The sequence below is a fragment of the Chiloscyllium punctatum genome, chromosome 22 (assembly GCF_047496795.1).
Source record: "Chiloscyllium punctatum isolate Juve2018m chromosome 22, sChiPun1.3, whole genome shotgun sequence".
NCBI classification, from domain to species: Eukaryota; Metazoa; Chordata; class Chondrichthyes; order Orectolobiformes; family Hemiscylliidae; genus Chiloscyllium; species Chiloscyllium punctatum.
The window spans coordinates 62,985,946-63,232,251 of NC_092760.1; the positions used below are offsets into that span (position 1 = coordinate 62,985,946).

General features: G+C 42.9%; 2 protein-coding genes, 1 long non-coding RNA gene and 1 other non-coding gene across 14 annotated transcripts; 2 read left to right on the plus strand and 2 right to left on the minus strand.

Moving 5' to 3' along the window:
- The first annotated feature begins 16,833 nt into the window (after positions 1-16,833).
- bmal1a (basic helix-loop-helix ARNT like 1a) lies at positions 16,834-85,014 on the plus strand. 6 transcript variants are annotated; one of them, XM_072592510.1, is made up of 17 exons: positions 16,834-16,974; positions 29,483-29,630; positions 34,602-34,640; positions 41,665-41,706; positions 42,232-42,389; positions 44,184-44,263; positions 48,924-49,016; positions 52,955-53,072; positions 54,631-54,780; positions 57,758-58,004; positions 58,964-59,070; positions 59,627-59,777; positions 74,790-74,878; positions 75,870-75,978; positions 79,017-79,110; positions 80,410-80,512; positions 84,195-85,014. In XM_072592510.1, exons 2-17 carry the CDS (start codon positions 29,491-29,493, stop codon positions 84,350-84,352), a joined length of 1,878 nt encoding a protein of 625 aa, XP_072448611.1. In that variant the 5' UTR covers positions 16,834-16,974; positions 29,483-29,490; the 3' UTR covers positions 84,353-85,014. The 6 variants fall into 6 exon arrangements, with proteins under 6 accessions (XP_072448611.1, XP_072448614.1, XP_072448612.1 ...); XM_072592513.1 differs by lacking the exon at positions 16,834-16,974 and adding an exon at positions 17,091-17,232; XM_072592511.1 differs by lacking the exon at positions 16,834-16,974 and adding an exon at positions 24,720-24,784.
- On the plus strand, positions 58,107-58,209 carry LOC140493901 (U6 spliceosomal RNA). The gene has a single exon (XR_011963786.1). It is a non-coding gene; the product is annotated as a U6 spliceosomal RNA (small nuclear RNA).
- Positions 85,015-86,909: 1,895 nt separating the features above from the next.
- Positions 86,910-187,150, minus strand: btbd10b (BTB (POZ) domain containing 10b). Of its 6 annotated transcripts, none has more exons than XM_072592516.1 (9): positions 187,023-187,150; positions 171,913-172,073; positions 136,473-136,669; positions 119,804-120,089; positions 117,548-117,650; positions 110,506-110,626; positions 108,198-108,395; positions 89,734-89,844; positions 86,910-87,863 (listed from the first exon to the last, which is right to left on the minus strand). In XM_072592516.1, the coding sequence occupies exons 2-9, from the start codon at positions 172,011-172,013 to the stop codon at positions 87,553-87,555; spliced, it is 1,428 nt and encodes a 475-aa protein (XP_072448617.1). In that variant the 5' UTR covers positions 172,014-172,073; positions 187,023-187,150; the 3' UTR covers positions 86,910-87,552. The 6 variants fall into 6 exon arrangements, with proteins under 6 accessions (XP_072448617.1, XP_072448618.1, XP_072448620.1 ...); XM_072592517.1 differs by lacking the exon at positions 187,023-187,150 and adding an exon at positions 157,521-157,593 and having other exon boundaries at positions 171,913-172,071; XM_072592519.1 differs by lacking the exons at positions 171,913-172,073; positions 187,023-187,150 and adding exons at positions 157,521-157,593; positions 162,492-162,512.
- A 49,083-nt stretch (positions 187,151-236,233) lies between these two features.
- On the minus strand, positions 236,234-239,481 carry LOC140493375 (uncharacterized). The gene is made up of 3 exons (XR_011963653.1): positions 239,361-239,481; positions 238,853-238,951; positions 236,234-237,816 (listed from the first exon to the last, which is right to left on the minus strand). It is a non-coding gene; the product is annotated as an uncharacterized lncRNA (long non-coding RNA).
- Positions 239,482-246,306: the final 6,825 nt, after the last annotated feature.

Consider the following 246,306-nt stretch of genomic DNA (forward strand, 5'->3'; position numbering starts at 1 on the left):
CCAGCACTTAGTCTGTAGCCTTGTTTCCAATGTCACTTCAAGAGATTATCTTATTTGACAGTTCCTGACACTACCACCCTGTGAGTTCCAGATACCTGCCACGCTCTTCATGAAATAATTCTTCCTTAATTCCACACGTTCCTTCCACCCTTTTTATTTAAAATTAATGCCCTCTGATTATTGATGCCTCCACAAAACAAAAATGGTTCTTCCAGGATATCTGTTCAGCTTGGACGAGTTGGACTGAAGGGCCTGTTTCCATGCTGTACATATCCATGACTCTATTTACCCTGACTTTGTCCCTCAGAGTTTTGTACACCTTAATAAGGTTCCCCTCAGGCTTCTCTGCTCCAAGGAAAACAACCACAACCTATCTTCATAAATGAAACACTCCAGCCCAGTCAAAATCCTGGTGAATTTCCAATGCAATCATCTCCTTCCTACAGTATGGTGACTACAATTATGCGCGGTACTCCAGTTGTGGCATAACTCATACTTTTCTCACATATTTCCATTTGCCACTATTCTGCCCATCTGACCACCACATCAATATTATCCTGTCGTCTAAAGTTTTCCTCCTCACTCTTAGCACACTTCCAATTTCCAATCAGAACTGTTCTGAAGAAGGGTCACTGAACTTGAAACATTAGCTGTTTTCATTCAACAAGAGCTGCCAAATCTGCTGAGTTTCTACAGCAATTTCTGTTTTTGTTTCAGACCTTCAGCATCCGTACTTCTTTGTTTTACTTCAATCAATGGGATAAGGTTTATTTATTTAAAATCTTTATAACTTTAAACACATCTAGCAAACGTCCCATTAGCTTTCTCAGTTCTAACAGGAATAGCCTCAGTTTCCCCAGTCTACCCAAGTAACCAAAATTACTCAATCCCAGGACTATTACAATAAATTTATGGTGCACTTTCTAAAGCCTTTATTGACCTGGCAACAACATTGTTAATGTGTTACTTTATCTCTAGTTTGGCCTGGCATAGCGGCCTCCCGGTCTGGTGTAGTGACCTCCCAGGGCAAACTCCTGGTGTAATGGGGCAGCCCCTTGGTGTGGGTTCTCTCAGCCCAGCATGGCAATCTGGAGTGATCTCCCAGCCTCATGATCCTCAAGGTGAAGCTTGGCGTGGTCTGGAGCCAGAGCAGACTGAAGGCTTGGTACAAACATGGTATGGGTTGGAAGAACGCTGTTCTGGACTTTTATTTCTGCAACACTTGACATTTAAATTCTCTATTTCCTAAGATTTTGTAACTAAAGACGCAGTACCTAGGTACTTTGTACTTAAGATGGTGCTGCAAGTGGTGATGTATAAACTTTTCACTATACTCCTTGAGTGTATGTGACGATAAAACTAATTCAATTCTTTACATCTTTCTATCAAGACAGGCTCTTAGCAGTTGCCAATCTGTATACAGCTCCTGGAAGATACACAGGTTTGAATCAATGTTAACTCCCCTTTGATTTCTTTATCCCTTTTCTGTGCACACTCATTGCTTCTTCAAAAGGAATAAAAATTATTGGGAATGCAGTCCCCTGGGAAATCATAGGCATTAATTCATGTCATTGCACATGATAGCATGAATTGACTCTGAGTTGAGCGAAGAGCAAGACCTAAATCATTATCAATATTCATGAAGTTTCATTTTGCTGAATCACTGGCATGCTTAACAATTATCTTAGAAACTCACCTCTGTCAACTTCCAGTTTAATCATGATGCATAAATCAGTGGATTGAGATTAATCAGCAAGGCTCTCAGCATTAGAGTGGCTTAATGAAAGCGTATGCTTTTTACATCCTGGAATTTCATTGCCCTACTATTGATGACTGCATCTTTAGCTATCAAGAGGTTAAGGTTTAGAATTCCCTGCTTCAACCTTTCATCCTTAATTGCTGTTCTCCTTAAGAGCACATCTTGAAACTTACTTCTTAGGCCAAGCTAATCACCACCTGTCCTAATTTTTCATCATGTAGCACAGTAAGAATTTTTGTTTAATAGTATCTGTGAAATACCTAGAGATGTTGTACTATTCTTAAGGTAGACGCTATGTGATACAAAAGCAAGTTATTGTTGTAATTGCTGTGGCAAACTTTTTGGATTCAGGGTTCTTGTTACTTCTAATGCAATTGTTAATTTTTTTAAATTAGCAACGTGCACAATGTGGTTCAGTATCTAAAAAAAATTTCACTTTTAGGATGAGGAAACCTTGAGTTGCAGAGGCAGCAATCCTGCCTCTAAGCCAGAGATTCCAGGTTCAAGTCCCATCCAGGACCTGATGGCCTGGAAAGAGTAACTGTAAGGTCTGTATTCTTTCACTTTTCTGTATTTTTGATTGCGGACTAAAATGGATAAACTTACATTTTTAAATCAAGTACTGGGAAAAGAATTGCCTATCTTTTAAAAGTGAGTTGCTGGAAGTCATTGTAAGTTGTTTTTACATTGTTGCTTTGCAAAAAGTGGATGAGGTAAATTAGCATGCCAGTGTATTTGTGTGTGTAATAAGATTTGTCTGATAACAGATAGTTGATTCATTTATGCAATTGTGATCAACTGTAGATGCCAAAGGTCATCAACCTGACAATGCTAATTAGTTGCTGGGCAGCAGAAGAGCTTGTAATATATTGACAAAATAGACATTTTCCCAACTGGAAGAAGCAGGGGATTTTCTCGATATCTCTCAGCAGCAAAGTAACTGGGCTGTTGCCTCTAACTAATGACTGTGATCCTGAATAGCTGATGCGTTTTCAGCAAAGAATGGAGAATCTCGAAGGAAGGACTTTGAAGAACAGTAGGTATCGGGAAGAGAAAGTAATATCTTATTGAAGTCTGCGAAGCAGGTCCATCAAACTGTATTTTCTTAAGTTTTGTCATTCTACCCATACCACCTACATTATTTTGTATCTGTATGTACATGCAGGAATTTTAAAAGGGCTAAGAGTGTTAATGAGTAAATTTATATATTAATAGTTCATAGTTGATTCCCTACAGTAAGAACTTATTTGTAATAAATAGTAGTTGTTGTTAAGTTAAGAAGCCTGGTTGGTGCTTTCTGTTAACCTGATTGCACCTGATAGGTAAACTGGGCACTCTGTGGGGCATCAATTGCCTAGAGGGCTGGAATAGATCACACTGGTGCCAACAGCATGGGGTACTGTCCCCTTTGCATATTTGCATAAAATCACTTTTTGTTGGGACCTCCAGGAGCAGTGGGGTTCAAGAATCAGTGCACTTTTCTGAATAGAATGTAACAGTGTTCATAACATGGTCATAAAATTCAGTACCAACTTGTAAATCCTTCCACCCTATGCTAATGGCAAGCGGTAGGAGTCGGGGAAATTCCCAGTCAGGCACGTGACGCAATGAAATTGAGATCTTGGTGAAAGGTTCCGATCCGAAACAGCAAATCCCCTGCTCCTCAGATGCTGCTTAACCTACTGTGATTTTTTTCCAGCACCACACTTTATCAACAATGAAATTGAGATCTCTACCATCATAATCCATAGCTCCAAACTGAGTTCATCCCTTGTGGTTGGAGGGTTCCTAGGCGGAAGATGAGGCGCTCTTCCTCCAGCCGTCGTGTTGCTATGGTCTGGCGATGGAGGAGCCCAAGGACCTGCATGTCCTTGGTGGAGTGGGAGGGGGAATTGAAGTGTTGAGCCACAGGGTGTGGTTGGTTGGTCTGGGTGTCCGGGAGGTGTTCTCTGAAATGTTCCGCAAGTAGGTGGCCTGTCTCCCCAATATAGAGGAGGCCACATCGGGTGCAGCGGATGCAGTAAATGATGTGTGTGGAGGTGCAGGAGAATTTGTTGCGGATACGGAAGGATCCCTTGGGGCCTTGGAGGAAGGTAAAGGGGGAGGTGTGGGCGCAAGGTTTGCATTTCTTGCGGTTGCAGGGGAAGGTGCCGGGAGTGGAGGTTGGGTTGGTAGGGGGTGTGGACCTGACGAGGGAGTCACGGAGGGAGTGGTCTTTTCGGAACGCTGATAGGGGAGGGGAGGGAAATTTATCCCTGGTGGTGGGGTCCGTTTGGAGGTGGCGGAAATGACGATGGATGATATGATGTATATGGAGGTTGGTGGGGTGGTAGGTGAGGACCAGTGGGGTTCTGTCCTGGTAGCGATTGGAGGCGGGGGGGCTCAAGGGCGGAGAAGCAGGACATGGAGATCCGGTGGAGAGCATCGTCGATCACCTCTGGGGGGAAATTGCGGTCTTTGAAGAAAATTAAGACAAAGGTAACCACAGTTCAGGTAACGACTCCTGGGCTTAGGAAAAGCCAATTAAGGAATGGTGGAATACCTTGACGATGTAGGTGGGATGAGACCACCATTCTGGGACAAGACTGCCATTCCAGGACATGACCACCACACCAGGCCACTGGGATACCTCATCGCCGAAGATAAAGAGTACCTCCACATGGAGATGAGATCTCCATGCTGAGACAAGACCATCACACTGGGAGACTGCCATGCTGGGCTGAGGTTGCCACTTCTCCTTCTTCAGGCCCCGGGGCTAGCTGTGAACCTCGAGCCTCAGCCTAGCCTACATGTGAGTCCCTGGGGGAGTCAGCCCAGGACCTGTTCCTCACTTGCTGGGAGACCCTAGGCTGGGGAGGTGCAATGTCTGGTTTGTCCTGGCATTGTTGCTGCTACTCCTACCAGAGGCCACCTCCTTCACTTGCCACTCCTGGGCTTAGAAAAATGGAAAAGAATAAAATATTAAAAGAAATAAAAAGTGCAAGAGTAAAAAGAAGAAAAAAAAAGAAAGAAAACTGACAGGGACGAATGAACCCCTGACTCACCTGATGAAGGAGCAATGCTCCGAAAGCTAGTGTGCTTCCAATTAAACCTGTTGGACTATAACCTGGTATTGTGTGATTTTTAACTTTGCACACCAATGAGTTTGAATAGTAGTCACTATTGTAACGTAGGAAAAATGGTGCTCAGCAAATTCCCACAAATAGGAGTGAGAATGATCAGGTGATCTATCTTTTTGTGATGTTAATAGAGCTAAAAATTGGTGAGGATGCTAGGGAAAGCTATCCTGCTCTTCTTTGAAATAGTCTTAGAGAATTTTTGTATCCATCTGAACTGGCAAATGGGACATCAATCCAAAAAGCTACTTGAAAGATCATATCTCCAACAGTGCAATGGGTCCCCAATACTGACCAATGTTTCACCTTGACCTATACACTCAGGCCTTGGATCCCAAGTCTAATTGGATCTTTCTTTGGCTTTACCTGTTCATCATTTAGAAAGAACCTGTTTTACCATTTTAGGCCTAAAATGGATTACCTCAGTCCATAGGAACACAGGAAATAGGAGCAGAAGTAGGCGATTTGGCCCAATGAGTCTGCTCCACCATTCCATAAGATCATGGCCAATCATCCACATCAATACCATTCCTTTATATCTTTACTATTTAGAAAATATCTTTAATATCAAGAAAATAGTGATTTGATGTCAAGACTTTAATTTTGGAGCTCAATGTTCCATTTTGGAGCTCTGTCCCAAACTTGTACAACTGCTTGCTCAGCAGCAGCTGTTTAAAGGCGTTGCCATTGATATACTATGCAGGTTAGAATTAGAATTCCTGCTGTGTGGAAACAGGCCCTTCGGCCTAGCAAGTCCACAGCATCCCTCTGAGGAGTAACCCGCCCAGTCCCAATCCTCTATTACTTTACATTTCCCCCTGACTAATGCACCTAACCCACACATTCCTGAACACTGTGGGCAATTTAGCATGGCCAATTCACCTAACCTGCACATCTTTGGACTGTGGGTGGAAACTGGAACACCTGAAGAAAACCCACACAGACAAGGGGAGAATGTGCAAACTCCACACAGACAGATGCCCGAGGCTGGAATTGAACTTGGATCCCTGGTGCTGTGAGGCAGCAGTGCGAATCACTGAGCAATCGTGCCACTCCCCTGTTACTTGCTAGTTGATCTCTTCTGGCTGTTGGTTTGATTCTATTAAGTACCAAGTATCTTCTAAAATTGTTTAACATGGGGGGATCCAAGATGGCGGCGACCCAGCAAGTCTGAATCTATAGTGCTCCTCCCAAGACTTGGGTAAAGTGGGTCACCCACCCCCACCACACTCACCAAATCATTTATAATAGCTGTTTAATTTAATTAGTTGCTTCGTATTAAATTTAAACAATCTAATATTTAGTAAAAATGACCAAAGGGAAGGGAGCCCGCAGCTCTCAGCAAGCAGGAACCCCTCCTCCACCCTCTCCAGCTGCAGCTGAGGTGTCCACAGACGCCCTGGGGGACTTACCTACAGTGATAAACCTTGTGGAAATGATCTCCAAACTGGATACGAAGATCGATGCTTTTATCGAAGAATCCCGAAATCGATGGGACTCACTCTCGGCCGTGCTGCAGAAGCACGTCCGAGACATCCAGGAAATCCAGCGCCGAGTTGGAGAGGCGGAGTTAAAGGCCGCGATCTCTGAAACTACAGCACAATCGGCCGTGGATCAGGTCCGGACTCTCGAACAGCGAGTCCGGACCTTAGAGAATTACATTGACGACTTCGAACGGGAAGAGGAAGGCCAGCTTACAGCGTTTCTCGAGCAGTGGCTGCCACAGCTTTTAAATCTGGAGGCTGGATCAGGCCAGGTAAGGGTGGAATGGGCCTACCGGGTCGCAATACGCGGGCCCGGCTTGAACCAGCATCCATGCCCGGTCCTGTTCCGGCTGCAGAGCTATAGGGAGAGGCAGATACTCCTAGAAGCTTCTAGAAATCTTGGAAAAGACCCCCAAGCTATGATCTATAAAGGATCCAAGATCATGTTATTCCAGGACTTTTCCCCAGTTCTGGTCCAAAAGAGGAAGGCATTCGCCGAGGCGAAGAAGCGTTTAAGGGACTTAAATATTCAGTACTCCTTATGCTACCCAGCGACGCTACGCTTTAACCATGAAGGATCCGTGTATAACTTCGGATCGCCAGAAAAGGCTAAGGAATTCTTGGACTCTCTTAGATAAACTGTAAGAGATAATGGATGCTGGTTTGCCTTCCCCCCCGCTTTTTTTCTTTTTTCTTACCTTACTGTTTAATATTATCATGGGGGGGTGTGGAGAGGGATTTGATTTTCTCCCCCCACCTTGGGGTTGTTTTCTTTTATTATTTTATGTATATATGTGGGTATGTATGTATATGTAATATATATATAAGCCGGGGGGTTTGGTTAATGTTGGTGGGGGGAGGTGGTTACCTTATTCAATTTACCTCTGTCTCTAGGAGCGGGGTTGTTTCTCCCTTGTTATTTTGTATTATTATATTTAATTATTATTTGTTGAGGTTGTAATTTTATAGTTATATGTTTATATATGGTATTAACATTACCAAATATATCCAGATGTTGGTGTGGGCGGGGGTAGGGTGCTCACTGTTAACTCTAGCTTTGTATTATATCTGAATTCTCCTCATTTTATTGAGGAGCGCCTGGGTCAAGGGTGGGGCATTGGTTGGGAGAGAATATGATGGACTTTTGGAGAGGAAGTGACACCCCCTGGGAACAAGGGGGAAAATCTCCATTTAAATACGTTTTTTTTTATTATTTAGAAATAGTTTTTTATTATACTGTTGTGAGTGTATTAGAGAGCCTTTATTTTTGTGAATTTTATATGCTCTATGTTCGGGATGTTCTGGATAGGGATCCCCCTCCCGAGGGGTCTCGGATTTGCCCTAACAATTATGGTTGATCAGTCGGTTAAGTGGTGCACCTGGAATGTCAAGGGGAGTAATTCGCCAGTCAAAAGGAAGAAAATATTATCAAATCTTAAGAAAGAAAGAGTTGATATAGCTCTCCTACAGGAGACACACCTGTCGGATAAAGAACACTTGAAACTACGACAGGGTGGATTTGATCAGGCCTTTTTTTCTTCTTTTAGCTCAAAAAGCAGGGGAGTTGTTATTCTTGTTTGGAAGAATTTCCCTTTCAAAATCCTAAATCAGATAAAAGATGAATCTGGACGATATATTTTGATTAAAGCCCTTATAAATGGAGAGAATATGGGATTTTACATTTGTACTGCCCCCCGGCACACCCCTTTAAATTTATAACGGAAGCCTTTTCAAAATTGATGGCTTTTGGTGCCCGTCATACAATTAAAGGGGGAGACTTTAATTGTATTATGGATCTGGAAATAGATAGGATTCCCAAGAGTACTGCAGGAGTATCTCCCAGATCTAGACAATTGGTGGGTTTAAACAAAGAATTAGGATTAATAGATGTATAGAGATGTCTTCATCCACAGGGTAGAGACTTTTTTTTACTCCAATGCACATAAATGTCATACCAGAATTGATATGTTTTTTGCTCCCTCGATTTTTTTTAAATTCCATATCATCCTGTAAAATAGGTAGTATAGCAATTTCCGACCACGCTGCTGTATATATGGAAACTAAGGCGAGGAACAATGGGACATCCCCTCGGCATTGGCGTATGGACCCCTTCCTAATGAAAGATAGTAAATTTGTAAAGTACTTCTCTCAAGAATTTAAAACTTTTTTAGAAATTAATTCAGGTACGGCTAGCAACCCATCAATGATGTGGGAGACCATCAAAGCTTACACGCGAGGTTTGATCATCTCCTACTCAGCAACCCAGAAAAAATTAAAGGGAGAACAACAGCGTCTGCTCGAAGCTCGCTTAAAAGCAGCTGAAACAGCATACACTGATAGACCTTCTATTATTAAATTGCAAAGGATTACGGCCCTTAGGACAGCTCTAAACACTACGCTTACCCAAACGGCTAAGAGGGAAATATTATTTGCAAAACAAAGGTTATATAAATATGGAGACAAACCGGGCAGATACTTAGCATTTCTTGCATAGATAAAAAAGGCCCCTCAGACTATTACGTCTATCAAGGAAAGTACGGGTATTTTGACTCATGATCATAAAAAGATTAATGCGATCTTTAGAGAATTTTATTCTGAGTTATATAAATCGCAGGATTGTGAAGATAGGACTAGGAGGATGCAATCATTTTTTAAAAATTTGACCTTTCTGGGCCTAACTACGGAACAGGTATCGGTCCTAAATGCTCCTCTCACAGTTCAAGAAATACTTGATGCAATTAGGCAACTTCAGAGCGGTAAGGCACTGGACCCAGATGGTTTTCAAGCTGAATTCTATAAAGAATTTACAGAAATATTGGCTGGTCCACTTATGGACATGTATAACTATGCATATAGTCAGGGCTGTCTCCCGCCTTCGCTGAATGAGGCAAATATCTCTCTTATCCTTAAAAAAGGAAAGGGTCCAGAAGATTGTACGTCATACAGACCAATATCCTTGCTAAATGTAGATTTTAAAATCCTTTCTAAAACGTTAGCATTGAGACTAGAAAGTGTAATGCCACATATTATAAAGGAGGATCAGACGGGGTTTATTAAGGGCCGTAGATCATCCAATAATATTAGAAGGGTTTTGAATATGATTCAAGCCTGTCATCAGGGAAAGATACCAGGAGTAGTAGTTTCATTAGAAGCGGAAAAGGCATTCGACAGGGTTGAATGGTCATATTTGTTTTACACATTGGAAAGATTTGGCGTTGAAAAGGTGTTTACCAAATGAATCTCAACATTGTATAGTGATCCCAAAGCAGTTGTGGTTACCAATGGATTAGATGCGGATAGCTTCAGTGTGGGTAGGGGCTGCCGTCAGGGATATCCTCTCTTGCCATTGTTATTTACGCTAATAATTGAACCACTAGCAGAAGCTATATGAGCTGATCCTAATATAACGGCCCCGAGGATTGGTACAGGTAAACATAAAATTACCCTGTATGCAGATGATGTTCTTCTATTCCTCAGTAATCCTCTGATGTCCGTACCTCGCCTAATCCAAGTTATTAATACATTTAGCACATTCTCAGGCTATAAAATTAATTTTTCAAAATCGGAGGCTATGCCAATGGGTGGCCTTGCTATGATACCCCACTTAGTGGACAGATCCCTTTTTCCCTTTCGTTGGTCCCTGGAGGGCTTCTTATATTTAGGTATTTTTATTACCCCAGTATTTGGTCAGTTATACAAGGCTAATTTTGTGCATTTACTGGAAAGGATAAGGCAGGACCTCCAGCGATGGGGAGACTTTCCAATTTCCTGGTTGGGTAGAATAGCACTAATTAAAATGAATGTCCTGCCCCGTCTCCTATACCCTATGAGAATGCTTCCGGTGATGCTGCCGAGGCTGGCTCTACGTAAATTATATGGCTGGCTGGGTTCCTTTATCTGGAATCATAGACGGCCCCTCATTAAGCTGAAGAAGCTACAGCTAGAGGCAAGGGGAGGATTGGACTTCCCAGATTTTAGGGAATATCAGTTAAGTTCCCTATTAAGTTACATAGCTGATTGGGTCTTGTCTGATCCACAATCAATCTGGTTGGACATCGAGGCCTCTCAAGTAAAATACCCACTTATTAACCTTTTATTTTCAGACAAGAGGAAAATCATTACAGATCACTGTAAAAACCCTATAATACTAAACACAATTAAGGCTTGCAATATAATGCGGCAAAATGAGGGTAATTCACATAAAACATCCCCCTATGCACCGATAGTGGGAGCATGGGGATTCCAACCGGGGTTTACAGATGCCATTTTTAAACTCTGGAGATCCAGGGTATCACATGTCTAGGGGACCTATTTAAAGATGGGGCCCTGATGTCTTTTGAACAGCTGCGTCAGAAATTCGGATTACCTAATGGAGACCTCTATCGATACTTCCAAATTCGAGACTATATACAGAAGAAGACTACGTTATTAGATAGTCTTTATAAATCAGATAGAGAATGTAGTGTCTTACGACCAGTGGGGGTATCTTCCGTCAGTACTATTTATCATTTACTACATGATGAAGTATCGGGAGTTATGGATAATCTGCTTAAAACATGGGATCAGGATTTGGGACTAGAAATCTCTATAGAAACATGGAATGATATTTGGGAAAACGCTAGAAGAATTACTATCTGTAACAGAACCCAGGCTATCCAGCTGAAGGTACTTCATAGGGCCCATATAGCACCGGTTCGATTGGCAAAATTTAAGGCAGGAGCATCTCCAATGTAAAATAGAGGTGGGCACTCTTGTACATTGCCTATGGACCTGTCATAAGATCCGTAGATATTGGACTAAAGTAGCAAGTACCCTGACAGAAATTTTAGGAACGGAAATTAAAGTGGACCCTGTATCTCTCTTGGGCTTTTCGAACTTTCCCTCCCTGGACATGTACAGGAAGAGACTATTTTCTATTCTCTCTTTCTGTGCAAGGAAAAATATTTTGGTGAACTGGGTGGCTGAGGGCCCCCCTGGACTTTCAAATTGGCACAGATTAATTATGGAATGTATTCCCCTTGACTTCCTTACAAATATGGTGCACCAAAAGACCAAATTATTTTATAAAATATGGCAGCCCTTCTTGAATTACATAAATACAGATATTTCGGCCATCCTAACAAGGGCTTTTATTTAATTGAGATTACAAACCTGGCTGGTCCGGGGCCCCTTGGGAGAGGAATCCCGCATGAATACGGGATGTTTTATTACATTTGATGTTAACACATTCTGAGCATGTAAGAGACTTAAATATACACTCTGGTTAGTTGTAGGTTAGATTAGTAGACAATTGAGTTTTGTTTTTTCTTTCTTTTCTCAGTTTTTTTTCTTTTGTTAAATTTTGGCTATTGTATATTTGATTTAATTGTATATCAATGTTTGTATTTGAGAGTTTTGTTTATTTTTGTAAACTTGTAAAAATGTTAAATTTCTAATAAAAATATTTTTAAAAATTGTTTAACATTTCCAAATTATTAGAAGTGGTGTGACAAAAAAGGTGCGAGGGGAAAAATTTAAAAGGGACTGTGGGGCAACTTTGTTGTCACAGAGGGTGGTGCATGTATGTAATGAGCTGCCAGAGGAAGTGGCAAAGGTGGGTGCAATTACAACATTTAAAAGACACTTGGAAAAATGCATGAATAGCAAAGGTTTAGAGAGATATGGGACAAATTCAGGCAAAAGGGTCTAGTTCAGTTTAGGCTATCTGGTTGGCATGGATGAGTTAGATCGAAGGGCCTGTTTCTGTACTGTATGACCCTAAGTACTGTAGGGTGTCTTGCCAACTTCACTGCTTCTACACAAACCAGTTGCTTCCAGATAAGATGCACTAGACATTCCCCTTAAAATGGCACTCAATTTGGAAAATGAACAGAGACTATGCAGAGAAAGATGCGCTTCCAGAAGAGGAAGGACCAGTATCTTTTTATAATGTGAAAACTTCCAAAGGAGAATCATGCTAGAGTCAAAATGTTAACTTTGTTTCTCTTAACATAGATGTTGCCAGACCTGCTGATTCTCCCGAGCACTTTATTTTAGTTCAAATTTCCAAAATTGGCATTACAGTAGTGCCTCGACATACGAACGACCCCGTTCACGAACAAATCAGTTTACGAACAGGATTGTATGTAAACTTTTGCTTCAACATACGTACGAAATTCAAGGTACGAATAAAGGGACAAACGCAAAAAGCCTGTGTGCGACCATGTGGTTTCATTGTTCTGCTTTGCTACGCGCTTGTTGAACGCAAAAGCTCTCGGGTCCCGCGTGATCTCATTCAGTTCATCTTTGGCGCGTGCACTGTGAACAGCCGTCCAAGCATTCTTACACTATCCGAACAATGGGAAAAATTGATTCAGTTCACGACTACTACGAGGAACAGCTCCACTCTGTCCATAAAAATGACACTGAGCTTCCAGACACCTGCCATTTCCACACACCACAGTGTTCCTAAGCCAACATTTCTGTCTCAGTTGCAGTATTCTCGTGAAACTCAATGCAAGCTGGAGGAACGACACCAAATCATCCACATAGGTACCATACAGCTCAACTTTGAGTTTAACAACTTCAGAGAGTCGATGTTCATCACTCATTCCCAAACCCCAGGTTCTAATTGCTAATGTTATCCCTTTGTTTAGGAAGGGTAGCACGGATAATCCAGGTAATTACAGACTGGTGAGCTTGCTGGAGAAGATACTGAGGGAAAGGATCTATTTACGTTTGGAAGAAAATGATCTTATCAGTAATAGGCAACATGGTTTTGTGCAGAGAAGGTCATGTCTTACCAACTTAATAGAATTCTTTGAGGAAGTGACAAAGTTGATTGGTGGGGGAAGGACTGTAGATGTGATATACATGGACTTCAGTAAGGCATTTGATAAGGTTCACCATGGTAGGCTGATGGAGAAAGTGAAGTCACATGGGGTTCAGGGGGTCCTAGCTGGATGGATAGAGAACTAGCTGAGCAACAGGAGACAGAGAGTAGTGGTGGAAGAGAATTTTTCAAAATGGATAACTGTGACCAGCGGTGTTCCATAGGGATCTGTGTTGGGACCACTGTTGTTTGTGATATACATAAATGATCTGGAGGAAGGTATAGGTGGTCTGATTAGCAAGTTTGCAAATGACACTAAGATTAGTGGAGTAGCAGACTAGTGAAGGGTACTGTCAGAGAATGCAGCAGAATATAGGTAGATTGGAGAGTTGAGAAGAGAAATGGCAGATGGAATTCAATCCAGGCAAATGCGAGGTGGTGCATTTTGGAAGATCCAATTCTAGAGCGAACAATACGGTAAATGGGGAAACAAAGAGATCTGGGTGCTCAGGTCCATTATTGACCTACATTGCCACCTTCAGAGAACAGAGTGGTCAAGAAGACAGATAGCATGCTTTCCTTCATCGGACAGGGTATTGAGTACAAGAGTTGGCAGGTCATGTTACAGTTGTATACGACTTTGGTTCAGCTATGTTTGAAATACTATGTACAATTCTGGTCACCACATTACCAAAAGGATGTGGATGCTTTGGAGAGGGTGCAGAGAAGGTTCACCAGGATGTTGTCTGGTATGGAGGGTGCTAGCTATGAAGACAGGTTGAGTAGATTAAGATTACTTTCATTAGAAAGACAGAGTTTCAGGGGGATCTGATTGAGGTCTACAAAATCATGAGAGGTATAGACAGGGTGGATAGCAAGAAGAATTTGGAAGTGCTGGATATCTTGAAACGGTTGAAGGTGGATAAATCCCCAGGACCTGATCAGATGTACCTGAGAACTCTGTGGGAAGCGAGAGAAGTGATTGCTGGGCCTCTTGCAGAGATATTTTGTATCATCGATAGTCACAGGTGAGGTGCCGGAAGATTGGAGGTTGGCGAACGTGGTGCCACTGTTTAAGAAGGGTGGTAAGCACAAGCCAGGGAACTATAGGCCAGTGAACCTGACCTCGGTGGTGGGCAAGTTGTTGGAGGGAATCCTGAGGGACAGGATTTACATGTATTTCGAAAGGCAAGGACTGATTCGGGATAGTCAACATGGCTTTGTGCATGGGAAATCATATCTCACAAACTTGATTGAGTTTTTTGAAGAAGTAACAAAGAAGATTGATGAGTGCAGAGCATTAGATGTGATCTATATGGACTTCAGCAAGGCGTTTGACAAGGTTGCCCATGGGAGACTGATTAGCAAAGTTAGATCTCACGGAATCCAGGGAGAACTAGCCATTTGGATACAGAACTGGCTCAAAGGTAGAAGACAGAGGGTGGTGGTGGAGGGTTATTTTTCAAATTGGAGGCCTGTGACCAGTAAAGTGCCACAAGGATCAGTGCTGGGTCCTCTACTTTTTGTCATTTACATAAATGATTTGGATGCGAGGACAAGAGGTACAGTTAGTAAGTTTGCAGATGACACCAAAATTGGAGGTGTAATGGACAACGAAGAGGGTTACCTCAGATTACAACAGGATCTGGACCAGATGGGCCAATGGGCTGAGAAGTGGCAGATGGAGTTTAATTCAAATAAATGCGAGGTGCTGCATTTTGGGAAAGCAAATCTTAGCAGGACTTATACACTTAATGGTAAAGTCCTAGGGAGTGTTGCTGAACAAAGAGACCTTGGAGTGGAGGTTCATAGCTCCTTGAAAGTGGAATCGCAGGTAGATAGGATAGTGAAGAAGGCGTTTGGTATGCTTTCCTTTATTGGTCAGAGTATTGAGTAGAGGAGTTGGGAGGTCATGTTGCGGCTGTACAGGACATTTGATAGGCCACTGTTGGAATATTGCATGCAAATCTGGTCTCCTTCCTATCGGAAAGATGTTGTGAAACTTGAAAGGGTTCAGAAAAGATTTACAAGGATGTTGTCAGGGTTGGAGAATCTGAGCTACAGGGAGAGGCTGAACAGGCTGGGGCTGTTTTCCTTGGAGCATCGGAAGCTGAGGGGTGACCTTATAGAGGTTTACAAAATTATGAGGGGCATGGATAGGATAAATAGACAAAGTCTTTTCCCTGGGGTCAGCGTGTCCAGAACTAGAGGGCATAGGTTTAGGGTGAGGGGGAAAGATATAAAAGACACTGGGCATTGCCTCCACCCTTTTCAACTCAACCAACCTAAAATCAGCATAAAATCACCTCTCTCCATCTGCTTTTGGTTCTAAAGAAGGGTACTGGGTTCAAAACATTAACTCTTTCTGTTTTCCAATCCACAGATTCTGCCAAACATACTGAGTTTCTCCAGCACATGCCATTTCAAATAAAGGTGTCACCTCTCAGTTTTGCAACATGGGAAAACTTTCTGGCTCAATCCTGAGCCTAAAGATTATTCAATCGTAGCAGGTTTTTCTGGTTTGGATGTAAATTAGAGCACAGCGCCGCTCAGGAGGTGGCCAATCGGTCCATCAAGCCTGTGCTAGTTGGGGGCGGTATGGTGGTTCAGTGGTTAGCACTGCTGCCTCACAGGGACCCGGGTTCAACTCCCACCTCAGGTAACTGTCTATGTGGAGTTTGCACATTCTCCCCGTGTCTGCGTGGGTCTCCTCTGGATGCTCTGGTTTCCTCCTGCAGTCCAAAGATGTGCAGGTCAGGTGAATTGGCCATGCTAAATTGCCCGTAGTGTTAGGTGGATTAGTTAGGGGTAAATATAGGGGGTGGGTTTCTCTTTGGAGGGCCGGTGTGGACTTGTTGAGCTGAAGGGCCTGTTTCCACACCGTAGGGAATTTAATCTGGTTCTTTCCAAGAGTCGATTCTGCAGGCTTGCTCACGCTTGTGCATTTTGTTTGCTCTTTGACTATTTATCCAACTCCCTTTTAGGAGCTGCTAATAAACTTGTGTTGCCCATAGTGTTAGATGCATTAGTCAGAGGGGAATGGGTCTGGGTGGGGTTACTCTTTGGAGGGTCAGTGTTGGGTCTGTATGTTTCCATACTGTAGTGAATCTAATCTAAAAACCTATGTTCACAGTCCCATCAATAAACTCTTTAACGTACCTGGGTGTGTTTTTTTTTCCCCAAACAGTAGAGCTTGTTTTCCCTTTGGCCCACTCTGACCTTGCTGCTCCAATCCACCTCTCTCTTTAATTCTCTGGATCCATCCTGCAGCCCGTTGCTATGGCGACCACCGCCGCTGCATCGTCCCCAGCCGGTGGTGAAAGGGAAGCCCGGATTGGTCGACCGCGGACACACCAGCCCGTCCGCGCGAGCCACGCTCCGGTTGGCTCATTGCGCGTGTTTTTTCACCGCCCATCCAATCAACGGAGGCGGCTGTTTCTGATTGGCCCGAGGCCAGCCGGTGACGGACGGCGATTGGTCCAGTCCGCCCGTCTCCCACCCCCCCCCCCCGAAAGGGGTGGTGGCAGAAAGGCGCTCCCCTATTGGCGCGGCGGCAGGTGCGGTGAGCCGAGTGGTTGAGCTGTACACCGAGGGGGCGGTGATTGACAGGAAGCGGGGGTGTGACTCCAGAGGATCCAGGTCAGTGGTTACGTCAGCGGCTGGAAGTAGGTCAGTGGAACCTTGCGACATTGTATCCGTGGCGGTGGCTGTGACGGTTCAGGTTCAGCAGCGAGGTGTAGAAGCCGGCGACAAGGCAGCATACCCGCAGGAGGGAATACCTTTTAGCACTCCGCCCATTGCAAGGTGAGTGACCCACTGCCGCAGCTCAGGCTGCAGATATTTGCGGGGGCTGGGCTTTAATACTCTCTCTTCCCCCCCACTCTCGATCTACAGGTTAATCCAGTTTGCACTCACCTGGAACTGGAGCCAATGGATCCCCATTTCCTTCTCGCTGCAATCCCCACTTCTTCCCCACGCATCTCCCCTACAATGTATTTTACACCTTTGCAGACATTGTTTTCAGTTCGAAAGAGGGGGGAAAACAAATCGGAGCAGAAAGAGGTTAGCATTCGTGCTTTTCCCTTCCTGTCATAACAAATGAACCGTTTTTCTCTCTATCTTTTTATCAGTAAACAACTTTCAACTTGCACTACATCGTTCAGAAGCTACTTCGTGCAATCAAACAATTTGCAGTGGTGGAAATGCCCTTTTTATTTATGACGTTTGTGATTTTGTTTCCTGTGGTCTGATACTGTGTTTGTATGCGTGTGTGTCTGATCTAGTAGTCATTGATGCAGGGTTTTGCCAACCGAAATCTCTGCTCTCCATTAATACTGACATCTTGCATTCTTCCAGTTCACTTTGCCCTCATCATCCTGGCCTCCTGCTGAATAGGCCCTAAATTCAGGAAATCCTTCCTTAAAACCTCTTTGTCTGTCTTAGCACCTTTCAAGACATTTCTCAAAACCTGCACTTTCTGATGGAACGTTGGGTCACTTTAATTAATAGTTCCTAACGTTTCACTTAATAATGCTCCTGTGATGTACCTTGAAACTTTTTACTCTATTAAAGTTCCTGCGTACATGCACATTGTTGCAGATCAATGGGGTGTTTTGGATTGGTGTGACATAAATAAAATGTATATGCCAAGATTAAAACTAAACAAATAATGTTGAAATGCAAGTCCATTTGTTTTTTTAAATAAAGGTAAAAGTTGGCATCTGGGGTATAGATTTTATTTCCTTTATTCTTTTCAAGGGACATGGGTATCCCTGGCAAGGCCTGCTGCCCACCACCAACTGCCCATGAACTGTGGCATGCTAGGCCTTTCGAAGAGCAGCTAAGAATCAGCCATATGTCTATAGGTCTGAAGTTGCATGTAGGCTATATCAAGTACATATGGCAGATTTCCTTCCCTAGTTAAAAGATCATTTCTTCTCTAAAGAGCCTTGGTTTTATTTTTGTTTTGTCAATTGGCAAAAGTTAGCATGTTTGATATTACAGCGACCAGTTTTATATTGCAGATTTATAAGCAAAGTTCAAATTCTATCAGTTGCCATAGATGCATTTGACCTTGTGTTCCTCAGAGCATTAACCTGAACCTCTGGATTACTAGTCTACTGATATTACCCGTATGTCACCATCTCTCTCTTAGAGTCTTAGAGATTTACAGCATGGAAACAGACCGTTCTGTCCAACCTGTCTATGCCAACCCAATCTAGTCCCACCTGCTGGCACCCGGCCCATGTCCCTCCAAACCCTTCCTATTCATATACCCATCCAAAGGCCTCTTAAATGTTGCAATTGTACCAGCCTCCACCACTTCCTCTGGCAGCTCATTCCATACATGTACCACCCTCTGTGTGGAAAAAGTTACCCCTTATGTCTCTTTTATATCTTTCCCCTCTCATCCTAAACCTATGCCCTCTAGTTCTGTGGTCTGTTATGTGGTAAATGTTGTACCTTATGTTGGATTCACTTCTGCAACCATGTTTTTCTGACCTCGCTGAATTTGACAAATATTAACTGCTATAAATAGCTATGGAAAATGGCAAATGCCTTATTTTACATGTTTGGTAGTCTTAAAGCTGTATAATGTTTGTATGATTTTTTTATTCCCTCATAAACATCTGATTAGCATTTCATTTATTACATTTATAAACTTCAGCTGCTTTGACCCAATTACCTGGAATATTCCCCCTAAATATTTATTTAGTTCTATACCTCTTCTTCCTCATTTAAAATGCTCTAAAACCTGTGTCTGATGAGGCTTTTGGCCTCCTGTCTTTGATAATCTATTGCGTGGTTTAGTATGAAGCATTTTAGAATGTTTTGCCATGTTATTAAGTCTGATTCTCATATTTGGGGCTGATATTCTGAGACTGAGTTGTGCCTTTCTGGCCATTTTTGCATTGTGAACTGAAAATATATTGTTATTTTAAATTTCTTTATGTAAAGTGTACCTTTGTTGCTAATGCCTACCTCAGCAAGTATGTCAGGTCTGTGTATTTGCGTATGAAACACCATTTGTAAACCCGATGTATCTCACTGCTGCACAGTTAAGGCTCAGTCAGGAGTGTTGTGATTTTTGTATGTATTAACTGAGTGGGATATTTCCCCTCATTTCTGTATTCTTGATATTGTAATAGTATTCTCTGACTTTTTTTTTAGGGGAACATTTACCATGTTTATTCTAATAGTGACTGAAGGAAAACTTCATTACATGTAAAATGCTTCCACACCGTGCAAAAGAAAAACACTGGTCATCTTTTAAGATTGAGGCCTTACTCGTAATCAGTTTAAAATTTGTCCATCAATTTTAATCAATGGAGATCATTACAGCTAGTCCAACATATTTTGAAGAGGTTACTCTATGTAGATAAATTCTGCTTGCTCTCTACAATTTCCCTCCCGCTAGCCCCCAAACACCACTAGGCACTCAAACAAGTTCAAGGTAATTTTAGTGATGGCCATTAGAGGCTGCAGTCAGTCACAGCCACCTCCATAATCTAAGGGGTGTTTTAGTTTCTGGGATAAAATCCAAAAGTTGTAAATATTCTGCGAAACAAATCTGTAAAGCTGTTTAAGAGTTATGACCTTTTAAAAGGTGCTGAAAATGTCCACAGTCAAATATCCATAACAGCAATAAAAAAAGATTGCTGATATAGTGTTTTCATGGCTACTGAGCTCTTGACAGCTTGGTTTTAAAGTGTAGTTGCTGTATAATGTAGGCAAAATGGCAACCTATTTGTGCACAGCAAACCTCCACAAACCACAATACGATAATGAACAGGTAATCTGTTTTTGTGAAGTTTATTTGGGGATTACACATTGGCCAGGATCTCGGGGAGAGGAGTTTTGCTGATCTTCAAAATTGTTTGATGTTTACCCAGCAAACAGTTTAATATCCTGCCTTTAAAAGGGACCATATTTCAGCTCTGTGCTGAAGTGTCAGCCTTGCTTTTTGTGCTGAAGCCCTAACCTGAACTTGGAATTTGGAAGCAAGGGGTACGACCCACAGAATCAGAGCTGATGCTGATCTCTGGAGGGTGTCTGAAAAATAGGTGTCACCGGAGTAAAGTTTGAAAAATGATCAAAATGTTTCCACTTGTGGACAACCAGAGCTAAAGCCATATTTATAAGATAGTCACTAATAAATGCAATAAAGAACTTATGAGAAACTTTTTTTTTACCTAGAGGCATGCAGAATTCTCTACCCAAAAGAATATTTATTGGAATAAGAAAATTTTAAAATATGATCAGGAGTATATAATACAGTCCTTGAGCCTGCTATGCCATTCCAGATGATCCTAACATGATAACCATATGTGGGAGAAGGAAGTTCTGATATGGAGGAGGTTCTCATGGACCATAACAATTGCATGGACCGTTTGGGATTAATGGCCTTTTCCTGAGCTATAAATTCCAAAGCATTCCATGTAACTCTGGGGAATGCCATGGAAGGTCAGTTATTAACCCTGGTCCCATCCTACATCAACTCTACGACCACTTTCCCCATAACTGATTCTCCCATCAGTGCTTCCTCTGGCCACCCACCAACTGAATGTTGTAATTTCAGCTGTTTCACTTTCTTATACGTCAGTAGCCTGTGCATTTCACTTTACCATTCATACTTAAAAAACACAAATACAGGAGATCGGATTAGGCTATACCGCCTGTAAAGCCTACACTGTCATTAGTACAGTCATGGCTGATCTTGGACTTCATCTCCATCTTTCCACTCATACCCCAGATCCCTGAATTCTGCAGGATTTATCTTTTCTTTTTTCCCTTTTTTAATATTATCCAGAAGTGCTCTCACACCCGACTGAATTTAGCAGTGAGAACATTGCTCCATCACTGTGACTTTCTTTTGTACGTTTTTATTCCTTTTTTAAATACTAACCACCATTATAATCACCTGTGCAGTCCATGAATTTATTTCCAAGGAAAGTTCACATTGCACATAATGGGCTATCAAAAGTGAGGGGAAGGTAGGGAGAGGGGGAGTGGGCTAATGTGTTTGTTTACAGCTCCCTGTTGTTGGCTGGGCAGGTTGAGAGGATGGTTAAGAAGGCATCCATGGTGCTTGCCTGCCTTTATCAGTTGAGGTGTAGATTATAAGAACTGGGAGGTAATGTTGGCGCTGTACAAAATTTTGTTTGAGCCGCAGCTGGAATAGTGTGTGCAGTCTGGTCACCATGCTGCTGGAAGGATGTGATTGTACAGGAGGGGATGCAAAGAACATTTCCCAGGAAGTTGCCTCGGATGGAGCATTTCAGTAAAGAAGAGAGGCTGGATAAGCTTGGACTGGTTTGTTTGGAGTGGGAGGAATGAGGGAGGGGTTTGTGGGGGACAGGTGCCTGACATAATGTCATGAGGGGCATGGACAAGGTGAAATTAACAGGAGGGCACAATTTTGAAGTGAAAAGCAGGGGGTTTAGAGGGGATTTGAGGAAGAACATTTCACCCAGATGGGAGTAATGATCCGGAATACACAGCCTGGGACTTGGGTGAAAATTTAAAGTGTCGTAACATTCAAGGCTATGGGCCAAGTATTTGAAAGTGGGACGAGTTTATATTTTTGATGGTACAAACTTGATGCTCCACGCTTTATTCCGTACAGTATGATTCTATGATCCTTCATACTTCCCCTCCGTCTTCACAAATCAAAGATATTGCAGCTTCCTGCTCTAATTTGTTTTGTTAGGGAGTTGAATGATATAGTGTGGCACAGATAAGGGAAATCTTAATGCCAAATGAATTGACATGAAAACTATCTCTATGTTGATATTGCCAACCCTCAGTGCTGCTTTCCATGTATGCTCATTGCTTCTATTTTGCCGATCTACTTCTTATGTATCATATTTGTGAAGGCAGTGAATAATCAGTTGATTTCTGGATGAGTGGGGAGGTTGGTTGTTGGGAATCCGAATGTCATTCGGAAAAAAAGCTGCAGGTTAAGTTCAAATTAATTCAGATATTCCCAGGGATATGCTTGCACGCTGAGAGACATTCATATTAGTCAGCCATGGTGCAATAGACAGCCCCCTCTCCCTTCTGATAGGTCATGGATTCAGGTCACCTGCAGCAATTTGAGTCCAAATATCTGACACGTTGTACTATGAATGCTGCACCTTTGGATGTTCCATCTTTTAGATGACACTTTAAATCGAGGCCTCCGTCACTCAGGTAGGAACATAAACTTCCATGGGATGCTTTGAAGAGTAGCAGGAGCATTCTCCCTGTTGTCCTGTCCAATAGCTTAACCCTCAAGCAATACTTACAAATTTAGAAAGCTGACTGACTATCTGTGATTATCAAATTGCTTTTTTGTGAGAGCTTGCTTTATGCAAATTGACTCCTGTATTTCCTACATTACAACCAATGCATAAGCGCACTTTGAAAAAGTTTTTACTTCACTGCAAAGAACTTTGAGGCACTTGAAGTTAATGGAAGTGCAAGTTCTTTCTATGGTCACAATCATATTTTAAATGACCATAAAATCCCTTGCTGCAAGTTGCCAAGTTTCAACAGTACTGTATTGGTTGAAACTTTCTGTCAGTTGGGAAACTGACCTCCAAGAACTGGGGAAATTCTGTTCAATCATGGATCCATGGACCTTAGTTTGCAAATGTCCTGTGGACACAGGGATTTGGGCTACCTCTCTGCCCAATTACTTCCCCACTTATTTGACTCCTCCACCTACTTGTGCAAGCACTGATCAATGTTCCAAGAAAAACCATTGATTTTTTTCAGCATGTAATAATCTGAAAACTGCTCAATGTCTTTTCTTTGTTTACAGTTCATGTTTTCATCATGAAAGCTTGCACATTGTCACAAGATAATTGTGGAAAGTGTACAAGATTGAGCATCGATTTTTTTTTCCATGCTTTTAGGTATTTCATGCAGTAATAGCTGCATCACTTAAATTTGCTTTCCTTTTAATAACGCTTCTTTGAAATTGTTGCTCATGGGAGCAGCAAGAGGTAGTTCAGCCCCTGAAGGCTGTTCCAATGTCCAATTACTTAATAGCTGCCCCTGTGGGCCTCATTATTCTTAACTGACAACATCTAACTGTCTCCGTTTTGGAACTATCAATGGATCCCCACCAGGCCCAACACCGTTTAGGGGTGAATTCCTAATTTTCTCTGCCCCTATTTTTGAAGAAAGTCTTCCTGCCATTACCTCTAAATGAACTTGGCATGATTTTTACCCCAGCAAAGGAAGTAAGGTTCATAAAGGAAAACCGTCCATTTGTTCTAGTATCTTAAACATCTCAAGGACAGCTCTATTGATTTTCTCTGATTAAGGGAATTCAAACTTAGTCTATTCTCATAATTTAACCTTTTTATTTACAATATCGTTTTGATAAATCTCTGCTTCCTCCAGGGCAAATAGATTTGTTTTGAAGTACAGTGCCCAGAATGCACACAGTGCTTCCAATGGAATCTACATAGAACATAGAACATAGAAAAATACAGCGCAGTACAGGCCCTTCGGCCCTCGATGTTGCGCCGACCGAAGCCTACCTAACCTACACTAGCCCAATGACCTCCATATGCTTATCCAATGCCCGCTTGAATGACCATAAAGAGGGAGAGTCCACCACTGATACTGGCAGGGCATTCCATGAACTCACAACCCGCTGAGTAAAGAATCTACCCCTAATATCTGTCCTATACCAACCTCCCCTTAATTTAAAGCTGTGTCCCCTAGTAACAGCTGATTCCATACGCGGAAAAACGTTCTCACTGTCAACCCTATCTAAACCCCTAATCATCTTGTACACCTCTATCAAATCTCCCCTAAACCTTCTTTTTTCCAATAAGAACAAACTGAGTTCATAATGTCAACATTTTACATTTCAGCCCCTTTGAAACAAAGAAAATTGATTAAGTTTTTTTTTGTACTACTCTAACATTCAGTGATTTCCTGTGAACCCCAAATCCCCCTCTTCTCCACATCTTCCCAAAGTTTATTGTGTCGAATGCTTTCATAATCTTTGAACACCTCCAACAGGTTACTCCCCACCTTCTCTTTTGCAACAAATCTTTCCAGATGGATTTAAACTCTTAATTCTGGTATTAGGCTTGTATATCTTTTTTTTGCACCTTCCCTGGTGGCTGTTAATCTAATTTATAACATTGGAGATCTCTGCACAGTACTCTGTATGAGATCTAACAAAGGATTGACGCAAACTTAACACATCCTCTCTGCTTTTTAATTATCTTCTTGGAAGTGAACTTCAATGCTTTGTTTCCTTTTTTCCATGGCTACATTATCCTCCATTGTTGCTTGTATTGATTTGTGTATCTAGATTTAACTCTGTCATATCTATAAGGGTAACCTCATCTGTCAAAGCTTATTGTGAGAGACAAGGGTTAATTTAGCAGTGATGGTAGCACCGATTCTTTCTCCAGCAGCTGATTCATCTGACCTACTTTCGGACTGACCTTGATTTATTGCTTAGTAGAGGTGTTAGCCTCACCATGTAATCAGCTTTGGTGTATGATTAAGCCAGTCACATGACTGCTCCTTCAACAATCGAGCGATGAGAAAATCAGGTCTTGCTGCGTGGATTCCCTTTTGTAGCACTTCAAGTCGGCTGAAGGTTTGGTTGCTTTTAGAATGACTAGATTGCTGTGCAAATTAGCAGAAAGAAATGGAGCAACCTAATGAGATAAACTGTACTGTTTCCAGGCCATCACTGTTGGCATTTGCTCCGATTTCACAAGGGAACTTAATCAGGAAGTCGCCTATGTGGCATGTATTCAGATAGCCTTTAATGTATCTTGGCAACATGATTGGTTCGGGTAATTTGTTTTTTTTATTTTCTCATAAAGCTCCCTGACATATTGTTATCAAGAAACCATGTTCTATTTTTGAGTGTGTACAGCTTATGCAAGAACTCCATAAACTTAGTGTATAAATCTGTACTGAAACATTTGCTGACAGCTGAAAATGTATGGAGTTTAATCATTCTTTTAATGTCATTTTTCTTGCGATGTGTATGTGGATGGTATATCGAGCATTTATCACCCAATCCTTAGTTACCCCGGTTGGTGGTAGCTGCTGCCTTGAACCACTGAATTCCATGTAATGAAGGTGTTCAAATGTGTTACTTGATAGATTTCCATGATTTTGACTCAGCAATGATGAAGGAGCAGTGATGTACATCAGAGCCACAATGGTGTGTGACTTGGAGGGAACTCAGTGACTTGGTAGTGTTCCTACATGTCGGTCTTGTCTTTCCAGGCGGTGGAGATCATGGTCTTTGGAGCTTCAACAGAATCTGTGTCTAACTATGGCTTTATAGTATGTTTCTGAGTTTGCTTCCTTTACAACAACAGAAGAGTGTGTTTTCTCAATGTCATTAACTAGTGCAATATATGAACAGCCAGATATTATTGGTTGTCAGTTTATCCTCTTGAATGAGATGAGTAATTTCCTCAGCCAGAGGCTGGTAAATCCATGGAACTCATTGCTGCAGAAGCCTGTTGAGGCCAGGTCATTGAGTGTATTTAAGACAGAAATCGGTTCTTAATCAGTAAGGGGAGGAGGCAGGAGAATGGAGTTGGGAAACATATCAGGAGGAGAAAGTGAGGACTGCAGCTGCTGGAGATCAGAATTGAGAGTGTGGTGCTGGATAAGCACAACAGGTCAGGTAGCATCCAAGGAGCAGGAGAGTCAACGTTTCAAGCCGTTCCTGATGAAGGGCTTATGCCAGAAACGTCAATTCCCCTGCTCCTCGGATGCTGCTTAACCTGCTGTGTTTATCCAGCACTACACTCTTGACTGAGAAACATATCAGCCTTGATTGGAGCAGATTCAATGGGCCAAATAGCCTAATGCTGAACCTATATCTTATAGTATTATAAATTTCAGCTCTCTGTCTTATTTTTCTTTGCCTTCTGAATCAGGACTCTGTCGTTTTAATACTTCAATAGCTCTATGTACAAATAGCTTTTGTTGTCTTTCTCTCCTCCTTTGGTTGATATTCTCAGTGTCAAACTATAATTGTTTCCCCATCACATTTGTCTCCTAGGATTTGGTTGATTTTGGCAAGAGAGGAATTTCCCAGAAATCTTCCTTCAAATTTTTTTTTGAAAAGGAGGACGAGAATGGTATTTGTTACTGTATCCATCTTCTAGCTCTGCAAAGTAGTCCAGACGTCCCTCCCTCCAATCCAGTTAGATAGGGTGGATTAACCTCTGCCCATGATCGCCACCTCGGTCTAGCTGTGGTTGTACAGTAGGTGTCAGTCTGGTAGGAACAGTACCTGTTTTCAAACACTACATCATTATAATCGGTTGTCAAACACCGATGATGGCTCCCCGTGTTGTAAGGGAACCTATATGTGGGTTAACTCTAACATAGTCTTGGTGAAACTCAGTGTCAGATGGCCAAATCTCCAGAATATTTTGGTTTAATCTTCAGGACAGTAATGTGAGCCACCTAGGACAAAAATCAGAGGGACAGTAAATTTATAGTGGTAGGAATGCAAAAATCAGGCATGGGAGGAAGAGGGGCAAACAAATTCCTGACTGCCAACCAGGTAATGAAATATCTATTTACTTGGCATTGCCACGATGTGCATGTGGTCGGGGTACAAAGGTTCAGGAGGTGAAAGCTCCAAGAATGGACCTAACCGTTCTTCCTCCAAGCAATCCTTTCTATCCTTGTACTCCAACATTACCCCCTTCTATCGGGTATGAGCAATGTCAGGATGTGTTGAAACCTGGACTAATAATCTAGACAATGTAATTTCAGATCCCACCATGGTTTTCTGAGAACTAAATTCATATAAAACAATAATCAAAATATTTGTTTAAAGAAGCTGGCCAGTCAAAGTGTGCATGGACGATTGTAAAAACAAAACCGGTTTATTGAAGTCCTTTTGAAGGGAAGGGAACTCGTCATTCTTGTCTAACTTGGTGTATATGTATGGCAGTCCACTCTGGTTGAATGTGTTTCAGGAAGCTTACGCACATGCTCTTTTGCCTCCATCTGCTTTGCCTGCAAACTCCAATTCCATATCCGCTGTCTTCTGAAATGGTTTACCTAACCACTTAGTTGTATGCCGACCTTGCCAAGGACACCTACGTTGTGAGAATGTATGACAAAATGTTTCATGCAGCTGTCCTTTGAAGGCTTCTGTATACCATTTTTAATAACAATCTGAATGTATTAATACTCCACAAATGCTATTCCCTTGTCACTGACTCTGTTCCCTTCCTGGAATCTACGTGAGGCTTGACCAACTGTAGGCTTGGTATCTTGGATGACCCGAGGCTGAGATTTCAGTCTCCAGTCTCAATGTCATAATGATTCACCTAGACTCAGAGTCATACAGCATGGACTCTGACCCTTCAGTGCAACAGCTCCATAATCCCAAACTAACCTAGTCCCACCAGCCTGCGCTTGGCCCATATTCCTCCAAGCCTTTCTTATTCATGTGTGTATTTAAATATCTTTTAAGTGTTGTCACCGTACCTGCATCCACCACTTCCTCTGGAAGTTCATTCCACATACAAACCACTCACTGTGCATAAAAAAAGCCCTCATGTCTTTTTTTGTAAATCTTCCTTCTCTCTCCTTCAATGCCCCATTGTCTTGAAGCCTCCACAGAGACATGTACCATTCACCTTATCTATACCAGTCATGAGTTTATAAACCTTTAGAAGGTCATCCCTCAACCTCCTACACTCCAGTTTAAAAAAAAGTTCCAGCTTAGCCAGGCTGTCTTTATAATTCAAACCTTTCATTCCTGGCAACATCCTGGTAAATCTTTTCTGAACCCTCTCCAGCTTAATATCCTTCCTATAACAAGACAATCAGAGCTGGGTATAATACTCCAGAAGAGACCGTACCAATGTCCTGTACAACCCCAACATGATGTCTACTTCTACATTTATAATTGACCATGCCCTCCCAGATTCAGCTCATCTGCTTGTGAAGCCCTCAAATCTCCACTCCAGACTTGACTACGCCAATGACTTCCGAGCCAATGTTATGCCCTCCATAAAGTACACTCCTCTCTAAACATCCTGCTGCCAGTGCTTACTTCAATATGTTCCATTCATTCATCATGTCAATTCTTGCTAATCTACACTGGCTCTTAGGCTAGTAAAGCATCAGTTTTAAAGTTCTCATTCTGGTTTGCAAATTTTTCCACAAACTCACCCCTCCCTAGCTCTGTAATTTCCTCCAACCCGACAATCATAGATCTCTTCAATCCTCTAATGCCCATTTTTTTTGCATGTTCCAAATTTTAATCATTCCACCATTAATGCATGGGCCATAACCCAACTGGGACCTTTCCCTAAAATGCTCTTTAATTGCAAGTTGTTGTTTGTACCCTCGATCAATATTTGTTTCTCAATGCATAAAAATCAATTATTTGGTCATTTGCACATTTGTTTGTGAGAGCGTGTGCGTGAATTACCTGTCACATTTCCTCCATTACGAGTGAATGTACTTCAATAAAATGTTTTATTAGCTTTAAACGCTTTGCAATCATCTCAGGGATGTGAAAGGTGCTACAAAGGGCCCTCGATTATCTGAAGGACACAGGTGGGGAGTATTTTGTTCGGTTAATCGAATGCTGGCTTATACAGTTTAGCCAACCATCGGGACTTTGCAATCTTGCCAGACAATCCAATATTCAGATAATCGAGGTTCCTCTGGATATCAATACAAGTCTTTCTTTCTTTCCACCACCTGAAATGGACAAAGGGAAAATGGAAGGAGGTAAGACCGTCTTTTATTTGGATAGACTCTAAGGGTGGCTTTGTTTCTCTGTACACATTGTCTTACTTTCCAATCATTAGAAATTTAACAGCAGCAAAGTATGCCAGTTGGTTCATCATGCTAATATTTATGCAAGTTTTGTTTTATTGCCTCATGCAAAAAAATGACACCACTAACAAAACTACACTCCCTCAGTACTTCATGGAAATGTTGGTCTGGATGGTGCATTCTACACCCAGAGAGGCAGGGGATGTGGGTTTTACCAGTTTGATTTCTCATTTTACATAATGCAAATTCTTGCTTTCAAGATATTGTGATAAGGTGATGCCTGAGGACTCTCTGAGCACTTAGTGGAGACTCTAAGGCTACAATTGGGCATCTTGAACTCTCCTCATCTAAACTTCCAGGTGTCAATTTGGTTCTTTTGTGAGGATGTCTGCGTATGTTTTGATGGAAGTTGGGGGTGTGAGGTGGGGGGGTGCGCATGTGAAATGCATAATAATGAGGTGATATGTTGACCTGGAAGGTAACTGTAATTCTGTACTTTAAAATGTTCCAGATCATCCAATGGCAGACCAAAATATGGACATCTCTTCAACAATAAATGATTTTATCTCATCTGATCCAAGTGGATTAATATTGAACTCCTTGGGCACAGCAAGCATGGACTTTAACCGGAAGCGCAAAGGAAGTTCCACAGATTATCAGTAAGTTTAAATAATGATGGCTTTATCTTCAGTTTGACAACCTCTCTGCAGCAGATTCTCAATAAGAAATTCCCTCTTTATTATAGAATCTACTTGACTCTTTCCACTTCTCCGTGTCTTTTGTTATCTATTTGTGATGGGGTGGATGGGGTAGATGCAGAAAGGGTGAGGGATGGTAAGTAGATTGTGTGGGCATTGGGGCTATGTGGGGGTTTGATGTTTGGGAATCCAGACCAATATAAATGTAAATATTTATTTCAGATGTTCGTTAGTTTGTTTTAGCTATTAAGTGGGTCATCTCCAATTCCAGAAACATGGGCACACCACTAAGTTGACACTCCCCTGCCTGGTGCTGCTACAGTCAGAAATGGCAGCTGTGAAAGGAAACATGACTGTAAAAGATTCTAGGCATTATTCTGAAGAAGTGGAAGGAAGCTGTCCCTGGTGTTCTATCTAATATAAATCCTTCCATCAAAATCACACAAAGAACAAAAATTATCTGGTGGTTGTCTCTTTACTATTTGTGGGAGCTTGTGTGTCCTGTGTTTCTTACCTTACACTGTCCTGCCTACATTTCAAAAATTACTTTGTTGGCTGCACAGCCCTCTGGGATTAAGTCAAAGGCACTCCAGTTTTTTTGGTTTTGTGTTTGTTGGAGAGAATAGTCTGAGATATTCTTCAGTGACATTGAATTAGGGCGCAACCAAGATCATTTATGAAGCTGTTGGAAGTTTATAAAGATGACCATGGGACCTAAGAAGATACCACCACTCTGACTTCAGGAGCTTAGAATTGAATAACAGGTTGATTGAGATGTCACTTTACAAATAAGCCATGCTGCATCAGACCATCATCCTGTGTATTTAAAATGTTGCATGAGTAATTTTGAATTTTTTAAACTGAGAGATCCTGTTGTTAGAATAATTGATTTTTTTGGTCACGTTTCAAGATTGCAGCTTACATATGCTCAATTTGTTAAGAACTAATGTTGCTTATTCATGTATTCCAGTTTATAACAATTGGCTTGGATGTCAATTATTCCTTTTGCGCACGCACACACTTTTGATGTGATCAGTTTTACGGAAGAGCTTGCAATTATATCGTAGCTCTCTTTGAGTTTCCAAGTGCTCAACAACCAAGTACTTTAATTGAAGCATAGCCAGTGTTGTTTTTGAACGAAGGACAGGAGATAAGCAGACATTAACTACTAGGTCTTGGCCGCTGTTGAGATCAAAAATGCATTGGTTTCTAGTTTCAAAAATTTGCTACATTCCCTGAAGGTCTGGTCTGATTAGAAAATGGTGTTTGTGACTCCTATTCAAGAAAGAATGGAGACAGAAAGCAGGAATCCACTGGCCAGTTAATATCTGTCATAGAGAAAATGCTGGAAATCTATTAAATTATGGCAAGGCATTCATACAGTGCCATTGTAATCCGGCAGAGTCGACATGATTTTATTAAAAAGAAATCATGATTGATTAATATGTTGAATTTATTTGAAAAGGTTGCAAACAACATGGATAAAGAAGAAGATGTGAATTTGCTACATGTAGATTTCTGGAAGACATATAACAAAGCAATACATCAAAGTTAAAATTCACACAACACCAGGTTATAGTCCAACAGGTTTAATTGGAAGCACTAGCTTTTGGAGCAGCGCTCCGAAAACTAGTGCTTCCAGTTAAACCTGTTGGACTATAACCTGCTGTCGTGTGAATTTTAACTTTGTACAGCCCAGTCCAACACCAGTATCTCCAAATCAATACATTAAAGGTTACTACACGAATAAGTCCTGATGGCATTGGGAATAACATATTAGCATGGAAAGAAGATTGGTTAACTAAAATAACCTAGAGCAGGCACTTTTTGAGTTTGGCAAGATGTGGGAAGTGAAGTGCCAGGAATCAACCCTTGACCTCAACTATTTACAATTTATTATCAATGATTGGGTCAAGGGACTGAGAGTGTATGTTTGCTAAATTTCTTAATGACACAAAGACAGGTTTGAAAATATTTTATGAAGACTGCAAAAGAATATAAATTGGTTTCAAGATGGTAAAAATCTACCAAATGGAGTAAAATATGGGAAAATCGAAACTCCTCCACATTGGAAGGAAGAATAGAAGAGTATGTTACTGAAATAGAAATTGCTGAACTCTGAGGTGTAGAGAGATCTGGATGTCCTGAACATGAATCAGATAAGGTTAATGTCCAGGTACAGTAAGTGACTAGAAGGGTAAATAGAATGTTGTCATTAATTGTAATGAGAATGGAATATCAATATCATAATGTTTTGCTACAATTGTATGGAAAATTGGCGGGGCCACCTTTGGGTACTGTGTGCAGTTTTGGTCTCCATATTGGGGGAAAAAAAAGGATGTCAGTGCATTAGAAGCAGTTCAGAGAAGTTTCATTCAAGTGATACCTGGACTTGGGGTAGGTTGCAGCTTGCTTAATAATGGACAGGCTGGCCTTGTATCCTTTGGAACTGAGAAGAATGAGAGGTGATCTTATTGAAAGATCCAGAAGGTACTTGACAGTGTGGACACTGGAAGGATGAGACATGAACTAGGGGACACAGTTTATAAATAACCCCCTTTTTAAGGTGAGGATGAGGAGAATGTATCCATGAAAGTCATGTGTATTTGGATCTCTTCCCTAGAGAGCAAAGCTGAATCGTTGAATGTTCTTAAGGCAGAAGTAGGTAAATTCTAAACTAATAAGTGAGTCAAGTGGTATTGGGAGTAGGAAAGTAGAATTGAAACTCCAATAAAATCAGCCATGATCTTATTAAATGATGGAGAAAGCTCAAATGAGTTGAATGGCTCATTCCTTCTCCTAATTTCTATGTTTGTAGTAGAGCAGTATGTAGTTCTGGTAGTTGTAGGAAATTATAAAAGAACACAGTAGAATATGCAAAACTATAGTAGTTAAGAGTTCAGTGTGGATAAATGTAGGTCATTCACTTTGAATCTGAGAAAATAAATTGGCACATTTCTAAACTGTGTAATATTAGGAGTTCAGAATGTTAAGGGGTTTTGTTAGGATAGATCTCGAGAAACTATTTCTTCTTGTGGAAAATCCAGAACAAAGGAATACAGCCCAAGCCATGACAGTCACCCATTGAGCCAAATCATAGACCTCACTGGGGAAGGTGGTTACTCAAGAACTGTTGACATGAAATGACCGAGTTCTGGTATCAAATGGGTTTAGTTGAAAATGGTGATTGAATGGTTTTGACCAACAGGTATTATCTAGCATTTTAAGCCATTGTAAATTCATTTGTCACGGAAGTAAAAGGATTATTGTCCTTATTTTTTCTCAGACTTGATGGCTTTTAGTTTGAAAATATGAAACAACTTAGCACATGTTCACTTCAGAAAGCTAGGAGTTGGGAGGAGAGAGACAAGATGGTGTAATGAGTTGTTTCAAATTGATCAGTAAGTGGCACCAGAGCAGAGTCTTTTTAACACTGATGAGTCACTCAGTTCGATCAAACAGAGTGCTTTCTGAGCTCTGACATTTTATGATCTATTAGATTTTGACTCACAGATTTAGCTATTTAAACACTACACAGACCAGTTAGTAATTAGACATTTTTCTATTTGGAAAATTTGTTTCCTGCTATAAACTGTCACTAATATAGTGAGTGCTAGGCCTTTTTTTATTTCCGTGAAGGCTTGATGTAGCTGGGAGTCACTGGATGTTGTATTTTAGTCACAATAGGCTTAGTTAAGGGAGGGGGCTGATCTTCACTGAATGATATCAGTAAGATTTTTAATGACAAATTGATCACTTTTACTGATTTTTATTAACCAGTCTTTAAAAAGTGTTTTTTTTTTAGAGTCTAGTTCAAGTTCTCAAACTGTTATTGTGCTATTTTGAATTGTTGCTAAATACCTAAAATAGAATCTTTGTGAAATTTCATCTGTATTGTAGAGACCTTTTTAACAAGTGATAGTTTGTAAAATATAATGGATGACTTTGTAAACTATGAATCATCCTGATACACAGATAGAAGGTGTGTTTATAGAGTGCCTTCCAAGACTTCACTGTCCCAAAGTGCTTTACAAAGTGAAGTATATTTGAAGGGTTACCACTTCTGTGATGTAGGAAAGTGTATTAAGAGGTTATTCAAGTGCGGACATGGATCATGGGATTTTGGTGCTTCGATTTAAACATTGTCTATAGTCAACACCAACCTTACAGTGTGGGGTTTTCATTAAATATCGTAACAAATCGTTTTTGTAGAACAAAGGGATACAGCTGACTCATACCACCTCATCATTGTGTTACACCTTTTTTGAGCTGAAAAATGTGTTGCTGGAAAAGCGCAGCAGGTCAGGCAGCATCCAAGGAGCAGGAGAATCGACATTTCAGGCATAAGCCCTTCTTCAGGAATTTTGATCCAAGTCTGTTGTTCAGCCTTAACATAGAATACAGAACATCCAGCTCTTGACTCCTCGTGTTCAGTCATGGATTCGCTCTCCCTAGCTTGTGTGCCCTCTTTCTGTCCACTCTGCCCCATCTTCTCATCCAATCCTTCATTTGCCCATTTGTTCCTACCTTCTGGTTTGATCTGTGCCTCCCCCTCCCCATTCACCCCAACATTCGTTGGGTTTCCCTTTTGGCATCTCGCCCATTAGCTCCCTCTTTCATCTGCCCACGCTTCCTTGGATTCTTTGCTTGTTCGCTTGCAATGTCTGCCTGGATCATTTTTTACTTCTGCCATGGCCCTTTTATTCCACTGCCCATGCTACTTTTGCCCCCATAATTCCCTCTATCTCTTGTGCAAATATGCACGGAGCCCTTCTGCATTTGGTGGTTCTATTTGTTGAAAAATTCCATGAGTCACATTGGAATAAGAGATGGTAGTGTTTGGCTGGGACAGACTAATAATTCTGTAGCTGTTGTTTGCATTCTGGAACAGAGGAAAACCTTCCAAAGATTATTTGTTTGTGTTGCTTTCAGAGATGGGATGGACACTGACAAAGAGGATCAACACAACAGGTATAATCAGATATTTTTTTTAAATTGAGACTTCATGCTTTAGAAGAGCTAATTGTTTTGTTTCTGGTCAACCTTAAAGATACCGCATGTGAAAAATTTGGATAGTAGTAGTGAGTCAGATGTATTTGCTCGATTTCTTATCGATTCATGCTCTTTTTACACTTTGATTTTTACATGAGCAATTTGCAGATCTCCATTGTCCTCTGAGGCATAGAATACTTTGTTTAACAACATGGGGACATATCATTGTGTTGGATATAAGTTAAAGTAGCAGCTTGCTTTTATATTGCACACTTTGACATAGTAAAATGTCCCAGGGCAATCAAGAAATGGGACTTCCTGCTAAGCTTCCTTATTCGGAACAATGCTGTAATTTCCCTGTTATGACACTGAGCAGAAATTGCTAGGTTGACGTTTTTGCTTATATTGCCCAGAAGGCAACATAGCAAAATAGGTTGATCATCCTTCCAATTATCGAACCTGACTAATTCTGGTTCCACTGGCACCCATCCCACTATCATCTTCCAACAAATTGTCAACAAAACTAAACAAAAAATATCCCCAAGTTGTAGACATCAAGCTTTGTGAATGTTAAACCATCCCTGGAAATGGCATCATGTTTTCGTTACCTCTGCACCTGACTAATTCATAGCTTTTCTGGCTGGTGCTTCAGCTAAACACTCCCTGAACTGAAATTCATCCAAAACAAACCTAGTTATTACCCATCCCCTTGCCTGCTCATCAATCAGAGCAGCATTTCTTCCAAGTTAATAGGCTGGGTTTTCTGAGGCAGTCTTTCACAGATCAGCACTCCACCCAACCCCCACAAAAAAAATGAAGGAAGGGAGCTCCTCATGTTGGCTGGGATCCCCCCTCAGTCGAGGCAAAACGCTCAGAGACACAGTATAGTTTTACCTCCTTCATTTTTACTCCGGGCTCTGGAGGGAGAGAGCACAATCGCCCATGTGCACAGAGACATGAGTTCATGGTCTTCACTCCGGAAAACAGTTTCTTAATGAATTAATAGTAATTTTACAGGGAGGAGCATCTAGATAAGACAACATACGTATTGATTAGGTGACCATTACAATCAACGAGTGTCAGTAGTGAAGATTAAGCCATCTGGTGTTACACAATGAATGTTCTTAACCTTAGTGGCTTCACATAATGAATACTTTTTAACCTTGTTGAACTGACCTTATATGCTGAATGCTTCCAATATTGTTAAATGGCTCTACATAATGAATGCTTTTCCACCTTGTTAACCTATTGCCCTTGCCTTCAGCATCCTATTGTTAACTGTAAGTTGTTATCTGATCTGAGTCATGCTCAGCCGAATCTCTTGTTTCACAAAACTCAACTCAACTCTTTCCCTACCTGCTTACACCCTATACACGTTCTCATTCCCTCCTTTTATTATTTCATGATAACCAATGGCACTGCCAGCTTTCATAAGACTCTGACAGCTAGCATCTAAGCAAGTCATTGACACACAGCATACAATGATTATAAAAATAAATTACTAGTCTGTTACAGTAGATAGAATTTGATGAATCCTTCCATGTGGGGAAAAAAAATCCCCAGGAAAGTTCTTAAATCCACAGTCCTTAGTGACCACTCCATCCCCTCCAAGTTGAGTGGAAACAAGCCAGTTCTCCAAAATCTCCTTCAGTAAAGTCCAACCTGAAAACAAAATTCAGTCTGTACTTGCACACCACTCCAGAGAAACCTGATTTCTTGCATAAGGGGAGTTAAATACTTAATAAAGCTGACGAGACTTCTATCCTGCCAGTGATGCTTCAGGTGGAGGATACCAGCACACATCAGTGTGCAGCAGCAGCAGCTGTAACAAAGCCAACTGGCTGTTGTGATGTTAGCTTGATCAGGGAATCTTCATGATCACTTAAGTAATCGAAAGACAAGGCAAAGCTCACGTGGTTTAATATCCATAGGAAGATCACTGACAAAAAAAGCATACCCCGAGCTCCTCTTCACTGTCATTAGCTTCTTCACTTTTCATGCTCGTGACTGGGCAGCTGAATGAATCTGTTGGATCAGACTGAGAGGGGTGGGCTGTGGTCCAAAGGTGTGCTTTATCTGTGAATGGAGAAACTGTGGAGAAGAAGTTAGCTGCTGAAAGTATCTTTGCATTTCCTCTCTCATTCCTTGCTTGCAAAGGTGGGTGTCAGTATGAAGACAGTCACACATTCAACTACACTAAAAATTGTGTCGACCTATTTCGCATTCTTGAAGTTTGTTATTCTGTTCACTGTTAAGGACATTATCAAGTTTTATATAACCCATAAACTTCTAAATTGTACTGCCTAAACAATTTAGTCAATTATAAACAACAATCAATGGTCCTGAAATCAAACACTTGGGTATCTCATTCAGGTTATTCAAAAATTATTTTCCTTTAACAAATTAATACTTGACTAATGTGAAAGCTGTCAGGAAAAGTATTTCCAAAATCTGGAACAGCAAGGCAACAACAATGTTTCCTGTGCTTAAGCCATTTAAGAGGCAGTTTCAGTTCAGATTTAAATCTCAAACGTTCGTGGGAAACAAATGGAGAATATATTAAAATATGTTCTCTAAATGAAAATTCCCAAGTAAAACAGTTGGAATTACTGTGGCAACTTTGATAGAAGTCAACATTCTTTGAATTTGCAATATGAAGGGGGCCAATGAAGTCTGAACAATAATTGAAAGAACTGAAACAGCCTCAAGTTCTAATATGCTCTAAAAACATCAAACTCAAAATGCACTCTTCTTTTTGTGAACACTTTGCATTATAAACACAGCAGCAGCAAAGATATTTTATTACAATACTCTCATCTGGTTAAAGCATGACCACTGACCCGACTGTTTTTTTTTAAACAGGCATTGTAATGTTTCAAACACATCAGGGGCTCAACGCATTCATTCAATTTGTCTTAAGGTTACAAGTTTGATAATTTTAAAAACGACATAATATTGTACAATTTCAATGTAAAAACAAAATCTCCTCCACTACACAGCCCACAAAACACATTGAATTGAAATCCTGATTCAAAGAAGGCAAAGCAGTTGCTCTGTACAATAGAGAGCAATCAAGCAAGGGGACCATCTCCAATACACAGGAATATCGAGAGGGATCAAGGTTTAAAATCTTACCTTGTGGGTCCATCCGTCTCGAGATACCGATGTTCTGGGTGGCCGCTGACGCTGTTCGTTCATAACTATTCATTTGGATCGTGCCAGCTGCGCCAATATTGTCGTCCCGTTCTTTCCCCCCTCAGTTAAAGCAAAATGATCAGAGACACAGTATGGCTTTATGTCCTTCATCTTTATTCCGGGCCCTGGAGGGAGAGAGAGAACAATCACCCATGTGCACAGGGACATGAGTTCTCGGTCTTTTCTCTGGAACAGCAGTTTCTTAATGAATTATATAGTCATTTTATAGGGAGGAGCATCCAGATAAAGCAACATACATATTCATTAATTGGCCATTTCAATGAACAAGTGTCAATAGCAAAGATTAAGCCACACAATGAATGTTCTTAACCTTAAATAGCTCAAAATAATGACTACTTTTCCACCTTGCTAACCCATTACCCTTGCCTCCAGCACCCTGTTGTTAACTAATTTCTTATCTGATTTGAGTCATGCTCAGCTGAACCTCCTGAGTTTTGTGAAACAAGAACTTAACTCTTTCCCTACCTGTTTATACCCTATACATTCTCACCTATTTCTGAAAGGAGATTCTGCTCAGGGTAACTGTCAAAGATTTGGCACACATATGATGGCCCAGATGATCATCCTTATATAGAAGGTGGTGACATTGTGGTAAGGTCATGGGACCCGTCATCCAGAACCCAGACTAATGCTCTGGAGACATAGGTATGAATCCCACTACGGCAGGTGGTGAAATTTGAATCCAATAAAACAAAGCTATCTTAATGGTTACCATGTAACCACTATTGATTGTCATTAGTGAACCAGATGGGTTTCTTAAAATGACTTTTAGGGAAGAAAACCTATCAACCTTACCTGTTTAGCTTACATGCGACTCCACACTGTAAGAATGTGGTTTACTTTTAACTGTCCTCTGAAATAGGAGACAGTGAGGTCTGCAGATGCTGGAGATCAGAGTTGTGTGTGTTGCTGGAAAAGCACAGCAGGCCAGGCAGCATCAGAGGAGCAGGAAAATTGACGTTTTAGACCAAAGCCCTTCATCAGGAATGAGGCTGGAAGCCTCAGGGCGGGGGTGGTCGAGAGGTAAATAGGAGGGGGGTGGGTCTGGGGCGAAGGTAGCTGAGAGTGCAATAGGTGGATGGAGGTGGGGGTAAAGGTGATAGGTCGGAGAGGAGGGTGGAGCAGATAGGTGGGAAGGAAGATTGGCAGGTAGGACAGGTCATGAGGATGGTGCTGAGCTGGAATGTTGGAACTGGGGTAAGGTGGGAGAAGGGGAAATGAGGAAACTGGTGAAGTCCACATTGATGTCCTGGGATTGAAGTGTTCCGAGGTGGGAGATAAGACCTTCTTCCTCCAGGCGTCGAGTGGTGAGGGAGTGGCGATGGAGGAGGCCCAGGACCTGCATGTCCTTGGCAGAGTGGGGGGGGGGGAGTTGAAATGTTGGGCCGTGGAGCGGTGGGGTTGATTCATGCGGGTGTCCCGGAATGTTCTCTGAAGCGCTCTGCAAGAAGGCGTCCAGTCTCCCCAATGGAGAGGGTACCACATCGGGAGCAGCGGATACAATAAATGACATTGGTGGATGTGCAGGTGAAGCTTTGATGGATGTGGAAGGCTCCTTTGGGGCCTTGGACGGAGGTGAGGGGGGAGGTGTGGGATGTGGTTGAAATGCGTTGGAGGGCATCTTCAACCACGTATTGGCTACGTAGAACAGTCCATCTTCCGGACTTATACCGGCACCACTTCGCTGTCAACGATTTGGCACAGATATGATGGCCCAAATGATCATCCTTATGTCCTTCATCTTTATTCCGGGCCCTGGAGGGAGAGAGAGAACAATCACCCATGTGCACAGGGACATGAGTTCTCGGTCTTTTCTCTGGAACAGCAGTTTTTTAATGAAACTTCGCTGACTGCATTGGCGACCTTGTGCTCCCATGAGGAGGTCGAGCAGTTCATCAACTTCACCAACACGTTCCACCCTGACCTTAAATTCACTTGAACCATCTCTGACACCTCCCTCCTCTTCCTAGACCTCTCCATCTCCATTAAATGAGGACCAACTCAACAAGCCCTCTGACTCCCACAGCTACCTGGATTACACCTCTTCCCACCCTACCTCCTGCAAAAATGCAATCCCGTATTCTCAATTTCTCCGCCTCCTCCGCATCTGCTCCCAGGAAGATCAGTTCAGCCACAGAACACACCAGATGGCGGCCTCCTTTTAAAGACCACAGTTTCACCTCCCATGTGGCTGAAGATGCCCTCCAATACATCTCATCCACGTTCCGCAACTCCACCCTCAAACCCCACCCCTCCAACCGCAACAATGACAGAAACCCCTGGTCCACACCTTCCACCCCACCAACCTCCGCATAAATCGCATCATCCGCCGACATTTCCGCCACCTACAAATGGACCCCACCACCAGAGAAATATTTGCCTCCACACCCCTTTCCACTGTTCGTGAAGACCGTTCAGTCTGTGACTACCTGGTCAGGTCCACACCCCCCCAACAACCCACCCTCCCGTCCTGGCACCTTCCCTCCCACCGCAGGTATTGCAAAACCTGCGCGCAGCCCCCCCACCCCCACCCCATCCTTTACATCCAAGGCCCCAAAGGAGCCTTCCACATCCATCAAAGTTTCACCTGCACATCCACCAATGTCATTTATTGTATCCGTTGCTCCCGATGCGGGCTCCTTTACACTGGGGAGACTGGACGCCTCCTCGCAGAGCGCTTCAGAGAACATCTCCGGGACACCCACACAAATCAAGCCCACCGCCCCATGGCCCAACATTTCAACTCCCCCTCCCATTCTGCCAAGGACATGCAGGTCCTGGGCCACCTCCATCGCCGCTCCCTCACCACCTGACGCCTGGAGGAAGAATGCCTCATCTTCCGCCTCAGAACCCTTTAACCCCAGGGCATCAATATGGACTTCACCAGTTTCTTCATTTCCCCTCCCCCCACCTTACCCCAGTTCCAACATTCCAGCTCAGCACTGTCCTCACGACCTGTCCTATCTGTCAATTTTCCTTCCCACCTATCCGCTCCACCCTCCTCTCCGACCGATCACCTTTACCCCCACCTCCATCCATCTATTGCACTCTCAGCTATCTTCTCCCCAGCCACACCCCCCTCCCATTTATCTCTTCACCCCCCCCCCCCCCCCCCCCCCCCCGCCTCATTCCTGATGAAGGGCTCCAGCCCAAAACTTTGATTTTCCTGTTCTTCTGAGGCTGCCTGACCTGCTGTGCTTTTCCAGCAACACACTCTCAACACTGCCCTCTGAAATAGCCAAGTGAACCATTCAGTTAAGATAGTTAAGGATGGGCAATAAATACTGGTCTAGCTAATGACGTCCACGCCACATGAACACATTTTTTAAAAGATTATGTAAGATTCAATAATGTGTCTAATGTGAGAGTACGAACTGGTGCCCTTTTTTTTTAAAAGATTAATCTACCTTCTGTATTTGAGAAGTTGGACAGGTGACTCTCCGATCCTCCATGTTACCTGGTATCTAACAAGCCAGCCAAATGTTTAAACAAAGATATGTGGCCCATAGTCAACACTACGATGTTTCTATACAGAATTCAAAATCTTCCACAAACCTTAGCACTTGTATCTTGACTTTTCGTTGAATTTTTTTTCGAAGCGCAGCCTTGGTTTAGAGGAGAGTGCTTACTTTAAATCAGTGAACTCGATCATTTGAATGGTATAAATCAGTTCCATTTGCAAATCTAAATTTCAAATATTTTTCACAACTTAAGTCAATGAGTCCACCAAAATATTTCTGTGAATATGATGGGTTTTATCATAATTTTACATATCTCTCTTATCTAGGATGGAATGTACAGATCAACATGGCAAAGTCAAAAATGCCAGGTAATCCTCCAGTTCTTTGTACTGTATTTTTAAAGCTCAGAATCAGAACTCAAGAAGCTGGGATTGTTCTTCTGAGGGATGAAAAGAGTAACTGGGAAATTGCAATAGAAATTTCCAAAAGAATCGGGAAGCAAATGGATTAAACTGGCAGGGTAGTCAATAATTAGAGGACTCCGAGGCAGTGTGTGTCAACATACACATTGTAGGATGAAGGACCTCTCTGACATTTTCTTGGGCTGGAAATGGACAGTGAATGTTGAAACAAATACAGAAATTGCTGAAAAAACACAGCAGGTCTGGCAGCATCTGTAGGGAGAAGGCAGAGTTCACATTTCGGGTTCAGTGACCACCCCCCCCCCCCCCACCCCCAACAAGAATATGTTGACAAAGCATTTTAAAAAGGATTGAATCCTGTCATTCTGTAAAATATCAATTAAAGTGCATCCACCTAAAATCATTTTACGGTGCAACTGTCTATTAAGCTGAATCTGGGAGAGTTATTGCAATCTATTGCTCACATTTCAGAGAGGCTCATAGCCAGATTGAAAAGCGGCGTCGGGATAAGATGAACAGTTTTATCGATGAGTTGGCATCGATGGTGCCAACATGCAATGCCATGTCACGGAAGTTGGACAAGCTCACTGTGCTTAGGATGGCTGTACAGCACATGAAGACCCTAAGAGGTAAGGAACTAGGAAGTGAAAGTTGGCTGCAATTTTGTGATGTCCAACAAACCTATATGAGATTTGTTTATTTGTTGCATAAACAATTCTTCTATTGTTCAAGCTGCATTGTGCACAAGCACAGAAATTGGAAGACTGTAAAAGACTTAGGTCCCTCTGGCTTCACCTACAAGCCTGGTAGTCACTTAATACAATGACAGTGGAGTTTTGGCAAGTTACAGAAGTCAGATGTGGTGGCTTTGTGATTGTTACTCTAGAGCCATAGAGATATACAGCATGGAAACAAATCCTTTAGTCTTAAATCAATCTAGTCCCATTTACCAACATTTGGGCCATATCCCCCTGACCCCTTCCTATCCAAATTCCCATCCAGATGCCTTTTTAAATATTTGTAATTGTACCAACCTCCACCAGTTCCCCTGGCAGAACATTCTACATATGTGTGAAAAAGTTGGCCCTTGGGTCGTTTTTAAATCTTTCTCTCACCCTAAATCTATGCGCTCTAATTTTGGAATCTGCTCCCCTGAAAAAAAGACCTTGGCTATTCACCCTATCTATGCCCCTCATGATTACTTAACTGGTAATCCAGCCACCTGGACAACAGCTCAGAGATATGTGTTCAATGGCAGTTGGGATATTTAAATTTCGTGAATTAAATAAAGCTTAAATTCTAAAGAAAATTTCCATACTGGCAACCATCAACCAAGCAGATTGTCAGCATGTCCTTTAGGGAAGAAGATCTGTTCTTCTTCAACCTAGCTTTGTTTGTGATTCCATATCCATAATACTGTGGGGTTTTTTTTAACTCTATTTTCTCTGACGGGGCTGAGTAAGTGACTCAGTTGTATTCTCCGCAGCCTGGTCAAGAGGAATTAAGAGATGGGGCATAAAGGTTGGCCTTGCCCAAGGACTCCCACCTCTGAATAAATGAAGAAAATATATTTGATCTCTATCAATGAGTCTGTCCAGACTCAAAGTGAGGAAAACTCGCAGTGCTGGAGAGCTTTGGAAAAGTGGAGGTCCGAAACCATCTGTTTTTCAGCAGATCAGTTTCCCTTTCTGAAGTTATGATAAGGCAACTCTAAATTCCAGTGAGAAAGTTATGGACTAAAATGTAATAAATCTGTAGCAATTGCACAATCAAACTGGGATAATATGTTGTAAATCAAGTCCCACTACTCCTGGAGTCATACAGAAGATTTGAATTGAAGCTATGTACAGTCCCCCAATTTACCTGACTATCAGACCAAGGTTGATTGAAAGCAGAGACCAGATTTCTGTACTAAACAGGAGTTATTACCTATTCTAAGTAATTAATCTATAGCTACAGGTAAACAGATATAAACTGTTAGCATATAACACCATGTACTAAAACTCTAATCCCGTCTTCAACTCACTCCTTTACACTCCGGCATGCGTACATACATACGTTCACACACCCACGCACACAGTCATGGTGAAAAGGCTAGCCAGACAGTTTCGGTGGTCTTTGCTTCCCAATTCCAATGTTGAGATGATCCTCCTTTGGCTGGCCACACCCTTGGTATTCAGTTGTCTTTCTCTGGAAAGATCCACTGGTTTTTAAGAAGTACAGAGTGACTGATTCACTTGGAAATGTCTGATTTATCAAAAGTCACAACTCTCAGTAACTGCTGCAGGAAAGGTAATTGGTTTTTACTGCAGCAAACAGCAGCTTCAGCTGGGGAGAATAATGGTTTGAAATGGAATTAAATTTTCAATCTAATCTGATTTTAATATTAATCCTTATACCTGTTTTATCATTTGTGGTTTCAGGAGCCACCAATGCTTACTCAGAGGCTAACTACAAACCTGCCTTCCTTTCAGATGATGAGCTGAAACATCTTATCCTCAGGGTATATTTTTATTTTTCACAAATTCCTTTTTAATAAAATTATCATTTGGTTTGTAGTCTCTATAGGCCTCTTGCTATGTTTATGAATCCTGATGAAAGTGGGTACAGCAAATGCTGGAGATCAGAGTCAAGATCAGAGTGGTGCTGGAGAAGCACAGCAGGTCGAGCAGGAAAAATCAACATTTTGGGCAAAAGCCGTTCATCAGGAATCTGATGTTTATGAACCCTGTCTATTTCTACAATACTCAGGGCATTGTGTCTTATGTAACACGTCAGAAAAAAGCGAATCAGTTTCTAACTACTTTCTTGATCTTAAGAAAGTCTGACTTCACCCAGGGACTGAGCAATAAACTGTCAAGAGTCATACAGCACGGAAACAGACCTTTTGGCCCAACTCCTCCATGCTGACCAAGTTTCCCTAGAAAAATATTCAATAAGAATTATCTCCGAATTGACCTCTGAATTGTGGGTTTTAGATCACTCCCTTACATATGAATCACAAAAGTGACAAATTGGGCACAGTAGTTAGCGCTGCTGTCTCTCAGCACCAGGGGCACATGTTCAGTTTCACCCTCAGATGACTGACTGTATGGAATTTGCATGTTTTCCCCATGTTTGCAAGGGTTTCCTTCAGGTGCAATGGAGTTCTCCCAAAGTCCAAAGATGTGCAGGTTGGCTGGATTGGCCATGCTACAGTGTCCCCTAGTGGCCAGGGGATATGGACGCTAGGTGGGCTAGCTATGGTAAATGTGGGGTTATAGGATTGGGGTCTGGGTATGGATGTGACACCCTTCAAAGGGTCAGTGTTGACTCAATGGGCTGAATGTCCTCATTCAACACAGCTGGGTTTCTATGATTCTAAATTAATTAGCAGTGCACCACCAGGATAGTGCTTTATCAGTGAACAATGCCATGGATGGTCTACTAGTACAGCCTGCTCCACTTATCCCAGAAATAAGTTGGAACTCTCTACTGTTGGGAATGGCTGAGGTGAATGGTACAGATATATTTAAAGGGTCACTGAACAAACACATGAGGGAGATGTAGAATGATGTGTTGATGCAGTGAGATGGTCATGAGATGATATTGATGTATTGGTGTATTTTATGCTGTATTTGCAATGTAACAGTCAGTGGACCTATACCCCTGAGATTGTCCTGCTATGTATGATGGCTGATATAAAGCAGCATGTGGTCTTGTTACTTTTTATTTGTAACTATCTTTCTTTGAAGTACAGTCAGTATTCAGTCTAAATATGTGGAGGTGTAGTGATGTACATACAGGGGATTTGAAAAACTTAAGTATACAGAAGATATTAAATATTAACCCAATATTAATTACCTACATTAGTTCTTACATTCAGTGCACATTGTCAAGGTGGAAGCATGTGAGTAAACATAGGAATTTCTGAATTAATAAGCAGATGCTAAAATTCCACCATTTTTTGAAATTGATATTAATGTGAATGGATAATGGTCATCACTTTGTCTTACATAACTACCCATCATTTAAAAATATCTTGTTAATGACAGATAGCAAACGAAACAAGTCCTTAGGTTAAGTAGTCATCAAGGATTGACTTCAGGCAGGAATATGAACGCTGCAAGTCTTGCAAATATCTGACTTTCACATTGGAGTTGAAACAGTGTCATCAGTGCCAAGCTGTGCAAGCTACATTCAGCTTATGCGTGGTTAGGTGCAACTTGTTTGTGCCCATAGGTAGGGAAAGTGTCATTGCCATATCCATAAATTCTGAATGTTTCTAGAAAATTGACAGAAGAGTCACTATTCTCTTTGTGACAGAGAAACAAAGCAGATATGCAATAATTGGATAAAATTTGTGAATGTCTTACTGCAAAACAGGAACATATGTCAGGGAGAAGGCCATTTGCATTCAAGCCATTTCCATAATTCAGCATATCTCAACTTTATCCACCCGCCTTGGTTGCATATTTATTTATACTCTTGTCATATAATGATCCACTGATCTCAGATTCAGAAAATGATTAACTGAGTTAACATCTATTACTTTATGTGGCAGAGAGTTACACTTTTCTACCACCCTTTACATAAGCACGTGTTTCCTCACTAGGCTTCTAAATGGCTTGCTCTTGATTAAAATCAGGACCCCTCCCTGAGACCCTCCATCAGCAAAAATAAGCTTCTACCTCCTCCAAGAGTTCCTTACAAAATCCTAAGCATCTCAAAAAAATAAAAGTTATACCTTAACTCACTACATTGCAGAAAATGCAAGCCTGATCTCTCTTTGTGATCTAACCCTTTGAGCCTTTCAATTGAAGTTGCATATAGTTCACGTGTTTTGCAGCCATAGCTGATACAGTGGTAGCCTTCTCTTGAAACTTTGAAGCAGAGTTTGATAGATTGAGTGCAGATATCAAGGGGGCGGGGAAATGGAATTAAGGTAATTCCATAATTCAAAGGTCTAGAATCACAGCCAGTGAGTTTCACCCCTGCTATCAAATGGTATCTACCTAAAAGAAGTGTGAAGTTAGGTGTATGGAGTGCAATGTAGCAAAGTGAGCCAGGTAGGTGATGCAGTGTTTAAGGTAGTTAGGAGTGTGTGGAAGAAATCGGGTCTGGGTGGGGCAAGGAAGGGTAGGAGTCAGGCCTGGAGGTGGAGAAAGGTATGGTGGTGATTGAGAGGGATAGGGAGAGGAGAGACTGAGTGGAGGTTGGGAGCATTGCGAGGAAGCCCACTCAGATCCAGAGTTGGGTAAGGGGGAGTAGGAAAGTGGGGAACTAGTCTGGAGCAGGGAAGAGGGTTTGAATCCAGAGTGGGTCATACTGGGGACTGATGATATTGGGTGTGTGATGGGTTATGGGCTCCCTGGGATTGAAATGGGTTTGGGGGGGTTTCTGAAGCTGGTGAAGGAAATGGTTTTGTACAGAGTGGGGGAGGGGAACGATGTAGAGAGTCAACTTTATCAGGTTTGGTGGTTGGGGGAAGTGATGGGAGGAAGGAGAAGAGGAGTCCAGCTCCTGGAGGGAGGCAGGAAGGGGATGCCGGGTTATGGTCTGGAAGGTGTAAATGGTTGGGGGGCCTGTAGTTGGGTTTATGTGGGGTTGGCTGAATAGTTATTCAGGGTCAGACAATGTGTTCAGTAATCTAACTTTTTCTGAGTAACTATTTACTTAAATTTCATCTGAACCTTTTGAATTCTCTGATTTAGTGGATGTTTTCAGAAGGTTCCAAATGTTGAGGAATTGTCTAGTGGAATCTTAAATTTCCTGTGTAATTTTTTTTGAAGGTTGCTACAAAGAGGATCCTGCAGGATCTTATGTGCAGCTCCCATCTGCACTGGAATAATGACTGGCCAGTGACAAGTCCAGATTACTCCCTCTGTATTCAGTCCCCCAAAATCCTTCATAATTTTTAAGGCAGTTTCTCAGACAAGAGAAACTTAGCCTTTCAATTTTTTTTCCTCATTCATATGCACTTGCATTTATGATATCATCCTTGTAAAGTTTCTCTCTATATCCTATCTGTCCCTCTATCCTTTTTTTATGATGGGCTGATGAGAATCACACAGTACGCTGTGGTCTAACTAAGGTTCAGAAACCGTATAATGCAAATTCCCTACTTTTCAATGTATTCCTCTTGAAATGAAGTCAAGTTCTTGGTTTACTTTTCTTTACGGCCAAACTAACCCTGGCGCATCTTTGTGATTTGTGGATTTGTACTTCAAGATCCCTTCTGTCCCGGCGAGACTTGGACTTTCCAAGGAATTTGACCTCCCTCTAGCTCCTACCAAAATCTCTTTTATGTGTTGAATTTAATTTGGTAGTTATTTGTATATATTAATGTCCTCCTGTAATTTGTTGCATTCCTCCTCAGTATTGACTGTCCCCAATCCTCTGCTCTGCAATCTGCAACACGAAACATTGTGTTTCAATTTCAGTATCCAAACTGTAAATGCAAAATGTTATCAACAGTCATCCCAGCACTAATCCTGGAGGAACACGGTTTGCCTCCTTATGCCACTCTGGATAAACCTACCCTGTACTCCCACTCTTTGCTTTCTGAGTTGAAACCACATTCTCTGACATTATTCATTTGTCGAGTCCGGAGCGCCTATATTAAAGACCTGTTCAAAATCTAGTTAAGTTGCATCTACTGTATGACTATTATTACCTCCTCAATTATTAAATATGTTTGGTCAAATTCTGTTATGAATCTCCTCCTGTAACATCCTCATTTTCCTATCATGTGCATTCCAATCTGTTCCTAAAGGACTCCACTTCATTCCACCTGCACACACACACACCACAAGAGCGCTGGGGAAAAATAAGCACTACTGCAGTTCGGCAGTAGTGTGGGGGTTAGCAAAAAAAAATAAACAGCAGATTCTCTGAATGAGCTGGAAGAGAAAAAAGAAATAAACAGGAGTGTCAGAGGTTCTGTTCTGTCTAGGTGCTGGTTCTGAGAGAGCTGGATCTCTGTCAAGGATTCAAAAGAGAGAGAAAAAAAGGGCTCCACTTCATTCTCATTCGGATTTATTACCCAGTTGTGATGAATGACCGCTTGCTAATCTGTTTATATATTGGAGTGGGTATTTACTCATTGTAGTGGAGAGAAGAGGGACAGGTATTGTCTTTTACTTGTAAAATGTTTACTCATCAAAGATTTGCTGTTCCTCTAGGCGGCTGATGGATTTCTTTTTGTTGTGGGCTGCGACAGAGGGAAGATACTTTTTGTGTCTGAATCGGTTTTCAAAATTCTCAACTATAGCCAGGTAAAGTCGTACAGCCACTATACCATTCAAGTGTTGTAATGGGTCCAAATGTCTTCAATATTGCAGCTGTATTGATATAGTCTTCAATAATCAGAAATGGTTCCAGCTTGAAGTTTAATGATCATTGAAGAAGAATTTTGCAGGACTTCAGGGTGGAGCTGGGAAACTGGATTAAATTAATCTATTTGAAAAATTAGTTCCGGTGTAGGCACAATGTCCTTAATCTGCTGTGATTCTATTCATTCATTGTTGATAGTAATTAAATATATTCTCTGTATTTGATGCAATAAAAGTGTCTTTGTTCAAGTTTCACTTTATTGAACCATAAATACTCAGCGCTTTGGGATACAGTTTTAGGAAATTGATAAAGTTACAAGACGGAATATGAGAATTATTTTACATGTGGTGCTATGATTTCGAGTTGGCCAAAAAAAGTGGTAGAAGCAGATTCAATTGCACCATTCTAAAGGAAATTGGATAAATACTTGAAAATAATATTTCTGAGTTTATGGAGCCACTAGTTGGGAGTGTGTGAATAATGGGATAACTGTTTCAAAGAGCTGGCACGGGCATGATTGGCTAATTGTGGGTAAATTTGGTTTCAAAGTTTCCACGATTGCAAAAGAAAATTAAGGTTAGGAGTTTAAAAACATATTAGAACTGTCTTGTCTTGTTTATAGTGAAATATTTTAAACTTGGTTACGTTAATAGCACTCACAGGTGAGTTTGAAGGCTTCAGGTTCAAGTCCTGTTCCAGAAATTTGAGTCTACTCCAGGCAGGGGCCGAGGGAACCCTGTGCCGCTTGGGACTCGATGCGGAGGGAGCCCTGCGCAGCCTGGGACTCGGTGCCGAGGGAGCCCTCCGCCGCGTGGGGCTGTGCGCCAAGGGAGCCGTGTACCACCTGGGGCTCGGTGCCGAGGTAGCCCTGCAGAGCCTGGGGCTCGGATGTGAGAGATTCCTGCGTGCCTGGGGCTCGGTGCCGAGGGAGCGCTGAACTGCCTGGGGGGCTCGGTGCCGAGGGAGTGCCACGCTGCCTGGGGGGCTCAGTGCTGAGGGAGTGCCACGCTGCCTGGGGGGCTCAGTGCTGAGGGAGTGCCACGCTGCCTGGGGGGCTCAGTGCCGAGGGGGTCCTGCGCTACCTGGGGTTCGGTGATGAGGGAGCCCTGCGCCGCCTAAGGCTCTGCGCTGAGGGAGCGCTGTGCCGCCTGGGGAGGCTCGGTGCCGAGAGAGTGCTGCGCTGCCTAAGGGGGGGCTCGGTACACGGGAGCGCTGCACCGCCTGGGGGGATTTGGTGCATGGGAGCACTGCGTTGGCTGGGGAGGTTCGGTGCTGAGAGAGCACTGCGCCGCCTGGTGGGGTTCGGTGTATGGGTGTGCCGCACTGCCTGGCGGGGGGGGGGGGGGGAGGTTCGGCGCAAGGGAGCCCTGCGCTGCCTGGGGGGGGGCTCGGTGCACTGGAGCGCCGCACTGCCTGGGGGGGGGGGGGGGTTCGGTGCAAGGGAGCCCTGCACTGCCTGGGGGGGCTCAGTGCACAGGAGCCCTGTGCTGCCTCGGGGGCTCTGTTCCGAGAGGGCGCCATGCCACCTGGGGGCTCAGTCCAGAGAGAGCGCTGCTCTGCCTGTGGGGTTCAGTGATGAGGGAGCGCCGCGCTGCCTGGGGGATTCAGTGATGAGGGAGCGCTACACTGCCTGGGGGGGTACAGTGCCGAGTGAGCGCTGCTCTGCCTAGGGCTCTGCGCCGAGGGAGTGCTGCGCTGCCTAGGGCTCTGCGCCGAGGGAGCCCTGCACCACCTGGGGCTCGGCGCCAGGGGAGCCCCAACTGCCTGTGGGTCCACATTCTTGCTACAGTTAATGAAACACAACAGCACCTTTACTTCCTCAGTAGGTTAGGGAAATGTTGCATGTCCAAAATGACTGTGAGCAATTTTTATAGGTGCACCATAGGAAGTATCCTATCTGGATGCATTACAGCTTGCTATGGCACCCGCTCTGCTCAAGACTGCAAGAAATTAGAGATTCGTGAACTTGGTCCAGTCCGTCAATTAACCCGCCTTCCTCGGGAAAACCAGCTGACTCAGGAGAGCAGTGCACGTAATAAAAGCCCTTCCATCCCTGTTGTACTCATTCCCATCCTCTTCCATTGGGCAGTTTTATCCAAAAGTTTGAAAACATGTACTAACAGATTCAAGAACTTCTTCCCTGCGCTGTCTTTTGAAACGTTGTCTTTGTTGTTATGCGCTTGAGATAGATGTGGCTCTGAAAAGTGCGAGATAATTGCAAGTCTATCTTTACTTTAATTAGACCAAGCTCCTCTCTTCAGGTTGTCCAATATGGGATTCGTTGGTGGTGGTTCACAGAGTTTTTCCTGAGGTGATCCTGAGTTGAGCAGGAAACGGCCTAAATCATTCCAAGTCAGTTCGAGTTATCATTCCAAGTTATCAGTCATTAGTGTTAGTCTTTCTCTGCACCTTCTCTGTACCTGTAACATTGTACTCTTCATTCTGTTCTATTCTTCTGATGTATTTGCATAAGGTGTGATTTGTCTGGATAGCATGCCAAACAATACTTTTCACTGTATCTCACTACGTGTGACAGTAATAAATCAAATCAAATCAAATGAGGGAGCACTGCACTGCCTGTGTGTCAGTGCTGAGGTGGTGCTACACTGCCTGAAGATCAGCTGGGGGAGTTCTACCCAGTGTCCTGACCATTATTTATCCTCGCTGAAAATGTGTTGCTGGAAAAGCGCAGCAGGTCAGGCAGCATCCCAGGAACAGGAGAATCGACGTCCTGAAGAAGGGCTTATGCCTGAAACGTCGATTCTCCTGCTCCTTAGATACTGCCTGACCTGCTGCGCTTTTCCAGCAACACATTTTCAGCGAGGATAAATAATGCAGATATAATGCTGGTTAGTTACCAGAGATTGAGGAATTCTTGCTGATTTACACCTTGCTAATCCAATAATATCTTGGCAAATTATAGACTATCTGCTGTTGTACCATCTGAGAGCAGCTCATTCGAACTGACTTGGAACGATTTAGACAGTTTCTGCTCAACTCAGGATCACCTCAGGAAAAACTCTGTGAACCACCACCAACGAATCCCATATTGGACACCCTGAAGAGAGGAGCTTGGTCTAATGAAAGAAAAGATAGACTTTCAATTATCTCACACTTTTCAGAGCCACATCTGTCTCAAGCGCATAATAACAAAGACTACGTTTCAAAAGGTGTAAGGTCTAGACAGTAAGCTCCCAGGAACTGTGATGTAATAATCACCAATCTACTTTAGTGCTGGTGATGGAGAGCGAGGTTTTCCAGGAGAATTACCCAACCCTTTTACAAAACGGGGTCATGGGGATCTTTCACATCATCTGATCAGATGGGCCCTTATTTGAATATCACCTCCAAAAGAGAGTATCTCTGACAGTGCACACTCCCTCATTATTTCACTAGAGTGGCTACCTTGGTTTTTATGCTCCAATCCTGAGTGGGACTTGAACCTTGTGACTGAGACGTGCATGTACTACTGCCTGTGCGATGGTGGACTCGTGCCTTAGTGAGAAGCTTGTGATCTTGAGCCCTCTTCAGGTCTTGCCTGGAGACTCTGGTACAGGACCAAGCCAATGCAGATGGAGGATCAAGTCTCTTTGCTATCTGTCTGTTGTGGTGGGAGTTGAAAATCCCTCTGCACTATTCACAGAAAGGCTTTGGAGATTTCCTGTCCTGAAGCAAATTCCGCTGCCAAAAACTGCAAATTCCATGTTGTCTGTCTCATCCTTGTTTGTGAGATAATGCAGTGCCTAATAACCCATGCAGCTAAATGTATTGAACTTGGAGGTGATTGGTTGATCGTGAAGCACTTTTGCAAATGGTAGATGTATAAATTTGGGACTTAGAGTTTCTCTTATAATAATGTTTTCCTGTTCTTGATTTGCAGACGGATCTGATCGGTCAGAGTTTGTTTGACTACCTCCACCCAAAGGACATTGCCAAAGTCAAAGAGCAACTCTCTTCATTTGATGTGACCCCAAGGGAGAGGCTAATAGATGCCAAAAGTAAGACCATTTGCGTCTATTGTTAAAGCAGTAGCTATTGATCATTAAAGGCAGGATATAAAGAAACAAAATGAGGAAGGTTGACGGATCAAGAATTTCCCCATTTTATAAATATGTTATTGTGGAGCAATGTGTCCAATAATTGACACCAACAAGATTAACTGTTTCCACCCTGTGTTTGAAGTAAGTAAATGTAAAACTAAGCTGTTGAAATACAACTAGCCCTCATTAAGCACTCCTAATATGAATCTATACTAACTAAAAAGGTGTTAAACAAAAATCATTTTCTCATTAGAATACATGAGTGTTTCTGACCTGAAATCTTTATAATAAAAACCTGTTGGCTGCTTGAACTAAAGTGATCCACAATCCTGTACTATTCCCTGATGTTTACTAATTACAGATCTTGCATCATCTTGCTGCTTTCCTCAACCTCCAACTTTCTGCCTTCAACTGTGCGCCTTCATTTCCTCTCACAATCCTGTCACAATGAGGGCTGGAGAGGGAGGCAGTGAACAGAGAGACAGCGAGGCGATGTGCAGGAGGGTTAGTGTAACGCTCAGGAGGGTTAGTGTAACGCTAAGGTTTAGACAGGAGGGGCAAGGGCAAATGGGTGTTGGAGGGTGGGGTTGAGAGAGATAGGAAGCAAGATATAATGGTGGATAGTGGACAGAGAAGAAGGGAGGTGGTGAGGAGGGGGGTCAAGAGAGGGAATCTGTGCTTTTCTAAATAATAGATTGAACATGCTGTGACCATGCTAATGGAGGCAACACTATTGGGGGGAACCTATTTCAGAAACTGTGCTAGAACAGCAATACTTATTAATTAAACGGCAGTCTTTGTAATATTTCAGTGAGTGGCCGATCCGAAGGGAGGTGGTGAAAACTGGGTATACTGATTAATTCGAAATGCAGTTAGAGAGATTTCTCTCCGTCGATAATATTTTGGGACCCAGACTGAGAAATTTCAGAAGCAAAAACAGAAATTGCTGGAAAAGTTCGGCAGGTCTGGCCGCATCTGCGGAGAGAAATCAGAGTTAACGTTTTGGGTGCTCAGAGCTGGTAATCTCTGATGGAAGGAACAGCTGATTGCAGACCTGTGGTTTTCGAGGCTCTCCTCCACTGCATCGTCTATTGGAGCCTCAGTGATAAAGATTGGTTGTTATTGTTAGTCCACAGATGTTAGGATAGAATCCCATGAGCCTTACCTGTGGAGTTCATCAATGGTGGAAGACATTCTTACGAAAAGTCATTGACCTGAAACGTGAGCTCTCTTTCTCTCTTTTCACAGATACTGCCAGATCTGCTAAATACTTACATTATATTTCTGACTTCCTGCATCTAGGTTACTTTGCTTTTCTTAGATTGAAGGTGAAATGAATGGGTTTTCCTATGCGTCTTATCGCTTCCTGTAATCCCTCTCAGTTTTATTAATGTGCAAACTGGTATTAATAATTTTCCAGACTGTCATGGGTTATAATGAGCTGGATGTTTTGCCTTTCACCCAAGTGTTTGACATTGCATTCATTCTGTGCTGCCTCCCTGGTCTCTCTGATTAGCTGGCTTGCCGGTAAAGACAGACATAACTCCAGGACCCTCTCGATTGTGCTCGGGAGCAAGGCGCTCGTTTTTTTGCCGGATGAAATGCAACAGGCCTTCTGTCAAATTAGAGGAAAAAGACTTCACAGCCAACTGCTCCAAGAAGAAAGGTGATGTACCACGGTTTGTTTAACCTTCTCGTTTCTGTCAAAACGTCAAGGTGTGGGTACAACAAGGAATTAGAGAGCAGAGGGTAAGGTTTGCTTTTATTGCAAAGATGTTGGAGTAGAAGAGTAGCAAAGACATACCACAGCTATGTATCAGGCTATGGTGAGACCATGCATTGAACACTATTATAGTTTGTTTCCTTTATCTAGAAATGGATCCACCTCCCTTAGTGGCAGTGCGGCAAAGGTTCAGGCGGCTGATTAAAACACAAAGTGTTGGAGAAATTCAGTAAATCTGGGAGCATCTGTGAAGAGAGAAACAGAGTTCATGATTTGAGTCTGATGCTATTTTGGTTCTGAAGAAGTCATCTTAGACTCGAAGTGTTGACTCTGGCAGCATCTGTGCAGAGAAACAGACCTGTTGATTTTCTACAACATTTTCTACAGTGTCTGTTTCAGATTTCTAACATTTGCAGCACTTTGCTTTCAATAGGTTGATTTGTGAGATGGGAGGGTTCTCCAATGAGAAGTGATGGAATAGAAGAATGAGTGATGATCTCATTAAATGCGGCCAGTTCTTATATTGTTTGGCAGGGTTAGTTTTAGATGAGATTCGATTCGATTCCCCTACAGTGTGGAAAAGGCCCGTTGGCCCAACCAGTCCACACCGACCCTCTGAAGAGTAACCCACCCAGGCCCATTTCCCACTGACTAATGCACCTAACATTATGGGCAATTTAGCATGGCCAATTTACCTAACCTGCACATCTTTGGATTGTGGGAGGAAACCGGAGCACCCGGAGGAAACCCACACAGACACGGGGAGAATGTGCAAACTCCACACAGACATACCCCAAGGCTGGAACCGAACCTGGGACCCTGGCACTGTAAGGCAGCAGTTGAGAGGATTTTTTAATGTGGTTGTACAGCGTAGAACTAGGGGCATTGACTCTGGGAGAAGAGGCCAATATTTAGGAGGAAATTGATGTCGAATTGTTTCATTCAGAGGGTTGTGAATCTTTGGAATTCTCAGTCTTTGTCAGGCTTTGGATGCTCAGTTGATTTGTATATTTGGGATTAAAGAACAGATTTTAGATAGAGGAATTAGAAGATATCAAGAGTGCGGGAAGGTGGAGTTGACAGTGATCAGCCATGATCTTATTGAATGGTGAAACCTGTTTGAGAGGCCGAATGGCCTTCTCTAGCTCTTCTGTGCTTTGAAAATAACTATAAGACCATAAGACATAGGAGTGGAAGTAAGGCCATTCGGCCCATCGAGTCCACTCCGCCATTCAATCATGGCTGATGCGCATTTACCAGCTCCACTTACCAGCGTTCTCCCCGTAGCCCTTAATTCCTCTAGACAACAAGAACCTATCAATCTCGGCCTTGAAGACATTTAGCGTCCCGGCTTCCACTGCACTCCGTGGCAATGAATTCCACAGGCCCACCACTCTCTGGCTGAAGAAATGTCTCCGCATTTCCGTTCTGAAATGACCCCCTCTAATTCTAAGGCTGTGTCCACGGGTCCTAGTCTCCTCGTCTAACGGAAACAATTTCCTAGCATCCACCTTTTCCAAGCCATGTATTATTTTGTACGTCTCTATTAAGTCTCCCCTTAATCTTCTAAACTCCAACGAATACAATCCCAGTATCCTCAGCCGTTCCTCATTTGCTAGACCTGTCATTCCAGGGATCATCCGTGTGAATCTCCGCTGGACACGTTCCAGTGCCAGTATGTCCTTCCTGAGGTGAACTACTCCGCAATCTGCATTTATGTAGCATTATTTTAATGTAACATAGGAATTCCATTGGGACAAGTATTAAACAAAACTTTTAACACTCGGTCAAGTAGAGATGTCAGGACAGATAAGAAAAAAACTTGGTGGAAAGTGTAGGTTTCAGAGCTGAGGGTCCTGACAGCTACCAATGGGCCGAACTAAAACCAAGGATATGGAAGAAACCAGAATCGGAGGAGCTTGGATAGCTCTTGACAGTTGGAGGGCTGGAGGAGATTATATAGGTGGGGAGAGGTGAGGTTCTGGGGAGGTTTGAAAAAAACCTGGGATCCAGGCAGCAGAGATTTTGGCGATTGGCAATGTAATTTCGTGGCAAGGTAATTTAGGACACAAACCAGGTATGTTTGGACTCGAGCCTAAAGGGAACAAAGATGTGTACCGTGTCGAACTTCACCCCTGTCTCAGCAATGTTACAGAAGTGGGAGTAAGCTGCCTTGGTGATGGGGTGGGTCTGGGCCATCTTATCTGAAGTTGGTTGCCTGAGAAGTGACTTGTCAGCGGTACCTCGCTGAAATGCTTCTGGAGAACTGAGAGGTTGTGACAACACTAGGGTGGTGTCACAGCTTATCCAGTATCTGTGGACAGCTAGAGACTTGTTGCTGTGTCTCATTGCTGATTCAGCTGAGGCATTCTAAACCTGCCACAAGTGGTTCAAAACCCACCGTAATCCAAGACCCTGGATCACATATCGAATAGCACGACCACATAAGTCCTGTGTCCATTATGAAAGGGTGCTTTCTGTAGGCTTCAGTATTGAGGACATGGAACACAAAATGTTGTTTCATTCAGATCTGTCCACTTCATCCTTCCGTCTCTCTGTAATTTCCTCCGGCCGTACAACTCTCTGAAATCTCTGTTCCTGCTGTTCTGACCATCCTGAATTTCATTGTTTCACTATTGCTGGCCAGGACTTCAGCTGCCTGATTCTTTAGCCCTGGAATTCACTCCCCTAAGCCTCTCTATATACCTTTCCTTTCAGACATCCCTTAAAGTCTATCCCTTCATCAGAACGTTCCTTCAATTGTGCTAATGTTGCATTATGTGGCTCTGTGTCACATATTGACTGAAGTGCATTGGGACTTTTTAGGGTGCTATATAAATGAAAGCTATTGTTCGATGTTTTACATGCTATCCGTGCACCCACTCACATTTTGATCTTGCATCCCACGTATGCTTTGCAGTTGACCGTAAGAGTTTCTGCACCATTCACAGCAGCGGCTATCTGAAGAGCTGGCCACCCACCAAGATGGGATTGGACGAAGACAATGAGCCTGACAATGAAGGCTGCAACTTGAGCTGCCTTGTCGCCATTGGCCGGTTGCATCCTCACATTGTCCCGCAGCCAATCAGTGGCGAGATCAGAGTAAAATCAACTGAGTACGTTTCCCGGCACGCAATAGATGGGAAATTTGTGTTCGTGGACCAGAGGTGAGAAATGCATCAAAACCCTATGTTCAGAATTATCGAGGGGTATTGGTGGGGAGGGTTTGTTAAACTGTACCGTGGAAAATAATCGGATGATTGACGTACTCACTTTGGCAGCAAGTACAATGATATTGGAACAATATGGAGCAGAATGGCATGGCTCGTGTGGAAGGATGGTATGCAAATTTGTGAAGAGTTCCATGTTAAAATGATCATGTGGTAGTGTCCCTACCTCTGGGCCAGAATGTCAGGGTACACGACCCACCTGCCACGAAGATGTGTCATAATATGTATGAACAGGTTGATTTAAAATATTATATTAAATAATTGAAATAAAAGGCTAGTCTCCATAACGGTGACCATAAAACCTTTGTATTGTGATTAAAGCCCCCCCCCCCCCCCCCCCCCCCGGTTTGGTAATGTCCTTTAGAGAAGGATATTTGCAATCCTTTTCTGGCCCAATCTTTGAGTCAAGATCATGCTATGTAGCAATGATAGTTAGCTCTCAACTGCCCTTTGATATGGTCTAGGAAGTCAGTTGATTGCATTATGAAATGAACACCTCTTTAAGTTAAGTCTTCATTGAACCTGCCTACACTGACAGGAATCACTGAATCCAGAGGAAACAGATTTAAGCTCGTTACCAAAGGAATGAGAGAAAGGAGATAGTTTTTTTGTTTGTTTTTTACTTGTGTTGTTTTCATTTGGAATATGTTGCCTAAAAGGGTGTTGGATGCAGATTGAGTAGTATCTTCCAAAGGGGAATTGGAAAGATACTTGAAAAGGAGAGATTTGCAGGGCTGTAGGACTACAGGACCACTCTTTCAATGAGGCAGCAGAAATGTACTGGGTCAAACAGCCTTCTCCTGTGCTGTAGGTTGGCTGAGTGCTTTGTCTTTGTTCTGGTGATGGGGATGTCTTCCATCAGAATGGCTGAACTTGCACCAATTTTCTGTTTCCAGGGCGACGGTGATTCTGGGATATTTGCCGCAGGAGCTCCTGGGAACCTCATGTTATGAATATTTCCACCAAGATGATATAGTACATCTTGCAGAGTGCCACCGACAAGGCAAGAACAGCCTGTTCTTTCATTTCTATTGGAATTGCAAAGAGCACAATGTATGGGAACCAAGGACAGACCGTGGCCTGTGTCTCACCTTTTGTGGATGTGGCACACCATTCGCTGGGGCAGATAGGGGTCTCAGTATAACATCTCATTTCCACAATAACACCCCTGACTGTGAGCAGCATTCCTCTAATCCAGCAATGGGGTGCAGGCTGACGTCTTTGTGCTCAGGACCTTGAAATCAAGCGTGACAGACTCCTAACTCAGAGGAAAGAGCACTACCAACAGAGCCACAGTGACAGTACAGCTATCGTTAATCACTTAGAGTTTGGAAGGTTCTGTTGATAATGGCAGTAAGTCAATAATGTTGGAACTGAATGGGTGAGCTCCTCTGCTGAGTGAGTAGGCACTGAGGTGTGAGTGGGATAGTACAAATGCCTGTTTGGGGCTAATTAATATCCCGAGTAACCTAATTTTCAGACTTGGAATGGGGTCAAAAAATTGGAGGGAACGTGTAACTTTCACCCCATTGACCTGTTGCTGCCATGTTTGTTTGCAGTGTTACAGAGCAGAGACAAGATCACCACCAGCTGCTACAAGTTCCGAATAAAGGACGGTTCCTTCATCACGCTGCGCAGTTACTGGTTCAGTTTCCTTAACCCCTGGACCAAAGAAGTTGAATATCTTGTTTCCACAAACACTGTTGTTTTGTGAGTTTCTTTTTCTGATTGCTTAGATTGGTGGAAGGATAGATTGAGGGAGCTTGGAAGGGGTGTTTTGGGTGGATAGTGGGATGCTAGAACAATAGTGCTTGGTCTTGAACAGACTAGAGAGCAAATGAACAGCAGAAAATGCAGACCATGCCTCCACCTTTGAACAGTGCTGTCCGAACTTCCTTCTTGACGATCCCCCACTATCCACTTGCTGTAAATTCATACAGTTTCCCATATCTCCTGACAGTCACCAAATCTCATTCACCCACCACCCCTCAGCATTTTGGTTTCCTTCACCTCTGTCTTGTTCAGTTATCACCCACACTAATCCTTGCTTACTGATACACACTGGACCCTGCCCTCCCCAACCCATTTGACTTCAGTTCAGAATTCTCAACCTTGTTTCAAATTTGCCCTGCCCTGCCTCTGTAACCTGCAAACGCCCAGCAACTCTTGAGATCTCTGCATTCTAATTCTAATTGCTTGACAATTTTATTTGCTCCCACCATTAACAATCCCATCTTTGCTGCAAGGTCAGACTTTCCTAAATATCACTCGCGCTCTCTCTCTCTCACCCGCGCTCTCTTTCATGCGCGCTCTCGCTCTCGATCTCTCGCGCGTGCTCTCACTCTGTCTCTTGCACTCTCGCTCGCTCTCTCGTGCGTGCTCTCGCTCCCTCTCTCGTGTGCGCGCTCTCTGTCCCTCACGCGCTCTCTCTCACTCTGTCTCACGCGCGCGCTCTCGCTCTTCCTCGTGCGCGCACACGCTCTCACTCTCTCGCGCGGCGCTTTCGCTCTCGCGCTCTCACTCTTGAGTGCTCGCTCTCTCGCATATGCGCTCTCTCTCTCGCGCTCTTGTTTTCTCTCTCTCTCACTCTCACTCTCTCTTGCGCGCGCTCTCGCTCTCTCTCGTGCGCGCTCTCGCTCTCGATCTCTCGCGCGTACTCTCGCTCTGTCTCTCGCTCTCGGTCTCTCGCGCGCTCTTGCTTTCTCTCTCGCGCGCTCTTGTTTTCTCTCTCTCTCACTCTCACTCTCTCTTGCGCGCGCTCTCGCTCTCTCTCGTGCGCGCTCTCGCTCTCGATCTCTCGCGCGTACTCTCGCTCTGTCTCTTGCTCTCGGTCTCTCGCGCGCTCTCGCTTTCTCTCTCGCGCTCGCTCTCGTTCTCGCTCTCTCTCGTGCGCGCTCTCGCTCTCGATCTCTCGCTCTCAGTCTCTCGCGCGCTCTTGCTTTCTCTCTCGCGCGCTCTTGCTTTCTCTCTCGCGCGCTCTTGCTCTCTTGCGCGTGCTCTCGCTCTCTTGCGCGTGCTCTCGCTCTCTTGCGCGTGCTCTCGCTCTCTTGCGCGTGCTCTCGCTCTCTTGCGCGCGCTCTCGCTCTCGATCTCTCGCGCTCGCTCTCGTTCTCGCTCTCTCTCGTGCGCGCTCTCGCTCTCGATCTCTCGCTCTCAGTCTCTCTCGCGCTCTTGCTTTCTCTCTCGAGCGCTCTTGCTTTCTCTCTCGAGCGCTCTCGCTCTCTTGCGCGTGCTCTCGCTCTCTTGCGCGTGCTCTCGCTCTCTTGCGCGCGCTCTCGCTCTCTTGCGCGCGCTCTCGCTCTCTTGCGCGCGCTCTCGCTCTCTTGCGCGCGCTCTCGCTCTCGCTCTCTTGCGCACGCTCTCGCTCTCGATCTCTCGCGCGTACTCTTGCTCTGTCTCTCTCGGTCTCTCGCGCGCGCTCTCGGTCTCTCGCGCGCGCTCTCTGCTCTCGGTCTCTCGCGCGCGCTCTCTGTCTCTCGCGCGCGCCCTCTCTCGCGCGCTCTCACTCTCGCCCTCTCTCTCTTGCACTCTCGCTCACTCGCACACACTCTCGCTTGCTGTCTCGTGTGCGCTCTCGCTCTCTCTCGTGCGCGCTCTCGCTCTCTCTCGTGCGCGCTCTCGCTCTCTCTCTCATGCTCTCGCTGTCTCTCGCGCGCGCGCTCTCGCTGTCTCTCGCGCGCGCGCTCTCGCTGTCTCTCTCTCGCGCGCGCGCTCTCGCTGTCTGTCTCTCGCGCGCGCGCTCATGCTCTCGCTCTCGCTGTCTGTCTCTCACGTGCGCTCTCGCTCTCTCTTGTGCGCGCTCACCTCTGTCTCGCGTACGCCCTCGCTCTCTCTCTCTAGCGCTCTCGCTCTCTCTCGCGTGCTCTCATTCTCATTCTCGCTCTCTCGAGCACTATCGCACTCTCGCGCGCGCGCCCACGCTCTCGTTCTCTCTCTCGCGCTCTCGATGTCTGTCTCTCATGCGCGCTCTCGCTTCTCGCTCTCTCTTGTGCGCGCTCTTCGCTCTCTCTCGTGTGTGCTCACCTCTCTCTCGCGTGCGCGCTCTCTCTCGTGTGCGCTCTCGCTCTCTCTCGTTCTCATTCTCGCTCTCTCGAGTGCTATCGCGCTCTCTCTCAAGTGCGTGCTTTTGCTCTCTCTCTCTCTCTCGCGGGCGCACTTGTTCTCTCTCGCGGGTGCACTCGTTCTCTCTTGCTTGCACTCTCTCGCACGTGTTCTCTCTCGTGCGAGCTCTCGCTCTCTCTCGTGCGCGCTCTCGCTCTATCTCTCGCGTGCGCGCTCACTCTCTTGCGGGCACTCTCGCTCTCGCTCTCTCGTGCGTGCTCCCGCTCTCTCGCGTGTGCTCGCGCTCTCTCTCACGCTCTCGCTCTGTCTCTCATGCTCTCGCTCTCTCGCTTGTGCGCGCTCTCTCTCTTGCTCGCGCCGCTCTCACTCTCTAGCTCGCTCGTGCTCTTGCTCTCTCTCTCGTGCGCGTGCTCTTGCTCTCCAGCTCGCTTGCGCTCTCGCTCTCTCGCCCGCGCTATCGCACTCTCGCGCATGCTCTCGTTCTCTCTCTCTCTTGCGCGCACTCTCTCTCTCTCTCTCTCTTGCACTGTCTCTCGCTCTCATTCTCGCATGCGGTCTCGCTCTCATTCTCGCATGCGGTCTCGCTCTCATTCTCGCGCGCGGTCTCGCTCTCATTCTCGCGCGCGGAATCGCTCTCATTCGCGCGCGCGCGCTCTCGCTCTCTCGTGTGCAATTTCACTCTCTTGCGCGCGCACTCTCGCTCTCTCTTTCGCGCTCTCACTCGCGCACTCTTGCTCTCCCTCACGCTCACGCGCTCTCACTCTCTCCCGTGCGCGCTCTCACTCTCTCCCGTGCGCGCTCTCACTCTCTCTCGTGCATGCTCTCGCTCCCTCAGGCGCTTGCTCTCTCTCGCGTGCACGCGCTCTCGGTCACTCTTGCGTGCGCCCTCTCACTCTCACGCGCGCTCTCTTCCTCGCTCTCGCTCGTGCTCTCGCTCTCTTTGTCATGCGCACTCTTTCTCTCTCGTGCATGCTCTCGCTCTCTCGCTCTCCCTCTCTCGCGCGCTCACTTGCACGTTCTCGTGCTCTCTGTCTCTTGCGCACACTCTGTCTCTCTCGCACTCTGTCTCTCTCGCACTCTGTCTCTCTCGCACTCTGTCTCTCTCGCACTCTGTCTCTCTCGCACTCTGTCTCTCTCGCACTCTGTCTCTCTCGCACTCTGTCTCTCTCGCACTCTGTCTCTCTCGCACTCTGTCTCTCTCGCACTCTGTCTCTCTCGCACTCTGTCTCTCTCGCACTCTGTCTCTCTCGCACTCTGTCTCTCTCGCACTCTGTCTCTCTCGCACTCTGTCTCTCTCGCACTCTGTCTCTCTCGCACTCTGTCTCTCTCGCACTCTGTCTCTCTCGCACTCTGTCTCTCTCGCACTCTGTCTCTCTCGCACTCTGTCTCTCTCGCACTCTGTCTCTCTCGCACTCTGTCTCTCTCGCACTCTGTCTCTCTCGCACTCTGTCTCTCTCGCACTCTGTCTCTCTCGCACTCTGTCTCTCTCGCACTCTGTCTCTCTCGCACTCTCTTGTGAGCGCTCTCGCTCTCTCTTGTGCGCTCTCTTGTGTGCGCTCTCTCGCGTGCGCGCTCACCTCTCTCTCGCGTGTGCGCTCTCTCTCTCTTGCGCTCTTGCTCGCATGCGCTCTCGTTCTCATTCTCGCTCTCTCGAGCGCTATTGCGCTCTCACTCTCTCCCTCGTGCGCGCTCTCGCTCTCTCGAGCGCTCTTGCTCTGTCTCTCTCGCTCTCTCTCTCTCTCACGCTCTCGCTCTCATTTGTGCGCGCTCGCGCTCTCTCTCTCTCTCTCGCGGCGCGCTCTCGCTCTCTCTCTCGCGGCGCGCGCTCTCGCTCTCTCTCTCGCGGCGCGCGCTCTCGCTCTCTCTCTCGCGGCGCGCGCTCTCGCTCTCTCTCTCGCGGCGCGCGCTCTCGCTCTCTCTCTCGCGGCGCGCGCTCTCGCTCTCATTCGTGTGCTCTCTCGCTCTCACTCTCATTCGTGCGCTCTCTCTCTCATTCGTGCGCTCTCTCGCTCTCTCTCGCTCTCGCGCTCGCTCTCGCTCTCGCGCGCGCTCTCGCTCTTGTGCGCGCTCTCGCTCTCTCTTGTGCGCGCTCTCGCTCTCTCTTGTGCACGCTCTCGCTCTCGTGTGCGCTCTCGCTCGCTCTCTCGCGCACTCGCTCGCATGCTCTCTCGCGCGCTCTCGTTCTCATTCTCTCTCTCTCAAGCACTCTTGCACTCTTGCTCGCGTGTGCTCTCACTCGCGCTCCCGCATGCATGTGCTCTCGCTCTCTCTCGCGTGCGCTCTCGCTCTCTCTGTCTAGCGCTCGATCTCTCTCTTTCGCGCTCTCGCTCTCTCTCTCTCGCGCGCGTTCTCACTCCCTCAGGTGTACGCTCACGCTCTCTCTGTCATGCTCTCTCTTGCGTGCGCTCTTGTTCTCTCGTGCGCGCGTGCGCTCTTGTTCTCTCGTGCGCGCGTGCGCTCTTGTTCTCTCGTGCGCGCGTGCGCTCTTGTTCTCTCGTGCGCGCGTGCGCTCTTGTTCTCTCGTGCGCGCGGCGCTCTTGTTCTCTCGTGCGCGCGTGCATTCTTATGCTCTCTCTCTCACGCGTGCTGTCTCGCTCTCTCTCTCGTGTGCGCACACTCTCGCTCTCTCACGCGCGCATTCGCTCTCTCGCACACGCTCTCTCTAGCGCACGTTCTCACTTTCTCGCTCACGTGCACGTGCGCTTTCTCTCTCGCGTGCCTTCTCGCTCTCTCATGTGTGTGCGCTCTCTCTCTTGCATGCGCTCTCATGCACTTTCTCTCGCGCACTCTCTCGTTCATGCGCTCTTGTTCTCTTGCGCGCGCGTGCGCTCTTGTTCTCTCCCTCTCTCACGTGCGCATGCTCTCGCTCTCTCGCTCTTTCGCATGCGTGCTCTCTCGGGTGCGCGCTCTCATTCGCTATCTCATGCGCTCTCGTTCTCTCTTGTGCGCGCTCACCTCTCTCTCGTGTGCGCCCTCTCTCTCGTGTGCGCCCTCTCTCTCGTGTGCGCCCTCTCTCTCGTGTGCGCCCTCTCTCTCGTGTGCGCCCTCTCTCGCTCGCGTGCGCTCTCGCTCTCTCTCGTGCGCTCTCGAACTCATTCTCGCTCTCTTAAGCACTATCGCGCTCTCGCGCGCGCGCTCACGCTCTCGCTCTCTCTCGCGCGCTCTCGCTGTCTGTCTCTCACGCGCGCTCTCGTTCTCTCTCTCGCACGCGCGCTCTCGCTTCTCACTCTCTCTTGTGCGCGATCTTGCTGTCTCTTGTGCGCGCTCTCACTCTCTCTCATGCGCGCTCACCTCTCTCTCGCGTGCTTTCATTCTCGCTCTCTCGAGCGCTATCGCGCTCTCTCTCGTCTGCGCTTTTGCTCTCTCTCGCGGGCGCACTCGTTCTCTCTCTCGCGGGCGCGCTCGTTTTCTCTCGCTCGCACTCGCGCACATGTTCTCTCTCTCGTGCGCGCTCTCGCACTCTCGCTCTGTCTCTCTTGCACGCGATCTCGCTCTCTCTCGCGTGCGCGCTCACTCTCTTGCGGGCACTCTCGCTCTCTTGTGCGTGCTCCCGCTCTCTCTCTCGTGGGCTCTTGCTCTCTCTCACATGCTCTCGCTCTCTCGCTTGCGCGCGCTCTCTCTCTTGCTCACGCTGTTCTCGCTCTCTAGCTCGCTCGTGCTCTCGCTCTCTCTCTCGCGTGCGCGCTCTCGCTCTCCAGCTCGCTTGCGCTCTCACTCTCTCGCATGCACTCGCTCTCTCGCCTGCGCTCTCGTTCTCTCTCTCGTGCGCTCTCTCTCTCTCTTGCGCGCGCTCTCTTTCTCTCTCTCTCTTGCGGCGCTCTCTCTCTTTTGCGCGCGCTCTCTCTCTCTCTCTTTTGCGCGCTCTCTCTCTCTCTCTTTTGCGCGCTCTCTCTCTCTCTCTTTTGCGCGCTCTCTCTCTCTCTCTTTTGCGCGCTCTCTCTCTCTCTCTTTTGCGCGCTCTCTCTCTCTCTCTTTTGCGCGCGCTCTCTCTCTCTCTTTTGCGCGCGCTCTCTCTCTTTTGCGCGCTCTCTCTCTCTCTTTCGCGCTCTCTCTCTCTCTTTTGCGCGCTCTCTCTCTCTTTTGCGCGCTCTCTCTCTCTTTTGCGCGCTCTCTCTCTCTTTTGCGCGCGCTCTCTCTCTCTTTTGCGCGCTCGCTCTCTCTTTTGCGCGCGCTCGCTCTCTCCTTTGCGTGCGCTCGCTCTCTCTTTTGCGCGCGCTCGCTCTCTCTTTTGCGCGCGCTCGCTCTCTTTTGCGCGCGCTCGCTCTCTTTTGCGCGCGCTCGCTCTCTTTTGCGCGCGCGCGCTCTCTCTTTTGCGCGCGCGCGCTCTCTCTTTTGCGCGCGCGCGCTCTCTCTTTTGCGCGCTCGCTCTCTCTTTTGCGCGCGCTCGCTCTCTCTTTTGCGCGCGCTCGCTCTCTCTTTTGCGTGCGCCTGATCTCTCTTGCGCGCGCTCTCGCTCTCTTTCGCGCACGCTCTCTCGCATGCGGTCTCGCTCTCATTCTCACACACGGAATCGCACTCATTCGCGCATGCGCTCTCACTCTCTCTCGTGCGCGATTTCGCTCTCTTGTACGCGCACTCTCGCTCTCTCTCTTTCGCGCTCTCTCTCGTGCACTCCTGCTCTCTCTCACGCTCATGCGCTCTCACTCTCTCTCGCGCGCGCTCTCACTCTCGTGCATGCTCTCGCTCTTGTGCGCGCTCTCGCTCTCTCACGCGTGTGCTCTCACTCTCTGTCTAGCGCTCGCTCTCTCTTTTGCTCTCGCGCTCTCTCGCGTGCATTCTCGCTCCCTCAGGCGCACGCTCTCGCTCTCTCTCTCACGTGCACGCACTCTCGGTCACTCTCGTGTGCGCCCTCTCACTCTCTCTATCTCACGCGCGTGCGCTCTCGCTCGCGCTCTCGCTCACTCTCTGTCGCGCGCACTCTTTCTCTCTCGTGCATACTCTCGCTCTCGCTGTCACGCGCTCTCTCTCGCTGTCACGCGCACTCTCGCTCTCTCTCTCTCTCTAGCACGCGTTCCCTCGCTCTCACTCTCGCTTTATCTCTCTCTCTCGCTCACTCTCGTGTGCGCGTGATTTCTCTCTCTCGCATTGGCTCTCGCTCTCTCTATCTCTCTCGTGCGCTCTCTCGCTCTCGCGTGCTCTCTCGCTCTCTCTCTCTCGTTCTCGCTCTCTCTCTCGCGCGCTCTCTCGCTCGCTCGCGCTCTCTCGCTCACGCGTGCTCTCTCGCGCTCGCTCTCTCTCTCGCGCGCGCTCTCTCGCTCGCTCGCGCTCTCTCGCTCACGCGTGCTCTCTCGCGCTCGCTCTCTCTCTCGCGCTCGCTCTCTCTCTCGCGCGCGCTCTCGCTCTCGCGCGCGCTCTCGCTCTCTCGCGCGCGCTCTCGCTCTCTCGCGCGCTCTCTCGCTCTCGCTCTCTCTAACGTGCGCGCACGCTCTCTCTCTAGCGTACACTTTCTCGCGCTCTCTCACTCTCGCTCACTCTTGCATGCGCCCTCTCACTCTTGCTCTCTCTCATGCATGCTCTTTCTCTCTCACGCGCGCGCTCTCGCGCTCTCTTGTTCTCTCTCTTTAACGCGCGTTCTCGATCGCGCTCACGTGCACATGCGCTTTGTCTCTCGGGCGCGCGCTCTTGTTCGCACTCTTTCGCGCGCGTGCTCTCTCTCGGGCGCGTGCTCTCATTCGCGCTCTCTCTCGCTCACGTGCACTCTCTCGCACATGCGCTCTCGCTCTCTCGCGCTTGCTCTCGGGCACGCGCTCTCGTTTTCTCTCTCTCTCTGTTCTCTCTCTTGCTCGCGTGCGCGTGCTCTTGCTCTCTCTCTCTCGCGTGCTCTCGCTCTCTCTATCTAGCGCTCGTTCTCTCTCTTTCGCGCGCGCTCTCTCTCTCTCGCTCTCTCTCGTGTGCGCACGCTCTCGCGCTCTCTCGCGCGCGCTCTCTCTCTGGCACGCGCTCTCGTTCTCTCTCGCCCGAGCGCGTGCTCTCTCTCGCTCTCGCTCTCTCTCTCTCGCGTGCGCTCTCACTCTCTCTGTCTAGCACTCGCTCTCTTTCGCGCTCTCGCTCGCTCTCTCTCGCATACGTTCTCGCTCCCTTAGGCACGCGATCTCAATCTCTCTCTTGCGGCGCACGGTCTCGCTCTCTCTCTCGTGCGGCGCGTGCTCTCGCTTTCTCTCTCGATCGGCGCGCGCTCTCGCTCACTCTCGCGTGCGCCCTCTCACTCTTGCTCTCTCTCACGCGCGTGCTCTCGCTCTCTTGCACGCGTTCTCTCTCTTTAGCGTGCGTTCTCGATCGCGCTCACGTGCACGTGCACTTTGTCTCTCAGCCGCGTGCTCTCTTTCGCGCGCGCGCTCTCTCGGGCGCATGCTCTCGTTCGCTCTCTCTCTCTCGCGTGTGCGCTCTCTCTTGCTCTCCCGCTTTCGCTCTCGCTCTTTCGCGCTTGCTCTCGGGCACGCGCTCTCGTTTTCTCTCTCTCTCTCTGTGCTCTCTCTCTCGCTCGCGTGCGCGTGCTCTTGCTTTCTCTCGCGCGTGCGCTCTCGCTCTCTCTGTCTACCGCTCGTTCTCTCTCTTACGCGCGCTCTCTCGCTCTCTCTCCTGCGTGCTCTCGCTCCCTCAGGCGTGCGCTCTCGCTCGCTCTCTCGCGTGCGTGCGCTCTCACACTCTCTCTCTCTCTCTCTCTCTCTCGCGCGGGCTCTCGCTCTCTCTCTCTCTCTGGCGCGCACTATCGTTCTCTCTCGCCCGAGCGCGTGCTCTCTCTCGCACATGCGCTCGCGCTCTTGCTCTCTCTCTCGCGTGCACACGCTCTTGCTCTCTGTCTCACATGTGCTCTCGCACTCTCTGTCTAGCGCTCGCTCTCTCTCTTTCGCGCTCTCGCTCTGTCTCTCACGCGCTCTCTCGCATGCGCGCTCTCTCGCTTGCGCGCTCTCTCGCTCACGTGCGCGCGCGCTCTCGCTCTCGCTCTCTCTCGCGCGCGCTCTCGCTCTCTCTCTCTCGCGCGTGCTCTCGCTCTCTCTCTCTCTCTCTCTCTCGCGCGTGCTCTCGCTCTCTCTCTCTCGCGCGCGCTCTCGCTCTCTCGCGCGCGCTCTCGCTCTCTCGCGCGCGCTCTCGCTCTCTCGCGCACGCTCTCGCTCTCTCGCGCGCGCTCTCGCTCTCTCGCGCGCGCTCTCGTTCTTTCTCTCGCGCGCTCTCTCGCTCTCTCTCGTGTGCGTGCTCTTGCTCTCTCTCGCACGTGCACTCTCGCTCTTTCGTGCTCGCGCTCCCTCTCACTCTCACTCTCTCTCTCTAGCGCGTTCTCTCGCGCTCTCTCTCTCTTGCTCATGTGCTCGCGCGCTCTCTCGCTCTCGCACTCGTGCTCTCACGCGCTCTCGCTCTCTCTCTCGCGCGCGCGCTCTTGCTCTCCCTCGCGCGCGTGCTCTCTCTTCCTCTCGCGTGCTCTCTCTCTTTCTCTCGTGTGCACGCTCTCTCACCCTCTCTCTCTTGTGCGCGCGTGTGCAAGAGAGAGAGAGCACGCGAGAGAGAGAGCGTGCGCAAGATAAATCTCAGAGAGAGCGCATGAGCGCGAGAGAGAGCACGCGACAGAGAGAGAAAAAGAGCGCGTGCGCGCGAGAGAGAAACACAGAGAGAGCGCGCTCGCTCACGCATGCCCACTTGCTCTCTCTCGTGTGTCTGACTCTCGTGCGTCGCTCTATCTCTCTCTCGTTCTCTCTCGCCCGAGCGCGTGCTCTCTCTCGCTCTCGCTCTCTCTCTCTCGCGTGCGCTCTCACTCTCTCTGTCTAGCACTCGCTCTCTTTCGCGCTCTCGCTCGCTCTCTCGCATACGTTCTCGCTCCCTTAGGCACGCGATCTCAATCTCTCTCTTGCGGCGCACGGTCTCGCTCTCTCTCTCGTGCGGCGCGTGCTCTCGCTTTCTCTCTCGATTGGCGCACGCTCTCGCTCACTCTCGCGTGCGCCCTCTCACTCTTGCTCTCTCTCACGCGCGCGCTCTCGCTCTCTTGCACGCGTTCTCTCTCTTTAGCGTGCGTTCTCGATCGCGCTCACGTGCACGTGCACTTTGTCTCTCGGGCGCGTGCTCTCTTTCGCGCGCGCGCTCTCTCGGGCGCATGCTCTCGTTCGCTCTCTCGCGCGTGTGCGCTCTCTCTTGCTCTCCCACTTTCGCACTCGCTCTCGCTCTTTCGCGCTTGCTCTCGGGCACGCGCTCTCGTTTTCTCTCTCTCTCTCTCTGTGCTCTCTCTCTCGCTCGCGTGCGCGTGCTCTTGCTTTCTCTCGCGCGTGCGCTCTCGCTCTCTCTGTCTAGCGCTCGTTCTCTCTCTTACGCGCGCTCTCTCGCTCTCCCTCCTGCGTGCTCTCGCTCCCTCAGGCGTGCGCTCTCACACTCTCTCTCTCTCTCTCTCTCTCGCGCGGTCTCTCGCTCTGTCTCTCTCTCTCTGGCGCGCGCTATCGTTCTCTCTCGCCCGAGCGCGTGCTCTCTCTCGCACATGCGCTCGCGCTCTTGCTCTCTCTCTCGCGTGCACGCGCTCTTGCTCTCTGTCTCACATGCGTTCTCGCACTCTCTGTCTAGCGCTCGCTCTCTCTCTTTCGCGCTCTCGCTCTGTCTCTCACGCGCTCTCTCGCTCAGTGCGGGCGCGCTCTCGCTCTCGCGCGCGCTCTCGCTCTCTCTCGCGCGCGCGCTCTCGCTCTCTCTCTCTCGCGCGCGCGCTCTCGCTCTCTCGCGCGCGCGCTCGCTCTCTCGCGCGCGCGCTCGCTCTCTCGCGCGCGCTCTCGTTCTCTCTCTCACGCGCTCTCTCGCTCTCTCTCGTGTGCGTGCTCTTGCTCTCTCTCGCACGTGCACTCTCGCTCTTTCGTGCTCGCGCTCTCTCTCACTCTCACTCTCTCTAGCGCGTTCTCTCGCGCTCTCTCTCTCTTGCTCATGTGCTCGCGCGCTCTCTTGGCTCTCGCACTCGTGCTCTCACGCGCTCTCGCTCTCTCTCTCGCGCGCGCGCTCTTGCTCTCCCTCGCGCGCGTGCTCTCTCTCTTTCTCTCGCGTGCACGCTCTCTCACCCTCTCTCTCTTGTGCGCGCGTGTGCAAGAGAGAGAGAGAGCACGCGAGAGAGAGAGCGTGCGCAAGATAAATCTCAGAGAGAGCGCATGAGCGCGAGAGAGAGCACGCGACAGAGAGAGAAAAAGAGCGCGTGCGCGCGAGAGAGAAACACAGAGAGAGCGCGCTCGCTCACGCATGCCCACTTGCTCGCTCTCGTGTGTCTCACTCTCGTGCATCGCTCTATCTCTCTCTCGTTCTCTCTCGCCCGAGCGCGTGCTCTCTCTCGCTCTCGCTCTCTCTCTCTCGCGTGCGCTCTCACTCTCTCTGTCTAGCACTCGCTCTCTTTCGCGCTCTCGCTCGCCCTCTCGCATACGTTCTCGCTCCCTTAGGCACGCGATCTCAATCTCTCTCTTGCGGCGCACGGTCTCGCGCTCTCTCTCTCTCGTGCGGCGCGTGCTCTCGCTTTCTCTCTCGATTGGCGCACGCTCTCGCTCACTCTCGCGTGCGCCCTCTCACTCTTGCTCTCTCTCACGCGCGCGCTCTCGCTCTCTTGCACGCGTTCTCTCTCTTTAGCGTGCGTTCTCGATCGCGCTCACGTGCATGTGCACTTTGTCTCTCGGGCGCGTGCTCTCTTTCGCGCGCGCGCTCTCTCGGGCGCATGCTCTCGTTCGCTCTCTCTCTCGCGCGTGTGCGCTCTCTCTTGCTCTCCCACTTTCGCACTCGCTCTCGCTCTTTCGCGCTTGCTCTCGGGCACGCGCTCTCGTTTTCTCTCTCTCTCTCTCTGTGCTCTCTCTCTCGCTCGCGTGCGCGTGCTCTTGCTTTCTCTCGCGCGTGCGCTCTCGCTCTCTCTGTCTAGTGCTCGTTCTCTCTCTTACGCGCGCTCTCTCGCTCTCTCTCCTGCGTGCTCTCGCTCCCTCAGGCGTGCGCTCTCGCTCGCTCTCTCGCGTGCGTGCGCTCTCACACTCTGTCTCTCTCTCTCTCTCGCGCGGGGTCTCTCTCTCTCTCTCGCTCGGGCTCTCGCTCTCTCTCTCTCTCTCTGGCGCGCGCTATCGTTCTCTCTCGCCCGAGCGCGTGCTCTCTCTCGCACATGCGCTCGCGCTCTTGGTCTCTCTCTCGCGTGCACGCGCTCTTGCTCTCTGTCTCACATGCGTTCTCGCTCTCTCTGTCTAGCGCTCGCTCTCTCTCTTTTGCGCTCTCGCTCTGTCTCTCACGCGCTCTCTCGCATGCGCGCTCTCTCGCTCACGTGCGCGCGCGCTCTCGCTCTCGCTCTCTCTCTCGCGCTCGCTCTCGCTCTCTCTCGCTCTCGCTCTCGCTCTCTCTCTCGCTCTCTCTCGCTCTCTCTCTCGCGCGCGCTCTTGCTCTCTCCCTCTCGCGCGCGCTCTCGCTCTGTCTCTCACGCGCTCTCTCGCATGCGCGCTCTCTCGCATGCGCGCTCTCTCGCATGCGCGCTCTCTCGCTCACGTGCGCGCGCGCTCTCGCTCTCGCTCTCTCTCTCGCGCGCGCGCTCTCTCTCTCTCGCGCGCGCTCTCGCTCTCTCTCGCGCGCGCTCTCGCTCGCGCTCTCTCGCGTGCGCTCTCGCTCTCTCTCTCGCGCGCGCTCGCTCTCTCTCTCGCATGCGCGCTCTCTCGCATGCGCGCTCTCTCTCGCGCGCGCTCTCGCTCTCTCTCTCGCGCGCGCTCTCGCTCTCTCTCTCGCGTGCGCTCTCGCTCTCTCTCTCGCGCGCGCTCTTGCTCTCTCTCTCGCGCGCGCTCTCACTCTCTCGCGCGCGCTCTCGCTCTCTCGCGCACGCTCTCGCTCTCTCGCGCGCGCTCTCGTTCTCTCTCTCACGCTCTCTCGCTCTCTCTCGTGTGCGTGCTCTTGCTCTCTCTCGCACGTGCACTCTCGCTCTTTCGTGCTCGCGCTCTCTCTCACTCTCACTCTCTCTCTCTAGCGCGTTCTCTCGCGCTCTCTCTCTCTTGCTCATGTGCTCGCGCGCTCTCTCGCTCTCGCACTCATGCTCTCACGCGCTCTCGCTCTCTCTCTCGCGCGCGCGCTCTTGCTCTCCCTCGCGCGAGTGCTCTCTCTCTTTCTCTCGCGTGCACGCTCTCTCACCCTCTCTCTCTTGTGCGCGCGTGTGCAAGAGAGAGAGAGCACGCGAGAGAGAGAGCGTGCGCAAGATAAATCTCAGAGAGAGCGCATGAGCGCGAGAGAGAGCACGCGACAGAGAGAGAAAAAGAGCGCGTGCGCGCGAGAGAGAAACACAGAGAGAGCGCACTCGCTCACGCATGCCCACTTGCTCTCTCTCGTGTGTCTCACTCTCGTGCGTCGCTCTATCTCTCTCTCGTGCTCTCGCGCGCTCTCTCTCCCGTGTGCTCGTGCGCACTCTTTCTCTTGCGCACATGTGCGCTTTCTCTCTCCTGCGCATGCGCGGAGAGTGAGAGAGCACGCGAGTGAGAGTGCATGCGAGAGAGAGAGTGTGAGCGTGCGCAAGAGTGAGAGAGCGTGTGAGTGAAAGAGAGAGCGAAAGAAAGAGAGAGCGCGTGAGAGATAGAGCGCGCGCGCTCTCGTGCGCTCTCTCTCTCTCTCTCTCTCTCTCTCTCTCTCTCCTTCTCTAAGAAACTCCTCAGCAAAGTACCTCTCTGACCAGACATTGTCTCTGCTGCCCTAGTATCTGCTTACATGTCAGATTTTCTCTGATGATGCTCTCTTGGGATTGATTGCAGCATTAACCGCGCTAGATAAATCTGTTATTGTGAGATATAACCAGGAGCTGTTACGTGCAACTGTGATAGGGTCCATCCTGCTGAAGGACACAAGAACGTGCTCCAGACCTGGAGTGTTTTATGGTACAGAAACAGGCCAGTTACACACTCCTGCCTGTGATGAGTGTTTAGTCCCACATTTCCCACTGTCCTCTTCCTCAAGCTCCTGTCCAGATCCCCTTTTAACACTGTTTATGGATCCAGCTTTCACCACCTTTTTCAGGTAGTGTCCCAGATCCTGACTGCTCTTTGCAGAGGGAGGGGTGAATAATTCTCCTCATCACCGTCAAACAGAGGGTGCACCAGTTTCCTCCCACAATCCAAAGATGTGCGGGTTGGGTGAATTGGCTAGGCTAAATTTCCCATAGTGCTCAGGAATGTGTAGGTTAAGTGCATTAAATGTAGCGTAATGGGTTTGGGTGGGATACTCTTCAGAGGGTCAGTGTGGTCTTGCTGAGCCGAAGGGCCTATTTCCACACTGATGAATTTTTTTTATCTATGATCTCCCACTGGATCTTAACTCTACATTAACTCATGGTTTTAATTCTATTTCCTCTGGTCACTGACCCATTCACCAGAAGAATTGTACTTTTCATTCTCTATATCAAAACTTTATTAGGTTGCTATGTGCTTTCTAACCAGACCTTTTAAACTGAAGTCCCCGATTTCTGATGAGCTTCGTCTGTACCCTTTCTGAGGAAGGATAAACCCATAACTGCTTATGATTCTCTCGCTGAGACTTAACCATGGCATTATAAAGTCTTGGCTTGGTTATTCTGTGTTTGTATTTGATGTAAACTGTTGAAGCAAATACACTAATTTAACCATCTTACGAGGTTGCCCTGCCACCTCTCAATGATGCCACATTTACTGTCATCTCACTGAAGCTGCTAATTATTGGTTGCCTTTACCATTTCAGTGCCAGCTCTCTGGATAGAGGGGATGGAGCTCCTCTGCCTCTCTCTGGTTCTCCTTCGAACATGGACAGCGTGTTACAGACTGGAGAAGGTATGTGGCAGGTTTTACTTTTTTTTTGAATCATAAACGTGTGGGTCTTTGCTTTTCTTAGAGAGGGATTTGCAGCTGTCTCCTGTTCTCCCACAGATGTCTCCCCACCATCTAAGGTAGTCCAGCTGATTTTGGAAACATGAGGAGACCGTTTAGTCAGTGAGATTGGTTGCGTGTCAGTCGCAATATAATCTGCCTTTGGCCCATATCCCTCAATACCCTTTGGGTAACGAGCAGTCTATTTGTCTCAGGTTAAAGTTAGCTGTCGACCTACCATTCAAATGGAAGGTTTTAGAGCTGAAACGTTCATTGTTCCTCTCTCACCACACACCTGAATGTTGTCCAGCATTTTCTTTTAGTGGGTTATCAAAGCCACCGTCACCAGTGAGACGATGACAAAAAGGAAGGATAGGATAAGAGGGAGAAGCAAAATCAAAATGGAATTGGAGGAGGGTTTGTCCAGCATTTTCTGTTATTATTTTAGATTTCCAACATCTGCAGTATTTTGCTTTTTACTTATCCTTGACTTTTAGCTGGACGGTTTTAATCAGCAAGGTGAGAGTGAGGACTACAGATGCTGGAGATTAGAGTTGAGAGTGTGGAGAAGCACAGCATCTGAGGAGCAGGAGAATCGACATTTCGGGCAAAAGCCCTTCATCAGGAATGAGTGTTAATCAGCAGTTGTATGTGAAAGCCTCTTTTGGGGCTTCTTTACCTTATCAGGTTTCTAATGGGGCGAAAACGTACGAGAGGGAGAGTGGGGCATGGCAGATGACTCATCTCTGTCCCTGGTTCTTGTACGATAACCCAGTCATCTCTGGAGTCTACGTAGTGAATCTTCAATGTGCTGCCTGCCATGAAAGTATATACATCCTTGCATATAGAGGCCAGAACGATCATTAATACAGTGGGTCTCACAAGTACTAGTCTGGTAACATAGTCATTCTGCTCCTATACTTCTAAGCTCTTGTCCTTCTCTCTCACTGACTAGCCAGTTCAAAGCGTGCACTCACCACTGTCCCTGGAATTCCTGGGGGCACCCGTGCAGGAGCTGGGAAAATTGGTCGCATGATTGCTGAGGAAGTGATGGAGCTACAAAGGTGATTTGTTTGTCATTGACGTATCTGTGGGGATTAAATGATTTTCGGCAATGAGGATAGAGTGGCATTATACAGTGCTCTGCGCCTTGTTCAAGCATTCAGCCTTTTACGTCTCTTATTAGAAAACTGAGCTATCGTGGATTGAGCATCCCCATGTTGGTCCATAGTTTGACACAGTAACGTGTGGCCATGGCTCAGTGGGTAAGGCAGCTCAGCACCCCCCGCATCAATGTTGTGGGTTCAAATCCCTGTGTGAACACGTGAGCACAAAAACCAGGTTGACATCCTCAGTGCATCACTGCGGGTGTGCTGCACTGTCTGAGATCTGGAGTCTTGGCTTTGAAAAGTTCAGCAAGCCCCTGTTACCCACCATGAGAAAAGACGGGCAGTTCTGCCAGCCGTTGGGATCAATATTGTACTACCATGAACAACACTTAAAAACAGAAAACCTGGTTATTGTTACATTCCTGTTTGTGGGAACTCGCTGTGTGCGTTTTCGCTCCCCTGTTTCTTAGGTTACAACAGTTACTGTATGACAGAAAAGACTATTTCAATTGCTTCAAAGTGTTTTGGGATATTGTGAAGTTCTGATATGTGCATCCGTTGTTTCTTTGTGTGCTGAATGGCTACGGGAACATTGAATAGAGGTATTTAATATTTTAAGTTTTTTATTGATAGAGTAAGGGGAGGAGAACCTCTTTCCGCAGGCAGAAGGATTGATCACCAGAGGGCGCACATTTAAGGTACACAGGAACCTCGGTTATTCGAAGGACACGGACGGGGAGAATTTAGTTTGGTTAATCAAATGCCGGATAACATAGTTCCCCCAAGCATCGGGACCTTGCAATCTTTGCGGATAATCTGATATTCAGATTAATTGAGGTTCCTCTGTAATTGGGAAAAGGGCTGAGGGGGTGAGATTATTTACGCAGCAAGTGAAATACCCCACCTGAGTGGGGATGGGAAGCAGATTCGACAGCAACTTTCAATAAGAAGTAGGAGAAATATTTGAGAATTTTTCAGGCCTATGGGTTTAGTATAAGGGGGTGAGCTGAATTGGATAACTAACTTCAGTGAGCCGACCACCATGAGGGGCCAACCGATTTCATGCCTGTTGTATGGTTCTAAAAGACAACGTTGCCACAATATTACGGGACCATGGGGCTGCTGTTTTGTTAAAGAAAGATAACTGGTGGTAGTTTAACATGCCTCAGGTGAGGGGAGAAGTTGAGAAGAAGGCTCCTTCATGGAGTCCTGTAGAGTGCGGCATTTGAACCAACTCTTCATTACAAGCTTGCTGCCCAGCCAACTGAGCCTTGCTTCTGTGACTTCATTCTAAGATTATTCTATCGTTTTGGCATATTCCTAATGTTTCTGATAATAATCCCCTCGCAGCTTGGCTGTTACATTCAACCCAAGAGAAGCTTCTGACTCATTTATGCCACAACCAAGGTCACTGATTTGAATTTCCCCTCACCTTGCCTGATGTTGCTTCTGTGTTAGCATGTCTGCTGCCGAAACTTTCCTTGTGCCTTTTCTATCTCTAGACTTGACTAACGCAATCCTGGGGGTTTCCCATATTCTATGAGAGACCTACAGCATGGAAACAGGCTCTTTGACCCATCACTTTCACCCTGACCAAAAGCAACTACCAAACTATTCGAATCCCACTTTCCATCACTTGGCTCATAGCCTTGGAATTGCAGCTGGATTTTTAAATATTTAGGAGGCTTCTGCCACTCTTACTAAGTTCCAGATTCCCACCAGCCTCTGGTTGAAAGGTTCTAAACCTTCTGGTCCTTGTCTAAGTCTATGCCCCTTGGTCATTGATCCCTTTATCAAAAAAAAATTCTGTCTTCCCTATCCATGCCCCTCATAATTTTATCTCAATTTTACCCCTCTGCTATCAATATCCAATCTCTCCTCTTAACTGAAACTGAAACAGCCCAGACAACATCCTGGTAAATCCCCTCTGTCCCCTCTTCAGTGCAGTCACATCCCTTCTGTAAATGTGGATTCCACATGTGGAACTGCGTACAGTACTCTAACTGTGGCCTCACCAATGTCTTATACAGTTCAAGCATAACCTCCCTCATCTTAATTTCTTTGCCTCAGCTAATAAAGGGAAGTATACCATAGGCTGCCTTAACCACTTCATCTATCTGCCCTGGTGGGGCATACACACCAAGATCCTTCTGATACTCTGGGCTTCCTAGGTCCTATCGTTTTTCATGTTTATCCTGCCCAAATGCATTATCAAACACACTCGGTAGGTTTAAGGTAAGCTAAAACTCTGCTGCTCACTTTTAATTCACCCCATTCTTCTGCCACCCTTGCGCCCACTGACCTCCATTTGTCTCCATTAGTTCAGACTTTAAACTTTCCTCCTTGTTTTCAAATACCACCCCACCCCCACCCCTCATGGTCTCCCCCTCGTCCCTATGTCTGTAATCTCCTCCAGCCCCACAATCCGCAAAGGTATTTGTGCTTCTGTAATTCAGGTCTCTTTTGCATCTCTGATTTTTATTGCTGTGGGTTCTCTGGGCCAACATGGCACCTATTGTTAAAGTTCGCTTGCGAATGTAACTTTAAGAAAGTTCTGGAATTTACATATGAAAGAACTGAAACCATTCTAAAAGGTGAGAGACTTAACAAACAATCCAGGCCTTTTTCAAAATATAATTTCAGTTACATCGCACTGTAAACTTTTGCTATAATTTCTGTGTCCAACAATCTTGTACGCCACAACCACCTGATGAAGGAGCAGCGCTATGAAAGCTAGTGCTTCCAAATATACCTGTTGGACTATAACCTGGTGTTGTGATCATTAACTTTCTCCTAACCCTCCACTATACTATCTCACTGTCCTGATTTAAGACATCCTCAAAACTTATCTCCTTGGCCAGGCTTTTCATCACCTGATATAATATCCACTTGTTTGTCCTGGTGTCGATTTCGCTTTATAATGTTCCTGTGAAGTGCTGAACATTAAAGCCACTATATAAGTTGTTATTGAGATGTGACTTTGTATTTGACAGGATTAGAGGATCCTCCCCTTCAAGCTGCAGTTCCAGTCCGCTTAACATCACCAGTACCCCACCACCTGACACATCATCTCCTGGTGGAAAGAAGGTAGGAAATATCTCTGGGTTTGTACCATCTTTGGTTCAGGGTCAAAGAAGTGAAGGTAGCCAATGCTGTTCTTATTGAGACCACTTGATGGCAGTATTACCCCAAAAAGACAATGGCAAGAATTGCAAGTTGCTGGAGAGGTCAGGCTGTTAAACTACATTCAATTAAAAATCTCACACCAGGTTATAGTCCAACAGATTAATTGGAAGCACACTAGCTTTTGGAGCGATGCTCCTTCATCAGGTCCAACACCAGCATCTCCAAGTTATGACTACATTCAGAGTCAAGTGTGTGGTGCTGGAAAAGCACAGCAGATCAGGCAGCATCCGAGGAGCAGGAGAATCCATGTTTCGGTCAAGAGCCCTTCATCAGGAATGACGCTTGTGAGCCGAGAGGGTGAAGAGATAAACAGGAGGGTGGTGGGGATGGGGAATGGTAGCTAAGAGTGTGACAGGTAGATGGAGGTGGGGCTCTTGCCCGAAAATGTTGATTCGCCTGCTCTTCAGATGTTGCCTGGTCTGCTGTGCTTTCCCAGCAACACCATACTCTTGCATCTGATCTCCAGCATCTGCAATCCTCACTTTCTCCTGTAACTACATTCAGCCCTGTACTATGTGCAATTAAAAGACCTCCCATAACCTCTAACTACCAGTGAAAAATTAATTCTATGGGAGAATCAACATTAGCAAATCAGAACTCTCTTAGATTATCTTTAGTTCATCTAAGTTAAGCAGTTATTGAGACAGTCATCTTTCAGATGAAATGTTGAACAGAGTCCTGTCTGCTTCCTCAAGTCGATGTAAAAGATCCCACAGCATTTTGAAGAAAAGCTTTAGTTGTTTTAGATTAGATTAGATTAGATTAGATTACAGTGTGGAAACAGGCCCTTCGGCCCAACAAGTCCACACCGACCCGCTGAAACGCAACCCACCCATACCCCGACATTTACCCCTTACCTAACACTATAGGCAATTTAGCATGGCCAATTCACCTGACCTGCACATCTTTGTCTCTGAACTCTGGAATTCCCCCCTCTACCTCGCCTTCTCCTTGAACACTCCTTTAAAACCTACCACTTTGACCAAGATTTTGGTCATCTGACTTAGTGTGACTCTGAGATGCAACAGAAGACGTTTTGTTTCATAGTGCTTCTGCGAAGTGTCATGGGATATTTTGTTGTGTAAATATAAAGCTGTTGTTGTATGGCTAAACTGAGACATTGCCAGTGGATTGGTTATTTAGTTGAATCCGATTTATTCTGTGACAGTCTGATGTTGATGATGCTGTGTCTCTCTGTAGATTCTGAATGGTGGTTCTACAGACGTGACGAATGCTGGAGCACTGGCCACGCATGTAACAGACAGTACAGGCTATCCATACTCGGACAACACCTCTCTACTTAGTAAGTTTTGCACTCTTTGGTATCGCTTGGAAATCATGTCAGTTTTACCCAGTTCAAAAACTGTAAATTGCATTGGACCCTTGTTGAGTGGCAGCGTAAGATAAGGTTGAATTATGGAAATGACAGCACAGGAGGAGACCCATTCAGCTTTTGTTGGTGCTGGCAGTCTGTTATAACATTTTGGCTAATATGTCCTATTCAGGTTGTCATCACTGGATGAGGATATGAGGGGTTTTGAGACTATGCAGATTTGATTTACCAAACTGTCTCCTTGAGTAATCGATCTTCACTGCAAGGTTAGGTTGGAGAAGTTGGTGATGTTCTTGGGAGCAAAGGATATTGAGTGGAGAATCTGATAGAGGGTCACGAGATTAGGTTTCGATTAGGTAGACCAAGAAAAGCTGTTCCAATTTACCTGATGATACGAGGTCACAGATTTTAAGGTTTTGGTGGGAGATGCAGAGGGTTTGTGAGGAAGACCCCAGTAGAAGCAGAGACAATACATAATTTCAAAAGAAAATTGGGTGTGCACCTGAGGGAACCCTGCAATTTTGTTTCCAGGCCTAATCTGAAGGAATAGGCAGAAAATGCCTGTCTCACTCTATGGAGAACAAGGTGCATGGACTCAAATAGGGCCCAGTGGCCTCCTGTGACATAATATTTCTGTGATTGTGCCATTTCCTATTTCCTATCCCTTTTTTAAATTCTTCCTTCTGCGACATCATTGAAACATAACAGAAATACAATAAAGAGAAAACTGGATAAACACAAGGGAAAAAGGATAATATGGGCTAGGCCAGTACAGTATGATGAAGGGAGCCCAATAGTCTTGTTTCTCTGATGTTGGAAGTGTAGCACTAAGAGCACTACACTGTCTGATATGCTAACTTGCAGATGAAACATTGAACTGTAATTTTTATTTTTGCTGTATGTAAAAGCTCCCAATGCATTAATTTGAAGAGTAGTGGTGTTATGTTTGTCGTTGTTGGTCAGTACTTATCCATTAGTCGATATCTATAAAACAAATGATCTGGTTACTTGTGGGAGTTATGTGTGGAAGTTGCCTGCCATGTTTCGTACATTCCTACAACAGTGACTCCCCTTCAAAAGTACTTAATTGGCTGGAAAGCACTTAGAAATGTCCCAAGATGATGGAACGTTTCATTTAAATGCAAGTCTTTTTTTTCTTTACAACCTTCAATGCCCCACCCCACAATATTCACCAACAACCCTGCCTATTCTTGCAAAACCAGGCAATCAAAGTCATCGTTAGCCAGTTGGACAATTGTCAATTGTATGTCAAATAGATTTCTTTTTCCCAACCCAAACTGCAATATTTTAAGAGACGAGAATGTTGAAATGATGAGAAATAATATCCACCAATTTTTTAGTGGCTCCAAGGTTTTTAGCTTCTAGGTTGTTAGGGCCTCTTGTTCAGAAATAAGCAACTTATTCACAGAGTCTTCCAAATATCCCTGAAAGATTCTGAACTCTAGAGGCTCTTGATGAACCGTCTGACATGGCTAATCAAAATGTGCAGAAATATGAGAAGGAACAAGTTTAAAAAAAGCAAGTCCATGTCCTTTGGCTCATTGTAGGCTCTAGCTGAATGGACTCCTATTCTCATTGTAGAACAGCATCAAGGGGAGAAATAGTCTATACCTGCACTCTGTAAACAACACTGACTTTCTGGCTTCAAATTCTGGTGATGGGTCAGCACAGTAATCTATCTTTTCAAGTCTGAGGTCCGATATATTGTATATTTCCTACATTTTACTTTTTATTAAATATAGATTTATCTACAAGTCAGATAACATCATGAGGAAAGTATTTATTTTAACTGTGGGAACTTTAATGGGTTAGTTTAATAATGTGCAGGAGTTCGCAGTTATACGGGATGATTCATGGGTTGTGGAAGTAGCTACATGCTCATCCAAGCCCTGTGATTGAAGTGCTTGAGGTAGTTAATAGTGAATGGGCCATTTAATTTGAGATACTCAACACTGCTCTAGCTGACTGCCTGTAATAAAAGCTGTGTAGAATTTCAGTATCCAGCTAACAGGAGCTATGTGACAGATTCTTGTCAAGGGATACTCACTTCTCAATCTTTTTACAGTTTATTAATCTACAGTTATTGTATCTTGCTTTTGTGGTGGGAACAGTGAAATTGTTAGCACCGGCTGCCGTTATTGCACTGAAACTGACAATTATTTGGTGTGTGCACATGGATAGAATAAAGTGGACATTAAGATATTCTGAGCAGTCATTCTGCTGCTCTACAAGGTGCACTGTTGAGCTTCCCCCAGAAAACAATCAGTAGGGGAATCTTCAGAATTAACAAAATGTTTCACTGTTCTGCTATTAGTCTCACTAAAAGGTCACACCTCTTTGGAGCTCAGTTGGTTTTTAAGAGCATTGCAGTGTTTGGACATATGATTTCAGCAGGAGTAAAAGTAACAACGCCTTATCTTTGTCTTTAAATGGTCATCACTTTATTTTGAAACAGTAACCCATGGATCTCGATTCTCCTACAAGAAGATGCACCTGTTTCCACCTGCATGTTTTCAAAACCCTACAGGATCTTTTATGTCTTAATCAAGTCACCATATGTACTTAAGAACTAAAAGCAGATAAAAACTTATTCCTTCCTCATAAAACAACTTGCCCAAACCAGGTATCAGTTGAGTAAACGTTCTGTGAACAGATTCCAATGCATTTATATGCTTTCTTAAATAAGGTCAGTACTGTACATAATTTTTCAGATGTGGCCTCTTGAAAGTCCTGTATAACTGAAGTAAAATCTCTCTTTTTGCATTCAATTCCCCTTTCCATTCACAATAACATTCAATTAGTTTTCCTGTTATTTGTTGTACCAGCACACTAAGCTTTTGTGATTCATGTGTGAGGACGCCAGAATCCTCGTTATTTAAATATTATGTTTTTTTATTCTTCCTATCAAAACCAGCAATTTCACATTACCCACATCTGTCAAGATTTTGACCTCACTATGTCCTTTTTGTTATCTTCGAATATTCTCTTCATAACTGAAGTTCCTGCATGTCTTTGTGTCAACAAACTTAGCAACCTTCAATTCAGTCCCTTCATCCAAGTCACTTACTCAAACAGTAAGAATTTGTGGCAACAGCACTGATGCCCTTGGCACAGAACTTATATTATTTTGCCAACCAGGAAAAGACCCTTTGTCTTGTTATCTCTGGACTTGTTTGTTCACTTGTGATCTCAGCTGGTCTCTCGGAATTTCCTTCCTGCATCTCTGTATCCTGACTTTGTTTTTGTCCTTTAAGACCTCCGTAAACTACCTCTTTAGCCAAGTTTTTGGTTACCTGACCAATGGTGCCTTACATGACTTTGTGTCACCTTTATGTTCCTATGAAGTGCCTTTTGGAATTTTAAATAAATTATTGCATGTTTAATCTAGTAAAATTCTATATTCAGATTTACAATTCGTGAAGATTCAAATGATCTAGTTCTCTGCAGAGTGCAAATTCCACTTTATTTCATAAATTTTTCAGCACCAATAACATTTTCACCCTATTTGGAATTCCCCATCATGTATCCCTTTGCTTTTGTAACATCTTTATCCAGCTCTAGTTGTTTTGTGGTTTCTATACTGCGCAAAGTTTGTCTTTATCCAATTTCACCTTCACTTCCCCTTTTTCAGGTGGCAACTCTCACCTAGGTATTGATATGATTGAAGATCGTTCATCCAGTAGTCCCAGCAATGACGAAGCAGCCATGGCTGTGATCATGAGCCTTCTGGAGGCAGACGCAGGGCTTGGAGGTCCAGTCGATTTTAGTGACTTGCCATGGCCCCTTTGAACAATGTTGAGGACCCCAAGTGGTTTATACAAAGAGGAGCGTGTTAAGTTGAACACTGATGAAACTACTCATCAGAACTATTGCCAATGTGTGTCTGTGTTGCTTATTGACTTGCACGTAGCTGAAACACTCGTGTGGATCCTGCAAAGATGCTTCAATTCCATCCCAACCCATTGCATTTGTGGAGCAAGTTGCTACATTAATCTTGATGAGTTTCCATTGGGGATGTTTTAAGCCGGTTTAAATTTTTCTTGCACTTTCTGGAGCCTAACTTTGGAAAACACCAAGATCCCCATGTGTGCAATCCTTTCTGCAAAGCTAATTGTGTCAAAGTTTGTTTTTCTTGCATTGTTCTGTCTCATATTATATATATATATATATACACACAAATATTTATTGTATTAGCCATGAAATGCTGCTGTTTTAAAATTGTAGAGTTGATCTGGTTTGCCATTTGTACAGTTTATTTTTACACAAATCACTTTGTACAGAGAGAATTTGCTGTTTTAAAACCTTGATCTTAGTTAATATATTTGTATATAAGTGTGTAAACTGGATTTGTACTGATGCTGTCCTTTTATCCCATAAAATGGAGATAAAAGACCCTGATGTTTTAGTTATATACATTAAATTCATTTTAATTTATTCCTCTACCCAAATTACTGCCATGTAGAGTATTTGCCATTTTATGACTATACCATGCCAACAGTATCCCACAAAAACAATACATAATAATGTGAAGAGAGCCTGCTTTGAGATGATAGATAAAAGTTTTCTGCAGAGCCTTGAGCCACCAAATAAGATTCCAGATGAGCAAAGGAACTGCTGTCCAGATAAAAAAAGTGAATAGTTTGCTGTGTGTTAATGACGGGAATTTCAACGCCTTCTCATTATCTATCTTGTTCCTTCCTTTCTCCAACTTTCACATAACCCTGCAGTCTCTACATGCCTGATTTTTATTGGTCACTGTCTTCAGCTGGGCCCAAAGTTCTGAAATTCTTTCCCTAAAGCTGTCTGAAGATTTCTCCTCGGCCAAGTTTTTAGTCACCATTTCCTTCTGGGAATAGTTGTCAAATTTTATTTTGACAGTGCTCGTGCCGAAGCACCTTAGGATATTTGTTTGTTGAAAGGGTCTTTGACTAGTTGTAGAAATCAATTAATGAACCTACAACAAACCCAGACGAGGTTAAAGAAAACTGCCAGTGATAGAGATCTTTGAGAATTAAAGGCTCAAACTGAGTTGTTGCTCCCAAGCAGACAACACTTGGATGGGGTTATAACTAACTATACTCACGTTACCTCAGTAGGACATCTCAAAGTGCTTTATAACTAAAGTTGCAGAAGGTGGTCTATAAATGCATTTTTTCCAAATATACTTCCCTGTACAGTAAGTGGAGAGTGTCTTAAATTGATGGATAAACTCCAAAGATGCATCCTTGAATCCCCAAGTGCTTTTTTAAAAAAAAGTTTAAGCACTTATTCTATAAAGTGAGAAATATTTACTCTCAACTTGCTAAGTTAGTTGTCATTGTTCTTACTTTCATAGTCTGAATATCACTGGAAGAATGTAGTTCTGAGGATTAAGGGATTTTCAGTTAGTCAATTGGATTACCAGATTAATCTAAATGATTACTTGGATTTTGAAATTATAACCTTGACTAAGTTTCAGCACCTTTAACCACCTAATGTTTTATAAAACAAAATGTAGGACTTTAAAGTACACCTTAGGTCAGAAGGAGGTTCAGATTCTTCCCTGACACATAAAAGAAAAGTCCTTTTTGAAGACATGCTAGTAATAAGAGGATGGAACAGATTGTGAACTGTGAATGATTTCTCAATCTTGGTTAATTTATAGCCAACCGTCTCTCTGTATGATCAGATTCAGTATTAACATGAAATCTAATGCTGCAGGTTCCTAGTCAATGTTTTCTGCAGGCTAGTAGATACCCTACTAGATCTGGATAGGATTTGTATAAAACACCCATTTCTGAGATGCATTCTATGGGGCCCATTCAGCACACTGAAATCTGACCCTGATGCTCAGAACATCCTACCCTATCCCTATAACCCTGCACAGCTTTGGACTGTCCAAATAAAAACTTAGAGCCCAAGAAGAATCCACACAACCAGAGTAGAATTGAACCTGGGTCCCTGTGAGGCAGCACTGCTAACTACTCAACCACTTGAATTCTGTTATGAGAGAAATATTTATTCTCATCAGTAATTTGTGCTGTATGAAATTAAACATTTTTATTCATACACCATGAACTGTAGCTCAAAGGTTGTGGATTCAGCTTCCACACCCAAGATATAAGCCACTAATCCACACTAAAACGGTCCTACTGAGCAAGAACCTATTGCCTTAATGGACTCAGGGCCCACTTGTCCTTTTGGATTGACAAAAGCTGGTTTATGTTGTGGAAGAACAGGGAATTTCAACTTTTAAAATCAGAAGATCTGGGGATGCTTGGCACATGCTCAAAAATAAATTGAAGAGGTGGAGTTGCTGCAAGATCTTGTGAAAAGTAACCTGTTTGAGAAAATTTCACACAAAAGAAATGCTTGTGATGTTTATTTATATAATCATTCATTAGCTGTTAGAAATACAAGAAACACTCCTGCAACATGTACACAGACTTGAGAAAATTAAGAGACTTCAAATGGCTTCACAGGACAGCAATAATCTCTGGCATACAGCAATACCTAGAGTATAGACATTTATCCCACACCAAAAAATACCTGTACCTGAAGAGTGTTTATTGAACCACCAGGGCTAATTTGGTATGCAAGATGTGAATATTCCCTTCACTAAAGTGTCATCACACATCATGTTGAATGTGCTGCGCCAGCAGAAGTTTAATTGCATTTCACAGAACACTTGGCTAAAAGACAAGTACAGACCAAAGCCATTCCCCAATATGTAGCACCTAGACTGCAACAGTGTGCATTTAAAAATAATGTAGAGGAAGAAACAACAGCTTTCCCTTCTGACAGCAAAAGCAGGTTGCTTTTGACCAGATAGATGATAAATGTTGTAACTTAAGACGTGTAGCAGGTCACTTGGTTACGATCACACTTTGTTCTTATTGGTGTACGATACTGACACACTGTTTTGCACAGAAACGCATCAGGACGACATCAATCAGCAGCAGCATGCTTAACAGCCTCCTCGTCTTCCCCCAGCCCTATCACATACATTGTCAGACAGCTGGGGGTTGAGGGTCCAGCTCCAGGTCATTGTTGCTGTTGGCAGGGTGATTGGGCAGAACATCCAGCTCATCCACCTGGGGTGTAGGGTGCATGACAACAAGCTGGTCCTGTGGGATGTCTGCTGCTGCTGCCGCCAGATTGGTGATGGACTTGCTCTTCACGCACTGGAAGTCGACGTGACGACTCTTACCCTCCTCCTTCTCCCAGGACATCCTGATGAATGGTCGCTGGACATAGTTGTAGATGACCTCAGGCCGGCCACCTGGCCTTTTCTTCACTTTCTCCTTGTACGTGGGGTAACCTGAAAACATAAGGTATCAGTGTTACTGGGATTGAGCACTTAGCAGGATACACAAGCTAACATTTCTGGATTGTGGGAAGGTGAGAGGAGGAACAAGAAGCAGAAGAGGAGGTGGGGTAAATGTCAAAGGGAAGGGAGAAGAAACTTAATTAGCCAACACCTTTTACATTGAGTTGCTTTGTGGAATTGACAAAGAAACTGTTCTGAGAGCAGCCACTGTTTATAGGGATGAACAGCTATTCCATATTAATGACGTTGCTTGCTGTCTCAGTATAACTGAGATCTACTAGATCTGTTCTGTCCACTAAAGAAAGAATTAATTAGTCAATTAATGACTCATCAGTAAAGTGATGGAAGACTGGTCAATAGTGGCCAGTTCAGTTAAAATCCTTCAAACCCTGTCCTTACAACACTGCAAAATGACAGTTCACTACCAGCTTCCTAAGGGCAATAAAGGATCTACAATAAACGTAATGCTAACACCTCATGATTAAGATGGAGAGGCAGAAAGTTCAACTGATAATACCAAACTGGTACAAAGACATCCCAAAGAGTTTGGTCATTTGTTGTCTGCTACTAGACACTACAGCCAATATACATGGCTTATCAGTAAAACTAAAGAACAGAAATAACACAAATTTATGCCAGCAGTTCCTCTTCAAAATGTAGAAGATTGAGAGATAATCATAGCAGTGGACCAGTGCAAAACTTTGGAGGGGGATGCCTTAAAATTCAAGCTAGGCTGTTTAGAAATGGTGTCAAGAAGCAGCATTTCATTAAAAGGATAATGGAACTCGAGAACTCTGCTCCATAAAGATCGTGTAAACTGAGGTTATAAGTAAAATTTCAAAGGCAAGACTGACGAGAGTTTTATTAGGTAATTGCTCACATGCACAGAACCAAGTTGTGAAAATAAAGTTAAGGTACCATTCGGCCATCATTTTACAAACTGGCTGATGACTCATTTCTTTTGTTCCTACCAGAGGGTCCATTTTTAAAGATCTGTCACAAGACTGATGCACTGTGCAGAGGATTCTCTCGTTGCAGTTCAAGAGAGGGTTGTGAGAATCGTGCCCATCCATCCCAGGATTGGCTTTGGATACACACATGCTTCTGAAAGCTAGCTTGAAATCAAGCTGAAACTGAGGGAATGAAAACCTTTTCTGTACAAACTAAGTTTTAAATCACAACCCCAGGTTATAGTCCAACAGGTTTATTTGGAAGCACTGCTCCACAATTACCTGATGAAGGAACAGTGCTCCGAAAGCTAGTGCTTCCAAATAAAACCTAATTAGGTGTTGTGATTTTTAATTTTGTCCACCCCAATCCAACACCGGCATCTCCAAATCACGAGTGTAAGCGGCAAGCATGGGATGAACTGGAGCTGTTGTATTGCAGTTTCACCTGGATGAGGGAGTGTTATGTAGAACTGCTACAGATATGCAATCCGAGGTCACATCATAGCTCGTGCAGGGAAAAGAACAAGGTGCCACACTGCCAACACTGAGCTGGAGCTACACTGCAATACCCTTGGGTAACACTAAAGACTGATGGCATAAGGGAGCAGTGATCTGGAGTGAGCGTCTCTGAATATGATATGCAAGGCATCATTGTGGGTCACAATGGTGGAGCAGTTGGTTTTTTCCTGATGAATATTTTGTATCTTTAAGAAACCTGGGATGGAAATGCTGCTGGAGGGCAAGAATGTGGAGTGGGACAATTCTGCTCTCACCTAACAAATTGTTAATAATCCTTCAGATGGATGATGCTGAGTTAAAATGTACTTGAGTTTACTGATCACTTACCATTCTAAATACTTGCCATGATGTACAAAGTTAAACCAATGCTTTATTCAGGTAACAGAGCTTACCTTCAATACCCAATCTTATCTTCTTCAAACCTCGCTCTTTCAGAACAGTCTTGGCTACATCTCTGTTCTCGATATATTTGAAGAATCGGTATAATTTTGTACTGTAAATAACTTGAGAAACAAGACTAACATTACCAGTTATACTTTGGTAAGGAAATATGAATTAATTTGTATATATTTTCTTTCAAGTACATTTAGCACAGGCTCCAAAGCATTGGCTCACTCTTATACCTTCCATACTTAGTTGAAGCGTGTTAGTTCTGATACCTGCTGTGTGGGATTTGACCAGGGTTATTCCAAGCAATGAAGCTTATGAAAAATGTGGGAAAGAGACAGTGTCTCATGTTGCCTATTCTATTAAATAATTACATAATTAAAAAAAAATTAAAACAAAATCTTTGACACACTCAATCTACACTCAATATTGTAAATTGGTTGGCAAGTGGAAAGAAGTTTAGGAAAATTAATCTTTGGTAAATAGTTTTTGCTCACTCTTTGTTGTCATAAGCTCGCCTGTTCAACTAGATGCCAAGGCAATGAAAGAATGGTTCCCGAGTTGGGGAAAGGTTTGGACAGTAAGATGCAAGAGAGTATGATAGTTATAGCACGTGGGTCCTCTATAAATACAGTCTGGAAAATGTGAGGAACGCAGATGCTCGAAATCAGAGTCAAAGAGTGTGGTACTGGAAAAACACAGCTGGTCAGGCAGCATCTGAGCAGCAGGACAGCAAACGTTTCGAGCATAAGCTCTTCATCAGGAATGATCTCTGAAACATTCCATAAATTGGCGTCCCATCTCCCCAACGGAGAGGAGACTACATCGAGAGCAACAGACACAGTAGATGACTTGTGTGGAAGTACAGCTAGATTTCAGTCAGATATCCTTTGGGGCCTCAGAGGGAGGTGAGGGAAGGTGGCATGGGCGCAGGCTTTGCACTTCTTGCAGTGGCAAGGGAAGGTGCCGGGAGGGAAAGGTCGGGGGGGTGGTCATGGATCTAACAAGGGATGCCCTCCAATGAAACTCCTCCACTTCCCGCACCTCTGCCCTTGAACCCCACCCCTCCAACCACAAGGACAGAACCCGCCTTGCTCCTCACCTTGCACCCCACCAACCTCCAGATACAATGCATCATCCTCCGCCATTTCTGCCACTTACAAACAGACCCCACCACCAGACATATATTTCTATCCCCACCCCTATCTGCGATCCGGACAGACCATTCCATCCATGACTCGCTCATTAGATCCATGGCCTGCACCAACCCACCCTCCACTCCCAGCACCTTCCCCTGCTACTGCAAGAAGTGCAAAACCTGCACCCAACCTTGTCCAAGGCCCCAAAGGATCCTTCCACATCCGACAGTGATTTACCTGTATTTCCACACACAAGTCGATTCGCCTGCTCCTCAGATGCTGCCTGACCTGCTCTGCTTTTCCAGCACCACACACTCTACTCTGATCTCCAGCATTTGCAGTCCTCACTTTCTCCACGTCATGTACTGTGTCCTTTGCTCTTAATGTGGTCTCCTCTACACTGGGGAGACAGGACTCCAACTTGCGGAACATTTCCGAGAACATCTCTATGACACACACTAAACAACCTCACTGCTCTGTGGGTGAACACTTCAACTCCCCCTCCGCCAAGGGCATGCAAGACCTTGGCCGCCTCCACCACCAAACCCTAACCACCCGATGCCTGGAGGAAGAACGCCTCATCTTCCTCCTTAGGGCCCTCCAACCACACAGGATCAACATTTCCCTATTTCCCCCCCCCCCTCCGCAACCTTATCCCACATCAAACCTAACAGTTTGGCACCGCCCTCTTCAACTGTCCCATCTGTCCATCTTCCTTCCCACCCGCCCACTCCACCCTCCTCTCCGACATATCACCTTCATCCCCACCTATCGCATTTCCAGCTACATTCCCATTCTCTCTTCTCTCTCTCCCCCCCCCCTTATTTATCTCTCAGCCACCTTGGGCCACCCCCTCATTCCTGATGAAGAGCTTATGCTCAAAACATGGATTCTTCTGCTCTTCAGATACTGCCTGACCGGCTGTGCTTTGCCAGCACCACACTCTTCGACCATAAGTTTTAGAACCATAAAAAACAGCAGGAAATTACTGTGCCTGTGCCCTCTTTGTTTAGAGCTATTAATCCAAGTTATCTGCAGTTTTCTTTGAGCCACTTTAATATTCTTTTCCTTCAAAATATTCATCTAATTCTTTTTTGAAAGTGGTTACTGAATCTGCTTCCACCCTTTTCATTCCACATTACAACAGCCTGTGTGTTTTTAAAAAATATTCCCTCTGCCAATGAACTTAACAAGTATCCTCTCAGACAGACCTTTCTCACAATGGGAACACTTATAGTATACTCATTAAAAAGCTGCAGGATGGGCCGATTTTTACACGTTCAACCTTATGTAACAGCAGTTGTGCCTCAGCTGTTTTATTGAATACAGCCCTGAGCCTGAAGGGTCAGCTTGGATTTGTGACATCTGTAATGTGACAAGACCTCTCCAGTTATTTCATGGAAATTTTATCAAATAAAGTTTGACACTGAACCACATAAAGATGATAGTAGGACAAGTGACCAAAAGCACTAAAGGCAAAGCTTTTAAAAAGTGTCTTAAAGAAATGAGAACCATGAAAGTTTATGGAGGGAATTCCAGCGCTTCGCACCCAGGTCACTGAGGGCAAGAGAATCAGTGACCTGGAAAGTGAATACAGGGAGTCAGGTTGGAAGCTAAAAGGTAGGACGAGCAGAATAGTAATCTCAGGATTGCTCCCGGTGCCACATGCTAGCGAGGCTGGAAACAGAAAGCGAGTGCAAATGAACACGTGGCTGCAGAGCTGGGGAAGGAGAGGGGGCTTCAGAAATGTGGATTATTGCGGTACCTTCTGGGGAAGGTGGGACCTATACAAGGAGGACAGGTTGCACCTGAACTGGAGTGGCACCAATATCCTGCGGGGGAGGTTTGTTGGAGTTCTTCGGGAGGGTTTAAATTAGTGTGACGGGGGATGGGAACTGGAGCTCTGGGTCAGAGGATAGGGTAGCTGGTGAACAGGCAGATACAGCAAGTCTGAGAGGAAGGACAGACAGTTGATAGGGCAAAGTTGCAGTCAGTGTGATAGGTTGAAGTGTGTCTATTTTAATGCAAGTAGTGTCAGAATTAAGGGTGATGAACTTAGAACAAGGATCAGTACTTGGGGCCATGATGTTGTGGCCATTACAGAGACTTGGACATCACAGGGGCAGGAATAATTGTTGGATATTCCAGGGTTGAATGTTTCAAAAGGAATAGGGAGGGAGGTAAAAGACGTGGTGGTAGCGGTGATGGAGTTTATGGGGAGTGACATTGCTATGCAGGGATAATATCACAGCTGCAGAAAGGAAGGTTGTTGAGGAGGGTTTGTCCACAGTCAGTATGGGTGGAAGTCCGAAAAAGGAAAGAAGCAGTCACCTTACCGGGAGACAGGTTTTGGAAAGATGCAACAGTAACAGGATTGTCGTCATGGGTGGCTTGAACTTCCCGAATATTGATTGGAATCTCCGTAGTGCTCATGGTTTGGATGGAGCAGATTTTGTCACGTGTCCCCAGGAAGGATTCCTGACTCAATATGTAGAGGGGAGGCCATACCGGATTTAGTGCTTGGCAACAAACCAGGTCAGGTGTCAGAACTCTGGGCTGGACAGCATTTCAGTAATAGTGATCACAACACCCTGACTTTTACTATAGTCATGGAGAGGGATAGGAGCAGACGGTATGGGAAAGTATTTAATTGGAATAGGGGGAATTACAATGCTATTAGGCAAGAACTGTGGAGCTTAAATTGGGAACATATATTCTCAGGGAAAGGCAGAAATATGGAGGCTAGTTAGTAAGCACTTGCTGCAAGATAGATTTGTCCCACTGAGGCAAGGAAGGGATGGTAGGGTGATGGAAATTTGGGTGACACGAGATATGGAACAGCTAGTAAAGAGGAAGAAGGAAGCTTATTTAAGGTTGAGGAAGCAAGGATCAAACAGGCCTCTACAGGGTAGCCAGAAGGAATTGAAGAATGGATTTAGGAGAGCTAGAAGGGGGCATGAAAAGCCTTGGCGGGTAGGCTTACGGAAAACCCAAAGACATTCTACACTTATAGGAGAAACAACAGGATGGCCAGAGTGAGGGTAGGGCCGATCAGGGATAGCGGAGGGAAATTGTGCCTGGAGTCGGTGGTGGTGGTGGGGAGGTCCTTAAATGAATACTGTCCTTCATTATTCACTACTGAGAGGGATTTTGTGATTTGAGGACAATGTGAAACAGATTGATACGCTAGATGTTGAGGAGGAGGATTTCCTGGAAATTTTGAAAAAAAAAGAGGATAAATATGTCCCCTGGGTCAGATGGGATATACTCAAATTACTACGGGACGGGAGGGAAGTGATTGCTGCGCCTTCGGCGATGATCATTGCGCCTCACTGTCCACTGTAGTACCAGTGGATTGGAGGGTGGCAAATGCTATTCCCCTGTTCAATGGAATAGGGATAACCCTGGGAATTACAGACCAGTCTTACGTCGGTGTTAGGCAAATTAGAGGATTCTGACAGACAGGACTTATTTGGAAAAGCATATTTTGATTAGAGATAGTCAACATGGCTTTGAGAAGGGTAGGTCATGCCTCACAAGCCTTAGTGAATTCTTTGAGCATGTGATAAAACACATTAATGAAGGTAGAGTAGTGGATGTAGTGTACATGAATTTTAGCAAGGCATTTGATAAGATTCTCCATGATTATCTCATTCATAAAAAGCGAGGAGGCATGGGATATAGGGAGATTTGGCTGACGAGATACAGAATCGGCTGGCGCACAGAAGACAGAGGGTGGCAGTAAATGGAAAGTATTCAGTTTCAAGCTTGGTGACTCGTGATGTTCCGCAGGAATCTGTCTGGGACCTCTGCTCTTTGTGACTTTTACAAATGACTCAGATGAGGAAGTGGAAGAGTGGGTTAGTGAGTTTGCCAATGACATGAAGGTTGGTGGAGTTGTGGATAGTGTGGAGAGCTGTTGTAGGTTGCAACGGGACATTGACAGGATGCAGAGCTGGGCTGAGAAGTGGCAGATGGAGTTCAACCTGGAAAAGTATGAAGTCATTCATTTTGGATGTTTGAAATTGAATGCAGATTACAGGGTTCAAGGCAGGATTCTTGGTGGAGAAAGAGGGATTTTGGGGTCCATGTCCATAGATCCCTCAAAGTTGCCACCCAAGTTGATAGGGTTGTTAAGAAGGCATATGGTGTGTTGGTTTTTATTAGCGGGAAATTGAGTTTAAAAGCCACAAGGTTATGCTGCAGCTCCATAAAGCTGCAGATTAGGCCACACTTGGAATGTTGTGTTCAGTTCTGGTCACCTCATCATAGGAAAGTCGTGGAAGCTTTACAGAGAGCAGGTCTTATGAAGAAAGGTTGAGGAGTTAGTGCTTTTCTCATTGGAGCAAAGGAGGATGAGAGGTGACTTGATAGAGGTGTACAAGTAGATGAGGCATAGGTAGAGTGGATAGCCTTTTCCCAGGGCAATAACTGCTATTATAAGAGGGTGTAATTTTAAGGTGATTGGAGGAAGGTTTTGGGGCGATTTCAGATGTAGGCTCTTTACACTGTGTGGTGGATGCGTGGAATGCACTGCCAGCAGCAGCAGTAGAGTCAGCAACAGTAACAATACTCAAAAAAAGTGGTTTATTTCACACAAATTGATTTTGGACATCTCAATGTTAAAAATAAAACAAAATATGCCTTCATTATGTGTAATTAAACTCCTATTAGTAAACAGGAGTTTGAATATTGCATTATTCTTAAATCAAGATAACGGAAATAGTTTACTAAGCATCATTAAGTCAAATTAACTCAAAATGCGATTTCTTCCTTGGGTTTTCACAGTGCTGGGGAGTAAGCAAGATGTTATAGCTAGTGTTTTACTGTTAAATAAACAGATGTAGAATACACAGAATTACAGGCAATTTACAGAATAGAAACAGGAAATTTGATCCATCTAATCCAGACTAGCATTTACTTTCCCTCAAACCTCCATCCATCCTACTTCCACTAACTTTATTACCATCGTGAAGATGAACAGAGAGACCTGTGTCCAGGTGTATAAATCCCTGAAAGTTGCCACCCAGATTGATATTGTTGTTAAGAAGGCACACTGTGTGCTGGCGTTTATTGGTTGGAGGATTGAGTTTCGGAGCCACGAGATCATGCTTCAGCTGTACAAGAGACTGGTAAGGCACCACCTGAAGTATTGGGTGCAGTTCTGGTTACTGCATTATAGAAAGGAAGTGGAGGCTTTGGAAAGGGTTCAGGGGAGATTTACTAGGATGTTGCCTGGTATGGCAGGAAGATCTTATGGGGAAAGAGTGACGGAAGGCTGTTTTTGTTGGAGAGAAGATGATTGAGGGGTGACTTAACCGAGATGTAGAAGATAATTAGAGGGTTAGATAGGGTGGACAGTAAGAGCCTTTTTCCTCAGATGGTGAAGGCTAACATGAGGAGACATAGGTTTAGATTAGATTAGATTAGATTAGATTACTTACAGTGTGGAAACAGGCCCCTCGGCCCAACAAGTCCACACCGCCCCGCCGAAGCGTAACCCACCCATACCCCTACATCTACCCCTTACCTAACACTACGGGCAATTTAGCATAGCCAATTCACCTGACCTGCACATCTTTGGACTGTGGGAGGAAACCGGAGCACCCGGAGGAAACCCACGCAGACACGGGGAGAACGTGCAAACTCCACACAGTCAGTCGCCTGAGGCGGGAATTGAACCCGGGTCTCCGGCGCTGTGAGGCAGCAGTGCTAACCTCTGTGCCACCGTGCCGCCCACAGATAGGACAGATAGCAGGGGTAGTTTCTTTACACAGAGAATAATAGGGGCGTGGAACGGCCTGCCTGCAACCATAGTCAACTCGCCGACATTAAGGGCATTGGACATACATACGGATAATAATGAAACGGTGTGGGTTAGATGGGCATCAGCTTAGCGCAACATAGAGGGCTAAAGGGCCTGTACTGTGCTGTAACGTTTTATGTTCTATAATCCTCTCTTCACTTACCTAGGGTTCCTTACACTAAAACAGTAACTTTGCTTCAAAAGTACTCTGTTGGCTTTAATGTGCTCTCAAATATTCATTGGCCACAAAAGCACAACAGAAATGTCAATTTGGATTTCTTTTAAATATACGGAAGCCATCTGCCTCAACCAGCCCTTGTGAAAGCATGTTTCACATCCTTACCACTTTGAGAGACTGTATGCATCTTATATGTGTGACTTCACATTCTGCTCTTCCACACAAGTGGAAATTTCAGTTTCCTTGCAGCAAACATACCAGAAATTCCTGATACCAGCACTTGATAGTCTTTGTACTTGATCCTCTGGGTACTGGAACTTCAGGACGGTAGACATATGGGATCCTTACTTATTGACTGGGAAGCATCTGTTGGATTAAATATTCTCTATTCTGCTCTCACCACCCATTTTTCCATAAAGGGCAAGGAGCACAAGGGTAGTTACCCAAGTCTTCGCCACCTCAGCCAAAAATGTTCTTTCAGATAGTAGTGATAGGTCAGTCCGTAAATGAGAAAAAGGTGGAAATGTGTTAATGGTATTAGATTTTAATTCACCCTGTCCACGCTGTTGGCAAGAAACACCGAACAAAATTCCCAAACTTTCCTAGCTCAGAGGCATTGAGAAGTTTCCTATGCAGTTACTGGACAGGACAGGAGCATTTGAAGATGATCAAGAAGGTAGCAAATAGGAATGTTTAAGTAGTAAGGGACAGTGTAGTCAGGGCATAGACATAGTTCTCTAGTTGAGGGCAAATATCCAGTTGATTGTATTGTCTGCCCAGTGCCAGAGTTGAAGACATAGACTTTGGGATGGAGAGGAATTTACAGCAGGGAAAACAAAACAACTGTGGATGCTGGAAATCTGAAACAAAAAGGAAATGGGTGGGAAAAACTCAGCACGTATAGCAGCATCTGTGAAGAGAAATGAGAGTTAACATTTCAAGTCCAGTTCTGAAGGATCAATGGATCCAAGATGTTAACTCTGCTTTTTCTTCACAGATGCTGCCAGACCTGCTAAGTTGTTCCAGCAGTTTCTGTCTTTGACCATGCACTGGGGGTTAGAGGATGATCGAGATGATCACATGATACCAACCTCATAGATGACTCAAAGAGATCATGCTTGGAAATTAGGAGCAGAATTTGAAAAGGAAAGACCATTCCCTGAGCAACAAGCAAATTGGCAGAGAGTAAATAAAACTCAAGAATTGACTGCATGTCTCAACAACTGGTATAGGAGAAATAGCTTTTAATGTGTGGGACACTGGCAATAGGTTTGGGGCAAGTAGGAGCTGTACACAGCTGGGATAAATCTGAATTATGCTGGGACCAGTGCCCCGACAAGATATATAACTAGGGGAGTAGAGAGAACCTTAAATAACCCTGTATGGTTGACTAGCCATGGCGTGGTCTGTGTGCAGTCACACACAGCAGCTTGAGTGCACGTTGGGGCGCACGTGTGTATGTCTGTGTATCTGCCTATTCATGCACACCTATATGTTTGTGTGAGGAATGGAATCACATGAGGGGAGAGGAGACTACATGTAAAGGAAATTACACGATAATAGAACAGGGTAGTAATTTACTTAAGCATAACCAGAGAAGGGTCAAAACAAACATAATAGCACCAGATGAAGTTACTGATTGAAAAAAAATGGTGAAAGACAAAATTAAAGACACTAAAGTATCTGAATACAACATGGCATTTGTAACAAAATGGATTAATTGTTAGCACAAGTTGAAATTAAACACCGAAAAATGCAAAATAGCAGGAGCAATCCTTCAAGTCTGCTCCACCATTCATGATGATCATGGTTAATCATCCAATTTAATAAACTGTTCCTGCTTTTCCTCCATATCCTTTAGCCCCAAGTGATATACCCAACATCTTCTTGAAATCATACAATGTTTTGGCCTCAACTGTTTTCTGTGGTAGCAAATTCCACAGGTTCACCACTCTTTGGGTGAAGAGATTTCTCATTTAATTTCTAAGTGGTTTACTCCGTACCCTCCGTGTGATCCCTGGATCTGGAGAATAACATAATTCTGGCATTGATGACAGCATCCTTGGCAAGTAGTGGCATTGAATCTATGACTTTGTGCTCTTATTAGCACCACAGTTTAAGCATCTGAGTTAAATGGCCATCATAAAATATTTAGAATTACTACAATGATATTTGTAATTTTATTTTACTTTTATGGAGTATGGGTACCACTGGAAAGACCAACATTTAGTACCCATCCTGAATTGTCCTTATTATGACTGTCTTGCCAGGCCACGAGTGAACCAAATGAATTTTTCCTAAGAAATAATAGTTGCTATTACCATTATTTGATGACCATCATGACTACAGCTTTCAATTAACAGAGGGGTCAGGAAGCTAGGAAATTATAGAACCATAAAATCCAGACAGTGTGAACCAGCCCATGGAGTCCACACTGACCCTTCAAAGAGCATCCCACCTAGACCCACCCCCACTCGTTCCCCCTGTAACCCTGCATTTCCCATGGCCAATCCACCTAACCTGCATATCTTTGGACAGTGGAAGGAAACTGGAGCATCTAGAAGAAACCCACCCAGACAAAGGGAGAATGTACAAACTCCATATAGTTGCCAGAGGGTGAAATCAAACCTGGGTCCCTTGCGCCCTGAGACAACAGCACTAACCATGAGACTGCTGTGCCACTGGGTGGAATAGTTCTGTTTATTTAGAATGATAATTAGTATAGTAGCTCAAAATTCAAAGATGTAGAATCAGTTTGAGTCAAGAAAAGAAATGGAACAGGTACTAATTCCACAGGCTCGCCATTACCTAGGTGAAGATCGCTATCCTAAATGGCCTATCCTTTATCCTTTGTGTGCGCCCACTGGTTTTGGACTCTGCTGTCATTGAAGTGCATCCTTCCTGCAACTAGCCTGTCTAGTCCTGTCAAAATTCTATAGATTTCTAGGCGATTTCCCACTATTCTTCTAAACGCTAGTGAATATAGTCCTAATGGATCCAGTCTCTCTCTGTATTTCAGTCAGCCATTCCAGGAATCAGTCTGGCAAAGCTTCTTAAGCAAGCGTATTCTTCCTCAGATAAGGCAATCAAAACTGTACATAATACTCTTAATAGTCTTATCAATGCCCTGTACAGTTGAACTAAAGATATCCCTGTTCTTGCACTCAAATCCTCTCATTATGAAGACCAACATACCATTTACCTTCCTCAATGCCTGCCACACCTGCATACTTGTTTTTAAGCATCTGGTGTATGAGATCACCCAGGCCTTGCTGCACTTTCTCCTTTCCCAATCCATCTCCATTAAGATAATAATCTGCCTGCTTATTTTTGCTAAGTGGATAACCTCTCATTTATCCATATCATACTGCGTCTGCTTGTACTTGCTTATACAGCATGAGCAAAACCAATGTAGTGTACAAAATCCCATGCAAGGATTGCACAAAACACTACATAGGACAAACAGGAAGACAGCTAACGATCCGTATCCATGAACACCAACACCATCATCCGTATCCAAGAAACAACATGACCAGCTATCCTTAGTAGCCACACACGCAGATGACAAGCAAAATGAGTTCGACTGGCACAACACTACTATTATAAAGACAAGCCAGAGAACAGCCAGGGAATTCCTAGAGGCATGGCACTCATCCACAGATTCAATCAATAAGCACATCAACCTGGACCCAATATACCGGCCACTGCAACGGACAGCCGGAAGCAGCAGATACAAACCACTATAAATGCCAAAGGAAACATCTCAGAAGTGCTTCACAGGAGGCTCCCAAGCACTGAGGATGTCACCTAGACAGGGGACGAAACACAAATTCCCAGCTCGGCGAACAGAACCACAACAATGAGCATCCGAGCTATAAATCTTCTCCCAAACTTTGTACTTGCCCATTTAATTTGTTCAAATTGTACTGAAGCTTCTCTGCATCCTCCTCACAGAATACCTTCCTACCCAGCTTGGTCTCACCTGCAAACTTGGAGATATGACACAGTTTCATCTAAATCATTAATATATAGTGAATTGCTGGGCATCAAAACACTGATTCCTGTGGACCTCAAGTCAATACTTGCTACTCACAAAAAGATGGGTGAAATTTAAAGAAAAACACTAGTTATCCAGAAGGTTGCTCAGTGATTGCCATGAATACTTCAGGGTATGATGCCATGCTTTATTTCTCTTATTTCATTTGTGTGATGCCAAATTACATGCAGCACAGGTAGTAATCTGGAGATTAATACCTTGGAGGCTGTATTTCTTAATTTTGAGGCTAGCTCCGCTTATTCAAGATACAGTATCTCTTTCCTTATCCTGTGTCTTTGGTACCTACATGGACCAATCCATCCCCAAATTCCTCTCCAGCCCTAAGAAATAGACAATAGACAATAGGTGCAGGAGTAGGCCATTCTGCCCTTCAAGCCTGCATCACCATTCAATATGACCATGGCTGATCATCCTTAATCAGTATCCTGTTCCTGCTTTATCTCCATAACCCTGGATTCCACAGTCCTTGAGAGCTCTACCCAACTCTTTCTTAAACGAATCCAGAGACTGGGCCTCCACTGCCCTCTGAGGCAGAACATTCCACACAGCCACCACTCTCGGGGTGAAGTAGTTTCTCCTCATCTCTGTCCTAAATGGTCTACCCCGTATTTTTAAGCTGTGTCTTCTGGTTCGGCACTCACCCATCAGCAGAAACATGTTTACTGCCTCCAGAGTGTCCAATCCTTTCATAATCTTATATGTTTCAATCAGATCCCCTCTCAGTCTTCTAAACTCAAGGGTATACAAGCCCAGTCGCTCCAGTCTTTCAGTGTAAGGTAATCCCGCCATTCCAGGAATTGACCTCGTGAACCTATGCTGCACTCCCTCAGTAGCCAGAATGTCTTTCCTCAAATTTGGAGACCAGAACTGCACACAGTATTCCAGGTGTGGTCTCACCAGGGCCCTGTACAGCTGCCAAAGAACCTCTTTGCTTCTATACTCAATCCCTCTTGTTATGAAAGCCAGCATGCTATTAGCCTTCTTCACTACCTGCTGTACCTGGATGCTTACCTGCATTGACTGGTGTACAAGAACACCCAGATCTCTTTGTACTGCCCCTTTACCTAAATTGATTCCATTTAAGTAGTAATCTGCCTTCCTGTTCTTGCCAAAGTGGATAACCATACATTTATTCACATTAAACTGCATCTGCCATGCATCTGACCACTCACCTAACTTGTCTAGGTCACCCTGTAATCTCCTAACATCCTCCTCACATTTCACCCTGCCACCCAGCTTAGTATCATCAGCAAATTTGCTAATGTTATTACTAATACCATCTTCTATATCATTAACATATAATTGTAAAAAGCTGCGGTCCCAGTACTGATCCCTGTGGTACCCGACTGGTCACTGCCTGCCATTCCGAAATGGAGCCGTTTATCACTACTGTTTCCTATCAGCCAACCAACTTTCAATCCAAGTTAGTACTTTGCCCCCATATACTGCACCCTGACACTGGGCAGGCATCACAGTCTCCTGGACTCTCGTTATTTGCTTCAGAGAACATTTCAGTGTCAATCTCCCTCGCTTTACAGTCCAGTATTAGGTAAAAATAAAGAGATTGAAGGATGAGACAAAATTCATGAAAATTACAATCACTGGGGAAGAGGCATTGAGCAAACTGATGGAGCTGATAAGTCTCTGGGTCCTGATGGACTTCATCTTTGCATTAAAAAAGAGGTGGCTAAATGTGGTAGTAGACGTGTTGGTGTTAGAAACCAAATATGACTGATGGAATTATATCCTTTAGTATGTGAGGAACTGAACATAAAAGGAGGGATTCTGGATTAGTGTTGCTGGAAGAGCACAGCAGTTCAGGCAGCATCCAAGTAGCTTAGAAATCGGCGTTTCGGGCAAAAGCCCTTCATCAGGAATAAAGGCAGTGAGCCTGAAGCATGGAGAGATAAGCTAGAGGGTGGGGGTTGGGAGAAAGTAGCATAGAGTACAATGGGTGAGTGGGAGAGGGGATGAAGGTGATAGGTCAGGGAGGAGAGGGTGGAGTGGATAGGTGGAAAAGGTAGGCAGGCAGGTAGGACAAGTCATGGGGACAGTTACGGAGCTGGAAGTTTAGAGAGGTGGGGGAAGGGGAAATGAGGAAACTGTTGAAGTCCACATTGATGCCCTGGGGTTGAAGTGTTCTGAGGTGGAAGATGAGGCGTTCTTCCTCCAGGCATCTGGTGGTGAGGGAGCGGCGGTGAAGGAGGCCCAGGACCTCCATGTCCTCGGCAGAGTGGGAGGGGGAGTTGAAATGTTGGGCCACGGGGCGGTGTGGTTGATTGGTGCAGGTGTAATGCTTCAGTTATATAGGAAGTCGGCGTGACCACAGCTTGAATACTGCGTGGATTTTGGTCCCCTTAACTTTGGAGGAATGTAAATGTGATGGACACAGTCCAGAGAAGGCTTTCTTGATTCATACCTGGATTGAGGGGTTTCCCTCATGAAAAAGGATTGGACAGGCTTGACTTGTTTCCACTTAGAAAAGCAAGGGGTGATATGCTTGAAGTTGAAGTAGTGCTGAATTGTCTTGACAAGGTAGTGTGGCAGACACTAAACTAAGGGACACTTTTAAATCAGGGTCATTGCTTTAAGACAAATGTGAGGGAAATTTTATTTCTCTCAGAGATGCACAACTGTGAAGGTTTGTAGCTCAGGTTGAGGTTTAGGATGTAGGTTTGCTCGATGAGCTGTAGGTTTGATATCCAGACGTTTCATTACCTGGCTAGGTAACATCATCAGTGGTGACCTCCAAGTGAAGCGAAGCGGTTGTCTCCTGCTTTCTATTTATATCTTTCTCTTGGATGGGGTTCCTGGGGTTTATAGTGATGTCATTTCCTGTTCGTTTTGAGGGGTTGATAGATGGCATCTAGATCTATGTGCTTGTTTATGGCATTGTGGTTGGAGTGCCAGGCCTCTAGGAATTCTCTGGCATGTCTCTGCTTAGCCCGTCCCAGGATAGATGTGTTGTCCCAGTCGAAATGGTGGTTTTTTTCATCCGTGTCTTTTTGTGGCTAGCTGGTGTTCATGAATCCTGGTGGCTAACTTTCTTCCCGTTTGTCCTACATGGTGTTTGTGGCAGTCCTTGCATGGAATTTTATAGATGACGTTGGTTTTGTCCATGGATTGTACTGGGTCTTTTAAGTTTGTTAGTTTTTGTTTGAGAGTGTTGGTGGGTTTGTGTGCTACTAGGATTCTGAGGGGGTTTCAGTAGTCTGGCTGTCATTTCTGAAACTTCTTTGATATATGGTAAGGCGGTTAGGGTTTCTGGCTGTGTTTTGTCTGCTTGTTGTGGTTTGTGCTTGAGGAATCTGCGCACTGTGTTTTTTGAGTATCCGTTCTTCTTGAATACGTCATAGGTGGTTCTCCTCTGTTTTTCGAAGTTCGTCTGTGCTGCAGTGTGTGTGGTGGCTCGTTGGAATAGTGTTCTGATACTGCTTTGTGTGTGTGCGTTGGGATGATTGCTGGTGTAGTTGAGTATTTGGTCAGTATTTGTTGGTTTTCTGTATACGCAGGTTTGTAAGTCTCCCTTGTCTCTTCTTTCTACTGTGACGTCCAGAAATGCGTGTTTGTTGTCCGTTTCTTCCTCCTTGGTGAACTTTATGCCTGTGAGGGTGTTGTTGATGTTAAATGTCTCTTCTATCTTGTTTCGTTTTGTGATGACAAAAGGTGTCATCTACGTAGCGAACCCAGATTTTTGGTTTGATGATTGGTAGGGCTGTTTGTTCCAGCCTTTGCATTACTGCTTCTGCTATGAATCCTGATAGCGGAGATCCCATGGGTGTGCCATTGGTTTGTTTGTAGATTATGTTGTTGAAAGTGAAGTGGGTTGTGAGGCACAGGTCCACTAGCTTCGCGATGTTTTCTTTGGTAATGTGATTGGTGGTTGGTGTGTGAGAGATGGTCTGTTCTAAAAGTGTGGCGAGTGTTGCCTTTGCTCAGTCGATGTTGATGGAGGTGAACAGTGCTGTTACGTCGAAAGAGATCATTGCTTCGTCTTCCTCTATTTTGGTGTTTTTGATGATTTTTAGGAATTCCTGGGTGGAGTGGATGGAGTGCGTGACTCTTCTACTAGGTATTTGAGTCTTGTGTGTAGTTCTTTGGCCAGTCTGTAAGTTGGTGTTCCGGGTAGTGAGACTATGGTTCTGAGGGGGGCTCCTGGCTTATGGATTTTTGGTAGTCCGTAGAATCGTGGGGTGTTGGTCCCATCGGGTTTCACTTTCTGGAATTCCGTCTTGTTTAATTGTTCGGAATTGTGTAATTTTCTTAGGATATATGTAATTTTATTTCCTAGTTGTGGGGTCGGGTCTAGCGCCACCTTTTGGTAGGTGTTGGTGTCTGCGAGTAGTGCATTGGCTTTCTCTATGTAGTCCCTCTGTTCAAGATGACTGTGAGCCGACCTTTGTCTGCAGGTAATATAATGTTTTTGTCTTTTTTGAGGTTTTCTAGGGCTTTCTTTTCTTGTGTGTACAGTTTGTTTCCTTCCCTTTTTCGACTCAGAGTAGGTGTAACTGTCTGTCTGATAGTTTGCTGTGTTTCTTCCATGAGATTGTTGTCCTTCAATGTGGTTTCTAATGCCGCTAGGAAATCCTTCTGGTCAAACCAATGGCACACCCATGGGATCTCCGCTATCAGGATTCATAGTAGAAGCAGTAATGCAAAGGCTGGAACAAACAGGCCTACCAATCAAACCAAAAATCTGGGTTCGCTACGTAGATGACACCTTTGTCATCACAAAACGAAACAAGATAGAAGAGACATTTAACATCATCAACAACACCCTCATAGGCATAAAGTTCACCAAGGAGGAAGAAACGGACAACAAACACGCATTTCTGGATGTCACAGTAGAAAGAAGAGACAAGGGAGAATTACAAACCTGCATATACAGAAAACCGACAAACACTGACCAAATACTCAACTACACCAGCAACCATCCCAACATACACACACAAAGCTGTATCAGAACACTCTTCCAACGAGCCACCACACACTGCAGCACAGACGAACTTCGAAAAACAGAGGAGAACCACCTATGACGTATTCAAGAAGAACGGATACTCAAAAAACACAGTGCGCAGATTCCTCAAGCACAAACCACAACAAGCAGACAAAACACAGCCAGAAACCCTAACCGCCTTACCATATATCAAAGAAGTTTCAGAAATGACAGCCAGACTACTGAAACCCCCTCAGAATCCTAGTAGCACACAAACCCACCAACACTCTCAAACAAAAACTAACAAACTTAAAAGACCCAGTACAATCCATGGACAAAACCAACATCATCTATAAAATTCCATGCAAGCACGGCCACAAACACTACGTAGGACAAACGGGAAGAAAGTTAGCCACCAGGATTCATGAACACCAGCTAGCCACAAAAAGACACACCCCCTCTCCCTCATAGCCCTACACACGGATGAAAAAAACCACCATTTCGACTGGGACAACACATCTATCCTGGGACAGGCCAAGCAAAGACATGCCAGAGAATTCCTAGAGGCCTGGCACTCCAACCACAATGCCATAAACAAGCACATAGATCTAGATGCCATCTATCAACACTTCAGAAAACGAACAGGAAATGATGTCACCACAAACCCCAGGAACCCCATCCAGGTGAAAGATATAAATAGAAAGCAGGAGACTACAGCTTCGCTTCACTTGGAGATCGCCACTGATGATGTTACCTAGCCAGGTAATGAAAGGTCTGGATATCAAACCTACAGCTCAGCGAGCAAACCTACACCCTAGATGCACAACTTTAAAACATGCTGCCTTTGCAGGTGACCTTGGGGGTGCATTAAATATTTTTATGGCAAAGGTTGATCGATTCCCTAGCCTAACAGGAATCTGAGGTCATCATAGAGAGAAGGAAATTCAGAATTTGGAATATAAACTGATCAGCCACAATCTCACTGAATATCAGGGCAGGGTTAAAGAGCCAAATATAAGTCAGGAATCTTTTATCGAAAATTTTGGGACCAATTATTTTTCTTTTGGATAACAGACATTTTCAGTTATAGGTCCATTTAGATCTGTCCAAGTCCTTTGGGAATAAAAACCTTGCTTGGCCTGAATAGACTCAAAAGTGAATTTTTTTCCAAAGGGTCCAAGCAAAACTATGGGCACAAAGCATTCAGGTCTTTTGAATAAAACTCTTTGACAAATTCAGGCCAAGAGAAGTTGTTTTTTTTAACCCCACAAAGGCTCCAAATTCACTCTAGAGATCTGCTCAGGTTCTTAAGTTTTTAGGTCTTTTTAGTTTTTGGACATGTGGATAAACGATACTTGTACCATACTTCAGTTCCTAATTCATTTATTCATGTGTTTCACAACAATCAGGGTTAAATCAAGATTGACCAAAATCAGTTGTTTTTTAAAAATGAATGTAGTATGTTCCAAAGCACATTATAGCCAAGAAAGTACTTTTAAAGTGCAATAACGTAGGAAACATAGTACCCAATTTTCACATAGCAAGCTCTTACAAATATCAATGTGATAATGCCCAGATGATCTATGCTTTTCAGATGTTGGTTGAACAACTTCAGTCTGAGAGAATGCACTGAGATCTTCTACATACATCGGAGGTGGCTGATGGGGCTCCAATTTAACATTTCAACTGAAAGATAGCACCTCGAACAGTGCAGCACCAGAATGAAGTGTTGCCTTAAATTTTGTGCTCAGATCTCTGGATTAGGACTTAAATGTACTGTCTGCAGAGGCAAAAACATTACCCCACTGAGCTGTTCTAACTAAAGAAAATTAGAGATGATAAAATGCAAGCCATCTACACTGCAAGCTATCTACACAGATGGACAAAGCAATCCTAAGCCCAGTAGATATTTATGCCAACTTGACAGCAGTACTTGGCACCATTAGCTCTAGATCACTGGAAACCCACAAGCAACTGTGGCAGATCAATGCTGTACTGATCTGCAATGCTTTAGTATTCCATTGCTCAAAAGAACAAAAGAGCTTCTTCAATGAGATTGGCGGTTTATATATATTCCAAACAAACGTTAACTCCCTGCTAAGAACAAACTAGAACTTTAAAAACTTTCAAAGCAGCAAACAAAAAGATAATATGAGAAAAGATATCCAAGAACTGAGAACTGAAAAAGATAAATGGCAGATGGGATCAGTAGAGAAATGTGAACAGAAGGCTTATGAAAAACACTGCCTCCAAACGTGCTTCTGAAGCTGTGCTATGCATTAAAAATTGCATGAATAAAGAAAAAGCCAAGATTAATGTAGTGGGATTATACAGCATCAAGCTGATAGCTTACTTTGCGAATACTCCTCTCCCATTTGGGGTGGATACTCCTCATCCCAGTCAACCACATCATCATCGGTTAATACTACAATGTGGCACTCTCGATCACCACTCTGGGCACTGGCCACCATCAGCGGAAGTATCATTTCCTCCAAGTAGGATTCAAACTGTTTGCGTGCGCCATCGTTGGAGAGTTCATGCATGAGAGCACCTTAAAATAAAAAGCCCATTTAATAATTGTTCTACTGGACAGCCAATGCAGAGGTGAATGAACAATCCCAGCTTTTTAACTCAAAACATATCAACCAGTCAAGTAATTATTCTTCAGTTTCAAAGACTGAAGGGCAAATACCTGCCCCTCACAGGTTTGAGAGAGAACAGGGAGATTATCGCTGTGTGCATCCTAGTTATTTCTGGCACAACACAATTGGAACATCCTACTCAACAGTAGGAAGAAGGAAAAAGATTGGCCTGCGAGTGGCTTGCACTAATCATGCTTTACTTGCCATTGCCATGTCCAATAAAGCCAACAGTAAAAGGATGCTGTTATTCATGGAGGCTTGCCTTCTCACTTTATCCCATGCTTGTACAGTGCTTACCTTCAAGTTATACAGACCCAATTGCCCCTCTCTAATGGCGAGAAATGCCCACGATCCTTTGTGAACTATGGCTAAGAATCTTGTCTTCTTGCCGCAACAAAAAAGTAGTTGTTCCCTATGCTGTACATCTCTATGACTCTATGGCTTCACCTCTATCCCCCATTGCCATCCCACCCTGCATTCCCCAGTCCTGAATGGGGTAAAAGGCAGCTGCTTGTTTGCAAGAATAACTGTGTAGCCTTTTCAAGCTATCCAGGTCCACAGGTGTTTCAACAATTGATGCAAATAGATTTTACAATAGTTCAAAAGTATTGTAAAATGCTCTCCATTCAATTGGTCTATTAAAGTCTTCTTCAATCCCTTCAAACAGTGCACTCCAGACCACAACCCAATGCATTAAACAAATTCTCATCTCACCTCTGGTTCTTCTGCTGATAAGGCTTAAATCTGAATCCTTTGACAACAGACCATTTTGTCACAGTTCCTCCCTCCCTCAAGCCCTTCATACGTTTCAATACATTGTCAGATGTCTTCTATATTTTCCCTGCTCTAAAGCAATAGCTATAAAAGGTATCATTTATTTTGAGTCAACTCAATCCCAGTCTCAGACTCTAATGCCTCCACATACTTGAACTCCCACTTCTTTGGTCCCATTCCAGTAAGTTGACACCGTCTGAGTTTTTGACATCTTTCTCAAGTGTGGCACTCAGAATTGGGTGTAACACTCCAACTGGGATCTTGTTCTTTATTCAACACTTCTTTGTACTTTTACACTCCATGCCTCGATTTATAAAATCAAGCTTCCTAGCTGCTTTTTTTTTAAAAAAACAGCTCTCTCAGATGTTCTACCACCTTCAAATATTTGTGGGCTTTCTCCCCCCCCAGGTGTTTCGATTCCGACACCACCTCCAAAAATGTTACTGTTACTGCCTCTCTACATTATCAATTGTGAAATTGGGCTTTAGAACAGCATGCAAATAGGAACAAAAGTGGGGAGGAAATTGATAAAGGGAGATTTCAAATGAGGTTTTGGGCATTCCTACCATAAGACCAATATTTACGATATTTGGTAGCCAAGGAAAAAAATTATCACTGAATGGTTACAGGAGAAAAATTGCCCATGGAGTTCACCAAGTCCACAGTGCTTCTCTGCAACAGGAATTCAGCTCCTCACTCGCCAGCCCTGTCACCTTATGAAATCTTTATCATGTGCTTACCCAATTCCCTTGTGAAGGCTCCAGATAAATCTACCTCAATCACAATAACAGACCTCCCCATTCCTGCACCTGCTTTCAAATTGTAACCTCTAGTTTACACTGCCTTGCCTCATTTTCCTAATAAAAGGTATTGGGGCACTGACCATTAATAAAAGTAATATAGCATTTATACTGTGAAACAAAGCAAACATGTTACAAATTAATAAAATGTAAAAGCTATTAATTTTACAAAAATAAAAATCAAGGCACTTTGAAGGAGCCGAACACTTTTGAAGTTCAATTCAATTATTCATCACAATGCCAATTATCAATGCTATGGAGGAGGAGGGAAGGAGGTGAATCACTGGAGACCTCTTCTGAAGAACCAGCGCAAGCAGATAGAACAAATGGCTGCCTTTTGTGCTGTTCGATGTTAGCAAATTATGCAGTCTATATTAAAAAATATTATTGAGCATCATGACTGAAAATACTTCAAGCTTTCCTGAGATACTGCTGACATACTTACTGAGATCTCTGCATTTGATAGTACTGTAATCAAAAGAGATACAGAGGTAGTCACAAGCTTCTCTCAGTTCAGGTATTGAGATCCCATCAGGACAGCGGATTATGCCAGTCTTGTAGTAATCCTGAAAACAAAAAATGTACAAATTTACAAACAGGAGCTAAAATGACAAAGTGAAACAAGGTGAATCAGTGCAGTAAAGCCTGAAATGGCAAAAGAGATTTTGCTACTTGAAGCAACTAGCAAATGATACACCAAAGAAACTACACAGGAGTACAAATGAAAGCTACTGTACTGAAAACTGCAGAAAGCAACATATCCAAGGTGCAGTTTCTAAGCAAAGTAAAGCTATTCGTCCCAGTCTTTTTTTTAGAAAAACTGTTTTATTCTGCGTGAAAGTCAAGACCAAATTGTAGCTTTCAGATAGCGTGGGATTAGAGGGCAAAAGATAATTGAACCAAACTACTTCCCATAAATTACATACTTTATTCCTATCTTGTATTAACGTGCTTAACTGATTTCAAACAAAGATAGATAGTGAGGGCTTTGAATAAATGAATGGGGTACAAGGCACAAGTTCAAAATTTGCAATGTCAAAACTCAAGAAATAGTTTGACCTGAAAGGGAAACGAAACAGACTTCTCAAGAGGCTCGTGGATCAGGAAATACCTGGCAGATGTAATTTACAGAAAAGTGCAAGTCCTATAAACTTATCAACACAACAAGAAAGGGCAACATAAAATAAAGTTTACAATTCTGAAGGAGATGCAGGAACAGTGGGATCTGTGCACAGAACTTGAAGGTGGCAGAACATGTTGAGAGAGGGGTTAGCAATACAAATTGAAAGCAGCTATATTTTTGACCTAATTGTATTTTTAATCAAAATTAGTGGTTGAGATTTGCAGAAACTATTCACTCAAAGATGAGATGCAGTTTAAGCTAAAAACATAGATGGCTCTAGCTCTGGGCTGAGTCATATTAATTTCAGATAAACAGAATGACCAGGAAAACATTTTCTGACTCACAAAAAGAATGTAAATGAGGTGATGCAAATTCCAAGCATCTTTGAACAGCTCCGCTTTGGTTTGAGGTCAAGTCAGAACTTTTGGGAAGTTTTGCATTCGTGAAAACTCAGACATGATGTCTGAAAACACCAAGATAAAAGATTGGCAAGTTCTAAAAAAAAAATGTCGATTCATTCTTAAAGGATCGAGAAAGAAACAAAAATTGGTTTGTTGTCGACTAGCACAGAATTTGTTTCTTTTGAAATGCAATTGCTTGGAATTCTCCAAGACAGCTTGTGGAAAGTCAAACTCATCTGGTTTGAATTGCTTTATTGTCCTCTGATCTTCAAAATATTGGCAACAGGTGATGAGGAAATACAGATTGAGAAGCTGATTTTTTGCATGTAAGTCGCCAGCCTCCAACTTCCTCAGCTATGTTTTAGAGTTCATACTATGGGTGACTCAACAATTAGATGGCAAGAGGCACGTAACTTTGGCAGGTCTTTTTCCAGAGGAGCTGTCAATGATGAATAGCATTCCAACACGGGGGTAGGTAGCAAGACTGCAAATCAGGCCCATTGTCATTGTTGTGCTATTGCCACCCCTCTGGAAATCGCAACTGGTAGAGAAGGGTGCAATGTGGCAGACTATGGCTGTTGTGCTAACCAACTATAAAATGCAAGGCAGCAATGTGCAAAGATACTCCCCTTGGAAAAGTGATACATGTTGGGCTTGAGAAGTTCTTTTTGATGCAGTGTGAATAATGATCTGGAATTCATTGCCTACAAGAGAGTGATGGAAAAGAAGGTAATCCATAATTTCAAAAGGAAATTGCAAAGACATGAGATGGTTGGGCTATGAAAACAGAGTAGGTAATGAGTGGTGAGGGTACAGCTCAGCAACATAGAGCTAGAAATAATAGTTCACTTGGGGATTTGGAGCAGCTACAACACAAAGTTTTAAAAGCAGAATCTTAAATGACAATTTCTCTATTTCTACCAAAGGTTAACAAGTGGCAAATTCCGTTACAGAGTTGAATATCTGGCACAAAGTGGTATTAGTGGGGACATAGGGAGAGGGTGGTTTTGAGTGGCAGGACTACATCTGTACTGGGAAAGAGAAATTATTCCATTGGATTAAACCAGATGTGACAGACAGCTTGCTGAAAATAGGGTTTCAGTAAACAGGGTCAAACTCGGGAAAAATTAAATCTGAGAGAAATATAATTTTACAGAAGGGCGCCAGTCAGTCCATTGTGTCTGTACCAGCTTCTGAAACAACCAGCCTGCTAATCCCATTCTTCAGCCTCATCTCCAAAGCCCCTAAAATTCATCACTTTCAAAAGAAGTTAAACTCTCTTTTGAAACTTCCGGTGGAATCTGCCTCCACCGCTCTACTAAGCAGCACATTCACAATCCTAATAACCCAGAGGTAAGGAGCTTCCCCTCATCTCACTTTTAGCTCTCTTGCTGACAATCTTGAAATCGACTTCCTAGTTACTGACATGCCACCTAGTGGAAACAGAATATCATTCTTTACCCTGTCAAAATTTTGACTAACTCAGTAAGATCACCTCAATCTTCGAGAATAAGCCCAATCTTTCTCACCTTGCCTTGTATCTAAAATCCTTCATTCCTGGTATCGTTCTCGCAAATCTTCTTTGTGCTCTCTCCATGACTTTAATATCCTTAAATTAAAAATCTAGAACTTAACTCAATGGTCCAAATGTGGTCTGACCAATGATTGGTATAAACGTAGCATCACTTCCTTGTTTTTATAGTCTACATCTCTATTTATAAACCCAAGGATCCTATAATCCTTCTCAACAACTGTTTCAAACTTGCTGTGCAAGCTTCAGAGAATTATGCACTTGAACCCCAAGGTCCCTCTGCACCTGTACTCGTCTCGGAGTTGTACCATTGAGCCTGTATTGTCTTTCCATGTTCCTTGTACAAAATGCATTACCTTATTTCTTTTTAATGCAATTTATTTACCAGGGGACTGCCCATTTAGCCAATTTGTCAATGTCTCTGAAGATGCTCAGCGTCATCCTCACAATTCACTATTCTCCCTGGCTTAGCATCATTGACAAATTTAGAGATTTTGTCCACAACACTGATCGCCAAATTGTTTCTATAAATCAGAAGAGGTAAGAGCTCGAACACCAATCCCTCAGGAACATCAGTTTCAACTCTTCAGTCAGAGATATCCTACCCTCAGTTTCCTATCTTTTAGCCAATTTCTAATCCATATTGTCAAGGACTTATCAATCCCAAACTTTTTTAATTTGCAAAACAACCTGCCACGTGGCACTGTATCAAATGCTTTCTTAACGCCCAAATGTACAAGATCTATAGCACTATCCTCATTCATTGCCTGTGTCTCCCTATCGAAGAACGCACTTAAAATTTGTCAAACATGACCTGCCCTTGACAAAGCCATAGTCAACTGTACAGTGTTAACTCCTTTTAAGAGTGTACATATCCTATCCCATATTATGGTCACCATCAGTTTTCCCATATTGATGACAAGCAAGTAACGGTACTTTATCTGCATGCCCAAAGCAACTCTAACAAGATAGATAAATTAATGGCATTTTTGGGATAAATGGGTTTGATTTATTACTAATTCGGATGTGTTGTTGCATGGTGATCAAGATTGAGAAATAAATACAAACCTTTTGAAAAGACAATAATTAAAAATGTGCTGAGGTGGGAGTACAGATATTCTTAATGACATTAACAGGAAAACACAGAAGATAAAGATAACTATTTCCACTAGTTGGGGAACTATTTCTACGAGTTGTGGATTATAGAACTGGGGGCATAATCTGAGAATTAGGGCCAGACCACTCAGAAGAGGTGTTAAAAAGCACTTCTATACATAATGGGTTGGGGGCAGGGTGGGGGAAAAAGGGGTGTCTGGAACTCTTTTGCACAAGGCCACAGTGGGTGCTACATCAATTCTTAATTTTAAATTTGAGATAGATCATTTTTTTCTTAAGCATTAAAGGGAAATGGGTGAAAATTCAGGTATTTCCATTAGGCCACAAATCAACCATGATATCACAATAGCGTAACAGCCTTGAAAGGCCTAACCTTGTTCTGAAATTCTTATGAGCAAGACGACCAATCATAGTTGTAGATAAGAAATAACAAGGCCTAGAAAACTCTGGTGACAGTGGTTTAAAGATCACTAACAGAAGCTGCATTATTAAACAGATTATTCAAGAAATAAGAGGTAATAAACAAAAAAAAAAACCAAGGAGGATTTGAATCTTCAAAAGAGACTCCATTAAATTGGCAGAACTAATCTGGGGGATGAGTTCACGGAACCAACCAGGGGACAGGCTATTTGAGATCTTATCTTGTGCAATTAGATCTAGTTAATTAGTATTTCAAAGCAAGGGATCCTCTGGGGAAGGATGATCTTAATATAACGAATTCACATTGAGTTTGAGAATGGCACAGTTATAACATATTATAGTTTTAAATAAAACCAATCATGTAGGGATGCGAGGCAAATTAAAGATGATACATCTGAAGGTTAGATTAAATTATACCGTGACAGATAAGCAATGGTAAAAAAAGTAATGAAATATTTAAATGAGTGTTAACAAATATACATTCAATCGTGAAATAAACTCTCCATAACAGATCTACCTGAAGGTAACTAAGAATGTTATAGATTATGAGGGAGTATAGATTTAAGGCGATTGGTAGAAGGACTAAAGGGATTTGGTAGAAGGATTAGAGGAGACATGAGCAGAAACATTTTCAACTGAGACAGTGGTGGGTGTCTGGAGTTTGCTGCCCAGTTTAGGCAGAAACATTCAACTCATTTAAGTGGAACCTGGATCTGCATCTGGAACTCGCTACTGACCAAGTGCTGCTAAGTGACATCGGAATGGGTGTCTAATTTGTTCAGCGAGTGTAGATACGAGTTGAATTGCCTGTTTCTATGCTGCAACTTTTCAATGGTTCTATTAAAATAAATTTATAATATTGCCATGAGGAGTAAACTTGAGGAGTGGGAGAGTTTTAGAATCCAGAAGAGGATGACCAAATAAACAATATGGAGAAAATCTACTGTAGATCTCAGCATTTCGGTTGACCTTTGAAGCCTCAAAGGATCTCTCAAAAACCAGAGGGTGACTTACACAAAAAGTGTAAAGCCACCAGTGTGGGTGTTGCCACTGTAAGGTATCGTTAACATGTGCTGCAGGGTGGACAGGTCTTAAACTCCCACACTTCTTCATAACACTGCCCACATTACCTTGATCCCTTGTACTCGGTGATAAAGTAATATATGGATTTGTGGGATGAAAAACTGATGATTACTAATGGATGCACAGAACAGCTGAATAAAGGGGGAGATTTACTTATGCCAAGTAAATCTAAAACCAACACTTTTGGCATTGAAAAAATTATGTTTACATCCTACGTCGATTTATGCAGAATGATATTTGACAGAAAACAAAAAAATATAAAACAGACTGTGACAGCACCAATGATAACCATAAAAAGGAATAGAACAGTACAAATAAATACGGATTCCTGAAAGACGAAAAGAGGGCTGAGAGTGAGGCAGTTTCTCTGTTCGGATAATCTAAACCTAAAAAGTACACGCTAAGAATAAAAGGCTCGGTCAGTTCCGACTTATGTGAGGAAACATTTCTCTCCTCAGAAGACTGGGAATCTTTGGAATTCTTTATTACAGACACCTGTAAGTGCACAGTTATTGGACAGGCCTAGGCAGAGATTGCTGGAATCTAACAGATTTAAAATATGTAAAAGTTGGGCAGTTAAGTGGAGTTGAGATAAAAAAATCAGGCCTGATCTCACTGAATGGTTGAGCAGCCATAACCTTATTTAATGACAGAGATGGCTCAAGGGGCCATTTAGCAAAATCTGCAAATTTGATTATGACCTGGAAATATACTGCCGTGCCTGTGCTTTCACTGGGTCAAAATGTTGGCACACACACCACTTAATCAAAAACTTACACCTCACTGACTGCAGGGAGTTAATGTCATGGCTCACCTTGTCAAGGGCTATCAGAGGATGGGGAATAAACTGGTCATGTCAATGATGCTCGCAACCAGAATAAATAGAACAAAATGTGCTTTCCAATGATAGCAGCTGTCAGTATCTATTAATTGCTAAGATTATGTAGCTAAAGGAGGAATGAAAACCACAAAGTAAGAAAAATGCTCAAGACATAGCAGCAACCTATTGAGATGATTTATCAGGAAACGGAGGTAATATTCAGCAGGCAATTTCAAATTTGAACTAGGGAATTAACTGTCAGACCCTGTTTTCCAACATTCAAGTTCACGATTAGGAAAGAAAAGGCACTTGACAAAGCAAATAAAGTAACAAAAATCTTATCCTGGAAAACAGTTATATTTAGTTTTATCTCCACTCTCTTGTAAACAGAAATATTCTCTGCCTTCTCCAGTATTTTCTGGCATTGCATAAAATGGGTATGGGTACACAGGAAATGAGAACAAAGCAGATTAACAAATCAAATCAGTCTTTAATTCCTTAAGAACATCACAGGTATCTCTTTCAATGGGTCAGACCGAACAGATGGAACTGCATTATTCAACCATAAGGTCAATCCTGTGATAAAAACTACTCTTGAGCTTCTGTTGATCGATGGAGAGCTTCCTGAACACAGGACCAAAATAAAGTTATGCAGAAAAGCTGTTAATAGATATTTCAGAAATCAAAGCTTGGAATCCATTTTTGCTCACATCAGTATCGTGCTGACTGAAAGCTAGTTTAAAATTATTCTCAAAGTGGAGCATCACTAATGAATTAATAATTGCTCCCAAGTTGACCGCGAGTTCAAATTGTTTGAAACACTTAGGTGATTGAAAAAACTGATTACTTGCATTGTATTCAATGTGCTTTAAATCAAGCTGTTAAGAATAATGACCCAAATTTATTTTGCTACACATTCTCTTGTAGAGCAGAACACCGGTCTGCTTCTTAAGAGACTTTCACTGGGAGTTTGTTTCAATATTACAGACTTACCAAAATAGCTCGAAATACTGTGGAACTGATTCCTTCTGCCACCTCGTACTCTCCTTTTTCATTTGGACGTGTAAAATTGTGTTCTCTCCCCGATCCGAACATCCTGCAGGAACATGGAACATTGTGGTTAACAACATATTTATCAGCTGCTTCTGGACACCCTAAATCATGTTAAAAGAGAAAAGCATTTCATGTTTTGAATTAGCAATGCCTGACAGATACTGACACTGGAGCTACTATCACATATTCAGTACTCCAGTTCAATGAATTAATTAAGCAGCGGAATCGAACCTGAAGGACAATATACCCTTTCGACTTTAAACAATTTAGGATTGGAAAGTTTAAGGAAGGCAAATAAAACATGAGGGGACATGTTTTTGAAATGAGGTAACACAAAAACTTAACTGAATTGAATGAATGAATAAATAAATAATTGGATTATTAAATTCCCTGGACTAGTTAAGGTACATGCCAGAGTACTGAAAGATGTGGCTACAGAAATGGTGAATGCATTGATTGTTATCTTTCAAAATTTTACAAAATGTGAAAAGATTCCTGCAGACTGGAAAGTAGGAAATCTACTCAAGAAGGGAGGAAGACTGAAAGTGGAGAACATAGACCTGTTAACTTTATGCCAATAGGAGGAGGTTTTTGACCGCATGGGCTGACGTGCCTTTTTCTGCGCTGGAGCTCTCAAATGTCTCGATAATAAAGTTTCACACAGGAGGTCAATAACAAAAAAACTTATAGCACATGGGATTCAGAGTAATATACTGGTACAAACAGTTGATTAACAGACAGAAAACAGACATTAAGAGTGAACAGGTCATTTTCAGCATGATGGGCTATTCCTTGTAAAATACCACAAGTGCATAGTTGAGCTCTCAGTTGTTTATAATCTATGGAAACTTGAATGTGTGAACAACATGTAATGCTTCCAAATTTGCTTATAACAGAACTAGATGCAAATGTAAGTTGTGAATAAGCATCAAGGGACAGGCTAAGTGAATGAGCAAGTTTATGGCCCATGAAACAGACTGAATAAATGTGAAGTTATCCACTTTGGTAGGAAGAAAACAGAACATTTCATAAATCATGAGGGGTTGGGAAGTGCGCTACAGCAAGCGATTAGAATAACAATGGCATGGTGGCCTTCATTCCAATGGAATTTGAATACAGTAGTGAAGATATCTTGCTGCAATTGTTTACTACCTTGAGTACTGTATACAATTTTGGTTGCATACAGGCAAGGATATAGAGGGAATTAAAATGAGGCTTGCTGTATCAACCCCTGTGACAAGGTGTATAGAGATAGTGTCTCTCTTGGATGGTGAGTCCAGAGCAGGGAACACAAATACAGATTAAGGATTGACATTTCACACTCTGATGAGGAGGAATTTCTTGACCCAGAGGGTGAGGAGCCTTTAGATTTCTCAACCCTAAGAGGCAGCTCATTTATTGATCATGTTCAAGAAATTATAGATAACATCGAAGGGTGTGGGGATGAAGTGTGGAAAAGCAGTGTTGTCGCAGATGACCAGCCATAATCCAAAAGAATGTCAAATCAGTCTGATTAGTCCAGTAGTTTTTGAATAATGTGCATGATAAGTTAAGAAGGTGCTGCAAAATTTTCAGGAAGCAGTGCTGCTTTATCTGCTGACATCATGGAATTGGGAGAGGGTGGATAAATAGCTCCCAATATCTGATTGGTGAATGGCACTGTCACTCAGTGTGTAGAGCAGTTAGGTCTTTCATTTTTGGGCTTTGCCCTTTTGTTGGGGTGAACTAACTAGATCACACAGTGCTGTTACCACAGGTTATTTGGGCAATGCCAAGTGGAGCTTAGAATGTGGGAAGTGTGGTACCTGCAGTGCCCAAAGCTGACCCTCTGTTGGAGCAGAGTTTGGCTCATCGCCATACCAGAGCCCTGCAAATGTCTTTGGGGTGGGGGTGTGCGTGCAGTTACAATTGCCAGTGACTGGTGTTGGTTGTGATTGGGCTCCACAATGGTGTGCATGGTGATGTTTTCGTTTTTGGAGGGGTGTGGACTCACTGATAATTCAGTGTCTCTGTTCTTACTACGGCAGTAAACACAAGTAAATGTGATACTCGTGAGTAATCAGTGCAGATGAACGAAATGCGCGAGTCATGGTATTGTTTGTCTCATTGAATTTTGCCTCAGTACTGAAAAGGTTGGTAATCACTGGGATAGTCTACCCCAACTCTTACAGTCCTACGATCATGGATGTAGCTCACCTGCCCAGCATTGTATTGGGTTGTGCAGTGAAAATAGAAGGATCCACAACAAATCTGGTATTGTCAACAATCAGCGTAACCCGTTCTGAAGTGCGGATGCTTCGAGTGCCTTCTTTGACATTTTCGTAGACAAAAACCATTTCTCCTCCCGATTTGCATGTCCCATCGATGGTGGATGGATTACAATTTCGGCTGATATTGCCGACACTGCTGGAGCCATTTGGGGAAATCTTTTGAAGACGAGGGCTGCTTGGCCGTGATGTGGAAGTGTGATCCTTTTCTCTGTCTACAGGCAAAAAATATTGCAAAGTAAGAATAATCCATCTGCATTTGCAAACACTTCCTCCTTATTACATACTGCATGTAATTCACCCAACAATCAAGAGAAAGAGGAGTATTTTTGTTTAGGTTGTCTGGGAATATCAACTTCCCTGTAGAATTAAATTCCCCAGCTATTCAGTCCAAGTCCAAATCAGATTTAGTGAAATAAAGAGATTGACCACAAACTACATTGCTAGCATCAACCAGTTCAACAAATCTGGCACAGCTCCTCTCCATTTTGGTAAGAGAATTTCAAGTTGACATTTTTTGTGGCACAGCAAACATATTTCACTGCAAAAAAAATTAGAAATTCTATAAAGAACAAGCTGTTTATCATAACACTACTGAATTTGCATTCGTAATATCTTTAAAGTAGAAGAATGCTTCATAGACATGTCAGCAATAAAAATCTCACATCAATCCACTGGATATCAAGACAAATGACCGAATGTTTGGTCGAAAAAGCTGGATTTCAAATTGATGTCAGATGAGGTGAAAGAACGAGGGGCAAAGGGGTTGAGAGAGGAAATTATGGCTTAGAGTCAGAAGTAGAAAGCAATTAAAATTATGGATAGACAAGGGCTTGAGTTGGAGCAATAATTCAAAGGTTTGTAGGGCTGGAGGAAGCTAGAAACGGGAGGAAGGAAACAAGGCAATGGAAAAACTTCAAAACAAAACAGAACCTTAAAACTGGGGCCAGAAGTCAGTTTAAGCACAAGGATCATGAGTGAGTGACACTTTCACAAGTTAGAATATAGCAGCAGCTTTGGATTGTTGTTGTATACAGGTGTATCAAGTAATGACAGGTTCAAGTACACCAAATTCAAAACATCATCTGAGCACAGAACAATAAAACTGAAGTAATTGAAATAAAAAAATTAAAACAAGAATCTCTTTAATCTTGCAGTAATTAGCAACTTATTCTTTCACTTCCAGTTAGTGGGCACTGGTTACAGACTGCTTCTGCAAAAAACTGTTCAAGAAATCTGAACCACTTGTGACTCCTTTGCATGTCCATTACAAGAACTCATTATTAAATTGATTGCTAAGCCTATGCACTTGGCTCAATTTCTACTGTGTCTCGTGTCCATTCTTCCACTTTCCACAGTTAACTCCTAATGTTGCTTGCACAAATTATAATTACAAGTAGTTTTTACAGGCTTTACAACTTCACAAGCTGTGGCTTGAACATGAGCAAGCAGAAATCAAATCTTTAAAAGGTTGCTCCATAAATCTTGGAAGTACATTCCATAATAACACCAATCGGTGGACAGTGATATCAATAACTTTACTAACTCAAATCAATTACAAACCAGAATGTTCTTACAGGGAAATAAAAAAGTAACAGAGGGGGTTTGCTTGGGTTTCCATAAGTCTTGGGTGCTGTCGACCAAATGGCAGACATTTGCAACTCTGCATTATTTCAATAAGATGCTTGCTCCTGATCTTTAAGCATTACCTGTACACTTTGGAGCAGTGTGTACATGCAAGCAAATGGAAGAGAATTCTAAAGCCAGCCCCCTAAAATGGAAACAAATAACCTGACCAATTTTATGTTCAACGTTTGCACACAAAAGAACTATTCATACAAAAATTTCATTGCATTGGTACCCACACATTGTAGGCTAAATAGCAAGAAAGTGAAATCCAATGAACGTCAATTCAAGGGCAAGCCTCTTAGGACTAATGGATCTAGTTATATTGGCTTGTTCTTGCTAATAAAGTTGCAACAGCAGATCCCAGTTGAGGAAACAATGGTGCGAGCAGGCCCAGAAAATACTCTAATATCCTTTATACTACAATGGGCCAGTTAGGGGAGGGATGGAACAGCAGTGGTAATCAGTGTCTTCAGCTGCCTGCGTCATATGGTGATATTTATAGCTGTGCATCACAAGCCTTCTCTGCCATTAATGCATGCAAAATGTTAAACTGATTCATTACTTCAGAAGACAACTTTTTTTTCCCCATCAGAAAAATATTTTTTCAACAGCAGTACAGTGGCGACATGTAATATGAAAGGGAGAGTTTGTGGTCAGAAGGTACCTTTCTTGACATCTCAAGATATTTTACAAACCTCAACAAATTAGTGTGCTGTTTTGCAGGCCAATACAGAAAACCAATGTTTTAGTAATGTAGGTTGAGGAATAAATATTGGCTGGGAGACTGGGGAGAATACCATTGTTAATACAGTCATGATTAGAGTAGGTACTTTCTTGATTATATAGAGTCATACAGATGTACAGCATGGAAACAGACCCTTCGGTCTAACCAGTCCATGCCAACCAGATATCCCAACACAATCTAGTCCCACCTGCCAGCGCCCGGCCCATATCCCTCCAAACCCTTCCTATTCATATACCCATCCAAAGGCCTCTTAAATGTTGCAATTGTACCAGCCTCCACCACACCCTCTGGCAGCTCATTCCATACACGTACCACCCTCTGCGTGAAAAGGTTGCCCCTTAGGTCTCTTTTATATCTTTCCGCTCTCACCCTAAACCTATGCCCTCGAGTTCTGGACGCCCCAATTCCAGGGAAAAGACTTTGTCTATTTACCCTATCCATGCCCCTCAATTTTATAGACCTCGAAGGTCACCCCTCAGCCTCAGACGCTCCAGGGAAAACAGCCCCAGCCTGTTCAGCCTCTCCCTATAGCTCAGATCCTCCAACCCTGGCAACATCCTTGTATACTTTTCTGAACCCTTTCAAGTTTCACAACATCTTTCCAATAGGAAGGAGACAAGAATTGCATGCAATATTCCAACAGTGGCCTAACCAATTCCGCAAAATGACCTCCCAACTCCTGTACTCAATACTCTGACCAATAAAAGAAAACATACCAAACACCTTCTTCATTATCCTATCTACCTGCGACTCCACTTTCAAGGAGCTATGAACCTGCATTCCAAGGTCTGTTTGTTCAGCAACACTCCCTAGGACCTTACCATTAAGTTTATAAGTCCTGCTAAGATTTGCTTTCCCAAAATGCAGCACCTCACATTTATCTAAATTAAACTCCATCTGCCACTTCTCAGCCCATTGGCCCATCTGGTCCAGATTCTGTTGTAATCTGAGGTAACCCTCTTCGCTGTCCACTACACCTCCAATTTTGGTGTCATCTGCAAACTTACTAACTGTACCTCTTATGCTCTCATCCAAATCATTTATGTAAATGACAAAAAGTAGAGGTCCCAGCACCGATCCTTGTGGCACTCCACTGGTCACAGGCCTCCAGTCTGAAAAACAACCCTCCACCACAATCCTGTCTTCTACCTTTGAGCCAGTTCTGTATCCAAATGGCTAGTTCTCCCTGGATTCTGAGAGATCTAACCTTGCTCACCAGTCTCCCATAGGGAACCTTGTTGAACGCCTTACTGAAGTCCATATAGATCAGATCTACCACTCTGCCCTCAATCTTCTTTGTTACTTCTTCAAAAAACTCAATCAAGTTTGAGACATGATTTCCGATGCACAAAGCCATGTTGACTATCCCGAATCAGTCCTTGCCTTTCCAAATACACGTACATCCTGTCCCTCAGGAGTCCCTCCAACAATTTGCCCACCACCGAGGTCAGGCTCACCGGTCTATAGTTCCCCAGCTTGTCCTTACCACCCTTCTTAAACAGTGGCACCACGTTAGCCAATCTCCAGTCTTCCGGCACCTCACCTGTGACTATCGATGATACAAATATCTCAGCAAGAGGCCCAGCAATCACTTCTCTAGCTTCCTACAGAGTTCTCGGGTACACCTGATCAGGTCCTGGGGATTTATCCACCTTTACCTGTTTCAAGACATCCAGCACTTCCTCCTCTGTAATCTGGACATTTTGCAAGATGTCACCATCTATTTCCCTACAGTCTATACCTTCCATAACCTTTTCCACAGTTAGTACTGATGCAAAATATTCATTTAGTATCTCCCCCATTTTCTGTGGCTCCATACAAAGGCCATTTTGCTGATCTTTGAGGGGCCCTATTCTCTCCCTAGTTACCCTGTTGCCCTTAATATATTTGTAAAGCCCCTTTGGATTCTCCTTAATTCTATTTGCCAAAGGTCTCAAGCCCCCTTTTTGCCCTCCTGATTTCCCTCTTAACTATACTCCTACTTTCTTTATACTCTAAGGATTCACTCAATCTATCCTGTCTGTACCGGACATATACCACCTCCTTTTTCTTAACCAAACCCTCAATTTCTCTAGTCATCCAGCATTCCCTATACCTACCAGCCTTCCCTTTCACCCTGACAGGAATATACTTTCTCTGGATTCTTGTTATCTCATTCCTGAAGGCTTTCCATTTTCCAGCTGTCCCTTTACCTGCGAACATCTGCCTCCAATCAGCTTTCGAAAGTTCTTGCCTAATATCGTCAAAATTGGCCTTTCTCCAATTTAGAACTTCAACTTTTAGATCTGGTCTATCCTTTTCCATCACTATTTTAAAACTAATAGAATTATGTTTGTTGGCCCCAAAGTGCTCCCCCACTGACACCTCAGTCACCTGCCCTGCCTTATTTCCCAAGAATCGGTCAAGTTTTGCACCTTCTCTAGTAGGTATGTCCACAGACTGAATCAGAAAATTGTCTTGTGCACACTTAAGAAATTCCTCTCCATCTAAAGCCTTAACACTATGGCAGTCCCAGTCTATGTTTGGAAAGTTAAAATCCCCTACCATAACCATCCTATTATTCTTACAGATAGCTAAGATCTCCTCAAGTTTGTTTCTGACTATTGGGGGGTCTAGAATACAATCCCAATAAGGTGATCACCACTTTCTTATTTCTCAGTTCCACCCAAATAACTTCCCTGGATATATTTCCAGAAATATCCTCCCTTAGCACGGCTGTAATGCTATCCTTTATCAAAAATGCCACTCCCCACCCCCCCCCTCCCCTTCTGTCCTTCCTATAGCGTTTGTATCCTGGAACATTAAGCTGCCAGTCCTGCCCATCCCTGAGCCATGTTTCTGTAATTGCTATGATATCCCAGTCCCATTTTCCTAACCATGTCCTGAGTTCATCTGCCTTCCCTGTTAGGCTCCTTGCATTGAAATAAATGCAGTTTAATTTATTAATCCTACCTTGTCCCTGCCTGCCCTGACTGTTTGACTCACTTCTGTTCTCGACTGTACCCGTCTGAGATCGATCTCTTTCCTCACTATCTCCCTGGGTCCCTCCACCTTACTAGTTTAAATCCTCCCAAGCAGTTCTAGCAAATTTCCCTGCCATGTTTTATTGAAATCTGTCTCTTGATTAAATTTTAAAAATATAAACCATAAGTTAGCCTGGAGCACTATTTTTTTTAAAACAGCGATAAGACAGTGCTATTTTCTGGGTCTGTAGATTGTGAAGGGGCAAAGATGGTCTCCAGTAGAGTGACGTGCTCTTCCTGTTGGATGTGGGAGTTTAGGGAGAGTTTCCATGTTACTGTCTGATTATGTCTGCAAGGAGTGTCTTTGGCTATGAATCCTGTCATATCACATGATCGATTGCCTCGAGCTGCCGCTCCAATGAGGAACTTACAAGAGCTAGATGTGTAATGAATGGCAGTCATAGAAAGGGAGAAAAGGCACAGATACACTTAGGTAGATGTGTTAACTCTAGGAAAGATAGGAGGAGTAGACAGGTAGTGCAGGAGTCTCCTGTAACTGTCCCCATGTCAAACAAGTATGTTGTTTTGGAAAACATAGGGGGTGATGGACTCTCAGGGCAATGCAACACAAACAGCCAAGTTTCTGGCATTGAGACTGGCTCTATTGTAATGAGGGGTATGTTGGGTTCCAAGTGATTGTGATAGAGAACTCTCTAGTCAGAGGCACAGACATTTCTGCAGCCAGCAGCAAAAGATCAGGATGGTATATTGCCTCCCTGGTGCCAGGATAAAGGATAGCTTGGAGAGTGACTGGCACAGTTGGGAGGAGTGAGTCAAACACTCAGGGCCAGCAGGAACAAAAAGAAAAAGGTAGAATGATAAATTAAGCTAGTAGAAAGTGAGGACTACAAATGCTGGAGATCAGAGTCGAGAGTGTGGGCTGGAATAGCACAGCAGGTCAGAGAGCATCTGAAGAGCAGGACAATCAACATTTTGGGCATAAGCCCTTCATCAGGAACTCGAAACGTCAATTTTTCTACTCATCGGATGCTGCCTGACCTGCTGTGCTATTCCAGCACCACACTCTTGACTCTGACAAATTGAGCTGCATTTATTTCAATGCAAGAGCTGAACAGGGAGAACAGGTGGACTTAGGGCATGATTAGGCACATAGGAATGGGATATCATAGCAATTATAGAGATGCGGCTCAGGGATGGACAAGACTGGCTGCTTAATGTTCCAGAATACAAATGCTATTAGGAAGATAGAAAGCAGGGCAAGAGAGGAGGGGGAGTGGTGTCTTAGATAGAGAATAGCATTACAGCTGTGTTGAGGGAGGATATTCCTGAAAATACATCTAGGGAAGTTATTCGGGTGGAACTCAGAAATAAGAAAGGGATGATCGCCTTATTGGGATTGTACTGTAGACTCCCTAACAGTCAGAGAGAAATTGAGAAACAAACTTGTAAGGAGATCTCAGCTATCTGTAAGAATAATACGGTGGTTATGGTAGGGGATTTTAACTTTCCAAACATAGACTGGGATTGCCATAGATGGTTTAGATAGAGAGGAATTTGTTAAGCATGTACCTACCAGAGAATGTGCAAAACTTGACCTACTCTTGGGAAATAAGGCTGGGCAATAAGGTCTCCAAACAGACCCCACCAGTAAGGATATATTTCCTTCCCCTCCCCTATCAGCGATCCGAAAAGACCACTCCCTCTGTGACTCCCTCATCAGGTCCACACACCCCCACCAACCCAACCTCCACTCCCAGCACCTTCCCCTGCAACCACAAGAAATGCAAAACTTGTGCCCACACCTCCCCCCTCACTTCCCTCCAAGGCCCCAAGGGATCCTTCCATATCCATCACAAATCCACCTGCACCTCCACACACATTTACTGCATCCGCTGCACCTGATGTGGCCTCCTCTACATTGGGGAGACAGGCCGCCTACTTGCGGAATGTTTCAGAGAACACCTCTGGGACACCCGCACCAACCAACCCAACCGCCCCGTGGCTGAACACTAATTCCCCCTCCCACTATGCCAAAGACATGCAGGTCCCTGGCCTCCTCCAATGCCAGACCATGGCAACACGATGCCTGGAGGAAGAGTGCCTCATCTTCCGCCTAGGAACCCTCCAACCACAAGGGATGAATGCGCATTTCCGCTCCACCCCCCACCTTATCTCAGTTCCAACTCTCTGACTCAGCACCGCCTTCCTAACCTGCAATCTTCTTCCCAACCTCTCCGCCCCATCACCCTCACCTTAACCTCCTTCCACCTATCGCATTCCCAACGTCCCTCCCCACCTTTTATCTTAGCCTGCTTGGCACACCTTCCTCATTCCTGAAGAGCTTATGCCCAAAACGTCGACTCTACTGCTCCTTGGATGCTGCCCGACCTGCTGCGCTTTTCCAGCAACACATTTTTCAGGTGACAGATGTCAGTGGGGGAGCACGTTGGGACCAGCTACCATAATTCTATTAGATCTAAAGTAGTGATGGAAAAGGATAGACCAGATCTAGAAGTTGAAGTTCTAAATTGGACAAAGGACAATTTTGGTGGTATTAGGCAAGAATTTTCAAAAGCTGATTGGGGGCAGATGTTCACAGGTAAAGGGACGGTTGGAAAATGGAAAGCCTTCAGAAATGAGATAATGAGAGTCCAGAGAAAATATAAAGCCGGTAGGTGTATTCTTAAGAGGGAAATTAGGAGTGCAAAAAGGAGACATGAGATAGCTTTGGCAAATAGAGGTAAGGACAGTCCAAGGAGTTTTTATAATTACATTAAGGCCAAAAGGGTTACAAGGAAGAGATTAGGGCTCCTCCAAGATCAGCAAGTCTGCCTTTGTGTGGAGCCGCAGGAGATGGGGGAGATACTAAACGAGTATTTTACATCAGTATTTACTGTGGAAAACAACATGGAAGACATAGACTGTAGGGAAATATGGTGACATCTTGACAGATGTCCATATTACAGAGGAGGAAGTGCTGGATGTCTTGAAATGCATAAAAGGTGGATAAATCCCCAGGACCTGATAAGTTGTACCCTAGAACTCTGTGGGAAGATAGAGAAGTGATTGCTGGGTCTCTTACTGAGATATTTGTATCATCGATAGTCACAGGTGAGGTGCCAGAAGACTGGAGGTTGGCTAACATGGTGCAACTGTTTAAGAAAAGTGGTAAGGACAAGCCAGGGGGAATGATAGACCAGTGAGCCCGACATCAGTAGTGGGCAGGTTGTTGGAGGGAACCCTGAGGGACAGGATGTACATGTATTTGGAAAGGCAAGGACTAATTAGGGATAGTCAACATGACTTTATGCGTAGGAAATCAGGTCTCACAAACTTGATTGAGTTTTTTGAAGTAACAAAAAGAGGGTTGATGAGGGCAGAGCGGTAGATGTGATCTATATGGACTTCAGTAAGGTGTTCGACAAGGTTCCCCATAGCAGACTGGTGAGCAAGGTTAGATCTCACGGAATCCAGGGAGAACTAGCCATTTGGATACAGAACTGGCTCAAAGGTAGAAGACAGAGAGTGGTGGTGGAAGGTTGTTTTTCAGACTGGAACCAGTAAAGTGCAACAAGGATCTGTGCTGGGTCCACTACTTTTCGTCATTTTACATAAATGATTTGGATGAGAGCATAAGAGGTACAGTTAACAAGTTTGCAGAGGATACCAAAATTGGAGGTGTAGTGGACAGCAAAAGTGGTTACCTCAGATTACAACAGGATCTTGATCAGATGGGCCAATGGGCTGAGAAGTGGCAGATGAAGTTTAATTCAGATAAATGCAAGGTGCTGTATTTTGGGAAAGTAAATATTTGCAGGACTTATGCACTTAATGGTAAGGTCCTAGCGAGCATTGCTGAACAAAGAGACATTGGAGTGCAGGTTCATAGCTCCTTGAAAGTGGAGTCGCGGGTAGATAGTAAAGGCATTTGGTATACTTTCCTTTATTGAGTACAGGAGTTGGGAGGTCATGTTGAAGCTATACAGGACATTGGTTAGTCCACTGTTGGAATATTACATGCAATTCTGGTCTCCTTCCTATCAGAAGGATGTTGTGGAACTTGAAAGGGTTCAGAAAGGATTTACAAGAATGTTGCCAGGATTGGCAGATTTGAGCTATTGGGAGAGGCTGAACAGGCTGGGGCTGTTTTCTCTGGAGCGTTGAAGGCTGAGGGGTGACCTTTATAGAAGTTTACAAAATCATGAGGGACATGGATAGGATAAATAGACAAAGTCTTTTCCCTGGGATGGGGGAGTCCAGAACTAGAGGGCATAGGTTTAGGGTGAGAGGGGAAAGATATAAAAGAGACCTATGGGGCAACTTTTTCACACAGAGGGTGGTACGTGTATGGAACAAGCTACCAGACAAAGTAGTGGAGGCTAGTACAATTTCAACATTTAAAAGGCATTTGGATGGATATAGAATAGGAAGGGTTTGAAAGGATATGGGCCGGGTGATGGCAGATGGGACTAGATGAGGTTGGGATATCTGGTCGGCATGGATGGGTTGGACTGAAAGGTCTGTTTTCATGCTGTACATTTGACTCTACGCCACCTTTGGAATATTGTGTGCAAATCTGCTTTCCGCCCTAATGGAAGGATGTTATGAAACTTGAAAGGGCTCAGAAAAGATTTACAAGGATGTTGCCAGGGTTGCAGGATTTGAGCTATAGGGAGAGGCTGAATAGGTGGGGGCTGTTTTCCCTGGAATGTTGGAAGCTGAGGGGTGACCTTATAGAGGTTTATAAATTCATGAGGGGCATGGATAGGGTAAATACACAAGGTCTTTTCCTTTAAGTGGGGGTGTCTAAAACTAGAGGGTATAGGTTTAGTGAAGGCATTTGGTATACTTTCCTTTATTGAGTACAGGAGTTGGGACGTCATGTTGCAGCTGTACAGGACATTGGTTAGGCCATGGTTGGAATATTATGTGCAATTCTGGTCTCCTTCCTATCGGAAAGATGTTGTGAAAGTTGAACGGTTTAGTGAGAGAGGGGAAAGATTTAAAAGGAATCTAAAAGGGGCAACTTTTTCACGTAGAGAGTGGTATATGAATGGAATGAGATGCCAGAGGACGTACTAGAGGCTGGTACATATACAATATTTAAAAGGCTTTTGGACAGTGATGTGAATAGGAGGGATATGGGCCAAGTGCTAGCAAATGGGACTAGACTAGGTTAGGATATCTGGTCGGCATGGACGAGTTGGACCGAAGGGTCTGTTTCTCTGTTGTACATTTCTATGACTAAATAGTGTCATGGATCTGATACATAATGAAACAGCAAACAAAATTCATTTTAACTGAATGATATCACTTCAAATGGTATTGCATTCCCTCAATACTATATTGCATTTCAGCCTAGACTGTGCACTAGAGTCTGTGCACCATGGCTTGAACCCATGGTCTTTTGACTCAGAGGCAAGAATACTCGAGCTAAGACAGACAAGGCTGCAAGATAGGCTATTTGTCTTAGAGCATACTGCTGCTCCCCCAAACAGAAACCAAAGATTAACAGCTGACAACTTCACAGGAATACCCACAAAACAGTAAATCAGCATTTATGTAGCACCTTATCACAAGACAGAATATCTTAAGTGCTTTGCAAAGAATATAATAATTTGTAAAGTGTGGTCATGGTTCAGTTAATAAATGACAAAAAAAATCATTCCAGCAAAGGCACACTGACAACAAATAATAAAATTAATCTTTGCAAGCACTGGGTATCCCATGACACCAATGTGTCCTTATCTTCGTTTGTTTGGCATAAAAGTCTGTTTACCATCTCATTCAGAGAAAAGTGCACCTCCAGTAATTTAGAACACCCTCTGCATTGCAGAGAAGTGTCATTACAGATAGTGTATTGGTGAAATTGCCATTATTTTTCTGAGGAGCAGCAGCAAATAAATTGCACGGATTTTGATCAAACAAATTATAATCCCATGTTAACAGTGTTTATGGTTTAGCTTTGCCAACTATTCCTTGAAAGATGCATTTCTAAGGCCACACATATTTCATGAACTTTGCTTCTCTATTTTCTACTGAAACAAATATTTGCCAAAAATTCTTAAAATACCAACATTACAACTTGCTACATTTCCGCCGATCGACAAATGACAAATATCATATCGATGATTCGAAGTTTAGGCTTTCAATCTTTAATTACATATTTGCAGAGAACTCTGATTATTTCAATTATTCTCTTGATATATTACTTACAGCACAAGCTTTGTGAAGATCAATCATATGTATTTTAGATTGATAAGCTGCAGGAACCAAAAATAACCACAACATCTGCACTCTTCAACCCACAAAAAAATATTACAGACCATGAAGACAACTATATTCCACACTTGCACATTCACCTCCATTACACATGTTAATTCTTATTTCTCGCCCCTTTGGTTCTGTACCCTTACCCCAACTAGTTCTTCAACAAATTGCTAAACAGTGATCTTGATCCAAGGTCATTTCTAATTCAATTTAAAGTCAAGCCTTACATGATGGAAGCACTGTAGGAAAAGCAGCTAGCCTTTGCTCTCTCCTTTCTATCAAGATTTAACACACCTGTCAAAGAACAGAGATGAAGAGTTTCGTTGCAAATTCATTTTTAATATTTATCAAGGTGATGGTCATCAGGGCAGTAAACAACACATTTTTCCACAATTGGTACTCAGTGTTAGAATCAGCATTCCCACATCAAGTTTTGCATCATCAGGCAGTTTTTCCTCTGAACTTTTAACTCAGTATGAAAAAAATATTATCTCCATCAATATCAAGATAATGTGAGAATGTGCTGAAATAAAAAAAAAACTTAAACTTGTCTTGTTTCTTTCTTGATTCCTTCTATGTTGCATTCAGATAGCTGATCTGCAAACTCACACCTCACCAGGGAAAATCATTTGCTTCTTTACTATACCTATGATAACAGTCAGGAGAGGAACAGCAGTATGCGACTGTCAGATATGGAAACCCTAAAGGAGTCTCAGCCCTTGCAATTATTCAACAAGTTCAGTGGTGTTGGAGTTGTGTGAACAAAAGCAGGGACTGCAAGGAAGACGACCAAACTGATAACACCACCACATCTGGCAAAATTTTTGTGTGCTGTGCGTGCCTGTGGAGAGTTGAGGGATGTACACGAGGAGATACTTGGAGTGTTATTTAAAAGATCAAAACAATAGCCCAGGTCGCAATATGGACAACGATAAGCAGGGTCTCATAAGGAGGGACGTTAAAAAATGTCCATCAGCAAATAAAGTCGGAGTAGGAAAAAAATGGTTAAATGACAGAATTGTAAGTTCTTTAACAAATGGATGAATTAATGGAAATAACAAAAATAACATGATAAAATAGACAATGCAGTTTGAATGAAGTTACGAAATAGCAGAGGAACATAGTTATTAGCAGATATATCTTACAAGTCCCATGACAGTTGCCACACTAAATCAGAGTCCTGTATACATCAAGAAATAACGTAGGCTTGTAAGAAAGGAGATGCAATAATCACAGGCAAACTTAATCTTCATACAGTTTGGATAAATAAAATTACAAAGGTAGCCTGAAAAAGTCCATCAATATGTGAGCTACTTTCTTCAATAAAAACAAACATTCTTGATCAAACAGGAAATAAGCCAATTTGGAGCTTGTACGGTGTGATAAGGTAATGTTAGTGACTTCACAGTAAAGGATCTTCACCGTAAATGGGATTATATAGAGGTAGAGAGTCAGAGATGGACAGCACAGAAACAGACCCTTCGGTCCAACTCATCCATGCCGACCGGATATTCCAACCCAATCTAGTCCCACCTGCCACTACCCGCCCCATATCCCTCCAAACCTTTCCAATTCATATACCCATCCACATGCCTTTTAAATGTTGCAGTTGAACTAGCCTCCATCACTTCCTCTGGGAAGCCCATTCCACACCCACACCCACACCCACACACACACCCACACACACACCCACACACACACCCACACCCACACACACACACACACACACACACACCACCCTCTGCGTGAAAAAGTTGCCCCTTAGGTCTCGTTTATATCTTTCCCTTCTCACTCTAAACCTCTAGTTCTGGACTCCCCCACCCCAGGGAAAAGACTCGTCAATTTACCTTATCCATGCCCCTCATGATTTTTTAAACGTTTCCAAGGTCACCCCTCAGCCTCTGATGCCCCAGGGAAAACAGCCCCAGTCTATTCAAGCTCTCCCTATAGCTCAAATTGTCCAACCCTGGCAATATCCTTGTAAATCTTTTCTGACCCATTTCAAGTTTCACAACATCCTTAAAGATAGGCTTCATATTATTAATGGTATTTCACATTCAGAGGGATGAGGAGAAATGTGGATCTGAATCTCAATTCCTAAATTTAACTCAAGACAATTACAAAGGTGCAAAAACAAAGTTGACTAAAGTGGAACAGAAAAATAAATATCAGGTCCCGAGAGACCTCTTGCAGGAGATTCAGTGGATGTGGGGCAGGGTGGGGGGGTCGTCGTCACCTATTTAAAAGACGACATCTGAAGAAAACATTTTTGTCACAGAGGGCTAAGCAGCTGAGCATCTTTGACATCCTCTTCCTCAAAAAGATGATTTTTAAGGCTGAGGTAGATAAATATATAGTGATAATGGGGTAAAAAGTTATTGGAGGTACGCAGAAACGTGCAATCAGATCAGCAAATACCTCACTGAATGGCAGAGCAGGGTCAAGGGGATGAATGGCCCCTTACATTTGTTCTTAATTTGGTGCTGTTAAAAAGCAAAACAGTGGTGTACTGGTGGTAGGAATTTAAGGTGATTTTTTATAACGCAAATATATATTCCACTCCAAAAGAAAGATTCTCCAAGGGTGTATTATCGGTGGTTAATTCAAAACTGAGGATGGTATCAAATTGAAAGAAAAGCATGTACAATACTGCAGAAAACTGGAAAAAGTTTAGAAACCAAAGGAGAACCAAAACAATAACAAGAGAAATTGAAGCAGGAGAGAAAACTAGCAAGAAATATAAAAATAGACGATAAAGCTTCTACAATATAAAAGGAAAAGTGTAATTCAAGTGTGTCTTGGATCCTTAGAGGGAGAGACGGCAGAATTAACAGTGAGAAACAAGGAGATGGCAGCAAGTTCGAACAAGTCAAGGATGTTGCCAGGTGTGGAGGTTTGAGTTAGAAAGGAGGGCTGGATAAGCTATGACTTTATTCACTGGAGCGAAGGAGGTTGAGAGGTGACCTGATAGAAGTTCATAAAATAATGAGTGGTGCAGAATAAGTTAGCAGTAGTTGGGGGATTTCAAGACTGGGGGGCACATTTTTAAAGGAGAGAGACTTAAAAACATTTGGGGCAACTTCATTTACAGAGGGTGGTTTACGTGTGGAATGAACTTCCTGACGAAGTGGTGGATGTGGGTATAATTACAACAATTAAAATACATTTGCATAAATACATGAATAGGAAAGTTTTGAAGGGATACGGGCCAGCAGCAGGCAGGTGGGACGAGTTTACTTTGGGATTATGTTCAGCATGGACTGGTTGGACCGAAGGGTCTATTTCCATGCTGTATGATTAAGTACTTTGCAACTGTATTTTTCAGTAGATTAGAAGCATCCCATAAATTAGTGTGTATATTTAATAAGTCAATCTTATGCAAGCTTCAACCTTAACATTTGCTAAAAATTCCAAATTCTTTCTTACCACCTGCTCACTGTCAAAATCTACAGACTCTGTTTAATTCAATTTATTCATAGAATCCAGAACAGCGCATAATTGAACCTGTCCCTGCACACTTCATGTGCTGTTAAGGTTACCTCCCTCACCAGTGCACAGTGCCTTTTTATCAATCCTTCTCTAATATGACAATATAGCATCAAAAAGCAAGAGCATATATGCAGCCAAGTTCATAAGTTGCAATTTTGCAAGTCACTGAGATTGCAGAGCTGACAAATAATTGCATAGCAATGACAGAATTCAACATATCAGAGAACAGAAGTATTGTGTATGGGAAGTATTACGTCAGTGTATGTAGAGAGAGACAGTGAGCGTGTGGGAGTCAGACAGGGAGGTGTAGAGTGGAGCATTACAGCATGGACAGACGAATGGCTGATGAACAGAAAGCAGAGAATACACATGCAAACATGGTTCTTATTCAAGTTGGCAAGATGTACCAAGTAGTGAGCCACAGCAATTGATACGAGAACTTCAATTTTTACAAATTTATATAAATGACTTAGGTAAACGGATGGAAGATAACAATTACCAAATTTGCTGGCAACACAAAAATAGAAGGGAAAATAAGTTGTGCAAAGAGGATATAAAAGGTGCCTCCAAAAAGATGTGACAAATGGAATATTATGCGAGAAAGCATGAAATTTGGCAGGTAGAATAAAGAAATATTTTATCTAAATGTTGAGAGATTAAAGATGCAGAGGGATCAAAGCATCCTTGGCCATGAATCAAAATTGATGGAATGCAGGTACAGTAAGCAATTGGAATGGTAACAGAATCTCATGTATTGCCAGGAGACAATCAGATCAGCCATACTGAATGGCCTGCTACTGCTCCGAACCTGTATGCTCGTTCAAGGTATGTGAGAGGTAGTGAGAGAGAGAATGGAAGAGAGGTGATGAGACTCATATGGAAAGCAGAGAGAAAGGGAGATATAGGAAGAAACTCTACAGAACTTTGGCAGATATCTTAGAAGAAACATGCAGAAGAAATATACAGAGGAAAAACAAGCATTGGGTTGCAGCATACACAGTTTGGGGGAAAAAAAAAGTCACTGAAAATCAGCAGAATGGACTCCATTTCTTTCCGAGCGAACAGAAATCTTGCTCTGAAAGCAGGAAAAAAAATTTAGGCTTTGCAAATTTTAAAGCCAGCCCATGGTTGGAATCCTAGTTTTAAAAAGACAACAAATTTGTGCTGTGATAGAAGGCAAAGATTTCATAATTTCAGTAAAAGTTCAACATCAAAAGTACTTTCAAATTCCTTTAGCATTAGTTTTGGTTGTGAGGTTTACAGGAACAGTCTCCAGCCTGACAACTCTGCAACCAGCTGATATACTGCAAGCTGGAATTTAACTTCTCAAAAATTACTCATTTACAAATTGGCCCCTACTTTCTGACTAAAAGTTTTGTCTCAGATGTCGGAGTTCTACATATTTTTGGGATAATAGATAACTTGCTAAGGAGTTGTCAGAATCAGAAATTGTGGTAGTAAAAACAAAAAAGCCAACTCACCACCATGATGCTGTCTAGTTGGTGAAGTTACATTCCTAATACATGGAGTAAGCTGTCCTTCTGTCCTTTCATGTGATGAGTCACGAGAACGGTCACTCGACCTGCGCCGATCACGAGACCGCTCATAACCAGTAGCTGCGTGGAGGCTCATTTTATTAATTCGTGCTGTCCCGAGCTTTGGGGTGCGTGAAGGAGCACTGCGAAATGAAACAAACTTAAGAATCCCGAAAATAACACAATTCTCAAAAAATTCCATTACTATTTCCTTTAATGCTTGGCGAATCTGTAGACTGAATCTTTATAACACAGTTATTACAGATAATTCTCCAAGAAATTCTACATTGTAACAAGTGTGAATAAAATAAATACTGCTACTATTTTTTAAAACTGATACTGGTATTTTGTGGACCAGTTTTTAAAAATTCATTAAATGACTTATTGCCCACCCTTAATTGCTCTGGGAGCTGTTAAGAGTCATCCATTTGGCTGTGGGTCTGAAGTCACACGTAGGGCAGACTAGGTGAGGACAGCAGTTTCCTTCTCTGAAGGACATGAATAACCAGATGGGTTTTTCCAACAATCAACAGTAGTTTCATGGTCATCAGTAGACAATTAATTCCAGATTTTTATTGAATTCAAACTTCACTATCTGCCATAGCGTGATTAGAACTTAAAACATTGCCAGTGTCTCTGGATTAATAGTCTTAGAATAATACCATTAGGCTATGACCTGCTCCTTGGGTGTCCAGAATCATACAAAGAGACATGTCAGCAAATGGCATACAGGTAAAGATCTTCTATCTATGCACTCTGCTCCACATGACTGCAGTACCATATGTACCATTAAAGGAACAATGCAATTGTCTGGCAGTAGCAAAACCAAAGGTTAAAAATCTAGGTTAATTTCTTTTGTTAGACAATCCACAGATTTAGGTGACTGACAAAAGAAAATGGAAGCAAAACAAGGAAAGCGGATTATGGATCTAAATATGCTGTCTGAAATAATAGTGGAATCAATTCAATACTAACAATCTAAATGGAATTGGATAAATATTAGAGATATGGACAAAGATCATGGGAAGTGGAACTAATTAGATAGCTCTTTCAAAGAGTTAGCTAATGGTGTAATAGACTAAATGGCTCTTTCTGTGCAATCATCTCAATTTTATGAAAATGATGTGGAAATTTTAATGGAAGTGTATAGACTATCTGTTTCTATATTGAGAGCATGAAATGATCACGTAATTTAGTACAAGGTTTCCAATATATAGTTAAGAACAGATCAGCGAAGAAAATGGTGAGGGTTTCTGATGACGCAAAAATTAACTATTCCACTCGACTCTGAATCGATAAAACAAAGAACTAATTTGTGTTGCAGACGTTTCGTCCCCTGTCTCGGTGACATCCTCAGTGCTTGGGAGGCTCCTGTGAAGCGCTTCTGTGCTGTTTCCTCCGGCATTTATAGTGGCCTGTCTCTGCCACTTCCGATGTCAGTTCCAGCTGTCCGCTGTAGTGGCCGGTATAGTAGCCAATATCCCGGCCACTACAGCGGACAGCTCGAACTGACAACCGGAAGCGGCAGAGACAGGCCACTATAAATGCCGGAGGAAACAGCACAGAAGCGCTTCACAGGAGCCTCCCAAGCACTGAGGATGTCACCTAGACAGGGGACGAAACGTTTGCAAGACAAATTCCCAGCTCGGTGAACAGAACCACAACAACGAGCACCCGAGCTACAAATCTTCTCCCAAACTTTGAGCAAAGAATCAAATTTAAGGAGATTCATTAAAAGTAATAAGGAATTATTTTATTTGTTTTGTCCCCACACCGAACAGAAACACTGAAGAACAACACAGGACTTTTTTTTCAAATAAAAATGAATCAAATAAAAAAACTGAAACCAACAAGCAGTGCTGACAGGACAAAAGTCCAATGTCTTTGAGAGCCTGCTGAGGCACAATGGCCCAAATGACCTACTTCCATGTTATAAATTCCATGATGCTATTCTTGCAGCAGATAAATCATTTTGCTCCAATGATATCTGTGTACAGAACAATAATTACCCTCAGTCTACAATTTGTACCAAGTTCCATTTTGAATAGGAAACAATTCTTGAAACATACCACAGGAAAATACACTTCTGCCCAAAAACCCCAACAATCAAATATTAGGAAAGTGTTCCAAATGCAGAAACTAATTTAATGCCATTTTAACTCCTGAATGTTTTAGAGCCTTGAAAAACCTCTGGACTAATCATTTATCAGAAGGCAGATAATTTAAATTAAGGATAGTCAGCCCATTCCCTATGTTGTCGTTTTTGCCAGGTGATGTTGAAAAAATATTACAGGATGGACTGCAGATTTCAAAAGGTTCCATGTTTTACATAGAAATGTTACAAGAAGAAGCTTGAGAACTTAGTCATTTTTTATTTGAAACGCAGTATGTATGGGAGAAGATCAGCACTGAAAACTCAACTAACCTTTACAAAGCTAACAGTGATGACGGTTTGCAACGCCCGAGAGTGATCAACCCTTATTCAGTTGACAGTGATTAGCTCAACCCTGACACAGAGATGAGGCTGTATTTAGAAAAAAAAAGTCTTCAGTTTTTAGTTCAGTTCAGTTTTTGAACATATTGTTAAAAGATACTTGACCTGTACAACATTTGACTTGAATTTGTCCCTTTGTGACTTAACAGAAAGCAGAGACTAATTTTGCTTTATGGCAACCTTGCAAGCATCTCTCTCCTCATTTCAATCTCAATCTCAATCTTAATATTCATTATTCAACTTATTGTGGCTTCCACTTGCAAAGTTAGATCTTTGCAAATTTGAACTATTAACTAACTATTAAAATCAGCTCTGGCTAGCATCAAGGAATGTCTTTTTAGGGTATTAAAATCAATGGTCTAAATCATACACCATACGAGTACAGCGTGCTACTTTGAAACTAAACCACCAGAAATTGAAATCTTCAAAACCAGTACATTTATTGCATTTATACTAATTTTGAATTACAAACCAACACAGTGCTCAATTCAATGTTGCTCATTTTCAAGAAAAAGAGAATTATCACATTAACCCAAGGTCAGTGAACATCATTCTTGAAAGTCTTAATCAATTGGTCAATGGGTTTAGGAGTGGCAGATGGAGTTTAGTATGGATAAATGTGAGGTCTTGCATTTTGCGAAAACAAACAAGGGCGAGACTTGGACAATTAAAAGTAGGGCCTTGGTAGTTTTGTAGAACAGAGAGATCTAGGGATTCAGGTACACAAGTCTTTGAAGTTTGCATCACATGTAGACAGGGTGGTTAAGGTGGCATTTAGCACACTTGCCTGCATTGCTCAGATCTGAAGAGGACATCAAGTCAAACTTGTACATGATGTTGGTGAGACATCTTCTTACATACTCTGTCCAGTTCTATTCACACTGTTATAGAAAGGATACTATTAAGCTGGAGAAGGCTCAGAAAAGATTTACCAGGATATTGCTAGAAATGGAGAGTTTGAGTTATAAAGAGAGGTTAGATAGGCTGGGACTTTTTTTTCATTGGAGTGTAGGAAGTTCAGGGGTGACTTTAGAATTTATAAAATCATGATGGGTTTTGGTAAGGTGAATGGCATAAGTCTTTTCTCTAGGTTGGGGGGTTTCAAGACTAGGGGGCATATTTTTAAAGTGAGAGGAGAAAGATTTTAAAAAGACACGAGGAGCCATTTTCTTACAGTGAGTGGTTAGTGTGTGGAACGAACTTCCAGAGGAAGTGGTTGATGCAGGTACAGTCACAATGTTTAAGAGACATTCGGATAAGTACATGAATAAGAAATGTTTGGAGGAATATGGGCCAAGCACAGGTAGTTTGGACTAATTTAATGGGATTATAATCAGCATGGACTGATTGGACTGAAGGGTCTGTATCACTATATAACTGCAGAATAAACTTTAATGTTTCCCAAGCACCCTTTACGACATCAGTGTCCCAATGTGCTTTACAGCCAATGAAGTACTATTCAAGTGTAGTCACTTCTGCAATAGTATACATTAAAGTGAATTTGTGCACAGGAAGGACTCGGAGATAATCTGTTTGGTGTGACTCTTCTTGAGGGATAAATATTGTTAAACTCTGGAGAAAACTCCAGGTTCTTCTTCGAATAGTACTATGAAAACTCTTGTTCTCATCTGAGACGACAGATGAAACCTCAGTTTCATGCTTTATCTGACAGTACTGCCATATCAACAGTGCATAGTGTGATAGGAGCTTCTGAAAGGGTTACCCACTGAGACATGTCTGACATCTTGATTTAGGAGAAAAAAAATAATGAATTAGAAACAACTAAAATGGGAACAATTGAAAGCAGAAAAGATAAATCCACCCTGGAATCATTTTAAATTAATATGATCCCAGTTGATGCTATTACTGGACAAGTCAGAGACCAGCCAGGAACTTGGCATGAGTAATCACATTTAGTTTTATTTTGGTTTTAACTAAGTGGGCTCTTACTGAAACGTAGGCATGCAGTGCTTCAGAATTTGATTAAAACAGAAGCATCTTAACGAAAGAAATCAAGAAAAAAATAGAATAAATCAGTCCAGCTTCTTATGATACATATTCAAAGATTTCTAAACACGCTTTAAAAGTGTGATCCCATTAATCTCAAAACACACTTTTATAAATTGAACGAGTACCAATTTTTGTCTAGTACCCAAAATTATACTTATAGAGGAATCATATCACAATTCCTGTGTCTTTGGCAGACAAGTCATTTGTAACTTAAACATTTAAACTCAAATGCAGATTGTTTCTTCTTGGAAACAATGTTAGAACATAGAACATAGAACAATACAGCACAGAACAGGCCCTTCGGCCCACGATGTTGTGCCGACCTTCTATCCTAGATTAAGCACCCATCCATGTACCTATCCAAATGCCGCTTAAAGGTCGCCAATGATTCTGACTCCAACACTCCCACGGGCAGCGCATTCCATGCCCCCACCACTCTCTGGGTAAAGAACCCACCCCTGACATCTCCCCTATACCTTCCACCCTTCACCTTAAATTTATGCCCCCTTGTAACACTCTGTTGTACTCGGGGAAAAAGTTTCTGACTGTCTACTCTATCTATTCCTCTGATCATCTTATAAACCTCTATCAAGTCACCCCTCATCCTTCGCCGTTCCAACGAGAAAAGGCCGAGAACTCTCAACCTATCCTCGTACGACCTACTCTCCATTCCAGGCAACATCCTGGTAAATCTTCTCTGCACCCTCTCCAAAGCTTCCACATCTTTCCTAAAGTGAGGGGACCAGAACTGCACACAGTACTCCAAATGTGGCCTAACCAAAGTCCTGTACAGCTGCAACATCACTTCACGACTCTTGAATTCAATCCCTCTGCTAATGAACGATAATACTCCATAGGCCTTCTTACAAACTCTATCCACCTGAGTGGCAACCTTCAAAGATCTATGTACATAGACCCCAAGATCCCTCTGTTCCTCCACCTGACCAAGAACCCTACCATTAACCCTGTATTCCGCATTCTTATTTGTTCTTCCAAAATGGACAACCTCACACTTGGCAGGGTTGAACTCCATCTGCCACTCCTCAGCCCAGCTCTGCATCATATCTAAGTCCCTCTGCAGCCGACAACAGCCCTCCTCACTGTCCACAACTCCACCTATCTTTGTATCATCTGCAAATTTACTGACCCACCCTTCGACTCCCTCATCTAAGTCATTAATAAAAATTACAAACAGCAGAGGACCCAGAACTGATCCCTGCGGAACTCCACTTGTAACTGGGCTCCATGCTGAATATTTACCATCAACCACCACTCTCTGACTTCGACCGGTTAGCCAGTTTTCTATCCAATTGGCCAAATTTCCCTCTATCCCATGCCTCCTGACTTTCCGCATAAGCCTACCATGGGGAACCTTATCAAATGCCTTACTAAAATCCATGTACACTACATCCACTGCTCTACCCTCATCCACATGCTTGGTCACCTCCTCGAAGAATTCAATAAGACTTGTAAGGCAAGACCTACCCTTCACAAATCCGTGCTGGCTGTCCCTAATCAAGCAGTGTCTTTCCAGATACTCATAAATCCTATCCCTCAGTACCCTTTCCATTACTTTGCCTACCACAGAAGTAAGACTAACTGGCCTGTAATTCCCGGGGTTATCCCTATTCCCTTTTTTGAACAGGGGCACAACATTCGCTACTCTCCAGTCCCCTGGTACCACCCCCATTGCCAACGGTACTGCAATTTCCTCTCTTGCTTCCCACATAATCCTAGGATATATCCCGTCAGGCCCGGGGGACTTGTCTATCCTCAAGTTGTTCAAAATGTCCAACACATCTTCCTTCCTAACAGGTATCTCTTCTAGCTTATCAGTCCGTTTCACACTCTCCTCTTCAACAATACGGCCCCTCTTGTTCGTAAATACTGAAGAGAAGTACTTGTTCAAGACCTCTCCTATCTCTTCCGACTCAATACACAGTCTCCCACCACTGTCCTTGATCGGACCTACCCTCGTTCTCGTCATTCTCAGGTTTCTCACATACGCATAGAATGCCTTGGGGTTATCCTTGATCCTATCCGCCAAGGATTTTTCATGCCCTCTCTTAGCTCTCCTAATCCCTTTCTTCAGGTCCCTTCTGGCTATCCTGTATCCCTCCACTGCTCTGTCTGAACCCTGTTTCCTCAACCTTATGTAAGCCTCCTTCTTCCTCTTTACTAGACATTCAACCTCCCTCGTCAACCAAGGCTCCCTCACACGACCATTTCTTTCCTGCCTGATCGGTACATACATATCAAGGACACGTCGTATCTGCTCCTTGAAAAAGTTCCACATTTCCACCACATCCTTCCCTGACAGCCTATGCTCCCAACGTATGCTCCTCAAATCCTGTCTTACAGCATCGTAATTTCCCTTCCCCCAATTCTAAAAACTTCCTTGTTGTGCGCACCTATCTCTCTCCATAACCAAGGTGAAAGTCACAGAATTGTGGTCACCATCACCAAAATGTTCACCCACTAACACCACTTGTCCCGGTTCATTACCGAGTACCAAATCCAATATGGCCTCCCCTCTGGTTGGACAATCTACATACTGCGTTAGAAAAGCTTCCTGGACACACTGCACAAACACCGCCCCATCCAATCTACTTGATCTAAAGAGCTTCCAATCAATATTTGGGAAGTTGAAGTCGCCCATGACTACGACCCGGTGGCTTCTGCACCTTTCCAAAATCTGTTTCCCAATCTGTTTCTCCACATCTCTGCTGCTATTGGGGGGCCTATAATAAACACCCAACAAGGTGACTGCACCTTTCCTATTTCTGACTTCAGCCCATACTACCTCCAGGGGCAGATCCCCCTCAGACTTCCTTTCTGCAGCCGTTATACCATTTCTAATTAGCAATGCCACCCCCCCTCCTTTTTTAAGACCCTCCCTAATCTTACTGAAACATCTGTAACCAGGAACCTCCAACAGCCATTCCTGTCCCTCATCTATCCATGTTTCCGTGATGGCCACAACATCGTAGTCTCAGGTACCGATCCACGCCTTAAGTTCGCCCACCTTATTTCTGATACTCCTTGCATTGAAGTATACGCACTTGAGCCCATCTCTGTGTCCGCAAGTAGTCCCTGTCAGTGCTACCTTCTCCACAGCCTCCCTACAGTCTTGGACATCCTGACACACAGCTAGCTTACTTGCTGGACTACAAGTCCGGATCCCATCCCCCTGCCAAATTAGTTTAAACCCCCCCGAAGAGTGCTAGCAAACCTACCCCCCAGGATATTGGTGCCCTTCTGGTTCAGGTACAACCCGTCCTGTTTATACAGGTCCCACCTTCCCCAGAATGCAGTCCAATTGTCCAAATATCTGAAGCCCTCCCTCCTACACCATCCTTGCAGCCACGTGTTCAACTGCACTCTCTCCCTATTCTTTGCCTCTCTGTCACGTGGCACCGGCAACAACCCAGAGATGACGACTCTGTCTGTCCTAGCTTTTAGCTTCCAGCCTAACTCCTTGAGCTCTTGAATGACCTCCCCACCCCTCTTCCTACCTATGTCGTTGGTGCCAATGTGTACCACGACTTCTGGCTGCACACCCTCCCCCTTAAGGATTCTGAAGACACGGTCCGAGATGTCTCGGACCCTAGCACCCGGGAGGCAACAAACCATCCGAGAGTCTCGCCCATGTCCACAGAACCGCCTGTCCGTCCCTCTAACTAGAGAGTCCCCTATAACTAGCGCTCTCCTCTTCTCCCCCTTTCCCTTCTGAATCTCAGAGCCACAGACCCCTTCACTGCAGCTTACACCTGCAAGGCTGTCCCCAACAGTTTCCAAAGCTGAATACTTATTTTTTAGGGGAACGACCACAGGGGAACCCTGCACTGCCTGCTTCTTCCCCTTCCCACCTCTAACTGTTACCCAGCTACCTCTGTTCTCCGGCGTAACTATGTCCCTGTAGCTTCTATCGATCACCCTCTCAGCCTCTCGAATAATCCTCAGCTCATCCAGCTCCAGTTCCAGTTCCAGTTCCCTAACTCGTTCGGTGAGGATCAGGATCTGACTGCATTTCCTGCACACGAAGTCGGCAGGAGAATCAGTGGTCACCCCTACCTCAAACATCCTGCAGGAGGAACATTCCAATGCCTGCGCTGCCATGACTGTACACTGTCTCCAAAAACAAGAACACTGAGTCAATAAAATGTGGACTTTAAAGTTAGGTTAGAGGAGGCCCTACGAAAGTTAGTTTCAATATACTCAGCTTTAAGTAATCTCTTCAGCGTATTATTCCAATACTTCTGGTCTGGGACTGACACCAGTTCCTCATTCCAAGTTAACCTAGTCCACTATGTATCCTAAACAAAAACAGAAATTGCTGGAAAAGTTCAGCAGGTCTGGTAGCACCTGTGAACAGAAATCACAGTTAACGTTTCAGGTCCAGTGACCCTTCCTCAGTTAAGTTTTATTAAAAAAAACAAGTTTCAGAATTTTCTAACAAACCTGGAGGCCCCATCTTCACCTTAGGTGTCATTAAAAAAAAATTAAAAGTTCATTTGTGGTGCTCAAAACCCATTCACCCTACAGCCAGAGCACAAAAACTGTTTTAAAATAAATCACTGTAGCTACAGAAAATCTTGCAAATTAATTAATATCAGACCCACTGAAAATGCACTCGTTACGAACTCAAAAACTAACACTTACCAAAAATATTTTAAATCTATCATTGCACAATTTGCATCACATCTCACCCCCAATAAAAGAAAATCTATCTTCAACATGCATCATTATTCACTAAAAAAGTTATTAATTCTAAAACATTCTAATTATGTGCTAACATTGCTTTGCGACTCTGTGTAATCATTTTTACACACAGTCTCTGGCATGTGCATTCTCAAAGTATTTGCTGAAATATTTTCTTTTCCAAGCACACAAATAATTTTCAAATTATGAAGTTGAAGAATTAAAGTTTATCAAAATAATTGTAAAGTTTTTGTCATGAAATATTTCAAAATAAAATCAAAGCATTCTGATCCAGATAAGTAACAGTTTTATCCAGATCTCAAGGTGTTTCAAAATTATGTGGTTGAACAAACATTGAACATAACATGGAAACTGACCCTTCGGTCCAACCAGTCCATATCAGATCAAAATTCCAAACTAAAAACTAGTCCCACCTGCCTACTTTTGCAATAGAACAGCTGTCACACTGATGTCAGTGACATCAACAGCCAGTTCAAATGGTTTTGCATTATACAGTAGAGCTACCATTGGTGCCACTGTAAATCCAGCTTTCAAGTTTACAAAGGCAATTTAACATATGTCCATTCAAATTTTGTCCCTTCTCAATGGGTTTTTTTAAAAGGTGCAACAGTGAGTGTGTTTGGAACAAACTTGCAAAAAAAAAACTGCTCATGTCAACATAAAATTTCTGTTTCACCTTGAATATAGAAAAATCCAAAATAGCCAGTATTTTTGCTTTTTTAGCCTTGCCCAACAACATGACAAATAAGTTATTCTGGCATTGGCAAACTCACTAAACCAAATTTAAAACTATTGTCTTTTTGTAGCTGACCAAACAGCTCAGTTAAATGGTATAAGTGTTCTTTCCATGGTTTAGCTAAAACAACCAAATCATCGATATGAACAGTAAAATGACCAAAGCCTTTGTTTAAAAACATCATTCGAGAGATATTGGTGTCACTGGCTGGGATTTATTATCCATCGCTAGTTGCCCTTGAGAAGACCGGTAATGCACCAGCCTGACAGTCTCACTTCTGGAATTGTGCCTCCTCCATCGCCAGACCATAGCAACACGACGGCTGGAGGAAGAACGCCTCATCTCCCGCCTAGGAACCCTCCAACCACAAGGGATGAACTCCGATTTCTCCAGTTTCCTCATTTCCCCTCCCCTCACCTTGTCTCAGTCCCAACCCTCGAACTCAGCACCATCTTCCTAACTTGCAATTTTAGATTAGATTAGATTACTTACAGTGTGGAAACAGGCCCTTCGGCCCAACAAGTCCACACCGCCCCGCCGAAGCGCAACCCACCCATATCCCTACATTTACCTCTTACCTAACACTAGGGGCAATCTAGCATGGCCAATTCACCTAACCTGCACATCTTTGGACTGTGGGAGGAAACCGGAGCACCCGGAGGAAAACCACGCAGACACGGGGAGAACGTGCAAACTCCACACAGTTAGTCACCTGAGGCGGGAATTGAACCCGGATCTCTGGCGCTGTGAGGCAACAGTGCTAACCACCGTGCAATCTTCTTCCTGACTTCTCCGCCCCCACCCACTCCGGCCTATCACCCTCACCTTAATCTCCTTCCACCTATCGCATTTCCAACGCCCCTCCCCCAGTCCCTCCTCCCTACCTTTTATCTTAGCCTGCTGGACACTTTCCTCATTCCTGAAGGGCTCATGCCCGAAACGTTGATTCTCTGCTCCTTGGATGATGTCTGACCTGCTGCGTTTTTCCAACAACACATTTTCAGCTCTGATCTCCAGCATCTGCAGTCCTCACTTTCTCCTGGTAGACAATGTTCCAGCAGAGGTGGCAGCGCAGTGGTATAGAGTCAGAAGGGAGTTGCCCTCAGAGATCAGACATCTCATGGCTTTAGGTCAGATGTGGGCAAGGAAACCTCCAACTGATAACCATGTACCATTCTTTCTTGGCTGATAAATCAGTACTCCTCTATGTTGAGCATTGGAGGATGCACAGGAGAGTAGCAAACATGCAAAACATATTCTGGCTGGGAGATTTCAATATCCACCATTGAGTGTGGCTTGGCAGCAATGCTACAGATCAAGCTGGTCAGATGCCAAAGGACATAGCTGCTAGACTGGGTCTGCGGTAGGTGGTGAGGGAAAACAAGAGGGAAAAACATATTCGACCTCATCCTTACAAATCTGCTGACTGCAGATGCATATGCGCATAACTGTAAGACTCAACACTGCACAGTCCTTGTGGAGACTAATTCCTGCCTTCACATTAAGAATGTTGTGTGGCACTATCATTGTGCTAAATTGGGTAGACTTCCAAGAGATCCAGCAACTCAAGACTGGGCATCCATGAGGTATTGAGGGCCATCAACAGCAGCAGAACTGTACTCCAGCACAATCTGCAACTTAATGGCCTGACATTTCACCACTCAACTATTACCAACAAGCCAGGAGATCAACCCTGATTCAGTTCAATAGAGGATGAGGAGATACCAAAAGCAGCACCAGGCAAACTTCAAAATGAGGAATCAACCTGATGAAGCTACAAAACAGGACAACTTGCGTGCCGAACAGCATAAGCAGCAAATGATCAAAATAGCTTAGCAATCTGACAACCATGAGATCAAATCCATGCTCTGCAGTCCTGCCACATCCAGTAATGAATAATGGTGAACAATTAAGCAACTCACTAGAGGCCGTGTCTCCACAAATATCCCCATCCTCAATGACAGAAGCACCCAACACATCGGGACAAAAGATAAGGTTGCAGGAAACTGGGCCCTGACAACATTCCAGCAATTATACTGAAGAGGTGCTCCAGAACTTGCCACTCCCCTAGCCAAGCTGCTCTAGTTCAACCCCAATACCGCCATCCACCTGCCAAGGTTGAAAATCACCCAGGTACAAAAAAAGAAGGGATCATGCCCGAAACATCGATTCTCCTGTTCCTTGGATGCTGCCTGACCTGCTGCGCTTTTCCAGCAACACATTTTCAGCTCCAATCACCCAAGTACATCTTGTAAACAAAAGGCAGGACACATACAACCCTATCAGTTATCATCCTGTTTACTCTCGATCATCAGTAAAGTTATGGAACGTATCATCAACTGTGCTATTAAAACGGCACCTGCTCAGCAATAACCTGTTCAGTTATGCCCAGTTCCTGACCTCATTAAGGCCTTGCTTCAAAAATGGATAAAAGAGCTGAATTCCAGAGGTGAGGTGGCAGTGAGTGTATGGCGTCAAGGAGCCTGAACAAAACTGCAATCAATGGGTATCAGGAAGCAAATACTCTGCTGGTTGGGAGTCATCACCGGAGACATTGAAAGATGGTTGTGATTATTGAAAGTCAGTCATCTCAGCTCCAGGACACCTCTGCAGGTGTTCCTGATGGTAGTGTCCTTGGCACAACCATCTTCAACTACTTCAGCAATGACCTTCTGTCCATCATAAGGTCAGGAGTAAGAATGTTCGATGATTGCACACAGTTCAGTAGTATTTGCAATGACTTAACCGGACTCATTCCTCCTATCGACCTACCAGGTCTTACCTACCAGCTGTATTCACCTATCACTACCTCACCACTCCACCTGGTTTATCTATAACTTCCCCTTCCCCTACCCCACACCCATTTAGAAGGTTGATATCCAAAATGTTAGACTTCTTCACCTCCTGATGCTGCCTGGCTTGCTGTGCTCTTCCAGCCTCCTGCTTGTCTACTTCCTCAGATACTGAAACAGTCCATGTTCAGATGCAAATCTGAACAATATACAGGTTTGGGCTAACAAGTTGAAAGTAACATTTATGCCATAGAAATGCCAGGCAGTGACTGCCTCCAATAAAGAGATTGTCAAGCAACAGTAATTAGACTTTCAACTGTGTTACCATCAATGAATCCCCCTCCACCAACAAACTTGGGATAACTGTTGACCAGAAACTTAAATGGACTTGTTGCATAAATACAGTGGCCACAAAAGCAGATCAGAGGCTAGGCATACTGTGGCGAGTAACTCACTTCCTGATTCCATGAAGCCTGCCAACCATCTACAATGGTGGAGATAGTTGACAGCAACAATCGCCAACAATCTGCGCTGGTCCACTCATGTTGATGCTAGAGTCAAGAAAGCATGACAATGTCTCTACTTCCTCAGGAAGCAAAGGAAATTCAGCATGTCTTCAAAAAGTCTTACCAATTTTTATAGATGCACCTTGTCTGGATGCAGCGTGGTATGGCAACTGTTCTTCCCCAGACCACAAGAAACCACAGAGTCATGAACACTGCCTAGTCCACCATGCAAACCAGCCTTTCATCCATGGATTCGGTCTAAACTTCCCACTGCTTCAGGAAAATGACCAAAGACCCCTCCCACTGGGCAGAAGATATAAGTTTGAAAATACATACCAAATGGTTTCAAGAACAACTTCTTTCCTGCTATTATCAGACTTTTGAATGGACCTCTCAAATGTTAATGTTGAAGTTTCTCTCTCTCCACTTCACTGTAGCCATAACACACTGTTTTGGTACCGTGGTGCACTTTGTATCATATGGTCTGTCTGTGTTGCATGCAAAACAACACTTCACTGTACCTTGGTATATTTGACAATAATAAATCAAATCAAATCACAACATACAAGTCAAGAGTGCAATGGAATACTTATCTGGATGGTACAGCTCCAACAACACTCAGGAAACGTGACACCAACCAGGACAAAGCAGCCTGCTTGATTGGCACCACAGCTACAAGCATCCACTCCCTCCACCTCCGCTCAGCAGCAGCAGTATGTACTACCTTCAAGATGCACTGCAAAATTTCACCAAGGATGCTTAGACATCCACAACCACTCCCATCTTGAAGAACAAGGACAGCAGATACATGGGAACACCACCGCCACCCGCAAATTTCCCTCCAGTTGCTCGCTATCCTGACTTGGAAATATACTATTCTTTCACTATTGTTAGGTCAAAATGTAAGAATTCCCTCCTTAAGGGCACTGTGGCTCAGCCTACAACATGTGGACAGCAGCTGTTCAAGGCAGCAGCTCAACACCACCTTCTCAATAGAAACAAGGGACGGGCATTAAAAGTATGTTGGCCAGCAAGTGATGCCTATGTCCCATGACTGAATTAATTTTAAAAATCCATTCAGTCAAGACAAATACAAAGCAAAACCTCATTTTTAACAATCAGGAGCCTAGTACTGTACAAAAGTTTATTCTATTTTTCAGAATTAAATTTGGAACCTGGAGGCTAGTCCTACTCATAGGAAGACACAAATGTTAAATGCTTGTTAAAAGAACACTGTTACTGTGCAATAATACTGAAGGAAATTAACTTGTTAAAAAAATGGTAATGTTAAATGTGCATAAATGCACAAATTGACAGTGGTAAAATTTTCTGATGGGAGTAAAATATTTCATCAGACACCAAAAACGTCTAGTTCCTACAGGAATAGGATAAATGTAGTGCAAAATTGCATTTCACATGATTAGATCATCAAAGGTAGCAAAGCAAATTGACAGAGTAGCTAACAAAGCATTCAAGGTCTTGAGCTTCATAAATAGAGATAGAGTAAAAGCAAAGTGGGGAGGCTATGCAAAATCTTTAAGAGTATGATTCAGCCATATTGAGTTTTGCATCCAGTCTTGGGTCACTACACGCAAGGAAGGGTGTGAGAGTGAAAGTAGGATTTGCCAGAATGGAATGAGGAACATTAGCTTGAAACTGAAGTAAAAGGAATTTACGGAGGATGTGTTAAAACATGGTTAGTCAAGGCACACAAAGAAAATCTGTTTCAATTGGCTGATGGAACAAGATCTACGGAACACATTTAACATAGATGTAAGCTTGCTTGCTGAGCTGGAAGGTTTGTTTTCAGATGTTGTTTCATCACCATGCTGGGTATCATCAGTGAGCCTCCAGTGAAGCACTGGTGGTATGGCCCGATTTTTACTTATGGTATTTAGGTTTCCTTGGGTTGGAAATATCATTTACTGTTCTTTTTCCTCAGGTGTTAATGAGATCCAAGTCAATGCATTTATTGATAGTTCTGGTTGGAGTGCCATGCTTCTAGGAATTCTCGTACATGTCTCTGTTTGGCTTGTACTAGGAAGGATGTGTTATCCCAGTCAAAGTGGTGTCCTTATTCATCTGTATGCAAAGATACTAGTGAGAGTGGGTCATGTCTTTTTGTGGCTAGTTGATGTTCATATATCCTGGTGGTAGTCTTCTGCCTGTTTATCCAATGTAGTGTTTGTTCAGCTCATGGTTTTAAGTCCAAACTCCAATCCATTTTCTATAACACATGCATAGCAATGATGGGTCACATTTTATCTTACAACCTTTACATGCTACCCAAAATCATGTAGATTAACTCATTATGCACTACTCGTGGATCCGCGTACTTTTGTGTTTGGTGCCGGACCTGATATTTTTGTTGCCTAATTAGAAAAACTGAAAGAACAAAAAAGGCTTTGGAAAGCATCAAGGTAGAACAAGTTCCTCAGACCTGATGGGATCTAACCCCAGAATGGATGGAGGTCAGGAAGGAAATTGTTGGGGCCTTGTATGAAATCTTCATATCCTCTTGAAATACAGGAGAGCTTACAGAGAATTGCCAAAGTTGCTCTTTTGTTTAAAAAGGGAAAAAAAGGACAATCCAGGAAATTACAGGCAGGTGACCCTTTTGTCAGTGGTATGAAAATTAGAGAATATTTGGGACAGGATTTACTCAGATTTGGAAAGAAAATGGCTTATTAGTGAGAGGCAGCATGGTTTTGTGCAGAGGAGGCTGTGCCTCACAAACTTGTTTAAGTCTTTTGAAGAAGTGACAAAGATGATTGATGAGGGCAGGGTGCTGAATGTTGTCTACATGTACTTTTGCTATGTGAACACCAAAGCCTTTGACAAGGTTCCTTACGGCAGGCTGATTTAGAAGGTGAAGTCAGCTGGGATTCCTGCTGAGCTGGTAAGATGGACTCAGAATTGGCTTGGGCATACAAGATAGACAGGAGCAGTGAAAGACTGTTTTGCTGACTGGAGATAAATGACTAATGGATACAGAAGTGACTTGGAGGAGAATGTAGATGGCCTGATTACTAAGTTTGTGGACTATGCAAAGACTGGGGGAGAATTGCAAGAGGATACAGCAGAATATTGATAGACTGAAAGCTTGGACACAGATATAGCAGATGGAATTTAATTCAGACAAATGTGAGGTGATGCATTTGGAAGGTTTAATTCAGGAGGGAAGAATGCAGTAAATGGCAGAAACTGAGATGCATTAATGTACAGAGGAATCTGGGTGCAGTGGGCCACAGTTCCTTGAAAGTGGCAGCAGAAGTGGATAAAGGTGGTCAACAAGATGTATGGCATGCTTGCCTTCGTCTTTCAGGGCAGAGCATAAAAATGGCAAGTCATGTTGCAGCTGTATAGACCTTTAGTTCAGCCACATTTGGAATATTGGCCACAGGTCTGGTCACGACATTACCAGAAGGGTGCAGAGGCTTTAGAGAAGTTGCAGAAAAATTGACTGGGATGTTGCCTGGTTTGGAGGATATTATCTATGAGAAGCGATTTGAGATACTTGGTTTGTTTTCACTTGAATGTTGGAGGCTGAAGGATGACCTGATAGAAGTACATAAAAATTGTGTGTGGATAGTCAGAGCCGTTTCCCAGGTAGAAATGTCAATTACTAGGGACATAGGGAGTAACTTTAAAAGGAGATGTGAGGGGCAGCTATATTTTTTAAACACAGCAGATAAGTACCTGCAATGCACCAGAGGTAGTCGCAGAAGTAGATCACCTCGTAGATCACATGGTAGAAGCAATAACCACGTTTAAGAGGCATCTTGACAGATACATGAATTTGCAGCGAATATAGGGATACTTAATGCGCAGAGTCAAAAAGGTTTTAGTATAGAAAGTCGTCATGTGCCAGCACGGGCTTGTTAGTTCCAAAGGTCTGTGCCTGTACTGCATTGTTCTTAGTTTAAAAAATCCCAACAGATCGTGCAGTCCAACATGCCATACAGGGGATTTCTACTATACCACTTTCCTTGTCATTATACTATTTGTGGGAGGTTCATGTCCCTATCCCCCACAAATAACAAGGATCTAATGTAATTTGCCAGAAGAGAAAACAAATAAGCAAAATCCATTGAAGAATGTGGGCAATTCTCTCATCATGTATGCTTCCCCACACCCCTAAACCTAGGCAATCAAGACCAACCCAGACAAAAATTGAGCTATTCCAGCTCTGAACTCTGGCTTATCTAACATGTAGCTTTGTAATATTTTGAGTCTGCAACATCACTAGTGATACAAAATAGCTTTGTCAGAAGAGATGATACATCTGTGCAATCTCAAATAATTCACCAATACAATCGTGGGACACATACCTGTTCCTCCAAACAACAGCCAAAAACTGAAAATTTCACTATTCTTTCCTTACATCCCTCCATTATTTTCAGTTTTGCAAAATTAGTTAGGATATAGGTTACGGGTGAAACTCTTCAAAAGATGACATGAACTAAGCAACAAGTTCTGTAGTTAACAGCTTAAAATCACATTTCAGGATATGATTTGAAGCCATGTCCTTCTGAGATTTTGTCAAAAAGCTGTTAATGATTATGAAACACAGGAAATATCATACTTTTAAGAATCTTTAAATCCAGTAACCAATTAGTAAATAGCAGTATTTGATTAAAATAGCATTAAGATGATTCAAGACATTTAATGATTTCCTTGTTACTATCTCTTGTTCAAGATATATTATCAAGCACTTGAAGGATGGCCTGTTAATTAAGCCTCATTTGTTTCTTGCCTCTTAAGTACATGTTCAATTAAAACAGAATAGGTATTGAGGTCAGGAAAATCTCAAAATGATATTTAATTTGAATTGTAAGCTATTGGAAAGATATGATTTAAGAAAGCAAGATTTGAGATGCATTCATGCCCGCAGCAAAGGGAATGTGTCACTTGAGAATTCATTCAGTGACGTAAATCAGATAGGCTATAAAAAGATAAAGTTCTCAAAATTGTCAGTCTGCAGCTACAAAATATCCATGAGAAAAATGGATTGTTGGAGTGACCTCAGCCCTTAGGATGATTACCAAGCGGAGGTTAAAATGGCAAGTTGTCAAAATATAATTAAGAAGTAAGCAAAGTTCGCTTGCTGCAACTCCCCAGTCGTGATTAACCGCAGATTTGGTTTGGAGTATGGTCACTGGAGATGCACTGAGTCAGTGTGGTTTACAGAAAGGCAGCAGGACAAAACAAAAAAGGTAAATGCTGAGCAATTGTTCTGCATACATAGAACCTTTGAAATAGAGTGAAGCTCAGGAAGCTTAATGTCCAACTTACTTCTTACATACAAGTTAACACACAAAGGAAACAAAGCACTCAGACCAACAATGCCGTTTGGTGTTGACTCATAAGTTAATACACTTCCTAATATAAAAATAGGTACATTTTCTCACCGTTTCTGAGAGCTACAACCAAGGACTTATTTTACAAAATGACCAGGAATAGTTCAGAAACTAGTCTTTTTGGGGTGCTACCATTTCCATTAAAAAAAGTGCCTTCAACCCCTATTCAGTTTCATCATCCTTCCCAGACAACTTCAATTTCTGTTTTCTACCATCCTCATGATCTTCTCTGTTTTGCCAAAGATAAATGACCAGAATGGCCTTTAACTCCGGAATTTAGATGAATAAGAACAGGTCTGAATAAAATATACTGTAATGCAAGATTTTTAGTGACATACGAGTTTTGGTCTGTGTATTTGAAGGAGTTTAAATGATTAATTTGTCAGTATTTCTACAGGCATGATTTTCTATTTAAAGAGTAGGAGTCTGGTAATCCCTGGGGCAATTTAAGGAACTCATTGTATTTGGAGCATTTATGACCAGATGTAGTAAACATTGAGGTGCGTTAGGTTGCTTTCAGCTTGGAAGGATCAGAATTTTGGTTTTGTTTTGGCAGGAATGAAGGTAGGGGAGCCCACAGTTTGGAAAATTTTTGGTTCTTGTTTGTAGAAGTTAGACATTCAAAATGGTTTCTCCTGAAGGATATAATTTGGAATTGTTACGAAGTAGCTTATCTTAGTGCAACAGCTTTAGTGTAAAAGTTCCACACGGCAAATGTTTTTATAAACATGGAAGGGGATACTTGAAGCTGAGCCAAACAGAGACACAATGAGAATTCCTAGAAGCATGGCATTCCAACCAGAACTCAATCAAAAGACACATCGATTTGCACTCCATTTACCACACTGAAAAAGAGAATAGGAACGGATATCACCACAGGAAATGACATCACCAACCCAAGGAAAGCTAAACACGACTGGAAAGTGGGTCACTAATATCAGTGTTTCACTGGAGGCCTACTAATATTGTTAGTTAGTACGGTGACAAAACATCTCAAAATGAACTTTCCAGCTTAGCGAGCTAACACATATACAGAACCTATGATATCTCTCACACAATTATAGGAAATAGTCATATTGAAATCCGCAAGCAAATCAGAGGAACAGAACATCTGCGGATTTAAGACATGCAAGTTTTAAAGAACAGGCATGACAATGCCAAAGTAATAAAGGAGAAAGCCTGAAATCAAAAAGTAGTTAACATGGTTGCATTCTAAGAAGAGCGAGCACATCAAAGTCCATTGCTGGATTTCAATGCAAGACTGTACAAGTCAGAATGTCCAAGAAATATTCCGCAAAGACAGTATTTGGAAAGGATACAGGCACTAAAATTATTGCCATAACACAGACAGAACTTGTTTCCTTGAATTGAACTAAGGAGGGAAAGATGGTTCAAGTGTTATTAATATTTGGAGAAATGTTCATACAAGTCAGACCACTTGAGGTTCTGAATACTGTATCTCCAAAAAACAAGGAATTACCTTATGCATTGAATCAAGAAATAAACCAATAAATACATTTGAGAAACAATGGAAATGATCAGTCACTGATCACTACTTGTCTTTCAGAGGAGTTAATGATAGAGAAAGTATTAATTGGTGGTACACATGGAAGTTCCAAACCGGTTTCAGCATACAGAGCCAGGTTAAAGTTTGATTTGTTAAATGAAGAAGCTGTAATGGGAGTAGTGAAACAAATTCCTATAGAAGAAATTGACTTAATTTTGGGATGGGACTTGAGCAAGTATACTTTAAGTATATTAGCCTTATTAAAGGAAGGTGGGAAAAAAAAAGATGAAAGAAGCTGAAATGTTAGGAGAAAAACATCTTCAATTGTTTCCTGTCTGTTGTGACTAGATCCCAGTCTCACTGAATTAGACAGCAAGTAAAGGAGTCTATGAAACAGAAAGATAATTTGGAAATTTAAATAACAAATACAACACTTCAAAATTTAACTGAAAAACAATGAAGACAAAGAAATGCAACAAAATTTGGAATTGAAAGGTTGTCCCAAACAGGTCAAGTATTAATACTCGAGACAAACTATGAGTGAGAAAATAGAGACCACTTCGAATACCAGCTAATAGGAAAGGACAGTGCTCTATTAGTCTCAAATCATTTTACTATAACAACAAAATTCTAAGAGTGGTTCACAAAACTCCAGAGATTTAGATTTCAGGACAAGCCAAGTTAAAGAATTAAAGCATTTTATTGGCCAGGATTACATAATGACATGGTCAAATTTTGCCAGAAATGTCATTTACATACAAGATAATGGGAAACATCCAACAACAAATAAATCTGTGCCTTTAATTTTAATACAAGCAATTTAAGAACAACTAAGCAGGGTCTTAATAGATTGTGTAGTACTCCTACCTAAAACCAGGAATGGGAAGCAGAATCTTTTAACGGTCATGGATATTTTCAACAAGACTTCCTGAAGCAGTGCCTTTAGGAGAAATTATGACAAAATGGGAGTGGAAAAGTTAGTTCTTTTGATTTTACAAGATGGATTACCCAAAGAAACACAATCAGATCAAGGTATAATTTTTATGTTACAAACATTCAAAGAAATGGATTGATTATTAGTTTAGCAATAAAACAATTTACATCTTTGGCTTCTCATCCACAACCTCAAGATGCGTGGGAAAGTTGGCATCAAACTTTGAAGACCATAATTAGAGTTCATTGCCAAGAATGTTCCAGTGATTTCCATGAAGGAATTCCTTTGTTACTATGTGCCATTAGAGACACTCTTAATGAGGTCTTCTGGATTTTTGTTCTTTTAAACCAATATGGAAGGGCCACTTAAATTGATTGAAGAAAATTTGATAAATCAATTCAGATGTGATATTTCCAGTTTATGTTTTAAATTTAAGAGAAAAATGACCAAAACATAAAAGAGTTGGCTAAAATCATTTGAACATTACTGAACAAACAATTAATACTAGAGTAGATAAAAAAGGCTGAAGCCCAAAATGCTTTTGTTGGAGACAAGGTGGGAACATTTTTCCAAGCTCTGGGGAATATGTAAACAAGGTTCAGTGGATCTTATCAAACCAAAAAAAAATTTCTGAAATGGAAATGGTGGAGCATAATCCAGACAGAAGAAAGAATCAGAATTATTATAGGTGTGAAAGAAATAAGGGTGAGATAGAGATATCAGAATTTATGGAAAATGAATCAAACGTTAAGTAAAGGATGTGCCCTCCAGGAATCAAATTGGATAATATGGTTGTGCTAAAACAGTTAGATGACATTGCGTTTCCTCTTTGTAAAAACTATCCAAGTAAATTTCTGAAATTATTCAAGAATCATTAAAAAAATCAATTAATTTGAACGAATAGACCAAGGAAAACGGTTTTGGCTCATGAAGCCATTGTTGGGGGATGTATTACGTATAAAACAACACCCTTACTGACTCAATACACAGATTACCTCAAGTAGGAATAGGATTACCTTTATGATAAACAAAGTCATTGTTGAATCAAATCATGGCAGTTGAACATCACTTATCGATGGTGCCAAAATTGAATATATTACGATAGTACTGGACTGCCTGTCATGGAGGCTACATGCTAAAAAGTTGGCTCATCCTGAACCAAATTGTATGACTGCACTAAGCAAATAAGATGTGCATGCTTTATCACAAAATCAAATTGCTAAAAGGATACTGACAGGTTTTGTTGAATGATATTTCTTCGGTCTATCAGCTTTTGCAAACTAAATGGTCTTTATTAATACAACAACGTTCCAAATGATTAACAATTAAAGCCACTGAAGGACTAAGTGATTGTGCTGTTCACCATTATTTGGTGGTTTAGAACCAAACCTGGGAAAAACATTAATCATTAGATTGAACTGATGATCGACTACATAAACTTGGCCAAGTAATAGTACCTTACTTGTACCATACTGTAGGACACGAACAGGCATCTCCAGAAGTGAAAGCAACCATTTAGGATTTTCCCATGCAGAGGGCAAAAGGTAAAATTTTGCATTATATTGACACAAATAAATTTTATCACAAGTTTATCCTGAACCACAACACTGTTGGTGCATGTTTTACAAACCTTTTGGAGAATGCAGAACATTTTAATGCCTGCAGGCAAATCAGAGTATCTCTAAACACTTGATAGCTGTGCTGACAACCTCAGCAGTTTTAGCCATGCCAAATGATGAGAAGCCATTTAAACTGGCTGTTGATGCCACAATAATGACTTGATGGCTGTCTGATTGCAAGTCAATGAGATGGACTTCAAATGACCTCAGGTATTTTTCAAATAAACTGACTGTATGGTGCAGAAACATTCAACAATTGAGCTGGAAACTTTAAACCTTAGACAGACTCTACACCATTGTAACATGCAGATCACCAACAACGTGGAAACTGTTATTTATACGGACCACAACCTTTCAGCTTTCTTGGTAAAATTCTGAGACAGAAGCTTAATTCTCCAAATGTATACTTTGAAAATCATTTGTGTCTGGAAAAGAAAACATTTGCGCAAACATTTTAGAAAGAACACAAATGAAAGGCAGAGTGCTGTGGTGCCCATGGACCTATGCAAAATATAGTTGCTGTGTAACTCATTGCATGTTTACTGCCACAAAAATCATATCAAAGTTTCAACTGTTAAGTGAGCCAGAGAAATAGTGTCAAGACCATTTCCATTTTCCTTTGAAGATAGGTGATACAAAGTGTGTGATTTACTTTAATATTATTTGTTTTACAGTTTAGATTTTGGGTTTTGGTCTATGTGCATAAGGTGGTTTAATGATTAACTTGTCAGTAGTTCTGCAGTCATGACATCCTTTTACAATCAATAGGAGAGGGGCAACACTGGGAATGTTTACTTTCCAAGTGGACAGAGTAAACATTAAAGGAGCATGAGCCTGCCTTCAGTTTAGAAGGACCAGGATTTTTTTTGATTAGGGAAAAACCACAGTTTGGAAAGCTTGTGGTTTTTATTCAAAAGAAGTTAGATGCGTGATATAGTTCCTTCTGAAGAAAGTAGATTGTTTAGAATGGTTGGAAGTATCTTATCATAGTGTAAGGGTTTAAGTGTGAAAATTCCAAACTGAAAGCGTTTGGTTAAAACTTGGAAGGGGGTATTTGAAGCTGAGCAAATTTAAGCTCAGTTCTATGACTAATTAAGGAAGAGCCTATCATACATTCAGTCTCTGAAAACCAGGAATTAAGAGAAAATTAAAATAATCAAATGGATACGATAGAGAAAAGTGATGTTTCTCAGGTGTTTGAATAGTGTAAAGTAATATTGTTCGGATCGATGAGATTGTATTTTTCAATTTTTTTTTCTTAATAAACTTGCTTTACTGTTGAAACCAAAATTTGTAACATTGTGCACACGTGTTTGTGAAAGACCGGCTTATTAAATAAAGATAAAATACAATCTATTAAGCCAGATTTCAGTTTGAGATCTGACTTACCCAACAATAATGGTGGCACGGATCATAACAACATAAGTTAGTGATTCGGCTTGACAAGGTAGACACAAACATTGAGACTTTCCAGCCAGAGGAAACAAACAAAGAGATGCAGCCTTAGACTAGGCAGTTGGGTATTTAAAACTGAGACTAGGAGAAATTTCTTCACTCAGACACGAATCTTTGGATTTCTCTAAGCCAGAGTGTTGAGGATGCTTAAAAACTTTGCTCATGCTGAGAGATTTTTAGATCCTTAAGAGAATCAAAGGATATAATGATATATTATAGGCTGGGAAAAAGGATGAGATTATAGATCAGTCAAGGTCTCACTAACAGGTTCAAGTTTAATATGGCTTATATTCCTTCGTGCTCTTCTGCCTATTACATTTCTTAGGCACCTATATTGAGACTTTACTAATTAGAACATGGAATTCTATTTAGTACTATTTGGAGTAGTGAGGTTAATGTCATGAATGCATTTAGCAATAAGGTAGGAACATACCTGAAGAACAAAATAGGATAAACAGGAGCTAGTTTGTGTACACTAAATAACAGCACTGACCAAATGAGCTGACTGGCCATTTCTGTGCTAGCTTCTATAGAATTCTCTCAGCCTTTCCAAACCATGGTTCACCTATTGCCTGAACAGTACAGCAACGGCAATTTAGTAAAGCCAGAGCACCTGCTGTACTGATGTGGGCATGCACTGCCATACAATTGGAACAGAAAAGACCCTTCAAGACCAAAGCTCAAATGAACCATCAGTTTCACTATGGAGATAACATGTCAGCACTTACAAGACACACAAATTGTAACAGAATCACCTTGAAAGATACTCTCAGCTGCAGCATCCCAGAACCCCTGCAAAAACTCAGGATTCATGAAGGTAACAAAAGATGAATTTAGTCTTACTTATTTCTGTAATTACAATGGCACTAGCGTATGGCAACTTAAATGCTTTTCACTGTATTTTTCTAAATGCAAGTGACAATAAGGTAATATTTGATTCTCAGAAACAATTGAAAAGTTTTAGCATTAAAGGTACACACTTCTTTAAAAAGTACACCATCTAAGAGAGTGAATCAGCAGAATGAAGATTAATAAAGTGGACAATATAAGTTAAAGCTTTTTTAACAGCTAGACAGACTTCCAGGCACTACTAACTGCAGAGTCAAGTTGGACATCAAAAGGTTACTGGCAAATGAACTATTAACAACTGCTGAGTCAGCTTACATTCAGGGCAGTGAAGTGGCAATAAGTCAGCATGGCTGCTCCAAATAAACAACTTCAAAAACCATACCAAGCAAAACAAAATATTGTGTAAAAAGAGCAAAATACAACTATCCAACAAATAACTGGTCACCTTCAAGTTTAATTCAAGACGAAAAATTAGCTTCTGCCAAGTTGAACTCCTGTTAATGAAATTTACTAGACTAAAAATGGATAATTTTAGATGCATATATAGATATTCAGACAGACAAATGCAATCTATCACCAAGTGTATGATACGTCAACTAGCATCACTTAAAAAAAAAGTCCCCACATGCAGTGTGGATTTGTTCACAAAAATCTGTTCAGTTACGGTTTTTTCTACTAAACCAATTCAGTGAAGCTTAAAAGATTATTAAATGAACTGATGCAGTCCAGCACAATACGACCAGAGGCTCTCAGAGCTCAGATTAAAAATGTAGGTTACATATTTTTCACTCCGAATACAGAACACCATCTTTCCTTGATTAAGTGATTTCAGCTGTCCCTAATTCTATTCCAACAAGTTTGCATTGACTCCTTCTCACAAGCGGCAGTACAGAGAAATCACCTTAAGTTCTACATCAAAATTGAGCTTAGTCAAATACAAAATATCACAACTCCTTCTGAATACTGAAATACTGTACATACCCTGATGTTTTATATGCAATGGGTAGAAAGCAGCAAGCCAAAAATTTCTGAATGCAACACCAATGCAAAAACCAGAACAGTCGCACTCGTGGAAAGAATGCAGCATCCTTGGGCATCACTTTTGAATCTCAGCATCTCCAGGACTCTGTTCGTCATTTCACTGTCTTATTTATGAGCTGCGGGAGTCCAGCAGTAAACCACTGCATCGCTTCGCCGTCTTCAGAGTGTTTAAGCTTCTATGCTGTCTGATTGTCAGAGTAACCTCTCAGTTCACACGTTTAAATCACAGCAACAAATTCCAAATCACTTCTGTGGTAGTTGCTGACTGGCAAGAGAGCTGTTGTGCAGGTGCTGACGTCTGAAACCCAACCCCCCATACTGGTCTCCTTTGTCTGCATTTGTGGCTGCAATTACTCCAACTCTAAGCAGGGGAGATGATGGTGCGATTTGACATCAGATGCAGAAAAGATTTTCTCCCCTCCTTTCTCTCTTCCCAGTAAGCCACCAGCTGCTTCTGTTACCATCTGTCAAGCTATTCTTCACTGCACTTTAGTCAAGGCGACTAATGCACAATGAAAAATTCAGAACAGGCCCACCAACTGTTCCATCCACCAAGAAAATTGGATGAAGCACAATCTGTCTCCTAGCACCATGAGCAAAGTTTACACTTATAAGCATTGATATATCCTCGGGGAAAAAAATTACAAGAAAAATTTAGAAACAAATGATGGAATAAAGAAAAATGAACGATTATGAAATCTCTGAATTATTGAATCAGACAGCGCAGAAGACGACATCTTGGCACATTGTGCCGTGCCAGCTCTTTGAAAGATCTTCTAATTATGCCCACTCCTTTGCTACTTCCCAGTAGGCTGGCAAAAAGAATTCTGCACATTATTAATAACGCCCAGTACATTTGTTGCACATTTCAGTATCATAATGGAACCACAACAAATTGCTTTTCCGTTGCCCTCACAAACATCATAAAGTTGAGGAAAACGATTCTAATTCAATTTGAGTTGAAATACCTGCTCTGCCCTTAGCCAATGCTTGTGGTTGCCAGAACATTTGGAAGATTAAACTAGGAAGTGAGGGAATGGAGAACAGAGATACGGGCAAGGCGGGGTGAGGAGCACCCAAGCAGCAGAAGAATCAACGTTTCGGGCAGAAGGTTCTCCTGCTCCTCAGATGTTGCCAGACCTGCTGTGCTTTTCCAACAAGTGCAAAAAACCTTCATATTCTGCCAATTGAAATACTTCACCAGTTCCCTTTCAAATAAAAAAGTTTAGTCTTAGCCCCACTATCCACTTACAAAAGCATAACAATCAAGCAGTTAACGAAAATAGAAAGCAAGAAAATCAGGGAGAAGAGAATTCAACACAAATCACACGGTTCATAATTTACAAATGAGTTTTGTCTCAACTACTGTTATCAACTCACACCTGGTCAGCCAAATACTCCATCTTCCATATTATATTGAAGGAGGGACTCTGAAATAGCACAAAAAGACAAGGACATCCAACACCGGATCACTGTGCAAAGTCTCCTACATACTACGCCAACAAGCAGGTCACAACCCTGAACATCAGAATAAAAGTCGTGGTGTACAGAGTAGTTGTTGTCACCGCACTCCTGTATTGCAGTGGGGTCTGGAAGATATTAGTCACACACAAGACACTAGAGAGATTCCATAAGCAATGCCTCTGCTGCATCCTCTAATTTTGATCCTGTTTTCAACGAGAGGATCATCGAACAAATTGAGTGCCCTTCACCACTCCAATCTCAAGCTAAACATCATAATCACCCTCCAGGCGACTGGTAAGCATTATCACATCATCAATGCTTTAAATTGGGTCACTTCCTCCAGTCTTCCATGCAAAGGATAGCTGGTTTTAACAGCCTCTTCTCCGTTTTCCACACAGCGTGTAACCAATTATTAACATTGTCTTCAAATCTGAAAGTTACATATAACTCCTTTCCCCGACACCCTCCCTGCCCCCAAACAGATGATCTGAGCAACACTCAAACAATACGCTCAGCACAGATCAGCCTTGACAGCGAGTGTCTTAATGTTTCCAAAAGCAACAGAATGTTCTCAACTACTCAAATCATGAAAGTTATTTACGACAGAACAGCAAGGATTAGGTACAAACTAGTAAATTTAAAACTGATATCGATAAACAATTCCACCAACACAAATAAAAATCAAAAGGATCTACTGGGGGAGTAGAAGCAAAAAGCATGGAAATAATTTAATTAATATCACAACCTCATTAATCTAAAGAGTTAATTTGCTTTGCTGACCTGTAAAGAAATTGAATACCCCACGAGTAGGGTGGTATGTCTTTGTCTTATAGGTGCAAATGTGGGAGGTTTACATTCCCATCCCTTGCCATGCAGGGATGATTTACATTGATTTCTGAATAGGGGATAAAAACAATAAGAACTTATAGTTGGAATTCTGACTACTCCCAGAGCTGGCCATTAAGGGATCATTTGCTTCTGGAGGTTTTCTTGTGGGCATTACTAATCGTGACGTAAAAGATTTTATATAAAGGAAGTACTGTTTCCTTTGTTCGGGGAGAGCTTTTGCCACGACCTTATATACCTTGCAAGGCGTGGGTTAAAGATTCCTCCAGAGCGAGACTCCTCTGACACAAGTATGGCGAAGTATGTTCAGTGTTTCTCCAAAGCTTGTATTGTACTGTGCTTAATAAAATGTGGTTGCTGCTCACTGAAGTTGGTATGTTACAGTTGCATCAAGTGTGTAAGGACCTCAGAAAAACAACTTAGATGCTGAAATGATGATGATTAGAGGCAGTTTCAGAACAGATGAATCAAGAGGACCCAATGTCTCCTTACCTCATCTAACTAAAGAACATTCTTGAACCCTTTCAGAATCCAAGCCAGGTGCTTCATGAAGAATGGATTGCACCAGATAATATGCCCAAAGTCAATCTTCAGAGCAATAGTCCTAACAGATTTGTAAACATCATGATCCTTTCAGCTAGGAATGGGTGGTGGGATTGGCAAATGAGCCTCAACTGTATCGGTCACAACAGCCCGTTTCTAACAGCAACAACTCACATTTGCACAATAGTTTTATTCCAAAGTCACTGAACAGAATAATTCCTTCAACTTAAATTATCAAACTCATCCTTCTCACATATCTTGACTCATTGAAACTTCAACAACTATAGAAACTCATGCAATGGATCATTCCATCACTTTGGAATCCAGAAAGAAAGATCGGGATGTGGAACAAGTATCATAATTGCCAAACCATTACTTTCACTACCCTATAATTGCAGATCACATGCATAAATTGACCTTTGTTTTATTTGATCATGGGAGTCAAGTGTTGCTGGCTTGGCCAGCATTTGTTGCCCTGAAGGCAGTGGGTAGCGGGCTGTCGTTTTCAACAGCTGCAATTCTTGGAATGTGGGAACACCCATGGGGGCGCTTAGAAAATCGTCCCAGAATTATGATCCTCCATCAGTAGAGGAATGGAAATATATTTATAAAAGTGAGAATGGTGCAATGCTCAGAGGGCAACCGGTGGTGTTCTCACACGGCAGCAATCCAGGTTGCGGGTTTAGAAGGTACTGTGGGAAAAGCCTTGGTACCATGCACCTTGGTACACACTGTTGCCACTGTTTGTCAGTGGTGAAATGAGTGAATGTTTAAAGCGGTGCATGGGGTCCCAAGCAAGGAGCCTGCTTTGTCCTGGAATGTTATCAAGCCTTTGGACTGTTGTTGGAACTGCACCCATCCAGGCCAGGGGAGACAGTGTTCCATTTCACCTGACTTATGCCTACAGATGGTGGACAGTCACTGGGGAAAACAGGAGCTGAGTTTCTAGCCAGAGAATTCCAAGCCTCTGTCCTGCTTTTTGTAACCATTTTAATTATAAATCTGGTCTAATTCAGTCTTTGGTGCTTTACTGCAGAGAAAATAACATCTTCCATTTCAGAGATGTGAAAGCCCCTGGCTCTCGTTCACACCACAAAGCTACCTGGGAGTGAATCACATAAATGTTGACAAGGATAAGGTGTTTATTATCAATGAGTAAGAGAGTCATAGAGTTATACAGTATGGAACAGACCCTTTAGTTCAACCTGAACATGCTGATCAGATACCTCAAATTAATCTATTCCCTTTTTCCAGCACTTGGTTTCTATCCCTTTAAATCCTTCCCATTCATATATCCATCCAGGTGCCTTTTAAATATCGCAGTATACCAGCCTCCACCATTTTTTCTGCAAATTAATTTGATATACACACCACCCTCTGCATGAAAACATTGTACCTTAGGTCGGTTTTAAATCTTTCTCCGCTCACGTTAAACCTATGCCCTCTAGTTTTGGACTCCCCTACCCTGGGGAAAATATCAGAACAGATGCATCAAGAGGACCCAATGTCTCCTTACCTCATCTAACTAAAGAGCATTCTTGAACCATTTCAGAATCCAGGCCAGGTTGTTCTTGAAGAATGGATTGCACCAGATAATATGCCTAAAGTCAATCTTCAGACCAACTGTCCTAACAGATTTGTAAACATCATGATCCTTTCAGCTGAGAGTGAGTGGTGGAATTGGCAAACGAGGCTCAACAGTATTATCTATACTCAATGCTCTGACCAATAAAGGGAAGCGTACTAAATGCCTTCTTCACTATCCTGTCTACCTGCAACTCCATTTTAAAGCAACTATGAATCTGCACTCCAAGGTCTCTGTTCAGTCATACTCCCCAGGACCTTCCCATTAAATGTTTAAGTCCTGCCTTAATTTGCCTTTCCAAAATGTGCCACCTGAAATTTATCTAGTTTAAACTCCACCTGTCACTCCTCGGCCCATTAGTCCATCTGATCAAAGTGCCATTGTACTCTGAAGTAACCTTCTTCGCTTTGCCACCAATTTTGGTGCCATCTGCAAACTTACTAACCATACCTCCTATATTCACATCCAAACAGTTTATATAAATGAGAAAAAATAATGGACCCAGCACCAATCCTTGCAGCACACTGCTGGGTTACAGGCCTCCAGTCCAAAAAGCAACCCTCCACCACTACCCTCTATCTCCTAACTTTGAGCCAATTTTGTATCCAAATGGCTAGTTCTCCTTATATTCCACGTGATTGACCTTGTTAACCAGCCTACCAAGCAGAACCTTGTCAATCACCTTATTGAAGTCCATATAGACAGAGTCCACCGCTTTGCCTTCAGTCTTCAAAAAAAACTCAAAGTTAGTGAGACACTATTTCTCATACATAAAGTCATGCTGATTATGCCTAATAAGTCCTTGTTTTTCCAAATACATGTAAATCCTGCCTCTCAGAATCCCCTTGAGTTACTTGCCCACCATCGATATCAGGCTCACCAGTCTACAGTTTTCTGGCTTTTCCTTACCACCTTTCTTAAATAATGGCACATTAGCCATTCTCCAGTCTTCCGGCACCTTACTATGGCTATTGATGATACAAATATCTCAGCAAGGGGCCCAGCAATCACTTCCCTAGTTTCCCATAAAATTCTATGCACTCCACAAATCAATCAGCTACTTGTTGCAAGTCGAATCTCACTTTGTACTCACTAGTATACCACAGTTAAATTTTCCCCATTGGTTGAAGCAGCAACTGTGTAAACAGTACTTACAATAAATGCTGGCAGCTTATTTTTTAAAAAGTGTAACAACCCCTTCTACAATCCTTGGTTTATAAAGTCCATTTCCCATTTCAGTGTATGTTCAAAATACGGAAAAACAAATACATGGTCTTGACAGCACCCCGTAATTAAGCATTTGAAAATGACTTGTTGCATCATACTCTGCATTTTTCACTTTGAGCTTCTGGCAAAGTGCGATATGCCTGAGTACTGTATAGTGCTTGAACAGCAATTGAAGAACTCTACATATAATTTGAAATCAGGAAGACAAATACATTACTTCCAAAATGTTATCGTTGAAAAGAAACTTGGGTTGCAGGGTATGGTACAGAAAATTTCATCAACACAGATTCACATTTAGCTCAAGACACTAATTATCACTAATTACAGAGGACAGAGTGACTGTGTTGAATCCCACAGTTTGTCTTGCCCAAATATGTAATTAAATTATTGCATTGCTCCCAAACATCCCACAGTTTGTAAACACCACACATAAAATTTAAATATTCTTAAGGCTCTCAACAGCAACCAGTCTAATGAACTCCAACAGATACAATTGGCAGCACGAGTTGCACAATTAAATGGCCAGCAGACCAAAAACAGTAAAGTAACAAGTCACATTTACTACATGTCCTTAACATAGAAAAACCATCCTAAAGCACAATAGAGGCATAATCAGAAAATAAATGTCACGTAAAGGTGGGCAAGAATCAAGAAAGGTTCTTAGAGATGACGGACCTCGGGGAGAAAATTCCCAAAAAAGCAAATGCACGGAAAGGCCAAATTTTGGAGCCATTAGTTTGTGTGAGGGAAGGGAGATTGAAAGATTAAAGGCAATTACTGAGATAAGGAAAGGCAAGATCATGAAGGAATTTAAATAAAATAATTTCAGGTATTATGTAAAACATTTGAAGCATGGAAGCCAACACAGATCAGTCAAAACAGCTATAATCAGTAATCAGGAAAAGACATTTGAGACAGCTCGACAATAGAGAGCCTCAAGTCAGAGGCCAGGGGAAGTGTGGGGTGGAGGGAGCAACAGCTAACTATGGGGGGGGGGGGAAAAGAGGAGGGAAGTCAAGCAGAAAATCCAGTTCAGTGATGGCTAAGCAAACTGTGGGTCAGATGTACTCAGGTCTGAGGCTCTTCATCTGAAGAAAGCAAATGTAGGTCTACGTCCACAGAATGACCACCATAGAATGGAGAAAAGCTTTTGCTGAGTGATAATGATATTGGAGGTGGAAGGGAGGGAGCGCTGAGCAATTGGTCATTGCAGATGTAATGCAGGTGCAGTTGGCTCATTTAGTTAGTGCTTGGTGATGAGCAACAATGACATCATGGATTAATTCCCTGTATCTATTTATCGCATTGTGATATTATAACATCATTGAGACATGATTAAGAGCCTCAGAATAAGGAGGATGCTGGGGGGGGCAGAGCAAGAGAAGTGGGTGCCGGAGGGGGGGGGGCATTAGAGAGTATGAAATAGCAAGAGAAGCATTGCAGCAAAGAGAGAAGCCTGGTAGCTGCATGGTGAGAGCTTGAATGTGTTGAGAAATACTACAGTAAACAAGATGATCAAATAGACTGATCAAAAGCATTTTGCTGAGGAGGACAAAACCACAGCAGGAGGTAAATGCAATGAATTAAAAACTTAAAAGGAGAGCTAGTGGATATCAGCTATTTGGATTCCCAGAAGGCCTTTGACAAAGTGCCACACAGAAGGCTACTAAAGAAGAGTCGAGTGCATAGTGTTAGGGCAAGGTTCTGGCATGTGACAGGATTGGCTGACTATCAGAAGGCAAGGAAATGGGGATAAAAGAACCCTTTTTGGGGATAGCTGCCAGTGACTAGTGGTGCTCTACAGGGGTCAGGGTATTGGGATCTCATCTAGTCATATTATACATTAACAATCTGGACAAGGAACTGTGGACAATGTTGCTAAGTTTGCAGATGACACAAAGATAGGTGAAGTGACAGTGCTGAGGATAGAGAGATGTTGCAGAATGACTTGGATTGGCTGGAAAAGTGGGCAAAGATGTGGCAGCTGGAACACGATATGGAAAAATGAGAGGTTATGCACTTCGGTAGAAAGCGTAGAGGTGAAGACTATTTTCTAAACGGGGGAAAAAACCTTCAGAAATGTGAAGCACAAAGGGACTGGAGAACCTTGAACTAAAACTCTAAAGTTAACCTGCAGGTTCAGATGGCAGTTAGAAAGGCAAATGTAATGCTGGCATTCATTTTGAGAGGACTAGAATACAAGAGCATAGGTGTACTGCTGAGGGTGTATATGGCTCTGGTCAGACTGAATTTGGAATATTGAGCGCAGTTTCCTGCCCTGTATCTAAAGAAGATGTGTTAGCATTGGAGGGGTCTAGAGGAGGTTTACAAAAATGATCCCAGATATGAAGGGCTTGTCATATGAGGAGTGATTGAGGACTCTGGTTCTGTTCTCAATGGAGTTTAGAAGGACGAGAGGGGATCTGATTGAAACTTAGAATACTGAGGGGCGTGAATAGATTGGAGTTGGAGAAGATGTTTCCAACAGGAGGGATTAAAACCCAGGGGCACAGATCAGAGTGAAGGGACAACTCATTAGAACTAAAACGAGGAAAGATCTCTTTAGCTAGAGTGTGGTGAATCAATGGAACTCATTGCTGCAGAGGGCTGTGTAGGCTACGTTAAAGTTAAATATCACACGACACAACCTGCTGGACTATACCCTGGTATGGTGTGACTTTTAACTTGGCATACAGTCCAACACCAGCATCTCCAAAATCATATGCGAAGTTATTAAATGGATTTAAGAGAGAGAGAGATAGATAAGCTGCTTGATTACTAAGGAGATCAAAGGTTACTGAGTAGCAGGAGGATGGGTTGAGAAACATATCAGCCCTAATCAAATGGTGGAACAAACTCATTGAGCCAAATGATCTAATTCTACTTCTAAATACAAAAAAGTTATTGCTTTTGAATCAAAGGTGGCATTAAAGAGTGACAGAGTCATCGGATTTGAAATGTTAATCCTGCTTCTCTCTCCACAGATGCTGCCAGAACTGCTGAGTTTTCCCAGCACTTTGTGTTGCAGATTTCCAGCATCCACAATTCTTTGTTAGTACTGTTTTTTTAAGATGGTAATAAATTACACAAATAAAAGAACAGCCACAGATGAATCGTATTTTGACAGTGGAGTACAAACCTAAAATAGACACATGAAGGTGGCAGATGTACCTTAATTCGCAACTGTTAATATTTTTAAAAATTGCCTGCAACTTGCACAAGGGCTGTGATTTATCTCACTCGTGATTATTCCAAGGAGTAAAGTGTGTTAAAACAAATAGCATGGAAAAACTGTTCTCAATCAGATCTGACAGTGAGAAATCTTAATATATGCATAAAAGTTTTGAGCAGTTGAGTTGTAACTTGCATAGGATAAGCACGGTAGGGGCTGACAGATTCATTCCAGAGGGAAACACGTTAAAACAGTCAACAGATGGAGAAAAAATTAAGTGGTTTAAAATACATTCACTCACTTCAATGCTGAAAGTCAATATGTTATGTTAAAATTCTATGCCTACAATGGGTTTTAATTTCAGCACCTTCCTCAGACAGTGGCAATCAAATTCTAAAAATTAGTTCCATTCAAACAACCTTGCACACTAGCATTTTTCAAATAGACTGATGTATCAGGTGCACTGTTGTTCTAAAAGAACATTCCAAAGGCCAAGATTGCAATACTTGTAATCCCACACTTACCTGGCGTGTTTATAGAGTCTACGAGGTCTGTTGTGAGATCGCCGATCCCAATTTTCCGGATCACTAGAATTACTGTCATAAGGGTATGGCCGTGCAGCCATCCCACTCTAAGGACCTCTGCTTTGCCAATGCTTTTAGTTGACACACAAGGCACTCATAACCTACAAGAAAGTATATACAGGTATCCTATTACTGAAAATGTTTTTGAAATGAATATTTTACATTAGTCAAAAAAGGTTGAATAAGGCTGTTAAAGGTGACCTTTTACAATAGAAATCGTATGCATTTGAAATAAGAACAGATGACCAAGACAATTTTACAAACGTTCATCATTTTAAAACTTACTTTCACCCATCCTCACAACAATATCAACAACCTTTGCCAGTTTTCTCTTGTCCTTAGCTTTTACAATTTTGCAGTGCTGATACAACAATCTGTGTCATTCTCCACCTTTCCAACTTTTTCCCTGTTAGCCTGCTAATGCCCTTTCTTTGCAAAAATAAGAAAGAAATTGCAGGGCCAGGTGTAGACTTAGTAACCTTAAGCTTACTCTGAAATAAGCTCAGTACTATTTGTCCACTGTTACAAATGGGAGGCTGATAAGATTATTATACCTTGTGTCAAGTTGGTTGGAGCCAGGAATTTCCCTGCTGTAAAAGTGGAGGACCCAGAGATGCAAACCTAAGGCTCTATGATGCCACTTTTGGCAGCAAGGTGTACTACAAGATAATGAATTTATCTCAAGCTGACTATGTTGGTGAGCCACCTCTTGAACCATAATTGTCTACGTGGTGTATATACACCCATTATGAACTCAGGGAGGGAATTGCTGGTTTATGATAAAAAAAAAAGGACAGGCATAAAGTAAATTGCTTTTTCAGAGAGCAGTTGCAGTTATAACAGGCTGAATTACCTTTCCATGCTGTAACCATTCTGCGATCACTACTCAACATTAAAAAAATTTTTTCCTCATATCATGCACTGCACCTCTTGTCTAAAAGCTTAAATTTGGGATGTCATGACTTCTTGTTGCCTGACACTTGCATGGCATGAACGTTAACTGCTGTAAATCAGCACAAATCAGAATATCGCCCAGGTTTTGCTGCATGTAGGCAAGATCATAGGCAAGTTCATGGAATTGCTCCATTATGGAAACAGGCCCTTCAGCCCAACAAGTCCACACCGACCCTCTGAAGAGTAACCTACACATCCCTGAACACCATGGGCAATTTAGCATGGTCAATTCATCTAACCTGCACATCTTTAGACTGTGGGAGGAAACTGAAGCGCCCAGAGGATACCCACACAGACAAAGGGAGAACATGCGAACTCCGCACAGACAGCTGACCGAGACTAGAATCGAAACCTGGTCTCTAGTGCTGTGAAGTAGCAGTGCTAATCACTGAGCCACCGTGCTTTGAAGAGGAATACCTTCTCAGAACGACAGATGATAGGGAAACAAATGCAACATTTAGAGCATCCTTCAAACAATATTGATTAGCACTTGGGGGAAGAAAAACAGACAAAGCTTCAAATGGTTTGAGAAGAGTGCTAGAAAGCATGCTGATAAGTTGGGCATGCAGATTGCCTAGCTTGGTTTCTGCAAGGTTAAGTTGCTGGCAAGACAGAAAGAAACATTGAGAGTACAACAAACAGGACAGTATCTTGAATTAAAAAGGATCTTTTCAAGTAATTGCACTTTCAGGACAATAGGTGGCGATCAGCATAATCGCACATTATCCCTTTCAAAATCATTCCTGAAATCGAGTGTCATCAAACCAGTTTGCACAGTGTGATCTGTTCGACCCTTAATATTTTTAAATGAGTAATCATTTCGCAATTGATGCTTCAGAGCAGCAAATTATTCCTTTTAAAAATTAAAAATCAATATTTTCAAGTATAGCTGCTGATTCACAGCTCAAACCTGCTCATTGATCCCTCTTTATATTCAGAGATTAAAGTTGCTTGTTGTGTTTTTCTGGAGTAATTAAAAACCTGGAAGCGGAGAGAGACTGGTGCTAATGTTTGGAGATGAAGTAACTGCTTTAGTTCCAAAGTTTTAAGAATGATATCATGCTCACTTACATGGGTCAGATGAAGTCACACATACTAAATCAATGGTTGTGGAAAGTGTAACCGGTCAGATGCTAAATCAACTAAGCTGCAGGCAGGGCCAAACATTTCAGAGAATCAAGAATGTGCTGCAAAATCTATAGCTACAAGGTCCGAAACCTGTTGATCTTCCAGCCGAAGGAGTTGACCCCGACTGAGTGTTGCAGACGGGCACATTCCAAGGTCCAGGACTATGTGTTGAGAGATGCGCTAAAGCCTGGGGCAGCTGCCGCCAAGACGTGGTGGGGAATGACCACTGTGTAACGTCTGCCTGCCTAAGCACAGAGGGCCGATGCAGTAAGAGGGCTCTCTGCTGACGGTGGCTCAGTGGTTAGCACTGCTACGTCACAGCGCTAGGGACCCGGTTTCGATTCTAGTCTCAGGTGACTGTCTGTGTGGAGTTCGCATGTTCTCCCTGCATCTGTGTGGATAGTAATCGTACAGACCTGTATATATGAATGATTACTGTCTCTGTATGCAAATAAATGGAATGTTTATGTATGTATGGCATGACCAATTGTACAGATCAAAATATTTTTGAAATAAAAAAGGTTCTGCAAAATCTATAGCTACAAAGTGATAATAAACCTACGTATATCAAACTTTCCTGTTGTGGTATCACAAACAACATTACTTTATCAATTGGCATAGTAAATGTTAACACCAGAAATCATGTATTCAAATGTCCATTACCTCTGCAGCAGCCCCCGCAAAGTCAAATTTTCCCCAAGCTTGTAGAGTTAGATGGCACTATTTGAACAATGTCTTCTTATTCAATGTCAGGACTCCAAATCCACTAGCAGGTTTTCATTTTCTGCTCAATTTGCTTCTACCTCATCGCTGACCACTTATTAAGGATTACGTTCACTTTCTTGCTCCTCCTGTTCCATTTCATCTCATCCCATTCCATCCCAAAACTCTAACAAGTTCTTCAGTTGTGCCATTGCAGCCTCCATCTTTGCTGTACTTCTTCCTTCTCCCACTACTTGCCATACAATGAAGAGATATTAATTGAACGTTTAATCGTATTCAGATTGTGTTCAGTTCATTGGGATTTATGTAGCATGGATAAACTAGATTAAAATGGTGGTCATTGGCCTTGGAGATGCTTGTTTGATTGGAGCAGGAATGTGATCAATGGAGGGGGAAGGCGAAGAGCCGTGTCCATTTGTAGCCAGCAGGATTTGTGCCTGCTAAAGAATGGTTCCAAGCTGTGTACTTCATATCTGTGGCCAACACTTTCACTTCTGAGCCAAAATGCTAACAGTTCAAGTCTGACTTATGGGCTCAAGTACAACTATTTCAAATAGTTATTCCACTACAGTAGTGAAGAAAGTTGGCAACATTGGTAGTGTTGTCTTTTAGATGGAAATTCATTTGGGTTCTTAGCTGAATGCAACAGATGCCATGGTGCTATTCTGATGAAGAGGAGTGCAGGAGTTCTATTCAGTATCCTGGTCAATATTTGCCCCATGATCAATACCACAAGTTTATGTAGCTTGTATGCTTTTACATGTAAATTATGTTCCACTTTCTTACATTACATTAACGAGTATACTTCAAAAGAATTTCAATGGCTCCAAAAATCTTTTAGGATATTCTGTAGTCATGAAAGTCATACACAATTCAAAAACTCTGAGGTGCTTGCGACAATGTCAAGGGCCATTCAAAAGGCAGAGGCTGAAAGTACTCATTTCTGCCATAACTCTGCCTCCTGTAGAGGTGCTGGGCATTTCTAGGTTCATTTAGTTCAGGGGGCAGACAAGGTTTACAGCTGGACATTCCATTCAATTCCCAGATTCAACATACCCATTAATAGGGCCAGGAAATTTATATGTTCATGTTTACATTTATTATTCAGGGACTGGATTATTACTACTTAAAACTTACAATTCAAGTTGTGTATCTGCTAGAGTTTAATTTAACAATATTGTCTAACTTTAACTTTAAGAATTAATTCAACAACAACCATATGCAGAAGAGTTAGAGGGATATAGACCAAATGGGATTAGATTAGTTTAGGATATCTGGTCAGCATGGACGAATTGGACCAAAGGGTTGGTTTCCGTGCCAAGACTCTAAATGATTTTCACCTCCAGACTTCAGGGAAAAGCTTCCAGCATATTGTAAGATATCATAAGAGCTTAGATTCAAATCACTCCTGTAACCCACCCTTTCCACCTTATCACAGACTTTGCCTTTGTTCTTCCATTCTCTCCTCTCTCTGACTGTGTAATTACTTAAAATCTTAAATCCCTACTATTTTTCAGTTCAATTCAAATATAATCAACCTGAAACATAAACTGTTTCTCTTGTCAAGGATGTTGCCTGATCTGTCAAACATATCCAGCAGTTTTTGTTTTGTTTCAGATTTCCAGCAAACATCGTGCTTCACTTTTAAGAGCATCAGAAAGCAGGGCTGCACGAGATCACTTCACCCTTTGAGAGTGTATGATGCACTCAACATCACATTCTATCTCCATATCACTCAATTCCCTTAGTATCCGAAAATCTACTGTTGTTACCTATATTCAAGATGTTTAACAACTGAGCATCCAAGCTTTTACTGACTGATAGTTCTTCTGTAACAGGATGGTTCTGTTCTTGTGTAATCCTGTTCTGGAAAAATCAGTTTAGAAACAGTGTTTCATGTGTTGGCAATATAACTGCATGACAGCCAACACATTTTAAAAGTGCATGTTTCCAATTTGTCAATCATGTTATAGCGAATTTGCATTAACAAAACGCACATTATAGTAAAACCACCTATATATGGTACAGAGTTGCTTTTCGAAGTGTAGAATTCCTGTAAAACTTGGTTTCATTAATCTACAACACATACTAAATGATCTCCCCAACCAGATTTTAAAAATCTATTTGGGATATCAAAACCATTGGGACAAAACTAATTACAGTATAGTGTAGAAGAACATATGAACATTCTAATTAGGAGCAAGAGAAGGACACTCTGCTCCTCCAGCCTGCTCTGAGATTCAATAAGGTCATGGCTAATCATATTACCCCATATTCCCACCTGTCCTTGATAATCTTTCACCCTCTTATCAAAAATACACCACCCTCCGCATTCAAAAAAATTCAAGAACTCTTTGAAAATACATTCTATTTTGTCCAAAAAACACAATTTGTAGGCAGTTAGTCAATGTGACAATTAACGTGACAATTTCCTACTTTGAAAATAGAACTGGTCTGATTAAAGATTGGAATACAGACAGACTCTAAGCTCAAGCCTTTAACGCATTGTCGGAGCTGAGATGTCACTTTTTAAAAAATAAAACCATAAGTTAGCTCAGGAATGTGACTTAAAAGATGCTCTTGAATTTACATATTAATGAATCGAAACCTGCAACCCATTCTGAGTGATTAAAGACTTAACAGCAATCTAGATTTATTCTAAACATCGCATCAGTCGTATAACACTTTGATCTTTGATTATAAATTCTGTGCCCTATGATCCTGCCCCACTAGCTACCTGATAAGAGAGCAGAGCTCCAAAAGCTTATACTTCCAAATAAGCCTACTGGACTATAACCTGGTGTTAAGTGATCTTTAACTTTGTCAACCCCAGTCCAACACCGACACCTCCACATAATGTCTACTATCTTCAGAAGAGGAGTTCCAAAAGTTTCATACCACAAAAAAGAAAACCCTATCTCTGTCATAAATTGCACTTATTTTCAATCCTCGACCCCTTGATTCTCTGAGAAGAGGACTTATCCTTACATTCACTCTAAAGGCCCCTTAAGATTTTATATATTTCAACCACGTTAATTTTTGGACTTCTAAACTCCAGCAAAAAAAAAAGACATCCTGACTACCCTTTCCACATAAATCAACATACCCAGTCCAGGTATTGTTCTAGGGAACCTTCTCTGAATTGCTGCCAACACATTTACATCCTTCTTTAATTAAAGACGGATACCACGCCAGATATAGTCTCAACGTCTGATACAACGGAAGCATAATCTTCCTGAATTTTGCAAATCCCCTCAATAAACAGTAATATTTTCTCAGCTTTCCTAACAACTTGCTATACCTTCATACTAACTTTTTGCAGTTCATGCACTAGGACACTCCAAATTCATTTGCATGTCAGAGTTTTGTAATTCCTCCACCATTTACATAATGCTTTTTAAAAAATTCTTCCTGCCCATATGAACCATTTCACATTGTCTCACTGATACTCAATATGCCAGATCTTTGCTCACTTACTTAACCTATTTACAATTTTTGTTGTCTCATTGCCACTTCACAAGTTACTTTCTGACCTGTACCAAATGTAGGAACTATAATTCAGTCCCTTCACCAAAGTCATTTAAAAATATTGAGCCACCGGCACTAATCCTTGTTGTCTTGTCAACCAGAAAATGACCCATTTATGTCAACCTCCTGTCAGCTAGCTAAACTTCTGCAGTCCTTGTTTTTACCTAAACTTCTATATATGCCAATACGTTACCAACTACACCACATACATATTTTCTGCACTATCCTTTGATGTGGAACCTATCAAATGCCTTCTGCAAATTTAGTGGTACAATGCTTCCACACTTTATTCACAGCCCAGGCACTTGCTCAAAGAATCGCAAGCAGGTGTTGAAACACTTTTTTTCCCCCCACACAACCCCGTTTGCTTTGTCTGATCTTCCGTTGTGGTCACTTAACTCAGTTGATTGGATGGCAGGTTTCAGGTTTGCAATTCAGAGTGACGCTTCAATTCCCACAATGGCTGAAGCTACCATGAAGGGCCCTCATTCTTGACCTCTCCCTTTGCCTGCAGGTTAAACAATCACTAGTCAGCTATTTCTAATGACACAGCAGCCTATGGTCCCATAGGACCATATCACCTTGCCTGACTAACTTTACTAACTATAGTAGTTATAAATTAACTAATAGTAGTTTCTCAACTTCACTGGGAGATGTTAAGCCAACAGATTTGTAGTTAATCCTTTCTCCATCCCTTCCTTTTTGAATGAAGGGGTTGCATTTGATGTTTTCCAATCCATTGGCACCTTACCCAACTCAAGAAATTTGGAAAAAATAAAACTAATGGAAGAACTCACTTACTGATCATTTCTTTAAAGACTAGAATGAAGTTCTTCAGGACTCTAGGGATTTAGCAGCCCGCAGTGTCAAAATTTGCTCAGTACCACTTCCCTGATTGTAATTTAGAGTTCCCCCCCTCTCTTCCCTGCTGGGTTACAGCTATTTCTGGAATGTCACTTGTATCATCTGTAGTGAACATGGATACAAAATATCAACATAATTCATTTTCCATTTCATGTCCCTGAGTTCCCCAGACTCACTTTCATCAGGGCCAATGCTTACTGTGTGAACTGTTTTCTTTACTAAATTATCAAAACTCTACCTGATTCTATGTTTGCAGCTAGCTTTCTCTTGTATTTGACTTTTTCCTGAATTCCCACTCCATTTTTTCTAATTATATGCTTTTCTAGAAAAGTGTGATACTATCTTTAATTTCTTAGTTAACCACAGATGACTGGGCCTCCCTTGCAATGTTTCTTTCTCATTGCAATATAAATCGACTGCATATTAATCCAGAGATTTGATCATCATCTTTCAGGTTCTACTTCTTAAATTCTGTGCCCAGTTCCTCATACTGATCACATAAAACACTGTTTCTTGCTGTGCCTATATCATAGGTAACTACATGGACGACAACACTGGAACTTGCTCTGCTATCTTAAGGCCTGAATTCTCCAGCCCTGAATAGATGCCTCCAACGGTGGAACCAGTCATGCAACACAACCATCTAGACTCACACTGTGCTACAAAAAAAAGTGTCAATCTCCTTTACAATATGATCTCCTAAAACAAAAATGACATTCCATTTTGCTCCCCACAGTTAAATGGCTTCCTACCACAGTGCCATGCTCAGTTTGCTCATCTTCCCTGCAGCCCTCATTCTCATTCATATAAACTGAAAGAACTTCAAACCTATTGAATAATTGCAAAGACCAAGGCTTCAGTATTCCCGTCTTTTGGTTTCTCTCACCTGACTGATTTGCAGTCGTACCATCCTTACTCTGGTAATCAAATCAGAAGAACTTAGCCTAAAGGGTGAGAATGCCTCCTGGAATAAAATGTGCAGATAACCTTTCCCCTACCATGAGCCATGGTGTCTGTAGCTCAGCCTCCAGCTTATGAACTCTGAGCCAAAGCTGCTCAAAATGCAAACACTCAATGGAAGCATGTTTGCCCTTAACCACATTAAAATCCAGGAGCATCTAATAACCAAGTAGCTAAAGATATAGAGCCATAGAGATGTACAGCACAGAAAAAGACCCTTCGGTCCAACTCGTCCATGCCAACCAGGTATCCCAACCCAATCTAGTCCCACTTGCCAGAACCTGCCCATCTCCCTCCAAACTCTTCCTTTCATATACCCATTCAAATGCCTTTTAAATGTTGCAATTGTACCAGCTTCCATCACTTCCTCTGGAAGCCCATTCCCCACACATACCACCCTCTGCATGAACAAGTTTTATATCTTTCCCCTCTCACCCTAAACCTATGTCCTCTAGTTCTGGACTCTCCCACTCCAGGGAAAAGACCTTGTCTATTTACCTTATGCATGCCCCTCATGACTTTATAAACATCTATAAGGGCACCCCTCAGCCTTTGACGCACCAGGGAAAACATCCCCTGTCTATTCAAGCTATCCCTATAGCTCAAATCCTCCAACTCTGGCAACATTCTTGTGAATCTTTTCTGACCCCTTTCAAGTTTCACAACTTGTTAAAAATAGGGCTTCACAGTAGGCCAATACTTTGATCGACATTTGCTGTACTAGAATTTCAGTATCTGAACAATAAAACACCTTGCTGCAGTGACATAATCATTCAGAAAAATTAATTTGAGGTATTTGCAAACCAACAAGGCCATTCTATAAAAATTATTAATTTCTCAGGGTAAGCTTCTGGTAGTTTCTCCCATCCCATTTTATTTCAAACACCACCTCAGAGTCAATTGGAAGGAATCAACAATCCCCCTCTTCCAACCAGTTCCTCATAACAGATGAAATGTCACATTGGAATCTTGTGTTTTTCCACCAACAGTAAACACCTGTGTAATGCTCTGTCACTACTTTGAGCAAACTATACAGACAGCACCAAGATCACAGGCCAGCTCAATTTCATAATACTAATCTAAAACTAAGATTGTGTTTGTGTTTTATTCATTCACAGGATATGGGTGCTGCTGGCTGGGCCAACATTTACTGCCCATCCCTAATTGGCCAGAGGGCAGTTAAGAGTTAAGCTTTAAAAAGGAAACACTTCAAACTAAATTTCTCAAAAATGTATTGCAAAGTTCAAACTTTGACATGAGGAATGCCCATGTTTGTATTGATACTCAGACCCCCTTAATTTCTTGATCAATTCTCAACTCCTATGCACAAACAACGCCTACTTTCATCTCTAAACTGTTAAGAGCCTCTGCTCCAAATTGCCCCAACTACTGTGGAGATCTTAATTTGTCCAAAAACCTCCAGTCAATCATATCAATATTCAGTTTGCGATCCTCAAAAACTACATGAACTGTTGCCAGTTCAAAACTTTGCTATCCACATCTATTCCGACAAGTCCAAAAATACCCACCTAAGATTAAAGTTCTGTCCTTTTTTTTTTAAATGACTCAACCTGACTCACCCCTTCCAGGATGAAAGTTTTCTTCAATCTTGAACTCCTGTCTTCTGACATCTTTCGCCCACCTCTCATAACACTATCAGCACCTACACCTTCAGCCAAATTTCATGCAACTACAATTCCCTTTGTTCACCACCTCCCTCTTTGCATGTTCCTGATTATTTGAGATAGATAGATTACCTTTCAGTCACTTTCAATTACATCTTTAACATGCCACCAGATGCTTTCATGAATAGCAAATAGGCTGGTCAAACAAGTGGCCCCATGACTGGTGAGGGAAAGAACAGGAGAGTACACTTGTGCATGTGCACCTGAGTGCACGCGTTGGGGAGAATAAGCCAATTTGTGGGAGGAAGTGACAGAAGTGTGAGAGCAAGGGTGAGAGCACAAAAGATGAGAGAGTGGGAATGAGGCATTGAGAGAAAACGTAAACCACAGACTGAGATACAGAATAAGAGAAAGTACATGGGAGCAAGGGTAGGCAAAGTGCATGCATGTCCTGAGACTGAGTGAATGTGACTCACCCAACTTTGCCTTCCTCCTCCCCCTCATCCTCAAAAACATATCCACAATGCAGGCCGGTGAGGAAAGGCTGAAAGTTCCAACTTCCTCATTTGCATGAATTCTGGAGGCCAGCTCCAAATGTGCAGAGGTGAGTGCAAGGTCAGTGTTAGTTAAGCATGACTTAGCGCAATCCCAAATCCCTTGCCTAGTGATCATGACTTAGAGTTGAATCTGATTCCTTCTAGCTCTGCTTTTTAATCAAGGTGCAACAAAAAAAAGGTTGCATTAATTAGCTCTGAAGCCTCGCACTTTTTGATGGCCAATTTTATTAATGACTCATTTACTTAAGTCAATTTAGTGAGTTGGAATTTTATTTTTGAAATTCACATCTTTTGCCAAACTTCATCTTTCTGAAGTCTATCACCAGCTCCATAAGTGAGAGAAGATTGAAATATGGAACATCACGCAGAAAAGTTGGACAATGTTGCTCAGGAACACCAAGGTTCTCTTTTCATTAAACATGCCAGAATAATGCAAGAATTAGCTGTTTCTGAATGGAAAGAATTACAACATATTTCACAAGGAACATACAAGGACAAAATAGAGGCACAATATGCGCTTTTGCATCATTCATGGATTAAAAGAATACATATGGCTGCTTCAGTTTCTGAAGTTCCTTCACTGATGGCATGTGGGCACTGTTGGCTTGGATATTATTTATTGCCAATCCTTTGCTGCCCTTGAGAAGGTGGTAGCGAGAAGTTTCTTGAACTGCAGTCCATTTTTGAGGGTCCTCTGAATGCAGAGGCATTCCATATCAGGATGGTGAGTAGCTTGAAAGGAAACTTGTAGGTGGTGTTCCCACCTGCTCCCTTCATTATTCTGCACACCTCAAATGAACCAAACTGCTCCCCCACCGCCCCCACCCACTTACCTACCTCCATCCACCCACCATCCTTCTCTGCTCCAAGGAGAACAACCACAGCCTATCTAGTCCCTCCCAGGTGAAATATTCCAGCCAAAGCAATAACCTCATTAACCCCTTCCACAATCAAATCCTCCCTACAGGATGCCAACCGAAACTGCATACATTGCTCCAGCTGTGGCCAAACTAAAGTCTTTTATGGCTCATCATCTCTCACTTTTCAAGCTTAAATTCTGTTTGCTATTGTTCTGATGAGCCCAGCTATGCTGCTTTGTAGTCTAAGGTCTCCTTCCTATTCACCACACCAGCAATTTTGTCATCTCAAACTGACTGATGAAACCTCTCATTCATTTCTAAATCGTTAATGAAGACCTGAAACAGCAAGGATACCAGCTCCAAACCCTGCAGAATAGCTCTGGATACAGACTTCCAACCAGCACTCTGCCTCCTTCATTCCCCCTCTGATACAAAGGGGGAATGTGCAGTTCACATTCAAATACAGCAAGAACTGGACGATCAAATTTGGGTTGACAAATGACAAGTAACATTCACCAAAGATGATCTCCAACAAGACCCCATTGCCACTTGATGTTCAATAACATAACACTCACTGAACCTCTCCCCCTATTAATATTGTGTGTCTGTGTGTGAGCACGCATTTCCCCCTTTTACCAGAAACTCAACTGGACAACTCAAATACTGTGACTACAAGAGCAGTTCACATGTTAGGAATCCTGCAGGAAGTAGCTCACCTCCATTGTCCTGCCAGCATAAACAATCAACAATGCAAAGGATAAATCAGAAGCATGATGGAATACTCTCTTGTCTGACTAAGTACAGTACGAACAACACAAGCTTCAAATAATCCAGACCAAAGCAGCCCCTTGACTAGCATCACACCCATAAGCATCCACTCCCTGCATCAATTGTATTTAATATTAGTACTGCATACCATCCAGAAGATGCACTTCAGAAATTCACCAGGCTCCTCAGACAGCACCTTCCAAATCCATGAAGCCCTACTATCAAGGACAAGTGCATCAGATACATGGAAACACCAAAGCCATTCACCATCCTAACTTTTTTCAAATTCATACAGCGCAGAAATGGCCACTCAGCCCAGAGTTTACACTGATACGACTACTACTAAAGATGCACGAATCACAATTTCTTGCACTTTTTCCATATCCTTGAATGTTGTAATAGTTGAAGAGTTCATCCAATGATTAAAAAGTTTCCAGCCTCCACTACTTCCCAGGCAGTGCGTGGCAAATTCCCCTGCCCGCTGAATGAAAAAATATTTTTCCCCCAAATCCACTCAGTTGCCTGCCCTAAAACTATGCCCTCTTGGGTTGACACCTCAAGCAAGGGCAACAGCTGCTCCATTCACCCTGTCCACATCCCTCAATCTTATACGTCTCAATCATATCCCCGCTTCGCCTTCTTTGCTCTATAGAAAGTAATCCACACTGATTTCATTTCTTCTTATACTCAATTGCTCCATCCCAGGCAACATCCTGGTGAACCTCCTCGGTATCCCCTCTAGTTCTATCACATCCTTCTTGAAGTGAGGTAAACAGATCTGCACACAGTACTCTACCTAACCAACATTCTGTATAAGTCCAATATTTCCTGCTTGCTCATATATTCTATGTCACAACGGATGAAAGCAAATGCCCCATTTGCTTGGACTAATCTATACACATACTCTGCTACCTTCAGGGATCTGTGAATAATTTGATCAGATGAGCCAATAGGCCAAGGAATTGCAGATGGAGTTTCATTTAGCTAAATTTGAGGTGCTGCATTTTGGAAAAGACAAATCAGGGCATGAATTATACACTTAATAGCAAGGTCCTGGGGAGTGTTGCAACACAAAGAGACTTTGGAGTGCAGGTTCATAGTTCCTTGAAAGCAGAGTCACAGGTAGGTATGACAGCGAAGAACGCATTTGGTATGCTTTCATGCATTGGTCAGTACATCAAGTGTGGGAGTTGGGAGGTCATGTTGCGGCTACACAGGACATTCGTTAGGCCACTTTTGGAATAGTGTAATTCTGGTCCCTCTCATATCAGAAGGATGTTGTGAAACTAGATAGAGTTCAGAAAAGATTTACAAGGGTGTTGCCAGGGTTGGAAGGTTTGAGGCTGGAGGTGTGGTGGAAGCTGGTACAATTACAACATTTAAAAGGCATTTGGATGGGTATATGACTAGGAAGGGTTTAGACGGATATGGACCAAGTGTTGGCAAATGGGACTAAATTAGGTTCGCATATCTGGTCAGCATGGACAAGTTGGACCGAAGGGTCTGGTTCTATGCTGTACAACTCTAAATAGTCTCATGGATCTGATATAGTTATGAAAGACCAAAAACGCAATCAAATTCATAAGACAGGATTTCCCTCTCACAAAGCCATGCTGACTATCCTTAATCAGTTCTCGCCTTTCCAAATACATGTAAACCCTCTCCTTCAGGATTCCCTCCAACAACTTGCCCAGAACTGATGTCAGACTCACTAGCCTTTTTTCTCTGTCTTTTCCTTATCACCTTTCAGCAGCTTGGGAAACATCTCAACTAGGTCTGTGGGTTTATTCAATTTTAAGTCTGCTTAAAGATTTTCCTTCTCAATTGTGATTTGTTCAAGCATATCTCAAACCTCTTGCCCAAGTTCTATGGATAGTATATGACCTGAGAGGCATAATTCAGCTCTATCATTCAGATGTAAAGTATGATTCAAAATTCCATGGTTGTGATGATGTTGGACTGGGGTGAACAAAGTCAGAAGTCACATGATATCACATTGTAGTCCAACAGGTTTATTTGAAATCACAAACTTTCGGAGTACTGTTTCTTCACTTAACGAAACGGCAGCACTCCAAATGCCTGTGATTTCAAATAAAGCTGTTGTACCATAAATTCAAAAGTCTCACAATACCAGGTTAAGACTCAACTACATCTTCCAGTTATATCCGCAGCTTGTCACTAAGGTCCACAATGGGTCCACTCTTTCCCAGAAATATATATTATGTATTTACTTTAGATTAACTAGTGCTTTCTCATACTCCCTGATCACTTCCATAACTTCTTTTAAGTAACTCTCCACACTGCCTACATACCCCTAGGGCTTCTGACATTTCAGCCTTAGAGATTTAGGCAACTTACAGAAGATTCAGAAGGGAATAGGAATGTTAGACACAGAAGCAAAATAGACCAGACAGTCCCTTGAGCACTGTTATTCAATGCGATCAAGACTAATCCTCCACTTGAACTCCACTTATCTCAATTCTTTGAAAGAGCACCCGTCTGTCCAGCTCAACTTCCAACACATTCAACGTTAGAGTAGGGTACAGTATTCGAAATATTCGCAGCCATTTGCGTGAAGAAAAATCTGCCTCATCTCAATCCTAAATGGTTTGCCCCCCCACTCCCCCAACCAACCCTATCCAGAAACTGTACCTTCATGTTCTAGACCTTCAGCCCAGAGACAACACAGCCGTCAGAGTAAAACCTACAGATAACTGGACAAACATCCGAAACGGAAACACTTGCAAGGTTGTGGGGAAAGAGAAGAATCGGACGAACAGCCCATTTGAGAAGCCAGCACGGGTACCAATGGGCCGAATGGACTCTTCCCGTACTTATTCACTCTCATTCTGAGGTTCGCTCTTTCCATGATGACGAGCCAGAGTCGCCCGACCGCTGCAGCCATTGGATCTGACCGTCGCCAAACCTCTCCCAACGACCTGGCCCCTGGAGCAACCGACCGCGGCCGGAGACAGACAACCCACCCACTGGCTTATTGAAAGGGGAAGCTGAAGCCGGGGAACGGCGATTCTTCTTCACCCCCCCATTTTGGACGACAAAGGGCCCCGACAGCCAAGACTTACCGGCCCCGCTCCGACTCTCGGACTAACTCCCACCGCAGGCCCCGATAGACCAGCACAGGCCCCAAGCTCACAAACTCTCGCGAGAGTCCCGCGGCCGCGCTAACGCGCCTGCGCATTACCGTCACCGCCGCCCCAACCCCTCAGAACTGCGCCTGCGCGTGTAGTGGAGCGAGCGCCAACGGTAGGAGGTTTGCGTCTGGAGCTCCCTGGATTGTTAGTGAGAAGGAGGCTGTTGATTGATTTAATTTATTGTTGTCACATGTACCGAGAAACAGTGAAAAGTATTGTTCTGCATGCAATGCAGGCAAATCATTACCATACAAAGAACATCAGTGTAGTAGAACAGAGTGCAGAGATAAAGCTGCTGAGAAGGTGTTTGGCCCATTGTTTCTGCACTGGCTTGTCCAATGACCGTTAATACCTTGTACCAATTTCCTTCTTTTACCCCATACCCTTGCACCCTATTTCCATTCAAATAATCACCCAAAGTCCTCTTGAATGCCTCAGTTGAACCTGTCTCCTTCACAGTTCCAAGTGGTGCATTTCATTCCATAACTACTTGTTGAGTGAAATGTTTTTCCTCATTTCACCACATACCTTTCAGTCTGAGCCCTCGTACGAGTGGGAACAATGTCGGTGGTCGCAATCAAGGACCATAGTGAGTGAAACAATGAGGGAAAGAGGAGAAGGTTACATTGCAACCAAGGGAAGGCCAAGGTCTCCATGAGGGGGAGGATAGTGAAGAAGATAAACAATGGAAGATTTCTCATACTAATTCTGTACAGAACTTCTGTAATTCTGCACAGTTGGTTCTACCCACTGTGATAATAGACTCGACTGTCACACTCATTCTATCCTCCCCACTTCACCCATTCTATCCACCGCCCTTCACTGATAAGGTGTAACATTGACATTTTGTCAGCAGCAAACTGTGTGTTTGTCTCTTAAGTTGGTCCTTGCCCAACTTTAACAGGAATCTCATCAGGAGACCTTATATCAGATTAATGGCCTGTAGTTAACGATTGCCTTGGCTCTACATATTCCTTCTCTAGGCACTCTGTCCACTGTCAGAGTCCCTCGATGTATTCCCAAACCCAAACATGAATTCTTTACCCTTGTTCGCAAATCCATCCTTCTTCCTGGCAACTGTCACAATCTTGGTATTACTTTTGACCCTGAGTTGAGGTGAATATTACCTCAGGGATAAATAATTTCAAGATCTTAACCTTTTTTTTCAATCTTTCTTGCCAGTCATGTGTTAAAATTCATGGCTTTACATAGCTAAAATTAGAAGTAAATATCTGAGAATGAATTCTCCCATTACTTCTCACTGAATAATTGTAAAAATGCCAGGAGAATGACAGAATTCACTCGCAAAGTTTGCTTCAGACTGTTTTATTTAATATTTATGAGCATTTTGTCTTCAAAATTGCATTAAGACAATCTCTATATTGTGAATGAACATGAACAAGTTTTATTTAACATAACTGTTCACATGCCATGGTAAGGGAGAACACCTTTTTGCAACTTTAGAGATTCAGGCTCCCATTCTGTCTTCATCCATCATCAAAAATACATCACTCAAATTAGTCACAATCAATAGCTATTCTTAAGAGTATTTTTAACCCTTTACTCTCAAGCAATTTCTATCCATTATGATTACACTCAGACACTTAATCTAAGAAACAGGAGACTTTTCAACCTCCTGTCAAACAAGAAGCTTTTTAATACTTAAAACTGTTCATCCATTAAATTAGATCACGTCTGATCTGTATCTTACCTCCATTTTCTCACCTTGGTTCCCAATCCCTAATAACTCGGCGAAAAACATATCAGTCTTGGTTTTGAAATATTCAGAAGACATTAAGCCTCAACAGGTTTTGGATGGACAGGTATCTTGATTTTGTGTGAAAACATGCTACTTGACATTACCTGTGAATAAATTCACTTTAAGATTGTGTTCCCTGGTTTAAACAGAGGAAACTGTTCCTCTCAGACCTAAGCTCTGCAGTCTTGCCACGTCTAGTCATGGCTAGTTTTGTCTAAATATTTTCAGTCAATTCCATTCACATGGGATCAAGAAATGGTTGGAGGCACGAGATACAGCAAAGATCATGGACTCTGAGAACATTCTCGCAATCGTATTGAAAAATGTGCTCCAGAATTTGCCACAACCCCAGCAAAGCTGTTCCAGGAAAGCTATAACACTGGCCTCTTCCTGACAATATGAACAATGCCTATGTGTGTCCTGTATACAAAAAGCAGGACAAATTCAATCCAGTCTATTGCCACCTCATCAGCCTGTAATAGTTCAAAGCTAAAGTGATGGAAGGTACATAAACAAGCAGCATTGCTCATTAGTAGCCTGTTCACTGCTGCACAGTTTGCATTCTGGCAGTGCCACTCATTTCCTGACCTCATTACCACCTGAATCAGGATCTCTTCTGTTCAGATGGTTAGAACATAGAACAATACCGCGCAGAACAGGCCCTTTGGCCCTCGTTGGTGCACCGACCTGTGAACTATTCTCAGCTCATCCCCCTACACTATCCCATCATCGTCCATGTGCTTATCCAAGGATTGTTTAAATCTCCCTAATGTGGCTGAGTTGACTACATTGGCAGGTAGGGCATTGCATGCCCTTACCACTCTCTGAGTAAAGAACCTGCCTCTGACATCTGTCTTAAATCTATTACCCCTTAATTTGTAGTTATGTGCCCTCGTATACGCTGACATCATCATCCTAGGAAAAAGACTTTCACTGTTTACCCTATCTAATCCTCTGGTCATCTTATATGTCTCTATCAAATCCTCTCTTAGCCTTCTTCTTTCCAATGGGAACAGGCCCAAGTCTCTCAGCCTTACCTCATAAGAACTTCCCTCCAGACCAGGCAACATCCTGGTAGATCTCCTCTGCACCTTTTCCAATGCTTCCACATCCTTCCCAAAATATGGTGACTAGAACTGAACACAGTATTCCAAGTGTGGCCGCATTAGCGTTTTGTACAGTTGCAGCATGATATTGCAGCTCTGGAACTCAATTCCTCTACCAATGAAGCCTAACACACCGGAAGCCTTCTTAACAGCACTATCAACCTGGGTGGCAACTTCCAGGGATCTATGTACATGGACTCCAAGATCCCGCTGCACATCCACACTACCAAGAATCTTTCCATTGGCCTAGTACTCTGCCTTCCTGTTATTCTTCCTAAAGTGCATTGCCTCACATTTAGCTGCATTGAACTCCATTTGCCACCTCTCAGTCCAATTCTGCATCCAAGTCCCCCGCAACGTGTAACATTCTTCCACACTGTCCACTACTCCACCAACTTTAGTGTCAACTGCAAATTTACTAATCCATCCACCTATACCTGCGTCTAAGTCATTTATAAAATGGCAAACAACAGTGGTCCCAAAACAGATCCTTGTGGCACACCACTAGCAACCGGTCTCCAGGCTGAATGTTTTCCATCAACCTGAGCAGGGACTAAGCAAGGTAGCTGGAGCAGTTGAGTGGGCCTTCTCTGCAGAAAAGGGTATCCAAATCAAAAGGAGGCCTCATTGAGAGAAGATGAGATAGACAAATGAGTTCCTCAATCAGAAGTAAATAAATGCTGCAATTCAATGCAAATACTCTGCCTTCCTTGTTTAACCTTAATTTCACTTCATGTTTAGAATGGCCTGATGCCAGTGGAATAAAAAGTCTCTGCTGCTTGATCTTTGGGCATGGAGAATTTTAAAATCTCATGTTACATTTCTGACATATTTGACAAGATTCCAAACACAGTTATCAAGTCATGACGGATTAGGTTGAAAGTTGCCTGGTTGTGACAAAGGCGGATGGTGGAGGAGTTGAGATTGGCAATGACCATAAGGATGGCTGAAGCTGCTGCAGTACCATTGGAGCTCAGGCACCAGCAGATGAAATAGGACTTTTAGGCCAAAACCAGGTAGAGGTTCCACAAACTTACTCCCTTGACAATACAGAGGATTGAAGCAGTAATCCTAGTTGGACATGCTATTTGCTGATGAGTAGGAAGCAAAAGAGATTTGAGGGAAAACATATGGTCATCCAGTGATTAGAGACTGGATTAAGGATGCACAACTGTTCATGGTGTTCGATATGAGTGAGAAGGCAACATTTGTGATGGTGATCTATGTGAGAAAGCCTTTGGGAAATACTAGGAAAATGTTCAAAGATGTCTGCAGTAGATCTTTGAGGCACTGACAAAAGGTTTTTGCATCAGCAGTAGCCTGATTCAGAAACAACGGAGGTATTGTGAGTACAAGGAGAGGACTTGTTCTCTGTATATCTGAAGCTGATGATGTTGTTCAACAACATTATGCTCCTCAATCCATTTTTCAAATCAACCAGGGACAAGCAGCTGAAGGACCATCAAGCAGAATCAGTGAGGAATGGGATTATGAAAGGGAAATCATGTTTAACAGATCTTCTGACATTGTTTGAGGATGTGATTGGTGAAATAGACAATGAAGAACCAGCAACGTGGATTTGGATTGAAAGAGGCTTTTAGTAAAGTCCCCCTTAAGAGGCTAGTGGACAAAATTAACATTTAAGTGTTTGGGAGTAATATACTGGCATGAATTAAGGATTGGTTGACTGACCAGAAAGAGAGAACAGAAATAAATATATCTTTTAGCAGATGGCAGGCAGTGATTAATAGTGTACTGCAGGGATCTGAACTTGGGCCCCAGCTATTCACGATATAGATAAACAATTTGGATGAGGGAACCAAATATAATATTTTCATGTTTGCTGATAATATAAAACTAGGTAGGATTTAAAATACATCCACCGAGGTTTACATCCTATCACCAAGTCACCCTTTATTTACACGTATTTATGTCCTTGACACTGATCCAGCTCCATCAGAGCCAGCTCTCAGACTGAACAAGATGTCTGATACTACTTATCTGTCAGGCAGAACTCCTGATTAGACCAAATTAACAGGCTCAATCAGGGAACTCATATTTTGTGAGGTCAACCTGGCTAACCATGTTGCAATCATGATAGGGTTGTGAGCTGCATGAAGAATGCAAGTATGTTTCAGGACGATTTGACATGTTGAATATGTGGGCAAACACATACAGATTCAGTATAAAGTGGATCTGGATGAGCACGCAAAGTTGTAGGGCATTGTAGGCTAATGGCCAAGTGCAGGTAAGTGGGATTAGTGTAGTTCAAGTTTGTTGGTCAACATAGACATGTTGAGCTGAAGGGCCTGTGTCTATGCTGTATGAATGTATGACTTTGTTGTGACAAATGGAAAGGCAGAGTATTTTTTAAATGCTGGTGATAGGAAATATAATGTGTAAAGTGATCTAGGGTCCTTATGCACCAGTCAATGAAAGGAAACAGGTAGGTAAAGCACACATTTTGGAAGCAAATGGTAGTTTGGCCTTCTTTGCGAGAGGATTTGAAGTAAGACAGGGCTTACTTTGGTGCAGTTGAACAGACCCTGGTAAGAACACACCTGGGTCACCCTACCTAAGAGAGGATATCCTTGCCATAGTGGCAGTGTAGCAAAGGTTCACCAGGCTGGTACTGCAGTTGGTAGGACTGTCGGTTCAGCTGGACCTATACGCTCGAGAGTTTAGAAGAATGAGAGGAGGCCTGATTGAAAAGAATAAAATTCTAACAGGGCTAGACAGACTAGGTGCTGAAAGGATGTATCCCCTGATTGGGGAGTTTTGAACCGGGGTAACAGTCTCATGATATGGAGTATACCATTCAGATCTGATATGGGGAAACATTTCTTCAGTCCGTGGATAGTTAATCTGTGAAATTCACTACCATACAAGGTTTGAAGGCTGGGTCACTGTGTGTATTTAAGAAAGAGATTGATAATTTTTTAGACATTAAAGGCAACAAGGGGCATGGAGAGAAGGCTGGAACATAGTTTTTAAATTCACTAATGGGAAGTGGGCATCGGCTGCTAGACCTGAAATGTTTGCCTGTCCCTAGCTCCCTTGAGAAAGTTGTCATGAGCTGTCTTTAAACTACTGATATCTGTATGTTGTTGATAAATCCACAATGCTATGACAGTGAAGGGGTGACAATGTATTTATATCCAAGTCAAGACGTCGAGTGGCTTGACAGGGAATTGACCTTCTAGAATGAAGTGATCATGGATTTGGAATGTGGTGTCGAAGGAACTTTGGTGAATTTCTACACTGCATCTTGTAGATAGTAGACACTGCAGCTAATGGTGATGAGTGGCTAAATGTTTGTGGATATGGTGCCAATCAAGCGGACTGCTTTGCGATAGATGGTGTCAAGCTTCTTGAGTGTCACTACAACTGATTCATCCAGTCAAGTTTGAACTTGAGCCTTGTCGATGTTGGATAGACTTTGGAGAGTGAGTCACTCATTACAGTTTCCTAGCCTCTGACCTGCTGTTGTTGTTACTGTGTTTATGTGGTGAGGAGAAATTGAGGACTGCAGCATTGGTCTCTGTGAAGGCCCCAGAGCTCTTCTCCGTGGAGCAGAGCCTGGTTTCGGAGTTTGTGAAACTCAGAGAGAAGATCGATTCAGTGATGGAGGAGACCTGCACCAAGCTGGAACTAATCTCGGCCATGCTGCAGAAGCATGACCAGGAGTTCCAGCGTCTCGGGCAGTGCCTGGTGGAGGTGGAGCAGAGGACCACGGCTTCTGAAACCGCAGTAGAATCCTTGGCAGGTCAGGTCCAGGCCCTGGACGGCAGGTACAGGCCTTAGTAGATCAGGTTGATGACCTGAAAATTGACTGCAGATGCTGGAAACCAGATTCTGGATTAGTGGTGCTGGAAGAGCACAGCAGTTCAGGCAGGATCCAAGTAGCGGGCGGCATGGAATCCTTGCAAGAGGATTCGCCTTGAAGAAGTTTTCCTCCTCTCTCTACAAGAATCTCAGGGAGTCCCTCTCCCACTGCAACTCCCAGGTCATTTCTTCTGCCCTGAAGTTCTTCAGTAACTGTCTCCATGACTTGTCCGGACTTGGCCTACCTGCCTATCTTCTTTTCCACCTATCCACTCCAGCCTCTCCTCCTTGACCTATCACCTTCATCCCCTCCCCCACTCACCCATTGTACTCTATGCTACTTTCTCCCCACCCCAACCCTCCTCTAGCTTATCTCTCCACGCTTCAGGCTCACTGCCTTTATTCCTGATGAAGGGCTTTTGCCCGAAACGTCGATTTGGAAGCTACTTGGATGCTGCCTGAACTGCTGTGTTCTTCCAGCACCACTAATCCAGGACCTAAAAACCGAGGCTGTCGGAAGAACATCCACTTAATCAGGCTGCCGGAAAGGGAAGAAGAAGGCCAGCTAGTAAGCTTCTTGGAGCAATCGCTCCCACAGTGTTTGAAGCTGGAAGTCAGGGTGGGCCACGTGTGAGTCGAGCGGGCCCACTGAGTCACAGTACACAGGCCTAGATCAGTCCAGTGACCCCACCTGTCCTATTGCAACTCCAGCACTCTAGAGTTAAGCAAATGGTGTTAGAAGCTTCTCGAGCAGTGGGGAAGGATCCACAGACTCTGATATACAAAGGATCAATAATTATGTTTTTCCAAGACATGTGGCCGTGATCCACAAGAGGAAGGCATTTGATGAGGTAAAACGGAGCCTGAGGGACTTGGATATTCAGTACACTATAAGATATCTGGGTCCGTGTTTAGTTTTGACTCACTGGAAAAAGCAAAGGACTTCCTGGACACCTGAAAATAAACTGGCTGTTTCAAATAATATGGACAATAGTGTTCACTTCGTTTTCTCTGCAGCTTGCCTCATTTAACTGGTCTTGTTTTTTAATATGTGGAGGTCCCTTTTTTTCTCTTTCTCTCTTATCCCTTCTTTCTCCCGTCCCATTATCCTTTTTTTTCTATTATTCCCTTTTCGTTTCTCTCGGGATGGTGGGGGCCGGGGGGGGGGGGGGCGGGGGCGGAGGACGGTTTGTTTTTTTACTAGGATTGCCTAGCGTCAAAGTATCAATGGGATGGGTTGAGTGCCCACTTTTAATTTTCTTGTTGTAAGATGAGTGTAAGTTTTTAAACTTTATTTTGCCTGGGTTGGGGCGTGGCTTCAGCTGGAAGGAGCCACGGAGGGGTTAGTGGGTAGTATGAGCGCCCCCTGTGGGCAAGGGGGAAAGTCTCTTCTTATTTGTGTTATATGTCAGTTCATTGTAGAAGTAATTGTTAGAAGTGTTGATTTGGTAGATTTTGTAGTTGTATTTTCAAGTTTATATGAACTGTTTACAGCTTTCACTTGGCATGCTCTGAGTGGGGTTCTTCTTCCCGGAGGATCATGGTCTATTTCGGACGGCTACGACTAACCCTTCATTTAAATAGTGCACCTGGAATGTTAAAGGGAGTCATTCACTGATTAAGACAATAAAGATCCTTTCAAACCTTAGAAAAAAAAGGGTCAATGTAGCCTTGCTGCAAGAAACACATCTAACTGGTAAGGAGTACTTAAAGTTACAGTAGGGAGGGTTCAGTCAGGCATTTTTCTCATTCTTTAACTTGAAAAATAGAGGAGTTGCTATACTCATCCAGAACAACCTCCCATTTCAGCTGTGAGACTAAAATAAGAATGAATATGTGTGGTTTAATACATGGAGAGGAGTATGGGATTTTGAATGTATATTGTCCCCCAGAACACCCTCTCAAATATTTTAACGATGCGCTCTCCAGGTTGATGGCTTTTGGGGCACGTCATACAATTATGGGGAAGACTTTAATTGGCTTTTGGACCCCAAGGTAGACATGATACCTAGGGGTCTTGCGGGTGTATCCCCGCAGTCCAAGCAGCTGGTGGACCTGAAGAGAGAGCTGGGGTTGGTGGATGTGTGAAAATGTCTTCACCCCGCGGGTAGGGACTTTATCTTTTTCTCTAACCCATATAAGTGCTACACTAGGATTGACATGTTTTTTGCCTCATTAACCTTGTTGAATTCGGTGCTGTCCTGCAGAATTGGGAACATAGCCATTTCTGATCATGCGGCAGCATACATGGAGGTTAAGGCCTGTGATGATGGGACAGGCTCGTGGCATTAGTGCATGGATCATTTGCTCCTGAAGAATAGCAAGTTTTCTGAGTATTTTTCGCAGGAGTTGAAAATTTTGGGGGGCATTAATTTGGGTATGGCCAGTAATCCGTCAGTGCTCTGGAAGACTGCCAAGGCCTATGCAAGGGGTTTGATTATTTCTTACTCGGCAACCCAGAAGGTGGCAGAGGGGAGAGCAGCAGTGTATGCTTGAGGCCCACCTGAAGGCAGCCGAGATGGCATACTTTGACAGACCGTATGTAACCAAATTGCAGCGGATTACAGCCCACAGGGCTGCTCTGAATGCTGCACTCACCCAGTCAGCAAAGAGGGAGATTTCCTTTGTGAAACAGAGGCTATTTGACTTTGGTGATAAACCAGGGAGATATCTGGTGTACCTGGCCAGAAAGAAGAGTGCCCTCAAATCTATCACATCCATTAGAGTGTGTGCTGGTACTCTCACTTGCGATTCCAAAAAGATTAACGCAGCATTCAGGAAGTTCTACTCTGAGTTGTACCGGTCAGAGGGCATTGAGGAAAGATTGGTGAAGATGGAGTCTTTTCTTAAGATCTTGGACCTCCTTGTAACTTTAGAGCAGGCGTCTCTTTTGAATGCCCCTCTGACAATTCAAGAGGTACAGGTAATGGTGAGGCAGCTCCAGAGAGGTAAAGCACCTGGCCCAGATGGATTTCAGAGGGAGTTTTATAAGGAGTTTATAAACATGCTGGCCAGGTCAATGTTGGAAATGTACAATTATTCATACGTCAGGACTGCCTCCCATCCTCTCTGAGAGAAGCAAATATTTCTCTGATTCTCAAGAGAGGGAAAGCCCCAGAGGATTGTACTTTGTACAGGTCCATATCGTTGTGAAACATGGATTTTAAAATTTTGTCGAAAATGCTGGCGCTGAGATTGGAGAAGGTCTTGCCCTCCATCATAAGGGAGGACCAGACAGGTTTTATTCAGGGTCGCAGATCTTCTAATAGTATTAGAAAAATATTAAATATAGTTCAGGTATGCCAGTAAGGGTGATTCTGGGCTTGATGGTCTCCCTGGATGCAAAGGAAGCATTTGACCAGGTGGAGTGGCCATACCTCTTTTATGTCCTGGAACGGTTTGGTCTTGGAGGGGTCTTTGCCAGGTGGGTGGCAGTGTTATATAGTGACCATAAAGCAGTGGTTCTTACTAGTAGTATAAGATCTGACAATTTTATTATTGGTAGAGGCAGCCAACAAGGGTGCTCCCTTTCACCATTGCTATTTACATTGGTGATTGAGACGTTAGCAGAGGCCATTCGGAGGGATCCTAATATAGTTACCCTGGAGGTAGGATCAGGAGAGCATAAGATCACCCTTGATGCAGATGACATTTTTATTTTTCTAGCTAACCCAATGATATATGTGCCGCGTTTAATCTCAGTGATTAATCTATTTGATTCTTTCTTGGTGTATAAAATCAATTTTATGAAGTCAGAGGACAAGCATGTGGTGGGTCTTATTGCAGCACCTGATTTTGGAGATGGAATCTGATTTCCTTTCAGGTGGCCACAGGGATTTCTGTATTTAGGCATTTTTATCACCCTGGCCTTCGATCAGTTATATGAAACTAACTTTGTACAGTTATCCTGGTTGTGTAGAATTGCTTTGGTCAAAATGAATGTTCTTCCTTGTTTATTATATCCCATGCAAATGTTCCCTTTGATGCTGTCTAAGCAAGCACCGGAGGCTTAACAGTTACCTTGCTTCTTTTATTTGGCATCATAGACAGCCCCTTATTAAGCCCAAATTGCAGCTTCCACAGGGATTTGGGGAGGTGTGTGAATTTTCCAGATTCTCAGTAATATCATTTAAGTTCCCTATTATCCAATGTGGCTGATTGGCCTTGCCCGGACCCACGGTCAATTTGTCTGGACATCGAGGCCTCCCATACAAAATGCCCCAAATGTGGACAAGATGAGGACTGTTATGGACCATTGCAGGAATCCAATTGTCCTTAACACGATTAAAACATGGGAATGATGCGACAAAATGAGGGTAATTTACAAAAAACTTCCCCTTTTACTCCCACAGTAGGCATGTTAGGATTCTGGCCGGGGTCAATGGATTCTGGATTTATGCTCTCGGAGTCTAGATGAAGATCTGGACCCTGGCGGAGTCTACTGGTTCCATAATCGGTCTGGTCCTTTAAGACTTCACTCTTTATTTCTTCATACAGCCAGGCACAAATCATCCAGAAGTGACAAAGAAGAGTGATGAGGGCAGAGCAGTAGATGTGATCTATATGGACTTCAGTAAGGCGTTCAACAAGGTTCCCCGTGGGAGACTGATTAACAAGGTTAGATCTCACGGAATACAGGGTGAACTAGCCGTTTTGATACAGAACTGGTTCAAATGTAGAAGACAGAGGGGGGTGGTGGAGGGTTGTTTTTCAGACTGGAGGCCTGTGACCAGTGGAGTGCCACAAGGATCGGTGCTGGGTCCTCTACTTTTTGTCATTTACATAAATGATTTAGATGCAAGCATAAGAAGAACAGTTAGTAAGTTTGCAGATGACACCAAAATTGGAGGTGTAGTGGACAGCGAAGAGGGTTACCTCAGATTACAACAGGATCTTGACCAGATGGGCCAATGGGCTGAGAAGTGGCAGATGGAGTTTAATTCAGATAAATGCGAGGTGCTGCATTTTGGGAAAACAAATCTTAGCAGGACTTATACACTTAATGGTAAGGTCGTAGGGAGTGTTGCTGAACAAAGAGACCTTGGAGTGCAGGTTCATAGCTCCTTGAAAGTGGAGTCGCTGGGCGATAGGATAGTGAAAAAGGTGTTTGGTATGCTTTCCTTTATTGGTCAGAGTATTGAGTACAGGAGTTGGGAGGTCATGTTGCGGCTGTACAGAACATTGGTTAGGCCACTGTTGGAATATTGCATGCATTTCTGGTCTCCTTCCTATCGGAAAGATGGAGTGAGACTTGAAAGGGTTCAGAAAAGATTTACAAGGATGTTGCCAGGGTTGGAGGATTTGAGCTGTAGGGACAGGCTGAACAGGCTGAGGCTGTTTTCCCTGGAGCGTCGGAGGCTGAGGTCTACAAAATTATGAGGGGCATGGATAGGATAAATAGACAAAGTCTTTTCCCTGGGGTTCGGGAATCCAGAAATGGAGGGCATAGGTTTAGGGTGAGAGAGAAAAGACATAAAAGAGACCTAAGGGGCAACTTTTTCACGCAGAGGCTGGTACGTGTATGGAATGAGCTGCTAGAGTAAGTGGTGGAGACTGGTACAATTGCAACATTTAAGAGGCATTTGGATGGGTATATGAATAGGAAGGGTTTGGAGGGATATGGGCCAGGTGCTGGCAGGTGGGACTAGATTGTGTTGGGTTATCTGGTCGGCATGGACAGCTTGGACCGAAAGGTCTGTTTCCATGCTGTATATCTCTACGACTCTCGGTACAGGCTATGATTGCATAGTACATTCAGACAATTACCAATCAATACACGATATTACTTTATTTGGCAGTTACTTGGTCCAGTGATATTTCCTGGGAATCAACTTTGTTTTCCAACACTCAGGCCACTCATATCTCACTAACCGAGCCACTGCACCTGCATTTGAAGGTCACTTAGGATGGCCAGTATTGTCTTATCTAGCCTCGTTATTTCTATGCTGTAAAGGGAGCATTGTCTGCTAATCTCTATTGAAGCAGACTGTGGTTAGTCAATTATGCAGATATAGCAGAATTAAAAGCGAAGCCATTTTGTCATATTATTTGCATTGAGAAGCTATCTTAATGCCATCTAAGTTATGTTAAGCGGTTGTTCCTGACAACAAGTTACCTCAGCCTGTATTCAGGTTTCAGATCCTCATCTCCCACCTTTGGTCATTCCATGACCATACCATAGGATGGAAGGGCATAGATTATATCAGTCCAATCAAATGGGTGCTAGAGACTGCCATACTTCCTCCTCCGAGGAGGAGAAAGTAGGGATAGGCAAATGCTCTTCATCACCTTCATTTGGACAGAGAAGAAGCATTTTCTGGGGGGAAGCGATTTTGTCAACAAAAGTTATTAGCTTGGCAATAATACATCTAACAATAGCAAGACCTGCAAAGAGACAAATTAAAATAAGACCAATATACATGGCCAGATTTATCAACCAATTGTACCATGAGCCAAAATGCCAATCTCCCCATGCAGTGCCTTCCGTCATTTGATTGACGAAGGTGCAGATGTTATCTACACGCTTGGTAATGTTCTCGATGAGGTCAGTAACCCCCATCATACACTTGCCTTTTACAATGGCGCAAACCCCACCTTCTTTGGCGAGTAGGTAATCAAGGGCATACCGGTTTTCTGGAAAAGTAGACTTAATTCTGAGAGCATATCCTTAACTCCAAGGCCGTCTCATTGCCCAAGATTGTGAGACTACAAATAAGATTGCTTCAGTTTTGATGGCTAATAATTCCTGCAGATCCTCCTAAGGAAAACGTACTAAGAAATGCGTAGCCCACAGACTGAGCTTTATTGCTGCCCAAAGCCTTAGCACCCCTCCAATGCGCACAGAATTCAGGCAAAGCTGAATATTTGGTAGGGAAACCACAACCCCATTCCCAGGTAGTTGGACAGGAAAAAGTAGTCGGGAAAAGTGTCCCTATAGCTACAGCATGGTGAGTACCTATTTCATCATGAACAAGGATGTTGATTGCTCTGCCTTGATTAACAAAATAATAAATTTGTTTAGTAGACACAATGGAGGGAACTTCCTAACAAGAAGCAGGCCTGAATTTGTGACTACCCCAGATGTACGGGTAGTCCATGGCTACAAAGTATGGTCGCCCTGGGCACTTAGGGTGAAAGCTGTTCAATAAAAAGAGCTGGGCTTTTGGTAAGAGATGCTGTTACTTTCCAGAATGGTCCCTTCCATCCCACAATTGAGAAGATGGAGGTGCCATTAGGGGTCTCATAGTGAAAGTGGATGCCATTACCCTTATCACAAAGAGACTAAATACCAGCAATAACAGAGACACACTCCTCCAGGAGGCATGCGCATGGGATGTGAGACCCCACAGGAGATCAGTAGCAGTTGGTACATTTGACCAAGGTGCATGGCATAGTCTTAGTCACATTCATGTAAGTGCACCCCCATCCCGTACCATCGTAACAATTGGGGTAGACTACCCCTAACATATTAGAGGAAGTCCACAAGCAACTAGCAGGTGGGGATAAGTAATAGTCAAAAGAAATATTATGGTAAAAACAATGACTGCAGATGCTGGAAAGCATATACTGGATTAGTGGTGCTGGAAGAGCACAGCAGTTCAGGCAGCAACCAATGAGCAGCGAAATCGACGTTTCGGGCAAAAGCCCTTCATCAGGAATAAAGGCAGAGAGCCTGAAGCGTGGTGAGATAAGCTAGAGGAGGGTGGGGGTGGGGAGAGAGTAGCATAGAGTACAATGGGTGAGTGGGGGAGGAGATGAAGGTGATAGGTCAAGGAGGAGAGGGTGGAGTGGATAGGTGGAAAAGGAGATAGGCAGGTCGGACAAGTCCGGACAAGTCAAGGAGACAGTGCTGAGCTGGAAGTTTGAAACTAGGATGAGGTGGGGGAAGGGGAAATGAGGAAGCTGTTGAAGTCCACATTGATGCCCTGGGGTTGAAGTGTTCCGAGGCAGAAGATGAGGCGTTCTTCCTCCAGGCGTCGGTGGGAGCGGCGGTGAAGGAGGCCCAGGACCTCCATGTCCTCAGCAGAGTGGGAGGGGGAGTTGAAATGTTGGGCCACGGGGCGGTTTGGTTGATTGGTGCGGGTGTCTCTGAGATGTTCCCTAAAGCGGTCTGCTGGGAGGCGCCCAGTCTCCCCAATGTAGAGGAGACCACATCGGGAGCAACGGATACAATAAATGATATTAGTGGATGTGCAGGTAAAACTTTGATGGATGTGGAAGGCTCCTTTAGGGCCTTGGATAGAGGTGAGGGAGGAGGTGTGGGCACAGGTTTTACAGTTCCTGCGGTGGCAGGGGAAAGTGCCAGAATGGGAGGGTGGGTCGTAGGGGGGTGTGGACCTGACCAGGTAGTCACGGAGGGAACGGTCTTTGCGAAAGGTGGAAAGGGGTGGGGAGGGAAATATATCCCTGGTTGTGGGGTCTTTTTGGAGGTGGCGGAAATGTCGGCGGATGATTTGGTTTATGCGAAGGTTTGTAGGGGTGAAGGTGAGCACCAGGGGCGTTCTGTCCTTGTTACGGTTGGAGGGGTGGGGTCTGAGGGCGGAGGTGCGGGATGTGGACGAGATGCATTGGAGGGCATCTTTAACCACGTGGGAAGGGAAATTGTGGTCTCTAAAGAAGGAGGCCATCTGGTGTGTTCTATGGTGGAACTACGGGATGGCATTTTTGCAAGAGATAGGGTGGGAAGAGGTGTAATCCAGGTAGCTGTGGGAGTCGGTGGGTTTGTAAAAAATGTCAGTGTCAAGTCGGTCGTCACTAATGAAGATGGAGAGGTCCAGGAAGGGGAGCGAGGTGTCAGAGATGGTCCAAGTAAATTTAAGTTCAGGCTGGAATGTGTTGGTGAAGTTGATGAATTGCTCAACCTCCTCGCGGGAGCACGAGGTGGCGCCAATGCAGTCATCAATGTAGCGGAGGAAGAGGTGGGGAGTGCTGCCGTTGTAATTACGGAAGATCAACTGTTCTACATAGCCAACAAAGAGACAGGCATAGCTGGGGCCCATACGTGTGCCCATGGCTAAGCCTTTGGTCTGGAGGAAGTGGGAGGATTCAAAGGAGAAATTGTTAAGGGTGAGGACCAGTTCGGCCAAATGAATGAGAGTGTCAGTGGAAGGGTACTGTTGGGGACGTCTGGAGAGGAAAAAACGGAGGGCTTGGAGGCCCTGGTCATGGCGGATGGAGGTGTAGAGGGATTGGATATCCATGGTGAAGATGAGGCGTTGGGGGCCGGGGAAACTGAAGTCTTGGAGGAGGTGGAGGGCATGGGTGGTGTCTCGAACGTATGTGGGGAGTTTCTGGACTAGGGGGGATAGGACAGTGTCGAGGTAGGTAGAGATGAGTTCAGTGGGGCAGGAGCATGCTGAGACAATAGGTCGGCCAGGGTGGTCAGGCTTGTGGATCTTGGGAAGGAGGTAGAACCGGGCAGTGCGGGGTTCCTGGACTATGAGGTTAGAAGCTGTGGGTGGGAGATCTCCTGAGGTGATGGGGTTCTGTATGGTCTGGGAGATGATGGTTTGGTGATGGGGGGTGGGGTCATGGTCGAGGGAGCAGTAGGAAGAGGTGTCCTCGAGTTGGCGTTTGGCTTCAGCGGTATAGAGGTCAGTGCGCCAGACTACCACTGCGCCCCCTTTATCCGCTGGCTTAATGGTGTGGTTGGGATTAGAGCAGAGGGATTGGAGGGCTGCGCGTTGTGAGGGTGAGAGGTTGGAGTGGGGGAGGGGGGTCGACAGGTTGAGGCGGTTAATGTCCCAGTGGCAGTTGGAAATGAAGAGGTCAAGGGTGGGTAATAGGCCAGCGCGGGGTGTCCAGGTGGATGCAGTGTGTTAGAGGTGGGCGAAGGGGTCCTCGGAAGGTGGACGGGAGTCCTGATTGTGAATGTAAGCTCGGAGGCGGAGGCGACGGAAGAATTGTTCGATGTCTCGGCGTGTATTAAAGAAATATTATGTCCGGTAAACACCTTAGAAGTATTCCATACTCCATCGTTGGGATTCAGGAGGAGGAAAGGGTCAAAGAGTCCTTTGCTGATGTGAGGGCATAACACATCATCCTGGCTGAATACCTTATCGTGACTTTGAAGAAACTAATTGCCAGTGAAAGATAACATTTCCCCATTTTCACTTTTGTGATGTGCCAATTTAGACCTCTGAATAGGGGCAAGGCTTACCAGGGCAGCCCATAGCAGCCCAGGGTAAAGACCATTGAGACTTGTTTTGTCAATGAACTGTCCAATCTTCTTGATGCAGTTGACCATTGTGGCAATCTTTCTTGGTAGCATTCCACATATTGAAGGAATCAGTCTCTCAGCGCACAAAGACATCTTTTCGGCATAAACGGTACACAGTCTCAGGTTGCTCAGGATCACACAGGAAAACAGTGCCTTCTTGAGCACCATTGCTGGCGACGCCGAGTCCAATTCGATCTTCATCATAATGGTCGTTTCTGGATCAAGGATTAGGGTATCTAAAACAGAAGAAGAATTACTATTCGAAACATGCAGCTATATCTTAGCAATCTGTTTTGATTCCGTTTCTCTGTCAGTACCCCATCGTCTCCATCTCCATCATCTACCCCCTTGCCAGGGGCTCGTGCGATAACCTTGCAATGAAGGAGGTGAACCCAGGCGAATGGCCCAGCGACCATAACAGCAGTTGGGGTGGTGAGAAAGATCTGGAAGAGTCCTTCCTATTGAGGTTGGAGCCCACAGCGTGTCCAATTCTTGATGAGAACGAAGGAGCCTGGTTCAGCAGTTGGAACACTGTTGAGGGAGAAGAGCTTCTCATGAACAGCGTAGACTCGGGAGTGAAGATCTCGCAAAATTTTAGTCAAGAAAGGAATATAGGAGGACGTGTCCTCAGTCATGTGGTAGAAGTGAATAGGGGAGGAGGCATCATTCCAAGGCATGTGGAAAGCTCGATCATAGATGATTTCAGCTGGGGACAAGCGCGTTTTACCAATAGGAGTGCATCGTAGGTGGAACAATACCAGAGACAATAACCTATCACAGGAAAGGTCTGTCTCAGAAGTCAATTTTACAAGTTTAGTTTTCAGAGTCTGGTTACAATGCTCCATGAGCCCTACAGCCTGAGGGTGATAAGCACAATGAAGTTGGCAGCAGATCCCAAAATGAGAGCATAATTACTCATTAATATCACCAATTAAATGAGGATCATTGTCAGAACATAGGCAAAAGGGAATACCAAAGCGGGGAATAATCTCCTTGAGCAAAATATTTGCAGCGGGTTTGGCAGTAGCGTCGGAAGTGGGTTAAGCTTCAACCCATCTGGAAAAAAATGTCAACAATGACCAAACATACTTACAGTGCTGACACTTTTGCAACTCAATGAAGTCAAGCTGAAGGGCTTGAAAGGGTCCTTCAGGGAGGGGTGTCTGCTCCACTGGGCAAGACACACCCTTGCCTAGGTTGTGTTCTTGGCAGGTGAGGCATCGAGCACTGAGACTTTGCGCCATCGGCTGCAGGCAAGGGTGCCACCAGGTGGTGAAGACGAGATTAGATGTTGAGCGAACACTGCAATGAATAACATTGTGGAGACAGTCAACGACCCATAGGGCAAGAACATCAGACATACAAATGTGACCAGCCGGAGTGGTCCTGAGTTTAGTAACAGGATTACAATAACAGCCGGCCTTGGACTACAACAGCTTTTCAGAGTAAGAGGCATCCACCTGTACGGTAACAACATCTTTAATGGTTGGCATTAGTTTGTCTGAGGTCAACTCACTCTTGTCAGAGCTTTCAGTCTGGCTCATCATTTTAGGCACAATCATAAGAGAGGCTTCTTTCAGGGCCTCAGCAGCAGCATGGTTACCAATGTCACTGGGGATTAACCAGTGGTATGGGCAGCACATTTCGTAACAAAAACCTGTTTTGGGAATAGAAGAGCAGTTAAAAGGTCTGAGACGAGTTGGCGATGAGAAATGGGAGTACCTGAAAACGTCAAAAACCATCTATTTTTCCAAAGCTGACCAAAATCATGCACAACCCCGAAAGCGTATCGGGGGTCAGTGTAAATGTTAACACGAAGGCCCATCCCAAGGATGCAGGCATGGATCAGGGCAAAAAGATCAGCTTGTAGGGCATAAAAGGAAATCTTAAAAGAAGCTGATTCCAGAACAGAGCCAAGGTCATCAACTATCTGTAGCCTGAGAGACAAGCCCCTGTATGGTCAGTGGAAGAACTACCATCAGTGAACGTATTGATGTCAGGGTCTGGGATAGGGGCGTCAGAAAGATCTGGACAAATTTGGATGTCCTCATTAATGAGGAGAAAACAGTCGTGATCTGGAGTGGATAATGGTGATGGGGGATGTGCAAGGAAATCGGCAGGATTAATGGTGGTGCAGTACTTAAAGATCAGTTGGGCTTATTGAGGAGGTAAACCTCATAATAGTTTTGGTGAGCAGCGGTCAAAAGTTGAGTTTACAATTGTCCTAACAGGGCAATCACCACATGAGAACTGTAGATGACAATGTCTTGCTGAAGTGTGAGGTTTTCTGCGGATGGTGAACTAAGATAAATAGTGGTAAGGATCTGAGTACAACGGGGATGTCCTAAGGGAAAAAAATCAAGTTTAGTAGAGAAATAGGCAATTGAGCGGTGTTAATCTCCATGCAGTTGAGTGAGAATTGAGGAAGCACAATCATCCAGAATAGTGCAGTAAAGTTGGAAAGGTCTGTCATCGAGGGGTCTTCCCAAAGCTGTAGCTTCTGACAAGGCATGTTTATGTTCTTGCTTTGCCTCTGAGGGGAGCTCAAAAGTAGTTTCGCAGGAAGTAAAAGGGGTCAACATCTTAACAAGGAGCACAGTGTTAGGGAGTCATTGTCAGCAAAAGTTGACCATGCCCAGCCACTGGTGTACCTGTTTCACAGTTGTTGGGACTGGCAAGTTGATAATAGGAGTGATAAGGCTCAGTTCGAGAGAGTGTGAGTCAGCTGACAGGATAAAACCTAGAAACTTTACCTGGCGTTGTGCAATTGAGACCTTTTTTGGAGAGACAAATAGTCCAGGCGTTTCAGATGGTCGAGGAGGAGGATGAAATCAGAGTGTTTGGATTCTTCATCTAGACTGGCAATAAGGAGGTTGTCTACGTATAGAATCAGTGCAGCCCCACCTGTGAGGGTGAGAGACTGTAATTGTTTCTATAAGGCCTGAGAGAAAAAGGTTGGAGAATGTATGAAGCCTTGAGGTAGTCAAATCCACATCAACTGGTGGCCATTAAAAGTAAAGGCGAATAAGTTCTGACTGTCTTTGTGAAGAGGCAGAGAGAAAAAAGCATGTTGCAAGTCAACAACAGCGAAAAGTTTAGTGCCTGATGGTAGGATATGAGCTCGATTTGGGACCAGGTCATGAAGAGGCTGGACAATAGCATTGATAGCTCTTAAGTCTTGAACCAGTCTCTACTAGTCTGGCTTGCCAGGTTTTGGGACAGCCATAATTGGAGTGTTCCAGGCTGATTGGCAAGGGAGCAAGATGCCTTGGCGGAGGAAGTCGTCAATTAGAGCAGTGAGGCTCGGTATCGCCTGTTGTTTCAGTGGGTATTGGTGGATGAATGGTAGAGTAATATTTGGTTTTAGAGCAATCTGAAAGGGTTCACGTTCTGTACGACCAACATGGGAGGATGTTTCAGCCCATATATCAGAGTGGACTAAATCAAGGACATCCTGACTTTCATGGTGCAGGAGTGTGGCACTGTGAGAGGTAGGATTTGGGTAATAAAGGATAATCATCCCTTCTGGGAGTGTTTGCAGATGATAGCAGTGGGTCAGCTCTGGTGATTGCATGGTGGGCCAAAGGGCTCAGGTCTTTAGCATGATAAGGCAGATTGACCTTCTGGATGATACAAGGGGCTGAGGTATCTGCTTGTTTCTGTAGGTGAGTAGTATTTGAACATAATCTGCTTCACCCTCCAACCCGGTGACCTGAGCTAGGATCTGTATCGTCCATTCTGTACCAACTAAATCCCTAAAAGATCTTCATGGGATTGGTCTTGGCCGGTTCGATCAGAATATGAACTTCCAGAACTTTGGGCATCAAGGTCAAGTGACCACCATCGGAGTTTAGTGGAAACATACAGCTGCTGTTCAGTTGTGTCAGAATCAAGTTGGACACCATCAGGGGAACAGCCGTGTTTAACTTGAACAACACACAGCAGATCTCACCCCACTAGATTGCAGGATAATGTGGTAATAATCACAAAGCAGTTGTCCAGGGAAAAGCCTTGGAAATAAACAGGAACCGGATCATAAACTGGATAATAGTGGGTTTTTCCTTGAAAGCCAGATACTTTTTGTGTCTTCTTAGAGATTGGAAGGTTCATGTCAGATTTCACCGAGGACATTGAGGCTCCCATATCAGTCAGAAAGGGGTACCATCTGTTTTCAACTTTAAGTTAGACTGTAGTTCCTGCTTGTAAGACACAGACTTCAAAGGAAAGTTACATAGTCATTAAGAAAACGGGTTATTTTGCAAAAAATTTGTGAGTTGTCCTCTGCCTCTCGCATAGGGGTCCTGAGGGTATTTTCCATATCCGCCTCCTTAGTTCCCCCAGTTGCCCCTTTAGGGCAACTAGAAACCCAATGAAAAAGGTGGCTACAGTTAAAGCAGCCTCGGGTTGGGCAGTCACAAGCCACAATTGAAGCAGCTTGTCTGGGAGGGATACCCCGACCACATCCACGACTGTGGCCTCGAAAGGTTGAAGGATTACTACTGCAATGTACAGGTAATTGTTGAGAAGTCTCCTCCTAGACGACAAATTTCAACTTTACACGGGGTTGGTGCCTTGTCTTCGCTCTGATGTTTCTACAAAACCTTAATGGAACGATGAAGTTGATTAGGATTTGTGTCGACCCAGTTCAGGTTATTTGTCTTGACTGCACTGGCAACAGAGGGTGGCAGACAGTTCAACATCAGAGTTATATTTAGTATTGACAACATGGAAATTCATAGCTTGATCCCCAGAATACGACTCATAACATTCTAGGAAGCATTCAAGGAAGTCTTCAGCAGACTCCTTACTTTTAGGGTGAAATTCGAGGATGCGAGTAAGGTCAATAGATTTTGCCAGTATGGCGGATGCAGCAGCAAGGATACCATCCTGTTGCTGCTGATCCTGAGTCACGGCGTTGGAGAGAGCAGCAAAATCATTATAACCAACACTTTCAGTGAAACAGGCGTATTCAGTGAGGGTAAGGATCTGTTGACTAAGGGCCCAAAGGTCCTCGGCAGTGCCAACATAAGCTTTAATTGTGGCGTTTAGGAAATCAACAAACTGTTGAGAAGTCTTATGGCGGTCTGCAGCATTACTGAGAATGAACATAATTTCATGAGGCTTCCAGGGACTGTAAACATGGGGAGAGGCGTTTTGACCAGCAGCACCAGCCTGTGAATTCGGCAATTCTCTCATAGGGAACATGCATGGAGCGAGTATTTTATCTGCCGAGTCCTCAGAAGAGGAACTTAGCGGGATTTCTGATCATTGAATGAGTTGTGGCAAGACACTATAAGACCTTTTAGAAGATTGGTAAGATCTCGATTTTAGTTGATTGCGGGTGCTCCAAGCAACAGGGTTGGTAAACTGAAGAGGGGGCAGAGGAACAGCAATGTATGCCTGAGGACAAGCTGTAGCTGCCAAACTAACAGCAATCTGAGGAATATGAGAAGAAGTGGTGATAGTGGGGGTGAATCCAGGTGGGAGAAATAAAGGGGTCGGCAGTCGGGGAACAACGGGAATTTGAGAATTGGGTGCAACAACGGTTTGATAAGCAGGAGATTGAATAGTCTGTGGGGAAGGGGTTAGGGCAGGGGGCACTTGGGGCGCTTGACTTGTCGATTCGGCAGGGACTGGAATAACCGGGGATGGATTAAGATTCACTTGTGAGTTAGGTGGGGGTGGGGGAGGTGGTGGCGATGCAAGATACAGATAGGAACACCAATCATCTGAAACTGCATTTTCATTGTCTCCCTCACCCAAACCACGGCCAACCATCGAACTGCACAGTTCTTTTTTTTTGTTTCTGTTGACATTTAACTCGAACACATTCATTTTTGAGACCTCAGTAGATTTCATGGTGCCATCATTAGTTAATTCAATTACCAATTAGGTGGCAGTATCCTGCCATGAACACAAAACCAATTCTTTGCCGCCACAGCCCAATCAATTCTTTTGTTTTTGAGCCCAGGTTTCGTCGCCAAATCAATTGCTGGGCTGATTTAACCAACTGAGTACTTTTAGGGCCGCCCAGTGGTCATTGCTCATCACCCAATGTCTTCTTTAAGGTGCCAGAAAGTTTTCACAGGCTTTCAGACTTTTCCGGATACTTTTCACATAGTTTCACCAATGAAGAAGATGGATCTTCCGTCTTGTCTATATTATTAACCATCCTAAAACAATCTTCCTTTTATAATCCCGACTTAAGACCTTAACTATTTAACAACCCGACAACAAACATCAAAACTAATGACTTCCGCAAATCCTTCTAAACTTTCCAAAACACTCAACAATGTCGCTATAATGTACCACGATACTTCCTTATTTCGGCTTTCACAGAACAATTTGGGAATCAATTTAGACAACACCAATTCAACGGAATCTGAGTCCCCAACACATTTGACGTATTTCCTTATTCAGGTCCCTGTCCTGGAGTCCCCAACTCCTTTTTTTTCGAGTCCCTGACTCTATTTGGATCCGTGATCTGTAGGTCCCTGACCTGTTAGTGGGAGTCCCTGACTCTTTTTTTAACAAATTCTTACCAGGGCCGATATTTTCGGGCAGGACATAGAGGATATACAGCAAGGGTTCGAGTCAACCCTGACTTGAATAGTGGAGGACTCAAGGCTCTTACACCACTGTCCACAATCCGTACATACCGAGTTCGAGTCACAGCACCAGATGAAGATCTGGACTCCTGGCGGGGTCTCTCGGTTCCGCAATTGGTCAATAGTCAGTCTGATCCTTTAAGACTTCATTCTTTATCTCTTCATACAGCCGGGCGCAGATCTTCCAGAAACACAGATGTTGTACTCATCTGTGTTCCTCAGATGAGCTGTGCACATGGCTTAAAACAAAGACATTCTTATACCTTTCTTAAAGAAAGGTACAGGTTATGATTGCGTAGTACATTCAGACAATTACTAATCAATACACAATATTGCTTTGTTTGGCAGTTACTTTGTCCAATGATATTTCCTAGGAACCAACTTTGTTTTCCAACACTCAGGCCACCCTTATCTCACTAACCGAGCCATTGCACCTATATTTGAAGGTGAGTTAGGATGGCCAGTAATGTTTTATCTGGTCTAGTTATTTCCATGCGGTAAAGGGAGCATTGTCTCTACTGAAGCAGACTGTGGTTAGTCAATTATGCAGCTATAGCAGAATTAAAAGCCATTTATGCTTTTAGCAGAATTGTCAGTTTGCAGCTTAGAAGCCATTTTGTCATATTATTTGCAGTGAGAAGCCATTTTGTTGCCACCTAAGTTATTACGAACATCTGTTAAGTGGTTTTTCTTGCCGGCAACTAGTTACCTCAACCTGTATTCAGGTTTCAGATCCTCATAGAGGAGCCTCCTGTTTGGAAGGTCTTTTTGATGGCGAGGTCATGATGTCTTTCTACAGAAATATGGCATATATAGAAGGGACTTCTTTCGTTATTTTCAGATTAGGAACTTTATACAGAAAAAGACTACATTAATGGTTAGTCCCTATAAGTCGGAAGTGGAGAGGAGAGTACTTCGGGTCCATGGGTACTCTCTTAGTCAGCACCCTCTATCTTTTATTAGGAGATAGTGTTTTGAAGGACATTGAGTGCTTGTGTGGACTTAGGAATTGGAGGTGGAGATCTCGTCAGAGCTGTGGGAGGATATTTGGGAGAACGTAAGGAAGATTTCGATTCGCAATAGAATGCAGGCTATGCAACTGAAGGTAGTCCACAGGGTTCAGTTGGCACTGAAGCAACTTGCAAAATTTAAGACAAGCGCATCCCCAATCTGCCCCAAATGTCAATAGTTATTGGTACTCTTACTCATTGCTTATGGTCATGCCACAAGGTTCGTAGGTATTGGGGCACTATAACGAGTGTGTCAGAAGGGGTCTTGGGAACCGAGGTCCAGTGTCCCTCCTCTTGGGTTTGCCAAATCTGCCCTTTTGGACGTGCATGGGAAGAAACTGTTAAATATTCTTTCATTTTGTACAAAGAAGAACATCCTGATGAGCTGGGTGTCAGAAAATCCCCCAGGACTCTCGGGATGGCATAGTTTAGTTATGAAGCACATCCTCCGGGCTTCCTTACAAGTATGGTGCACCAGAAAATTAAACTTTTTATAGGACGTGGTGGCTCTTTTTGAACTATATAGACACAGACTTGTTGGCTATATTGTTCAGGGCCTTTGTGTAGCCGTGAGAGCTATGTCTGGCAGGCTGGGGGCCCCTGGGAGGAAGAATTCCAACAAATATGGGTATGCCAACTGATGCTCTCGGTGATGGGGAGCTTAGGTGGGATTGTGCTGAGTGTTGTTACTTAATTTAATTCAATTTGCCTTGATTCGATTCGGTTTACTTTGTTTTTATTTAGTTATTTATTAAATTGTAGTTTGCGTAGGTTTTTTCCTTTCATTTTCATCTACATTTTTTGTGGAGTAGAGTAGTAGTTTGTTTACTGTTATTGTTGTTATAAGATTGTTATGCTCTTTTGTAGTAATTTGTAAAAAATTCAAAATCTTTTTCTCAATAAAAGTTATTACAATAAAAAGTATAGTCTTGCTGTAAAACTACAATAGTGAGTAGAGTAGGTTCTTCCTGGAATATATGTTTTTATTAGGATTTTTCTCTTGATTAAATTTTAAAAATATAATTATAAGTATTAAGTTAGCCTGGAGCAGTGTCTTGTAGAGCAATAAGATGGTGCTCTATCTGGATCTGTAGATTGGATGGAGCAAAATGGTCTTTAGTAGAGTGATATACTCTTCTTGTCGGGTGTGGGAATTTTGAGAGACTTTCCAGGTTACTGAGGATTATATCTGCAACAAATGTCATTGGTTGTGAATCCTGTCAAATCGAATGGATTGGTTGGAGCGACTGTTAGAGGCAATGGGGAATTTACACAAGCTGGGGGTGTGAGGGATGGCAGTTTTAGGAAGGGAGAAAAGCCACAGATACAGTCAAGTAGATGGGCTAACTCCAAGAAAGGTAGGAGAGGTCGGCAGGTAGTACAGGAGTTTCTATGGTTATCCCCATTTCAAACAAGTATGCTGTTTTGGAAAATGTAGGGGATGATGGACTTGCAGAGGAATGTAGCATGAACAGCCAAGTTTCTGGTATCAAAACAGACTCTAATGTAATATGGGGTACGTCGGGTTCTAAGCGATTGGTTGTGTTAGGGGACTCTCTTGTCAGAGGCACAGACAGACGTTTCTTCAGCCAGCAGCCAAAAATCAGAATGGTGTGTTGCTTCCCTGGTGCCAGGATTAAGGATGCCTCAGAGAGGGTGTAGAATGTTCTCAAAGAGGTGAGAAAGCAGCAGGACGTCATTGTACACATAGGAACTAATAACATAGGAAGGGAAAAGGTTGAGATTCTGAAGGGAGAATGTAGAAAATTAGGCAGGAATTTAAAAAGGAAGTCCTCAAAATTCATAATATCTGGATTTCTCCTGGTGTTAGGAGCCAGTGAGGGTAGTAATAGGAGGATAGAGCAGATGAATGAGAGACTGAGGAGCTGGTGTATAGGAAAAGGATTCACGTTTTTGAATCATTGAAATCTCTTCTAGGGTAGAAGTGACCTGTACAAGAAGATTGCACCTGAATTGGAAGGAGACTAATATACTGGCAGGGACATTTGTTAGAGCTGCTCAGGAGGACTTAAACAAGTAAGGTGGGGAGGGTTTGGACCCAGGGAGATAGTGAGGCAAGAAATCAACCTGACACTGGTGCAGTTGAGAAAAGGAGCGAGTCAAACAGTCAGGGCAGGCAGGGAGAAATCAGAGAACAAGGTAGGACTGATAAATTAAACTGCATTTATTTCAATGCAAGAGGCCGAAGAGGGAAGGCCGATGAACACAGGGAATGGTTAGGAACACGGGGCTGGGATATCATAGCAATTACAGAAACGTGGCTCAGGGATGGACAGGACGGCAACTTAATGTTCCAGGTTAAAATTTATCAGAAGGGTAGAAAGGGAGGGAAGAGAGGAGGGGGAGTGTTCTTTTTGATAAGAGATAATATTATAGCTGTACTTAGGGAGAATATTCCTGGAATTACATCGAGGGAAGTTATTTCGGTTGAACTGAGAAATAAGAAAGAGATGATCACCTTATTGGGATTGTATTATAGACCCCCTAATAGTCAGCGGGAAATTGAGAAGCAAATTTGTAAGGAGATCTCAGCTATCTGTAAGAATAACAGGGTGGTTATGGTAAGGGAATTTTCACCTTCCAAACATAGGCTGGGCCTACCATAGTGTTAAGGGTTTAGATGGAGAGGAATTTGTTAAGCGTATACAAGAAAATTTTCTGATTCAGTACGTGGATGTAGCTAGTAGAGAAGGTGTAAAACTTGACCTACTCTTGGAAAATAAGGCAGGGCCCGTGACTGAGGTGTCAGTGGGGGAGCACTTTGGGGCCAGTGACCATAAATCTATTAGTGTCAAAATACTGGTGGAAAAAGATAGCCCAGATCAAACAGTTGAAGTTCTAAATTGGAGGAAGGGTAATTTTGACGGTATTGGACAAGAACTTTCAAAAGCAGACTGGGGGCGGATGTTCACAGATAAAGGGATGGCTGGAAAATGGGAAGCCTTCAGAAAGGAGATGACGTGAGTCCAGAGACAGTACATTCCTATTAGGGCGAAAGGAAAGGCTGGTAGGTGTAAGGAATGCTGGATGACTAGAGAAATTGTGGGTTTGGTTAAGAAAAAGAAGGAAGCATATGTCGGGTATAGACAGCAGAGATCGAGTGAATCCTTAGAAGAGTATACTTAAGAGGGAAATCAGGAGGACAAAAAGGGAACATGTGATGGCTTTGGCAAATAGGGTTAAGGCGAATCCAAAGGAATTTTATGAATACATTAAGGACAAAAGGGTACCTAGGGAGAGAATAGGACCCCTCAAAGATCAGTAAGGCAGCCTGTGTGTGGAGCTGCACGAGATGGGGGAGATAGTAAATGAGTATTTTGCGTCAGAATTTACTGTGGAGGGCATGGAAGATATGGAATGTGGAGAAATAGATGGTGACATTTTGAAAAATGTCCATCTTACAGAGGACAAATGCTGGATATCTTGAAACGCATAAAGGTGGACAAATCCCAGGACCTGATCTAGGTGTACCTTAGAACTCTATGTGAAGCTAGAGAAGTGATTGCTGGGCCTCTTGCTGAGATATTTATATCAGTGATAGTTATAGGTGAGCTACCAGAAGACTGGAGGTTGGATAACGTGGTACCATTATTTAAGAAAGGTGATAAGGACAAGCCAGGGAACAATAGACCAATGAGCCTGGCATCGGAGGTGGGCAGGTTGTTGGAGGGAATCCTGAGGGACAGGATTTACACATATTTGGAAAGGCAAGGACTGATTAGGGATAGCCTACATGGCTTTGTGCATGAGAAATGATGTCTCATGAACTTGATTGAGTTTTTTGAAGTAACAAAGAGGATTGCTGAGGGCAGAGCGGTGGACGTGATCTATATGGACTTCTTTAAGGCGTTCGAAAGATTCTCCATGGGAGACTGGTTAGCAAAATTAGATCTCCTGGAATACAGGGAGAACTAGCTATTTGGATGCAGAACTGGCTCAAAAATAGAAATGGTGGTGGTGGAGGGATGTTTTTCAGACTGGAGGCCTGTGACCAGTGGAGTACCACAAGGATCGGTGCTGGGTCCTCTACTTTTCATCATTTATATAAATGATTTGGATATGAGCATAAGAGGTAGAGTTAGTAAGTTTGCAGATGAGACCAAAATCAGAAGTGTAGGGGACAGTGAAGAAGGTTACCTCAGAATACAATGGGATCTTGATCAGCTGGGCCAATGGGCTGTGGAATGTCAGATGGAGCAGAATTTAGATAAATGTGAGGTGCTGCATTTTCGGAAAGCAAATCAGAGCAGTACTTATACACCGAATGGTAAGGTCCGAGGGAGTGTTGGTAGATAGGATAAATAGTTCCAGGTATGTAGGGTAGTGAAGAATGTGTTTGGTATGCTTTCCTTTATTGGTCAGAGTATTGAGTATAGGAGTAGGGAGGTCATGTTGCAGCTGTACAGGACATTGGTTCAGCCACTTTTGGAATATTGCATACAATTCTGGTCTCCTTTCTATTGGAAGGATGTTGTGAAACTTGAAAGGGTTCAGGAAAGATTTACAAAGATGTTGCCAGAGTTGGAGGATTTAAGCTTTCGGGAGAGGCTGAATAGGCTGGGGCTGTTTTCCCTGGAGTGTTAAGGGGTGACCTCATAGAGGTTTATAACATCATGAGGGGCATGGATAAGATCAATAGACAAAGTCTTTTCCCTGGGCTGGGGGAGTCCAGAACTAGAGGGCATAGGTTTAGGGTGAGAGGGGAAAGATATAAAAGGGACCTGAGGGACAACTTTTTCACGCAGAGGTTAGTGCGTGTATGGAATGAGCTGCTGGAGGAAGTGATGTAGGCTGGTAAAATTGCAACATTTAAAAAGCATCTGGATGGGTGTATGAATAGGAAGGGTTTGGAGGGATTTGGGCCAAGTGCTGGCAAATGGGACTAGATTAGGTTGGGCTATCTGGTCGGCATGGACGCGCTGGACCGAAGGGCCTGTTTCCGTGCTGTACATATCTATGACTTCAATGTCTGCCAAACCATTCACAACTGAGAGTGTCCCAAAGATCTTCATGACCAATGAATTGCTTTTTTTCAGCACAATGACTTGTACAATTTAAGAAATCTTGTAGCCAAGTTGCACTCAGATGAATCTTCAAACAGCAAAATGATACTGAACTTCTGATTTGACCCAGACACCAAGAAGAATTCTCTCACCTCCATGGAATAATGGCATACTTTAACCTAAAACAGCAGCTACATCACAATTAGAATTTTAATCCAAACATTTGTTAGATTTCTACATGCTAGCATCCATAAATGATACAAATTGATGCATGTATTATACATGTTTCCAAACATGCAAACAAGGTCTAAAATATTAACATTATTTTTCTCCCCACAGATCTTATCGGACCTGCTGAATTCCTCAGTAATTTCAGTGTTGTGCATTTCACAAAGATGATGCATCACTCTGTACTGGCAATCTGATTGTTGCCTGGAGTTTACATTCAATGTCAGCCTTCAAAAAAAGGCAAATATGTTACCCACTGACTCCCAGCCAGCAGGCTGCTTCTTGTTTTGGAATACAGTACAAGACATGTCATGCCATCATTGATTTTCTTTTGACACGCAAACATCAGCATCGATACTGGATTAGATATCTAACCATCACTGGAGCGGCGCTCTGACAATGAGCAAAGTTACTTACCAATCCACCAAACGCTTTTGTTCCACAGATCCAAAGTCTGAGTTCTGAGGCGTTTCTACCCACAGCTTGAAATTGTGTTTGATGCTTCCTTATATAAGGGGTTTAGAACCTGTTGATCAATGTTCCCTTTTGAACAGCTGATGTCATTGTGATGTCTCCCCAAAAGCAAGATATAAAATCACTAAAATTGACTATGCAGGGGAAGATATTGGAAGTTGTCCTGAATTTCTCAACTGTAAGAGGAATTGTGACATCAATCCTATCCTGAAGTGGATTTATAGCAATATTTCCACACTGACATTGAGCTTTTAGTTAAAAATTAAGCTTTTGTTCAGAGAAAGATTGACAGTTTTCTGTTTTGAGTTCCCTGTGGTAGAATGGGAATGGTTAGCATAGTTTTAAGGGTTAACCAGCTTACAAAAAGTCACATACAATGAAAACTAACGTCACCGGGATAAAAGCCCTGATTTACGGAGGTCAGTTCCTTTCACTTGTATTCCTCGTGTCCTCACATTGCATAGATCCAACCTTTGCTTGAATGAACAGTAACTTAGCACTGGTGACGAAAGAGTGAATCATGACAGAAGCTCAATTCAAGATCCCTGCCAAGCTTTGCCAGAAAAAAAAGCTTGTTCATTGAGTTTGTGTCTTTGAGACACTGAAGTCAATCCAGAGAAAGAAAACTTGAATGATTTGTACAGTGCAACTAAACTTTGATTCAGTGATAGTAGTCTTGTCTTTAATGTGAATTCAACTCCCATGGACAACTGATTTGCGATTACTTGTCAATTCAAGCTCAACATAAATTCTACCTGAAGAGTTTTGAATGGAAGGATGAAGTCAGGAAATTAATACCAAAAGAACAAATGGAGCAAGTGAACACCAGAACTTAAGAACCAAGAGTGATGTGTGGAACAAAGAATGGTAAAGATAAAAACTTTCACCAAAAAAACCAGAGTGATACTACTCAGCCAGGCTTGACATTTCTTGGGTGGAAACCGGAATGGTTCCAGAGATAAAAAGCTCGGAATGTTGATGAAATTGTATTATTGGATCAGCCATAAATAAAGGACAAGAACATTTGGAAGAAAATAAAAATTTTAAAATCTTTGCATTTTTTTCTAACCCAAAACAAACTTGATGAATAATTAAAACTTCAGGAAATATAATTGATTAAGCAGTGGATTGCTCTGTTTTAACAATAATCCTTTCAAAACCTCACATTGTCAATTTCTTGTGAATAATAAATGAAATAGCAAAAGTTTGCTGCCAAATTGTTTGTTCAGAGCATTACCTCAATTAACAGAACATTTATGCCAGTGGTTCCCAAATGTTTTCTGACTGACTTGAAAATTGTCAAGGTCAGAAATCACACAACACCAGGTTATAGTCCAACAGGTTTTTTTGAAAGCATAAGCTTCGAAGCACTGCTCCTTCGTCATGTGAAATGAAGAAAAGTGCACAGGCACAGAATTTATAGGCAGATCAATAGGCAGAGAGAGATCAAAATGTTGTGAGTGGACTATCAATAGGCTGAATAATAAGTCTCTGCAGGTAATCAAAAGTCTCAGACAGTTTGAGTAAACTGTCAACAGCTGAATAACAAGTGAAGGGATGACCTATAACCCGACGAATTAATGCATAGAGATTATTTCAAAAAATTAAAAATGGAAATGGGAAGCATCATATGTAAAGGGTTCTGGGGTCCTTAAGCACTAAACAGTCTAAATAAACAGTCAGATGTAGCAAACATTTAGGAAGCAAATGGTAATTTGGCATTCTTTGCTGGAGGATTTGAAGTATGGTATCTTGCTGCAGTTATACAGGCCCTGGTAAGAACACACCTGGGATATACTGTCGCCCTACCTAAGAGAGGATATACTTGCCATAGTGGGAGTGTAGCAAAGGTTCACCGGGTTGGTACTGCAGTTGGTAGGACTGTCATTTGATGTGAGATTGGTTCAATTGGACCTATACGCACAAGAGCTTAGAAGAATGAGAAAAGATCTGATTTGAGAAGAATAGCATTCTAACAGGGTTAGACAGACTAGATGCAGAAAGGATGTATACCCTGGTTGGGGAGTTTAGAACCAGGGGTAACTGTCTCAGGAAATGGAGTAGACCATTCAAGTCTGACACGGGGAAACATTTCTTCAGTCCGTAGGTAATTAATCTCTGCAATTCACTACCGCAGGCGACTGCGGTGGCTGGATCACTGTGTATATTCAAGAAAGATTGTTTTTTTTAAAAGATATTAAAGACAACAAGGGGATGAAGGTAAAGCTGGGAAGTGATCATTGCAGTCTGGGCCAGAGTTTATTGCCTGCCCCTAGTTGTCCTTGAGAAAGCTGTGAGCTGTTTCTTTGAAACACAGATATTTGTGTGCTATTGGTAGATCTGCAATGCTATGACAGTGAAGGGATGGCAATGTATTTCCAAGTCAGGATGTTGAGTGGCCTGAGGGGTAATTGCAGGTGGTGTTTCCATGTATATGCTGGCCTTGACCTTCCAGAATGAGGTGGTCATGGGTTTGGAAGGTGGTGTCTAAGGATCTTTGATGAATTTCTACAGTGCTTCCTGTAGATAGTAGACATTGCAGCTACTGGTGGTGCAGTGGCTAAATGTTTGTGGATATGGTGCCAATCAAACAGGCTGTGTTGCCTTGGATGTCATTGGAACTGCATGCATCCAGGCAAGACATGACTTGTACTTTGTCAATTTGGACAGACTTTGGAGAGTGGATAAAGAGTGGAGCTGGAAAAAGCACAGCAGGTCAAGCAGCATCAGAAGAGAAGGGAAATTGACATTTCAGGACTGATGAAAAGTTCTGACTTGAAATGTCGACTACCGTTCTCCACTGATGTTGCTTGACCTGCTGTGCTTTTTTCCAGCTCCATACTTTGTCTCCTCTGACTCTCCAGCATTTGCAGTTCTCATTATCTCCAAGACTTTGGAGAGAGAACAGGTGACTCACTCACTTCACTATTCCTAGCCTTTGATCTGCCCTTATCATCACTGTATGTCCAGTTTAGTTTACGTTAACCTCCAGGATGTTGACAGTGGGGAATTCAGCGATGGTAAGTCATTGAATATGAGGGGACAGTAGCTAAATTGTCTGTCATTGGAAATGATAGTTATCTGGCATTTGTGTGGCATAGATGTTACTATCCACTTTTCAGCCCAAACCTAGATATTATCCAAATTTTATTACAATTGGGCATAGACTGCTTCTGTATCTGAGGAGTCAAGAATGGTGCCGAATGTTGTACAATCACAGCAAACATCCCCACCTCTGACCTTCTGAAGTAGGGATGAAGCAATTGAAAATGCTTGTGTCTAGGACATTACCCTGAGGAACTCCTGCAGAGATGTCCAGGAGCTGAGATGATTGACTTCCAATAACCACAGCCATAACCCATCCTCCTGATGTACCAAGTATGATTCCATTCAAAGAGAGAAAGAGGATCAGCTACAATGAAATTGAATGGCGGAGCAGACTCAGACAACTGAATGGTCCACTCCTGCTCCTTGTTTCTATGTTTCTAATGCTAGCCACAAGGGACAGGATAATTTTTCCAAACTAACCTTGCTGCATCCAAACAAAGGGTGGGTGTATAAAGAGAGGGAGCTATTTCATTGTTCCTCATCGAGGAGTTTAATGATTTGTTGTAATCTGACCGGAGCTGTAACAAATTGGGGAATCCCACCTGGAATTTGTCAGAACAGCAGACGTGATGGGCCAATGGCTCGCTATTGTGCTGTAGGATTTAATGATTCTTAGACTGAACCAGTAATAATAACTGTTTAACCACTCTTCCCAAAAAGTGATCGGCGTTAAGAATATTTTGATATGTACTGATTGAAATATTGAAATATTACTGGTCAGTTATCTTTGGGAATTCTCTATCTTGGGGTGCTTTGAATATTGTTGAATCATAATGCATTTAAATATAGAAGGATGCTGTGATGAATACCGATAACATATTTGGAAGATTAGGTTTTAAAGTATGGAAAATATAATTTTCAGTGATGTGAATGTCTGAGATATTTCCTTAAATGACATAACAGTGTTCATTTTGATTTACACGAAAATCTTTTAGAATCCTTACAGTGTGGAAACAGGCCTTTCTGCCCAACAAGTCCACACCAACCCTCTGAAGAGTAGCACACCCAGACCCATTTCCCTCTTATTAATGCACCTAGCCTACACTTCCCTGACCACATTGGCAATTTAGCACAGCTAATTCACCTAACCTGCGCATCTTTGTGATTGTGGGAGGAAACCCACACGGACATGGGGAGAACGTGCAAACTCTACACAGACAGTCGCCCCACGCTGGAATCAAGCCCAGGTCCCTCGTGCTGTTAGGCAACAGTGCTAACCACTAAGTTACTGTGCCATCCCACTTTAGTTAAATGACCAACATGCCACTAGGCAGCTAGGACCTAAGGTGTTTGCTGACTTGAGTTTTACAACCCAGAGAAAGATTGACAGGGATAACAATCAGGTTCATTCACAGAGAAGAGAACTGTTACAGTAGAGGTACTGTTAGTAATTGTCTCTGAAACAGTCAGGACAGGGCTGGGGAGATGCTTTGAGTTGTCTTGAAGAAAATTCCAGAAGCAGAGACAATTGCCTCAGGGAAAGACATTAATGAAAGAAATTAGCATTACATGAATGCACAGACGTTTGCAAAAAATGAAACTGTTTACAACAGTGGCAGCTGACCAAAGAAGCTCTGCTATTCATTTAGGAGAGACATTTCCTTGGGTTTGGGTGTCTATAAGGTTATTGTTTGGGTAAAATGGTTGGATTTCTCCTTTATTTATAATGAATTTATTTTAAGTTATTCTTGCATCGTGTAACATAGTTCATGTTTTCCCTTTGTGACATTAAATGTTAAAAGTATATTGGGAGTTTGTTCTGAATATGTTTATGACTGAATTTCATGATAAAGTAAAAATAACTCAGTGTCTCTCAAGTCATGTGTCACCTGACTTGTTCAGTGTTCCCATTACCTGTGTCCATATCATTCCCATTCCCTCATTCTATACTCATAGCCCTGTGAGCTTATTTCACTCAAGTGCCCATCCAGTCTCCTTTTGAAATCCTTGACCTTCTATGCTTCCAGCATCCTTGTGAGCATCAATTCAAGGAGAATATTCTTGGGTCCAGAGGAATCAAAGGGATATCGGGCTAGTATAGGAAATTGGAGTTGATTTAAGACTAGCTGTGAGCTTATTGATTCATGAAGCAGGCTCAAGGACCTTACTGGCCAACCCAGCTCTGATTTCTTATGTTGAAAGCAACTTTCAATCATTTCTGTTTCTGAGCTAAAAATGTAAGGTGAACAACAATTTGGAACAGATATGTTTATTTTTGATAACTTTGGGAGTCCACAGGAAATACAATAAATGTCAAAATATAGATTAAATTTAATCTCAAAAACTAAGTTACATAAATAGTGGAATAAATACCTTTATAATTTCTTAACACAGGATAATTTACAGAGAGATAATCCTGGATACTGTTTTAAAAGTTACGACAAAATAAACGTATTGTTAAATATTTCTAGTGGTTACTTTTAGCCAGTTCAAGCAGCACCTGCCTTACTGCAAGTCTATCAAACTTTTCAACATTTTACAGTTAATCGAACTTTGAGATTGGTCAACTCAGAATCCTGAAGGTTTATATTTGAATGTTTCCCGTCCACCCTATAAACCTGTCTGGTTTCTACCTATTTCCTGGGGTTTGGGGAAACAATGGTTAATTCCATCCACCTCGGCAGCTCAAGTGCAGTCATGTCTCGAGAATGGACCATCCCAGCTGTGTTCAATTCCTTCATCATCTGATCAAGCCACTGCTGCCTCCTCGTATCTTCCTGAGAACGACTCCGATCATGCATTTGCTGATGCTCACTCACCGATCTTTTACTAAAAGAAAGGATACAATCAATTTCATTGGGACACTTGTCTCATTCTTTGTAATGTTGATTGTGTGATTATATATTCTAATTTAGCAAATTACCCAATGGGGTTCCCATTGCAGAGCAGCATCCAGCCCATGATGTACAGGATGGTCACAAAACCTACTCTCTCCATGATTAGTGAAGTCATATTATCTACAAAAAGAAAATTGTTTATTTGCATTTATTAATGGTTATGCAAAATTTATGTCAATGTTTACCAAGTTATTCATAACCTGAGAACATCTCAAAGATCTTCACAAGCAAAGAATTGCTTATAATGTAGGAAATGCCGGTATTGTGCATAGTGGAGTCCTCAAACAGCAAAATTATACTGAACTACAATTTTAATGATGCTGGTTTTGTCTAGACAGCAGGAAAAATTCTCTCACCTTGAAACAGTGCCATGGAGTATTTTATGTCTACCTGAGACAGCAGCTATGTTGCAATTAGAATTTTAATCTAAACATTTGTTTGATATCTACATGCTAGCATTCACAAAGATACAACTTGATGCAGGTATTAACTATACATATTTTCAATCATGCAAACAGTCTAAAATGTTAACATTGTTTTTCTCCCCATAGATGCTGGCAAGACCTGCTGAGTCTCTCCAGCAATTTCTGCTTTTGTGTGTTTCTCAAAGATGGTGCCTCAGACAGTACATCATTCCCTCTGAAGTGGAAATGTGACCGTGGCCTGAAATTTACATTCAACTTCAACAAAAGGCAAGCACATTACCCACTGACTCCCAGCCAGCAAGCTGCTTCTGTACAGTTTGGAATACAGTACAAGACATGTCACACCTTCATTGAATTTTTTTGACACTCATTCATAGCAGAAACACTGGGTTGGACGTCTAACCGTCACTGGAGTAGCCCTCTGACTATAAGGAAAGTTACTTACCAATCCACCAAAGGTTTTAGTTCCACAGTTCCTGAGTCTGAGTTCTGAGGAGTTTCTACCCACAGCTTGAAGTTGTGTTTGATACTTTTACTGTGAAAATGCTCTGCTATATAAGGGGTTCAGAACCTGTTGTTCAATGTTCCTTTTGTTACAGCTGATGTCATTGTGATGTCTCCCCAATAGCAAGACGTAAAATGACTGAGCAGTGGGAAGATATTTGAAGTTGTCCTGAATTTCTCAATTGTGAGAGGAGCTGTGACATCAATTCTATCCCGCAGTGGATTTACAGCAATGACCCACTGACATTGACTTTTTAGTTTAAGATCAAGCTTTTGTTTAGAGAAAGATTGAAAGTTTTCTATTTTGAATTCCCTGGGGTGGAATGGGAATAGTTGGCATAAGAGCTAACCAGCCGACAAAACGTCACATACAATGAAAACTCACGTCGCCAGGATATGCTTATGTAAAACAAAAGCCCTGATTTACGGAGGTCAGTTCCTTACTCCTGTATTCCTGGTGTCCTGTTCTCGCATTGCATAGGTCCAACCTTTGCTTAAATGTACAGTGACTTAGCACTGGTGACTGAAGAGTGAATCACAGCAGAAACTCAATTCAAGATCTCTGCCAAGCTTTGCCAGAAAAAAAGTCTTGTTCATTTGTGTCTTTGAGACACTGAAGTCAATCCAGAGAAAGAAAACTTGAATCTTTTAGACAGTTCATTTTTATATTTTGCATCTAAATTTTGATTCAGTGATAGCAGTCTTGTCTTTAATGTGTGAAGGATGTGAATTCAATGTCTACTCCCATGGGTAACTGATTTGTGAATAATTATGAACTCATGATCAACATTAATTCCACCTGAAGAATTTTGAATGGAAGGATGAAGTTGTGAAATTAAAACCAAAGGAACAAATGGAGCAAGTGCACACGAGAACCAAGAATGGTGCATGGAACAAAGAACGGCAAAGATAAAAACTTTCACCCAAAGATCACAGTGATACTGCTGAGCCAGACCTGAATGTCAAGGGTGGAAACGAGGATGGTTCCAGATATAAAAACATTAATGTTAATGAGTTCGTATTATTGGATCGGGTATAAATAAAGGACAAGAATATTTGGAAGAGAATAAAAATGTAATAATTGTTGCATTGTTTCTAACCCAAAACAAACTTGATGAACAATTAAAACTTGAGGAAACATAATTGATTAAGTAGAGGATTGCTCAGTTTTAATGATAAACCTTTCAAAACCCCACACTATCAATTCTATTTGAAGAATAAATGAAGCAGCTTGCTGAGAAATAGTTTGTTAGGAAAGTTTCCTCATTTAATAGAAAATTTATGCCAGTACTTCCCAAATCATTTCCTACTATGGCTTGAAAATTGTCATGACTCCTCAGTGAGAGTGAGGATCTATAAATCACTCGGTTCCACGATTGGTCAGTTGACATACCTGTAAATGACTCTTTGTCCAACATGTAAACAATCATTAATTGTATGTTACAGCGCTGTGTTGGTAGACTCTGATTTGCCCAGAAGTAGGAAAACTTCTTGGCAATCAAAAGAATCCAACGACCTTACAGAGCTTGCATAAGATTTAAATACATTTATCATCATCAGACATGATCATGATCGTGTAGTTAGATCCAATGAATAATTGTAATTACTTCATGAGTAGTAATTTGAACCAATGATATTGATTAAGGCGTAATGGATTATGTCACCTTTGCAAAGATTCGCAGCTTGCAAAATGTGGTTTAGTATTTCCTCTAGGAGGACTCGCAGTTTGCAGGTGTAGTTAGTTATTTATATGGTTTTAAGGACTATCAGTAGAATTTCCATATAGGGAACGATTTTATTCTACCTCCATCGTTATTTCTGTTTTTTTATTGGAATTACATCAGTCTGCAGTTTCTTGTTTCTGACTGGTTCAGAGCAATTTTAATGCAGAAGCTCTTTTGCACTTTGTAGAAGCCATTTTGTGCAGCTCCTTTACCCATTTTGGCCTACCTCCTAGAGGCCCATATGCTGCCATTTTGTGCTACCTTCCAGAGGCCCATATCCTCATTGCCCCCTTTGATCGCTCTGTGATCACTAAAAGAGAAGGCTTATCCAAACGAATGGCCTTCAAGGCATTCCAGCCATCAACATCCTCTTCACTGCTCACCTGGTTATATTTATCATCGTCATTAACACATGGCGGTGAGACATCAGATTGCAAAAGGTACATGTTCTGGGGTGAGCCTATGTCACGAATGGAGCTCATAAGTTTAGCAATTAAACACTTAACAATAGCAATGCCTGCAAACAGACAAAGGAGAATTATTCCAATATACATAGGCAAATTGATAAGCTAATTGTACTATGAGCCCAATCCCCAGTTTCCCCAACTGGCCCCTTCAGTCATTCCATCAAGGAACACCTGGATCTCGTTTTGGGGGGATATCTTGGTAATATTGTCAGTTCGGCTGGGAATGCCCATAATGCATCTGTCTTGGACAATTGTACAGATCCCACCTTTCCAGGCTAGTACACGGCATACCAATTCTGCATGGAATAAAGACACAGATCTAATCATCCCAGTTTGATCTGCTCCAGAGCCTCTTTGGTCTTATTTCCAATATCAACAGGAGATTGGCTGGCCAATGGTATGGGCAACACATTTGATAACAGGAACTTGTTTTGGGACCAGGAGTGCTGTCAAAAGGTCTAAAACAAGCTGGTGATGAGAAATAGGGTCCCTGAGGAGGTCAAAAATCCTCTAATCTTCCGGAGCTGACCAAAATTATGGACACCTCTGAAGGCATAGCAGGAATCAGTACAAATATTTACACGGAGACCCGTACCAAGGGTTCAGGCACAGATCAGGGCAAAGAGTTCAGCCTGTTGGGCAGAGAAGAGGGTCTCAAATAAAGCAGATTCCAGGACAGAACCATGATCATCAACTATTGCATAACCTGAGAGGTGATTACCCATATGGCCAATGGAGGAACTACCATCAGTGAACATGTTAATGTCAGGATCTGGGATCTGGGCGAACTTGAATATCTTCATTAATAAGGAGAAAACAGTCATAGACTAGAGTGGACAAGGGTGATGGGAGATATGCAAGGAAATAGGCAGGATTTATGGTGGTGCAGTACTTAAAGATTAGTCAGGGGTTGTTGAGGAGGTAAATCTCGTAACAGTTTTGGTGAGCAGCAGTCAAATGTTGAGTTTGCAATTGTCCTAACGCGTCGATCACCGCATGAGAACTGTAGACAAAAATGTCCTGCTGGAGGGTGAGGTTCTCTGCGGATTTTGAATTTAGAAAAATAGCTGTGAGGATCTGAGTACAATGGGGGAGTCCTAAGGCAACAGAGTCAAGTTTAGTAGAGAAATAGGCGATCGGACAATATTGGTCTCCATGTAACTGAGTGAGAACTGAGCAAGCACAGTCATCCAGAATAATGCAGTAAAGTTAGAAAGGTCTGTCCTAAAGACGTCTTCCCAAAGCTGGAGCTTGTGACAAGGCCCGTTTGAGTTCGTCAAAGGCCTGTTTTGCCTCTGAGGGGAGTTCAAAGGTTCCTTCATAGGAAGTGAAAGGGGTTAATTTCTTGATGGGGATCCATTGACAACAGAACTTGACCATGCCCAGCCACTTGTGAACCTGATTCCCATTTGGAATGGGGAAGTTGACAATAGGAGCAATATGGCTCTGTTTAAGGGAGCGTGATTCATTCGACAGGATGAAACCTAGGAACTTTACCTGGTGTTGTGCAACCAGGACCTTCTTGGGGGAGACAACATAGACCAGGCATTTCAGATAGTTAAGGAGAAGGATGACATCAGAGTGATTAGATTCTTCATCTAGACTGGCAACAAGGAGGTCATCCACATGTTGAATCAAGGTAGACACACTTGTGAAGGTGAAACTGGATCAGAAACTGCATATAGATGGGTTTCATCTTGAAAACCAGACAACTTTTGGGTCTTCTTGGAAATTGGAAGATTCATATCGGATGTCACCGAAGACATTGAAGCTCCCGTGTCAATCAAAAAGGGGTATCATCTACTTTCAATTTTAAGTAGAACTGTAGGTTCCTTTTCATGAGATAAAGACCTCAGAGGAAAGTTAGTCAGTCATTGGGAAAAGGGTTTGTTTTATTAAAAGGTGGTGTATCGTCCCCTACCTCTTGGTTGCATTGGTGGTGCCCCAGTTATCTTGAGGGTAATTGCCATATTTGCCCCCATGGTTTCCCCCTTTTTGCCCCTTGGGGTCCTGTGGAAACCCAATTGGACAGGTGGCCACCTGTGGAATAGCTGCGAGTCAGGCAGTCATGATACCACTGGTAAGGGTCTCCACGGGTGAAACAACACTGGGGGCCACTACTGGTTGGACCGCTTCAGCTGCAGCCCCATCCACGACTCTGTCCGCGGAAGGTTGGGTAAAGGTAGTTGCTGGGGAGATTCCTCTTGAACTACAAATTCAGTCTTCACTCGGCAGGGGGGGGTTTATCTTCCCCTTGATGCTTCCAGAAGGCCTTAACCGAGCAGTGGAGTTGATTGGGTTTGGCACCGACCCAATCCAAGTTGTTTGTCTTAACTGCAGAAACAACAGAGGGCGGCAGACACTTCACTAATATAGAATTATATTTAGGGTTGGGGGCCTGACAATTAAAAGCCTGGTCACCAGAATAGGACTCATAACATTGTTGGAAGCATTCAAGAGAAGTCCTCGGCCAATTCCTTACTTTTAGGACAAAGTTCGAGGATACGAGTAAGGTCAATAAGCTTTGCCAGTATAGCAGATGCAGCTTTAAGAATGCCATCCTGTTGCTGCTGCTCCTAAGGTACAGCATTAGCAAGGGCTGCAAAATCATCATGATTAATATGTTCAATGAAACGAGCATATTCAGTGCAAGTGAGGATTTACTGGAGAAGGGCTCAGAGGTCTTGGGCAGTCCCATCATAAACTCTAATTGTGATATTTTAAAAAGTTGATAAATTGTTGAGGTGTTTCATGACAGTCAGGAGCCGTACTAAGAATGGACATGATTTCATGTGGTTTCCAAGGGTAGTAAATGCAAATTGTTTGAGGTGCATCTGGTCCACCCCATGGGTTTGGAATGTTCCTCATGGGAAACATGCCTGGTACGGGAATTTCTTCGTTTGATTCCTCAGAAGACAAATTCGAGAAGTTTCAGCAAGTTATACAAATTTTCTCTTGGAGGAGTTTTTCTTTTTTTGTAAATTTGTCTCTGTTGATTTAGGGTTCTCCAGGCAAAGGGTTCAGTATATCAAGAAGAGGGCAGGTCTAGGGATTGAACCAAGGTGGAGTAAGTCTGGGGACTGTCATCAGTAGGGGAAGTGAGAGGGTGTTGATGAGAAGGAGTAGGGGTTGGCTGGATGGGAATAGCAGAGATCTGAGAGTTGGGAAGGTGCACTGTCTGATAGGCGGGAGGCGGGCCTGCCAGCGGTGGAGGATTTGGAGTCGTAGTGGTAAGTTGAGAAGAGTCTACAGTAGCTGTAGGTTGGGGACTAAAAAGGGAAGGGGAACCGGGAGATAGCAGAGACGGGGGTTGTGGTGTATTGTGTATAGAGGAACACCAATCATCCAAGTCTGAATGTTCGTTGTCTCCCAGACCCAAACTAAGGCCACCCATTGAACTGCGCAGTTCTTTAGTATTGTCATTACATTTTACATAGAGATCTCTCAGATTGTAACCTTTTGTCATGTGCACATTCGTTTTTAAGAACTTCAACTGGTTAAACAATACCACCTTCGGTTAATTTGATGCCCAATTTAGTAGCATTTTCATACCAAGAAGCGAGTAAGGAATTATTTTAAAGTTCCTGACAATATTAATGGCAAAGTCTAATTAATTCTTTCTTTTTTTTTTGAGCCCATGTTTTTCGCCAAATTTGAGGTTGGGCTGAATTTACCATGTCTGGATTCTTCGAACCTCCCAACGGCATTGTTCAACCCCCAATTTTTTGTTTGGGTCACCAGACAACTGTCTAAAACTTTGGGCTTATTCCAGATATTTATCACGTAACGCCTACAAAGGATAATCTTCTAAATGGTCGAATCTATATAATTTACCATAATTTCTTGTTTTCAAAACAATTTAAAGAGATGAATATTTCAACATATACGACAACACAATACTAAAAGACTTTTTTAAAGTGAAAGTAAATATTTAAAATACAACTTTCAAATCAAATTAAAAAGTCTAAATCACAATTTCTTTAATCAAGACAATTATTTTACATTTGGAGCTCCAGAGAACAAGACACAAACATTCAAACACTAATAAACAAATATGCATTCAAACCACTTTACTTCTATCATTGCCACTTCTTATTTATGGCTTTGCAATTTGAAATCTCTAGTAATTAAGTCTCACACTTTGGTTTCTACTGCCACTGCACCCCTCACCAAATGCCTTATCCACCCTCGCTCAACGAATGATGAGTGCTGCATTATCATAGAGGCAGTGCTGATGAAATGCTGTACTATTTGAGGGACTGTACTGAGGGAGCACTGCACTGTCAGAGGTACTATACTGACAGAACAAACATTATTGAAGGATTAGTGTTAATGACGAACTGAATTGCCAAAGCTCTATACTTAAGATTGAAGTGGGGACTTATTGAGTGAATGCTGCAATTTGTTGAGGAATTTGAATTAAGGTGGAACTTTATTTCTTACATCTTTAACAAGTTTAATTAAAAATTAGGTGTCAGATTGTCGATTTAAATCTAGAACTGACTAACTACCTTCAAGTGAGTTAACTTGCCTCATTCAACAAGTTTCAACTAATGAAAGCTATCTTTCAATGTACGGAAAGCCCTTTATTGATTTGGAATTAATCACTATAGCAGGAAGGTAAGCAAATATTGCTATTGATCTATCAGAGTCACACATTATGAGTGGGTTATAATTTATAAGAAACATAATCGACCCAGGTTAGAGAGAGATGAGACAGAGTGAGAATGTGAAAATTTGATTCAAAGTAGTAATTTAGTCCAGAAGAGAAAATGTTGTTTCAAGAACACTTTATTTCAACAAGTTAAGCTTGCTGAGTGGGGAGTTCAGTGAAAGGTAGGAGAAGGTGTTCCTTTATGAACAGCTGCTATTAGTGACAGTATCTCAAAGCTGGAAAATATTGAAAAATGTAAGTATTCAAAAAAGCTAGTCCAAGAAAAGTAATTTCATCATAAATAACACAAATGAAAGATTAGTGTATGGGGCAGGGCAGCTCGGACAAGTGGAATATTTATCCTAAGGCATGTGGGGAATCATGGACACTTTATGTGACCTAGACAAGTACATGCACAAGAAATATCGTTGGCTCACCTTCTTGTTTCAGAGCTTGAGCACAAACTGGAGTTACAATCTTGTAAGTGCAAGCCAGAGAAGTAGACAATCCATTCAGTGAGTTCACAATTTGGAGTTGAGGTGGGGAGGCAGATTGGCAGTCAGGGAGTTGAAGGGAACAAAACACATAGTTCCCTGATGTCCCACTCACTAAATGACTTTCTGTTCTGCATCTTGAAGGCAATGGTTCCCTGGCAAGAGCAAAGCCTATAGCATCACAATTGTCCCAGCAGTACAGGAGGGCAGGAAATCAAGTGGGAAAGCAGCACTGTTGTCCTAGATGATCTGATATGATCATGATTGAAATAATTCCATGGAGCTTGGTATCCCATCATCATATGCATGAGGGGCATAGATAGGATAATAGACAAAATATTTTCCCTGGGGTGGGGGAGTCCAGAACTAGAGAGCACAGGTTTAGGGTTAGAGGGGAAAGATATAAAAGGGACCTAAGGGGTAACGTTTTCATGCAGAGGGTGGTGCATGTATGGATCAGAGGAAGTGGTCGAGGCTGGTCCAATTGCAACATTTAAAGGGCATCTGGATGGGTATATAAATAAGAGGGTTTAGAGGGATACAGGCTGACAAATGGGACTACGTTAGGTTGGGATATCTGGCCAACATGGATGAGTTGGACCAAAGGGTCTGTTTCTGTGCTGTACATCTCTATGACTCTAAGTCACCCTTTATTTACAAGAACATAGTACTTGACATTGGCCCTCAGAACCAGCTCTCCAACCAACAGAACCTCTGACCTTTCTGTTTTTTTTATTTTTGCTACCGCCTAACTGCGGTAGTGCTTATTTTTCCCCAGCACCCATGTTGTGTGTGTGCAGGTGTGAGACACAGTGAGAGACACAAGGTGTACGAATCTTTATTCAATTTCCACCACCAGGAAGATAGAAAAACACCCGAGTGGCACATTTCTGTTTATATCTGTCAGCCAGAGCTCCCTGATTGGACCAGGTTAATCGCCCTAATTAGAGAACTCATACTTTATGAGGACTACATAGCTGACTTCAATACCTTCACTACTTCATGATGATGGAAGACTGGAAGTCTCACCAGTCCAGTTGGATGTCTTAAAATGCATAAAGTTGGATAAATCCCTGGGACCTGATGAGATGTACCCCAGAACTTTGTGGAAAGCTAAGGAAGTGATTTATGGGCCCCTTACTGAGATATTTGTATCATCAGTAGCCATGTGAGGTGCTGGAAGACTGCAGATTGGCTAACTTGTGCCATTATTTAAGAAAGATGGAAGGAAAACCTGGGGAACTGTAGACTGGTGAGGCTGATATCAGTGGTGTGTAAATTGTTGGAGGGATAGGATTTGCATGTATTTGGAAAGGCAAGGACTGATTATGGATAGTGAGCATGGCTTTGTGCTTGGGAAATCATGACTCATTAAATTGATTGAGTTATTTTGAAGAAGCAATGAAGAAGATTGATGAAGGTAGGGCAGTGGATGTTGTCTATGTGGATGTCAGCAAGGCGTTTGTTAAGGTTCCACATGGTAGACTGATTGGCAAAGTTAGACCACATGGCATACAGGGAGATCTAACCATTTACATGCAAAATTGGCATTCAGGGTGATGGTGTTGGAGGATTGCATTTTGGACTGGAAGCCTGTGACCAGCAGTGTGCCATAAGGATTGATGCTGGATCCACTGCTTTTTGTCATTTATATAAATGATTTGAATGTGAATATAAGAGTTAATAAGTTTGCAGATGACACCAAAATCGGTGGTGCAGTGTACACTGAAGAAGGTTACCTCAGATGGGCAAATGGGCCGAGGAGTGGCAGATGGAGTTTAATTTAGATAATTGTGAGGTGCTGCATTTTGGTAAGGCAAATCAGGGCAGGACTGAGACACTTAATGGTAAGGTCCTGGGGAGTATGGCTGGACAAAAAGATCATGGGACGCAGGTTAATAAGTTTGTAAGTGGGGTCACAGGTAGACAGAGTAGTGAAGAAGGTGTTTGGTATGCTTGTCTTTATTGGTCAGTGAATTGAGTGTAGGAGTTGGGAGGTCAGGTTGTGGCTGTACAGAACATTAGTTAGATTACTCTTTGAATACTGCATTCAGATCTGGACTTCCTGCTATAGGAAAGATGTTGATAAATTTGACAGGGTTCAGAAAAGATTTACAAGGATGTTGGAGGATTTGAGCTACAAGGAGAGGCCGAATAGGCTGGGGCTATTTTCCCTGCAGCATCGGAAGCTGATGGGTGATATTACAGAAGTGAATAAAATTATGAGGGGCATGGTGAATAACCAAGATCTTTTTCCCAGGGTAGGGGTGTCCAAAATTAGAAGGCATTGGTTTAAGGTGAGAAGAGAAAGATTTACAAGGGATCTAAGGGGCAATGGTTTCACACAGAGGGTGGTGTGTGTATGGAATGAGCCTTTGGAGGTTTGTACAATAGCAACATTCAAAAGGCATCTGGATGGACAAATGAAGAGGAAGGTTTTAGGGGGATACTGGCCAAATGTTGGCAAATGGGAGTTGGACCGAAGGGTCTGTTTTTGTGCTATATGTCTCTGACTCTAATTGCATTTTCTATCTGACACTGGTGATAAGCATGTTTTGTTTTCTTTGTTTTAATCTCTATCTTCTTCTTCATCCAAGAGGTTCAGGGTTTGTTTGCCATATCTCTTCTTCTCGAAGGAGTGTGCCCCAATTATGTCTGAGCAATCTCTTCTTTGAAGGGAGCCCATTGTTCAGCCGTTGTTTTTCCCAAAAACCTGGAGTTCCTGTCTAACTAATTTAGTTTTGATCTTGCCACATTGGAGTCTGTTGCCTCACAGTTAAATTTTCTTTATCGTGATTAGCTTTTGTTTCTTTTACAATGTTACCCTCAACCTTGTGTTTCAAATGATCGTTGTTTCCCAAAATGGTTCCTCACTTGATTTACTTGACTCAACTTGTCCCCAAACACTGTGGCTAGCAGGGTCTCATTTCTTGTTGGACTGCTCACAATGTCACAATGTACTGTAGACAATACTCTGAGCACCATAGAACATAGGGCATGGAATATAGAACAGTATGGCACTTGAACAGCATTAAAACATTTGATCTCCCAAAGTGCAGCACCTCACACTTACCCAGATGAAACTCCATCTGGCATTTCTCCAACTATGTCTGATCTATTCCCACTGTATCCTTTGATAACCTTCTACACTATCCCCAACTCTAATGATCTTTGTATTGCCTGAAAACTTACTAATCCACCCAGCTACATTTCATCTTAGTCATTTATATATATCACAAACAGCAGCAGTCCCAGTACGGATGCCTTTGGAACATTACTAGTCACGGAACTCCAGCCTAAAAAACACCCTTCCACCACTACCTTCTGTCTTCAAAGGGCAAGCCAATTCTGAACCCACTCAGCCAAGTCACCATGGATCCCACGCATTGTAATCTTCTGGATGAATCTACTATGAGGGACCTTGTCAAAAGCCTTACTAAAATCCATGTAAACAACAACAACAGCTCTACCCACATCAATCACTTGCATCACCTTCTCGAAAAACTCAATCAAATTAGTGAGATTTGACCTGCCTTGCAAAAAACCATGCTGACTGTCCCTAATTAGGCCATACCTTTCCAAATGTGAGTAAATCCTATCCCTAAGAATTTTCTCCAATAGTCCAACCACCGATGTGAGACTCACCGGTGTATAGTTTCCTGGATTATCCCTATTTCCCTCCTTGAACAATATTAACTACTTGCCAGTCCTCTGGGATCTCTCCAGCTGCTAACGAGGATACAAAGATCTTGGTCAAGGCCCCATCAATCTCTCCTCTTGTCTCTCTTAATAAGCTGGGGTAAATATCATCGGGTTCTGGGGACTTAACCACATTAATGCTCATCAAAAGATCCAACAGCACTTCTTTCTTGATCTCAAAATGCCCTAGCATATTAGCACGCTCCATACAAATCTGACTATCCTACCATTTAAGAACAGTTTCCCTGTGACTTTCTTTATATTACCACTGTTTATATTCAGATCATTCAGGATTCCTATTAGAACTACACAATGATATTTGAAACGTTGTAATATCCTTGCAGTGTTGTTTCACTACCTCCTTCCCACTTGTTAGTAATTTACAGACTTCAATGAGTAATTTAATCACACTCTTTTGCTCCTCAGTTACAGTCAGTGACTTTTTCCTTGAATCCTTTAGGCCATCCCCTTTCTGCAGCACTGCAATGCTCTCCTTGACCAATAATGCCAGCCTTCCTTTCCCCCATTCCCCCATATCATTTCTGAACAACTTGTAACCCAGCATATTTAACACCCAGTGAAACTCTTCCTTGATCCATATCTCTGTGATAGCCACAATGTCATAATTCTACAAGGCAATCTGCAACTGTAGCTCCTCAGTCTTCCTTTCTGTATCTCATGCTTTCACATACAAGCAGTGTATTCTGACTTCCATCAATTTCCTTCTTCTTTTCTGCAACTCCACCTGTGAACATATTATTCTGTATTCTGTCTCCCTGTGTGTTGTGCATGCTGGTGAGGAATCAAACTCTGAATTGAATATTGTGCAGCATAAGATTGAGCAGCTATAATTATTTTACTAATGAAATAGGAATCAGCTTTATCTCCTGAAATAAATAGGTGCAACTTTATCATACAAAAAGTGCATTTTTACGAAATCATAAATTATGCAAAATATAAATTACAAAGAATAAATATGCATCTTGCTAGGTAGGAAAATACATTACTTATATTTTACATAAATTACAAGTTTGTTTATTGGAGATTTTATAATATTTCAACCCTAAAGGTGCATTTACACCACAAGGAAAAAGTGACATCCTCACTTTTTAAAAAATGATTCAACACTGCTACCATTAATTGTCCATCCCTATTTGTACATGAGAAAAGCCGTGTGCTTTTTAAAAAATTATTCTGAGTGGCTTCTTGGAATTCGACAAATTCATAATTTTTAACCATCTACATGCGAGACTGAAATCACATAAAGTCTAGATTACGTAAAGTTGGCAGGTTTCCCTCTCCAATTGACTTTCAAATTGCTCAGTTGTACGGAGCTTGAGTATTGCTGATAAGGGGGTTGAAGCTTTTTTCTCCTGCATACACCAGCATAGAATCATAATAATTCCAAATCTGAAAAGGAACAACAATTTACTGTATGACTGGTTGCCAAATGGGCTCTGATCAGTAGAAATGTTGCTTTGGTGAACGTACCAGGGAACAGGTAACTTCACAATTAATCAAATAGCGGCATTTTTAAAAAACACGGCAATTCTGGGGCAACTCTGTTATGCAGGAATATTCATTAATTATGACATGTTAAAATCCCAATTACATCTGATTGAACAAGATACTGTGTATTATTTTAATGGACTTCCAAATGTGATGTGGCAGTGGGAATAATTCGGGAATTGCTCCCTCCGGTGGGGTCCATGGCACGGCCTGTGATTGAATACTCCTGACAGATTGCAGCCTCAGGACGTCCTACACTGCATGTGCCTCCCACTTTACAGTCCATTTCAATGGGATAATGGTGGTGAACATTGATCATTCGCGGTCATCCCCTCGTCCTGTATTTTGCTATTCCCAACACCTCACCCCAAAATCTGGGCCAAATCTTAGAAGGGTTGAGGAGCTTAGGTTCACACTTCATGTTCCCGGTGTGATCCAATGTGAGAGCTCATCTGAGTCCAAACTTATGTAATATCTTGAGTAGCAATGGTGAAAAGAGTTAAATATTGTTGTGTAAATGCACATCTAAGTTAAAGTAAAACCATTTCTTCTTCAACTCTAACATTTTGGGCATTTTCATAGTGACAATGTATTACAGTTTCTTTCAGTTTACACTTAGTTTCTAAGGTAGCATTGAGACAAAATGATTTAGCAGCATACTAAACATTTATAATTTATAATCATAGTTTATAATCAAAAGAGCAAAGATATGCAGAATTGCTAGATAATGTGGTGCGAAGCATTCAGAAGATTGCCAGAATCATGCAACCTTCCCACATCTGAGAAGTCATCAGTGAATAATTTCTTGATTCTCTCCCGCTCACCATTTCTTCGCCTTCTGTTCTTCGCTCGGATCTGTGGCTTTCCTGGTGCAGACAAGTGCTTGCAAGAGCTGGGATGTTTGGAACTTAAAAGCTCTGCGTAGGGAGTCACGTCCTTCTCCCTAGCCGTGTGAACATCTCTGACCACATCCTTAATCAGATCCTGCCTCTTACTGCCATGCAGCAGCCTTCCCAGGTCATGCATAAGTTGCATCTCACTCACTGACCTCCTGGAAATAACAAATACATACATTTTAGACATACGCGGCAGAAAGGTTTTATCACATCTTTCCTAGTCGTAGGCTAGACTGAAATGCTTCATAGCCAATGAAGCTTTTGTTAATCATTGCTGCAATATAGGAAAGGGGAGCTAATGTAGACGCAGTAAGACCCCATAAACATCCATAAAATAATGACTACATAATTTGTACTTGTGTTTCTTCTTGAAACATAAGTGTTAATGGGCTTTCCTTTGAAATAGTGTCATGGTATCTTTTACATGCAGGTGGGAAGACAAATGGGACCTTGGTTTTTTTTTGTGCTGAAATTTGTATCGGAACTTGAATCCACATCATTCTGATCTAATGGAGAGAAGGCAACTTATGACTGACGGCAACTTCAGGACTTCGTATCCTGCACATGCCCTACGCATATATTCAGTTTCAAAGGGTTAATGATGGCGAACACTGATAGTTCACGTTCACCCTGATGCCCCAAACACCTCCAAACAGCACAAAATCTTGGAAAATATCAGAATGGGGGAGAAGTATTTCATATTCCCCGTACGAAGCAAATGTCAGAACTCATGTGACTCCAAGTCACAAACACGGATCTGAGCCAGAGAATCTCAAGATTTTATTACAGATCTGAGACAATCTCGAAGTACAATGATTTTATATAAAGGATCCCTAAGTTTCACAAATACAGAATTTTAGAGAAACTCTATGTTCACATATACAGGTCTTAACCAATCAGACAACATATCACAAATGCAGATCTCAGACCGAGCACCTCAAGTTATTCAAATACAAATCTTACAGAGAGGTTCTGAAAATTCCACTCATTTTAGGGAATATGGACATTTCACACAAAATAAAAACAGACCTTAACAAAGAAAATTTGGAGCTATCACAAAAAAAACAAATCTTAGAGAATCTCCAAGTTTCACAAATACAGGCACACACGTTAAGAGATTTACCTTATCGTGGACATTAAGAGAAGATACAACCAAGGCATTGATTACTTGTGAATTGCCATGTATTTTACCTGATTGGTCGACCCTCCGACACTAAAGCGGTGCACAGGGTGCAGAGAACGAGGAAGCTCTGTTTTTGGGACTGTTTTCCGAGCGATCCCATTCTGAGGCTGTAAGAACAAAATAACAATAACGAGCGATATCCATCACCAAAGACGCTAGCTTGCAGTATACATTTCAAGGAGGTTAAATATCGAACCAAGGAAGGTATCAATGTTTTTACATTCATTTGTATAAGTAACAGAAAACAAATAGTAACAATTCATCTGGTTGATTAACGAGATGTCTTGGACGCTGTTGTAATTAAATATTTAAAGCAATTTAGTGGTAACAGAGGTTGTGGGAGGTTGACGGCTTTTCGATCATTCAAGAGGCCAGATCAGAACTTGAAAATCAAGTTGTAGCCACTACAATTCTTACTTATTTTTAACGAGTCGCAACACAAGCCATTCAGTGACAACGTACTGCACTTCTGTAAATACAACTTGTTACAACTATGTTCTAACCTGGAATACTCACCAAACTCAACCTGTTGGGGGAATTACAATGCCTTGTATTTGTTGCTAGGTTAACTGGCTCGGATTGCCAGTGGCTGTTTGTGGGGTTTTATATGTGGGTGAGTTTGGGGGTGGGGGATTAGATTGTTAAACGACTGATCACAGAACCCATCTGATATGGGCTGTAGATGTCAGATTATCCTGTCTGTCAATCTGACAGGTGCATCAGCTCAGTAGCGCCTGTGATGCCTCTTTAAATCCTCATCTTTGCAGCATGCAATGTGCCATGTAACTTGACAGCCACAGAAGAAGGCCAGTCAACCCACCAGATCTATCGCAGCTCTTTACAATAACTGTTTAGCCAGAGACACTCTTCCCCTACATCCTCCACCCATTGCAATGTTTTCCCTTCAAGTATTTATCCACTTGCCATTTGAGAATTGTTATTCAGACAGTGCATTCCAGATCACAACAACTCACAAGTTATAAAAAGAAATCCAGATCACAACTCTTTGCCAATTATTTTAAAGCTGTGTACTGGTCACTAAACTTCCCAGCAATTAACAGACCTCTACCAAAACCTCTACATCTTCATTTAACTCTCTTGGCTCCAAGGAGATCAGTCCAATTTCTCTCAACGTTCTTTATAACTGAATATCCCCCTCCCAATAATGTCCTAGGAAATTCTCTCTGCAAGGTCTTGACGTGCTTCCATAAGTTTGATGCCCAGAAGTGAACCTTTTAGTTGATGTCCAAACAATGTTTTATAAAGGTTTAACATAACTTCATTGTTCTTGAACTCGATGCCTCTGTTTATAATTTCACCATTTGGACATACGTTCACATTTTTACAAACCAAGCATACTTCTCAAATTTGAAACAATGTGCACCATTAATTAATAATTTAATTATATTTAAATATACATAATTAAGTCATTTTCTCCCCCAAAACCAACATGTAGTTGCTGTGAATAGATCTTACTGCAAAGTATTTGCAGTGTTTGTGCAGTGTTTACATCTGGACAAAGACTCTAAATAACTACAAACGAGATTTAGATATATAGTTGTTTCTAAACACAGACAAGACTGGGGCCATAGCTATAAGATAGTCAATAATAAATCTAAAAGGGAATTCAGAAGAAATGTTTTAACCTCGGGCATGGTCAGAATGTGGAACTAACCTTAACCCTATCACAATCGCATGGAATACTGAGTTGACATGAGGCAAATAGCAAAGATGCATTTTAGGAAAACCTAGATAAAACATGAGAGGGAAATGAATGAAAGGTTATGTTGGTAGCATTATTGGAAGAGATGTGAAAGGAGACTCATCTGGAGCATAAGCACAGCAAATTCCTTTTGGGCAAAAAGAACTTTATGTTGGAAGTAAATATCTAATTTAAAACAGCAGAAGTTACCTGAAGTCTATGTGCTGGCCTCACACCCTCTGAGGATTTGCGTTCTAGATCTTATTGCCACCCGAATTGCAAAGAAACTACCAGGAGAAAGTAAAAACATAAATTGCTGGAAAAGCTCAGCAGGTCTGGCAGCATCTGTGGTGATTAAATCAGGGTTAATGTTTTGGGTCAAGTGACCATTTCTCAGAACCAGTGTGGAGGGAGGGACATTCGCTAACCCATTTATCCCCATGGATACTGTCACACTTGATGAGCTTTTCCAGCAATTTATGTTTTTATTTCTGATTTACAGTATCTGCAGTTTTTTTGGTTTTAATTGTTTTCTTGTAGTTACCTTGAGCTTTCCCAGCAATTTTTGTTTTGTACAAGGAAAAGGTTACTGGTTTTAGACAGGGCTTGAGTGAAAAAGGGATCATTGAAACAAAGCAATCTTGAGAAAATGTTCTCGATTTGGAAATTTCCAACTTTAACTGAGCAACCCTGGCATTAAGCATTTATTTCATTAGTCCATGTCCTGCCCTCTGACCAATTAAAACAAATTTGGGATCAGCATTAATGAAGTTAAACTGCCAAATATTCCTGTTCTGAAGGAGATTTTGTTTAGAGAAAGCAGTCTGTGAAATTGACACCAATCGTGTTCAATATTGCATCCACAAAAGATGATGCATTTGAGGCATTTGGGCTCTGGAGGCTTGAAGAGATTTTTAATAAATATAAAGAGAAACCATTTAAACTAGCAGAATGATCAGTAATTGAAAGAAACATATTTAAGATAATTGATATGTGAACTAGAGAAGAGATGTGTTCTTTTTATGCAATAGATTGTTATGATATGGAATGCGCTCATGACAAAACAATGAAGTAAATCAATAATAATTTCAAAATGGAGTTGGATAAATACTTGTAAAGTAAGCTGATATAGGATAAACACCAGGGAAAGTAGATCTGATAGGATAATTCTTTTAAAAAGGTTGACACAGGCACAATGGCTAATAACCACCTCTTGCATTATTCTATGGTTGTTAAGCCTAACCTTACAACATTGCCCAGGCTTGCTGTAATGAGTGAAGATCTGTAGACTCTATTATGGGCATGTAATTCTTTTGCTCTGTCAAACTCCCCTTCACCAACAAGATATTTTGCTACTCATCAAAAGTACTTGACATAGCACTGGCTATGCACTGTGCCCTTTCTTATTCGAGAGCTAATTTAATAACAACAAACTCCTTTTTGCATTGAAAGGATGAAATTAAGTAGCTTGTGCTATAAATAAAGCAACTGGTGTTATTTTAAGAATGTTAAATGACATTTTTAGGCAAAGAATTACACATCAGTTGACTATGAGACGGGTTTTCTAAATACAGCACAAAGAATGAAGATCTGTCATGACTCAGGGGTAGCCCTGGCATGAGGTGACAATCATGCACCTTGATAGAATGGCCGTGTGTCATATCATGTGTTCTCTAAGGGGTGAGTGATCACTCAGGGAAGCAGATGCCTGAATGAATGATCAGGGAGCACTGTCAAGTCTAAGACCTTGGGATAAAGGTGAGTGCATTAGGAGCAAGGCAAGTGCTGCTAAATAAACAGTCTCTTCAACAGGTAAGCAGCCATCCTAGTCTTGCATTAATTATTTACTGATGCAGTCTCTTTCTTGTATCAGCATAAAACTATTGGCAGGACATACATATCACATTGGTACTTGCTAGCCTTCATAAGGGTACATTGAGAGTTCGGATATTGAGATTAGCCACAAAATATCTAAATGACAGAACAAAGCTGAATGACCTCCTCCTGTGCTGAGATCACTACTGTTATGACAACAAAGAAAGAACTTGGACTTTTATTGTATCTTCATCACCACACTGTCAGAGATTTCATCTTTTAAAAATAGAAATTTAAAATAAGGCTGTTCAAGTGAACGTAAATAATACCATAGAATGAAGATTGAGGCAGTCATGCACATCCAACAGAAAGCTGGATTTCACTGCATATCAACTCAGAATTCAGAATCAGAGCTCTGTTCTCCACTCACTGTAGCTTTCTAGATTGAGGTTTAAACTCAGGACCTTATTGTTCAGTCTCCAGCATTCAGCCAAAATGGGGACACGATATGTCGAACTGTACCAACAAATAATTAATGCAAGACTGGGGGGTCTTGCTAGCTTGGTAGGAATAACTGAATTCAGATCAGTAAAACATTGGTTAGCAACTTGACAGCAAAATAAAACAATGAACTCAGTCACCAGAATTGCAGTGACAGCATGTCACAACACTCCTGTCACAGTTAGTTGTCCCCATTCTGCTGACTGACTTTCGATACAGACATGTTTTGATAATACAAACTTAAATGAATTGCTCTTTGGGTTATCATCAGATTTTAAAGCATTGCTGCACAATTCCACATTCAGTTTCCTTGAAGGAAACCTTTAACCCTGGATGGGCAGCTTTAATTACTTCACCTCTGAGTTACGATCAGCATGCTAAGACACACAAATGTCACACAGAGCAATGTGGGAGAGCTGTCAGTGAATGATGACATATGCAAACGAGCAATTCTGCCAGTGACTAAACCTGTGCTGTTGATACAAGCGTTTGTGTGAAGCATGATTACGTTGTGCTGTCCTTACTGTTTGAACTGCCAAGGGAATGCTGTTACAGAGTGCATTTCTCAACTGCTTTGAATACATTGCACTTCAATAACATTACAGCATTAAAATAACTGCTTGTGTAGAGTATGTGGAGGTTGAGAGAAACTGCAAGCCTGTTACAAATCTGATTTTTAAAGTATCCTTACAACCACGTCTGAGGATTTACATAATTATAAAGAACTGCAGTTGATAAATTCTGTGACAAACATCTGTCTTTTGATCTGTTATTTTAACACAAATATTAACTCTGTCAGCTGTAGCTCAGTGGGTAACATTGTCACATTTGAATCAGAGGAAGATTGTGGTTTAATTCCTTCTTAGAAGCTCAGGACAAACATCCATTCTGACTCTCCCCTGGCCACACTGAAGTTGCATGATGCTGCCAGAGGTGCTGACTATCAGATAAGATGTCAAACTAAGGCTCTGTCTTCTCTCTGGATGTTAAAAATTCTGCAAAGTTATTTTGAAGAACAGTGGGGGAATTCTGGTTATTATTTATTTCTAAACCAACATCAATAAAGTAGATGATGGCAGCTTAATCTGTACCAATTTGCTACATTAAAACATTGATTAATCTTCATGAGTTATAAAGTGCTTTGTCATATCTTGAAGTTGTGAACAGTGCTATACAAATCCAACATTTTCAAGTTTTTATTTTGTTCTATTCCTCAGAGGCAGGTGACACTGGTGTGGCTACTTTTCTTGGTCATCCTTCTCAAAAACTGGATGAAAGCCTTTGACTTATGAAGAGGGATCAAACAGTTTACGCCCCCACTTGCTAGAGTTTAGAAGGATGACAGGAGACCAAATTGAGGTATGTAAAATAGAGTCATAGAGTCATAGAGATGTACAGCATGGAAACAGACCATTCAGTCCAACCCGTCCATGCCGACCAGACATCCCAACCTAATCTTGTCCCACCTGCCCATATCCCCCCAAACCCTTCCTATTCATATACCCATCCAAATGCCTCTTAAACGTTGCAGTTGTACCAGCCTCCAAATGTCAAGGGGGACTCACAAGGAAGATGTAGAATACACATTTTCCCTGGTGGAATAATCTAGAATAAGAGGTTGAAGTCTTAGGCTAAGGGGTGGCAGCTTAAAAACAGAAATGAGGAGGATCTATTTCACTCAAAGGGTCAGGAATCTGTGGAATTCACCACCCCAGGGTACTGTAGACACTGAGACACTGAATAAATTTAAGGAAGAGATGGATGTTTAATTAATAATGCAGTTACAACCATTGTGTATTTTAGATTCATAACCATAAAACCAGACAATGGTTACAGTGCAGATGGAGACCATCATGTCCAGACCAGCTTTCTGCAAGGCGGCCCAGTTTCCTCCAATTGCTTTCCCTTTCCACTTAGCCCTGCAGTCTTTATCTCTCCAAATAATTATCCTGTTCCATTTTAAAAGGCACGATTGAATCTGTATCTTTCAGGTAGTGCATATTTGATTCTAATTACCTGTTGCATAAAACAATTTATCCTCATGTTGCCTTTGGTTCATTTACCATTCACCTAAAATTGATGTCTATCAGTTCTCAGCCAATACTATCAGTTCTCAGCCAATAGGAACAGTTACCACCCATCTATTCTGTCCAGACCAGTTTTAGGTTACTGAGAGGCAAGTTCACATTGTATAACTGGAGTAACTGGAAAGTTACCTTCCCTGAACTTTCCTAGGAACTGATCAGATTTTTGTATTAATAACATTCAAGACATGAGTTTCAATTTCTATCTTATTGTACTTCTTAACCTGGTGATGCAAGTTCATGTCTTCATTTGTATGTCTTTGTCTAAGATACTAATGTACAGAGTGAAAAGTTGAGCTCCAGTACAGATCCCTGGGGACCCTTCACATTACAGATAGCATTCAGCAGAATTTCATCTAATTATTTCCTGTCATGGGCTACCCAAAACTAGACATGGTTCATTCCTGTGGTTTAATCAATGCTTTGCACAAATGTATCATTATGTCCATACTGCTGTACCCTAGTTGTTGAATAGGAGCACTTCGAGAAAGAAACAGACATCAATAGATGTAAATGTGTAAATGGCAGAGAGACAGGGATATAGAATGTGATTGAAAGAAAGACAAAGGATGGGTGAGAAAGACATCCAGGTAGTGAGACGGTTTGGGGTGGGGGGGGGGGGGGGGGGGGTTGAAGACAGCGACAGAGTGGGACAGAGAGAGACCTTTTGAAATCATATGAAACAGGTTATGCTGATTTGGCATTAGTGAGTCACAGCTCATTTTACATTTCTCATAATTTTTAACTCCATTGAGGTCAAGACGCTTCCAACTCACAAAATCATCAAGCCATATAACCCAGAGATTTATTCCTTTTTTGGTTGATTGACAGAGTGCCAATGTAATGAGTTCCAGTCCGAAGAACTTAAGGGAATTGTGTGAGAATGTTATTTTAAGTGCTGGAGAGAGAAGGTCATAATATAGGATGATGTCATTCACTCTTAAAGGGAAAGGCATTTTGAATAACTCTCCATTTGCCGAACATTACTTCTTACATATAGTCAAGAATGATGATTGATGCTTCTTCTTGAGCCATCATTTTGTCTGTCGTTTGGTAGCCTTATTTCCTATACTATAGGGGGAATGTATTACTGTGGTTATGTTACAGAACTAATAATCTAGAGGATCTGCACTAATAATCCATAAACCATGATTTCAAATGTTACCACAACAATCAGGAATTTAAATACAGTTCATTAAAAAGCTTGGCTGGATTTTCATTTCAGGGATAGAAATCAGAAGGCAGAACTAATATCTCTATCCCAATTCTGTTTCTGTCTTGAGATTGCCAGCTGGTGGGATCTTCTGGGGGACCAGGTACTAGGTGGCCAATAGTGGCTGGACTGGAGGTGGGCTGAGTT

Bases quoted from the DNA above. Each gene is read 5' to 3' on its own strand.
- bmal1a (XM_072592508.1), top strand. From the start codon at position 24,959: ATGTATCTTGGCAACATGATTGGTTCGG. The intron at 75,979-79,016 runs GTGATTTGTTTG...TGTATTTGACAG, and splicing joins GAAGTGATGGAGCTACAAAG to GATTAGAGGATCCTCCCCTT. The intron at 80,513-84,194 runs GTAAGTTTTGCA...CCCCTTTTTCAG, and splicing joins GGACAACACCTCTCTACTTA to GTGGCAACTCTCACCTAGGT.
- btbd10b (XM_072592515.1), bottom strand. From the start codon at position 162,607: ATGCCCAAGGATGCTGCATTCTTTCCACGAGTGCGACTGTTCTGGTTT. The intron at 117,651-119,803 runs GTGAGCTACATC...ATGTTCCTGCAG, and splicing joins CCCAATACAATGCTGGGCAG to GATGTTCGGATCGGGGAGAG. The intron at 89,845-108,197 runs GTAAGCTATCAG...TTGTTTCTCAAG, and splicing joins GGGAGAGGAGTATTCGCAAA to TTATTTACAGTACAAAATTA.